This window comes from Ochotona princeps, chromosome 2 (assembly GCF_030435755.1).
Source record: "Ochotona princeps isolate mOchPri1 chromosome 2, mOchPri1.hap1, whole genome shotgun sequence".
NCBI lineage: Eukaryota > Metazoa > Chordata > Mammalia > Lagomorpha > Ochotonidae > Ochotona > Ochotona princeps.
The window spans coordinates 75,149,300-75,437,657 of NC_080833.1; the positions used below are offsets into that span (position 1 = coordinate 75,149,300).

Here is a 288,358-nt window from a genome sequence, read left to right on the forward strand (position 1 = left end):
GTGAAGAGTAGGTGGGGTAGACATTTAGTACAGTGTTAAGGCTCCCATTTGGGACAGCAATATTCATTAGAGTGTTTGGATTTGAGTCCTGACTCTGCTTCCATCTTCCTGCCAATGGGTACCCTGGAAGCCAACAAGTGACAACGGCACAAATTCTTGAGCTTTTACCACCGTGTAGGAGATGCAGATGGAGTTCCTGGGTCTTGGCTTGGCTTGACCCAGACCTGACTGTTTCTAGGTACTTGGGGAGTGAAGCAGTGGATAGAAGATCTTTCTCTTTTCTTTCAAATAAAAATGAAAAAATATAAGAAATTTTAGGGCCCTGCAGAGCAGTCTAGCAGCTAAATCCTTGCCTTACATGCACTGGGATCCCATATGGGTGCCAGTTCATGTCCTGGTTGCTCCATTTTACATCCAGCTCCCTGCTTGTGTCCTAGGAAAGGAGTAGAGGACAGCCTGAGAGTTTGGGACCCTGCACCCAAGTGGGAGACCTGGAAGAAGCTCCTGGCTCTGGGCTTCAGATGAGCTCAGCTCCAGCCATTGCGGCCACTTGGGCAGTGAAGCAACAGACAGAAAATCTTTCTCTCTGTGTCTCCTTCTCTCTCTGTATATCTGTCTTTCCAATATAAATAAATAAATAAATATTTTTTTTAAAAAAAAGAAGTTTTAGAAAGACAAGAAAGGATGCACATTGTGCCACAGTGGGTTAAGTTGCCACTTGGAACTCCAGCATCCATTGTCACAGGGCCAGCTTGAGTTCCAGCTACCTGCTTCTGATTCAGCTTCCTGCTAATGCATTCTGGAAGACAACCAGTGATGACTCAAGCACTTGGGTTTCTGCTAGCCATATGTGAGACCTAGAGAGAGTTCCTGGCCCCTGGCTTCTCCCCAGCCTAGCTGTGACCATTATTGGCATTTTGGGAGCAAGCCAGCAAATGGAAAATTTGTCTTTCTCTCAATCGTGTCTGTGTGTGTGTTTGCTATTCTGCTTTTCAAATGGACGAAAATAATATAGAGGGATATTTTCAAAATTAGACATTTATTGAGCTCATAGTTTTGGAGGTTGGAAGATCTAAGGGCATGGAACCAGCATCTGGTAAAGGCCTACATGGCAGAGGGCATCACACGGAAAAATAGCAAGTGTGTGTCAGTTCAGGTTGCCCTTCTTACAAAGCTACCAATCCCATTATGAGGACTGCACCTCTCCAACCTTGCATAAGCTTAATCATATCCAAACAGCCCCACCTTAAAACACTATCAACACAGAAATTTGGGGATTAAATTTCCAACACAGGAAATTAGGAGGATACACTCCTCCCACAACAGCAAGCTAGAATTGCAGATTTAGATAAATATCAGAGGGAAAATTCAAATTTTGAAATGAATATATGCCGTAGCTAAAGGATACTACCCTTATTTTACATGTCTCCAATTCATTTCAAGTAATTTCAAACCACATAGGGTAGACAAGGAGGTAATGGGGAAGGAAGGCAAAGAGGAAAAATTGATGGTATATTGAAAAACTGATTTTGCCACTTATATGATGTAACTACCATTTGTCTACATGCTGTCTATCAAAAAGATGACATTGGTAGCACAGCGAGTGCACAGGGAATGAATTTGTAGAAACTCTTGACTATCACACTTCAAACCCTTCCCAGAAATGTCCTGCCTTTTATTCATGAACACTTCCTTAGGCAAAGGATGTCTTGTATAAACTGCATACAAGTAACAAATAAAATCTGTTAACACTTTGTTAAGCTTTGTTTTTCATAAAAATCTTTACAGCTTCTGGCCTCATTTACCTTTCAAAAAAAGACAAATGAGTTGAATACATCATTAAATCTAAGGAATTTAAATAATTTCAGCATTTAAGTGATAGGAGAAGGTCCAAATTGAGATCAACTGTTAGCTTGGTACCCAAGGCAAGTAAAAGAGGTGCCAATGAAAAATAACTCACTCAATACTGCCATAAGCAAAACTGTTTGTTAATATCGTGACTCATTGGGATGAGAAAAATGCTTGTGAAGGTTAATGATTTTAGGAAGACATTTCAAAAGTGAAATAGAGAGATAATGTAAAATCGGCTAAATAATCAGTACACTGAAAGAAATTATTTGCTCCTATCCTGTTATCATACTCATATGATGTGAAATCATGAAGTTTCAAAGGACAAAGTCCAGTTAATCAATTGGCTATATTAAACAAATATAACTGAAGTTGGACATTGCAGAGTTACAATCAAATGATGTCTACATAGTGAGTTTTGATATGACAGAGCTGCAAGTTTAATATTTTTCTTTTAAAACTACTTCCTTAAAAAGAAATAAAGAAAATCATTTATTTATTTTATCTTTATAAATCTTTGGGTCTATTTTCCTTTGTCTTGACTCCGATATTGATTAATATATTATAAGCACTGAATTTCAAATCTGAACACAGGTTGAACAATATCAAAGATCATAGTAAAGTCGATTAATGTAACATTTTAATAATTGACTCAGTATAAAAAATTATTTTTGGAATGTGCAACAAGTCAGGATGATATGCATTTTTAGGTGAATAACTATGATTCTAAAAAGCATGGAAAATAGTACAAAACAGTTAATAATATAGATAAGATAAATTTATGAATAATGTACAGTAAGACAAACATAATTCAGAACAAAAAACAAAAAGATGTCATATTCTTTTGAGTAAAACGCATTAAAATATGTTAATGAGTACGATAGATAGTATAAAATCATTTTATCTTCACTCTTATATCTAATAAAATCCCAATTCATAAGGCTGATTGTTTTCATGCTTTGCTTTCCCACAGATCGTTCTGAGCTTCTCATTCTCAACACGTAAAAAATAGGAAGCATCTTTTTGTATAGCAAGTGAGTTCATGAGAAAACTCTTGAGTATCTTCTCTGCAGCCCCAATTTCAAGTCAATAGACTAAGTGTCCACATTGTTTGCAACTAAGTCCCAGCTGTCTAAACTGCCTCAGAAATGTTCAGCAGATTGCTTTATAGCAGGATAACACAGTTTGAGCTGTGGTTTCTTGAATACTTCTTGCTGAGAGCTTATCCAATTCAAATGATGAAGGCAGCTAAAGCCTGGCATTCGAATCATCCACATTTTCCTCTAATAAAGGAGAACTTTAGGAAGCTGTAGTTATGATAGACAACACAGGAAAGCAATTGGAATCTGGATCTTATATTTTACACCAAGCAAACTGCCTGCGTATGTGTATGTGGTGATAAGATATTTTAAAAGTAAAATTTCACTTGGCAAGAGACTCACAGTTAAACTGTAAAAGCAATACACACAGATCATGTGAATTACCAGCATATAAAAATAAATATGCAAATGACAGCAATACTCTTTTCCAAAATAGCATCTCTAATAGGAAGCCCTTTATAAGAATCTTATGAAGTGACATCTTTTAAAATCATTTTTATATTTTACAAGTACTTACAACTGGCAGTTTGTATTTTTAATTAGAGAATACGCATCTTTTTAGTCACACCTCAATAAGAAATACATATTCACATGAAGAATGAGTACATATATACACTTCTATTATAAATAAAAACATTTAATTTAAATAAGTTCATATGAAGCACTACTCAAAAGAAGTTTACATACTACTGGATGCTGTGGAGATAACAGACATCTGATTTTTTTTCTTCTAAGTTTAATATCTATATTGGAATCTTGAGAATAAATATGATTGGATCATAACTAAAGCATTTAGCTGATATAATCACTGTAAATTGTGGTTAACCCATGAATATATTCAAATCAGTGCAGGAATTGTAAAAACTAGTCTTTTTAATTTTTTATTCTGTTTGAAACACAAAAAGACAGGGAGATATCTTCCACCTGCTAGTTCACTCCCCAGATGCCTGCAACAGGGAAGACAAGAGCTGGGCCAGGTGGAAGACAGGAGCTAGACACAGGAGCTAGACACAGGCCTCGCACACCAGTGGGCAGGGCTGGAAAACTTGAGCCATTTCCTGCTGCCTGTAGGGTACTCATTACATCGTGGGAGCTGATGGACTTGAACCAGGCATTTTAATATGAGATGATATTCTTAGGATTAATATGAACACTGTGCCACATGCCCACCCCTAAACTTTGTTTTTAATTGCTCAATTTAGAGGATTTAAAATCCAACATATTGCCTCGCACATGCTGGGATCCCATGTGGGCGCTAGTTCTAATCCCGGCAGCCCTGCTTCCCATCCAGCTTCATGCTTGTAGCCAGGAAAAGCAGTCCAGGATGGTCCAAAGCCTTGAGACCCTGCATCTGCGTGGGAGACCTGGAAGAGGCTCCAGGCTCCTGGCTTCGGATCAGCGCAGCTCAGGCCTTTGTAGCTGCTTGGGGAGTGAATCAGTGGACAGAACATCTTCCTCTCTATCTCTCCTCCTCTGTGTATATCTGATTTTCCAATAAAAAATTAAAAATAAAAAACCTTTTAAAAAATCTAACATGGCATTCATCTTTCAGCTATTTACTGTTTCCCTAATGGTTTATTATGGTTACAAATTCTAGTTTGGTAATTTGGACAGGGCACACTATAAATGGTCTCTTTCCATGTCCACAGCTTTCGGTGATTCCAACACCTGAAGGCTCTAAAACCTATGAGGGGTTGAAATGGTGATGATGTTGGGATTTAAAGTCGAGGCTCAGCTGGAAGTATTGATCCCAGCACCTACATACAGATTTTCCATGAAATCATGGTTTCTCAAAGGAATGGCAGCTGGGATCTAGAAGGCTTAAGCTAAGAATCATCTTAAGAATTTATGGCCTTTTTCTTTTAAATACCAAACAAACTTCTACTCTGAGTACTTTTGCTTTAGGCCTTAAAAATATCTGATGGCTAACAACTTGAAGCTTGCATTTTGAAGCACAACAACATGACTGCCACACTAAGTGCAAAAACCTTTGACTGGCAACAGGTAAGGTGGGGCAGGGAGTTAAGCCACTTTATGGAATGCCCGTATTCCATACTGGAGTGTCTGGTTGGGTCCACCTACTCCATTTCTGATCCAACATCTTACTAATATTTAAATGCCTGTCACCCATTTGGGAGATCCATATGGAGCCCTGGATTTTGACTGTGGCCCATTGTTGGCATTTAGGGAGTGAATCGGCAGACAGGAAATCTCTCACTTTCTCTCTCTGAAACACTAGCAGCAAAATAGTTATATCTCAATAAAATCTTTCATACTTACATTCCTTTTGAAAAAAAAAATTGGTGGTGGGTGAAGGGTTGTAGCACAAGCTAATTCTCTGCCTGCAGCACCAGCATCCTGTATGGGTGTCAATTCTAATCCCAGGTGCTCCACATCTGATCCAGCTCCTTGCTGGTGACTTTGAAAAACAGTGGGGAAAGGCTCAAGGCCTTGGACCCCTGCACCCAAGTAGCAGACCTGGAATAAACTTACTCCCAGCTTCAGACTGGCCTAGCTCTGGCCATTGTGGCCATTTGGGGAGTGAACAAACTGATGGATGATTGTGTGTGTGTGTGTGTGTGTGTGTGTGTGTGTGTGTGTCCCTTTGTTTCTGTAACTCTTTCAAGTAAAATAAACCTTTTTAAAATTGCTTTTTGAGAGGCAGACAAGGAAGAAAGCTTTCATTGCTTATTCACTCAATCCATGAGTCCCAGGAGAAGGGCAAAGGTCCACCCTCTTGGGTCATCACCATTATTTCTCTATTTCTCAGGAACTTGGAGTCAGGAGTCACAGTATTGAATCCAGGTACTCCAAGACCTCACAGGAATCTCTACCAGTGTCTTAGGCCAAATATCTGCATGTCCATTTTCATTTTGACAAGAACATCCAGAATTTCTCATGTATCACAACTTTTTACTTGAAGATTCCAAAAGTTTGTTTCTTGGCCTGGTGTTACTATGGTTTGAGCATGGTCTGTCCCTCCAAAACACATGTCGAGATTTCATCTCAACATAAGAGTACTGAGAAGTGGCAGGGCCTTTGAGAGGATGCGGTCCTTTGAAAGGATGGGTAAAAATATGACCTCCCATATTTTTGTGCCTTTATTCTTCAATTTTTAACTTGTAATACAATAACCATGGGGAGTTAGTTTACATAAATAAAAGCTCTTTGTGGTATTTATTAATATTTTAAGACTATAAAGGATTTCTTAGCATCTTAGTGCAAGCAGCTCTAACAAGCAATGGAGTGAATGGCTGATAAACTACATAATTTCTCATGGTTTTGGAGGATAGAAGTCCCAAACAAAAGTTCGGGTACGGTTGGGTGTTGGGGAAAGCCCCCTTCCAGCTTGCAAACTGCCAAATTCTTACATCTTGACATGCTGGAAAGAGTAACAGAGCCCAAGAATCACTTTTGTAAGGACATTAATCCTATCTATGAGGGCTCTACCTAATGGCTTCCCCAAGCCCACCTCCTAATATCATCACATTAGAGGTGAGAACTTCATTTGTAGATTTGAGGAGGATTGAATTGTTTTAGTTCCTAACTCAGAAAGTTAGAAAAAAAAAAAGCTTAAGCTTTTCAGAAGTGGTTAAAGTATACTTTCTTTTTCATTGCTTCATATATGTAAAACTCAGAAATGTTTTTATTCATCCTGATTATGCTACAAATGAGGAGGATACTTTTTTTTGGTATCACTTTCAAGAGAACACTTAATATATTCGGAAGAGATTCAGATACTCTTATTTTGGGTAACAGCTGAGAATCAGCAGGACCAGAGAATGATCAAGCTATGACAGAGAAGGAGCAGGATTTGTTGGTTAACCTATTTTGAAGTGGAAACAGAGTTTGACTCAGCCTCAGGGTAAAAACATCACATCCTATAGGATTTCCTCTCTTACACCCAGGGTACAAGGTTAATGAACTCATGAAATTCATGAGGACTATGGGTTTGGCATGCAGCTGGTCATGGGTGGAGCTTCCGTTCCATAGGCAAAGACCAAGGAACATGAGTGGTATGACAGTGTTGCAGGAAAACATGTGGAGCAAAGCAAAAGCAGGCATTTGTAAATAACCTGTCAGGGAGCTCCAGAAACAGGACTGAGAATAACATAGATTCTCGACTTTCTAGGTTGTGAAACTGGGCATTCAAAGCTTGACCTGATTTTCTGCAGGACAGGACATCCAAGCTGACAATCTAAACTTCAGTAATATATACACATAGGCACAGTACATAAAGAACTAACAGGCCACTTAAGACACAGGGAGAGGTTGGCATTTGATCTAGTGATTAAGATACTGATATGTCACAGCAGAGTTTGATACCCAGCTGCACCTCCTGATTGCAGCCTCCTGCTCATGCAAACCCTGGAAGGCAACAAGGAGGATTCAAGTTGTCGGGTTCCATGTGGCAGATCTGAATTGCAATCCCAGCTTCTGGCTTTGGCCCCTTGGGTACTGGAAAAACTGGGTGAGTGAGCAAGTACATGAGTTCTTTCTCTCTGCGTCTCTCAAATAAATAGATTAAACAAAAGATACTTGGCTCCTTTCTAGTGCCTTAGAGTCTAGTAAGAGAGACTATATACAATTACTTCATAGCCATTTTCACTTTCCAGGCAGAAAAAAGCAGCAGCTCATTGGTCTAGGATCACTGAAGGAAAAACGAAGATCCAGAGATGGGTCACACATAAGGAACTAGAATATGGGTGAACAGTAACGCAGATGCATACATACCATGTTTAACTAAGGTGTGGGTGTTCATATTAGCAGCAATGGAAAAGCTACTAAAAACCTTTTACATTTTTAACAATTCACTATGATTTGTTACATATGTTTGGATTTGTTAAAAATGTTTGGAAATGTTTTCCTGCAACACCGCCCCCCCACCTGTGTTTCCTGATTTTACCCATGCTGATGTGGATCAGAAGCTCCACCCAAAGCAGTTAACATTTACCCACTGGTGTGCTTTCAGCTCAAGCGTGAAGTATGCAGCAAAGGACTGCCTGAGCTATGTTCAAAGCACCCTGAACTCACCTGCTTTGCCATTATACCTGCCTCACTAAACTTCAAGTTCTGTGAAGACAGAAACCAGGCATGCTTCGGGAGTCATTATGTTCCGAGTGATGGAAAGGCAGGAATTCTTCATTCCTTTCACACAGCACCTCTGTGCACACAGCAGGAAATGGCCAGCCTAGCCCTTAAACCACAACTTCTCTCCACACCAGGGCCACCAATTGATCAGCATTCTGATGTTCCATTTCCATGTTGTTAGAATCTGATTGGATAAACTTGGATATGGTCTATCTTTGATTTAGGGGTTTTCACTGAATGGTCTAGATTAAGCAATCACATGGCCCCAGAAACTTCTATTCTGTGAAAGAATGAAATTCTCAGGGAAGTGAATATGGACTGAAATGACATTCTAAAAAGTATCTGCTATAGATATTACAAGTTTTTTCCTGTGCTCATGACTTAACAACCTAGATCTCAAAATTATTTTCACAGAAAATACAAGCCAATAAAAATAAAATAAATACCAAAACAATGAAAACAAAAAATAACAATTTATTTTTATTGGAAAGACAGACTTATGAGAGACAAAGATCTTCCACCTTGCTGGTTCACTTCTCAAATGGCTATAGTGGTGAAGCTGTGCCAATCTGAAGCAAGGAACCAGGAGCTTCTTTCAGGTCCTTCAAGTGGGTTCAGAGTCCCAAGGCCTTGGGCCATCATCTCCTGCTTTCCCAGGCCACAAGCAGGGAGATGGATGGGAAGTGGAGTGGCTGGGACATGAACCAGCACCCTTATGGGATCCCAGAGCGTGCAAGGTGAGGATTTAGTCACTAGGCAATCACACTTGGCCAAATTCTGTGTTTTCTAGAGTTTGCTTAGGATTGTCTTACATTGATTACCCCTGTTTCTTCACTCTGATTTCTTGGAAGTGTGTGTGCCTGTGTATCATAAAGATTTTTTTCCTTTTAATGTGAACATCAAAACCAACAAAACAAAAACATAAAATACTCTCAGTTCTCCACAGTACTGGAAAGACAAACTGGAAGGCAATAAAAAGTGTGTCCTACAAAGAAAAGGTGTCCTATCCCTTCACTTGACATGCAGTCCTAGTGTCATTTCACGTGGGATCCAAGGGCAAGGGGGATCCAGATCATCATTGTTTGTCTCAACAGAACAGGAAGCAAACAGCTCCACACAACTAAGTCACCTCTACTATCTCTACTATGACTTTTTTTGAAACATTAGTTCCATCTTGAAAATGAAAATAAAAGACAATGATTTAAACTGTTAGTAACTGAAACTGTTTCTATATTTGGTCATTTTAAAAAGATTATTTATTTTTATTGGAAAGTCAGATTTACACAGAACAGGAAAGAGAGAGAGAGAGAGATCATCCATCCACTGCCTCACTCTCCAAGTGGCCGCAATGGCCTGAGCTGAGCCGATCCAAAGCCAGAAGTCAGGAGCTTCTTCCAGGTCTCCCACATGGGTGCAGGGTCCCAAGGCTTTGGGCAGTTCTTGACTGCTTTCCCAGGCCACAAGCAGAGAGCTGGATGGAAGTGGAGTGGCTGGGACATGAACCAGCACCCATATGGGATCCCGACAGATGCAAGCTGAGGATTTAGCTACTAAGCTACCGCGCTGGACCCTATATTGGGTCATTTTTCAAAAGACTTTTTAAACTATCCATGAAGAATTTTTTAAAATATCTATATGACTAATTATACAATTCAGATATTTTAGGCCCTCTTACTTCTTAACTGTAAGCTTACAGCTTTCTTCAAGATACTAATAAAAATCAGAATATAACTTAAGGTGAACCATAGTTACGATTTGCTAAGCACATTTGTGAACACATCTGAATCAACATAATTTGTATTAGCTTTTAGCTTGATTTGCTGTTTAAATTATCACACTTCCCAGATTGTCAAGTAGTTTTCATTTGTGCTGGTCTTTCTCAGAAATAACTGTTGTACGGGCCTGGCGCAATAGCCTAATGGCTAAATCTGCCAGGATCCCATATGGGTATGTTCATGTCCTGGCTGCTCCACTTCCCATCCAGCTCCCTGCTTGTGGTCTGGGAAAGCAGCAGAGGACGGCCCAAAGCTTTGGGACCCTGTACCCACGTGGGAAACCTGGAAGAGCCTCCAGGCTCCTGGTTTATTGGATTAGCTCACCTCCAGCCATTGCAGACACTCGAGGAGTGGGCCAGCACAGAAATCTTTCTCTGTTTCTCCTTCTCTCTATAAATATGTCTTTGCATCAGAATAAATAAATAGACAAATAAATAAATAAATAATAAAAATAACTCTTTAAAAAATAATTCCTGTAATGGAATTTTGTATAATTGTTACTTCCATTTATATGTGATATTTATCATTAAAATGATTACTCTTCTAGCACTGTGAGTATGCAAAATTTAGTCTTTCTATGACAAACATTTAAGGGAGTATAATGCTTTGAGATCAATTTAAATGAGCATTTTAAAGTTTTATATCAGCAGTGTACTTTTGACAATGAGTAGAAACTATGAGACTTATAGTCTCCACTCTGCTACTTAGTAATATTAACATACTTCAAAAGCTGTGAAAAGCAGAATTAAAAGGCATTTTTGTATAAAAAATCCATACATTTTCCATAATTGCAATTTTATGAGCTTTTTAAAGACTTCTCATATGATCTCAAAACATTTTTGCACCAAAATAATCTTTTAATTCCACTCTCCCACATAAAGTCTTGCTCTAACCATCATGAGCAATCTTTTGTCTACCAAGGGACATTTGGATATTTACAACATCATTCATGAGTAATACAAAATTATCATTTTAAAATTAGTGTGCCAGGCCCGGCGCGGTAGCCTAACGGCTAAAGTCCTCATCTTGAATGCGCCAGGATCCCATATGGTTGCCAGTTCTAGTCCCGGCGGCCTCGCTTCCCATCCAGCTCCCTGCTTGTGGCCTGGGAAAGCAGCCGAGGACGGCCCAAAGCCTTGGGACACTGCACTCATGCGGGAGACGCGGAAGAGCTCCTGGCTCCTGGCTCCTATTAGTTCATCTCTGGTTGTTGTGGCCACTTGGGGAGTGAATCATCGGATGGATGATCTTTCTGTCTCTCCTTCTCTCTGTATATCTGACTTTGCAATAAAAATAGACAATAAAATCTTTTTTGAAAAAAATTAGTGTGCCATAGAGTTATTGAACTTTGAGTCCTGCCTGTGGTTGCCTTGTCAGGGCCAGCTCAAATAATTTTGAGGGTCTTAAAAGCCTGCAGGCTACATGTTTACTATCACTGCTCTAAGTAAATTTTGGCTTATATTTTTCTACCTATAATAGGACATATATTCTAAATCTACTCTCATTGTAAAGTACCATAGTGCTGAAATGTGAACATTTTCTCTTATATACTTAAGAAGAATCTTCACTGACTGCATTTCTAAGCCCTTGCATAAATAATTTCTAATTCATCAATACTAATCCCTTACTATGCATACATCAGTCATTTCAAATCCATTCTGGAGTAAGAGGGAAAAAAGGCAGCAAAACATATCTCCACGCAAAAATGCCCAGAAATGTAAAGCTTGGTATATGTATTCTAACCAAAACAAAAAGTAACTACAGATTGCACACTTGCAACACTCCCCTGGGATTTTTTTTCCCCTATCATTCAAATTTGTTTTGAGTTTTTATTTCTTTAAATCTACTTGAAGGACAGAGTGAAGGACAGAGTGACGCAGGGGAAGAGTGAGACAAAGAAAAAGAGAATGAGAGATGTCCTCCATTTGCTGGTTCATTTTCTAAACATCAACGACAGCAACTACAGAGGTCAAAGCCAAGGGCCTGCAATCCATAGGCTCTCCCAGCAGGGCCGCAGGTCCTGGGCACTTGAGACATCACCTGCTATGTTCCTGGACCACAAGCAGAGCTGGGACTGGAAGCCAGGCCCTCTGCTCTGTGGGTGTTCCAAGCAGACACCCGACTGCTGCACCAATGCCAGCCCTTGGACCCATTTCTCAGACGTGCTTGACAGTGGAGTCTAACAGAGTCCACAGCCACTGCAGACATAGTTTCCTTCATCCTAGTTTTAACTGTTGGGCTGGAGACATTTAGCTACTGCCCTTCCTGCCACACACAATGTTGTGACTTCACGCATTTTAATTATCATTTTCAATAGAGATGATTCACTAAACATAAAATTAGTTGTGAGGTTTTTAGACTTTCTCTACAAAAAGTCTTTATCACACATCAGTTGAAGAAAATGTGGCCACACAACTCTCTCCTCAGTAAATGCATCCTGAATTAGTCTCTGGAACTTAAGGAAATAAATACGTTATCTCTACGTTATAGCATTAGTCCAACAGCCGCACTGAGTATAAGAGGACATAACATTATACTTTGTAAGAAGTAGGTGACCGTGTTAGCTACCTTTGTAAATGACCTGCTTTTTGGCTCCAGGCAAATTTGACCATAGGTGTTGGCCAAAATACCAATTCATGCTAAGGTAAAACAAAAAGTTGCTTTTTGGAGACTTTTTTTTTTTTTTTTACCATTTCGGAACGCCACAGTAACATTTTGAAACAACCTATATTAACACCACATACTACCTGTTACTAAGTACATGTTAGCTCTCATGTTTACTTCACCAAGCAAAGTCGGCTTTTTTCCATTCTCCAGGCTGATGCCGCCCCACACCCCTTCGGTTAACACAACTGAAAGCAGCTAATTACATTTGGAGTGCCGTAGAGTTCTCTGGCCAAACCATAGCAGTTCAGCGCTCGAGGAAAGGCATGAGAGGGGGGTCGGTGCGCTTCTCTCGGAAAGCTCAGGCACAGGAGGGTTCCGCCAGCCGCGCACCTTACGCCCCCAAAAGGCGGGCTGAGGCCGGGGGCTGCCAAGGGCAAGACCCTTCGCCTGGGCTGCCAGGAGTGATCTGTGAGGGTTCAGCCCCGGAGCTCTTGGAGCTGTGGAGCTTAGAAGGGCCTACCCAAGTAGGCAAGGAAAGAGACGGTGGCACTGGAAAACAAAAAGCAGCGCGCGGGTTCCCGAGCCCCAGCGCTCCTCGCCAGGCCGTTAAGCGCAACAGGAAAGTGGGCGTGTGTTTTCTTCCTCTTCCCGCCTCCCCAGAGACGCGGGCCCAGGCCCTTTCCCCTCATTTTCACCCCGGCCGGGTCCCCAGACCGCCCGCGCCGCCCAGGGGGCTCGCCAGCCGCTCCGCCTCCCGCGTCCTCGGGGTCCCCGCGGCCCCAACCCCGCCCGGCGAGAGGCGGCGGCCCAGGCCCGTCACGTGTGCCTGGCAGCCGCCAAGTGAGGCCGCTTTTGCGACGCGGTGACAGCCAAATGGTGCGACAGGAGGAGCGGCAGGGGCGGCCGCTGCGCCCAGCGCCGAGGGCTTTGAGGCGGCTCCTGGCGTCGCCCGGAGGGAGCGGCTGAGCCGACGGAGGTCCGGCGCGGGCGGCGGCCGGGAGGCGAGGGGAGCCGCCACCAGTGCCCTCGCTCCCCGCCGCCTTCGATGAACCGGGCCGAGTAAGCCGCGCCTCCAGCAGGGGCTGCGCCTCCATGAATCCCTAGCTTTTTTTTTTTTTTTTCTCCTTTCTCTTCCCCGATCCTCTACACCCCCCAGCCCGGGTCCCGTCCCGCCTTCTCCCTTCGCCAAGCGGCGGCCGCGTCCAGGTGCGGAGTCCCGAACCGAGCGCAATGGCGTCCAACCCCGAACGAGGAGAGATTCTGCTCACCGAGCTGCAGGTGAGGGCCGCGGCCCGCGCGGAAAGGCGCCGACCCAGGAGCCGGGGAGGAGGGAGTCTGGCGCCGGGGTCGGGGAAGCCGGGGAAGCCGCGCCGGCCGCTCTGTGCGGAAACTCGGGGGATGTCACCGGGGCAGCGCTGCCCTCGGCGTCCAAGCTCCCCGCGGCCGCCACCTCAGCGCCCCCTGCCTGGGGGTCAGCGCGGCCAGCGGACACCCCTGCGGCCGGGCGCCGCCCCGCGCCCCCCGCGCACCGCGCCTGCAGCCCCTTTGAATGACTCGTCCCTCCTCTTCCCTCCTGACTCCGCACAAAGAGCGCCCCCATTACTTCCAGCCCCCAGACAACTTTTTGAAAGGAAAAAAAAAAAAGCCAAGTCTCACCAAATACTTGCTTCACCGGTCCTCTTGAGAGGACTTTCTTTCCTGTCCTTTGACTGCTACCTTTTTAGTTTATTTAAAACCGAGTAATAGCAAAATGGTCCCTTTCTCGGCTGGCCCTGTTGCAGACCCGAAAGCCTGGATGCTGATGCTTTTCAGACTTTCATTTTCCCTGGCCTTCAAACGCCAGAGAAAGAGCTACACAAGTTGTTGACAAATGAGAAAGCAGTGGGCGAAGGGAAAACACTTGGGCACCCAAGACTGCAGAAGAGAACAAAATAGATTCCCTAACTAGTTACGTTCACATCGAGTAACAATGTTATTCTTTCCTATTTCAAGCTAAGTACTTGATGATGTAGGCACGGATTTTGTTTTTAGATCTCTAGGGTGTACAACGGCCGTGAGCTAGCTTGCCCTGTGGAGTTTATTTTTCATTAGCTTGCAGTGTTCCAGAGTTGTTTACATCTGCGTGAAAATTTCATGTAGGCCTTTGACTTAAGCTTATTTTGGTTTTATTAATGTGACCTTTTGGCTATTTGGAGATTAGAGAAAGGGAGTTACGTGAAGTGGGGGTGAATGAGTTCTTTTTGCGTTTCTTTTTGTGGCTTGGCAATTCTGTTGAAAAAAGACTAGATTCAGAAACTGGGAAGGGTTGATTCTGGTTGATGTGTCATGTATTGCAGTTGCATTTAAATTTCGTGTCTAAGTGTACTTGTTGATAGAGCCCTGTGCAATTTTGCGTTATGTGTTAGTCAGATGTAAAGCTCGAAGGCACTGGTATAGTACTTGATATTTCCTCCACAAAAATAGATCTCAACAAGGTATAAAATTTGGGATCTTTGGAAATGGAAAGGTGAATCTCCTGTTACTCAAAATGTTGCTATATGTAATTTAATTACTAGCAGTCTTTTACAAGTCTTCACGAGTCTTATAGCGTATCATATCTAAGTGAATGGAGTTTATTTACTTTTTACATGAGCTTTTAAAATGAAGATGGTTTGCGGCGTATTAGAAATACTTCACATTGTCTGATCTTGAAACATGAAAAGTATATTTTGGTTTTGATCAGATAAATGACATTAAAGTGACTGGAGTATTTTTCTTTTTAAATTAATGGAATATAATAAGATTCAACATCCCTGTTTGTGCTTTTTACAAAATGACTGTAAAAGACTCTTAAGCTGGGCTTTGGAACTGAAAACATTGCACTGTGTTTTAAAATACTATATTTATGAGTCTTTAATAAGATCAGTTTTGTAAATTGTCATAAATCAAGTCGAAGAAATAAAAATTTTTAAATGTGATGTACTTTAAAACTGGGACCATTTAAAAAATGGGTCTCTTGGAAAAAAGTAGTTCTTAATAACTGCTATCTTACAGGTTGAGAAGCATCTGCAGGCATTTTTATCAGCATATTTGACTCCCAGGTCTAATAAAACTACTGCATTGAAGGCATATTGTACTATAAAATATTTGAAAGTGTTATTTATATCAGCAGGATAAATGGACATATAAAATGTGTCACCAAGTATATCCATACATTCAAGCATTTTATTATTATTGTTAAGTTGTGAAACTAGTATATGGTAATTTGAATAAAAACTTTTTATCCCAACTATTGAGATCCATTTTTTAAAAAACTTGTGCATTGTTTTAACTTATTTAGATTGAAAAGGTGTTTAATATGAAGTTCTTTTCTTGTGTTACTATGAAGTTCTAATGCTTCTTTCTCTGCCATAAAGTTGTAGAGTTTAAATGGATAGCCAGTTTTCACATGCTTGATAGTTAAATTTGTTAGTTTGACATTTCTAGTTTCAGAAATTTTTGATTCGCTTTGAAAGTTACATACTACAACTAAATTGCAATGAAATTTTATTTCATTATATGATTTGTTACCATACAATCTAACTTTTGAGTATTGTTGCAAATTATATTGCCAGAGTTTGAAATAGTTCTTCACTTTATCTAGAATTGGTACAGGAATGTCGATTGGTTGCAGAAAAACAGAACTAAGAAAATCAGAAAATGTAGTACTTTTCCTTGTTAAGTTGTTGAATAATTCTGTTGACCAGTTTTTCCAACTTCTGTGAGGAATTTAGGAACAGTCTTGTTGGAAAAAAGATTAATAAAGATAACCTAAACTGATGGTGCAACTTATAGAAGGTTCACATTATAAAAGGAAGAATATTTGCTATAGTAAAACTAAAAATAGGGAAATAGGCTGCTTAGACATGTAAACTTAATTATTTCTAATTTTATCTCAGAACTATTTTGTTTTGCCCTATTCTCTGTATTTTATTATTTGAAATGTGTAAGGGAAGTTATTTTTACAAGGTCAGAGAAACAGTTTATTTGCCAGTAAATTTAATTAATGAAAGCTATAAAGGATTTCAAAATGAAAACATTGACTGCAGTGTTAGTTTTATGAAACGCAGAAGTGTATAGTAAGTGCCGTGCTAGTAAAGTCACCTCGTTGCTTAATGGAGATTTATCTTTAGCCAAACAGTTGAAAGTGTTGATCTGGGAGCTCTAAGTTCCTTCCCTTTCTTTTTCTTTCTTCTTTATTATTTTTATAAAGATTTATGTTATTTATATTTGAAAGGAAGAGTTACAGAGAGAGAAAGAAAGAGAGAGAGAGATTTTTCATGTGCTGGTTCACTCCCCAAATGGCAACAGAAGCCAGGGCTGGATGAGTCACGAGCCAGGAGCCTATTTGAGTCTCCAACATGGGTGCCCGGAATGTGCTTTATTAGTACAAATAAGGTGTATGTAAGTGTCCACAAAGATCAACACAAATATCTTTTTGTGAGCTTTCTTCATTAAACTGTTACTGTTTCTGTTTACTGTTATATGTTTGCCAAAAACCTCCAGAAAGAGTTAGCATGTCTCTATAGCCTACCCATAGGATAAACTTTGTTTTGAAGTGTTACATTTGAGAAGGCTGTTTGACCTAATGGTTGCTGCGTATGCCTGCATCTCTTATCAGAGTACCTGGGATCTAGTACCAGCTTTGATCCTGATTCCCCCTTCCTGTTAATACAAATGCCCTGGAAGCAGCAAGTGACAGTTCAGTTGAGTCCCTGCAACCCCTAGCATCTGTCTGGCCTACTCCCAGCTGTTGTAGGCACTTGGGAGTGAACCAGCTGATCGAGATGTCTGTCTTTACCTTTCAAGTATATAAGATGTTAAACTCATGTATAATTAGCTCTTTTGTTTGGCACTTACTCGGGGCTCAGTACCTCACAAGATAACTGCATTTATCACATAGGATGAGAAATATCTAGACGCATTTAAGAGACATGCATAACCTTGTTATGTTAAAATCAGCCTTTGTATCCATGGCTATACCCTCCATGAATTGAACTGATTTGGGCTCAAAGATAGTCAGGCAAGGTCATTCATGGTAGCCTAGTGGCTAAATCCTCAGCTTGCATGCTGCTTCATGCCATATGGAGTCCTGGTTGTTCCACTTCCCATCCAGCTCCTTGCGTGTGGCCTAGGAAAACAGTAAAGGATGGCCCAAAGCCTTGGGACCTTGCATCTGCATGGGAGACCTGGAAGAGGCTCCAGGCTCCAGGCTTCAGACTGGCTCAGCTCTGACCATTATGGCCACTTAGGAAGTGAACAGATCTTCCTGTCTCTCCTTCTCTGTGTAAATCTGACTTTCCAATAAAAATAAATAAATCATAATGGGAAAAAAAAGGTCTGCATTGAATCACATACAGACTTTTTTCTTATATCTCAACAATATAGCTTAACAACTAACAGTGTGCCATTTACATTGTGTCATAAGCAATTTAGAGATATTTATGGGTAAATTCTTTTAGGTTTTATGAAAATACATTGGTCTTTCCATTTTGGGAAAGGGGATTTTCCAGGAGATACCTTGTACAGTATCAAAATCTGAATATATTCTCAAGCCTGTGGAAAATGGTGTAGTGTTTATCAATCGTTCAAGATACCAAGGGAGTAAGTGTACTTAGTTTAGTTTATATTTCTAATCCTATCTCCCAGAAACATTCCTTGAAAAGTACAGAAAGGATTTCTGTACAAGTTACCCTACACCTGCATGCATAATCCTAGTATTAACCATTGGTTAGAAAACTAGGGGGTGGCACCTGATTTTGAAGAAATACTTGAAAGTAGAATGTCTTAAATTGGGAAGATTGTGATTTTCAGTTATTTTGGAGGAATGTAGTATGGAAAGGTAGCCAGAGTACACATTTTTTACTAATTATTAACTTAATGAACATTTATTGTAGAAAATACAGAAAAAGCATACAAAAATACTGATTGTTTTGTTGCCTGCAGATAATTGGCACTCTTTCCACTAAGAATTCCTAAGATGTTAGAGTCTACTTTTCTTCCTTTATTATTCATTTTGTTTATTAGAATTTTGGTGGGACATGAACTGGCGGTCATGTCCGCGATAAGCACCTGGGTATGCCATCTACACAGGCCTCAGCAACCATGGAGATCAGTTCTGCAACATGTACTTCACAATCAGACCATTGATGCTGTGATTTCACTGTGGTTGGAGTACTTAGTCCAGTGATCCAGTCAGGGGGTCTCCAAAGAAACCTCACCAGAGGCGACTCCAGACCTGACTCCTGTGTGCCAGCCAGTGCAGGTTCCGGCTCAGTCCATCACCCACATCAGCCTACACACACTGGTGATTGCAGTCACCTGGTCATTTCTGTCCCCCACCCCATCTCATAGCAAACCAGTGGTTGCTATGGCCCTATCCTTGCCCAACACACACTCAGCCCTCACACACACCAGTGGGAACTGCAGCCTATTTGGAGTGACCCCAAATAACCCCCACCAGGCTCATCCCCAGCTCTGGTTCTTGAGCATGCCAGTATGTGTAGCAGACTGGTACAGTCTGTCTCACATCCTGTTCGGTCTCATACACATCAGTGGATGTTGGAGCCTAGCTCAGCCCAATGAATCACACTAGCCAGCCCACACTCATGTCAACAGGTGCTGCTGCCTAATCAGCCAGCCTTGTCCCCCAGCCCTGGTTCTCATGCTCTCCAGTGAGAGTTGCAGCCCATCAGAGAGGTGACCACAGTTTCCTTCCTGGACCCATTTCCTGGATCTTACACCTTCCAAGTAGTTCTGCTGTCCAGCCTGACAGAACTTGCCTCTGGTTCCAGCACCTGCTAGCCAGTGCTGTGGCAAAGCCTGACTAACCTGCACTTACTCTGGCTCATGCATGCACTAGTGGATATGGTCACTTAAGCCAGCTTTGCTCTCCCCTAAACCCAGCTCACATGTAGGCCAATGGACCTTGTAGCCCTGGTCTGACCCCAGTCCCAGTCCTCACGCTCACCAGCAGGATCAGTGACCCAGCAGGTGTGTTCCCATGAGCACCTTACTGGGCTTGCCCCTCCACCCCCCCACACACACACACACACAATCCAGTCCTATGTGTGCTGGTGGAAGCTGTGGCCCAGTCCTGGCATGGCCTGTCTCACCTCAGCATTCAACTCTGGGTGCTGCATCATGGTTTGGCTCAGACTGCCTCCGGTTTTAGCTCATGCTGGCAGGTGCTAGAGTCTAGCCCAGCCTGGCAACCCTCAGTGTCAGCAGTGTGAACTGGCTGTTGTTGCAGCACAACCTGACTTGTCCTGCATACTGTCCTGGTTCTCACATTTGCCAGTGGGTGCTGATACTGGCCTAGCCTGCCCTCCCCCAGACCTGAGTTATACATATGCTGGTGGGTGCTATAACCTGACCTGATCTTGGCTTCTCCCAGCTTTGGCTGCTGTGCTCACCTGCAGAGACTGCATCCTGATAGAGGAATTCCCAAAGCTCCTCTATCAGGTCACCTCCTAGTGACAGATCTTGTACACACCAGTGGGTTCTTGGCCCAGCTTGACTTGTCCTACTTCCTGTCCTGGCAAGTACAGCAGCCTTGCTTGTCCAGCTCTGCCTAGTCTGCCCCCAGACCTAGCTCTCTCATGATTCAGTGGTTGCAGAGACTTAGCCCAACCCATCCTACACCCACCCTAGCTCTTGTGAACACCAGCAGGTACTGGAGCCTAGCCCAAATCTGGAATGCCCCAGACCCAGTCCTACCCTTGCCAAGGAATGGTATAGCCATGTCTAGCCCAGTTGACCACCAGTGTGAACTGCAGCCCAGCCGAATTATCCCCTTATCTCCCCTACCATGCCTGTTTCCAACCACAACTCTTATGTGTGCTAGTGGTTGTTCTGACCTAGCCCAGTGCAGCCCATCCCCCATCTTGCTCATTGCTATCATATGCTAAGGCCTGGCCTGTCCTGGCCTGCTCCCAGTTCCAACTTTTGCTGGTGGGTACTTCAGCGTATCCCAGCCTAGCAAGGCCTGCACTCCATCCTGGCTGCCGCGCTATGGTTTGGGCTGGCCCTTCCAATACCCTCCCCACCCCAACACACAACCCCAGAACCAACACACACACCTGCCAACAAATGAAGCGGCCCTGCCCATCCTGACCAACACCCAGCCCTGACTCATGGACTCTTCAGCGGGAATGATGGATGAGTTTTAATAATTGTTCTAAAACTTAAAAAAAAAACTATATCTATGTCTCTCTCTATATATAGATAGATACTTTTCTACTTTTATGTGGTTTGCTAGTATTTATAAATCTAGAGCCTCAAATATGGTTTTTGTCCTTTGAAGAAAAAATACAATTTTAATGAAGTCCAAGTTGCCTTAATAATTCTTTAAACACAAATCTTGGGTTTAAAAGATAATCATCTATGTTTTCTACCAAATATTTTGAAGTTTTAAAAATAAAAAGAAACAAAAGAAAAACAAATAGTTTGAAGTTTTAATTTTTATATTTGAATCAGTCCATTTGTAATTGTGGTTTTAAGATTTTTTTTTTTTTTGAAAGGCAGATTTTACAGACTGAGAAGACCATCTAGAGAGAGAAAGTCTTCTGTTCATTGATTCATAGTCCAAATGGTCTCTAGGGCCTGAGTGAGCTCAGCTGAAGCTGGGAGCCAGGAGCTTTTTCTGGGTCTCCATGTGGTCCCAACACTCGGGCCATTTTTTGTTGCTTTCTATAGGCCATAAGCAAAGAACTGCATTGGAAGTGAATCAGCCAAAATGTGAACCAGTGTCCAAAAGGGATGCCAGTGGCACACCTGAAGGGTTAGCCTGCTGTACCACCTACCCTTGTAGTTGCTGTTTTCACAGATCTTATTTTTCAGTGCAGTTTTAGGTTTACATCAAACTTGGGAGGAAGATATAGTTTTTACAAATCTCTTCCACAGTTTGCAGCCTCCTGATATATGTAACCATTCCCATTATCCACATGCCCTGCGGAGTAGCACATTGGTTACTGTTGTTGAACCTTTGCTGACTATCATTAGCATCCAAAGTTCATAGTTTACATTGAGTTCACTCAATGGTGTTATATAATGAGTATGTGCAAATGTATAAATGCTGTGATGTTTGCCTACCATCATAGTGCCACGCAGAATAGAATCCCTGCCCTTAGAGTGCCCTCTGTACTCCAACTGCTTATTCCTCCCTTCTTGCTGCTGGTAAGCAGTGAGTTTTTAGTTTCACTTTCGCCTTTTCCAGAATGTCACATAATTGGAATCCTACCTTACATAGGCTTTTCAGGTGGGCTTCTTCCACTTAATAGTTTGCATTCAGGTTTCCTGCATGTCTTTTCCTGCCTTGAGAGCTCATTTCTTCTTAGTATTGAATACTGTTCTTGTTGTCTGGACATGCCAGTTTATCCATTTACCTGCTGAAGGATATCTTAGTTGATTCCATGTTCAGGGAGTTAGGAATAAAATAAGGTTGCTAAAAACACTATGTGCAGGTTCTTGTACAGATTCAAGTTTTCAGCCCTTTGAGTAAGCACCAAGGAGTATGTTGGTTTAGACAGTAAGCACATGTTTGGCTTTGTGAGAAACTGCCTGAGCTGCCTTTCAGTGTTGGTGTCTAATTTTGTTTCCCCACTAGCAGTGAATAGCATTTCTGTTGCTCCACTTATTCAACAGCATTTAGAGTTTTCAGTGCTGTGGATTTTGGTTATTCTGATAGGTGTGTGGTGGTATTAAAAACTCATTTCAATAGAGTTGATTTTTGAAAATGGAGTAGAGATCTGAGTTATTTTATGATTCAGTTTGAAATATATATCACATATTTTTGTTATCAGAATTTAAAGTAAAGTGCTTTCTCAGATTTTAGGACACAAAAATCCCCAAATGAGGTTACATTATCTTTCTCAAGTTTGAGTTAAAGTTGCATCATGTTAAGTTATAATGAGCCTATACCAGAAATTTATTTTCAATTTGCTCATTATATGTTTTGCTCACTAATATTTTGATTTTTTTCTTCAATTGGTTTATGGTCATTTTGGTTTTGTTTTATTCCTTGAAATGTTGGGTCAGTAACAACGGTCTTTGACCTCTCTCTTGCTGACTCTCATCAGGTCTCCCATTTGCAGCTCAGACTTTTTACGTCCGCATTGGCATCCAGCTTGCTGCTGCTCCTGTTTTTTTGTTCTCAGCACATGAGTCATCTGGTCACTGCCTCTAATGAATGATACATGCTATTCACCAGTTTGAATTTCCTCAACTTTCCTTGTCTTTAAAATTTCTTGGAATTTTAGCCATTATTTTGTTTTCCTTACTGGATTTTAAGTAAAAGTTATTTCCCTTTTCTAAGCCTACACTTTGTTGGATTGCTGCTTCCTCTGAAATAACCATGTTTTATTCCTTTACACAGTAGCACTTTTCTTCTTTACTGGCTATTAGCTAAATATATATTTATTTTCTTGTAATTTTTGTTATATATACTTTTGAAAACTGTTAATTTTTATTTATAAATCTTTTGAGACACAGATCTTTAATCCACTAGCTCATTCCCCAAATGCCTGCAATAGTTATTGCTGAACATGTCTGAAATAAGGAGCTCAGGATTCAGCCCAGATTTTCTTTGTGAGTGGCAGAGACTCACAAGTATTTGAACTGTCATCTGCTGCCTCCCAGGGTGCTCTAAATTAGCAGGAAGGTGGCTTAGAAGCGGTGCACCTCAGACTCTAACAAGGCTCTCCAATCTAGAATGCAGGTGTCCTAAGCAGCAGCTTTGCTGTACCAGATGCCAGCCCCAATACTCTTAATACTATTTTTGCCCTAAAAATCTTTCTTTTCATCATCACATTTTTAAAACTAATTTTTCTATCAGTGATTCTGTCAGAATTATTCTCTTTAGGACATCAGTTACCTGCTGCTGCTAACAGTTCTTTGAAGTAGTTGATGCTGCCTCAGTTTCATAAAATTTCTTGTGATTTGACAGAGTCACAGAAAGTGAGAAAGGAAGAGAGAGCGAGGAAGGGGAAGTGTGTGATCTTCCGTTTGCTAGTTCACTGTCCAAATGATCACACTGATGGGGGCTTGGCCACGTCAAAGCTGGGAGACAGGCTTCATCTGAGTCTCCCACTTCAGTGGCAGTTACTCAAGTACTCAGGCCATCTGCTGCTGCTTTTCAAAGGCAGTTAGCAGGTAGTTGGGTCAGAAATGGAGCATCTGGGACATGTAACATGCCTGTATGGGCTGCCTGTGTCACTGTACCACTGTACCACCAAACTGGTCTCCAACTTCATAAAACTTTATGAAAGTAAGCTTTGACTTTCCAGAATAGTATTGGTTGTCTTTCTTTTATCAGTATAGTAGGCTACACTTCTTTCTTTTGATAAATCCTTTTCCAGATTAAATTTTGCACCTCTGTATAACCCATTTTCTCTTTTATCCTTCAGATTAACCACAAGAATCTGTATTTTTTCAACAGTTGCAGGGAACTAGAACACATTTAAATTAGTTTAAGCAAAGATTGGATCTATGGGAAAGCTACAGGGGTGTCTCACCTAACCCAAGAATAAGGCAAAGGGCTAGTCTAGATTCCATGTGTACTAAATGGAGACTAGAGGCCTCCTTGCCTGCAGGGTTGTCTTCTCTGATCTTCATTCCATATGTAAAATACCTTTTATTTTCTCTGTGTACTGGATCACCTAGCTCTTGCTTGTGGTCCCCAAATGCACTCACTCATGTCTGAATTTTTCATAATTCTGCAAGTCTAGTGCCTATAATTAAGAGTTAATTGACTCTGTGTTACTTTTAAATTCTTGCATGAGAAAATCTGATTGGCTGTTGTCTGTAAGTATAAGGAACATACAGCCCTGATGCATTCATCTATGGCCACCGTGGAGGGATTGGTTTCTCTAACACCAGTAGACTTCAAGCATCCTCTTCTGATACAGGGACGGGACCATTCTTTGAGAACAGGCTGGTAGAGTACATTGGGGAAGCACTGTGGCTTCAACCCTTTCAGTAACTTTCCACTCATTGTTAGAATAAGATGTACAAATATTAGACCTTTCATCACCTGGCCCTGTCTTTTCGGATTTTTCTTCCTTATGTGTATTTTACTCTGGCATATTAAACTATTTGCAGTACTTTGAACCTCACAGTTTTTTTTTTTTTACAGCCTTGTCTCTTTTTACATGAGCTGTTTCTGATGTTAAGAATACTAACATTGGGGCCAGCGTTGTAGTAAAACGGGTAAAGCTGGCTGCAATGCCTGCATTCCAAATAGGTGCTAGTTCTTGTACTGGCTGCTCTACTTCCAGTTCAACTCTTTGCTAATGATTTGAGAAAACAATAGAAGATGAACCAAGTGGGCTCCTACATCTAGGTGGGAGACCCAGGTGAAGCTGCTGGCTTTGGCCTGGCCTACCATGGGCCATTTTGGAGCCATTTGGAGAACGAAACAATGTATGGATGATTTTTCTTTCTCTCTGTCTTGCCCTCTTTGAAAAAACAAATAAATAAAAAAATACTAATTTTTCTGATGTGCCTGCACAGCCATTTCAGAAGGTGGGCAATCCTTAATATTCTAAGAAAATGGCACAGCATGGTAGCCTAGTTGCTAAAGTCCTGTCTTGCATGCACTAGGGTCCCCTACGGTTGCTGTTGCATATCCTGGTTGATCCACTTTCCTTCCAGCCCCCTTTTGTGGCCTGGGAAAGCAGTCAAGGATAGCCCAAGCCTTGGGACACTGCACCTACGTGGGAGACCCAAAAGAGGCTCCTGGCTTCTCATCGTCTCAGCTCCAGCTGTCGTGGCCACTTGAGGAGTGAACCAGCAGACGAAAGATCTTTAACTTTGTCACTCCTCTCTGTAAAATGTCTCTCCAGTAAAAAATAAATAAAATCTTTAAAAAAATTCTAAGAAAAGTATGTTCATTGCATATATGACTGTGTTCATATATAATCCAGAAAATTTACTTAAGGTACTGTTTTACATAAGTAAATTTAGTGAATGGATCAGGTAACATTTTGAGCCATTTGCTGAATATTTTTCACCTTACAATTGGATATATTGTTATTGGAAATAATACCCAGAATGGTAATGAATTATTAAGTTACCTGTATCTTTACCACTTTCATGACATGAATCAGATCTAACTCATTTTCATGCCCCTAGCACCTGGCATATGACTTATGCTTGATCAGTGCATGAACAGGTTTATTTTACTCTGCGAGCAATCTGTGACACCTGACTTGTGATTTTCCAAAAGCTGTTGTTACTCGCTTTTTCCCCATACTGTTAATCTACTGATCATTTTTTTCATTTTACTTCCTTAGCCTCTTCATTTGATTCTTCTTCTTAAGTATTTGAACTTTATTCATGACTTTACTACAGCCCAAGTGTGGGCTTTCATTATCATCTGACTGGCTACAGTATCTTGATATTCCACTCTACTTTTTCATTCTCATTCTGTTTTCATGTAGGTATCCACAGTGGCTGGATTCAGATGTTGTCTCTAACATTTAGTGACTGCTTAATGTCTGTGGAAGATATTTGTGTAGCAAGAATATAAGTGAGGAAAATTGCTAATCATCATAGACCTAAAAGTAGGCTGTTGACATAGGTAAGAATTAAGAGTGAGAAGTGTGTTACAGGTTACAACTGTGTTGGGTTGGAGTACCTAGCTAAGGACTTAGGTCTACAAGTGTTTGCTTTTTTCCCTCCACAGTGACACTACTTTTTTTTCTATTAGAACTGTACTTGATGACCAACTACTAGACCTGAAGAGCAAATTCATGCTGAAATATTACCTTCAAGCTCTAGGAAATTTGATATTGAACTAATAATTTTTTATACCCTGTGGCAATCCCAAGTCTCCCTCAAAATGTTATGTTACTGGGATGGGAACACTAAATGTCTCATGGCAACCACTGCTTCATGTTTCTGTTTTTATACTCTAATACATGTGTAACTTGCTTCAACAAAGACACCTACAGTTCACTTTGTCCTTCCCTCCATAGTTTGTGCCCCCAGTTTCATATCCTGGTGCTGACTCCTCTCTTGACCTTCGTACCTGTGCTTCAACTCTTTCTCCTTTATTTGCCCTGGAAACTCCAGATTCTACTCGCTAAGCAGGAACAGTTCAGTTTCTGTAATTTCGATAGCCAGATTCATTAAATATTCATCAAATAAAGGAACTGTTACATCTTGACATAAGGCAGCCAATATATAGGACAGTGTTTCACAATGTATATAGAATTCATCCTTGTATACAGCTGTTATCTTTAGTATGAAAATACTGTCGTTAACAACACTGGTCTGTGACCCTGTGATTTTGTGTAAGTATTAAGCATTCTGCTGCTCTGAGATTTTAACATTTCTGTCTTTATTCTGTTTGTGGATGTAAAAATATGCTTTTAGTAATTTTAAGATTATCTCATTTCTCTTTCAGCACTTAAAATATGTGGTTGACAGGCTGATGTGAAAATAAAAGACCTAAGGAATTAACTGATTGCACACTGTAGGTTAATTTTCTGCCCTATGGAAAGGACAGTGAGGATAATAACCGTGAAGTGTGGCTCTTTCTGTGATTACCATATTAATTCTGAAATTATGAGTAACTGCAGTGAAAGAAATTTGATACATGATGTATTTCTAGGATTGAGTTTTCTATTATAAACCTGTGGTGTGTTATTTGTGCAATATAAAGTATTGAATGGTACCAGAGTTGAGTGACTTTGTGAAGTTACAGAACAAAATTTAGATCCTTATTGTGTCCTTTCACAGAAGCTTTGGAAATTTTATAAATTTGAACTATAATCTACTAAACTAAAATGATCCTGCACATTCCAGTACTAGAGAAATAGATTTATGGGAAAATATTTCAAATTTTAATAAATAAATCAGCTTTGTGATTGTATTTCAGCTTCTATGTGCAAATTATATAGTAAATGTCCAGTTGTTTGATGCTTGTTGCTTAGTATTATTGAATTTCCATTTTGTTGCAATGGAAACCTTATCAGCATACTCCAACATTGGAAGAATGTTTATTTTAGTATACATTTTGTTCTGGATAAGTTTCATTGCAGTAAAGCTTCTTGGATACCCTGCACAATATTCTGAGTTTAGTTGTGATTTGTTCTTTTAAAGGTTGTCATTATGGTGAACCTTAAATATCATACCTAAAACAAAATTCTTACTGTACTAATTCTCTATAAAAAGTTCTTTTGTTTTCTTTCAGGTTGACAAGATGCCATATAATTTTTTATGACAATAATGACAATTTGTAGAAAAATCTGGTATTGGTTATAAGGTTGTGTTATATAAAACCAGAACAGTATTGTAAAAATATAAATATATCACTATTATTAATGTTCTGTATTTGTGGCATGTTTTAGAGGTACAGAGGACTCTCACGTGTAATTATTTTACTTGGTTCATAAAATGACTCTTCATATAAATAGGTGGAGTTTTCATACCCAGTTTACAAGTGTTCATATTTACTCTCCTATGAGTTCCAGTAGTCATTGTTGAATCTTTTGGTTCTCTTGTGTATAATTTCATGTCATCTGCAAACAGAGGTAACTTGACTCCCTTGTTTCCAATTTGTATTCCTTTAATTTCTTCTTCTTGCCTAATAACTCTAGCCAGGACTTCTAATACTAAGTTGAATAGCAGTAGTGAAAGTGTACATGTTTGTTTAGTTTGGGATCTTAGTTGGAACACATTCAGTCTTTCCTTGTTCAGTATAATGCTGACATTGGGTTTTTCCTATATTGTGTTGATTGTGTTGTAGAATGTTCCATCTATGCCTATCTTAGAGTTATTAGCATGAAGTGATGTTGTATATTATCAAATGCCTCTCTGCATCTGTTGAGATGATCATATGGTTTTATTCTTCATTTGTTGATGTTGTACTGATTTGCCTGTGTTAAACCGTCCCTGCATGCACTTAAATCTCACCTGATTTAGGTGAATGAGTTTTTGTTGTGTTGTTGGGTTTTGTTGGCTAGTATTTTGTTGAGGACTTTTGCATCTATGTTCATCAGGGTTATCAGTCTGTAGTTGTCTTTCTCTGTGTGTCTCTGTCTGGTTTTGATATTAAGGTGATGATGGCTTCATGGAACGAATTTGCAAGGATTGCTTCCCCTTCTATTGTTTTGAATAGATTGGAGAATTGGAGTAAGTTCTTCTTGAAATGTTTGGTAGAATTCAAAATTGTAGCCATCTGGTCCTGGGATTTTCTTTGTTGTGAGGATTTGATTTCTGATTCAATCTCCAGCCTGTTATAGGTCTAATTAGGTTTTTAATTACCTCATGATTCAGTTTTGTTAAATTGTATTGTGATGGAGATGAACAGGCAGTTTTCAAAAGAATAAATTCAGGTGGCTAATAGGCATGAAAAATGCTTAGGTTCCTTTCTGTTAGGGAAATATAAACAAAAACCACATTGAAGTTCAACCTAACTCCGATGAGAATGGGCTACATACAGAAATCCACTAACAGCTGCTGGAGAGGATGTAAGGAAAAAGGTACCATACTCCACTATTGGTAGAGTATAGACTAGTGCAACCTCTATGGGAATCAGTATGGAGAATGCTGACAACTGAAACTTGATCTACTGTATGACCCAGTTATTCCACTCCTGGGCAATGTCCAAATGAAGTGAAATGTGCATTTGAGAAAGCAACATGTATCCCTATATTTATAATAGCACAATCCACAGTGGCAAAGACATGGAAACAACCCACCAGATACTAAAAGAGACGTGGATAAAGGAACTGTGGTGAATCTACTCTGGAATATTGCTCAACCATTAAAAAGAATTAAATTCTACCATCTGCAGCAAAATGGATCAACTGGAAGCCATTATACTCATGATATAAGCCAATACCTAAAGGACAAATATCATTTATTTTCTCTAAGGTAGCATTCATGCAAAATACAAAGCAAATAGGTATATAGCTAAACAAGGATGCATATATATTCTTATAGATGAATTGTTTAGTAGAGTGTAGCATATGGGGAAGTGAAGATACATTTCAGTATGCATCTCTATGAAACAGTTAAATATACCTTGACAGTATAAAACAGTATTTTCTACCTTTCCCTATACCTGCAATGCCATGATGCACTTAATAGCAGAATGCTAAACTTGTAACTATTACTACTATTCCTAAAGGGCTATACTGCTATGATAATATTGGGGGAAATAGTGAAAGAGTAAAATGCTGAGGGAGAGGGCCCGGCGGCATGGCCCAGCAGCTAAAGTCCTCGCCTTGAACGCCCCGGGATCCCATATGGGCGCCAGGTTGTATCCCTGCAGCTCCACTTCCCATCTAGCTCCCTGCTTGTGACCTGGGAAAGCAGTCGAGGACGGCCTAAAGCTTTGAGACACTGCACCCGTGTGGGAGACCTGGAAGAGGTTCCAGGTTCCCGGTTTCGGATTGGCACAGCACCAGCCATTGTGGCTCACTTGGGGAGTGAAACATCAGACAGAAGATCTTCCTCTCTGTCTCTCCTCCTCTATGTATATCTGACTTTGTAATAAAAATAAATAAAAAAAATGCTGAAGGAGAAAGCAGAGCCAGGGTTGTGGGGGGTGGATACTTAAACCTACAATACATTATAGTGGAAAAAGAATAATAGCAATAAAAATTTAATTCAAAAATATTTTAAAGAGTATTCATGTATACTCAGCTGGTATGCTTTAACTTGAATCTTTATCCTCTAACTCTTATCCGTAATTGTAGTTCTATGCAGCTTTTAGAGTTGTATGTTTTATTAAGTCGGAATGTTTAAGATTTTCAAAGCTTTATAAAAGGTCATTATGAAAAATGGGATTTTTAGAAATCAAGATGGTGGAATAGGGTAAGGACACATTTAAACAGACAGAAATATTAGCCAGTGTGAAGCAGAGAGGGCACATTCCAGGAAATTGAACAGGACAGAACAACAACAGAGGGGTACCTGGAGACTGACAGACACAGGAAAGCAGCAAAAACAACGGTGTGGTGTTGCAGTGACTGATACCCCAGCAACATTCAGAACGGCTATCTAAACTCTACTGGCAGCAAAAATCCACCAGCAACAAGGTGAGAAGGGACGTTACTCAGGAGCTCCAGAGATGAACCCAGACAATGAACTGCTCGTCCTGCTGGTCTGTTTGATTTGACCAGGAGCAGAGACAGAACAGCAGGTCCCACATGGGCAGTGTAGGAATGGGGTGGATTTCATAGCCCAGTCCACCCTCCTGGAGCTGTATTGGGTGCCATTTTGTTTAAGGAGGCAAGAGCTATGGGGCAGGACTGCACATTCACGGAGCTAGAAGTGAACTCATTATGACTCAGTGAACTACGACAACGTGCCATCCTACAGGTTCCAGCCAAGAGATCCGGATAGCACTCAGACCTGACAGCCAGCAGATCAAGAACTCTACTAGTGGCACATCAAGTGCCACACGAGCGCATTGCACTGGTCCCACAGGAAAATAATACTGACTATGGCATTTTACGGGTCAAAATTGGTCTGTGTGGCCCTCAGACCTAATGGGCAACAAGTTCTGGCAGAGATCAGCACCACCAACAACCTAGCTAGATAGGACACCTGGTGTCTCCCTAATCCTGGGAACTGCTGCAACAGGAAGGGAGAGAAAGGTTGTACAAAAAACGGTGCAGCCTCAGCACGGTGTCACAGGAGATGGAGAGTGGTGGGCCCCGAGTTGGGGCTACTGAGATCATGGTGGAAATCTAACATAAGAACCCAGCCCTGGAACTCACTGGAGGAAGTAGCACAAGTGACTGCAAACAAAGAGCTGTGTACCAACAATATTAAGTACAATTGAACTGTAGGCCTGTGGGTGACACAGCTTAGAAAATGCACCAAGGAGAAAAATCTGCTAACCAGAAGTACAATGAGCAAGAGGAAGACTCCCCTGCAGAGGAACAAAAGCCTTTACCAACTTCAGAGTTCACTGAGGAAGACATCTAGAAAATGGGGGATACAGAATTCAAGACACTTAATATAAAACTTCTTATCAACAATGAGAAGCACATAAAGCAGGCGTTCAAGGACTTCAAGGACTATGTCACACGGGAAATGAATCAAATGAAAACTGATATATCAGAAATGAAGAATACAGTGGAACAAATTAAAAGTAGAGTGGAGAGTCTTCAAAATAGGATGAAGGAAGCAGAAGAAAGAATCTCAGAATTAGAAGATATTTCCTGTCACCAGGCGGAAGCAAACAAAAAGCTGGAAGCAGAGCTGGGTCAAGCTAAAAAAAAAGTATTCAAGAATTGAAAGACACTATTAAAAGGACAAATACAAGAGTTATGGTAGTCCCAGAAGGTGCAGAAGAGAAACTGGGTTTACAAATGTACTTAATGAAATAATAAGAGAAAATTTCCCCAGTCTAAAGAAAGAATTGGGAAACAAGATCCAGGAGGGGCACAGAACTCCCAACAGGCTTGACCAAAAGCTATCTCCACCAAGACACATGATAATCAAGGTCTTTTCAGTAAAACATAAGGAAAAGATCCTAAATGTCATGTGAAAAAAATCAACTGACGTATAAAGGAATGCCAGTTAAATTCACAGGAGACCTTTCACAGGAAACTCTATGGGCAAGAAAAGAATGGATTCTAAAAGCAAAAATTTGTCAGCAGCGTATAATGTACCCAGCAAAACTTTCCTTTGTTTTTGAAAATGAAATGAAATTCTTCCACAGTGAAGAAAAGTTAAAAGAATGTGCCTCTTCCAAACCTGCCCTACAAAGGATACTTAAAGATGTTCTCTGACAGAGAAAAGTAAAAGCACCCACCAAAACCAAAGGCAAATGTGAAGAGCATTTCTGTAAAATAACAACAGAGGACTAAATCAATGAACAACCCATTGCTAAACTGACAGGACCAAATTACCCCCTATTTGTGTTAACCTTGAATGTAAACAGATTAAACTCATCAATCAAATGTCATAGATTAGTAGACTGGAATAAAAACACAAATCCCATCTATTTGTTGCCTACAGGAGACTTATCTCACAAACAAAGATCAGCAGAAACTGTATCTCATGTATTTTGAGGTTTTTATTAGTTTCATCTCTTCAAAACACTTTCTTCTGATTAAATTCTTCAGTGACATATAGATCACACAGTAGCATCATTTTCTTCAAGAAGGTTCTTGATTTTCTTTTTCATTTCTTCAGGGACACATTAGTCATTCATTAGCATATTATTTAACTTCATGGTGTTTTTAATTTTTCTTCCTGTTGATTATGTTTTGTGGCTTTTCATTTAAGGGGATGTATAATAACTGTGTAATGGATACTATCGTATCCAGATGTGAAGATACAATGCAATATGCATCCCTACTTCCGGATGAAAGATGGACTCCCAGTCAAACTGTTAACAATATCTTGACACTAGGAAGCTGGAATCTTTGCCATTGTCCATGCCTGCAACAATGAACATGACTGTTTATGAAGTGCTATGCTATAGTAATAATATCGGGGAACTTAGTGGGGCGGAGGGAATATTATTTGGGGGAGGTAACAGAAATCCCATGGCCTATCGAGCTGTATTATAAAATGATAAGAATTATTTTTTAAAAATTTCTGAGAGTAACTGGCCATCCTTAATCTTAGCACTGAACCTATAGTCTTTCACTCTTAATATAAGATTTAGTATATTTTTGAAAGATTTATCTGTTTATTTGAAATTCAGTTAAAGAGAGGAGAAGAGACAGAAAGAGAATCTTTCATCTGCTGGTTCACCCTCCCAAATGCTGGGCCGCACAAGTCAGGAGCCAGGAAGTTCATCCTGGCCTCCTGCATGGAGACTGGTGTGAATCAGCACTTGGGCCATCTTCTGCTGCCTTTCGTGGGCTGCCAGCGTACCATGTCGTGGCTTTACTCACCGAATCACAGCACCAGCGCCAGTTGTATAGTTTGTTTGTTTTTTTTTTTTTCTTTCCTGGTATTGAGAACGTTTCCTTCTTTTCCTGGTTAATATTTTCGTGAAAAAAAAATATTTTGAATTTCTAATTTTGTTCCTGTAACTGTAGTCATGATCATATGGTCTTCCTTTTCTAAAGCATCTTCGCACAGATTTTAGTAAGTTTTCATTTCTGTTCTGTTCAGAATACCTGCTGATTTCTGTTTGACCTATAGTCTAATAAGGCAATATGTACATTTTGAATTTGTAGGTGTTTTCTGAGATATGTTTCTTGTTTTGGTTTCTACTTTAGTTTCATTTTGGTCAAAAGATGCCTCAGCTCTTTCTCATCTATAACATCACTGTCCTTGCTTGTTGGCCTTAAGAACTGTTGTTTCATCCATCCTGTCCATTCGAAGTTTTGGTTTTGTGTCTCATGGAAGGGCAAAACAAAAAAAAAAAGTGGGGGGGAAATGTTACAAACACACAAGATTATTAGTTTGATCTTTTTTTTGTTTTGTGAAATGCATGCCTTTTTAAAAACTAAATGTTTTAAGGATGGGAGCACTACTTTCTCTAGTATCCCATCCTAATACTGTTCCTTGTTCTGTAGGTCAGATTGTAGTACATGAACAGTCTGGAAATAAATACATGCCTTTGTACTCCTTAAAAAATGTAATACTCCTTTCCATATTTGTCCAAGGAGATACATGTTTAGCTAATAGTTTGATTTTAGCAGCAATACAGTATATATCTGCATACATGCAGTGTAAATTTTCATATTTGTGTGGTGATTAGATCAGTTATGCTTTTGTTCTAATAACAAGCAATAATGTGACCAACATTCTTTTGCATTTTGTAAGTATTCCTGTGTTTATATATAGCTGAAACTGGAATTGCTGCTTCTAAATAAATGTGAATAGTTTGAAGTTAACCATGTGAGACTATTTTGAGTTGTTCTCCGTTATTACAGTTACCCTTTCTCACCAATTACATATTTTTTCTATATTTTTGGTATGTAAATGTCATTGTTTTACTATACGTGGCACATCCCTGATTGTAATGAAGGTTTGATATTTTTTATATTGCTTCTTGTTCTTTTTCCATTCTGTTACTGTGAGTTACTTGGTCATAGTTTTTCTAACCAAAATACTGAGGGAAAGCAACTTTATCCCACAGCACTCTGGATAATGGCAACAGTAGTCCATTTGACTTTGTAAGTGAAATTAACCACCTCGTATGAATAAATTTATTAATGGAAAAAAGAAAACCATCTATAATATATATGCACATTAGAATTCTTGGGTACATAATTGCCAGTGTACCAAGCAATTAAATTTTTTTAATAAATGGAATTTTAATAAATTTTTAATTAAAAATTTATTTAGCTTACATAAAAGACAGTTGCATATATATAGAGAGAGAGATCTTGCATCCACTGGTTCAGTCCCCAGATGGTAGCAATTCCTTCTGTGTCTCCCACATAGTTGGCAGGGGCCCTAACACTTGGGCTATCTTCTTGCTGTTTTCCCAGGTACACTAACACTGTCAGGGAGCTGGAGAGAAGTGGGCAGCCCAGGTTCAGATTGGTGCTCATACAGGATGCTGGTGTCAAAGGCAGTGTTCAGCACACAGCACCAGCCCCTTAGTTTTTTCTTTTAATATGCTTTTCTTTTCCATATTTGCAAAAAACCTGGCGTATTTGGCAGTATTTAGTATACAAGGGAACATGACAGATTGCTGTTTGCATACATATAGTAGCATGATTACTAGGAATACTGATTGCTACCTGTGGTGGAAAATCACTAAAATTATTCATTGTTAAGGTTTTTCTTATAATGTAGTAACTAGTGATACTATAAATCTGCAGTGGTGGCTTACCTGTTATTCTTTCATGTTTTTGTGATTAAACCTGTTAAACCTGTGATTCTTGTATTATGTAGAAATAAGGAAACCAGTTATGGGTATTAACTGGTTCTCTATAGGATTTTGTTGTCCAACCCCACCCATAATGGAATGTCATTTTATAACCTTTATTTCTCATTGTTGTAAAGTGTAGGATGGGTCAAAATCTTAAGTAGTGGTTTGTATCCTTTTGAGGTTCTGCCATATCAGTGGAAAAGTTGCTTTTTTGTTTTGAAATAAATGATTCAATGTGCTCTAAAATTACACTTCAAATTAACCATTTCTAAATTAGAAATCAAATGTAGCTTTGTTTATTATATTACCAAATTAATGGAAAATAAATGTTTTTTTCAGAAATACTCTTTAGCCTTTTAGACATGCTAAATATATTTTTGACATTGTATTTGAAAAATATATTTAATCTGTATGCTGTGCTGTGCTGATTTGCAAAATAGATATAGAAAGTTTTACATTTTCCTTAAGCCTGTAGTACTCTTTTTTTTTTTTTTTTTTTCCTGCACCAAGTGCCCTTAGTCAGTCCCTCCTTCCTTTTTTTGTGATTATTGTTTCTTGGTGTGTCAACTTTAAACTGTCATTTCCTCACTGGTTCACAAGTATTTACTGAGTACCTGCTGTATTTTCTAGAGCCTGATTATGTAATAATGTACCAGATATTTCATAATTGTTAAATATACTTTTTATTCCTCATATCAAATATACTTTAATTCCTCATTTTGGAAGTAATAGGTGTCATATGTTAGGGTTTTTTGGTTTGCTTGTTTGTTTTTTTAAGATTCATTCATTTTTATTTGAAAGATAGAGTTATAGAGATAAGTAGAGACACAGAGAGAGAGATCTGTTGGTTCATTCCCCAAATGGCTGCAGTGGCCAGAGTTGAGTCCTTCCAAACCCAGGCGCCAGGAGAGTCTTCTGGGCCTTCTGTGTGTATACTAGGGCCCAAGGACTGCCTTCCTAGGCCATAAGCAGGGATCTGTATCGGAAGTGTAGAAGCTGGGACACAAACCAGCACCCATATGGGATGCTGGTGCTTGCAGGTGGAACATTAGCCAAATGAGTTCACACACCAGCCCCATATGTTAGAGTTTTAGAATGCTGATTGTAGATAATGCTGTGCTCTCAGCTCTATTAACTATATCCTTACTTGGTCTCATTTTATATTGTTGAATTCATTTATTTTTTCCTGATATTTTCCACGAGATTTTCCATGTAGATGATCATGTTATCTGCTCATAGAAATGATTTCATTTCTCTTTCTACTCTGTATCTTTTTTTATTGCCCTATTGCAATAAATAAATTGCAGTAAATAGAATATATAATGCCGTGTTGAATAATGGTGCTGAGAGCAAACATCCTTGTCCTAATTTTAGTTTTAAGAGATAGTGGTTAGTCCTTCATTATTATATATGTTAATGTTAAGGTTTTCTTACACATGCTTATAGTCAACTTAAAGAAGTTCTCCTCTAAGTTTGCTGAGTGTTTTTATTATGAATAGCTATTGAATGTTGTCCAAAACTTTTCTGCATTTCTTGGCTTGCCCATGTGATTTTTTTTTTATCTTCCACTCTGTTGATGGTGGTGGATTAGGCTGATATATTTCTGAATATTAAACCAGTCTTGCATACCTGTACTAAATCCTACTGTGTCACAATGCATAACTCTTTTCCTTTGCTTGCTTATACTTGTATTTTGTTGAATTTTTTTTACACTCAAATTGATGGGTGATATTGGTTTTTGTTTTCATATCTTTGTCAGTATAATATCAACTTCATGACAAGAATTGAGAAATAGTCTGTTATTCTCTGGAAGATGTTATGTAACAGTTACAGGATGGTTCAAGTTATGTAGTTCATATTGAATTAGTTTTGATGGTTGGTTCTTTTTGAGGTGTTGGTGTCTTTCATCTAACATGTTGATCCATATCTGCTGAGTTGTTCATAGTTTATTACTCTTATAAATATGGCAATATCTGTGAGGGGTTGAAGCAATTTGCAGAAAAATGAAATTGAAAGATAAGTTATTTAGGTGCAAAAAAAAATCTGAAATTCATGCACACTTTTTGATGAAATGCAGATTCTGTGAACTATTCAGACTCCTCAGAGATGCAGATTTCAGATTTTTTGCCCGAATTTTTATTTTCCCATATATTTTTGAGGTGCTTTTATGTAGCCATATATCTTTTAAAAGATAAAACTTGTTTAAAAAGATGATGCTTATTTTGAGAGGCAGAAACACTAAAAAAGAGAGAGAAGGGGAAATGACTAAAAGAACAAGCTCCCCTCTGCTCGTTCACGTCCCAGAAGCCCACAGCTGGGCTTGCGCCCTCACTGCTGCTGCACGGCTGCTAGAGTTGAGACCTAAAACCAGCTGTGGGCCAGGTGCTCCAATAAGGGATATGAGTGGCTTCTTCCTGACACTTGCTTTGTATCTTTTATGTCTTTGTTGGTTTTACAATAAACTTACTGATTTTTACTGATCTTTTCAAATAATTTGCTTTGATATTTTTTTCTAATTTTCTTTTTTTTAATTTCTTCTCTTATTTTCTTTATTTCCTTTCTCTCCCTACTTTGAGTTTATTTCAATCTTTTCACATTTGCCTGAGTGACAATTGAAGTTATTGATTTGCATTTTTTTCCTTTAAAATTTTTTTTTTATTTCATTGTATTTTTCATGATACAGTTGCTCAGGTTTTTTTTTTTTTTTTTTAAGTCAGGGCATTTTAGTGCCATTAGTTTATTTCTCAACACTGATTTAACCACATCTCACAAATTTTGATAAATTTTTGCTTTTTATTTACTTTGGTGTATTTGTTAAATTTCTGTGAAGTGGATATTGGTAGTTGAGTCAATCTGACTGTATTGGACTTCCATATCAGATATGGATATGCCATCCACTGATATGCCTTCCATATCAGATTCCAGTTAAGAATCCTCTCCTCCCAGCTTCCAATCCAACTTCCTGCTAATGTACCTGGAGGTAAAAGATGATGGCTCAAGGGCTTGAGCCTCTGTCATTCACACACAAGACTCAGCTAGGGGTGCTGGTTTTTGCCTGACTCATGCACAGTTGCTCTGGGCATTTTGGCAATGAACCAACTTAATTGGAAGTTCTCAGCCTGTCTGCCTTTCAAAGCAAATAAAAAATAAGTCAACATTTAAATATTGCCTGGAAAACGTCCTCTTTGGACCATGTGTTACTTAGAAGTATGTTTTAGCTTGATGATTTTCTTACCAATCTTTTGTTGTTGACTGATTTGATTGTAAATTTGTGTGTGTGGTTTTTATTATTTTTTTTAATGAACCAGGCTGTGGAATACCATGGTGTATACTTCATGAGTGCTTATAGACAGGCATTCTGTTCTGGTTAGTTGGAGTATTCTGTGTCACTTAAATCCTTTCTTTGTGATGTTGAGTTTTTCTTTAATCTTCCTCATTTTCTTTCTGATTGCTGTATTTGACTGAGAGAGAGGTGTTGAATCCTCAAGCAAAATTGTTTGTTTATTCCCCTGTTACATCTATGAGTTTTTGATTATTATATTTTGAAGTTCTGTTTTCTGTGGTTAGAATGGTTATGTCTTCTTGGTGGATGGGCCCTTTTATTATAGGTAAAGATCTTTTTCTCTGTTCGTTTTGTTTGCTTTGCAGTCTGCTTTTCTTGATAGCACTTCTGCTTTTCCTTTGATTGACATTTGTTGAGTATATCTTTTTCCATCTTTTTTTAAATTTAGACCTGTCTATGTCATGACATTCAAAATGAAGTTCTTTTTTTAACTGTTTGTTTTCATTTCCTTGAAAGGCACAGCCACACACACACACGCACACATCTTCCATTTACTGATTTATTCCTCAAATGCTTGTAATAGCCAGGACTGGACTAGGCTAAAGAAGGATCCTGCAGCTCCATCTTGGTGTTCCATGTGGGTAGCAGGAGCCCAGATACTTAAAGATATCTGGATCAGAAGCAGAGTAGCCAGCACTTGAACTGGCACTCTGTTATAAAATACCAGTATCCCACCTATCAAGATTGGAGAGGGACAGAGAAAGAGCGATCTTCCAACTGCTGGTTCACTGTGCAAGGGACCATAATAGCCAGGTTTGAGCCAGCCTAAAGCCTGGAGCCTGGAAATCCTTCCAGGTCTCCCAAGCAATGGCATGAATTCAAATGCTTAAAACCATCATTGACTGGTTCCCCAGGTGCATTAGCAGGAAGCTGGGAAGTAGCACACAAACCTGTCACTCTGATGAGATATGGGTACCACCAGCAGTGATTGAAACCGCTGTTCCATAACACCTGCCGCAAAGTGAAGTTGTTATAGACAATGACAAAGCCATATGGAAAAGTATATGGTCAGGTCATACAGTAAACTTCCCATCCCCATCTATGAGAAAATGCCTGAAACCAAGAATAATACCAAACTCTATGGCATGTTTTTCCTATACTTACCTACCTATGATAAACTTTCACCTTTTACCTTAAAGGAAGCACTTTGTAACTCTCTTCAGTATATCCAAATTGCCATCATCACTTCTCTTGCGCTTGGAGGCTATTATTAAGTAAAACAAGAGTTACCTGAACTGAGATAGTTGTAGTTGACCTGATAATCAAGATGGCTGCTGAGTTACTTAATGAGAGGGTGGCCTGTACTGCATGGCTATGCTGAGCCTTTGCCTAGGAATGCAGAATGATTCACATCCCATGTGGGATGAGGGGAGATTTCATTGTGCTCAGAATGGTGTGCAGTTTAAAACTTTGGAATTGTTATTTCATGAATGTTGCTACATGTCATATTTTTAAACCACAGGTGAGTGCTATTAGCTGAACCTATGGGAAGCTGAAACATGCGATAAGCAGAAAATCTGGTGTTGTTTTTAGTTTAGTTGTTTTTTTTTGTTTTTTTTTTTTTTTTTTACTATTTGAAAGGCAGAATTCCCGAGAGAGTTATGAAGAGATGAGAGAAAGAGGGAGGGATGGAAAGAAGGAGAGAGAGTTGTCTATCCACTGCCCTTTACTCACCATATAGCCTCAATGGCCATAACTGAGCTGATTAGAAGCCAGGAGCCACCTTCAGGTTTCTCACGTCGGTTCAGGGGCCCAAGGACTTGAATCAACCTCCACTGCTTTCCCAGGCCATAAGCAGAAAGCCAGATTGAAAGTGGAGTGTCTCTCTGCTGGCTCTACCTTCAGACCAGAGATGGTCTCACCAAGAAACTATTGAACTTACCAGGACAATAGGATGCTGGACTGTATGCTTGGTAAATACCTCCAATGAAAGAATCTCAACTGAATTTGAACTGTGGAAATGCAATAAGGTGGAGCAATCCACCGTGGGGGGAGGGTTTGGAGAGTGGTGGGGGGAATCCCAGTGCTTATAAAAAATGTGCCACATAATGCAATGTAATTAATAAAAAAATCAATAAAATATGAAAAAAAAAAGAAAGTGGAGTACCTGAGACATGAACCAGTGCCACGGGCCAGGCTTAGCCTATCGTGCCACTTTGTAGGCCCCCAAGAGAATTTTTACTTTTTACTTGTACTAATCTCTATTTTTAACTTTTGCACTTAGAAAATTTAAAGCAGAGGCTAGTATATAAGAGCTTAAGAGTGCTAGATTATTTTTTGGGAGAGGTTATTTGTAATTATTTATTTTATTTCTGTTTTTATTTGTTTTCTTGCCTTCTGTTGGGGAAAATCTTTTGTATTTTATTTTGATTTGTAAAAGTGTTTTTGAGTTTATCACTGATTTTTAAAATTTATTATCCTTACTTTGAGTATTAAAATATCTATGTGTAATTTTTCAGAATCTCCTGTATTTTACTTTGCTTGAAATGTACAAATGTTCTATTTTACTTTCCCATAATAGTCAGGGCTGAGCTAGGCTGAACCCAGGAACTGAAATTTAGATCAAGTCCCCCGTGTGGATGGCAGGAATTTTCCATTTGCTGATTTACTCCCCAAGTTTCTATTATTCAAGCTGGGGTTGGACCAGGCCATTGTCAGTCCAAGGCGTTACTGCTGCCTCACAAGATGGGCATTAGTAGGGACCTGTATTGCAAACAGAGCTGAGCCTTGAACCCAGGAAATATGTAGGGAATATGGATGTCCCAGGTAACATTTTAACTCAGATACTGTGCTATATGTCAATCCCAACTTTTTGAAAAAATTTATTTATTTTCATTTTAAAAGCAGGTTAACAGAGAGAAAGAGACACAGAAAGAGATTACATCTGTCCATTTGTTCATTCCCCAAATGGGAGTGGCCAGAGCTGGGCCAATCTGAAGCCAAGGAGCTAGAGCCTCCTCTGGTCTCCCGTGTGGACCCAAGAACGTGAGCTGTACTCTGCTGCTTTCATAGGACAAGGACAGGGAACTAGACTGGATTGGAGTAGCCAAAACTTGAACTGGCACACATATGAGTTGCTGGCAATGCAGTGAGAAGATTAGCCTGTTGAGCCACCATGTCCAACCCATTCCCAGCATTTTAACCTAAAGTATGGGTGAGCTTTGCACCCGTTTTTGATCTTGTTATTTTCCTTCATCATATTTGTCACAACTTTTAAATTCTCTATGTGGAATTAGCCATCAGCTGCTTAAGTTTAAGAGTTGTGTGTGTTTATGTGTTGGGGAGGGGTTAAGATTTATTTGAAAGGCAGAGTGGTAGAGGGGGAAACAGGGAGAGAGAGACAGACAGACAGACAGACAGACAGAGAGATGTGGGACAAATATCTTTTAGCCATTGGTTCACTTGGCAAATGACCGCAATAGTTTCCAGAAGTGGAGCAGCCAGTGTTGAACCAGTACTCTGATATGGGATGCCAGTATGCACTTGGCAGCCTAGCCTACTTTGCCACAATGCTGCCTCCTACACTTTTGAAATAGATTTTATTCTTTGGAACAAATTTAGATTTTTAGAAAGATACATAGTTAAGTACTCTGTTTTAGTTTATAAAGTTGTTCCCCACAGGAATAACTATAATTCTGATCCTGCTATGCATTCTACTGGAATTCAACAGTTATCTAAATGGATGATGTATTCTGCTTGTTGGGGTGGGAGTGTATATGTAAACAAAGGGACAAAACTAGAATTAATCCATTCACTATCAGGTATAGATCATGTTCTCTTTTTTTCACCATTAGTATTCAATAAATGTGTCTGTTTTTTTGAAATAATAACTAATTAATTTTCAGGAGAGTATAGTAGCTTCTACCTAGATTTTTCTTAAAGTTTGTATTTGATTTTCTTTTCTTGTTGTAATGATAATGTTATAATTATCCTCATTCCTCAAATTAAGTTGTTGAATTTGTTATACACTAGAAGTCCACAAAAAGTAATTGATAATAATTGTAATTAAAGACACTGCTTTAGAGCTGTCATCATCTTTTCCTCTGTTGCATGTATCTATGGCAGCATAACAAACCCAGCTCAAGATTCTTTAGTTACACTAGGTGTTTCTTGTGCTGCGCTCAGCTTTCTCGCTTGTGCAGCTGCATTCAGCTGGTGGTCAAACTGGACTGGAATGTTCTCTATGCCTCCTCACTCACATGCCTGGCACCTCAGACAGAATAGCTGAAAGACTGGAGTGCTTTTGTTCTCTTCCACATGGTTGCTTTGCACAGGGTTTATCTCATCCTTCAGAGACTCTCCGTAAGAATAGCCTGGACCTCTTTGCTTAGCATTCTGGTTTTCCAGAGCTAAAATGGAAGGTATGAGTTTCTTGAGTTCTGAACATGAAATTCCTGTACATCACTAGAAATGTTGGTTCCTCTACATGGCAACTGTTCTTCAGAGTTAGACAAAGGGCTACTCCATAGTCAATGTGAAAGGGTGTGCTAGGAGGGAGGCAGGATTCATTGGAAGCCGTTTAGTAATAATCTTCTGTAACCTCATAACAGGTTTCCCTGGGTCTCCCAAATCTACTGTTAGCATAGAAGGTAAGAAAATAGCATTTTGCTCTCTAGGACCTGTCTTGAGTTTCCATTTCACTCATAATAAAAATGAAAATCTTCATACTATCCTGCAAAATCAGTGTACAAATTATGACATAGTCAAGAAGTTTATCTAAAGCAAGAATTCCAAGGTTGGGTAGTCTAGGGCTTTTGCTCTGGTACACTAGGCCAGCAGGGACACAGGCTCTTTCTTTCTGCTCTGTCAGCTTGGTGTATTGGATTTTGCACTGTCTTCTTTATTTTATTTTATTTTTGTAAGATTTACTTATTTTTTTATTATAAAGTCAGATATACAGAGAGGAAGGCCTTTCGCCCAATGATTCATTCCCCAAGTGGCTACAACAGCCAGAACTGCACCGATCCAAAGCCAGGAGCCCAGAGCCTCTTCTGGATCTCCCATTAGGGTGTAGGATCCCAAGCCTTTGGGCCATCCTCAACTGCTTTCCCAGGCCACAAGCAGGAAGTCAGATAGGAAGCCAAGCTGCCAGGATTAGAACCAGGACCTATATGGGATCCTGGCATGTACAAGGCGAGGAGTTAAGCTGCTAGGCTACCGTGCTGAGCCCTTCACTGTCTTCTTATCCTAAGATGGCTGCTATACCTTCAGGACTTTGGTTTGCATCCCAACAGAAAGAATTCAAAACTTCCCCTAAATCCAAGGCTTTGTTGTTGTTGTTGTTGTTGTTGTTGTTGTTTTGATAAGAGTTGTCACATGGCCATTTCTTACTGTAAGAAAGCCTGGTGATGTGAAATTTTTACCTGTACAATTTGTTGCATCTAAGAAAATGGGAATTTTATTAGTAAAGATAATGGAAAGTATCCTTATTATACAGGTATCCATCAGTGTCTACTTCAGTGACAAGTATGTGCTGGAAACTGTACTACTGTTGTGAAACTGTGTATTTTAATTTTGGGAATAGCTATAGTGAGACTTTGAAATTATATAGTCAAGACAGTTGAAATAATTATATTTTGCATTTGAGGAAATTGAAACTTTAGCATAGTTGCAATATCAGAACTCACACATAGTCAGTCTGACTCAAATTTTTTGAGTATATTGTATTCTAACAGCCTTCTTTATATTGTATTGTATTCTTACAACCTTCTTTTTAGAAGAAAAAACCTGCAGTACTGCCTATATTTACATGAAGGCTTTGCTGCTGCTTCATATCATTTGGTTTTCATGCCTATCTTCATTGGTAAATCGAATACCTGGAAGAAAGAAGAACTGAATCATTGTTATCTGTATATTTCCATTGCTTTCTACTCAGTGAGAGTTTTAACCAAAGTGGTCTTTTTTAACGTAAACTATAGAAAAGCCAAATACTGTTTTGCACATGAATAAACAAGCATGGAGAGATGGACACTTAGTGAATGTTTTGGATAAATAGACTTTTTGAAACTGAAAGATAGGGAACTCAAACATTGTTTTGCAGATGATGGGCTAATGGAAAGGTACTTGAAGATGCCTTGGCAAATGGAATTAAAAGATGCATTTATTTAGGTGCATACAAATAGTTTGATGGTAAGCCTAGGATATGTGACCTTGAATGATATAGCATCTATTACTGAGGTCATAGGTAGAAGCCCCATGTGTATTAGGCATGTCATAGTACATGTTTCCCAAGAACTTTTTGGTGTATCCTCACTGCTTGGATTGTATAGCTAGTAACAGAGGACTGGTGTTAGAATAGATTTTCTTGTTTTCTAGTTGAGAGCACTTTCCACTAAGGAAAAATTGGATTGGGCTGGAATTAGAGGAGGAGGAAATACATTTTGCCGTTTTTTTGTGCCCTAAGGAAAAGAATTACCAATAATTAATGCAAATCAGTTAGTTCAAAGTGTAATTCAATTAGAGATGAAGGGTATCTTCCAGAGAGCCTAAGAAAGTGAGAGGGAGTAAATGGAGAGTAAAAGTGGTGTCAGAATACTAGCATGGCTGCACCCAGCCAGGTCATTGACTTTTCTCTATGAATAGGCCTGTTGCTTAGCTCCTTTGAATTTGTTTTCCTCAAAACTAAGGGTTAAATTAAATGATCTCTGGTTAAGCTAAATGATCTTTGAATTGCCATCTAGCTAAAGGAATATGTGAGTCATTGTACCCAGTAAGTTTTTATGGGTATTGTAACATTTCTTGGCATCTGTCGAGTCAAATGTTTTATGTTTCTGAAATGTTGAAGTAACAGCTTTTTCACTTCTTCTCTGGGATCTTGGCCAATGAGGAGTAAACATCCTTTCCTGGCTCCCTAAATGAAGTACTTGGTCAGTGACAATCTTTTTTTTCTTCATTTTATCCTTTGAATCTGATCTTGGCCTTGTTTTTGTTTTCTTTAGTGTTTTTGTTTTCTTTACTGATAAGTTGTCGTTAAAGTCATTATATTGGCCAAACTGAAATAATTTCTTTTGATTTCTCAAATAGTTTTGTTGCTGAAAATATGGAAAACTTTGAAGAGTAGATGAGAAAAATCCTCTTTTTTACCCAAAAATAATTAAGATTTAGTCTGTTTCTGTTTTTTCCATTCTAATTTTAAATATAATTTGCATTAAAACTTTGTGTACATAGCAATATATCAAGCTAGACATAATTAGTGTGGATTCATAAAGTTGATAAATAAGGAACACTTTCATTTATCTCCTAAACTACTTGAGGTTTTTTTGTTATGATACTCAGCATCCTGAACTTGAGTTCCTGTAGGCTGGCTTATAGGCCTGTCATGTCTGAGTTTCATAAAGGAGTCTGCCTCCCCAGCATGGTGCTTTACATTCATGCAGTCTTTCATATGAGATGCAGGTGGCCCAGGCTGGGTCGAAATGCTACACCAAACTCTAGCCTAAATTTTTAAAAAACATTTGTGGGTTTGTTTTTGTTGTTGTTGTTGTTCTTTTTGGTTTTGGTTTTGCTTTATTGGAAAGGTAGATTTACAAAGAGAAGGAGACACAGAGAGAAAAACATCTTCCATCCACTGGTTCATTCGCCATCCAAGTAGGTGCAAAGGCCAGAGCTGAGCCCATCTGAAGCCAGGAGGCAGGAGCTTCTTCCAGGTCTCCCATGTGGTTGCAGGGTCCGAAGGCTTTGGGCATCCTGTACTGCTTTCCTAAGCCACAAACAGGAAGCTAAACAGGAAGCAGGGCCGCCAGGACATTATCCAGCAACCATATCGGATCCTGGCGTGTACAAGGCCAGAACTTTAGCCATTAGGTCATTGCTCTGGGCCTGACAAGTGAATTTTTAAACTTTGGAAACTAACAAAACGATAAAATTTATATTCTATTGAAAAATTGGGCCTGGCGTGATGCATCAAAGACTAAATCCTCACCAGAATCCCATATGAGTGCACCAGTTTGTTTCCCAGCTGCTCTACTTTCTACCCAGCTCCCTGCATGTAGCTTTGTAGCCAAGGATGACCCAAAGCCTTGGGACCCTGTAGCTGCACAGGGGATCTGAAGAAAGCTGCTGGCTTCAGGACAGCTCAGCTATACCTGTTGCAGCCATTTGGGGGTTAAGCCAGTGGATACAATATTTTTTTCCTCTGTCTCTCATTTTTTCTATATCTGATCTGTCTTCCCAATTAAATAAATAAATCTTTTAAAAAGAAAATAAAGGAAAAATAAAAATAATGTAACTACTAGACTAAATATTTGCCCCCATATTCTAGGAATTGTTAACCTAGATTCATGGAACCTGTTTTTATAATATTTATGAAATATTATACATATATTATATATGTTATATATTACATATAATATAACAAAATATATCATAATGTATATGATATAGTATAAAATAATACATAATTATTGTACTGTATATGATATATGATAATGTATTATCATATATAATATATTATATAACAAACATATAATATATATACCATTTATTTGGGTGTGGTGAACTTAAAAAATCTTTTGGATAATTTTATCTGGATCTGGCATTATGGTGCCTCAGGATAAGCTACTTCCTGTGACACCAGCTTCTCATATGGATTCCAGTTGGAGTCCCAGCTGCTCTGCTTCTTGTCTGTCTCCTTGCCGGTGTGCCCAAGAAAGCAGCAGAAGATGGGCATGGAATAAAGAATTGCTTTCTGCACTCATGTGGAAGACCAGGATATGATTTCCTACTACACATCCACTAACTTGACCATGTGGGAGCGAGCTGATGGATGGAAAATCTTTCTCTGTCTCTCCCTTTCTCTTTCATTTTGTGTTTGAAATAAATAAAAACAAATTTTAGAAAAAATTTACATTTGTAAATAATAATTGAATTCCAGATGTCAGTCTCATTCATGGATTTTTGTTTCTAGGTTTTGTATATATTCCTGAGGACTATTAAGCTGATATTTTCCCCCTGCTTGATGACATCTTTACCTGATGGAGTGTTAAGGCTGTGATTGATGTTAAGTGATCAGGATTAATAAAACTTAGTGTAACAGAAGAGGTGTTTCACAGACACACACACACACATAAATTAGGTGTGTATTTCAAAAGATGCATGAAGACTGTGTGTTGAAACATGTTCTTTTCTATCACATTTACAAACTCAAGTTTCTCTTCCCAGAAGTAACCACTATCTCTGTTTTTTTGTGTCTCGAAATTCAAAGAATTTTAAACCATTGCTGTTATAGTAATAGAATTTAAAATAGTGATTAGATTGGATGTTTGGTTCAGCAGTTAAGACGTTGATTGAAATGCCTGTATTCCATGTTGGAGTGCCTGTGTTCAATCCCTAGCTCTGGTTGTGATTTCTATTTCCTGTACCCTGGGGTAATGAATGGTGGTTCAAGAGTAGTTGTGTCACTGCCACACACTGGGATAACCTATACTGGGTTTTGGCTCTTGGCTGTGACTTGTCCTGCCTTGTAGGCATTTGGACAGTGACTTAGTAAATGCAGAATCTCTTTCTGATACTGTGTCTCTTCTATATTCCACCTGTCTTTCAAATGAATAAAAATGCTTTTAAATAGTAAATTATAGATATACAAGTAGCTGAAAGAATTTCATTGTTTTATTTTTTAAATTGATTTGCTTGTTTGAAAATAAGTTAGTGAGAAAGAGAGGTCTTCCATCTGTTGGTTCACTCCCCAGATGGCTATAATATCCAGGGCAGTGCCAGGCTGGAGCCAGAAGACAAGAGCTTCTTCCAGGTCTTACACTTGGGTGGCAGGGGGTCAAATATTTCGACCATGTTGCTTTTCTTAGGCTATTAGAAGTTATCTGGATTGGTAGTGAAACAGCTGGGATACACAAACTGGTGGCCATATGGGATAACGGCCTTGAATGTGGCAGCTTTACTGGCTGTATACCACAAAGCCAGCTTCGTTTTTAATATTTTAAATAAAGGCTAACTGTGCTTAGATGATTTGATTTTTATTTATCTTGTTGGAAAGACAGATTTACAGGAAGAGGAAGACTCAGAGAGCAAAGATCTTCCATCTGCTGATTCACTTCCCAAATGGCCACTACAGCCAGGGCTGAGCCGAATCAAAGCCCAGATCTTCTTCTAGGTCTTCCTTGTGGGTACAAGATCCCAAGGTTTTGGGCCATTCTCCACTGCTTTCCCAAGCCGTAAGCAGGGAGCTGGATGGGAAGTAGAGCAACTGGGACATGTGCTGACCCCAAGTACGTTATATATTTCCTAGTTTGCATCAGTAATGCATTATTTAGAGGCACTTTCTAATAGTTTAAATTTTTTACTAAGTCAAGCAAATTGTCACTTGGGATAGTTTAGCCTGGAATATATAATTAGTTCCTGAATGTAATCTCCCCAAGGTGTAATACACAGAATTCATTAGCTAAAAAATGATAATAAGGTTATCAGTTTAATGTGCTTTTAATAAGTTTAGCTTAAGAAATTTCTTATAGGAGATCAAATTACTGTCATAGAATTTGATAATACTTTTTTATCAACTATGATAGTCCAAAAATGGACAAGGGGAGACTCCATGATGGACTATCCCAATCAGTGGATTCTTCAACAGCCTCATCGTACCTGGAGTGGCGAGATTGGCAGTGATTTATGACTGGTGAACTAACGGAAGCACTTCAGCAAGGATCTCGGAGTGTGCCCTACATCTGGGACCTGGGGTGGGTGGGAGACTGGGTGGGGCTTCTCCCTCAATATTCCCTTTACCTCAGATATATGAAGGAAACAATAGGGAAACAGTGGTCTTACCCACTTTCCCATAGCCCTTGTACCTTTTTACCCTAATTAACAATGTAAAGATTGCCAAAATATAATAAAAAAAGAAGAAAATTCTATATTCTCCCCCTTAATAATCAACAGACTATTTGGTGACTTCTACCATAACCACACAAAAATATAAACTGAAAGCTCTGCCCATGGAACAGACATTCGTCTTGTAAGTTATGATACCTATGTATCACACTGGAGTGTCTGTGTTTAACACCAGACCTTGGGAGCAGTAGTGCTGGTGCAAGTACTGAGCTTTTCCCACCTGTACTAGAGAACCAGACTGAGTTCTGGAATGCTGGCTTTGGCCCTCACCCAGGGCTGGGATGTTATGGTTATTTAGGGAGTCAATCAGAGGATGGGAGTGCTCTCAACTGCCTCTTAAATTAAATAAAAACAAAAACTGCTAAGTTGCATTACCTGACAAATTAATTTATAATAAAGCAAAGTGAATTGAACACCTTTACACACAAAAACTTCTCAGTATTGAGTATAAAAACAGACTTTGGTATTCTGTGAACAAAAGTTAGATCATAATCCTTACATAACCAATCCTGGGAAAGTTACTTACTCTTTATTTCGCTGCCAACATATAGCTGAGGTGGTTGATTGACCTGTTCCATCTTCCATCTTTTCTTGGTTAAGGTTCTGAGTCCACCATTTCGATTGAGGGGCTCCCCAAAGAAACTTTGAGGTGTTCCCAGACCAGATTCCTGATCAGGTGGTGGTTGCAACTGCTGGGTTGGTTCTCAGCCCCAACCTCCACCAGAGCCAATGAGGGCTGGATAGCTGAGCTGGTTAGATGGAACTAAGCCCTTCGACATTTATGAGAGCCAGATGGGATATGGGGCAGACTGGACTAGTCTGCTACACATACTGGCAAACCAGGGTAGGGGGTGGGCTTGGTGGGGGTTATTGTGGGTCGCTCTGACTGGGCTGCAGCTCCCACTGGTTTATGTGAGGGCTGAGTATGTGATGGGCAGAGCCAGGATGGACTTTAGAATTTCTTTATGCTACATATGTTGTTAGCCTTATTGCTGTATAGTGCTGAGCAATTAACTTTCTTAAACTCCAAAATTTGTTTATTTTTATTTTGATAGGGGGATTCCCGAAGTCTTCCATTTCCTGAGAATGTGAGTGCTGTTCAAAAATTAGACTTTTCAGATACAATGGTGCAACAGAAATTGGATGATGTTAAGGATCGAATCAAGAGAGAAATAAGGAAAGAACTGAAAATCAAAGAAGGAGCTGAAAATCTGAGGAAAGTCACAACAGATAAAAAAAGTTTGGCTTATGTAGACAACATTTTGAAGAAATCAAACAAAAAATTGGAAGAGTTACATCACAAGCTACAGGAATTAAATGCACATATTGTTGTGTCAGATCCAGAAGATGTTACAGGTATCGTATTTTATTTAATGTTTATTTGGTATATTAATGAAAGATGTATCATTTAAGATAGTAAGTTATAATGTACAATTTTTAGCTTTTGTGAAAGTATAGCCTCTTTCTTGCAGTTAACATCTCACTTATATTGTTTAAAAGGGCAGTTGAGTTGATTAGTATAAAAATTGAAACATTTATTTAGAGATGAATAACTGATGTATATTCTCTTATCCCCTAGCAGTAGAACATCACTTTGTCATTTTCAGGCATTAAAATGTTGTGTTGAGTCACCACATGCTTTTACCTGATTCATCCTTGTGATCAGCTGCATAGTGTGCCAGATGACTTTTTAAAGCTAAAAATGTGTTCTGTGAATAAGAGATATTTTTATTCTTTGCAAATGTAATTAATCAACCCCTGATCTTAGTTCTTTGTGCTCTAAGCAACTGAATTAACAAACTATAAGACATATAGTTTAAAAAAGAAAAACGAAAAGGTAAACATCACTTCTCTAGTTTTTACAAGTGTAAAAAGTAAAAGAGAAATATAACATATGCTAACCTAAAAGCATTAATTTGGAACAATAGAGGTTTTCAATATTCAGGTTGGAAAATATCAATAATACACACAATTAAAATGGAAACATTATCTCCTTCTGTATTTAACCTTCTTTCTGGAGCTAGCATCATTTTTTTGTTACATATCTTTCCAGAAAAAAATAACCATTTTGTGCCAATATAGTAACTTTTTGCATGCATACACACACACACACACACACACACACACACACGCAATGTAAGACACCTTTGGTCTGATAGTTTTGTTCTTGCAAAGATGATATCTTGTTTCAGCTAATTTCTGTAAATCTCAGTTTATTCAATTTCAAAAAAAAAAGTGGCATGTAGAAAATGATATACCCAGCATCATGAATTTTGAAGAAACCTGGAGCCAGCATTATGATACAGTGGGCTGTACTGCTTGCTGTGACAGTAACTTCATATCTGAGCTCAGGTTCAACTCCTGATTGCTCTACTTCCAATCTAGCTCCCTAATAATGTGCCAGGGAAAGCAACAGAAGATGGCCTGGATGTTTGGGCCTCTGCCACCAATTTGGGAGACCAGTATGGAGTTCTTGCCTCCTGGCCTTTGCAACAATTTGGGGAGTAAACCACAGTTCATGAAAGATGAGTGTTATCTTCTGCCTTTTCTTTGTCACTATTTTCTGCCTTACTCTTTCTCTGCTGTCAAATAAATATAACAAAGACTACTCTGGTTAAAAATAGCTAGTAAGAAATTATAGATATAAATAAACTTAGTTTTGATAGTCTCAAAAGCTGTAGAAAATACTTCTAGTTTTTACTTCAAAAGCTGTAGAAAATACTTCTAGTTTCTAGTTTTCTAGAAACCTTGTGTTTTTTGTATCAGTTTCGCATCTGTGACTTAGGGTTTTTATTTGGAAGCTTTGTATATGGAGATGTTAATCATGTTAGGTTAGTAGAATTTTTATATTAAGGAAATGGTAAGAAATTAGCCTCTGTGTTTTGAACTGAAATAAACCCAAAGATGAGGTTGTTTTCTCACAATCACTAGTATACTTAAAAAAAAAATTAACTCCTTGTTTAGTATTCTGCCAACATTCAATAATGACATTATAAATGGAAATATGTATTATGAAAATGCTGTTTTTAGTAATATTGTATAAACTTAGAAGTAGTTTGTTCTACTGGAACTCGGCCGAGCTCTACATTTTTTGTCCATTACATCTTTAGGAGAGATCTAAAATAAGAAACAGCAGTGGAACTTTAAACTCCCTTTATTTAGAAAAAGCATTTTCCTCCTCACAGAGTACTAATAACTACCTTGTGATTCATTGGAATATGGGAGAATTTTAGCGATACAAAGAGTAACCCATTGATTTCTCCAATTCCTTTTTGAAAATAACTTGGTATGATAAAAATCACATGCTTTAAATGTACAATTTAATGGTATTGAATGTATGTATACACTCAGATAGCCATTATTGTAATCTAGTCATTTTTATCACTTAAGTGGTTCCTTTTGATACTTTTCCAATTGATTTTGAATGTCCACCCCTGGCCTAGGAAACCACTGATATGCTTTCTATAACTTGGATTTTTCTCTTCTATAGTTTTGTTATTAGAAAGACTCCCTTTAAATATTATAAGCAAATTTCTGATGTCTCTCTGAAGCCAGTTTGGATATCACTTGAAATCATTCCCTGATTTTCTCTGTACATTTTCACTGTTCTGTTATGTTGTGTTGTAACTTATTTCTGTAGTAGTTTATACCACTTACTAAGCATTGTGCTCCATGAGAGCAGGAAAATGTTTGTATTCATCTATTTTCAGGGCTTGTTTCAGAACCTAGACTATAGTAGATGCTTAGTTGTGAATATTGTCTCACAAAAAGAAAAAAAGCTCAGCAAATCAGTCTCTTATTTCCTGCATTTCCTATACAACAGCAGTTTATCATGACACTTGAGCACTGATGGCTTAGGGAGCAGCATATTAAATAACAGTTTTAGGATAGGAGTGGCACTGCAGTTCAGCACGTTAAGCTGCTGCTTAGGATGCCCACGTGCCGTATGGATATGAAGGATGTCTATGTCTCTTCCTCTATCTCTGTTACTCTACCTTTCAAATGAAAAGACTTATTCGTTTGAAAATCAGTGTAACAAAAAGAAACAGACTTTCCATTTGCTTGTTCACTGTCAAAAGCCTGCAATAATTAGGACTAGACAAGGTCAGAAGCCAAGAGTCAAACTCCATCCAGCTTTTCCTCTTTGGGAGCAGGAACCCAAGTATTAGGGTGGTCATCTCCTGCCTCTTAGCTGCGTTAACAGGAAGATAAATCAGAGAAGATGAGACTTACTCAGGCAAATGTGAGCATCCTTGCTGGCACTTTAACCAGCAGACTGCAACGTGTATCCCTCTGAAGACTAGTTTCCATATTGACTCTTCACATAATTGAGAAGTGACTATTACATGAAACTTTTAATTTCTTCTGTGACTTCCTAATTCTTTAATATTTTTAAAACAAATCAGGCACCATTATATTTTTATTTTAATTTTTAGAAGTTCTCTTGCACATGGGCATTTTCATACCATCTTACAATAAACTTTAGTAGTAGTAGTAGTAGTAGTAGTAGCAGTAGTGTTTTGCTTGTTGCTGATTTGCCATCATTGAAAGCAGCAGTATGGATAGACACATAGAGATGTGAATTTTGGCATCAAAAATTAAAAAGCTTGGTGGGGGATAAACAGGATTCAGGTGTGCAGAGTTGAGGTGGGCATTTTGTATAGTGCATATAACACTGCAGGGACCCACTTATCCCATATCAGTAGCTGAGTTCAGGTTCCTTCTCCACTCCTAATTCCAGGTTCCTGCTAATTCACTTCCTGGGAGACAACAGATCATGGCTCAGGTAGTTTCAGTTTTCAGTACCTGGCTTTGGTCGTTCCCAACCATGCTGTTGGAGACATTTGGGGAGTGAACTAGCAAATAAGCGATGTTTGTTTCTGTATCTTTGCCTTTCAGATAATTCTTAAGGAAAATTAATCTATGTATTTAGAAAGCAGAATTACGGAGGTGGGAGGGACTCAAAGATCAATGCTGGATAAGTTTGTTCACTCCCTAAATGGTCGGCACAGTCAGGGCAGGACCAGCCAAGAGACAGCAGCTTCTTCTGGGTCTGCTAGGTGGGTACAGCACTTGGATCATCCTTGGCTGCCTTCTGAGGCACATTAATAGGGAGCTGGACAGAAAATGAAGCAGCTGAGACTTAAACCAGGGCCCCTCTTGGATGCCAGCATCACAGGTGCTAGTTTAATCTGGTAAACCACAACAACTGCCCCTCAAACTTTAAGAAATTTTGTTTGAGTTAAGGGGTTTTTTTTTTTTAATACAAATTTAAGTTCATACTAGTTTAAAATAATTTGTTGCAGTTGAATTTTATTTGTACTAAAATACAACTGTGAGATCTGTGACATAGTTTGTTAGTAATGTTTATCTTCTGATTGATTTTCTCACTTTGACGTAAATTTATGTTGCATCTTTGTAACTTAGAAAATAATTGTGTGGTTTATTCTTGTCTGATGGAAATTTATGGCAATAATATAAATGATTAAAGATAGTTCAATATGCTCTTTAGGCCCATTTGCCATGAAAGTTTATGTTTAGCTTAACGTGAATGATATCTTATGAGAGACATTACTGATCTCCTTAAAATGGAGTGATATTTTAAGCCTTACTTGGTACCCAGGACTCCAAAAGGAAGTATTTGAAAAAGGACCGGTTTCTTGCCTTAAATTCTGAAATGTATCATCCCTCTAGCAGAAAAGAACAAATTCCTTGTATCATAGTATATATAGCTAATAATTTGTAGGGTTTCAGTCTCTGCTTTTCTCTCTACTTCTAAAACTCCTGACTTTTTTTTAAAGATTTCTTTATTATTTTTATTAGAAAGTCAGATTTATAAAGAGAAAGATCTTCCATCTGCTGGTTCACTCCAGAAGTAGCTACAATGACACTGATCCCAGTACTTCTGATTTTCATCACATCAAATCCCATCAAACTTGGATTGCTTCTAACTTATTAATTCATTGAATTTTTTCAGTGTCAGTGTTCAGAAGAGAAGTAATAATTTAGTATAAAATTCACACTAGTCTTTGTTTTGTTTTATTCTTAGCTAGATTCTTCCAAATTTCTAAAATGTTATTATCTAGAGGCAGTTTTCTTTCTTGGTGAATATAATTTAAAAACCATTCCTAGACTTCTTAGAAAAGATACCAAAAGCAAAGGCAATCAAAGCCAAAATGAACAAATGGGACTACATCAAACTAATAAGTTTCTGTACAGCAAAGGAAACAATTAATAAAGTGAAGAAACAACCAACAGAATGGGAGAAAATTTTTGCTCATTACACCGGTGACAGGGGACTAATGTCCAGGATTTACAAAGAGCTTCAGAGACCTGGGGCAGTTTAAAAAAAAAAAAAAAAAACTAACAAAATGGGCAAAGGAAATGAAGAGACATTTTTCAAAAGAACAGATTTCAATGGCTAACAGACATATGAAAAGATGCTCAGGCTCCCTAGCCATCAGAGATACAAATGAAAACCACAGTGAGGTACCACCTAACTCCAGTGAGACTGGCCTACATTCAGAATTCAAGTAACAACACGTGCTGACATGGATGTGGGGAGAAAGGTACCCTCCTTCACTGCTGGTGGGAGTGTAGGCTAGTACAACTATTGTGGAAATCAGTATGGAGAGTGTTTGGAGAATTGCAAATGAATCTGCCGTATGACCCAGCTATCCCACTCCTAGGAATATACCCAATAGAAATGAAATCTGCATATGAGAAAGGGATCTGTAATCCTGTATTTACAGCAGCAAGATCTACAATAGCAAAGACATGGAAACAAACCAGATGTGCTTCCAAAGAAGAGTGGTTAAAGAAACTGTGGTACATCTGCTCCATGAAATATTACTCATCTATTAAGAAGAATAAAATTATGCCATTTACTACTAGGTGGTCCCAACTAGAGACCATTATCTCAGTGAAATGAATCAATCACGAAAGAACAAATACCATATGTTCTCGCTAATATAAGGAAACCATCGTGGAAAGGGTAACTTCAGTAACCCACTCCATACTGGTATTTTTTTTGGCTGCATCCTATGTGTTTTGATGTTTTTTATTTCAATTTCATTTATTCCAAATACTTTCTTTTCTCTTGTCGAATTCATCACTGGCTCATGGATTACATGGTGGCATCATTTTTCCCAAGAGACTTTTGTGTTTCCTTTTTGTCACCCATGTGTTGGTTACTCATTGATGTGTTTTTTTCATGGTGCTGTAATTTGTTGTTGTTGTTGTGGCTGTTGTTCTAATTCATACTGATGGTTGACCTTGTTTCGTGGCTTCTCATTTATGGAAATGTGTAGTGATAGAGTACTGGGGTCTACTATATCCAGATGTGGGGGTACAGTGCAACATGCATTCCTACTTCCGAACAAAAGATGGACTCCCAGTGAAACTGTTGGAAATGTGTAGACAATGGGATGCTGGGCTGTCTGACATTGTCTGTACCAGCAATGTCGGGCACACTTAAATAAGAGACTGATGGAATTAGACTCCTTAAAATAGATGGATGGATGGATGGATGGATGGATGGATGGATGGATGGATGGATAGATAGATAGATAGATAGATAGATAGATAGATAGATAGATGGATAGATAGCCTTTCCTCAAAAGACAAAAGTTTGGGCCCAGAGTGGTAGCCTAGTAACTAAAGTCCTTTGCCTTGCACATGCCAGAATCCCATATGGGCACCAGTTCTAATCCCGCCAGCCCTGCTTCCCATCTAGCTCCTGCTTGTGGCCTGGGAAAGCAGTTGAGGATGGCCCAAAGCCTTGGGATCCTGCACCCATGTGGGAGGCCCAGAAGTTTCTAACTTCTGGCTTCTGATTGGCACAGCTCTGGTTGTTGTGGCCACTTACAGAGTGAATAAATGGATGAAGATCTTCTTCTCTGTCTCTGCTCCTCTCTGTATGTCTGAGTTTCCAATAAAAATAAGTAAATCTTTAAAAAAAAAAGTTTTCTTTACTGTTCTCCTGTCCACTTAATTGTGACATAGGGAATTTTAAAACGTATTTATTTTTGATTGATATATAATTGTATATATTTATGAAATAAATATATTCTCATAACCGTTTTAAAGTATGCATTATGTGTTAGTTATATAATTATATATGCTACTTTAATGTCTTTATATGATGTGTTATATATTGTTATAGTTATATGATATGTATAATATATATTTGTATATGCTATAATAGCACTATCATATTATGTATAATATATGCATGAAGTATATATACATATATAGTTATATGTGTATATAATTATATGTAGTTATATATTTTATGTCTAATACATTTATAACTGTAGCTGCATAGTTACACATATCTGATATAGTTATGTATTATAGCTATTTTGATATATAATGCATTATATACTACATGGTTATTCTTACAACTATTTTAAGATACATAATGCATGAGTGCTACCTGTATTCGCCTTTAATCTTGGGAAACAAGCCACTTCTATCCTAAATAGAAAGATGAAAATATACATAGAAATGGTTTTTGCATTGAATTGTGTATTGTCATTGGCCATTAGCAAATCACTTTTTTGCACCCTGGATTAGTTTAGTCATCTAAATTTAAATGATTCATAGATCCCAAAAGCTTAAATTCTTTGTATTTCTTTAAAATTAACATACAGTAACATCAATTTTTTTATACTTTCATGAACTTTAAGCTAGATTTGTCTCATTGCCACTATAGTCAATAACAAGAATCATTCCATAAATTCAAACATCTCTTTCCTGTTTTGTGTAGTTAGAACCTCCTGCAATTCTGTATTCCCTGATAACCAATGATTTCTTGTCTATCACTATATTTTTCTTAGTAACAATATAAATGAGTCACAAAGTAAGCAACTTCTTGGGACTGACTTCTTCGGTAAGCATATATATCCAAAATGTTGTACATACAGGTAGTTCAGTCTTTTAAAATTACAAAATACATACACATTGTATTTTGTATCATAGCTTATATACTTACCAAGAGCATTGAGGTTGTTTTCCATTTTGAAAATTACAAATAAAGCAAATGTAAATATTTATGTACAGGCTTTTGTTTGATCAAAATTTAAGTGTGGTTTCATAAATACCTAAGAATCTAATTGCTCAGTCATGTGGTATCATGTTTAATAGTACAAAACTGCTGAAATACTTTCAAAAGTACCTCTACACTTTTACATTTTAACTAGCAGTGAGTGAATGGTCCAGTTGTTCCACATCCTTCCCAACAGCTATTATTGTTAATATAAGGGTACTTCAAAAATGATTTACAATTTATGTATGGATTTCAATTTTTTGGCACCAAAGTAAACCTTAGTTTAATTTTACTTTCCTGACAACATTTTGATGTACCCTGATAGTTTTTTTTATCATTTTAATAGGTATGTAGGAATTAATATTACACATTTATTCCCATCAGAGGAAGAAAAGAAGAATTTATTAGAGAACTGTAGAGTACTGAAGGTTCCCTGAGTGAACTTAGATACAAAATGAAGTCTTCACCAGGTGATAAAATATACAGTTTTCTGATATTAAAGTATGGTATTATGGACATAGATGATTATAAAACTTCTAGATATCTGGATTACTTGTTTCACCTTATGTAGAATGTTACAACCTACATCTTATGTCTTCTCATTTTTTTGTAACATATTAAAGATGCCAGAGTAGAAGTTGCACAAGTTTGTTTTTTTTGTTAAAGATTCATTTATTTTTATTGGAAAGTCAGAGAGGAAGAGAGACAGAGAGAAAGATCTTCCGACCTATGATTCACTCCCCAAGTGATTACAACGGCCGATGCTATGCTGATCCAGGAGCTAGGAACTTCTTCCAGGTCTCCCACACGGGTGCAGAGTCCCAAGGCTTTGAGCCGTCCTTGACTGCTTTCCCAGGCCACAAGCAGGGAGCTGGATGGAAAGTGGAACTGCCAGGATTAGAACCGGCGCCTATATGGGATCCCGAGGTGCATTCAAGGCAAGGACTTTAGCCGCTAGGCCACGGCGCCGGGCCCAAGTTATTGAAGTAAAATGAGCTTCAGTCAGTAGCATGATACTGCACATCCTGAGTACACAAATCACTGATTAAGCATACATCAATATTACTAATAATTATTTAAACCTGAGCACATTCTAGATGACTATAGGACATATACAAGTTTTTTCAGATAAGAATGTTGGACTTTGGAGGAAGTACAATCAATTAATGTAATTATAAAGCATGGCAAAATTCTGGAGCAGATTATTTTAACATACCAGTTTATAATACCAAATGAACTCCAAAGTGTTGACAATGAATAGTTATTTGAAGACTTACAGTTTGAAGTTTGTTAAGGAAATTAATAAATAATAACTGGAAAGAAAGCAAATGCGTTGCGTTTCTCAGAGATAGAAAATTTTAAGTAAATATAGAATTTGACAGGACAAAATAGTAGAAAATTAGTTAGTTGGAGTTAGCATAAAGTTTTTAATGTCTAGTTGTGAACTTGGGACTTTTTGGTAGACAGAGCCATTAAAAGTATTTCAGTGAGCCCTTTTGGCTCTCTGAGCGGCACCATGGCAGTCAGCAAGAACAAGCGCCTTATACAAGGCGGCAAAAAGGGAGCCAAGAAGAAAGTGGTGGACCCATTTTCTAAGAAAGACTGGTATGACGTGAAAGCACCAGCCATGTTCAACATCAGGAATATTGAGAAGACCCTAGTCACTAGGACCCAAGGAACCCAAATCACCTCTCACGGCTTCAAGGTCCACGTCTTCGAGGTGAGCCTTGCCAACTTGCAGAACATTGAAGTGGCTGTTCGCAAGTTCAAGCTCATCACTGAGGATGTTCAGGGCAAAAACTGCCTCACCATCTTGCACAGCATAGACCTCACCCGGGACAAGATGTGCTCCATGGTCAAAAAGTGGCAGACCATGATTGAGGCTCACGTTGATGTCAAGACTACCGTTGGCTACTTTGTGTCTGTTCTGCATTGTTTGTTTGTTTGTTTGTTTTTAAGATTAATTTATTTTTAGTACAAAGTCAGGTATACAGAGAGGAGGAGAGGCAGAGAGGAAGATCTTCCATCTGATGATTCACTCCCCAAGTGAGCCGCAACGGGCCGGTGCGCGCCAATCCGAAGCCGGAAACCAGGAACCTCTTCCAGGTCTCCCACGCGGGTGCAGGAACCCAAAGTTTTGGGCCATCCTCGACTGCTTTCCCAAGCCACAAGCAGGGAGCTGGATGGGAAGTGGAGCTGCCGGGATTAGAACTGGCGCCCATATGGGACCCTGGGGCTTTCAAGGTGAGGACTTTAGCCGCTAGGCCACGGCGCCGGACCCTCTGCATTGGTTTTACTAAGAAATGCAACAATCAGATCCGGAAGACGTTGAATGCTCAGCACCAGCAGGTCCGCCAGATCCAGAAGATGATGGAAATCATGACCTAGAAGGTGCAAACAAATGACCTGAAAGAAGTAGTCAATAAACTGATTCCAGACAGCGTTGGAAAAGACATAGAAAAGGCTTGCCAGTCTGTTTATCCTCTCCACAGTGTCTTCATTAGAAAAGTGAAAATGCTGAAAAAGCCCAAGTTTGAATTGGGATAACTCATGGAGCTTCATGGTGAAGGTAGCAGTTCTAGAAAAGCCACTGGGGATAAGACAGGCGCTAACGTGGAAAGAGCTGATGGCTATGAACCACCAATCCAAGAGTCTGTTTAAAAATAGACTTTTTAATCATGACAAATAATAAGTCCTATTTGTGATGAAAAATAATATTTCAGTGAGAGAGTTTTCTTGTCCACTATCCATCTTAAAGCACAACAGTGTACACTGGTAAAATGTTTATAAAGACATGATTTTGCAGGCTTATCTCTTAGGCTTTGTGTGTTGCAAGTAGACATGTATATAACCTATTTGAGCAGACACATGAACATTAAAGCAAGTTTATTGAACTTGTATAATGTTTTTAAAATGTATAGTGTTTAGTTAGGAGCATAGAAAATGGAGGTACAGAAAATAGAAATTTGTTATTAGTCATAGTCATGAAATTTAATTTCACTGTGTTTTCTTATAATTTAGAAGATAGTTCTGAAGCAGAAAATTTTCATTTGTAGACATTTATAAATTTATTCCTCAGAAAACATAGGGAATTCTAGTTACCTCTGTTTTGAAAAAAAGGATTCACCTCACTGTAAAAAAAAAAAAAAGCTCAGCAAGTAGATTGACCACTGTATGTTTATAAAGCTAAAACTTATGATGACCCACAAGGAGCAGAATCATAAATAGCAAAAATAGCAAGTGGGAAAGCAAGTTAAATGGGAAAATGGGTGAAGCCACTAGGTGACAGCGAAGCGTTTCTCTGATTTCTCAGTAGAAGAAAAAGTGGACAGTGTAAAACAAAGTATGTGGAAGGATAAACTTTTGCGTTGGCATACACTTTTGTGACCTTTGCAGATTCCTTATCAATTTTTCAAATTTGTAGAATATTGTAAATTTTTGTGAATCCCTATAAAGATTAAATGGGCAGAAATACCAACTGCTTGGCTGAGCCCTGGCTTGTAATTTAATTTCACCTTTGTTGTGTTTTAAGCATAGATCTAAGAGCTATCCAGGCTTTATCTTCACAATAACCCACAATTGTGGCTAAATAAATTACAGGTCAGACATGTTAAATAGGAATGTAATTAAAGCTACACCACTATGTTGCATCCCTAGGATTTTAACACAGGCGTTGTAGCCTCAGAATCCACTCTTAACCCATTGTATTATTTCTTATATTCCAATAATGTTGATTAAAATTGAGTACATACTTTGCCATAAGAACAGTTAGGTATTAATACTTCTATGGATTCACAGGCTCAAATTAGTATGTATTTCAGTATCTTAATACAAATTTCTGTAATGTGCAAGGATTTGCTATGTGGCCTCCAGAGACAGCTGACTTCATTACATTTTGAAAGCAAATCATTTCATTATTAGATAACCCTACATGTAAGCAATTCTCCTAATGTCGTGATGAAATTTTTACCCTGTTGCCAATTGGTATTAATTCCTGCCCATGCGTAAACAGTAGGTGGATAGCTCTCACATCAAATGTTTAAATGTTTAGACAGGAATCATTTCTCTTTCTCATCCCCAGGCTAAACACCATCAGCTCTTTTACAAACAATGCATTTTCATCAACTGAAAGCTTTCTGCTCCAAATACATTTGCATTTTTTTTTAGAGATGTGCTTATATAAACTATCCTTATATACCAAACAGTAATTTAGACTTCTTACAACAGTTTTACACATAAAAAGGAAAAGGAGAGAGAAGAAGGAAGGAAAGACTAAAAAGTTCCCAGATATGGATATTTAGCCATTGTTACAATATGTGGCTCACTTGTAGATGCAACAGAGATACACATATACTTCCTGCAGTGACTACTTCCGATTAATACTTATTAAATATTTACTGTTCACCTCACCCTTTTCTAATCTCGTTACACAGTTTTACCTAATCCTCACAATAATCCTGTGAGATATATATGCTGTTTTCATCATGACACAGGAGGAATATAAGTAATTTATGCTGTAGTTTCATGATTTGCCCTAAATTTCAGTACCAAGATTGACATTTGAACTTGGGTATTTTTAGCCACTACCCTAGATAAATTAAGTAGTTTTCTTGTGAACTAATTGCATTTTATATTTTTTTATAAACTTATGATACTTAGAAAGTGATCTTTTACAGTGGCTCATTTGTAATTTTGGAATTTCAGTTAATTAGAATTTTTTCTGAACTAAATCCAACTAATAACTGATTTTACTTGTTTCTTGATGGGTAAAATGTGGATACTATGTGTCTCAAAAAGTTATTTTCTTTTTAAGTTTTATTTATTTTTATTGGAAAGGCAGATATATGGAGAAGGAGATACAGAGAGAAAGCTCTTCCAAGCGCTGGTTCATTCCCCATGCTGCTGCAATGGCCAGAGCTGAGCCCAACCCAAAGCCAGGAGCCAGGAGCCTACCCCAGGTCTCCCATGGACGTGCAGGGTCTCAAGGCTTCGGGCCGTGCTCGACTGCTTTCCCAGGCCACAATCAGGGAGCTGGATGGGAAGTGGAGTAGCCAGGATTAGAACCAGCACCCATATGGGATCCCTGTGCATGCCAGGTGAGGACTTTAGCTACTAGGCTACCACACTGGGCCCCTCAAAAGGTTATTTTAAAGAGTAATAGCTGCATATGTGCAGAATCTAGTTGCTTACAGAATTGATAGAGCACTGCATAGTAATTTGCAGGCTAGAATTTAGAACTAAACCACCTAAACTCAGATCCAGGTTTTGTCATTTATTAGTTGTAATGCAAATAACTTAGGCAAATTTAATAAATCCTTTATGCCCTAATTTTCATATGAGTTTAAAATATTCATTATGGGGTCAGCATTGTGGTGCAGATAAAGCCACCACCTATGATACTGGCATCCCATACGGCTGTCAGTTCCAGTCCTGGCTGCGCCAGTTCCAATCCAGTCCCCTTGCCTGGGAAAGCCACAGAGGATGGATGGCCCAAGTGCTTAGGCCCTTGCACCTACATGGAAGTTCCAGAAGAAACTCCAGACTTCTGGCTTTGGCCTGTCCTGGCCCCGGGCTATTTAGTTCTATAGGCAAATAAACCAATGTTTATTGTCTCTCTTTGCCACTCCCCTCCCCCATGTGTATATGTGTGTGTCTCTTACTCAAATTAAATTAATCTTTTTTGAACTTGTGAATATTTTCAAAGGCATTTAAAACCAAATATTAAATATATTCATTTAAATTGATTTATCATTCTATCCTACATTGGAGAAAAGAGAAGGGTGTTCTGAAACATTGCTTTATCACTTTAAACAAGTGTAGTGTCCTAAGTTACCTTTTTTTTAAGTTAACTTATGTAACTTCAATAAAATGGACAAATTTTACATATATCATAAGACAGATTTAGGAGCACAGTGCTATTGCCCACCATACCCTCCCTCCTGCCCGTGTTTTGAAGTGAATACACACAGGCTGTACTCTGTGGATTAGCTACCACACATCAGGGAAGATTTATGATATCTATCTTTTGGGAGCCATTTTCTGCACTGAGCATAATGGTTTCCAGTTGTATGCGTATTATTGCAAAAGATGGGATTTCATTCTTTTGTATAACTCAGTACTATTCCACAGTGTATATATACCACATTTTCTTTTTTTTAAGATTTATTTATTTTTATTACAAAGAAATATAGAGAGGAGGAGAGATAGAGAGGAAGATCATCCATCTGATGATTCACTTCCCAAGTAAGCGCAACGGGCCAGTGCTATGCCAATCCAGAGCCAGGAGGCAGGAACTTCCTCCAGGTCGCCCACGCAAGTGCAGGAACCCAAGGCTTTGGGCCGTCCTCGACTAATTTCCCAGGCCACAAGCAGGGAGCTGGATGGGAAGTGGAGCTGCCGGGATTAGAACCAGCACCCATATGGGATCCCGGCACATTCAAGGCAAAGACTTGAACTGCTAAGGCCACGCCACCAGGCCCCACCACATTTTCTTTATTCAGTCATCCGTTGATGGACACCTGAGTTGATTTCTTATCTTAATAATTGTGAATTCAACTGTAGTAAACATGGGTGTCCAGATTACTCTGTTATGCTGATTTCATTCCATTTGGGTAATTCCCAGTAGTGCTAGTTTGGCTCTTCTGTAAGTAATAGAGCTACTGTGACCAATAAAATATTGAAGAATTTCAGTTATATGGTGTAAATGATTAAAAGTAGGTTACCCAGGGTAATAGATGGTTGTGTTTTGAAGTTCATGGGTTTTTTTTTCCAATTTTTAAACAGATGTTACATAATAGTCTCTATGAAAAGCAATGGACTTGAATATTAGATTTCTTTAACCTATAATCAATTTGATACCAGTTAATATTCTTGAAATTGTTGTGGTTGAATATCCTCACAGTAGAAAATAATGTGAAGGCTTATAGGATTTTCTTTAAGTGATTAGTAGTTAATACTAGTGCTACAGAACATTTCAGATGGCCTTGTTCCCTAACAAATCAGGTAATAATTTGGAATCTGAACTGTTGAACAGCCAAATTGGTTTAAGTTGCTTTAAAAAATGATGCTATTGGGCAAACATTGGATGATCATCTAATTTTGTTGCAGGCTTGATGAAATCACTTTTTTTTTTTCCCTCAAAGGCTTTTTTGTTTTTTTAAACATATAGCTTATTTGAAAGGTAGAGTTACAGTGGGGCTGGGGTGAGAGAGTGATGGGGAACAGGGAGAGAAAGAGTACTTCTTTTTGCTGGTTCACTCCCGGAGTGGCCACAATGTCTAGGGCTGGGTCAGGTCAGAGGCAGGAGCCAGAAGATTTTTCCAGGTGTGCTATGTGGGTACAGGGCTCAAACACCATCTTTTCTCCAAGGTACATTAGCAAGCAGCTGAATTGAAAGTGGGACAGCCAGGACTGGAACCTACACCACCTGGGATGGTGGTGCTGCAGGCAGCAGCTTAACTTTCTACAATACAAAGCCAACCCCTAGTGTAATCATTATTGTAGGTGGTAGAATCTATTTTCGCAAATAGTCTTGCAATTCAAGTATTTCTTTTGCTTCAGTTTATGCTATTCTTACGTTAGCTATTAAGCATAATGAGATTTCATTCAGAAGACTTCAAGCTCATCTCAAAGCCTGTTCTTTATTCTTTGAAAATACCTCTAGTGAAGTAGCAGTTGATCCTGTTAGATAATTTTAAACAACTGAAACATAATTTTTGTTTTTAGATTGTCCAAGGACGCCAGATACTCCAAATAGTGACCCTCGCTGTTCTACCAGCAATAATAGATTGATGGCCTTACAAAAACAATTGGATATAGAGCTTAAAGTAAAACAAGGTGCAGAAAACATGATACAGATGTATTCAAATGGATCTTCAAAAGTAAGTATAGTAGATGAAATAAATATTGAGTTTATCCTATTTATTTGCAGATCCCCGTTTCCTTATTTGTAAATTCATGTACTAACATTTCCTTGTAACCCCAGCATCCATGCTGTTAGCACTTTGGCAGCAGTGGAAGTAGACATGTGCAGAAGTGAAATATTTGAGTGGTCTCACACGCATTTTCAGTAAGGGGATGCTCTGCCTTAAGCTCTTATACTGTTAAACAACACTCTGACATCCATTTGCTGTAATGGTTTTTGTATTTATGTGTTTGTCATTACTGATTTTGCTGTTTAAATACTATGTTATAATTTCTGAGACCATTTCAACCTCAAAACTTGAAACTACAGACCAAAAAAAAAGAGAGTAGAAACAGAAGCCAATAATGTGGCATAATGGGTAAAGCCTCCCTCTGCAAAGCTAACATCCCATATGGATGCCAGTTCAAGTCTTGGCTATTCTGCTTCTGATCCAGGTTCTAGGACCTGGGAAAGCAGTGGAATATGGCCCAAGATATTGGGCCCCTGCGCCCGTATAGGAAACCTGGATAAAGCCTGGAGTCATCAGCCTGGCCTAGCCCTAAATGCTGCAGTCATATGGGAATGGACCCAGCAGATGGAAGATCTCTCTCCCTCTCCTCCACCTCCTCTCCCTCTTTCTCTCCTTCTCTCTCTTTCTCTCTCTGTCTCTGCCTCCTTCCCTCCCTCCCTCTCTTCTTTCTTTTTTTTCTCTTGTAACTTTGCCTTAAAATGTTTAAGGAAGGAAAACAAAAGGATTTTTAATATTAGTTACTCCTATCAAATCCTAGTTGATGAGAAATTTTGCTGTATGAGTAAAAGAATTTTCTGAGTTTTCCATTTTTCTGTAAATTAACATTTTTTGAAATAAAATATTTTAAACATGAGAACAGTATGAGGTTTCTATTACCGCAGATTTTTGAGGAAGAGCAAGTGAGAATTCAGAACAGTTTAACATCAGTGCTTGGTTGGCCTAGACCTTTGCTTTCTTGATGAACTAATATGAGCATGTATCTCCCTTAGTACCAACCCTTTAAAGTGAACTTTTTTAAGTACACCTATCCATGGGTAGCTCAGAACAACTACAGACCCAAAATGAACATGAGCATCCTGCTAAAGGAAATATATAATTTTCCAATAGTTTCTTATTTTTAGTGAGGGTATTCATTACCTTAACAAGGGACAGTTGAAGGCCTAGCATTGTAGCCTAGCAGCTAAAATCCTCACCTTGCATGCACTGCGATCCCATATAGGCACCAGTTCTAATCCTGGCGGTCCCGCTTCCCATCCAGCTCCCTACTTGTGGCCTGGGAAAGCAGTCAAGTATCCTGGCTCCTGACTTCAAATCAGCTCAGCTCTGGCCGTTGCCGCTGCCTGGGGTGTGAATCAATGGACGGAAGATCTTCGTCTCGGTCACTCCTCATCTCAGTATATTTGACTTTCCAATAAAAACAAAATAAATAAATCTTTAAAAAAAAAAAAGAAGAAGGGACTGTTGAAGGACCAAAGCCTGTTTTTACAGATACTGTTGTCTCTGAATGTCCCTGACAGTTATTTCTGTCTGAATTTGATCTTAATTTTTCATCTGTATACTTATCAGCTAAAAAGTGTGAGTTTTATGAAAATTATAAACCAGAACTATGTGAAATATTAATTTAATTTTTATTCAGTAAGAGTTTAATAGTTGAGCCCAAAGCAGTAGCCTAGCGGCCACTTGGGGAGTAAGCCATCAGACAGAATATCTTCTCTGTCTCTCCTCTCTGTATATCTGACTTTGCAATAAAAAAATAAATAATTAAATCTTTTTTTGAAAAAGAGTTTATTAGTTAAATTTAATTGCTTAAAGGAATGCGAAACATGTATTTGTAGTATAATACTTGTTAATTCTACCAGTCATTTTCAGTGAAACATATACTTCACAATGGAACAAATAAAGTATCTGAAAAGGTATATTTTACTTGAAAAAAAGTCCTCCAAGTGACCCCAATAGGCCTTTCTTCCTTCCTCATCAGTATAGCTTTAAGCAAATGAGACCTTGTGTGAGATACAGCATAGTTAAAAGACAGTTTTTTTTTAATACTTCAGACAGAATTTAGTTGGGAATTTCTCATAAGAGCTGTTGAAACACTTGTAGCAGGGAAAGTAAACATGTAGAATTGAACGTTCACAGCCATTTTCCTCAAAAAAGTAGAGGGGCTAGCGCGGTAGTGTAGCAAGCATGCTCTCTGCTTGTGGTACTACCGTCTTATTTGGTTGCTACCGTTTTATTTAGTTACTACCATCTTACTTGGTTACCAGTTCATGTCCCGTTACTCCACTTCCCATCCAGCTTCCTGTCTGGGAGAGCACAGAGGATGGCTTGAATTCTCAGGCCACTGTGCACACATGGGAAAGAAACCCAAAGAAGCTCCTGGCTCCTACCCTCAGATCAACTCAGCTCCCTCTCTCTTTTGTTTCTCCCTTACTCCCCGCTTCTCTTATAATTCTGCCTTTGAAGAAAATAAATTTTTAAAAGCAAAAAGAGAGGCCCCAGCACTGTGTCCTAGTGGCTAAACGTGCCGGGATCCCATATGGGCGCCGGTTCTAATCCCAGCAACCCTGCTTCCCATCCAGCTCCCTGCTTGTGGCCTGGGAAATTAGTTGAGGACGGCCCAAAGCTCTGGGACCCTGCACCCATGTGGGAGACCCGGAGGAGCTCCTGGATCCTGGATCCTGGCTTCTGGCTTCGGATCAGCACAGCACCAGCTGTTGTGGTCACTTGGGGAGTGAATCATCAGATGGAAGATATTTCTCTCTGTCTCTCCTCTCTGCATATGTCTGACTTTGCAATAAAAATAAATAAATAAACCTTTTTTAAAAAAAAAAGCGGAAAGAGAAAGTCTGGAGCAAGTTTAAGTAGATTTTTGTAAGAGTGCAGGTTAAATAATTTTATCCTTCCTGTAACAAGAGCAGAAGAAGAGACGTGCTATTGATATCTGGATATGAGAAGGAAGGTGAGAGTCAAAATGATCCTTGGACTGGTGACGTAGGCAGGCTGGTGAATGTTACTGCCCTTCACAGTGATGGGAAATTCCTAAGAGGAGTACATTTAGGGACAGGAATTAGTAATTCAGTTTGATGCAGAATACTGGTCTTCAGAAATCTGGTCATTGGATTCTATGTGAAAAAGTTATTATTTTTGTACATGTTGTAGCCAGGTTTATAAATTTTAAATTATGTATTTAAAACTCGCTTAAAACATTGCTTAAAACTCACTGGGTTTCCCTGATGGTTGCAATAGAATCCAAACTCCATACTCTGACTCACAATTGTACATGATTGACCCCTGACTGTGTTCTGATCTCATCTTCTGAAATGTTTTATTCCCCTTTACACCCTAGCTACACTGTTCTCTCTTGTATGACTAGGACATAGCAGACAGACTGTTACATCAGGACCTTTGCATTTACTCTTGTTGCCTAAATGTTTGTTGCTCAAGTATTTTTATGGCTTTCTCTCACTTTAAGTTCAAAGTTCCTCTCTACTGTACTATTTAAAGTAACAACCCCCTGCTCCCCTTAAGTCCATTTACTTTTGTTGCATCCTCTATGTGAAATGATAATTTACACAATCAATTTCTTTGTTTTCAATATTAGGTTGTAAATTTACTCAGGCAAGGATATTGTTTTATTGTTACTGTACCTTGAATACTTAGGATAGTAATTGCTTACCTTGAATTATTATACTACAAATGATACAAGAATGGCTATTTTGTACTGCCCATTCATTGTCACTTATTTTTCATTCGCCTATAATTTTCACATCTCATTTTTTACTTAATATCTCTTTGTACTAAAGTAGTAATTGTTTTTAGTTTTTAAGGCAGAATCCCAGGCCCCACCTTGTATCTGTTCAGGTCCCAGTGTTCTGCCTTTTTTATTTCCATTTTTATTTATTTGTTTGCTTAATTTAAAAATTTATATATTTTTATTGGGAAGTCAGATATACAGAAAGGAGGAAAGACAGATCTTCCATGTGCTGGTTCTCTCCCCAAAATGGCCTCCATGGCCAGAACTAAGCCAGTCTGAAGCCAGGAGCCAGGAGCCAGGAGCTTCTCTGGGTCTGCCACATGGGTGCAGGATCCCAAGGCTTTGGGCTGGCTTCAACTTTCCCAGGCCACAAGTAGGGAGGTGGAAGGGAAGTGAAGTAGCCAGTAAACAAACTGGCTCTCATATGGGATCTTGGCACATGCAAGCCAAGAAGGATTTCAGCCCCTAGGTTACTGCGCTGGGCATGATTGTCTGCTTTTGTAAGCATGGTCACTAAGGTGTCCACCATACCCACTTTGACCATTACTGGTCATGGTAAAGGAAAAGATTGTATATTTTGTGTAAAGCACTGATGAAATTACGAATGTAAATAATTTTTATAAAAACAATGAAATTCAAATAGTCTATAGCTTTTATTGACAGATGAATGGGTGAAGACTTTGTGGTTGATAGACACACACACATACAGAGAATAATATCAGCCTTAAGAAAAAGGTGATACTACCATTGGTGACAGCATGGTTGGATTTAGAGAACTTTATGCTAAATGAAATAAGCCAGGTAAACAACAACAAAAATGTACTCTGTGCTGTGATTTTTGTGTGGACTCTAAAAAAGAAATGATGAGTAAGTAGAGTAGAAAGCAGAACTATAATTATTGTGGTAAGGAGGGAGTACTACATCACAGGTACAAATTTGTAGTTAGGTGCAATGAACAAGTCTAGAAATGTGCAGCACAGGCACTGTAGTTAATGAAATACATACTGAAGGGTTTGCTAAAAGTAAATTTTAGGTGCTCTTTATCCAAAAATACATAAAACTGTTGACCATAGAAATGATGTATATATAAATTTGTTGTACTAATAAATTCATTATGTGTTTATATCAAAGCATTGTTTGAGCACTTTAGTTGTATGTCAGAAAATTTCTTTAAAAACAAAATAATAGAAAACAAAAAAATACAATAGTAAGATTCACTTTCATCTTGAATAAAGGAATTATTTCTCTTAATCTAATAATTTTTATGGGTCTTTTTTTCATAAATGTGTATCTATAGGACTATCTTAGAGTGTAACCTTTTCATTTACTGCTATGTCAAATGATCTCTTTGGAAGATATAAAAATGTTTCATTTGACTCTTCTGCTTACCTTTACAAACTTACTTTTAATAGGATCGAAAACTCCATGGTACAGCTCAGCAACTGCTCCAGGACAGCAAGACCAAAATTGAAGTCATACGAATGCAGATTCTTCAGGCAATACAGACCAATGAATTGGCTTTTGATAATGGTGATGGATTACAAATAAATTGTTGTTCTACTTTGGGCATGTAATGCTTACTCTTAAAGAGAAAGGGGGCAATGGTTCAGAGCAAAAGGGATTTATCCAGTCTAGATGTCTTTAGATGTTTGTCTCTAAGGTTTCACTTTAATAGACTATCAGATGCTTGTAATCATTTATTTTCTTTTAATCTCTTGGTTAAATGTAACACTATCTAGTTCTTAATTTTTTTTTTTTAATTCCGGAGGGAATCTGAACAGTTAGTGGCTAAAAGTAGGACTAGAAAATAGAACTATACGTATGTATTTTCAGGAGGATTGCTTCCATTATCCCTGCAGAAACTAAAATCCAAGGGTGCTCCAAGTCCTTGTATAAAATGGTGTACATCTTGTTTACATATAACCTAAGTACCTCTTCGTATCATCTCTAGAATTATAATCCTTAATACAATGTAAATGCTATAGAAAAAGTTGTTAAAATGTATTCTTTAGGAACTAATGGCAAGGAAAAATGTTTGTACATGTTCACTACAAATTATATTTTTCCTGAACAATTCACTTTCTGAATCCACAAATGTGAAACCTGCGGATACACTTAGCAGTTCAGTCTCGTGCTGTTACAACATATCACAGTCTTCACTTCTGACGTCTTTATTTACGCATCTGTAATTCAGATGTGTAATGACTAAAATGGAAGGTTCTAGTGTAGTATTACTTTAGAGTTTATTGATTTGTAGATTATTTTAATTACTGATGAATTCATTTCTTTTTTAATGATTTTTAATCACTGTGTATTAGGAAGTAAGATAAATGGTTTAATTCTTTTTTTCTTCCAGCAAAACCTGTGATAAGTCCTCTTGAACTTCGAATGGAAGAATTAAGGCATCATTTCAGGATAGAGTTTGCTGTGGCAGAAGGTGCAAAGAATGTAATGAAATTACTTGGCTCAGGAAAAGTAACGGACAGAAAAGCACTTTCAGAAGTAATTTTAAATAAAAATTTCTACAATAAATACATTACTCAAAGAATGTGATGATTTAAGTGACAGAAATTGTCTTTTCTCCCCTGCAAGGCTCAAGCAAGATTTAATGAGTCAAGTCAGAAGCTGGACCTTTTGAAGTATTCATTAGAACAAAGATTAAATGAACTTCCTAAGAATCATCCCAAAAGCAGTATTATTATTGAAGAGCTTTCACTTGTTGCATCACCAACACTCAGTCCACGTCAAAGTATGATATCCACACAAAACCAGTACAGTACCCTGTCCAAACCAGCTGCATTAACAGGTATGTACCTATCTTCTCTTTTCGTACACATTTATGACTACATCTGGTCCTTATTTAGTAATAGAAAAAAAGAGTGTGCAAAGATTTTTTAAATTATGGTAAAATACATATAACAACATTATTGTCTTTACCACTTTAAAAATAAATAATTCTGAAGTTATTCATATATTTACTGTGTTATTACAACAAATAGCTCTATTTAGTTCTGCAACATTTGCTTCACCCCAAAGGAGACTACTTCTCACCGAGCAGTTGCTCCCCTGCCCACTTTGCCCACCCCCTAGTGATCAATGATGATTATTCTGGTTGTTATTATTCCAATTTAGACATTTAATATTCCATATCAGTGAGTTATTATATATGGCCTTTTGTATCTGACTTTATTTACCTAATTACTGTTTACAAGGTTTTTCTGTGTTATAGCCTTTATTTGATATGTTATTACTTCTTGTGGCTGCATAAGCAGTTTTTGCAGTGTGTACCACATTTGGTTATCCATTAAACTTACTGGTTCTTTCTACCTTTGTCTAATGGAAATAGTACTGCTATAATTTGTATGCAGCTTTTTGTTTTATCTTTAAGGAGAGACATACCTACGAGTTATCTGCAAATTTATATTGTCACTGTATTTTTAGAGGAATCATCAAACCTTCATAGCAGCTGCATCATGTTAACAACATTCCTAACAGTACTAGAGGGTTGAGTTTTTCTGTAGCCACACCAACATCTGTTCTACTCCCTCACCTTTTTTTCAATTACAGTTTTCCTACTAGGTTCCCTGTTGACAGTGACACAGTGAAGCATCCACTTAAGGTTCTCAATATTTCTTTTTTCTGTTATGTGAATTTTTGTTTTCATATATTTTAGGACTGTTAGGTGTGTGTGTTGATAGTTGTTGCATCTTTGTGATGAATTGACTGTCATATCTATATATGATGTACTTCTTAGTGTCCAGTGCATTGTTTTTTGTTTAAGTCTGTTTTGTCTGATGTTAGTATAGCTACTCTCATCCTCTTTTGGCTATATTTAAAATAAATTCGTTTTCTGTAGTTCATTTTCAGTCTGTAAAGATCTTAGAACCTTCTATTAGTCTCTTTTAGGCAATGTATTATTATATCATCTTTTTTCATCCATTCTGCCAGTCTCTACCTTGAATAGCTTTATCCATTCATATTTAAGGTAATTAACTGGTAAACTAAAATTCTGTTACAAACTAGTGAAATTGGCTTACATTTCATGGGTTTAGAGCATGGTCTCCATCATACTGCCCATACTTAAACACAGACCACAAGCACTGCTGAAGAACTAGCTACAAATTCCAGAATTCCTACTGCTGCTGCAGTTTCAGTAATTTGCTGGAACAACTTGCACAGTTCAGAAAAGGTCTGTAGTTGTGACTGCAGTTTTATCATGAAGATGACAAAGTAGGACAAGCCAAAAGACAGAGAGGATGAGATCTGGAAGGGCCCTAGACATTAAGTTTTTTTTATCCTAGGGTTACTAAGTCACCCTCCTAACATGTCAGTGTCTATTGCCAACTAGTAAGTTCATTTGAGCTTTGAGTATCTATTATTTTTATTGGGCTTTGTTATGTACATGTGATTGGGTAATTAATTGACATTGTTAAATTCAGCTTTCAGACTCAGCAATTTTCTGAAGTTTAGGGGGTCAGTCTGATAGTATTTAGCACAAAGTTCCAACCCCCTAGTGAATTAATTAATCTTCTTGGTGTAGCAATCCCCCACACTGTAAAATTATTTAGGGTCCTGCTATGAATAAACATACTGGCATAAATAGGTGTGACCTGAGGAGTGCATCACTAAAAACAAAGATAACCTTGTCACTAAGGGATGTTCCAAAGGGTTAAATGTTCCTTCTTAGAAACTAGCTTCTTTTACAAACCAGCCAAACCAGCAACCAGGGCTTGCTTTTGCCATTTTATTTGTTTTCCACAATTGATTTTTCTTTTTCCATGAGTTCTTCTAATACTATATTCTACCATATCTGAATTTTTCAATCTACCTTTTTAAAATTTCCTCCCTGTTTCCCTTTTATTTATGAACATGATATTAATTAATAAACAGTTTTTAAAAGCAAATTTAGATAGCTGAAATTACAGAGTCCTCATAAACTCCTTATTAGCACAAATACACAGCCTCTCTGCATCCCCAGTATCAACAGCTTATACCTGAGTGATAACAGTTTTTATAATTACTGAGTCTATATTTACAAATCATTACCACCCAAAGTGCATCCCTCAATTGAAAGTTCACTATGGCAGTTGTATACTATATAGGTTTTGACATTATAAAATGCATCCACCGTGACTGTATCATACAGAACAGTTTTATTGTGCTAAAAATATTCTGTAATCTTCTTATTCACCATTCCCTTTCCTTAACCTCTCAACCCCTATTGTTTTGACTGTTTTTGTAATTTTGTCTTTTCTAGAATGTCATATAGTTGGAATCAAATATATAGTATGTAGCCTTTTCAAACAGGTTTCTTTCACTTAGTAATATGAATTTAAGTGTTTGCTGTGTCTTCTCATGGCTGGCTAGTTCATTTCCTTTTAGTATTGAATAATATTCCATTGTCTGGATATACTAGTTTATGTACACACTGACTGACTAAAGGATGTCTTGGTTACTTCTAAGATTTGGTAGTTTTGAATAAAGCTGCTTTAAAAATTCATTGTAGGGCCCGGCGGCGTGGCCTAGCGGCTAAAGTCCTCGCCTTGAAAGCCCCGGGATCCCATATGGGTGCCGGTTCTAATCCCGGCAGCTCCACTTCCCATCCAGCTCCCTGCTTGTGGCCTGGGAAAGCAGGAGAGGATGGCCCAAGCTCTTTGAACCCCTGTACTCATGTAGGAGTCTTGTGGCTCAGCCTGGCCTGGCCAAGTCCCAGTCATGGTAGCCAGTTGGGGAGTAAACAGATGAAGAATTCTTTCTTTCTGTGTCTCTCTCCAGCTTCTCTCCCTTACCTCTTTCCCCCCATCCCAGGGGCACTACTTTCCGCATTTTGAATTTCTTATCCTAGTACTGGATAATTTCAGTTGATACACCTTCACTGATACGTTTTTCCCTGTTGCTACTCAGATCTATTGTTGAACCCCCTCAATTATTTGTTTGTTTGTTTTTATGAAAGTCAGATATAGAGAGAGGAAGAGAGACAGAGAGGAAGATCTTCCATCTGCTGGTTCACTCCCCAGGTGGCTACAGTGGCCAAAGCTGAAGCAGTGCGAAGCCAGGATCCCAGAGCCTCTTCTGTATCTCCCACTCAGGTGTAGGATACCAAGGTCTTGGACCTCCACTGCTTTCCCAGGCCACAAGCAGCGAACTGGATGGGAAGTGGGGCCACTGGGAGTAGAATGGTGCCCAAATGGCATTCCTGTGCGTGCAAGACAAGGACCTCAGCCAGTAGGCGACCATGTTGGGCCCCAAGACAACATTCTTATTTCTTTTAGATCTCTGACAATGATATTTAGATATTTGAACTTATTTAAGAAAGTTGATGTAAAATCTTTTTCTAGGAAGCTGGCATGGTCTACCTATTAGTGCTGGCATCCCAGATGAGCACTGGCTTGTGTCCTAGCTGCTGCAGTTCTGATCAAGCTCTCTGCTTATGGCCTGGAAAGTAGTGGATGGCCCAACTCCTTGAGCTCCTGCCATGTAGGAGACTGTAACAAAGCTCCTGACTCCCAGCTTCAGATCAGCTCAGCTCAGCTCTTGCCCTTATGGTCATTTGGGGAATTAGCCAACAGTTGGAAGACCCCTCTCTCTCTAAAATCTGCCTTTGAAATAAAAATAAGTAAATCCAAAAAAAATAAAAAAGAAAGACTTTATCCAGTAGGACCGACACTGTGTTGGGTTCCTCAGAGACAGTTTTCCTTAATCTTGCTTTTTGGTGTGAACCTTTCAGCTTCTGGTTTCAGTGCTTGCTCCATCATTCAATTACTACTACCTTTTTTTTTTTTTTTAGGATTTCTGGCCCCATAAACCATATAATTCTGTTCCCTAGGATTTCTTACTGCTACTATATGTTGGATAACATTTATTAAGTCACTTTTTATAATTATTTTGTCAAGGCTATATTTTCAGTCATCTGTGTTCCCCAAAGGGAAAACAAAGTGCCAGCTCATTATAGTTGGGCTGTGTCTGTGTACATTTGTCAGACATTCAGCAGTCACCCAAACAGTTTACAGCTAGTGCATAGTTTGGGAATCGGCCAGAGGTGAGAGCATAGTGCCTTCTTAGGTCTCTTCTGAGAATGCCTCTTGCTTATACTAAAAGTTTCTCAGTAACTTGAAGAAGCATTAGAAGCCTCTTATTCTCTGGAACGTTTCACCTGCTGGCTTTTCCTTTAGGGTCTTTCGGCTTGTCTTTTGTTTGCCTCATCTAATATCCTTTCCCCAAGACTATGATATCCATTTAATTTGCTTTGCAGTGTTTTGACAGGGTGGCATTTTTACACAGCAGGTCGTGCTGCCACTTGGCAGCCCCAGTATGCCATAGCAGAATGCTGGATTGAGTCTTGGATTCTCTGCTTCTAGTCCAGCTTCCTGATAATATGCCAGCAAAGCAGCAGATAATGGCTAAAATGCTTGTGCTCCTGCCACTCATATGGAGACAAGAATGAAGTTTTCCTCGATTCTGGCTTTGGCCTGACCCAGCTCTGGCTGCTATGGCTGTTTGGGAAGTAAACCAACAGATGGGAGAGATACCTCTCTCTCTCTCTCTCTCTCTCTCTCTCTCTTTACCTTTTAAACATATCTTTAAACGTTTTAACAGAGACTCTCTGTTTAGCTGCTTCTCTGTACTCAGAAGCAAGTCTTTTGCTTTAGATCTTCAGGGAATCGTAATAAATATTAAAGTAGGTAATAATTCATTGAGAATGAGATCTCTTCTGCTCGCTCCAGCACCTATACCAAGAATGCCTATGAACTATCTTTTTTTTTTTTTTTAATTTTATTTTAAATTCATTAATTACATTGTATTATGTGACACAGTTTCATAGGTACTGGGATTCTCCCCACCCCTCCCCAAACCCTCCCACCATGGTGGATTCCTCCACCTTGTTGCATAACCACAGTTCAAGTTCAGTTGAGATTCCCCCATTGCAAGCATATACCAAACATAGAGTCCAGCATCTTATTGTCCAGTCAAGTTCAACGGCTTCTTAGGTATACACTCTCTGGTCTGAAGACAGAGCCAGCAGAGTATCATCCCAGTCAATTAAAAGCTCCAACATACCATCAGCAAAAATTTACATCACCATGGAATTAATTGACATAGTAATGAGTAACCAATATGTTAAAAGTAAATGCGAGTTCCCAGCCACCTTCTGTGACCACCTCATTGACATTTCAATTTTAGTTTATACACAACATATAACATTCAAAACATAACATGTTATACATAAGATCATATCATCTTAAATTAAGGCAAACATGTGGTATTTAACCTTTTGGGATTGGCTCATTTCCCTTAGCATGATGGTTTCCAGTTTGGCCCATTTGGCCACAAAGAACTGCATTTTGTTTTTTTTAATAGCTGAGTAGTATTCCATGGAGTAGATGAACCATAGCTTTCTTATCCAATCCTCTGTTGATGGGCATTTTGGCTGCTTCCATGTTTTTGCAATTACTGATTGTGCTGCTATGAACATAGGAGTGCATGTTGGTTTCTCATAAAACAAGTGTTCTGGATATATTCCTAGGAGTGCTATTGCTGGGTCATACGGTATGTTGTATTTGAGTTGTTTGAATGTTCTCCATACTGATTTCCATAGAGGCTGTACCAGCCTGCAGCCCCACCAGCAGTGGAGTAGGGTTCCCTTTTCCCCGCAACCTCGCCAACAAGTGTTGTTGGTGCTTTTATTCATGTGGGCCAGTCTTACTGGCGTTAGGTGGTACCTCACTGATGTTTTAATTTGAATTTCCCTTATTGCCAGGGAACTTGAGCATGTTTTCATATGTTTATTTGCCATCTGGGTTTGTTCCTTTGTGAAGTGTTTGCCCATTTCCCATGCCCATTTCTTGAGTGGCTTGTTTGTTTTGACATTTTGGTTGTTTTGTAGCTCTTTGTATATTCTGGAGATCAGCCCTCTATCACCTAAGTTGTGTGCGAAGATCTTCTCCCATTCTGTGGGTTGCCTTTTTACTTTGTTGATTGTTTCTCTAGCTGTACAGAAGCTTCTTAGTTTGATGAGGTCCCAATTGTTTATTTTGGTCTTGATTTCTACTGCATTTGGAGTCTTTTTTAGGAAGTGAGGGCCTACCCCTAAGTGTTGCAGTGTGTTTCCAACATTTTCTTCCAAAAGTTTGAAGGTTTCTGGATGTAGGTTTAAATCTTTTATCCATTTGGATTTGATCTTAGTGTATGGTGAGAGATGTGGGTCTATCTTTTTGTTTCTGCAGGCTATCAACCAGTTGTCCCAACAGCATTTATTGAACAGACCTTCCCATTTGCCTGGGTTGTCGTTTGTCTTTTTGTCAAAGATTATTTGGCTGTATTTCTGTGGGTTCCCATCTGGTGTTTCTATTCTGCTCCATTGATCTTCTTCTCTATTTTTTTGCCAGTACCAGGCTGTTTTGATAACCACTGCCCTATAGTATGTCCAGAGGTCCGGAACTGTGATTCCCCCTGCTAACTTCCTGTTCTTGAGAATGGTTCTAGCTATTCGTGGTTTTTTGTGTTTCCAGATGAACCTTTGAATCATTGTTTCCAGATCTGTGAAGAATGTTTTGGGCAATTTGATTGGGATTGCGTTGAATGTATATATTGCTTTTGGCAGTATAGACATTTTAATGATATTGATTTTACCTATCCAGGAGCATGGGATGTTACTCCATCTTTCTAGATCTTGTTCAATTTCTTTTTTAAGTAGTTTGTAGTTTTCTTCAAACAGGTCTCCTACATTTTTGGTTAGGTTAATTCCCAGATACTTCATGCTTTCCTTTGTTACTTTGAATGGTATCTTGCTGGTTAGATCTTTTTCCAACTTGGGGCTGTTAGCATACACTATGGCTGTTGATTTTTGTTCATTAATTTTGTACCCTGCCACTCTACCGAACTCTCGTATAAGTTCTAGTAGTCTCTGTGTTGAGCCTTTTGGCTCTTCCATATAAAGAATCATGTCATCTGCATATAGTGAAAGCTTGACTTCTTCATTTCCCATTTGGATTCCTTTGATTTCTTTTTCTTGTCTTATGGCCTCAGCGAGTACCTCTAGAACTGTGTTGAATAGCAGCGGAGAAGCCTATGAACTATCTTTAAGACAGCTACAAGCCTGGACAGCAGATGAGGCTAGGGTTGCCATGAGACAAGGGTAAATAGGAATTCTATCAAGCTGACACACTGAGTTTGATTTGCCTTTTAAATTTTTTATTAAGCATGTACTTACTTAGGATAACCCTTTGCTGTGTTTAAGGAGTTCTTCTATAGGTAGGTAGGTAGGTAAGTAGATAGATAGGCAGACAGACAGACATAGATACAGGTTTTATATATATATATGAATATGTGTATGTATATATATATATACACACATATATATATGTGTGTAGGCACACACAGAAAGAGATACGTGAAAGTTACAGAGAGAAAGGGAGAGACGGAGATCTTGCCTCCTTTGGTTCACTTCCCAAATGGTCACAATGGCTGAATCTAGGCCAATCCAAAGGCAGCAGTTTCATCTGGGTCTCCCTATGTGTGGCAGGAGCTCAGACATTTAATCGCTTTTCGGCAGCTTTTCCCAGAGCATTAGCAGGATTGAAAACTGTAGCAACAGAAACATTATCAAAAATATAATTAAAAAAAAAAGGAAAGAAAGTTAGCAACAGGGCCACAAATTGGTGCCCGTATGGATGCCTGTTTCACAGGAGGTGACTTTATATGCTCTGCTGCAATGCCAGCCCCGTAGTTTTAATCATGTTGATCCTTGCCATTTTTGCCATTTTTTTTCTATTTCAGTGGAGAGACTGCTGTAGGACAACTGATCAGATCTGTAGGAAAACAATTGATTAAAGAGAAGACTTTGGCAATTCTTTTTTTTTTTTAAAGATTTTATTCATTTTTATTGGAAAGCCAGATATACAGAGAGGAGGAGAGACAGAGAGGAAGATCTTCCATCCGATGTTTCACTCTCCAAGTGAGCCACAACGGCCAGTGCTGTGCCAATCCGAAGCCAGGAACCTGGAACCTCTTCCGGGTCTCCCACACGGGTGCAGGGTCCCAAGGTTTTGGGCCGTCCTCGACTGCTTTCCCAGGCCACAAGCAGGGAGCTGGATGGGAAGTGGAGCTGCCAGGATTAGAACCGGTGCCCATATGGGATCCCGGGGCTTTCAAGGCGAGGACTTTAGCCACTAGGCTAGGCCACGCCGCCGGGCCCGACTTTGGCAGTTCTTGCCAGGGTGGAGTTAGAGCTGGTTGCAATCCTGCTGGAAAGGGTCCAGGAGCAGTCAATATGGATATGAACAGGCAAGAAATTCCCTAGTCCTCAGATTTAGATAATAAATCAAAAAGAGGTGCTTCCCCCTCCAGGCACAGGAATAGGAACTAACAGACTGAGGAAAGGAACCTGCTAGACAAACAAATTGTATTTTAGGAGACTCCCACTTGTTGTTGAAATGTAAATTCCTCAAACCCTCCTCCCTGATGCCCATGTGACTACTTGTCTTTTAAAAGTCTGTTGCTGTTAATAAACTTAGGCTATTGACCATTGGTCAGTAGTCCATGTGTGTGAGATCAGCTGCGTGCACCATGTGACCAGGACTTAGTGTTGTTACACACATTTTCTAAAAACTCCATATGTTTGCTAATCAATATATATGTCAATAAGAACTTCACCTTTAATTTAAACTGTAATTTAGTATTTCGAATAAAGTATTCCTCAGATTTGTGTAGCATACTTCTACATTCTAGTTAAAAATTCTTTGTTTTGTTTAGTTTTAAAATTTTGAGACAGAAAGAGACAAAGACAGATATAGAAAGCTTTCATTTGCTAGTTTGCTGGACAGATACCAGCAACAGCTCTGTCTTGGCTGGCTGGAAGCCAGGAACCCATAACAGTGTTTGCTGCTTTCCATTTGCACACTAGCAAGAAGCTGGAATCAGGAATGGAGCTCAGTACTTCAGTATGGGACGGGGTATTGTGTGTGTGTGTTTTGCTTTGTTTTATGGTACAGTTCCATAGTCTAAGGGATTTCCCCTCCCCAGTTTCCCTCCTCCAGCTGATTTTGGAATGGGGTGTTTTAACACCTATACCAAATGCCTACCCCTCAATCAATTTTATGTTATGACGGTCTTTTAGTTTAAATTTACAGTTAAACTTTACTGTTATCACTAATTAAGTTCAACCTAAACCTGCAGTTTTCTAAACCATTTCTTACATCTGTGATTTCCTCACGTAGCAGAATGAATTTACATGAACACGACAGCATGTTTAAAGTTTCTGAGGAAAGTGTATCTTTATTACACCTACTATAGACTCCATACAAACAAATTGCTCATAATAATTGCAGTTTCTTTATTAGGTGGAGTACATACCTTTCAATGATGTCATCTACTTGTAAAGATGAATTTTTCTTGGTTGCTGTGATAAGTTTTAATACTGCGTGATACACCAGGGTGGCAGCATTAAGGCTGATTGTATAAGATTTGAGATGTTGTATGATGCCAAATAAGTACATTGCATCCAATTAAAAATTAATTTTGCCGATTTAAAAATAAAGTAAATAAACAATGGAATTAAGATATGCTTCATTTTCAGTTTTTTTTTTCAAATAACAATTTGTAAAGATATCAAGACATTTTGTGTTTGGAATTAATAAACTGTTAGATATGTCTTTTGAGCTAGAGACATACGCAAGCATTTTTAAAGTAAACTTATTTTTTCATTCCATTTTTCCAAAATTTTAAAGATATTTGGAAAGTTGAGTTAAACAAATAACACTGTGACAAAATGGGCAAAGGAAATGAACAAACATTTTTCAAAAGAACAAATTCAAATGGCTAATAGACATAGGAAAAGATGCTCAGGCTCCCTAGCCATCAGAGATACAAATGATAAGTACATTGAGAATCACCTAACTCCATTGATGTTGGCCTACGTTCAGAACTCAGCTAACAACACGTGCTGGCATAGATATGGGGAGAAAAGTGCCCTCCTTCAACGCTGATGGGAGTGTAGATTAGTGCAATCACCATGGAAGTCAGTATGGAGAGTGCTTTAGAGAGCTGAAATTAACGTACCATATGACGCAGCTATCCCATTTCTGGGAATATACCCAAAAGAAATGGGAACTGCATATGAGAAAGGGATCTGTAATTCTGTAGTTACAGCAGCACAGTCTATAATAGCGAAAATATGGAAACAACCCAGATGCCCACCCAAAGAGGAGTGGTTAAAGAAACTATAGTACATCTACTCTGTAGAATACTACCCAGCCATTAAAAAGAATTAAATTCTCAACTAAGTCCATTATGCTCAGTGAACCAAGTCAGTCCCAAAAGGACAAATATCATATGTTCTCTCTGATATAAGGCAACCTTCATGCAAATTATAAGCTCAGCAGTCCTTTCAATACTGTTTTTGCTGCAATTCAGCACTCTTAGGTATGGGATATCAGTGCCAAAAGATGGTGGCCCACCTGCTAAGCCACAATGCTGGCCCGTTTTTAAAACATTAATAGCACCGTTAACTGAGGAAACTTGGGAACCTCTTGTGTTCACCCTCCATATTGTCGTACCTATCTGTGTTTCCAGCCATATCTTGCACAACTGCTGTGAAATCTATCACAGATTTGATACAGTGCTTCCTCTACTCTGTTGAAACATCATTGCTTTATCATCTCATCTCTGTATTTTTTTCTTATTACAACTGGAATGTATACTTCTAAAGAACAAAGACCTTGTCATCTGCCTGAGGGCTTTTGGAAAAGTTCATTGAAATCCATATAATAAAAAGTATGCATGGATTTAGAGGAATTTTTTACATCAGAAATAGACATTCCAGTACTCTCATAACTAATTCTGCCCCTAGTATTAAACTCAAGAGTTTCTGGGTGATTCATAATTTTTAAATGATTTTAAATATTTGGAGGGTTAAATATGTTACACAGTTGTTAAGACTGCCACATCCCCTATCAGAGTACTTGGGTTCAAGTTGGCCTCTGCTTTTCATCCAGCTTCCTGGATGTACACCATGGGAAAGCATAAGAAAAAGTTTCTTTAAGGAACAAGTAAACAATAATTTTTGAGTTAATAGGAAAAGAAATAGTCACTTTAATAAGGGATTACCCAAGCTGTAGGCAATTGTATAGGTTGCCTTATACCTAGGTAAGAGTTACACTGCTGGGAGAAGAGCAGCCAAAAGCTGGCAGGCTTTCTGAGCCTGATTAATGCAGAATTTGTGTTAACTGTAGCAGTGTGCCAGTATATTCGCTGCTGCTTCCCCCACCCCACCCCACCCCCCCGCCAAGATAAATGGAGAAGGTAGGGAAGTCAGGGCTGGGACACACCACTGGGGCCACAGGTAGGGGTCTGCTGAATGCCTGTGGAAGAGGGTCTGGAAAATATTGGAGTTGAAGTGGCTGAAGGCATGTTTGACAGAGGCTTCTAGGGGCTTCCACATTCTTGGCCATTGTACTTGCAGGTAAGTGAGGGAGTTGGGCAACAAAGGTTTCAAAAGGAAGAAACTGGAGGTCATGTCTGGATCAGGCCAAGGCACTGGCCCATGTTGAAGAACTGGGCTGAGCTAATAGCATCAGTCACCACACACTGGTGCTCACAAAAGCTGGCAGGGGAGAGACGGGGAGATACTCCCTAACTAGGCTAACCAGCAATATCCACCTGTGAGTGTTGAAGCAGGGGGGTGGCCCACATCAGTCTGGGCCACAGTACCTACCTGAACACAAGAGAACCAGATCTGGGAGCAGATTCTGTAGGGGACCTGTAGGCTCGCCTCTGTGGGATTACAGCAACCACTGGTTTATATGGAGAGTTGGGGGCAGTGATAGGCTGAGCCAGGGTGGATCATAGAACTACCTGGTAAGAACCCACCTGACAATCATGGGAGCTGGAGCTTGGGGAAGACTGGGTGCAGCCAGGCTTCACCCACCAGGACATGCAAGGACTGAGGGCAGATCAAGCAAAACAAATGTGCTGCCTCACTGGCACGCATGAGATCCAGGACTGGGAGCACGCCTGGTAGGGGAACTTGGGGAACTTCCCTACTAGGACACAGCTCCCACTGGGGAACAGAGTAGCCAGGACTGAGGGTGGACCAGGTCAGGGGCGTCTACAGCACTCATTAGCATTTGTGTGGGCTTTGGTTGGGCCAGGCTTTAGCACCCACTGGCACACCCAAGAGCCAGAACTGGGTTTGGGTTACAGCTGGCTACACAAGGCTACAACACCCACCAATGAAAGTAGAGACTGTGGGTGGGCCATGGCAAACAGGGTTTAAGTACCAGCCAGCATGTGCAAGATTCAGGGTTAGGGATGAGCTTGGTAGGGAGACTATGGGGACTCCCCTGCTGGACTGCAGCACCCATCAGCATGGGTGTGGGCTGAATCTGGGGACAGGCTAGAATGGGCTAGGCTGTAGGCACCCACTGGCAATCTCAAGAGCCACAGTGGGTGTGGGATAGGCTTGGTAGTCTGGCACCTGCTGGGTCACATGAGAGCTGGATCTGTGGGTGGGACAGGCTGGGTTAAGCTGTGGCACCCATCTAGAGCTGGAATGGGTATGTACCAGTTAGACAGCTATATTAACCACCAGTGAATGTCAGGAATGAGCGCCACCTATGTCAGTCTGGATAGCAGTTCTTGCTGGCATATGCAAGAGCTGTTACTGGGCAGCGGGCTTATTGTTGGGTAACTTCCCTGCTAAGCCATGGCTCCCACTTGTGAGTGTGACAGCCAGAACTGGGAACTGGCTAGCCCAGGCTAAGCTGCAGCCCCCATTGGCGCATGGGTGAGCCAGGTCTAGGGTGAGCCAGGCAGGGTCAGTCCACAGCACACATGGTGCAGACTGGAGTGGACTGAACCACAATACCTGCCAGTTCACAGGAGGGCTGGGGGTGGACCAGGCTGGGCTAGGCTGCTGCACATAACAGAACTGGCACTAGAGGGGCTGTGATGAGCCAGGCTGTAGCACATGCTGGTGATTGCTAAGACTGGGCTGCAGCACTTGCTGGCATATGCAGGACCCAGGGCTGGGAATGGGCCTGGTAGGGGAACCTCAGAGACTCCTTTGCTGAACTGCTTCTACTAGTGAACATGAGAGCTAGGACTGACAGTGGGTCAGGTGAGCTACACTGTTACACCCACTGGCGTGCAGGAGAGCCAGGATGGGTGTGGGCAAGTCAAGTTAGGCCACAGTACCAGCCGGCAAGTGCCAGAACTGGGTGCCAAATCATGTCAGGCTGGACCAAAGCACCCTCTGGCAGGTGCAAGATCTGAGGCTGCGAACATGCCTTGCAGGGGTAGTAAGGGCCAGGTCTGAGTGAGTCATGCTGAGCAAAGCTGCAGCACCTGTGGATGTGCATGAGAGCCAGAAAGCATGTGGGTGGGCTGGCCTGATGACAGTTTCCCAGAGAAGATCACTGCACCTACAAGTATGCATGCAGGCCAGAGGTGTGGCAGGCTGCCTGGGCTGGGGCAGAACTGACCAGACCCTGCTAAGCCATGGCTTCCACTAGTGACTGACAGCCAGGCCTGGGAACTGGCTTGCCCAGGTTGAGCTGCAGCCTGCTTCCACTGGTGTGTGTTGGATGGTGCAGGTGATTGACTGAACCTGACCCTTGCACTGGCTGGCGCACTGATAGTCAAGCCTGAGGTTTCCACACATGAGGTTTCTTTGAAAACTGCCTGATGGACAACTGTACTCAGACTGGCCAAGGGAAAATCACGAGAGTTGTAGTCCGACTTTGGAGTGTATGGGCCTCCCCATTTGCTGATGCCTGTGTAGTGGACAGCATGTCCAGATGCACACAAGGGACATGGCAGGCAGTTTATCTAGGCCAGGAGAGGATATCAGCTGCCTCTTCAGAGGATGGAAAGTAAAACAGGACAGACAGTTCTGGCGACTTTTGCTGCATGTTCTCAAGTCTGTGAACACACTAAGGTGGTCTAATCAACTGATAGATCTTGGAAAGATTTTTCTCAACAAAACCAGTAACTCAAAACTATGAAAACCATTCAAGTAACACCTTCAGAACACTCTTCCCCACATTGGGGTTTCTAAAGCATCAAATGACTGTCTCACAGCCGTAAGTGCTGCCGCAGTTTGAAAACAGTGAGTGCCCCGCCTCCCCTGTGAACACAGGAGGGAAAAAAAGCACTTATCTTCCGCCATTCCTAATCCACCCCACCCTAATCAGAGGCTCACATGGGCGTACATCCCACTCAACTATGTAAAAAATATTAGAAATTAAATTTAAAAATAAATACAGACTAGACGTAATGAAAGATGTACATAGACAGGTAGTGAGAGTGGTATAATTGAATGTAATGCTGAAATTTGCATATTGGTTACTGTTTTGATGGAAGGTGAAATTAAATGCTTTTGCTCCATATTTTCAGGAATTTGGTAGTTTTTGCAATAGGAAATTTCCTCAGAATTGAAATGTTATTAAGTTGCACCCAAATAACATACTTAGTAAATAGATATAAAACAGTTTTCAGAAAATTGAGAGAAATTAGAACCATTTACTTGTTCTCATCACTACTGTGTATGAACATAAGCATTTGCCTGTTGGATAGTCTTCTTTTAAAAATTTCATCTTATAGGTTATAAGAATGTAGTTGGAAGTTATTTCTAATATGATTATATGCGATTTCAATTTTGTTACCTCATGAAAGAAAAAAAATTCTAGATTTTTAATAAAGGTCTTACCTCCCTCCAGATTTTTTTTAATTGAAAGCAGATGTTGAGCATTGTCATGTCCTGATATATTGATGTTACTAAGATACTTAATAGGCTACCATGATTAAAAGGCGGTAGCCAGATGTTTTCACTTTCCGCAGGATGACTTTCACACTGAGCTTTTACAGTTGAAACAAGCCGAGTTTGCCATTTTAACACAAAAGCAAATAAAGCCCAAGCATAACATGTTGTTTCTTTTGAACTTAAATGGAAATACATGTACTGTACTTAGTCTGTATTGCTTTGCAGTGAGAGTTCCACAACCTAAGGAAACATTGTGTTAATATTGAAGCTTTGTTACTTTTAACAGCTTTGTTGAGGCATAATTTACATAGCATAGGAATCATCCATTTCAAGTATAATCATCACAAGTATAATGATTTTTTTCAGTGAATGTACATGGTTGAGCCTAGCATCATATCCAGTGTTTTGAGCAGTTTCATTGAGGTTTAATGAAATGCACTAAGTACACATTTAAAGCATATCTTGCTTTCATAGTTTACAGTGTGAAATCTGATGCCATCCTTCCTAACTTTTGCTCCTCTAGGTGTGACTTTTTTTTTTCTTACTGCTTTTAGCATTTTCTATTTATCATTTATTTTGAGAAATGGGACTTTGATGTGGTTTGTTTCTGTTTGGTAATCACTCAACTTCTTGAATATTTCCTAGGTTTGTTTCTTTGGCCGGCGGGGGCTGGGGGATCAGATTCATACAGAGAAGGAAAGAAAGATCTTCCATCCACTGGTTCACTCCCCAAGTGTCCACAATGGACAAAGCTGAGCCTATCCGAAGCCAGGAGCCAGGAGCTTCTTACGGGTCTTCCACACCGATGCAGGATCCTAAAGCTTTGGGCTGTCCTCCACATTGCTTTCCCAGGCCAAAAGCAGGGAGCTAGATGGGAAGTTGAACAACCAGACACGAACCAGCACCCATATGGAATCCTGGTTCATGCAAGGCGAGGATTTTAGCCAATAAGCAACCGTGCCGTGCCCCATGAGTTTATTGTTTTTATCAAATTTTTAAGAATTTCAAGTTATTATTCAAATACATTTTTGTCCTCTACTTTCTCTGCTCTTCATCAGAAGCTTCAGTTACAGTACAACTCAATATTAAGCAATTCACATATCAACTTTTCTATTTTTATCTTATTTTTTCAATTACATTAACTTTTTCATTTTTTGCATCTAATCTGCTACCATTTCCATCAAATGCATTTTTTTATCTCAGTAATTGTTCCCGTTATCTCTAGAAATTTGGTTTGAATTTTTTAGCTCTTCAAAGTAACTTCTAAATAGATGGTATATAAGTATAATAATGATTTTAATGTACTTTTATGCTGACTCTAACATTTACTATTAGTTGAACTTCTAAGTTTGTGGTAATTTGTAATGCAGCAATTTAGCGTGTGTGTGTGTATTAATCTTGGATTGGATGTTTACCTTTGTGAACTGTACCTTGTTTTACCTTGTGCTAGATGTTTTTCTATTCTTGTAAATATTCTTGGCTTTGTTCTGAGATAGTTACTAATAGCATAATTTATTCTAGGAGTAATTCTCTATTTATAGGGCAAAGTTCTTCTGAGTTTTTCCACCAAGGCCCCATGAATTTTCAAGCCTGCTTGGTGGGAAGACACTATTCCTGCCTGTGTGCACTGAGTATTGTTCTCTGTAATCTTTTTTAGGTGACTCTTTCCCCTGCCTCAGGTATTTTCTTCACAAGCAGGTGCTGATTAGTACTTTGCTGAATATGTTGTGTGGAAACCCTGTGAACAGCTAACGGGTTCTCTCTGGAGAGCTCTCTCTCTAGTTTCTCTCCGCCCTGTGAACTACCTGCTGTGGTCCCGTTATGCTCTCACCTTTCTTTTCAACTTGATCTCACCTGAGCTCTTCCTTGCTGCTGCTTGTCCTTGTCCTAGGTGTTCTTAAAGACAGTAAATAGAAGCAGTATTTTTTTTTAAAGATCTTTATTATTATTGGAAAGCCGGATATACAGAGAGGAGGAGAGACAGAGAGGAAGGTCTTCCATCCGATGATCACTCCCCAAGTGAGCCGCAACGGGCGGTGCGCGCCAATCCGATGCCGGGACCAGGAACCTCTTCCAGGTCTCCCACGCGGGTGCAGGGTCCCAAAGCATTGGGCCGTCCTCGACTGCTTTCCTAGGCCACAAGCAGGGAGCTGGATGGGAAGTGGAGCTGCTGGGATTAGAACCAGCGCCCATATGGGATCCCGGGACTTTCAAGGCGAGGACTTTAGCCGCTAGGCCACGCCGCCGGGCCCAAATAGAAGCAGTATTAAGGTTCATCTCATTTGTTCCCATTTCACAAGGAACTATTGTGCTTCAGTGCTTCATACTCAGTATCTGTAAAAGTTTTTTCACATATCTTTCTGGCTTTTTTAGTTATTTAAATTTAAAGTTTTTGTTACTACTTTATGATAAGAAATGCCTACTGCTGGTTACTTTGAAATACAAATTTTAAATAAAATTGCGTTCTAGTTATTTAAATGTAATGGAATAGCTTTTATCAGGAAATATTTCTCCATAACACTACGTTATCTGCAAAGTCTAAAATTTTAATAGTGAAAAGTTTTAATTTTAGTGTACCAAGTATAGAACAAATGACGACAAACTCCACAGGTTCTTCATTTTCATTTTGGATGCCTGTAATTTTTGTTTAATAAAATTGCAGTTATTTTATACTTAGATACTTACATAGTTATTTGACTAAACAATCAAAATGGGAAAATGTAATTTCACATTTCGAGTAGAACAAACTCACTTGCTTATGCAAAACACCTTTAAAGTTCTTTTTATAATAATTTTGTAATTTAGAAAACACTTATTATTCACATAATCAACGTTCCTTGTTTCTTATTCCTATATGTTATTTAAAAGTATTTTACTTAGGGCCCAGTACAGTAGCCTACTAGCCTATGCCCTCGCCTTGCACATGCTGGGATTCCATGTCCTGGCTGCTCCGCTTCCCCTCCACCTCCCTGCTTGTGGCCTCAGAAAGCAGTCAAGGCCGGCCCAACACCTTGGGGACCCTGCACCTGCGTGGGAGACCCAGAAGAAAGTCCTGGTTCCTGGCTTGTGGGGAATGAACCAGCGAACAAGACTTTTCTGTCTCTCCTCTCTGTAAATCTGCCTTTTCAATAAAAATAAATAAATCCTTTTTAAAAAAGTATTTTACTTAGCTTTGTATTTCTACCTCACAGGCTCTCTTCATATAATTCTGTGATCTATGTAATTGTAGAAATGAATGCTTAGATAGTAAGTATATGTAACTTGTTTTTTTATGCTGTGTAACACTTTGGAAGGTATTGTGCTTTTTTTTTTAAAGATTTATTTATTTTATTACAAAGTCAGATATACAGAGGAGGAGAGACAGAGAGGAAGATCTTCCATCCGATGATTCACTTCCCAAGTGAGCCGCAACGGGCCGGTGCGCGCCGATCCGAAGCCGGGAACCTGGAACCTCTTCCGGGTCTCCCACACGGGTGCAGGGTCCCAAAGCTTTGGTCCGTCCTCGACTGCTTTCCCAGGCCACAAGCAGGGAGCTGGATGGGAAGTGGAGCTGCCTGGACTAGAACCGGCGTACATATGGGATCCCGGGGCGTTCAAGACAAGGACTTTAGCCGCTAGGCCATGCCGCCTGGCCCGGTATTGTGCTTTTCTATAATATTTTGCATGGTTCTCTTGAGAGTTTCCAGTAGTTTTCTCTCATTAAAACAGGAAAGATGATAGTTACTTCAGAGATTCTTTGGAAGAAGAAATTTTGTTTTTTAGTACATCAGCAGAGATAACAATACAAGAATTGATATTTAATGTTTATACTAACAGGTACCTTGGAAGTTCGTCTTATGGGCTGCCAGGATATCCTAGAGAACGTCCCTGGACGGTCAAAAGCAACATCGGTTGCACTACCTGGTTGGAGTCCAAGTGAAACCAGATCGTCTTTCATGAGCAGAACGAGTAAAAGTAAAAGCGGGAGCAGTCGAAATCTCCTGAGAACCGATGACTTATCCAGTTCAGTAACTAGACTTTTTAAAATGCTAGAAAAAAAATGCATAAAGGTGCTATACAAGGGACATGTTAATATAGAAGGAAAACAATGAGAAGTGTATAAATTGAACAAGATCCTTTATCATATGTTTAATGTAATTTAAAATTATTACTGAGGCATTGGTGCTTTAGTGGCACAATCCTTAGGTTCCATACAAACAGTCCTGGTTCACTTGCTGGCCAATACAGACCTCATAGATTTCTTTTATGCACAAGCCTTTAGCTTTGTGCTAAAAACAACCACGGTCTGTTTCAGAGTACCTGGTCTGGTCCATGGCTGTGGCCTCTCAGTAACCTTCCTGATAAGAGACAGCAGTGACTGCTCAAGCAGTCGAGTTCCTGGGCTGCCCTGACCATTTTAGGCATTTGGGGCAATACGTCAACAGATGGGAATTTACTTTCTATCTGTCCCTCTCTCCACCTTTCAGGTCATTATTTTGAAAATATTAAATATTAAATCATGTAGTAATAGGAAGCAATACAGCAAAGTTACTTTATTGAAAATATTAAGGCAACAAAATTTAATGTATTGAAAATAGATAATTGGTAAATAACATTACTTGGATGAATGAAATAAACGTTTGCACAGAAGTTCACGCATATGCACATATGCACTCTTTGTTCTAAACTGAAGCTCTGCAAAGACTTGTCTTTCTTCCAGGATCCCAACTTGATTTGGCTGTATTTTGGTTTTTTCATTAAGATTTATTTTATTTTAAACTGAAAGGCAGAGTTAGAGGATAGAAAGAGAGATTTCCCATCTGCTATTTTCAGCCCCAAATGGCTGTAAACGCTGTGCTGATCCAGAGCCAGGAGCCAGGGGCCTTCCGTGGGTCTCCCACGTGGGCTCCGATGGGTCTCCTCTATGACATCTTCTGCTGCTTCCCAAGCCATAAGCAGGGAGCTTGATTGAAAGTGGAACAGGCAGGACAAAAACTGCAGGCAGAGACTTAGCCTACTCTGCCATGGTGCTGGCCCCCACATCTTGGTTCTTTAATGCTGTGGCACCCTTCCAAACTCAAATTGAAATTTTGGTAACTATTAGGCTGGGGAAAGTAAAATGAAAGAGATTTAAAAGCACTTTGGGAGAATCTGAAGTATAATTATATGTGAATGTGTAATTGGTGTGCAAGGGTAGAAGCTCAAGATAAAGAAATATAATAGAATACAAAAGTGAGCTTTTCTATGCTTTCCTGAATACAGAGAGATTTTAAGGACATGGAAATTTTAAAAATGTAAGATAACAGGCTTTATAAATACCAAATGTAAGACAGAAAGAAACTGGATGATTAATATTAATATGCATACGTAGTGTGTGGCCATCTGTTACTGCTTTCAATCCTATTCTAACATAAACTAACCATAAAATAGTTGTATTTTTTAAATCAAACACAAAGGATGGTTTGTGGGCAGAGTAGAATAGTGGGTATGTATAAAAGCAATCATGTAACATGTAAACATCTCAGTATTTATACTGAAAATCTTATTTTCGGAGGGTCCTAATACCTTTGCTGCTGTTAAAGTTTTTAAGCAAATTAATACATTTTAATTACAGATGATGTGTGTGCTGTTTTGAAGCTAGATAATACTGTGGTTGGTCAAACTAGCTGGAAACCCATTTCCAATCAGTCATGGGACCAGAAGTTTACACTGGAGCTAGACAGGGTAAGAACAACTTTTTCTTTAGTTTTGGTTGTAATTTATTTTGAATTTATTTCTGATAACATTTTAAGGAGTTTTATTCCTAAGCATTTTTGATATTTTATCTGATGAGTTACGTATAACTGTGCCTTAAGATACAGGTGAATATCAGATTTCTGCATTTGTGCAGTATCTTGATAATGTAGTTTATAATAGAAGGTCAATGAAATGTGGTTTTTTTTCTATCTTAATAATGCACAGCCAACCCACTAATGTTATTATTCCAATTCACCGTTTGAAGGTTATCTTACCAAAACTCTATTTCAAGTGAATTATTTTATTCTGTCTCCCAGCCTTCTGTGTATCTATAAGTGAAAGCAAAAGACTGTAAAAATGTTTTGGTGAATACTGTTTTAGAGCCTATTTTCTAAAATGCGTTTTGAATTTATCTTTTTCTGTTTTCATAGCCAGCATCCTGGGTCAGACCATTGTTGTTTGTTTTGTTGATTGAGATACTCTCACCATATAATGTGTATACTTGAACAAAGTACTAAGCATTTCACCTATTCCAGTTTTTCTCTCTTTAATACTATCTAGTTCCTGTGATAAGTGAGGGGTTAAGTCCATGTAAAAAAATACAGCTGTGGAAGGAGTTGGTTAAAATAATATACTAACTAATCTCTGTGACTAAGTACCAAACTGATCTACGAAGAATACTACAGTGAACAATATAATTAATAAGATCTCTTGGATTCCTTCAAGGAACTTAGACTGCATTGGTTTTTCAGTAAATATTATCATTATATCAAATGTATGAGTCTGTCCACCTTACTTCCCAGACATACTTTTATTTTGATTCTTTCCATTCAAAAGATACTTGGCTCTTTAGCCAGCTAAAAAAGTCAATTATTGACAGTGGGGTTGGGAGACACTAGAAGAATTGATCTTGGGATTTGTATGAAGGGCAAATTTGAGGGCAGAGAGCCTAATGGCATGTAAATTGACATAAAGCTATTCCAATATTATGATCATAAAGTAATGAGAGATTGAAATACAATGTAAAAGGAAAGATATATAGGAAATGAAGGAAATGCAGTATGACTTAAACTAATTAGTTATGCATCCAAAGGAAAGAATTTGTGACAAAAAAGAATAATTCCACAGAACTTATATTTGTATTTGAAGTGTATGGCTTCTATTAAACTAACTTTACAGCAATCAAAGATAAGAAGCTAAAGGTCAAAGCTGCATTAGTGGATTTTAGAGATCTTCTGATTGTGTCACGTCATAGTGACATCATCCAAGTGAGTAATCATCCTGCAGCAGTTTACTGAGCATTTTATGTGTCCTGACATTTTATTGGGTTCTGGGTTTTATGGACATAATGCATGCCTAATGCTGAAATAGAACTCATAAATTTAGCAGTCACTGGTTTTATATTCTGTACCAAGCACCATTCTACATACTGGTTCATATTGTTCACAAATAGTTAATATCCCCATACTTAAAAACTCGTATTTTACAGAGAGAAGAAAAGTAGTAAACAGGTTTGTTTGACTGTTTCTTCAATCTGTATATCCAGGGAGGGAAACGGAATGGTATAATGAGAGGAGGTGGAAAGTTTCTTAAGATAGGACAATTAGGACAGGTCTCCTGAGGTGGCTACCATTGGCCTGAGCCATGATAAGCACAAAATTTAAACCTTGCGAAGATTTTTATGAGCGTCCCAACAGAAAAAAAACAAGCAAGAACTGTCTGTGGTTAGAAAGATCTTGATGTACTGGAAGAGGAAAAAGAGGAGACAGAAATGAGTTGTGTAAGTAAAGAGGCAAAGGCAAGTAGATGCCAAATTACAAGAGACTTTTGTAGGTTATGAATCAGAAGGCAGTTCAAGGACTTTTAATAGGAGAGCTGACATCTTCTGATTAACTTACAAATAGAAATGACTATCATGTACTATAGAAGTTAAAGAGAAAAGCTAATCATATCAGAGAAGTTTACGAAAAGCGAAAACAAAGATCTAACAACTGAGTTGTAAGCAATAGCCCAGAGATGGGAATAAAGAGACAAGCTCACCTATGAGTAGAAAATTTCTTTCAAATGTATTTACTATTTTAAGAAACAGAGAGCTCCTGTCCACTAATTCATTGCCCATAATGCCCATTAGGAACTCGGTCAAGGTCTTCTCACCTTGGTTGCAGGAGCTCAGTTACCTTAGTTACCACCTTAGTCACTGCTGCCTTCCAGATCCCAGTCAACATGAAGTGGGAATCAGGAATTGAACTGAAATACTCCGATGCGGAATGAAGGTCACCTTGAAGGCTAGACTAAGCACCCACTCAATAAGCAACACTGAGTTGGATCATATCCTACAAAAGTCAGTATGTAAGCTAATTAAGGAAGGACTACCAGAATGATGAAATGATGAATATTCTGTTACATATAAAACAGTTCAGGAACAGTGGGATTTTAAAGCTGCTGTAGAAGAGGCTCATTAAAGAACCTGGCTTTAAGGTTAGAAAAAGGAACATATGGGGGAAAAATAGGGGAGGAATAGCAGTGATGTTTCTGTTTGCATCTGTGTCCACCAATTGGTAGTAACTGTGGAGCTCACCCTTATTAGCTGTTTCATTTTGGGTCCTAGTTTTTTAAGATTATTCAGAGAGGCAGGATTTGTCAAACATTTTGAGAAGGGGCTAACTGTATGCTCTGTAACTGTGGAGGACAAAGCAAATATAAACTGATGCCAAGGACTTCATTTCAGTACAGTTAAGAATGGTACTATAAGTAAGTGGAGTAACCTGCCAAGGAAAGCACTGTGATATCTTTCAGTAAAGTGAAGTGAGCAATTCATGAGGGACTCTAGACAATACTTGTATCAGAAAAGTGTTAACACTCTGTCCCCCACACCCCACTGAGTTCTGAGAATAATTTGTATTGTTATAGGCTACAGATTAGCTACTTAACCCAATAGGCCATTAGAAATCAGTCAAGCCTCCTGAAGAGAGGTATAATTGATGTTGTTAGTGTGCATATGTATGGTCTTCATATATTGGCATTTTCCTTCTGGGCCTTGTGAAAATAAAGTACTCATGACCATAAAATGTCAGTGTATTCATTTTTATGTGGTTAGCTATCATACTAACCTGAAGCCAAATGGACTGGGTTCGTAGTCCATCTACTGCTTCCTGGGTTTTCTATGCTAGGGTAGGCTACATAACTTTACTACTGGGCATTTGTTTCACCACCCCTAATGTAGAGATAAGAATATAACACAGAATCTTTGGAAGAAAAACTGAGGTAGTATTTATAAATTACTCTGTATTGCTTGGCACATTTTGGGCCCAGTGCAGTAACCTAGCAACTAAAGTCCTTGCTTGCATGCGCCAGGATCCCATATGGGCACCAATTTGTGTCCCAGCTGCTCCACTTCCCATCCATCTCCCTGCTTGTGGCCTGGGAAAGCAGTCGAGGACGGCCCAAAGCCTCGAGACCCTGCGCCCGCATGGGAGACCTAGAAGAAGGTCCTGGCTTCTGGCTTCAGATTGGCTCAGCTCTGGCCATTGAGGCCACTTGGGGAATGAATCATTGGGTGAAAAATCTTTCTGTCTGTCTCTCCTCCTCTCTGTATATCTGACTTTCCAATAAAAAGAAGTGAATCTTAAAATTTGTATGCAATTATAACTGCAAGTAAAAAAAAAAAACAAACAACAGTTACCATAGTTTTCCAGCATCTTATATTTCCTGTTTTCAGTTTTTCAACTATAAAATGATAAGCCAATAAAAAATTCTCCTTTAAATAAGAAACTCTAGTGATAAACCTCTTTACAAGAGAATCTACCTAATAACGCTATCTTCCAACAATCTTTCTTAAGCTTTAATTGTATCATACTCAGATTTCCAATATTAGCTTAAATAAGCTATTAACTGAAAGAAAATGGCATTCAACCAATTAGTTACCATAACCTAAAATGTTCTTTCATTAAATTGAAATTTACAGCCATAATTCAAAATCCAATCCAGAGCTAAAAGCAAAACTTACATTATTGAATGGCTAAAATGTGCCAGCCAATAAAAAATTGTGTTTTTTTAAATAAGATTTATTTGTTTTTATTGGACAATCTTTACAACTCTGAAGACACTGCATGGATAAGTAAAGTTATCCATGGGCCAAGTAGACCTCCCAGATTCCTCATATGCATATCCCTTATCCCCAATTTGATGATGGACTTCCCCTTGACAGAAACCACATTTGCTGTTATTACAGCTCTTTCTGTTTACATAGTAACTTTTACTTCTCCTTGTACTTTTCACCCTTTCATTTTATCCCTTTATATTTATAGAGTATTTATTTATAGGAAATGTTTGTAGAACCATTTATAGAAAATGTTATTTTAAACTGACATTCATGTTTAACATTTTGTGTTTCATATATCAGGTTTCTTTTCACTGGCATTTTTGGGACTAGATTGATTGTAACTGAATTCCCTGAGCCTTTAATCAAGCTCTCCTGAGAAATTGGGGAAAAAAGAAAAAAGGATGGTACATAGTGCCCTTATATCCAACCCTTTACACATTTCTTTTGGATTAATCTTGCTAATGTAACACAGGGAAATCTTTATTAATATTAGAAACAGAAGCAGGCTGTCTTGGACTCAGGAGGATTGGAACAGCTTTAGAAAGAGTTGGTGATGTTAAGGTCAGAACGTTAGAGCATGTTGACTTATCCCTGGAGAGAAGTGAAGAGGACATCAGTGGAATGATGATAAGTCGTTAGTGGTCAATGAATTCTGAGGTATTCGAAAGGAGGATCTGGAATTTTAGGAGATAATGGACAGAAAGAAGAATCCAAAAGGTTGAGATAATAAATGGGAGTTACTGCTATGACCATATGAGGACAAGAAAGAAGCTAAGTAGGGTAAAAGATAAGGTTGGGCCAGCAGCAGGCTAATTGTCCACTTGAGGCACTGGCATCCAGTATGAGCACTGGTTCAAGTCTCTCCTGTTCCTTGTGATGTAGCTGCTTGCTAATGGCCTGGGATAGCAGCAGAGGATGGCCCAAGGTTCTGGAACCCTGCACCCACCCACATGGGAGACCTGGAAGAAGCTCTTGTCTTCCCACTGTAAACCAACCCAGCTCTGATCATTACAGCCATTTATGTAGAAGTCTCAATCTCTATATAAACTTGTTTGCCAAATACTGTACCCCCGTTTGACTTTGGTCAAACCACCTTAGATGTTAAGGGTTAAAATGAGACTGAGCATGACATACATTCCCTCCCTCTTACATTGTGAAGAGTGTTACAGGGAACAATGCAGAATAACTGAAAGTAAGGGGCCCTGTACCTAAATTCTGATTTTTAAACTCTAGGAAAGCCCACTGAAGCCTATCCAAAATCTTTCTTCATTTTGAACCATGAAACAAAGAAATAGGTCAATGTTTGCCCTAATGAAGTGGCTAGAATAAGTAGCATATGGGATGAATTAGACCTCCTTTATCCACAGTAACACATAATGTTACCATTTGAGTGTGTAAAAATGTGGAAGCTTAACTAGTGGCCCCTATATCTGTGTAATCCTCAAAAAGTCTTCCTTCTTGAGATGGAGAAAGAGAAGAAAGTAGACCTCTCTCTCTCTCTCTAGTCCAGGAGTAGGCATTGTTTAGCCAGCAGACCATGTAAGGGGCCATGAAATCCTTTGGTCTTTAATAAACAAAAGTTGGCTTGCCTCAGTCCTGGGACACACACCAGGATCTGGAACGTGCCCTGAGATGTGTAAGTCTACATGTACAGGGAGAGATGTCTGGCACAGCTGGTGGTCAGCTGTCGCCATTTTTCTGTTAGCCCCTGGGGTTCCATTCCTCCTCCCTGTTCCCTCTGCTTCCAGAGAAGGAAGACGGGCTGCTGCCCAAAGCGCCCTCTACAGGCGGAGAGAAGGAGGAGACGCCACTGGCTGTAGCAAGCTAATTTTTATTGTGTGGACCATCAGTGATGCTATAATTATCCAAACGACTTTTGGAGAAAAAAATTTCCCACTCTTACTCTAAATATAATATAGTTGGGCCCAGCGGCATGGCCTAGCGGCTAAAGTCCTCGCCTTGAACGCGCCGGGATCCCATATGGGCACTGGTTCTAATCCCAGCAGCTCCACTTCCCATCCAGCTCCCTGCTTGTGGCCTGGGAAAGCAGTTGAGGATGGCCCAAAGCTTTGGGACCCTGCACCCGCGTGGGAGACCTGGAAGAGGTTCCAGGTTCCCGGCTTCGGATCAGCGCACACCAGCCCATTGCGACTCACTTGGGGAGTGAATCATCGGATGGAAGATCTTCCTCTCTGTCTCTCCTCCTCTCTGTATATCCGGCTTTCCAATAATAATAAAAATCTTTAAAAAATAAATAAATATAATATAGTTATATTGCCAGTCCCAGGTGCAATTTTTCTTGCAGTCTACTTTCCAAAATGGCTGTTTCCAAAATACTTAAACTGCTAACTCAGTAAAACATTATGGCATTGATTAACCTGTTCCTTCTATATGCTATTTGGCTTATACTCAAATAGCTGTATTCTCTGTATACTTGATCTTTGGTGAAAGTTATTATGAGTCACAAGGAAGAAACAAGTGTGGATGGAAGCTCCTGGATCACTCACTGCCATAGATTAAGTTTTCTGATTCTTTTCCAGATTGACTAGAAACCCTTCTGGCAAATTGTGTCTTAACTTTTTTTTTGGTGTTGTATTTTTTTTGTAAATGTTCTGTGTACATATGCATCAGCTAGTTTAATAATTTAAAATCAAGATTTTTATATATGTGAAGAGCTTATATAATAAGATACATAAGTTCATAAATTGGAAGATTGTTATATGAAGGAAGTAATTTATTACATTGGAGAAACTGGATAAATATTTTTCTTTTTATGTTTGGTCTACAGAATCCTAAGAAACAAGAAATAATGGAAAAGTTTGGCAGTTTATAATTAAAATGTATGTAGGTTATAACATTTATGTGTAAGTCATATCTTGGACTATGACTTGAACTAGACTTCTAGATCATGTTCTTCAGATACTGTTAATAATAGGTTGTTAAAATCTTCCTTATATAGGTATTATTTTTAATGACCTCAATTTACCCTCATAGATATGACATGGAAAACTTGTTCTGGTTTTTTGAACATTTAAGGTTTTCTTAATTTTCTTTCATAAAGAATTATTTTGATGTTGTAGTAAATGACATCTTTTTTATAAAGTAAATTTACTCTTTCTTCCCTACCTACACGGACTACTGCACCCACTGGTCTTGTTACCACGTGCGATGATATTCTTTTGAAAAATTAAGTGACCTAATATTCTTAAAGAGCTTGCCACAATGTTTTGTGCAGTGTAACTGCAGAATAAATACTGTGGTTTAGTCTTCCCTCTGGTTCAGCACTGTATTGAGGATGGAAGATTTCGGAAGCGCAGCAAGTGACAGCAGGTCAAGGAAAGCAGAGAGATCAGAAAGATCAGCCGTGAGAGGGAAAGGAGGTTCTGTGTCCATTCATCCTTTTTGGCTGTTCCTAGTTATACTTTCTTTAGAATATACTTTAAGAATAGTTATTTGGAAAATGTCTCAATATAAGCTTTGTACCCTTGAGTTAAACTGTATAGACTTGTTGAGCATAATATACAATTGAGAAATGTTACAAAAGTGTTTAAAACAGCATGACCTTTATGTATTATTTTTGTTTATTGTATTTGTATTTCATATTTTTTCTGATTTATTCAAGTGTGTGTCCAATGATGTCTTTTGTTTTTGTTTTTGTTTTTTAATTATCCTAGTCACGTGAACTGGAAATTTCAGTTTATTGGCGTGATTGGCGATCTCTGTGTGCTGTAAAGTTTCTGAGGTTAGAAGATTTTTTAGACAACCAGCGGCATGGCATGTGTCTCTATTTGGAACCCCAGGGTACTTTATTTGCAGAGGTAATAAATGTATTTTATTAAATGTACATAACTACAATTGAAATCATGTATGTCGGCAGCATGTTGTAGAAGTAGAAAGACAGACTGGAAGACAGATGACCTGAATTCTTGATTCAGCTCTGCCACTGAGTAGGTTTGTGACCTTGAGAAATGATTAATCCTCTCTAGGTCCATTATTTCATCTAGAAAATTAGGTGGCCAGACTGAATTTTATCTGAGAATCCTTTAAGTTTTCAAATCTCGTGAGTTTAGTGGATTTCATGAACCATAAATCCAATGCTGTTTTCATGTCAGCTTGAATTTTCTTCACTGCAGGTTACCTTTTTTAATCCAGTTATTGAAAGAAGGCCAAAACTCCAAAGGCAAAAGAAAATTTTTTCAAAACAACAAGGTAATTAAGGAAATACCAAATACAGAATGGTTTTAAAACGTATTTTCTTAAATATGGACAGTCAAATTACTAATTAATTATTATCCATCTGTGTTGTTTTTCTTTTAGTTCATTTGTTTCTAACTTTTAAAACAGGAATACTTATTTTTATTTGAAAGTCAGATTTACAGAGAGAAAGAAAGAGAGAGAAAGAGAGAGAGCTGTTTTATCCATTAGCCAACTCCCTAAATTGCCACAGTATCTGGAGCCGGGCTGATCCAAAGGCAGAATCTGGGAGCTTCCTCTGGGTTCCCACATGGGTTCAGGGACCCAGGGCCTTGGGCCATCCTCTGCTGCCCCTTAGGTCATAAACAGAGAATTGGATTGGAAGTGGAACAGCCAGAACCAGATCTGGCACCTATGTGGAATGCCAGCATTGCAGTGGTAGGATTAGTTTGCTATGCCACCATGTTTGCCTCTATTATGTGTATTAAGGAAATTTCAAAAATGTCTATTAAGTTGAGAGTCTAATGCAGTGTATCTTCACCCAGTTTCAACAATAATCAACTCATGGCAAATTTTATTTTATCCGTAGTTCATCCACTCAACTATTTTATCATAGTCTTTGAAGTGAGCCCATGTACACTGTTTCATTCATAAATATTATATTTATGTGCCTAAAAGATAAATATTCTTTTTAAAACCTTAACTATATATCACTAGACTTTGGAAAATCTAACAGTAATCTAAATTAGCTTATTTTTTAAGCTATTTTGTGCTAGCCTTTAATAGCAAATACTTAATAACTAGTCTTAAAAGTTACAAATATTGTTTGTTTTTCATAAATTATTAACTGAGGAATATGAATTTTTAAGTTGTGGATTTTGTTAATATATGAAGAAATTACTTTGTTTTCTTTATTCACAATATCCATAGGTAAAACCTTTCTCAGAGCTCCTCAAATGAATATTAATATTGCCACTTGGGGAAGACTGGTGAGAAGAGCTATTCCGACAGTGAATCATTCTGGTACCTTCAGCCCCCAAGCTCCTGTGCCTACTGCAGTACCAGTGGTTGATGTACGCATGCCTGAAATAGCACCTCCAGCAAGGTATGAGGCTAAGATTTTTAATTGTCTCTTATATAAAATAGTAATTGTCACACTATTACATATTGATTACAACTAATGTGTGAAAAATATCATACCCAAGTCATAGATTGAATTGAGTGCTCTATTTAATTTTTGCAAGTTTAAATTTTTTGCTTTATGTTAAAAAAAAACTTGCTTTTGATTACTGCTTTGGTGATTTGCATTGTCTTCAAGTGATTCTACAGTAACCAAATTGGACTTTGATCTTGAGCCTGAACCTCCTCCAGCCCCACCTCGTGCTTCTTCTCTTGGAGAAATTGATGAGTCTTCTGACTTGAGAGTTTTAGATACAACAGGACAGGTAAGACATTTTAAACCTTTATCCCTCTTGTGAACAAATAAATTATCAGTAAAATCATTGTAGCAACTAAAGGCCATTTAAGCCAAAAACTGCCTCTATAAACTATATACTTATGTTTCTTATGAAATAGATTAATTAAGTATAACTTAGTTGGCAGGAGATAACCACTCTTCATGTTAGCATGTCATTGTCAATAACCTGTGAATGCTCAGAGCAGAGATGGGATAGCCCAGTAAAGCCATAAGCTGCATGTTTTCTGTTAAAAACATATTGTCTGAAGCACTCTACATCTTCCAACTTGGTTATTATTATGCATTAAAGATAATATACTCTGATAATTTTTCACTGTTTTATAAGTGTAACAGATTTGATAGCCAAAAGAATGAATAACCAATATCTGAATTTTGCTTTTCTCTCAAATATTGATATTGACATTTGCAATTTTTTAATTTAACTTTATCACTGCCAGATAGTTTTCTGAATGTTTCTATGGTTTAATAGGAATGTAATATTTTACAGGATTTGGAAGCTGCTTTTGATATCGAAAATAATAGAAATAATATACTTTCAAAATCTCAGTCTGAATATGAGACTGATATTTCTCAGTCTGGCCTAGAATATGGTGGCCTCCGAGAATTTGAAAATAGAAGGTAAGGAAATAACATGTCATTTTACTACTATGTGTTTGATACCATACTTCATTTAGTTTTTAAATGAAATCACTATTTTCAGATCTCAGCAAAAGTTTCAGTTTAATCTGCAAGATTTCAGATGTTGTGCTGTTTTGGGAAGAGGACACTTTGGAAAGGTAATCTTTTGGAATTTTTTGAAATGCCTACAGAATTGATCATTCACGTGGTAAACAATTATTTTATCTCATTTCAGGTGCTTTTGGCTGAATATAAACACACAAATGAGATGTTTGCTATAAAAGCCTTAAAGAAAGGAGACATCGTAGCACGAGATGAAGTAGACAGGTTAGTTTTTTTTAAAATGAAATTATTTATTTTTATGAAATTGTCAGTTATCAATTGATGTGTCAGGAGTCTTCAGAAAGTTCATGAGAAATGCGTATTGTAAAGAACGTGCATAGATTTTAAAACATTTTTACACCAAAACAAATACATCTCCTAATTAATTTTTCCAAAAGTTTTTTTGTTGTATACTCTGTTACAAAACTTGCAAATTTCTTTTTTATTTTATTTATTTTTTTTTAAACTTGCAAATTTCATGATAATATCTGAAGAAACAAAATAAAGGTATCTAGACTTAGTGTAAGGGGAACACTGATTAAATAGTGTTTTGCTTTCTAGCCACTTCCTTGCTCCCATCTTATATAATAACTGATTAGTGGATACAAAAGAAAATTGATGAGATATTAAATTTATTAAATTTTTTTACATGCAGAAGTTAAAGTGTATCTGGAATTGCTGAACATTTACAGGTAGTGTGCAGTTAACTGAATGATGAATGTATTCTGCGATTTTAAACTATGCCTTTATTTGTTTTTCCTCTCTTTCTTGAAATCATTATTTGACCATTAGCACCTTATCTTTCAGGACACAATAAGTGCAAATTGTTGTAGGTATATCTTTTTACAAAGTTAGTAAGGTACAAGGAGAGCAAACTCTGCGGCTTCATTTAAGACAATTTCCACATTGTGTTAACCGGATTCAGTTTCTAACTTCTGCCTTCTGTAATACAGACCTGGAGAGGCAGTGATGAAAACTCAGATCCTGGAAGAACTGAATTGAGTTCCTGACCTCTGGCGTCTGTCTTACTCAGACCGTGCCTGAGTGCTGTCTCTCCCTCTCCCTTATCCTCTGTCTCTTTCTCTCTGTCTCTCAATTTTTAAAAATTAAAAAATTTGTGCATAAATATTAGGTTGTAGAATATACTTTGAAATTAATTCAGTGTGATTAAATATGGAAATTGCCGTACAATATGGCATATCTATCACAAAAGGAGGTTTTCATTTGATATTTAATAGTATTTGTCTTATACCACTGGGAAGCATCTATTTGTATTAATGAAGGCAAACACTGTATGATGAAAAGAGCCCTGGATGATAAATGAGATAACTGACTCTTCTAGTTCTGATAATTTCTGCTTATTAATTTGACCTCAGAGCATTCACTAAATAACTTTGTCCTCAGTCAACCCATATATTTAGAAATATGAAAGTGGGCATTCAGCGCAGCAGTTAAGATGTCACATGGAGCACCTACATAGGATATCAGAGTGCCTCATTTCAAGTCATGGCTCCACTTTCATTTCCAGTTTCTTGTTAATGCACACCCCAGACAGCCCCAGATAGTGGCTCAAGTGCTTAGGTCCTGCTGCTCTCACTGGAGACCGACACTGATTCTCCAGCTTCACCACTGGCCTCGGCTACTTTGAGCATTTGGGAAGACAGATCTCCCTCTTTGTCTCTGCCTTTGAAATACAAATAAAATTAGTACCTAAAATTTGAAAATATTTATTGTTGGTAATATGTTACAGAATGTAATTCTGAGTAGATAAGATTGTCACTTTTTAAAAAGTTGTTTATTTGGGAGGCAGAGAGAGAGAAAGCACTGTTATCTTCTGATCCACTTAAAAAATGTGTGCAACAGCCTCAACCAGGATGGACCATTCCAAAGCTGGGAGCCAGGAATTCAATCCAGGTCTCCCAGTTGGGTGACAGGAATCCAATTAGTTGAACCATCTCCCCTTCCTTACTGAGTCTGTTAACAGAAAGCTGGAAGCGGCCAGAACTGACACTGATGTGGGAATTAACCTGTGTTAACGAGCATAGTTAAAGCTTAGGTTAAACATTCACGCTTCAAATTTATATGTCTAATGTGTTTTCTCCTATATGGATAACTCCAGAAATTAGAGTGGTTTTTGTTGTTGTTGTTTAATTTTGATTAGAAAGGTAGATTTACAGAGACAAGGAGAGACAGAGAGGAAGATCTTCCATCCATTCCGCAGATGAACACAATGGCCAGAGCTACGCGGATCTGATACCAGGAGCCAGAAGCTTCCTCCAGGTCTCCCATACAGGTGCAGGATCCTAAGGCTTTGGGCCATCCTCTACTGCTCTCCAGAGCCTTAAGAAGGGAGTTGGGGGCCCGGCGGCGTGGCCTAGCCTAGCCTAGTGGCTAAAGTCCTCGCCTTGAAAGCCCCGGGATCCCATATGGGCACCGGTTCTAATCCCGGCAGCTCCACTTCCCATCCAGCTCCCTGCTTGTGGCCTGGGAAAGCAATCGAGGACGGCCCAATGCATTGGGACATTGCACCCGTGTGGGAGACCCAGAAGAGGTTCCAGGTTCCCGGCTTGGGATCGGCGCGCATCGGCCCGTTGTGGCTCACTCGGGGAGTGAATCATCGGACGGAAGATCTTCCTCTCTGTCTCTCCTCCTCTGTGTATATCTGGCTGTAATAAAATGAATAAATTTAAAAATATATATATATAGGGCCCGGCGGCGTGGCCTAGCGGCTAGAGTCCTCGCCTTGGAGGCCCCGGGATCCCATATGGGCGCCGGTTCTGGTCCCGGCAGCTCCACTTCCCATCCGGCTCCCTGCTTGTGGCCTGGGAAGGCAGTTGGGGACAGCCCAATGCATTGGGACACTGCACCCGCGTGGGAGGCCCGGAGGAGGTTCCAGGTTCCTGGCTTGGGATCGGCGCGCATCGGCCCGTTGTGGCTCACTCGGGGAGTGAATCATCGGACGGAAGATCTTCCTCTCTGTCTCTCCTCCTCTGTGTATATCTGGCTGTAATAAAATGAATAAATTTAAAAATATATATATATAGGGCCCGGCGGCGTGGCCTAGCGGCTAGAGTCCTCGCCTTGGAGGCCCCGGGATCCCATATGGGCGCCGGTTCTGGTCCCGGCAGCTCCACTTCCCATCCAGCTCCCTGCTTGTGGCCTGGGAAGGCAGTTGGGGACAGCCCAATGCATTGGGACACTGCACCCGCGTGGGAGGCCCGGAGGAGGTTCCAGGTTCCCGGCTTCGGATCGGCACGCATCGGCCCGTTGCGGCTCACTTGGGGAGTGAATCATCGGACGGAAGATCTTCCTCTCTGTCTCTCCTCTGTATATATCTGGCTGTAATAAAATGAATAAATCTTTAAAAAAAAAAATATATATATATATATATATATAATAATAGAAGGGAGTTGGATAGAAAGTGGGGCAGCCAAGACAAACCAGTGCCCATAAGAGATCCTAGTACATTCAAAGCAGTTTATTAGCCAATCGAGCCATAACTCCAGGCCCAACACTTAGAATTCTTAAAAAGATGAAAGCTTATTCTACTTTTAATGAAATGACCTTCAGTTCTCTTCCTTTTGGATTTTCCCGTTTTTGACCTTTTTCTTTTCACTATTTTTCATAATTCTTGATACCTAAAATTTTAGAAAGCATGTTACAATATAATTATAAAGTATTCTGAGCACCATTTTGCATGGTTATAACCATATTTTGATATTTATATATTTTAAAGATTTACAGAGAGAGAAGGAGAAAGATTTACAGAGAGAGAAGGAGATAGAGGGAGTGGCTTCTGTCTGCTGGTTCACTCCCCACATGACCACAACAGCCAGAGTTGAGGTGATCTACAGCTACGAGCCAGGAGCCTCCTCCAGGTCTCCCATGCAGGTATAGGGTCCCAAGGCATTTGAAAAGGGATTGTGGTCTCACGAGTGTTGCTTAATCTACCATGCCACAACATCTGCCGATGTAAACTACTTTGAGCCAAGTTTTTGGGAGAGATCATGTTCTAATTAAAATCCAGATGGAATAACACTCTTAGCATTAAATAAGAAAATTCAGGTCAGAAGATGAAGCTTTAGCCAGAATCCAGGCCATTACCTCTACTGAAATGAACTCAGCCTTAGTGAGTGATCCTTTTTTAAAATCCATCTGTAAGGGCCCAGTGCAAGAGTCTAGTGGCTAAAGTCCTCGCCTTGAATGCACAGGGATTCCATGTGGGTGCCATTTCATGTCCCAGCTGCTTTACTTCCCTTCCAGCTCCCTGCTGGTAGCCTGGGAAAGCAGTTTAGGATGTCCCAAAGCCTTGGGGCCCTGCACTTGCTTGGAAGACCCGGAACAGGCTCCTGGCTCCTGGCTTCAGATCAGCTCAGCTCTGGCCATTGTGGCCACTTAGGGAGTGAATCAGTGGATGGCAGATCTTTCTCTGTATCTCCTTCTCTCTATAAAATCTGATTTTCCAATAAAAAAATAGGATCTTTTTTTAAAAAATTAATTTTTAGGGGTCAGCATAGTAGTATAGTTTGTGTCCTGGCTGCTCCACTCTCCATCCAGCTCCCTGCAGCTGAGGATGGCCCAAAGCCTTGGGACCCTGCTTCTGCGTGGGAGACCTGGAAGAAATTCCTGGCTCCTGGCTTCAGATCGGCACAGCACCGGCCATTGCGGTCACTTGGGGATTGAATCTCATTGGATGGAAGATCTTCCTCTCTGTCTCTCCTCCTCTCTGTATATCTGGCTTTGTAATAAAAATAAATAAATCTTTTTTTAAAAAATGTGCTGCAACTTGCTAAATGATTTATTCCTAAAGAATTTTTTAATGTATTCCATAGTGAAGCCTATTTTAAAAGAACTATACCCACTAGGTAAATATATGCTGCCCTAATACCATAATGTGAACTTTACATTATGTTTATCATTTTTATCTTTTATTAATATTTTTCAATTAAACTTGTGTATGTATATCTAGCAGATCAATTTTCATAGTGTTTGTAAAGATACATGTGCAGAGCAAGTGAGAAAGCTTAAGACACATTTTAAATTGGAAATAGTTTAATATTTTGTTTTAAGGTTTAGTAATCTGTAAAGAATTATTTTCAACAAGTTTTTTTTTTAATCTGTCATTTTAAAATATTTTCTCTTACAGCCTGATGTGTGAAAAAAGAATTTTTGAAACTGTGAATAGCGTAAGGCATCCCTTTTTGGTGAACCTTTTTGCATGTTTCCAAACCAAAGAGCATGTTTGCTTTGTAATGGAATATGCTGCCGGTGGGGACCTAATGATGCACATTCATACTGATGTCTTTTCTGAACCAAGAGCTGTGTGAGTATGCTTCAGACATTTGTCCGAGTTTTCCCGTGAGTGATTTGTTTTAGGACGAAAAAGAGTTCTCTGTAAATTTTAGCTTTTTTTCCCCTCTCTAAGAGAAGTTACCTCTCTACAAGACTTATTAGAATTCTTTCTTTGGTTTTTGCCAAGTATGTTGTATATTTTTTACTCCATTGTCTATGGTGGAAATTTCATGAGTTACTGTAACTTAATTCATACTTAAGGTTCATTTTGTTTAGATGCATTCCTAAGAAAAATTTTTTGGCAATAAAATTTTCTCTTTGGGCTGTGATATCCATGTCTTCAACAAATTATATGCAGATGCATTGTGAAGTTAAAAGATGCAGAATAATTTATAATACAAAAGTATTTAAATAAATAAAATTTTCAAAAGATAGTTTCAAAGAATATACATCAGATATTTGTTTATGCTTATAAAATCTGATATAGGTTGAGTATTCCCTATTTGATGCATAGGGATCAGAAATATTTCAGATTTGGGAGGGTTTTTGGATTTTGTATGTTTACATAAAAGCTTTACTGATTAAGCATTTCTAACCTGAAATCTGAAATTCCATGAAACTTTTTGAGCATGTTAGTCCTCACTTTCCATTTTAGATTTTTGGATTTCACAATGTAAGTTTTTAGATTAGGGATTCTCAATGTATGTACAAATTGCCTCAAATGAAAGGAATAAAAACAGACTTCTCGCTGTAAGTACTTTTTGTACTTTCTGAGTTGAGTAGTTTTTCTATGAAAGTTGAGCCTATTCAAAAATATAAAAATAAATATAAATCAATTTGAATTGTATTTGCATGTTCGGTATACATACACATAAACACATACTTGAAATTTAAACTGTAGTTCTGCCTTAAGGAATATATAAATGTATTTCCCTGTTAATTATTATCCCAATTTCATACTTGAAAGGATGGAGCTATGATTTAAAATTCGGAAAGTGCTGTTAATAGCTACACCCTACAGCCTGGCACAATGGCTCAATTGGCTAATTCTCCCCCTTCAAACCCTGGAATACCATATGGGCACTGCTTCATATCCCGACTGCCCCACTTACCTTGCATCTCCCTGCTTGTGGCCTGAGAAGGCCGTAGAGGATGACTGAAAGCCTTGGGGCCCTGCACCCACATAGGAGACCCAGAAGAAGCTCCTGGCTGCTGGCTGCTGGCCTCAGAACAACTCAGCTTTAGCCTTAGCGGCCATTTGAGGAGTGAACCAGTGGGTAGAAGATCTTTCTGTCTCTGCTTCTGTCTGTAAATCTGTCTTTCCAATAATAAATAATTAAATAGCTACATCTTATTTGCTGCTGTAGGGAGGCATTCTTGATCCTCTGCAAATCCAAATCAGGAGCAAATTTAGTTAACTGCAGTGCGAAAATATACCTTACCTTAAAAAACTAACCCACTAATTGGATGGTTTAAGAGGCAAGTGAATGGTCTAGAGATAAAGTCACCAGTTGAGATGTCCATGTCTTAGAGTGCCTAGGTTATTACTGACTTCAACTTCCAGCTATAGTTTTCTGTGCACCCTCGGAAGCAACAGAGTGAACCGAGTGATTGGGGTTCTGCTGCCCACACTGGAGGATTGATTTCTTATCTTTAACTTTAGCAGGTACTTCAAAATGAGAGTTCTGTCTCTCTGCTTCTCAAATACTTTTGTTTAAAAAAAAAGAAAAATATTTGATTGTCTTACCTCTATGGAAAAACATTTCAGTATCCATTCTACATACCAAATCCCTCATCCAGACTGCCTTTTCTGCCTAATCTGCTGTTTCTTCCCCATTTATACCCATTCAATACTAAAGCCATTTTATTAGTTGGGAAGTATGTTATGCCATTTCTACTCTTAACTCCTTTTCCCTTTTAGGGAAATGTCCTGTGTCTCCTTACACACAGAACTTCAACCTGTAACACTGTCCTTCTGTCCTGTGGCACATTGTTAATACTCCTACAGAATCAAATCAGATACCCTGAGTTCCTATGACTCCACCAGGCAAGGAAATGGCCTCTGTCATCGAGACCTTATTTTCTTATTTTTAAATTTCACTCCTAAATCTAACACCATGTGTGGTACACAATGAGGACTTAATAAATACTTGTGAAGTTAATTAACGACAGAGTTGTGCCTTAATGCATAAAAATATAACCTGGGATTCAAAGGCAATGAATCTTCTTTTGATTTAATTCCTGAAACAGATTTTATGCGGCATGTGTAGTTCTTGGGTTGCAGTATTTACATGAGCACAAAATTGTGTATAGGTAAGTAAATTTTTATTTCTAATGACTTACTTTGATGTGAATTAGAATTATAGAATATTAAGAGAAATATTTTATACTTCTGCAGCTTCTATTTTTTCTCCTTCATGTACTAAGTTATCTTAAAAAGACAAACATCATTTTTTAGGACGTAGTCCACACAGTATGTATTAATCACATACTAAGTGCAGGACAGCATACTGTTCTTCCTTCACTAAGAGTCTTGGCTGTCAGCTGGAAAACACAGTGCTTGTTGACATTGCCAGTTTATATACTGAAACAAGTTCCTTACCAAATCTTTGGCCAGTGAAAAGTAGAAGCTAGTCTAGTGTTTTCAAGGAGTTTCCACATAATACAATTTTACTCAGTGGGTAAAGTGTTTTTAACTAGTTTACTGTGTAATCAGTGAATATGGGTTGATACCTTTCCCTTTATTTTGAATTATTCTGTCAGCAAGTTAATCCTGCTTCCTGATATTTATAATGTTATTTTGACCATTCTTTCTTAGGAAAATATATAAACAAACTTCAGACTTTAACTAAACCAGATTATCACAAATAGCAAATTAATAAATATCTGAGCCAAAGGTACTTAAACTCCTTCCATACTTTAAGATATATGAAGAGATAATTTGCTTTTAAAAATGTATTCTTCCTGTATTGTAGAGCAGGGAAATAATGTAGAAGCTGTACTGTGTAAGGCAATAAACCTGCCAGAAGTCGGAACTATGATTGTTTATAAAACAGTCTTTGAATTTCAAGTTAAAACCTGAAAAAACATGTGTATTAAAATAGGGCTCCTATTGAAATGGCATTTTGTTGGTTTTTATTGTTGTTGTTGGTGGTGGTTTTTTGTTGTTTTGTAATTTTTCTAGAATATGCTATGTATTCATTTCATTGATCATTTATTTTATTTTATTTTTTTATCCTGAACAGAGATTTAAAATTGGATAACTTATTGCTAGATACAGAGGGCTTTGTGAAAATTGCTGATTTTGGTCTTTGCAAAGAAGGTAAATTGAGACTGTTTTCTGATAGAGTACTGACTGTCCTTTAAAGTTTGTCTTTGAAAAATAAAATGTATTTTTAACATTAATTTATTCTTTTTGAGACATTTTGGATTGCTCGTAAAACCAAAATATCATGTTGAAAATTTATTCTGTAGATAGGAATAAGGTTCGAATTTCAGGAATCATAGTGTAAGACTAAGATTCTGTTAAAGTAATTCTGTTACTACTTAACGAAAATACTGATTATCCACTAAATTGTTTATTCTGCTGGAATTATACAGAGTAAATTACATAGTCCTAATAGTTTCTCTCTAGCTTCTTAAAACTTAACATTTTAACTGGAAACCATGGCTGTAGATATCTCAAGAACACTGGCCTGGAACTTAGGACACTGAGTTAGGGCACCCGCCTCCAATAGGAGAGTACCTGGATTTAAAGCCTCCAGATACTGGCCCCAGTTTACAGGCACAGCACCTGGAGGAGAAGGAATAACAATCCATGCCTCCCACACAGGATATCTGAATTGGTTTTCCAGCTTCAGGTTTGGTCTCAGCCAATTCCTTGCTGTGGCAGGCATTTGGGGAATGAATCAGTGGTGGGAGTTCTCTCTCTTAAATAAATCAATGAAATTTAAAAGTAAGTAAATAAACTTGTAAAATTTGAAGCAGAGGGAGCTTAGGAAAGCTTATCCACCAGATAATCTTAGATTTGAATCCTGGTTTTTTGGTTTGTTTTTGTTTGTTTAAAAATTTATTTTTATTGGAAAGTCAGATATACAGAGAGGAAAGACAGGAAGATCTTCCATCCATTGATTCACTTCCCAAGCAGCCGCAACAGCCAGAGCTGCACCATCTGAAGCCAGGAGCCCCTTCTGGGTCTCCCACGCGGGTTGCAGGGTCACAAAGCTTTGGGCCATCCTGGAGTGTTTTCCCAGACCACAAGCAGGGAGCAGGATGGGAAACAGGTCCTCCAGGATACGAACCAGCACCCATATGATATACCAGAAGAGCAAGGCGAGGACTTTAACTGCTAGGTTACCACACTGGGCCCTGAATCCTGGTTTTGCTATTTATTCACCATGTGTCTCTAGAAAATTTACTTTTAAATACTTAGAGTATATTCCCTCAACTGTAAAATGGATATAATCCTTCCTCTTTAGCATAGTAGCCAACATAATGTAAATAGAGAGCCTTATCTTTACATTCAAGCGTAATATTATAATTAATATTTCTCTACCTTCCTCTGTATCGGTAACTTATTTTTGTTGTTCTTATTGACAAGTGTTAACTATTCAGTAAATGTTTGATTAATAAATACCTGGATAAATGAGTGAATGAACTTTGTAATGATAGGCGCATGACATATACTACTGGTCTCCTAATTACTAAATGCAGTAAAAGCTTTCTCTAATTGGGTGTCTCTGTTGGACACTATTAATTTAAATGCTTTTGTTTCTTACAAGCTATCCTTAACCCATTGTTACTCACAGTGTTTTGTTTTTTAAAAATTCACACTATTTTTTTTTTTTAATTTTAAATGTTATTATTCCATGATACAGTTCTATGGGCTCCAGGGTTTCCCTTTCCCCTTCCTTAAATCCCCCCACACACACTGATTTCCCCCATGTGATTTCATCCATGGTAGTATAGTCCTTCACAATCAGTCATAAGTCCATTATTCTGCTATTTAAGTGTATCCTGACACTGCTGGTACAGACAATTGCAGAGTCCAGCATCCTATTGTCAAGATACAGCAATTTCATTGGGAGTCCATGTTTGATTTGTAAGACAACAATATGAAGTTAAATAACATGCTATTGAATAACCACTGTGTCAATAAGGAAATGAAAAAGAAAATAAATGATGCTATTCCTGAAGCAAATAATGCTATTACTACGGTATTTTAGGATATTTTTGTACAATTTTTATTGGAAAGGCAGATATTCAGAGAGACGAAAAGACAGAGAGAAAGATCTTCTGTCCACTGGTTCACTTCCCAAATGGCCACACCAGCTAGAGCCAATCCAAAGCCATGAGTCAGGAACCTCTTTCTGGTATCTCTCATGGGTGCAGAGTGCCAAGGCTTTAGGCTATGTTCCACTACTTTCCCAGATCACAGGCAGGGAGCTGGATGGGAAGTGGAGCAGCCAGGACACAAACCAATCAAATGTTTTGTTTCATTTTAAGATTTATTTATTTGAAAGGCAAAGTTCACAGAGGGAGGAAGCAAGAGAGAAATTCCATTTGCTGGTTCTGATCTCGAAGGGCCACAGCAGCAGGAGGTGAAGCCAGGAGCTTCCAAGTGACTAGCTGAGTATCAAGGACTTGGGCTTTTGTTAACTGCTATTCCCTGGCCAGTCATAGGAAGCTGGATCAGAAATGGAGCAGCAGGAACTCAGACCCAGTTTCCACGAGGAATACCAGTATCATAGGTGTTGGCTCTACCTCCTACAACACAATGCCAGCCCCTTTCCAGCTAGTTTTGACCATGAGAGTCTCATGTGTTATTACACTGTATTCTGTATAAGAATTCTTAACATTTCATTAAAAGTCTCTAATTCATCTGAATTTTATCGTATTGCAGAAATATGCAACTTAAATTTTGCTTTCTAAAAGCATATTCTAATTTTTCTGTTAAGTTTTTTTGTTAAAAAATACTTAAATTTTATGTTTTCCAGGAATGGGATATGGTGATAGAACAAGCACATTTTGTGGCACTCCTGAGTTTCTTGCCCCAGAAGTATTGACAGAAACATCCTATACGAGGGCTGTAGATTGGTGGGGCCTTGGTGTACTTATATATGAAATGCTTGTTGGTGAGGTAAGCAAAATGAAATAGATAAAATAAAAGATAGGAAAGATGACTGAAAGAAGAAAGAACAGTATCTATACCTAGTAAATCTCTTAAATAAATAGAACTTAAGTTTTTAAATTTTTGTCATATGCTAATAATTGTTTCTATAATGCCTTCACTTTTTTTAATGTATTTATGTGATTTATGGAATTCATTACCAATGCTTGAGTTCTTATAGTTTATTTAATGTGGTTATATTACCGATTTTTAAAAAACAAATATTTCTTTATATAAAGTGAACAAATTTCACATATTTTACAGTACAAATTTAGGAGCCTAATGATATGTCCCATCTTACTATCCCTCCTGCCCTCATTCCCTATGCACACTCCTGCTATTTTTTTCTCTTTATCTTTTTTATTTTTACAATAACATGCTTTCATTTCACAATCACAAATGTTTTTAATAATGAATTCATGTTATTTTTGAAGATGTTTGTACAGTTGAGAGGGATGCATGCCCATGTGGACCACCAAGCAGGTTGGGAGGGTTGAGGAATGAGGGAAAGTGAATGAGACAACTGCCTCCAGTCTCCTTTTTTCTCCTGGTGTCTGGGGAAAGTGAGTGCCAAGGGGAGGGGTCACTCCCAGTAATCCAACTGCATCAGTACCCAGGAATGGGGGAACCCAATGTCATCTCAAGGTCCCTGTGTTCCAAGGACATTCCTTGAATGGTTTTGATAGTTCTGAAATGCTATTAGTTTCATTGCTACATGGTTGAGGAAATCCCTCCGTGGTCAGCTGGCTGACAGAGTTCACCTTAGACTCTTGATTGGCCCAGATTCTTGTCCAGTAGAGCTGTCCAATCTGCTCTGCACTCCATGGTACTACATCCTCCGCAGGCCCCAGTGGACTGGTTATCATGTCCCCCATAAGCATCTGGGCATGCTATCCAGTACATAGGTCTCAGCAACTGTGCAGACCCAGTTCTGACACATGCACTCCACAGTCAGACTACAAATCTTGTGATTTTCACTGTGGTTGGAGTTCTGAGTCCAGTGATCCAGTTGTGGGGATTCCCAAAGAAACCTTACCAGAAATGATGCCAACATGACTCCTGTGCATGCCAGCCAGTGTGAGGTTTGGCTCAGTGCATTATCCACATAAGCCTACACACACACTGGTTATTGCAGTCACCTGGCCAGTTCTGTCCCTGGTCCATGTCATACACAAGCCAGTGGGGGCTGTCGCCCTGCCCAACTCTGTCCACCAAACATTCTGCCCTCACATACCCCAGCAGCAACTGCAGCCTAGTCAGAGCAAACCCCAGTAAGTATACTAGGCCCAGCCCCCTGGTTCCTGTGCATACCAGTCTGTTCAGCAGACTGGTCCAGTCTGTCCCATATCCAATTTAGTTCTCGTGCATTTCAGTAGGGGTTGGATCCTAGCTCAGCCCAACTGACCCCACTAGCCAGCCCACACTAATGTCAGCAGGTGCCATCAACCTTTCTAGCCACGCTTGCCCCCACCCCTGGTTCTCAAGCTCACCAGTGAGAGTTGTAGTCCATCAGAGAGTGCCCAGTTTCCCTTCTGGACCCACTCCCAGTCCTAGATCTTGTGCTTTCCAGATGATCCTATGATCTAATCTGACAGGATTTGCCCCCAGTCTCAGCACTTTCCAGCTGATGCAATAGCAAAAACCCAGCCAACCCATGCCCTGCACTTACTCTGATTCGTGGATGCTCCAATGGATATGGCCACTTAGCCCAGCCTGGCTCTTCCCCTAACCCAGCTCACATACAGGCCAATGAGTGTTGTGGCCCTACCCAGCCTGGGGTGCCCCCATCTCAGCACTCATGCTCACTAGGTAGAGCAGTGGTCCAGCAGTGGAACCCCTGCAGCTCCTTTACTATGCTCAACCCCCAACCAGGTCTTAATTGTGCTGGTTTTTGCTGTGGCCCAAACTGACATGGCTCACCTCACCTCAACATCCACAAAGGGATGCAGCAGTCTGGCTTGGCCTGGCCTTTCCCCTAGTTCCAGCTTATGCTGGTGGGTGCTATAGCCTAGCCCACCCTAGTTAGCCCTAATTTGAACTGGCTGGCATTGCAGCCCAACCCAGCCTGTCATGCGCCTGTTACTAGTTCTCATAACTGCCAGTGGGTGCTTTGAACTGGCCCAGCCTGGCCTGGGCTGCTCCCAGCCTTGGTTCTTGCCCTCACCTACAGGGACTGCATCCTAACAGAGCAGTTCCCCAAGTTCCTCTATCAGGTCACCTCCCAGTTTGAGATCTTGTGCGTAACAGTGACTCAGTCCTTAGCTCAGCCGTGCCTGGCCCACTTCCTGTTCTGCCTTGCCCAACACACCCATACTAATCCCAGTTCTTACTGTTGGGTGCTACAGCCTAGCCATGACTAGTCCACCCACAGACCCAGCTTTCCTGTGGTTAGCAGGTACAGAGGCATAGCCTAGCTGTTCTGCAGGTACCCTCGCTCTTTGAGCACCAGAATGTGCTATAGCCTAGCCCAGTCTGGCATACCCCAGACACAGGCCACACCAATGCCGAAGGATGCTGCAGCTATGTCCAGCCCAGTATACCACCCCCATTTCAGCTCTTAAACTTACTAGTAGAAACCACAGCCCAGCAGGGGCATATTCTTGGCTCCCCAACCAAGCTCATTCCCAGCCTCAGATCTTGGACATGCCAATAGTTGCTCCAGAGCAGCCCAGCATAACCCATCACCCAGCATGGCTTTTTCTATCAGATTCTGCAGCCTGGACTGATCTGGCCTGCCCCTAGTCCCAGTTCTCGCTGATGGGTGCTGCAGCCCAGCCCTGCCCAGCATGCCCCCATCCCTGGATTTTATGCAGAATAGTTGGTTTGATAGCCTAGCATAGCTTGGCATGGCCCACACCCTATCCTGGTTCCTGCACATGCCAGTGTGCTAAGGTTTGACCTGGCCCTGCCCAGTGTGCATCCTAAGTCCCAACCCACAAACCTGCCAACAAGTGAAGCAACCCTGCCCAGCCTGACTGATACTCAGCCCGGACTCATGTGCTCACCAGCTTCAGTGACAGCCCACCAGGGGACTGCCCCAAAGTCTCCTCCCAGGCCTACTCCCAGACTCAAATCTATGTGTGCCAGCAGGTGCTAGAATCTTACTCAGCAGTTTGTTCCCCAAATGTCAGTCTCTGTGTGTGCCAGTAGATGTTGCAGCCTGGCCCATCCCACACCGAATTCTTGGGTGCACCTGCAGGTGCTACAGCCTGGATTAGCCTGGCCTGTTCCCAACCCCAGTACACATGAGAGTTGGTGAATCCCATGATCATGCCTAGCTCAGCCTATCACCATCCCAGCCCTCAAGCAAACCAGCTAGTGTGGTGTTCCCATAGGGATGAGCCCACAATCCCCCACAGAATCTGCTCCCAGACCCAGATCTTTTTGTGAACTGGTTAGTGTCATGGCCCAGCCTAACATCATCCATCCCCTGCCCAGTCACTCACTGTCAGGCATTGTGGTTGAGCCATGGCTTTTGTGTGCACTAGTAGGTTGTGGTTGGTACCAACAATCCCAGCTCAGGTCTCCCACATGGGTGGGTGTATTGGTTTGGCCCCATAAGGTCCTCCGGTTTCCCTCCTCTAAACCACCTGATCTCAGTCCCCTCATTTACCTACCCCCCCTCATTTTCCTGCAAGTGTAGTCACCAGTTTGGTGGAATTCCCTCAGAAGTCACTCCTCACCTGTCACATTTACCCTCAGCAGTACTCCCTCCCACACATGTCCAGACCTGCTTCCCTGAGCATTCCACACCCACCCATGTCTGGTCCTCTGGCCATGTGCTGTGACAACCTGTGGCCCTACCTGCCTACCCAGGGCCCACGCACACTCACACATGGGTCCCCAGACCCTGTCTGTTGGCGTGCCAGTGTCTTCTGCCCACATGGGATAGATGACTATTCTGGTACACTGGTATAGTTAACAAATTTGGTGTTAACCAGGCTCAGGATGCCCTCCAGCTACTACCTGTTTTTCTACTTACAGTTAACACCTGCCTGGGTACAATGCAAATAGGCCGTTGCCTACAGCTGGGGCACAATCACAGATTTAACAGTAAATTCTGAAAATATTTTAGCATATACCAAGGTGAAACAAGAAAACCTACTATTCTTTAAGACCATAGACGAATGCTACAAATAATCAGACCTCAAAATTTTAATCTGGCTCATATGAATTAGATTTTTTTTTTTTACTCTGTGTATTAATTGCTGCAGATCAGGGAAAAGGATATTTTTCTTTTGGAGACTGGCTTATTTCATAAGCATTGTGGTTTCTAGTTGCATTTATTTATTTTTCTTGGGTAGTATTTTATTTCATACTGTATATTATGCTATGCTTTCTTTATCCAGTCATCCATTGAGGACACCTGAATTGATTCCGTATCTTATCTATTGTGAATTTTACTGCAATAAATGTACAATAAAAAGCTCTCTCAGCTACTGATTTCATTTCGTTTGAGTAAATTCCCAGAAGTGGGATAACTGGGTCATACAGTAGCTCTATTTTCAAATCTCTACTGAATCTCCAAACTATCCTTCATAATGGTTGTACTGGTTCACATTCCTACCAGTAGTGGGTTAGCATGCCTTTTTCCCTACATTCTTGCCAACATTTATTGTGGTTTTTTGGTTTGGTTTTGTTTGTTTTTTATGGTAGTCTTTCTACCAGTTTTGTGTGTGTGTGTGTGTGTGTGTGTGTGTGTTGTCTAGCCATTTGTATTTCATGCTTTGAAAATTACCTGTTTATGTCCTTTGCCCATTTATTAAATGGATTATAGGCTTTTTTGTTGTGTATCTTGATCTGTGTATAGATTCTAGATGTTAATCCTCTATCCATTACATAGTTTACAAATATTTTCTCTCATTCTTTTGTTACCTTCACTTTGTTGACAGTTTTGCTTTGCAGTGCAGCAGCATCTTAGCATTTTAAGTAATTTCATTTGTCTATTTTTTGCTTAAATTACATGTGCTTCTGGGGTCTTTTCCAAGAAGTCCTAGCCTACACTCATGTCTGCAGAGTTATCTCTAGTAATTTGATCGTATCAGGTCATAGATTTAGATCCTTGATCAATCTAGTGTTAATTTGTTTAATAAGGTGTAAACTGGGGGGTCTTGTTTAATGCTTCTGTACATGTAGGTCCAGTTTTCCAAGCAGCATTTGTTGAAGAAACTTTCCTTTCTCCATGGATTAATTTCAGTTTGCTTTGTCAAACTTTAGTTGGTGGTAGATGTATGGGTTTCTCTCTGAGTTTCCTATTCTGTACCATTGATCTGCATGTCTGTTTTTATGCCACTACCAGTCTGTTTTGATTACAGCTGCAGTGTAATATCTTTTAAAGTCTGGTATTATGATCCAGCTCTGCTTTTGTTGTTTAGTATTGTTTTACTATTCAGTCTCTTGTGTTTCCATATGAATTTTAGCCTCATTGTTTCTAGATCAAAGAAGAAAGCTGTAAGTGTTTTGATTGGGAACATCTTGAATCCATACGTTGTTAGTATGGACATTTTGATGATATTCTACCAATTTATAAGCGTGAAGTATTTTCTATGTTTTTGTGTCTTCTATTTCATTCTTTAATGTTTTATAATATTCATCATAGAGATTCCTCACCTCCTTGGTTAAATTTATTCCAATGTATGTAATTTACTGGCAGCTCTTTTGAATGGAACTGATTTGCAAGTTGTTTCTTATCTTGGATTGGCTTGTGTATACAAAAGCTATTGATTTTTCTGTGGTTTTATATCCTGCAACATTATCAAATTCTCTTACAAGTTCCAGTAATGTCTTAGTAGTCTTTTACTTCCGCTATATGGACAATCATGTCATCTGCAGACAGGCTTAGCTTGACTTTCTCTTTTCCAACTTGTATCCCTTTAATTTTATTCATTTACTTATTTATTTATTTATTTATTTATTTATTTATTTACTGCCTAGTGGCTTTCGTTGAAACTTCCAGGACTGTATTGAATAACAGTGATGAGAGTGGGCATTGTTGTCTCGTTCTGTAACTTATTGGAAATGCTTCCAACTTCCTTCATTCAGTATGATGCTAGCTGTGGGTTTTTCTTATATTGCCTTGATTATGTTGAGGACTGTTTCTTCTATACCCAATTTGCATACTTTTTTAATCATGAAAGGATGTTGCATTTATTCAAATGCTTTCCTTGCATCTGTTAAGATACTCATATGTTTTTATTCTTTGTTAATGTGATATATTGCATTCATTGATTTACTTATGTTGAACCATTCCTGCCTAACAGAAGTAAATCTCATGTATTCTTGGCAACTGATTTTTCTTCCATCTTATTGCATTCAATTAGTTAATATTTTGTTGAGCTGTTTTGTTCCAATATCTGGCTTCAGATCAGCTCAGCTCTGATCATTGGTGGCCATTTTGAGAGTAACCCAGTAGAGGGAAGATCTCTTTCATCTGTTGTTCTTCCTTTCTGTAACTCTTCCTTTATAATAAATTGATAAATAAAAATTAAAAACTAATGGATGGTTCATTGTTGTAGCAGGCTAATCTTTGATCTGTAGCATCAGCATCATAAATGGACGAGGTTCTACTCCCAGCTTTTCCACTTCCAGTCCAGCTCCCTGCAAGTGGCCTGGGAAAGAAACAAAGGATGGTCTAAGGCCTTGGACCCATGCACCCAATGTGAAGGATTTGGCTCCCAGCTTCAGATCAGCCTAACTCTGGATGTTGCAACCAGTTGGGGAGTGAACCAGCAGATGCATGCTCTCTGTCTCTTCTTTTCTCTCTCTCTCTCTCTCTCTCTCTCTCTAACTCTTGACTGTCAAGTAAATCTTTTTTTTTTTTTTTAAAGATTTATTTTTATTACAAAGTCAGATATACAGAAAGAGGAGGAGAGACAGAGAGGAAGATCTTCCGTCCGATGATTCACTCCCCAAGTGAGCCGCAACGGGCCGGTGCGCGCCTATCCGATGCCGGGAACCAGGAACCTCTTCCAGGTCTCCCACGCGGGCGCAGGGTCCCAATGCACTGGGCCGTCCTCTACTGCTTTCCCAGGCCACAAGCAGGGAGCTGGATGGGAAGTGGAGCTGCCGGGACTAGAACCGGCGCCCATATGGGATCCCGGGGCGTTGAAGGCGAGGACTTTAGCCGCTAGGCCACGCTGCCGGGCCCTGTCAAGTAAATCTTTAACAAAAGTGCTGAGATTACAGAAATGCCCTAAGGCATTTGGAGCACTAAATATGTCTGCCAGTATATGCTTTTTTAATCCCCTTTAATTTTCTTCACACCTGCTTCTCAGTGCAGTCTTTTTTTCTGATAATCGTTAGTATTGTTTTTATCACCACTAATTTGCTATTTACTTTTAAAATTTTGAACTAAATTAAATATTGGAATTTGAATTTTGAATTTGAAATATTGAGTTTGCTAGCTGATGTATATCCAGTTTCTCTACTTCCCTCTATTTTAACACTTATTACCATATTTACGTTGATTACCTTATTTTATCATTCCATATTGAGCTTATTAAGAATCTTAACTATTATCTAAATAGTTCCCACTGTCAAATAGTTATTCTAAATCTTGACTGGATGAATAGAGCAATAAATTAATGAAATTAGGGCCCAGTGCAATAGCCCATTGGCTAAACCCTTGCCTTGCATGCCAGGATCCAATACAGACACCGGGTCATGTCCCAGCTGCTCCACTTCCCATCCGGCTCTCTAATTGTGGCCTGGGAAAGCAGAAGACGACCCAAAGCCTTGGTACCCTGCACCCATGTGGGAGATCCAGAAGCTGCTCCCAACTCCTGTCTTTGGATCGGCTCATATCAGGCTGTTGTAGCTACATGAGGAGTGAGCCAGTAGACAGAAGAATCCTTCTGTCTGTCTCTCATTCTCTCTATAAATATGACTTTACATTGAAAAATAATAAATTTTTTTAAAATTGAATGAAAATTATGTATAAATAATATTTTCATAATGATAAAACAATGTAAGAATTCCACTAAGAATATATGTCATCTCTACATAATAGATAAGTATCCATTGTGACTTTTTGAAAGATTTACTTTATTTATCGGAGAGACAGAGCTACAGGGGTCATGAGGGAGACACTAAGGTATTTCATCTGCTGATCGCAACCCACATGACTTCAGTGTCCGGGAATTAACCAAGCCAAAGCCCGGAGCCAGGACCAGCTTCTGTGTCTCATGGGGAAAGAGACCCAAGCACTTGAATCATCCTCTGCTACTAATTAATGTGCCTCACGCAAGTTATCAGTGAACTGGATTGAAAGAACAGCGGGGACTCAAATTGGCACCCTAAGAGATGCCTTCTTACATGCAGTGGTTAAACTTGTTACACTACCATGCTTGTCCTATATTGTAACTTCTTCCAGTGATTCTTTTAATTGCTCTTTTGGTAGATTAACTTTTGATTTTCATTTTTTTCTTTTGTACTGCCTGGAAGTTAGCTGGAATTTTATAAATTTTTACTGTACTGAAATTATTTTATTTTATTATTAATAATTTTGATCAGTCCATTTTTATTTGATTTGATAGAGATCTTCGATCTGCGGATTCACTCCTTAGACGCCTGCAATAGCTAAGGTTGGCTAGACTGAAGCCAGCAGGCTGAAATTCGGGGGCCCTGCGTGGTCACCCACCTACTGTACCACATACTCGCCTCTGAAACTCATTGTAACTTATTCAAAAATATCTCTTCCAGTCTCCCTTTCCTGGTGATGATGAAGAAGAGGTTTTCGACAGTATTGTAAATGATGAAGTAAGATATCCAAGATTTTTATCAACCGAAGCTATTTCCATAATGAGAAGGGTAAGAACTCTTTCTAAAAATCTACTTAGTCCTTTTTTAAATGGAAAGAAATTTCTCAATAGAATTTTTTGTTTGTTTTTTGTTTTGTTTTGCTTTTCTTCCAATAGAACTTTGGAAGTTGTTTTTCAATTCATAGATGTTATATGGTTAAAACTCAATTTTAAATAATTAAATCTTTGGAAGTTAAGAAAATCCTTATATTGGGCTCGACAATGTGGCCTAGTGGCTAAGGTCCTCGCCTTGATCCCATATGGCCGCTGGTTCTAATCCCGGCAGCTCCACTTCCTCTCTATCTCTCCTCCTCTCAGTATATCTGACTTTGTAATAAAAATAAAATAAATCTAAAAAAAAAAACAAAGACCTCTTTCTTTAAAAAAAAAAATCCTTATAATTAAAGCTTATTTTATTAGTTTTACTTTAAATTTTTTTTGTTATATTGTGTTAGCTGTTGAGAAGAAATCCTGAGCGGCGCCTTGGAGCTGGAGAGAAAGATGCAGAGGATGTGAAGAAGCACCCATTCTTCAGGGTAAGTATGAAATTTGAAAACTTTTTATGAAAGTAGAACAATTAAGAACAGGAAACTAAACAGGTCATTTTATATTTTATAATCCAGCTAATTGATTGGAATGCTCTAATGGACAAAAAAGTAAAGCCACCGTTTGTACCTACCATCAGAGGTCGAGAAGATGTTAGTAATTTTGATGATGAATTTACCTCAGAAGCACCTATTCTGACCCCACCTCGAGAACCAAGGATACTTTCAGAAGAGGAGCAAGAAATGTTCAGAGATTTTGACTACATTGCTGATTGGTGTTAAGTACTAGACACTGTGAAACCAAGCAGACTGACTCACAAGAAGACCTCTTGAAAGAACACCCCTTCCTTCATTTGCTCTCTGTGCCACCAGCAGCTTCTGAGTTGCTTTTCAAACACATGAAGATTTGTCTGAAAGTACTGTTTCAATATCTTCTTGAAAAAGTGGCTTCTCAAAAGTTTTTTCTGAGCACTGGAAGCAGATTTGTGGAGTTTAAGCTGAAAGAACATTGGCCATGAAAGTCTGTCTCAAATAGGTGCTTTTGGAACAATGATCTATTTAAGCGAAAAAGAAAGAAAGAAACCACTCTTTCATAGTCCCTAGCTTTGCCACATGCCTGCCTTATGTGGAAGGAAGATTAATCACTTAACTGTGTTTCACAAACAGAAAACAGAAATGGCTAGGAATGCTATTATTGTTCATACAAAGTATGATTATGTTTGAATGAGGCAAATGCTCTTATTTTTTAGAAATTACTGTTATCAAAAATCTGTAGTGACAGTTTACATATTTTGAGGCTTGATTTTTTGGAAAAACAAAATGAATTGATGTTTTATAAATTTTCTATATTTATTAGGAGAAAATTTTTTTATCACTTCATCATTATCAACCATGTAATAGAGCCTCATAGCTTTCCAACAGAGCTACTTGCCAAACAGTTCGTTCTTACTTAACAGTGCTGAAAGAAATGGAGGCGATCAGCAGTTCGTTGAATTGTTAAGAATGAGGACTTCTAATCAGCCTGAACCAAGATATGCTGTCTCACCTGTATGCATTCCCAAAATCTAGACCATCCAGTATATTCAGTCATGTCTTCTTCCAAAATCGGTGAACTGACTACCCCATTTTTGATACTTGTTCTACAGTTATCAATATAATTTGTTGTGTTCTGATGTCTGCTGTAGAAGGGAACTATATCTTTGTTAAACCATAGGATTATCATTGTATACATGCTGTGAACATGTATATGTGCAAGTTGTAATGTATTCTGTGTTGTAGGCTTATTATTTAATTTCACCACTTCATCACTTTTGTACAGTGGCCAAGCAGACACCTCAAACTCCAGCATTTACATTAAGTGCATTTGTACATTTTTAGGCCACTGGATCCAGATTTTATATTGGCAGTTACTGAGGGCAAAAGCAATATATTGTAACAGAATGTATAAATATTTTTGATAAAACAGTCTATATTTTATAAAAAATATTATAACACTAAAACTGTACCTCAAAAGTCTCAAAAATAATTTGATCAGATATTTTTTACAACTCTTCAGAGGATCCGTCTGTGGCTTTATACACTCTATAGGGATGTCTTTTTGTAAATCATGACTTCCCACTTGCTTGGATTCTTTTGTTTGTTGTTGTTTTGTTTCGGTTTGGTTTTGGATTGATTTTTCACACCTATTTCATGACTTCATGTTTTATTAGTTCAATAACAGCCTCTGTGATCCTATGCTTAGCATGTTAGGGTCATTACACCTCAGGAATACCTAACTGACAACTACCCATATTGAATTAACCATCTAATCACAGTGAGCTCATCTGTTAAAATGTTTTCAAGCTTAAATCTTATGAGAAACATGAAAGCACACTGATATATGGGGAGTGTAGCTAAAAGCATTGATAAGTATTTCAGCTTTGCTAGAATGCACTGTTTCGTTTTTACTTGTACTCTGAGAATAATCAGAATTGTCCAGAGATAATTCTTATTACCTTCCAAATTAATAAATATCTTAAATATATTGTAGGAAGAAGAACCATGTATTGTCTAAAAGTATTTAAAAATTCCAGTTAACTTCCACGGCAAAGGACAGTAGAGGAACTTAGCTTAATTGGCTTCAACTTGAACAGAGGTAACATGAAAATATTCATAAAACACTAAAAACTTTTGAGGTACAGTCTGCTTACCTTTGCTGGTTGTGAAACATGTATAGAAAGCAATGTCTAAAATAGGCTTTTAGCATTAAAAACTGACAATAACATTTTGTAACTACACGTGTACAGAAATTTTTTTTTTAAATCTAAGTCAATCACTAAAAATAATTAGAGGGCAGGGTATATCCACACAATTAAGCTGACAAAAGCACTAATTTTTTTCTGTAGTTTTAAAAATATATATATTTTAGTCAGATTTAAAATTTTAAGCTCTATAGAGTGTAAATATTTTGCTATTACTGTGTGTGTATGTGACTGCTCAAGCACTTTGTAAGGAAATTATGATATTTTAGGATGGTACACTATGCATTCAAATGAAATGTGCCTTTAACTGTGTCATTCTCAGAAAAAAAAGTGTTTTGCAGTCATGAATTACCCACAAGTGCACAAATTAAATAGATTGAATTTGTAACTTTGGTTTTAAGTATTTTTCTTTTAGAAACTTCTGGTAATAAAATATGTGTTGGTTTACTGTGTTAAAAATTGCAAAGATTAGCCTGAGTTAACTTTCTCATAAGTATGAAAACTTAAAACAAATTCTCCATTTGACTAGGAAAAATGGAGAAAACTTGTATTCTAATTTTGTAAAGCTAATAGCATCTTTCATTTCATGGCTACAATGGAAGGCCCACATGGCTAGACAACGAGTATAAGTAGATGGGAAAAAGAAAGCAACAAGTGACCAGAAATAAAGAAAATACAGCTTGTAATAATATTGAAGTTCAGTTACCAATACTATATGTAGTTTTATGTTGAGGTTAACTTTTTAAGATTTATTGATTATTCTTTTTATTTGAAAGACAGATTTACAGAAAGGAGAAGCAAAAAGAGAGATCTTCCATTTGCTATTTCATTCCATAAATTACCAAAACAGCCAGAGCTGGGCCAGGCTGAAGCCAAGAGCCTGGAGCCTCCTCTGGGTCTCCCACATGGGTATAAGGTCCCAGGGATATAGACCACCTTCTACTTCCTTCCCAGACACACCTACAGGGATCTGGATTAGAAGTAGATGCCGCAAGGATCCGAACTGGCGCCCGTATGTGATGTTGGTGCAGCAGGTAGAGGTTTAGTCTACTATGCCACAGCACCAGCCTTGCGGTTAACTTATTTTAATTTTAATTGTGAACCTCAGTTTCTAGAAAATAGGCCAGTGAAAAAACAGAATGCCAGATAATTCTGTAGTCATTTTTTTATTTAAAAAAATGTGTGAATAGAAAATATTAAAAATATAGGGCCAGGCACCGTGGCCTAGCAGCTAAAGTCCTCGCCTTCAACGCCCCGGGATCCCATATGGGCGCCGGTTCTAGTCCCGGCAGCTCCACTTCCCATCCAGCTCCCTGCTTGTGGCCTGGGAAAGCAGTCGAGGATGGCCCAATGCATTGGGACACTGCACCCGCGTGGGAGACCTGGAAGAGGTTCCAGGTTCCTGGCTTCGGATAGGCGCGCACCGGCCCGTTGCAGCTCACTTGGGGAGTGAATCATCGGATAGAAGATCTTCTCTTGTCACTCCTCCTCTGTGTATATCTGGCTGTAATAAAATGAATAAATCTTTAAAAAAAATATTAAAAATATAAAATGATCCACATTCTCCCTTTGAAACAAATTGAGGGCATAATATAAATTGCTGTTCTTTTTTGACTTAGTAAAAGATGGTTATAAATTCAGTTTTAATAGATTTTTTTGCAGGTACTGCCCATATTCCTAAAGCAGCTGAGAGAATGAGTATGGAAACCCTAAGGAAAAAATTTTAATCCATGGATCGTATAAATTTTAAAATTGCTATTTATCTACCAATCATCATGTAAGAGCTGGTGTTGCTCAGTGTATTAACATAGATAGAAACTTTAAAATTATGTCTGAGTTAATATACAAACATACGTAAGATTGAGAGTTATTGAAAATCCAAATGTCAAACTTTTGCTTAATTTCTGCTTCCGATATGATCTAGGAGACGCTGTAGGACTCTGCTAAACTATGTAATTTGAGGCCTTGCTGATCTCATCAAACATTAGAGTGGTTTCTTTTTTTTTTTTTTTTTTTTTTTTTATGGGTTCAATCTCTTTCAAATAAAGAACCCATGATAATAAGTAGAAAGATCAATGTATGGAAAGCATGATGTATTGATTAGATGTTTACAAGACAAATTAGTTGTTCTGTAGTGAAGTCAAACACAGAATTAAATACATTAAAAAGGCCTTATTTTTGCTTTGGGGGCTTTAGGGGAGGGAAGAACATCCATTTTTTAGCTTCTCCAGCTTCGAGAGACCAAGCGTTTCCTGGACATTGTCCCACAAGCCCCATCTTTCTGATTGTACCTCCTCAGCCACATTATCCTAGATGCTTCATTTTGAGTACCTCATCTAGTTGTTGTTGTTGTTTTTAAAGATTTATTTATTTTATTACAAAGTCAGATCTACACAGAGGAGGAGAGACAGAGAGGAAGATCTTCCGTCCGATGATTCACTCCCCAAGTGAGCCGCAACGGGCCGGTGCGCGCTGATCCAAAGCCGGGAACCTGGAACCTCTTCCGGGTCTCCCACGTGGGTGCAGTGTCCCAATGCATTGGGCTGTCCTAGACTGCTTTCCCAGGCCACAAGCAGGGAGCTGGATGGGAAGAGTGGTTTCTTAATCTTGCATCCCACAAGCAAATACTGCTGTGTCAGGAATCTGGGCGAATTCATGTCTTCATTTATGAATTCCCAAGCATTAGGAGTGATGAGAGATTTGTAGCTGGAAGCTGAGTCTAGAAGGTAGGACAGAACATCAGAAGAGGGCGGCTGCTTGTCCCGCAGGGGCTGGTTTTAATAGTGCAAACAGTAGCACCACTGGAAGGATAATAAACCTGTGATAGCACTAGGATGTGGGTTCTGTGCTCAAGTCCTCTGGACAAGCTCAGGTTCTGTTCTGTCACTCTCTTCCTACCAGACAAAGCACTCTTCTGGAACAAAGCTGTTCCAAGATGGGAGCATTGGACTTTCAGAGAATAATGTCAGAGATCCTGAAACATGAGAGACATCAGCTGTCTTAAATGAGAGCCAGAAAGCATGAATTTAGATAACTTCCATTTGAGTGCTTGTATTAGATGCTCATATGTAAATGGCAGAATAGTTATGTAGAAATTATTTATATTTCTTTTTTTAAAAAGATTTACTTTTTTTACTTGAAAAGATGATTTACAGAAAGAAGGAAAAACAGGGTATCCATCCACTGTTTCACTCCCCAATAGCCAGAACTGAGTCTCTCATGTAGGTACTGAGATCCAGGGAGCCATCTGTTGCTCCTTTCCCAGTCCATTAACAGGAAGCCAGATCAGAAGTGGAGCAGCCAGGGCTAGAACCGGTGCCTTGTGGGATGACAGCACCACAGTTGGAGGATTAGCCTGTGGAACCACTGCCAACCACTAAAATGTTTGTATTTCTAATTACCAGAATAAGCACAGTAAAATAAAATTGACGAAATTAACAAATATTTATAACATTCAAAACTGAAAGCTGAATTGTTCAACTTTGAAATTCAGTTAAAGTGTCTAGCACTGAATTAATAAAAAACCAGCGATAGAACTGGAGAGTTAGAAAATTTATTTGGATAATCAGCCCCACATAAGGAAATGAGGAAGTGAAAAATACAAGCGAGTCTCCAGAAAGTTCATGGAAATTAGATATCATTTTTTAAAAAAAAGACTATAGATTTCATGACTTTTTGCACCGAAGCGAATATCTTTTGATCCTATTTTCAGTGAACCTTTGAAGCTCCTTCCTATAAAGGGAGACTGAGAAATGCAGGAAATATTGGAAGCTAAAGAGGAAAAAATGAATGGGAAGCAATATATAAACAGTTTTTAGTTTCCCAAAGGTGGTGAAAAAAAATCTAAAAAAATAGTTTGTTTTCCAAGCAGTATAACTATGTCATATTTATATATAAAATCATTGTAGTGAAATTATAGACCACCAAAGACAAAAAAGAAACTCTAAACCACCCACAAAAAGTTGTAGAGAAAACACTAGCCAGTTCTCAATATCAACAACACAAGCAAAGGAATATTATCTTGAATATGGAAGACAAATGTCAACCTAAAATTATATAAAAATGAAATTAGGGCAGCTCAGTGACTCAACTGGCCAATCCTTCACTACCTGCAGCATTGACTGTGATCCCATATGAGCAGTGGTTTGTGTCTGCACTGTTCCAGTTCGCATAGAGCTACCTGCTTGTGGCTTAGGCAAGCAGCCAAGGATGGAGCAAGTCCTTGGGCCATTACACCCATGTGAGAGACCAAGAGAAAACTCTTGGCACCTGGTTTTGGATTGGTTCAGCTCTGGCCATTGCAGCCATTTGGGAAGTAAACAAGCAGATTTGTCTTACAGATAAAATTAGATAAGTAAATATTTTTTAAGATTTATTTTATTTTTATTGGAAAGTCAGATATACAGAGAGGAGGAGAGACAGAGAGGAAGGTCTTTTGTCCGATGATTCACTCCCCAAGTGAGCCGCAACGGCCGGCCCTGTGCCGATCCGGAGCCAGGAACCAGGAACCTCTTCCAGGTCTCCCACACAGGTGCAGAGTCCCAAGGCTTTGAGCCGTCCTCGACTGCTTTCCCAGGCCACAAGCAGGGAATTGGATGGGAAGCGGGGCTGCTGGGATTAGAACCAGCGTCCATATGGGATCCCGGCACGTTCAAGGCAAGGACTTTAGCCGCTAGGCCACCGCGCCAGGCCCCGTAAGTAAACATTTTTAAAGAAGAAATGTGTGGAAGTCAGTGCGGTGGCTCAACATTCTAATCCTCCACCTGCAAGTGCCAGCATGTCATTTGGGTGCTAGTTTGTGTCCCAGCTTCTCCACTTCCTATTCAGCTCCCTGTTTATGGCCCAGGAAGGCAGCAGAGGATGGCCCAAGGTCTTGGGCTCCTGCATCCACGTGGGAAATCTGGAAGAAGCTCCTGGTTTCTGATTAACTCAGCTCTGCTGTTATGATCATTTGGGGAATGAAGCAGAAGAGGAAGAATTCTCTGTCCTCTCTGCAGATCTTAATTTCAAATAAAAAATGAATAAATCCTTAAAAATGAAATAATTTTTAGGAATCAAGGTAAGTAAATTTTTAAAGCAAGATTTCTTTTTCCAGACTATTATTCACATGGGCACGCTAAAAAATATGCTTCAAGAAGGAAAATTATCCCGGAAAGATTATGGGAAAAAAGATCCATGAACAAAAAGATAAACATCTGAGTAAAAAACTAAAAAAACCAACTAGATGACAGGAGTTGTTTAATGTAGCTCTTTTGTTTTTGAGACATCAAGATGTTGATTATACTGTTGTTGAATGTGTATAGTAAAATGTTAGATTAAATAAAGTTTATACTGCCCATCCAAATCAAAATATGAAGTGTAGAAATAAATCCCGGTAGGCATCAATAGAACAAACTCGTAAAGGTGGGATTTGTGTTAAATTTTAAAAACAAAAGTTGGCTTTATAATATTTACAAAGACATGCACCTTAAAAAAGGTGGAGAAATCAGGTAAAAGTATGAAAAAAAGGTGTATGATTTCAAAGTCTGTTCAAGCTGAGTGTGGTTGTCTGCAAGCTGACAGACACGGTAGATTACTCCCTCAACCCCACACACAAACAAGGGCTTCCATGTAACTAAATATTCAGTTCCTCAAAAAAAAACATAGCTGATCACATTTGGACCTACCATAATACTTTCTAAGTACATGAAGGAAAGATTGTTGGAACTACAAAAAACAGAATTTCAATTCCAGTATTTATAAATAGCACAGCAGGCTTTAAAGTCAGCAGATATACAAAACATTTTCATTAAACATTGCATTTGATCTAGTATGTGTATATAGAGTTCTGCCTGTAGCACTCAATAAATTCCACTTTCTTTTCAAGTAACGGGCCATTTACAGAAATTGAGCCATATGGGCTTGGCGCAGTGGCTCAATAGCTAAATCCTTAGCTTGCAAGCACCAGGGATCACATATGGATGCCAGTACAAATCCTGGCTGCTCCACTTTCCATCCAGCTCCCTGCTTGTGGCCTAGAAAAACAGCGGAGGACGATCCAAAGCCTTGAGACCCTGCACCTGCGTGGGAGACCCAGAAGAGGCTCCTGGCTTCAGATTGGCTCAGTTTTAGCCATTGGGAAGAATCCCTATTCCTACAAAACTTGTATCATGGAAGATAATAATTAAACATATATTAGAAAAAGGAAGGCTAAAATTTTTTTAATTGTTTAGCCAAATAAGTTGAAACAGAATAATTTGAAAATAAGCTAGAAACGCTACTAGCTCTAAAAAGATGAAAATGAGAGGAGGCATAGGTACTATTAAAAATACAAAGATCTTCAAGGTACTATCAACAGTAGTAAGCAAAAGTAACACTATTGAGATATCCTTTTAAAAATAAAGAATACTAGCAGGAATAAATTGTTAAGACTGTTAAAGAAGTGAATATTAAGGGTCTTTCGCACAAAGATAACATGGTTCAAGTTATTTTAAAAGTAAATTCTTGGGCTCGGCAGCGTGGCCTAGTGGCTAAGGTCCTCGCCTTGATCCCATATGGTCGCTGGTTCTAATCCCAGCGGCTCCTAAAGTTTTTTTTTAAAGGTTTATTTATTTTATTACAAAGTCAGATATACAGAGAGGAGGAGAGACAGAGAGGAAGATCTTCCGTCCGATGATTCACTCCCCAAGTGAGCCGCAACGGCCGGTGCACGCCAATCCGAAGCCAGAAACCAGGAACCTCTTCCAGGTCTCCCACGCGGGTGCAGGGTCCCAATGCATTGGGCCGTCCTCAACTGCTTTCCCAGGCCACAAGCAGGGAGCTGGATGGGAAGTGGAGCTGCCGGGACTAGAACCGGTGCCCATATGGGATCCCGAGGCGTTCAAGGCGAGGACTTTAGCCGCTATGCCACGGTGCCGGGCCCTAAATTCCTAAAGTTTACAAGAAAAGTTATTTCGGCTTCATAGACATTTCTTAAAATAATGGAGAAAAGTTATATTTCTCAACTTGTTTTCAGAATCAGTCACATCTGTGTAAGGACAATAGGGATAGTACATTGATCGCACCTCTATCCACACTGGTACAGGTATACTAAAACCAAATCAGTTTAGTTGATAAATGAAGAAGATTCTATTCCAGAAAATTAGGCTTATCCTAGGAATACATGGATGGCATAGTATAAGGAAGTCTGTAACTGTCATTTGCCTTTTTAAGTGCTCATAAGAGAAAATGTAATTAAGAAAAAGCGGATCTCATTTTTAACAAAAAAAAAAAAAAAAGATGATGCAGGTGTTACTTGTAACAGTATTCAGATGCCAGAAGCCATTTGGGGACATTCAAAGCCCGTATCAGAGCACCCGGGTTTCTATGCTGGCGCGGCTCTGCATTCCAGCCTTTGCTAATGCACACGCCAGGAGACAGCAGGTGATGGCTCAAGTGTTTGCATCCCTGCCACTCAATGTGGGAGATTCACATCGAGTTCCAGATTCTGGCATTTGTAAAGGAAACCACCAAATGAAGAATCCAACTCTTAACTGTTCTTCAAATAGTTCCTGTAACACAAAAAAATGTTACGAATATGTGTATGTTAAAACACACACATACATACCTAAAACTAATGAAATCATACCATGTAAGACAACAATAAAAGCATTCCTTTTAAAATTGGGAGTGGAGGCTGGTGTGGCATAGGGTATTAAGCTGCCACTGGCAATGCCACATCCCATATGAAACCAGTTAAGAGTCCTCGCTGCTCCATTTCCAGTCCAGCTCCATGCTAATGTGCTGGAAAAGCAGAGAAAGATGGTCCAAAGTACTTAGGCCTTTGCAACCATGTGGGACACCTGGAAAAGCCTTCTGCCTACTGTTTTGACTTGGCCCAGCCTTAGGGTTTGTGGCCATTTAGGGAGTGAACTAAAAGATGGAAGATCTCCCTTTGTCTCTCCCTCTGCAATTCTGCTCACACACATGCCAATGGATGTTACAGCCTTGCACAACCTGGTCAGTCCACACACAACCCTGGGTCTTGGCACGGCCCAGTGGGAGATGCAGCCTAGCAGAGGAGCCCCCAAGTTCCCCTGCTAGGCCTGTTCCAAGGCCTGGATCTTGCACATGGTGGCAGGTTCTTCAGCCCAGCCATACATGGCCCACCTGTAGTCTCAGCTCTCACCAGCAGATGTTGCAATGTAGCCCAGCCCAGCCTGGATCTCACACATGCCGGTGGATGCTGTAGCCCCCTTGGAATGGTCTGGCCTCAGTCCCGGTCTTTGTATGTGCCACTGGGTTTTGCAGCCCAGCCCCAGTTCCTGCAAGTGTCAAGTGAGTACCAACATCCACCATGGCTCAGCCACCACTACCTCTAGCTATCCACGCTAACCAGCAGGTGTTGCAGTCCCACAGAGGTGAGCTCACAATCCCCTACAGAATTTGTACCAAGATCCAATTCTCTTCCATTCTCCAGTAGGTGCTGTGGCCTTGCCTGATGTGGTCCATCCCCTGCCTTGACAATAAGGTGAGTACTACAGCCTAGCCCAGCCAGGCATGCTGCGCAGCCCCTACCTGCACTGGCAGGTGAAAGGCGATGCTACTCAGCCCAAACCAGGTTTTCCATGTGGGCAAATGCCTTTGCCTGACCCAGACATGCCCTCTGGATTTCCCCCTGAAACTACCACATCTCAGCTCCTCACTTACCTGCAAATGCAGTGGCCTGATCCATAGAAATCCGCAAAAGTCACTCCTCCCCAGCCAGTTGTGTCAGTCGCTCCCATCCAACATGTCCCCAGACCTCCTTCCCTGGGCAGTCTGCAGGCACTCCCCGCCGCCACCCCTCACCTCCCTGAGCTGGAGTCCAGGGCAGCATGTCCCAGTTCAGTGTTCCTAGCCTTCCCCACATACCTTTATTAAAAGTTAATAAAATAAAGAACAATGCTGGCAACTGGTATAGTTAACACAGATTTGGCATTAACCAGGCCCAGAGTGCCTGCCAGCAATTAGCTACTTTTCTTCCTGCGGTGTAACACTTGCCTCGGTCCGAAAGCAACCTAGGCAGTTGCCTACAGCTGAGCATCTTGTAAACTTTGAACACATAATTTGGTACGCAGAAATTCCACCTGAGTTCTACTTTGTCCTAATAAAGCATACGTGTCCCCAACTGTTATGAGGTCACAGCACTGTTTATGCTAGCAAAATGGAGACCAACCCAAATGCCACTCAGTGGAAGAGAATGGTTTAATTTATACAAATACAGCAATAAAAAGCAACTGCAGCAATAGGGAAAAATTCAGAAGAACAATGTGTGAGAGAGGCTAACCAAGGGAAAAACACACAGCACTTTTTAAAGTGAAAACAGTAAGCTGAGCCAAATGTAAATGTTGTAAAATTTTTTAAAGTAAGGGTATGCTAAAAACAGATAATGTTTAGGATCCCATGTGATGATTCAACTGGTTTATCCTCTGCCTCCAAGCATCAGCATCCCATATGGGCACCAGTTCATGTCCCAGCTGCTCCCCTTCCTTCCAGCCCCCTACTTATGACCTGGGAAAGTAGCAGAGGATGGCCCAAAGCCTTGGAACCCTGCACCCACACGGGAGACCCAGAAGCTTCTAGATCTTGGCTTCAGATTGGCTCAGCTCTGGCTGGCATTTGCAGAGTGAACCAGTGGATGGAAGATCTTTCTATCTCTCCTCCTCTCTGTAAATTTGCCTTTCCAATAAAAAAAAAAAAAGAATGTAAGAAAAGAAAGAAGAATGTAAGAGTATGACGTAGAACATAATTATTGGTTGCATTTGTAAAATTTTTGTTTTTATTGGAAAGGCAGATTTACCTAAAGGAGACAGAAAGATCTGCCATCCACGGGTTCACTCCCCAATCGCCAGAGCTGAGCCAATCAGGAGCCAGGAGCTTCTTCCAGGTCTCCTATGTGGATACAGGGTCCCAAGGCTAGAATACAAATTGGCACTCATGGATGGGATCCTTGTGGATGCAAGGGGTGGATTTATCCAATTGAGCCATCATGCCAGGCCCAGTTGGTTGCATTTTCAGCCTTCAGTTTGATGATTTCACATTTTAATGTATTAATAACAAACAATGTAGTCTCCACTCCCTGAAGTCCTCACCTTTCTCCTTTTCCAGCTTAAATTCCTGAACTCTTTGTTAGAATTGCTGTCTTGCATACTCCTCCAAATCTCTGCTTCACTCATTTTTTAATATACTTTTTTTTTTAAGGGCAGATTTTTACAGAGAGGAAAGACAGAAATAAAAAGATCTTCCATCTGCTGGTCCACTCCCCAAATGACCACAACAGCCAGAGCTGAGCCAATCCAGAACCAACAGCCAGGAGCTTCTTTCAGGTCTTCCATGTGGGTTCAGGAACCTAAGGTCTTGGGCCACCCTCTTCTGCCTTTTCAAGCCATAAAGAAGGAGCTGGATGGGAAGTGGAAAAGCTGGGACACAAACTGCCACCTGTATGGGATCAGTGCTTGCAGATGGAGGATTAGCCTGATGTGGCATGTTACCAGCATTTCTTCTTTAAAAATATTTAATTTTATCTGAAAGATTAGTTCACTCTCTCAAATATCTGCAACAGCCCCAACTGAACCAGGCCGAAGTCTACCTCGGTCTGCCCTGTGAGTGACAGGGACCGAAGAATTAGAGCTATTCTCTGCTGCCTCCCAGGGTGTGTCTCAAAAGGAAAGTGAATTGGAAGCAAGGCCAGAACTTGAACTCGACACTCTGATAGGGAATGCCAGCTTCCTTAGTGGTAACTGCTAAGCCAAACACCCACCCCTTTTCCCATCTCTCTGTTCAACTCTGTAAAACCTTAACCTCAACCTTTGTTAAATTGATGGCTGCAACCAAGGAACCATGCAAAGTCTTACAGGTGAGTCCTTAATCAGTTTCCCTACTACAGTGGTTACGAGACTTGAGCACGCTTCAGATTCCCTTAAGGGACTTGTTATCATACATAAGGCTCAATCCCAACTTTTGAGTCAGTGGATGGGACTGAAAGATCTACATGTCTTCTAAATTTCTTCCTTGTGTTAATAACGTTTCTGATATGGCCATGACACAAGTATCAATAACTCAAAAAGGATTAAGGTGTCTGAAAATTAATTTGATATAAATATCTCAAATTCACAGTATTTTTATATACAACAGTATATATGTGTGTGTGTGTGTATATATATGTGGAAATTTTTATATAATGTAAGGAAATTATCTGCCTTATAGCAGATAACTGCTGGGAGAGTAATAAAACTAATCATGCAGATTTTGCACACTAATTATTGAAATCAGTATTTTCACCACATGGAAACAAAAAGTCTATTTTCTCTCTATGAACTAGACAACACTTACCCCATTACTTATCCTTATATGTGAACTATTTTTAAGTAATAGCATCTTGTTTTTGCTATAGTCACAAGAGAGTTTAAAAACCATAAAAGGAGTAATTAGACTAATGTCCTAATGTTTTTATGTAATTGTAAACCCTCAGCTAACTTTGCTTTTGTGAAGTAATCAGTGCCAAATTCAGCTTCTGGAGTAGTTCAGCATGTGTGAATTTGCATATAACTAAAGTTCAGTTTAATCTTATGTAATAAAACTCATTTAAAATTAAGTAAAACAAAACTTGCATATAATTTTCCTTGAAAATTCCTTAACTTATGCATAAAATAAGACAACTTTGCTGTCTAACCAGGAAGTTTAAATTTGGAAAGCTCACATTCTCACAGCATATGCCCAGCTAGAGGTGTACATTATGTTTCACATATTTCTTCAATGAATGTATATCTTCAAACACTGCAGTCACTTAGGTCAGTGAGATGTAAATACTACCAAAAGCATCCAGCATGGAGACCCACTGAGTAAGAATGAACTCAGTGCCTTTGTCTCATTCTGAGAGCGAAGGTTCATTAATGGTGGAGTAGAGGCAAGACTGTTTACACTGCTTAAATGACCTTGTAAGGTGAGTGCTGAGTAGTTGTACCTTAAATGCATGCTGGGTATCGTCCAAGTAATACACTTGTGTGGAGTAGCCTGTAAAATAACCTGCCCACCTTCAAATAATCATCATTGGACACAAGTAAGCAAGAGAGCTAGAAAGCCAGATGCCAAGGTCATCACCTTAAGGCTTCTTATGCAATGTATGTATTCCCCCTCGTTCAGGTTTTTTTTTTTTTTTAGACCTTGCCTGTTCATCCTTTGTCCTAAGATATATTTTGCCCACTTCTCATTCTATGTTAATTATCAAACGTCTCCCTTTTTAGAAGTACAATAGTGATGCTGTGCGATTTGTGATCTTTAGTCTTCAAGAGAGCCTCTGTGGAGTTGGTAGAGTGAAGCAAGCCGTCCTGGCTCACTCGGCTACCAAGCAGCAAGGCCAGACGAGGTTCCCTGCCCTTTGTTTTCTCCATTACGCCACTGTATTACAGGAGTCCATCACTGTATTGAAATGCCTGGGGCGGGCTAACTTCATAAAGAAAAAGGTTCATTTTTCTGGAGAGTCACATGGGTTTGTCCTCTGGTGATGGCTTGCAGAGTTGCAAGGAACGGCAGGGAAAGAGGGAGTGGGCGTGTACCTGTACCGTCTGTCTCCAGACCTGATCCAGTCGCATCCAAAAGGCGTCAGCTCCAAACACCATTATTGGATTAACAATGTAAAGATTGCCAAAATATAATTAAAAAACAAACAAACAAACTTGTGCTGGGCCACCTCTCGGGGCGCTCTGGGGGCGCTGCTCTTGCGAGCTCTGGACGCCGCCCGCGGGCTGGGCTCAGTGTAAGGAGGAGCTCAGTGTAGGACGGGCTCTGAGTGGGACGGGCTGCCCTGTAGGACGGGCTCCCGTGTGGGACGGGCTCCCGAGTGGGACGGGCTCTGAGTGGGACGGGCTGCCGTGTGGGACGGGCTCCCGAGTGGGACGGGCTGGCTGAAGGGCGGCCTTCGGTCCCTCGCCCACCAACCGGAGCGCCAGGACTGAGAGCGTTGCGAACACTCGTGGGAAGCTTGGAACCTTGGACAGGACCAAGTCGGCCCTAGTGGCTCGCCCTGCTTGGTGGACTTTCACCCCGTCAGCCTTGTTAAGAGCGAAAAAAAACTGTGTGTGGAGACGTAGGGACGCTGAATTCTTTCAGTTGTACCCAAAGTCACTCAGATTCGTTATGGAGTTGGTTAAGCGGCTGCCCAGGAAGTGTTCTGTGGACAGTAAATGGCCAGAGAATGTTTCCTCAGGTTCCCATTTCCCGCCGAAGCAGGCTTTTGCTGACAGGCACTTGGTAGCGACGATTGGAAAGCGCAGTTTCTGCTTCCTGAGAAGTCAGTGCGCTTGCTGTGTTTGTAACCTGTGCAGACAAATCTGAGGGTAAGTGGAGGAAGCGGCGGGGAGCCTGGTTTTGGTGTTTGGAGCTTCTCCACGGGGGCGTGGGTTGCGTCCTGCCTGGGGAGGCTTTGTGCACTGAAGGAGCGCTGGCAGAATTCTCTCGCCATTCATTTGGTCGCGTCCTGCACGGTGCACACAGGTCACGTGCTGTGCCACCTCACCTTGTAGTTGACGTCAGCCAATGAATGTTCCAGGTGGAACCCCGTTACTCTGTTTTCCAATTGCAGTCTCTTGGCTTGTTGGGCCACGAGGTAGCCTGAAATGTGGAAAGTCGGCAAGATTCCATGTAGCCTATGCAGTGCATCTTGGGAGTTGTAGTCGTTCCTTAGCAATGAGCTTGTCAAAACGTGCTTATGTTTTCATTAGGTCACATACATGTGGACACCCTTTGAAGCATTACAACATGAGACAGTCACTTATACAGAGCAGACACCTAATTCAAAAATTTTTCAAAATCTTAACTTTTGTTTTTAACCTACTGGGTACCTCAGAATGTGGACTTGAGCTAACTCATTGTAATATATCAAGTAGTGGAGCTCATTAATTTCTGTGATACATGTGAGTGAAATAAGTTGAGGGGGTCATTTGGCAGAGCCTTAAGCGTCTGCTTGGGGTGTCTGGATGCCACGTTGGAGTGCCTGGCTCTTCCCCCTGCTTCAGATCCAGCTTCCTGCTAATGTCCACCCTGGGAGGCTGCAAGATCAGTATCTCTGGAAAAAACAATCTTTGGATGCTGGCATTGTGGCATAGCATCTTAAAGGTGTGGATCCTTTCCAGGCTGCGGTTTGTGTCCTGGCAGCTCCACTTGGGCCTGGCTCAGTGCTGCCCATTGTGACCATTTGGGTAGTTAGCCATTAGACTGAAGAGTGAGCTCTCCTGTCTGTCAGACTTTCAAAAGCCAAAGTGATAGAGGAAAAAAAAATTTTTTTTTCAAATATATTTTGAACCTAGAGAAAACATTTTCTTGTAAGAGTCAGAAAAAGCTTCACACAACTTTTGAGCTCAGTGTTAGAGAACATCCCAGCCACATGTGTTCAACCCCAGACTCCTTTATTGTCACATTTGCTGTCCATTTGGAGAACAGAACGTGACAAGAGGACTTCAAAATGCAGATCCTGGAAGCAGGGAAGCTTTTGTGGTCGGAACTCCAGGGTACCCAGGGCAAGTCTAGCAAGGAGGGAGTGAGCTCCAGGTGGACACAGCTCTGTATTCCATGGGCTCCGCAGCCTATTAGTGCCATTGTGGGGCTCAGAGAGCACGGGGCCCAATCCTCAATCCAGCTGAAGGGCTGTGCTCCACCACATTTGAGGTTCATCACAGTTGCTACCCAAATAAGTCCACAATCCCCTTGTGTTGAATATGAAATGCCTTTACATATACAAAATTTAAAAGGCAGAGAAAAACATGGTAAAAAATAAGTGTCCTTTCCATCCTGACCTCCTGCCATTGCGATTTCCCTCTTGGTGTCAGCACCACTACATTTCCAACGTCTGTTGCCAGGACATCACAAATGAGTGGTCCAAACAACTGTACACTTGATGTAGTGCTCTATAATTGCTGTCTCAAAATTATTAACTTTTATTTGCATTGTGCCCTCCTATTCCAGAGATTTTTAAGCATAAGCAAGTACATTTAAATGTCTCTCTCTATATATATATATAAAAAAAAACTAGGGCTGGGGGCCTGCCTGGCATGGCTTGATCACAGTGCCTGCCAGTGTCAGAACAGGGGACAGCTGATGTTAGGTTGGACCATGACACTAATCAGCATGGGAGAGAACCAGATCCAGGGGTAGATTCTGTGGGGCATATGTGGGCCCAACCCTGGGGAACTGTAATTCCCGCTGGGGGTAGTGACTAGGTATGACCATGGAACCCTCCAACACTCATGTGTACTGGGGTCAAGAACAGATTGGGCAGGTACAGGCTGTAGAGCCCAAAGGCACACCCAAGAATAGGGTGTGGGATGGGCTGGGCCAGAACATCCACCAACTCATACAAAGGCCAAGATGGAGGGGCCAAGCTGTGCTGGGTAAGGTCCTAACACCCACTGTCATGCATAAGATCTGGGTCTGAGAGCGGGTCCGGTGGGGGACTTGGGAAATTCTCCTGATGGGCTGTAGCTCCTACTGGAGAGCGTGTTGTTCAAGCCTGGTTATTGGTCAGGCCAGGCAAGGTAGTGTCACCTGTTGGCAAGCATCTGGGTTTCTTCTGGAGGGGGCGGATCAGGCAGTTCCACGCCAACCTTAGACCACAGGCATGTGCAAGAGCCATGCTGGAGTGTGGGTCATGCTGGGCAAGGCTATCGTATCCACTGGTTTGCATGAGCCAGGGATGGGAGCAGGCTGGGCAGAGCCAAGTTGCAGCACCCACCGACAAGAGTTGGGACTGCGGATAGGCCAGGACAGGTCAGCCTGCAGCAACCAATGGCAAAGGCCATGATGGGGGTTGGGCCATGCCAAGCTGGGTCAGAGCTAACACTAGTTCATTTAATATCTGTGGTTGGGAACAGGCCTGGTTGGGGAATTAAAGGGAATGCCCCATCTGGGTTGTGGTTTCCAGTGGTGAGTATGAGAACGGAAATGGGGCAGCGATCTGGGCTGGACATGACAGCAGTGTCCCTCAGCATAGGTGTATACTGGGTCTGGAGTGTGCAGATTGGGCAAGACTCCAGCACCCCCTGGGGCTTGTGAGGACCAGATTGGGTGTAGGATGGGCTAGGGTAGGTCTCTGCTCCCACTGATCATGTGAGAGTTGTGTCTGGGCATGGACCAGGTGTAGCTGGGCCGTAACACTCAACAGTAACCAGAATGGGTGTTGTCCTCTGGTTGGGTAAGGACAAGAGGTAGACTAAGTCAGTCTGGTCCAAGGACCAGTGTGCGCGATACCTGCCACGGGTTACAGAACTGATAGAGGAGCTCAGGGAACTCCTCGATCAGGATGCAGTCCCTGCATGAGTGTGCAAGGACCAAGGCTGGGAGAAGCCCAGGCCAGGCCAGGTTACAATACCTGCCAATATATGTTTGGGTCAGGTCTGAGGGGAGGCCAGGCTGGGCCAGTTCATAGCATCCACTGACAGTTGTGAGAACTAGGAAGGGGTGCAAGACAGGCCGGGTTGTGCTACAATACCAATCATTTCATATTAGGGCTGGGACTAGGGCCTGGTGGACTGGGCTAGGCTGTAGCACCCACCAATATGAGCTGAAACTGGGGGTAGACTGGGCCAGGCCAGGCTACAGCACCCCGTGGCACATGTTGAGGTGAGGCCATGCCAGACCGGGCCACAGTACCCACCAGCACACCTGAAACCCAGGGGACAGGGTGTGAGTCCAGTCAGGGGATCTGGGGGACTCCTCTCCTGAGCTACTGCCCCCATAGGCAAGTGTGAGAGCTGGGATGGGGGCAGACCAGGCTGGCAGGGCTCCAACTGTTGGCCTACATGTGAGCTGGGTTAGGGGGAGAATCAGGCTAGGCTATCCGACTGAATCTACTGCATAAGCAGAGTGGGGGCAGATTAGTCGGGCTTTGCCACAGAATCAGCTGGCAGATGCTGGCATGGGGCGGCAAATGTTGTCAAGCTAGACTACAGAAGCACCTGGAGAGTAAGATCCAGGACTGGGAGTGGGTCCAGTAGGGAAATTCCGGGCACTTCTGATGGGTTGCAATTCTCACTGGTGAACATGAGAACCAGGGCTGGCAGTGGGCCTCACTAGGCAGGAGGTGTCACCCACCAGCACAGACAGGAGCTGGATAGTGGAGCTGGTTGTGTTGAGCTAGGCTTCAACTCCCATTGATGTGTACAAGAGCAGAATGGGATCTTGGACAAGCTGGACCAGTCTACCGAATATACTGGCAAGCACAGGAACGAGGTCTGGGGATGGGTCTAGTGGGGGTTATTGGGGGTTCCAACTAGGCTGCAGTTCCTGCTGGTATATGTGAGGGCTGAGTGTGACGTGGGCAGGGTTGGGCTGGGCCGTAGCATCCATTCGTCTATCTAAGAGTCAAGACTGAAGAAAGAACGGACTCTGCTATGTCAGCTACCAGTGTCTGCATAGGCTGATGTGGGTGACAGAATGAGCTGGACCCTGTACTGCCAAGCACACACAAGAGTCATGTCTGGGATCACCTCAGAGGAGGTTTCTTTGAAGACCCCCCAAATGAACCGTTGGACTCACAATTCCAACCATGGGGAGAATTGCAGTTTATGTGATTTGGCTGTGGAATGCATGTGTCAGAACTGGGCCTTCTGAGTGGCACAGACAGAGCAGTGGACAGCATACCCAGATGCACATGGAGGATATGGCAGTCCATTGGAATCTGCAGAGGACATCTGGTACCATAACAGAGGAAGGGGGCAGAACAAATCGATCAAGCATTGGCAGCCAAGCATTGGCAGCAAATATCTGGGCAAAATGAGTCTCTAAGTTGGACTATCTCAGCCCATGGACCTTGGAGGGATTTCATTGTCCTTGTAGTGGCAAGATCGACACCATTTCAGAACTATCAAAAGCACTTGGGCAGGACCCTTGGAGTCTGCCTCACACTGGGGACCCTGTGATGACATCAGGTGGCCATTGCTCATATCTGGATACTGAGGCAGTTGGGAGACTGGGCGTTACTTCTCTCCTTATCTCTCCACTTCCCCCAAATACAAGAAAAGAAAATGTGGAAACTATGGTCTCACCCACTTTCCCCTAATCCTCAACCCTTCCCACTCTCAGCAACTATGTAAACATCACCAAAAATAAAATGTTAAAAAAAAAATTTTAACTGTAGTATTCCTACTGATTAATGACTGTTCTTATATTGCCTTTTCTTTTATAAGCTTCCCCTGCCTACTCCTCAGTTCTAAAATCTTCACTTTCTCTTTAAGTATCACTAAGGACGCATACATTTTTTTAGCTCATTGTGTAGTAGCCATAACCTTAGTTCTGTCTGTCTGTTTGTTTCAGATGGAAAGTGAAGCAGCTAGAATACAAACCAATGCCTATATGGGATGCTGGCACTTGAAGCTGAAGGATTAGCCTATTGTGTCATGGTACTGACCCCTGAATAATATTTCTTTAAAAAACATTTGTTTGGGGCCTGGCATGGTAGCCTAGTAGCTAAAGGCCTCACCTTGCACATGCTAGGATCCCATATGGGCACTGGTTCTAAGCCTGGCAGCCCTGCTTCCCATCCAGCTCCCTGCTTGTTGCCTGGGAAAGCAGTCAAGGATGGCCCAAAGCATCGGGACCCTGCACCTGCATGGGAGACCGGGAAAAGGCTCTTGGCTCCTGGCTTCGGACCAACTCAGCTTCAGCTGTTGCGGCCGCTTGGGGAGTAAATCATCTGACGGAAGATCTTTGTTGCTCCTCCTCTTGTATATCTGACATTCCAATGAAAATAAATCTTTAAAAAAAAACAAAAAAACACATATATTTGAACTGTTGTTGCTGACTTACATGGGTAGGGTGATCAGGTTTTCCCTCGATGCAGCCTCATTTCATAACTGCAAGCCCCTTCTGCCACCAAACCCTTCGTTTTCAAGTCTCTCATTTAGTGATTCAATTTTATAGAAGGAAATATTTTTGTACTTTTTATAGTAAAACTCATTCAGTTTACAGAAGCATTATTTTCAACACACGCATTGAACATTAAAACTTTAAAGCCTGCCTTCTACTCATTAACTACTGAACCCCTCCCCACCCTGATCTCCGGCATTTCCTTGCCCCTCACAGTCAGTGCTTAGGTGACACAAATGGCACAAGCAGGCAGTGACGTCCTGGTGCCCGGGTGTGCGAGCATCAGGTCCATCAGCGGTCCTAAAAAGACCAAGAGTCAGGCAATTGTTATAGTTCCTAATTGCTATTCTTGGCAGATTATGCAAACTTGTCACATTTGCATATTTATTTATGCTAGTTTCTAAATCCACGTTTTGAATTCCCAATGGAATCCAAGGTACTGTTACTAACATTTACAACATCATGCTAAATTGTAGCATTTACCTCTTCATGCTTTGGCAGTTTTTTTTTTTTTTTTTTTTTTTTTTTTAAGATTTATTTGTTCATTTGAAGTCAGAGTGACAGAGACAGAGAGATAGGTCTTTCATCCACTGGTTCACTTCCCGGGTGACAGCAATGACCAGGGTTGAGCCAAGCCAGGAACCAGGAGCTTTCCTATGTCTCTTGCACAGGCAGCAGAGGCCAAAACCACTTGGGCCATCCTCCACTGCTGAAATCAGGCTAGGCAGGCAGCTAGACCAGAGTGGAGCAGCCGGGTCTCTGAGCAGATGCTATGCCACAATACTCGCCTCAACATCTCAGAGCATTTATACTTGAAGCACTTTTGCAGCTTTAATGTATTTTTTGTGAAATATAATTATAAGGTAATACAATAAAATAAATGAAAACTGCAAGCACACCAAAACCAAGCAACCTGAAAATACCTTCTTATCTTGTCTGCCTAACACAGAATATGAAAGATGCAGGAAGTATTTCCAGGCGTAATTATCCACAAGAAAATGATGTAGAAATAGTCACTACATTTACCTTCCACAGTTTATAGTTAGGTAAAACATTTTATCTCAGTAATTATTTTCTCTATTATCTGCTTATAAGCCACTAAGTAGGCTTCCAGACATATCCAGTAAGCTAAACATTCGAAAAGAGTGGTGTGTGGCATTTTGTTTCTCCCATCCTGTATCCTGGACTCATTAAAGCCAGGACTCTTGTGTACCCCTTAAGTACATAGAAACATAGTTTCTAACAGTCCCTGAACGCCTCCTGCTTAGCAGCTGCTCCTGAACACACCAAAGCTACTCCTTTGAGTTATTTGGGTCATAGCCTAACAAGATGGGCAGAAAATAAAGCTGAATCTGTGGACACTGGCATACTATAAGTTATGCAAGATTCAGAGTCTGCTTTGTAGGTTCAGCTATATTTATCCTTTTATGGAATGACTGGGTGCCAAGCCAGAATGTAGGTTCTATTGTGTAACCAATACCTATAGCAGTAACGCGATGAATAAAGGAGAGGACTAACCTCACCGTTATTCCAGGACTTTAGAGCCTTTAGCTTATTATTGAGCTTATTATGCTAGGTGGCCCTAGTCTGCATATTCCAAGATGGCTCACAACATACTCTCATTCTACTCAGTAGAAAGGAGATAAAAGGGGGAGAGGAGGAGGAGACAGTCTTTTATCGTACAAGAGTGATTCAGAATTTACTCACCCCATTGGCCTAATTAGCTGTGATGATGACGTCCTCTATCTGCTGCATGCATGCAGGTTCCAGGACTGTCGGGAGGACAAGCAGATGCCGGAGATCAGGGAGCTCTTTGCCATGAGCTCTGTCCCTCTTCTGGTTCATTCTCTCTCTCTTTCTCTCTATCTCTCTCTTTCTCCAAATTTGTTTGAAAGCTCCTTCCTCCTCAAATGCCAAAGGCCAGGGCTGGACTGCGCTGAAGTCCTGCCTAGAACTCCATGCAGGTCTCCCAGATAGTGGCAGCAGCCCAAGCACTTGGGCCCATCCTCTGCTCTCTCAGATGCCGTAACAGGGAGATGGATTAGAAGCAGAGCTGGCACACTGCAGGGCTTGCTTCTATTCCCTTTTTCTTTTCTTGGTAACCCACTTGTCCCTGGTTCCAGACTCAAACCCTGTATCCCTCCATCCCTGGCTCCCTGCCAGCACACACAGTCTGTTTACCATGCAGCAGCTCAGGCAACCTTCTTAAAAAGGCAAAACCTCCACTGATGTCTTGCCCTTTTCACTGTAGCATCTCATGCTTTATCCTGGCTCACAAGGCATGATATGACTCTCCCCTACTTCTCAATCTCATCCCATTCAAATCTGGGCCTCTTACTACCCTCTGTGAATACTCAGGAAGGCACTTTCCTACCTTAGGGAAAGCGCATGCCAAAACCTTAAATGGGCAAAAATATCAAATAGTACAATTTGGTTAAGGTGAGGTGTGAGATGCTTCCCTGGTATAGCAACATATATACCATTGAGGCCGTGAGAAAAGCTATTCCTGCTGGTGTGCTGAAGGCTGAAACTAGCCAGGAAAGCTTTGGTATGGTAACAAGAAGATGTTTCAGGAAGTGTGGCAAGAAAATTCCAAGACTAGGGAGTTTAGCATGTGGGAAGCTTAGATTTGAAAGCAGCAGCAGAGGGTTGCCAACACAGCAGTTAGGGGATCCCTAAGTCTGGGACCTCCACACTTGTTCATGATGCCCTTCTTCCCTCATCCCAGAGAGGGGATTCACCCCAGTGACCTTGGCTGCTGGGCAGTTTTGGGGGAGAGCTAGGACTCAACCACCACTGTATGGGAGAGCCGAGTCTCAACAGCAAGAATTGTGCTATTCATCTCACTACACCTGCTGAGAGATTGGATGGGTGGAGGAATAGAAAGGGTTTCACAAGGAGAACTAGTCACATTCTTTGTGAAACAACACATAATATACTTGCTTGCCCAATAAATACTTAGTTTGAAAATAAGGGAACAGTTACAACACTCAAAGTGGGGCTGCACTTCCAGAGTGTGCATTCCTTGGGTCCCCATTCTGACCTTGCCCTACTGGAAACAGCGAAAGGATCCAAATCCATCCTCTCTTTTTCAAAGCTGTATACACAGTACAAGAGCTTAACGACACTAAAAAGATTGACTCTTCATGGAAAAGAACCTTTCATCAAAACGGTGTCCTGCAGTTGCCACAGAAGCCATTTGTCCACCTCTCCAAGCATGATGTTGATTATGTCCTTAACAATCCTAGTGAAACTTGGTATTCCTGTTGGGTCTGCCATACAGCCCGAGAAGAAAAGTGCATGGTCTTACCCAAGATCACCGGCATGGGTAACTGGCTCTGCTGGCATTGTGTGCAAGATTCCCCCGAGCTGCAAGAACTTGAGGCCGACTCTCGGGTTATTAGGACATCAGAGGTCCTGCGGGCATCTACCCATAAAGCTCCATCATCAGCCAATCCTGGTGCCTGGGACACTGAAGGTTTGGAACTTCAGATCTGAAATTACTCATTGGAATCACTTGGTTGAAAACAGGATTGAATAACAGATCAAACTGTGGGTCCTGGGGAGGATACTCCCTGTGCCTCACTGCTTTACTCTATAAAATAAAGAACAATAGTTCCTACTCAAGAGGCCTCTCAAGAGCTCCATCTGAGTAACTCTCCTGACCTGCCTCAGTCCCCTGCTCCTCGGGAGACAGAAATGTCTTTATAAAGGGTTTAGGTTTGAGTGTGAGATAATTCACAGACTGAGAAAGAGACACCAGACTGAGGTTCTGGAACTGATACCCAAAGCGCCACTGCATGACCAAATTGAGAGGCCGGTGCTCAAGCCGTACCCTGTCTTTGCCTGGAGAACGTCCAGCCTGCCTTGACTTTTGCTACCCAGTGTATCCCAGGAAAACTGGAACAGGTGCCCTCTCCTGTGGAACTCTTTGGAATTCAAGTGTCACGGTGCTGCATCAGATTGGCAAGTATTAGCCTGAAAGTCTCGCTGGTTTTGCATCCTAGCCTTTGCAGTTCAGGAAAGCATTGCACTAGGAAGTTTGGCTGTCAATGATTAATTGTGATTATCTGGGTTCAATTGCTAGTTCCAGTTCAACAATCACTCATTTTTCTCTAATGTGCTGGTTCCCCATTCACCCACCCAGCCTACCTATCAACTGGGCTGTTCGGTGTTTCATTGTATTTGGCTTTGCAATGTTGTCTGCAATGTGTTCTCAGTGCTTACATGTAGCAATAATTACAGTGTATGCCACATGTTGATTTCGAGTCCATAAATCATTAACAGTTGCCTTTCTTGTTTACCTACTCCCGGTCCTCTCCTCCTAGCATCACTTTTTTTCTCTCCAAAATTTTAAATTTTCTCTTCAATTTCAAGCCAATGTAATTCCTTTATGAAAAAAAAATTAAAAAGTCACCCTTGTTTAGGACCAGTATTTGAAACAATTCAGTGTAGACTTGCACCTTTTTCCTTCTCCTGACACAGCCCCTCGACCTGGCTGCTTCCTGGCTGGCATCTTGTCAGCAGTGCTTCTGGCCTTTATCACAGATGGTTTCAGGATCAGTTGTCAGAACTAACCACGAAGTAGCTCCTCTCCCCGACACAGACGCCAGCAAAGGGCAGGGTGCCCGGCGTAGATAGTGTCACTGATGTTGCCAGTCACACCTGTGTAGTGAAGTCTTCGTAAAACCCCCAAAAGACAGGCTCCTGGAGGGTGGAGGGAAGACGTGAGGGCTGAGCGTGGCCCTTCATCTTTTTAACATTCTGCGTAACAGACCAGCAAATGTGTTTCGCTGAGTTCTGTGAGCTGCTGTAGCTAATAACGGAACCCTCAGAGCAGGCACTGATAGCCACTTAAAGATGACAACTTACTCCCTGTGCTGGCGTCTGAAGCAGGGGCAGTGCTGTGGGACTGTCCCACTCTTCCATCCAGGTGCAGTGACAGAATTCAGTTGCATTACTGCACACTAAGTTGGTGTCTGCTGGGGAACTGCCTGGTAAGGGGGGAACAGGTCCACATGCATGGAGCTGAGTGTCCTGTTGAGCAGTGTGCGACCGCAGCCAAGTTGTTTCCTTCACAGAGGCACCTTTTCCCGCCACCTCTTTCACCAAGCCCAAGCTTGAGCCTCCTGAAATGGCAGTTTAAATTCTCCCTGGGCCGGAGGATGCCAGAATGGATTATGAATGCAAGTTTATGGAAGATTCTGAGGCCTCTGTGGCCCAGAGATCACACTCAAGGTGCTCCTGCAGCAAGGCCTTTCCCTCAGCAATCCTGAGATCCTGCTGGATTGAATGTGTAAATGTCTGGGAGTGGGGGGTACTCAGAGGTGTGCAGGAGCCCAGGGAATCTTTCCAGAGCTCCACAATTGGCAGATGAGGTTCACATTCTAACAGCAGGAAAAGTCAGGGCCACTGACAGTTGGAAATATTGGCATGGGGCACTGAGGCCTCCTGGCTGGATTAGGACCAGATGGTTATAGGCTGACCTCCTCAGTTGTTCATCTTGATAATTAAAGTAAATCTTGCACCTGTGATACAAACTGCCGTGGGCAGAGCGCATGCGCTGCTCTGCACACAAAGCTTACTACCAAGGGGCAGCCAGCTTAGATGCATTTAGTTTGGAGGAAGGCCTGAAGACAACTTTTAGCTATTAACTCCTTGTCATCTGAAATGCTTAAATTTTTTTTTTAATTTCTTTTTATTTGAAAGGCAAATTTTTACTGAGAGCGTGACAGGAGTTCTTCCATCCACTGGTTCACTCCCCAGTTGGGTGCAACGGCTGGAGGTGAGCCGGTCCGAAGCCAGGAGCTTCGTCAGCTCTCCCATGTGGGTTCAGGCTCCCAAGGCATTTTGCCAGCCTCTGCTGCTTTCCCAGGCCACAAGCAGGCTGCTGGATGGGAAGTGGAGCAGCTTGTACTAGAACCAGAACCGTATGGGAAGCTGGCACTGCAGACAGGATTACCAAACTATACTACTATGCTGACCCCTAAAAATTAATTTTTTAAAAAAAGATCCTGTTTTTTTTATTGGAAAATCAGATATAGAGAGGAGCAGCAACAGAAAGGAAGATTTCCATCCGTTGATTCACTCCCAAGTGGCCGCAATGGCTGGAGCTGAGCTAATCTGAAGCCAGGAGACTGGAGCATCTTTTGGGTCTCCCATGCAGGTGCAGGGTCCCAAGGCCTTGTGTTGTCCTTGACTGCTTTTCCAAGCCACAAGCAGGGAGCTGGATGGGAAGTGGGGCTGCCGGGATTAAAACCGGTGGCCATATTGGATCCTGGGCATGCAAGGCGAGGATTTTAGCTGCCAGGCTACTGTGCCAGGACCAAAAGTTAATTCTAAATCTGTTCTCAATAGTTTTTAAACTTTTGTATTCAAGAATTCTCTTTCATAACTGTATAGAGGGGTGCAACTAAAGTCAGTTTGGTAAAATAAGCTTCAAAGATATGATTCAGTGCAAAGAGCATTCAATTTAGTACCTTAAGACCTCATTCTTGGGGTAGGTGCTATGTTGCCACTTGGGGCACCCACACCTCAACAGGGTACCTGGTTTGAATCCCAGCTCCACAGAGTACTTGGATCCCAGCCAATGACATGGGACTGCAGAGTTTTCAACACTTGTGGTTTCAGTCTTGCCCACAGTTCAAGTAAAATGAATACAATTTTTAAAAAAGAAACCTCTTATCTTTGTTGCTAATTAGGCAGGTATTTTCTCTGGTGTACAAAATGGGGAAGACTGTGCCAGAACACTAGATTTCATGAAACTTACAACCAAATCCTGAATTTAAAAAGTGTTAGCAGGGCTGGTGCAGTGGCTCAACAGATCAATCATCCACCCTCAAGTGCCACCATTCCATGTGGGTGTTGGTTTGTATCCCAGCTGTTTCTCTTCCAATACTGCTCTCTGCATATGCCCTGGGAAAGCAGCAGCGGATGGTCCACAGCCTTGGGACGCTGTACCCCAGTGTGACACCAAGCAGCAGCTCCTGGATTCTGATCAGCTCAGCTCTGGCTGTTGGCGGCCATTCAGGGAATGATGCAGTGGGTGGATGACCTTTCCCCCAGTCTCACCTTCTGTCTTCCTGCCTTTTTTTTTTAAATTTTATTATATTTTTGACAATCTTTACATAGTTAATTATGGTAAAAAGGTTCAGGGTCCATAGTTTCCTTCTTGTATTTGAGATAAAGGAGGATATTGAGCATCCTGCCTTTTCAATAAAAAAAAAAAATAAATCTTAATTAGCAGGGATAGTCAATAAAATCAACTTCCAATAAACCTTTCTTTTAAATACCTGGGTGGAAGGGGCTATATTAACGAAAAGTTAAACTTTTAAACCGCTAGTGGAGCTGCTGCCTCTTGGGATGTCAGCATCTCACTTCGGAGTACCAATGAGAGTACTCTAACTTCCAATCCAATCCTCCCCACCCCACACCCTGATTCATCCTGGGAAGCAGTAGACACTCAGCTGCTTTGGTCTCAGTCGCCCCCGTGGGAGACCTGGCTGGAGTTTTGGGCTCATGCTTTGGCCCGGCCAGTCCTGACAGTGGGAAAGCAGGTGTCTGGGGAGCGAACCAATGGATGGAAGATATTGCCTTTCCTAGCAGGTAAAAGAAGAAATAGAAAGAGAGAAGAAAAACACCTCTTAATGTTAAGAGTGCCTCCACAGTTTATTCTGATGACATTGTCTTGCGAGGCAGGCAAGCAGAAGCTGGCTTCAAGTTCTAGGTAAGGTCATGGCAGTGAAGGAGTGTCCACTTGTGTACAGGGTTTTCCACATCTCAGCTACAGAAAAGTCGTGCTCATTTAGAACATAAGCATCTTCAAAGCATGCTGGATTCATTTTACTATTAGTAAGGGCTGGCTACATTTTGAATTTCTGAGTACTGGTCATTTCGCCATACAACATAAGGCTAAATAGTTGAGAAGGAACATGCCACATCTTGAACAGATTTTGGTAGAAAGTCATGTACCCAGAAAACTCAGTGCAGTAGGTCCTACTCAGGCAGCGGCTGCTTTAACAGGACACAGCCCAACAGGCAATGGTTGGGGAGATGTACTTCCTTAAGTGACAACTGTTTCAGCAGTAAGTTAAATGACTCCTCCAAAGGTCATCAATGACATGCCCTATTCGAAGCACAATGCCCCTTTCAGAGGCCCCAGACTATGAGGAAGGAGCAGGAGAAAATGCCACTTGGCTTTGAATAGTCACTTTTTATTTAATATCTGGAATTAACATAATTTAACTGTATAGACTGCTTTGGAGAATTTAGGAAAACTTGCATTTTCATTTCTTTAGCTTCAAGAAGTAACTGTAAGGAGAAACACTCCATTTTCAAAAACAGGCAAACACACCCTATATCCCCAAATTAATTAGCTTTGCTGATCTGGCAAACAGAAACAAGCACCAAGACGTTTCTATTTGAGCGGTAGGGACTATATTTAGCAGCATTTTTTTCTTGCTGCTTCACAAATATGTTTGACAACAATAACAAAAAATGTATACTATAAAAGTCATACTACTACACCTGAATCAACTATATGTTTAAAATGCACAAACAGCTGAAAACCAAAGTTATTGTTACTTCTGGATGACCTACAGGTGTCTCATTATGTATCTTTGAAATGTGCTATACCGTGTATGCGCTGCTAAGGCAGTTAGGAAAATAACACTCTAAGACCCAGTTGCATCTGATTGACACATGGCATCGTGGTCAAGGCATCCCTTGGGATGTCTGTATCCCATATCAGTGTCTGGGCCGGAGTCCCAGCTGTTTCTCATCCTGCCCTCCTGCCGACGTGCACCGTGGAAGGCAGCAGCAGCTGGCTCAAGTACTTAGGTCCCTTGCTTCTGTGTGGAAGACCCAGACTGAGTTCTGGGCTCCTGGCTTTGCCCTCCCCCAGCTGCAGATGCTGTAGGCATTGCAGGGTGAACCACTGGATCTCTTTCTCTCTCTGTCTGCATCTCAAATAAAATGCAAAAAAAAAAAAAAAGACCCAGTTGCAGTTTCAGTTTCCTCAGCGAGGAGTAAGTTCCAGGATTCCTGAATGGCCCAGCTCCAGCAGCTGCTGCTATTTGGGGAGTGTATCAGCAGATGTAAGATCCGTCTTTCCTCTCTGTAACTCTGCCTTTGAAATAAAAATAAAAATAGATCCTGAAAAAAAAAAAAAGCTACTGGAAATTTACCAGGTACGCAAACTTGCATGCAGGTATTACAGGCAGCAGCTTAATGCACTGTGCCACAATGCCTGCCCCCAGCTTCCTGCCTTTTCTTCAAGGGAGAACTGTCACGTGCCTTCAGGGTTCCATCTCCATGCCCCTTTCAGAGCACAACAGTGCAGAGAGGTCTTTGGAAGGGGAATGTCTTTCTATGGACCAGAATCTGAACCTGCCCACAACCAGCACAACCCATATATCTATATGGATATATAACAACCACGGCAACATGGTGTCCATTTTTCAGGACAGTGATGCCGACATTGCGGGTGTCTAGCGTGGATGCCAGTCCTCTGTATAAACTACTTAGAGACCAACAGTAAAATTCTGGTGGTTTTCTCTTATGTGGTAGTTAATAGATCCTAAATTGATGTTGCTCAGAGACTTCACAGTAAAATATTTAACAACCATGTAATGCTACACATGTCCAAGTTTCTGGACCCTCAAGGGCCACTAATATCCATTTTTGATACTCTCCAGCCTTTGAAGAATAAAACACAATGATGGATAGGCATTCTAGAAAATCAGTAACATCCCAGAGTGAAAGCCTGTCATGTTGCTCTTACTCATTACCAACACTGCTCAGTGAGCTCACTGACAACAGTACACATTCAACACGTGTGCAGCTCTCAAGCCAGGGCCTTTCCAGACCAGCTCATTCCCCTTTTTCTTTTTTTGAAACTTACCCATTTTTATTGGAAAGGCATATCTTTATGAAGAGAAGGAGACAGAATGGATGTAACAGTAGAGCTGAGAACCAATCCGGAGCCAGGAGCCAGGAGCTTCTTCTAGGTCTCCCATGTGGGTGCAGGGTCCCAAGGCTTTGGGCCGTCCTCGACTGCTTTCCCAGGCCACAAGCAGGGAGCTGGATGGGAAGCGGGGCATTAAGGGAACATGAACTAGCACCCATATGGGATCCTGGCACTTGAAGGGGGAGGATTAGCCAATCGAGCCATTGCCCTGGACCCACATTTCTTGTATTGTAATAAATGTCATACTTGTGCATCCTTTCAAACTGCCAACTAAACAACTGACTATATGGTGGATAGCTGCCAACTAAATAACTAAATATGCAGTGGATAGTAACAACGTTTCTCAAAAGCTTTTGCTACATTCATTTTATTTAAGACAAAACAAAACAAAAAAACCCACAAAACCCTAAATATCTTAAAAAATAACAATAAGGAGCTCAAACAGCTTTATCAGCTGCCAACACTATGCATTATTTGATATATTCTACATTACAAATCACAGTAACAAAAACCTTTGGCTTTGAAAAATTGTTTTTATTCATCATGTAATTTCAAATATCTTCCAAAATACAGTATCCTAGATTGCTACAAAAGAAAGCAAATTCAATAAGAAATTTAAATCATTAAATATGTTTCACTAGTATATACATATAGAATGCCAAGCAATAACATGTAGCCCTGGAATGCGTACCACGTCCTTTTCCTCCTTAAAGGATCAACCCAGTCTTCTGGGTGACGTACAATAGGTAAAGTTCTGTGTACATACGAGTTTGATGTTGGCTGCCTCAACTTAAAGCTGTGGCAGTTTGTCCACTGGGGTGTCAAATTTGAAATCTGTAGGAAATAAATCTGGGGCTCGAGGATAAATTAATCTGTAGGACTGTCTGATTGTAACATCAGCAACGCCAGCGATATCTCCAATTTCTAAAAGACAAAAATTAAATTATAAGTATATTTCCATTTTCTTTCTTTTTCTACTATCAAAGTGAAAAACAAAACCAAAATACTGATTTTTAAAAGGCTGATTAAATATTTTTATTCTTAGAGAGCAGGAGCAAAAGTGAACAGCAGTGATGGGCTGCTTCTGACCCCTGAAAAGACTGTCACGGGGTAGGCACTGTGGAGCACTGGGTTAAGCCTCTACCTGTGGTGCTGGAATCCCACATGGGTACTGCTTCAATTCCAAGTTGCTCTACTTCTGACACAACTCTCTGCTTAACTGTCCAGGAAACCAGCAAAGATGGCCTAAGTGTTTAGGTCCTTGCACCCATGTGGGAGACCTGGAAGAAGCCCTAGGCTCCTGGCTTCAGACCAGCTCAGATGCGCTCATTTGGGGAGTGAAACTGTGATGATCTATCTATCTGTTTGTACTCAGTCTTTGTAAATCTGACTTTCAAATACAAATAAACTAGGGTCCAGATCAGTAACCTAGGTAGGGAGCAAGGCAGCTGAAGTCCTCGCCTTGCACACACCAGGATCCCATATGAGCTCCAGTTTGTGTCCTGGTGGCCCTGCTTCCCATCCAATTCCCTGCTTGTGTCCTGGAAAAGCAGTGGAGCATGGCCCAAAGCCTTGGGACCCTGAACTAGCATGGGAAACCAGGAGGAGGCTCCTGGCTCCTGGCTTCAGATCAGCCTAGCTACGCCCATTGCGACTTCTTGGGGAGTGAATCAGACGGAAGATCTTCCTCCTCTCTGACTTTCAAAACAAATCTTTAAAAATAAATAAAACAAAATAAACCTTAAAAAAAAAAGGTTCTCATTAGCTTTAAATTAGCATACCAGTGAGTGGTAATTATTATACTGGGCACTATATATATCTAACTTTCCAATAAAAATAAAAATACATCTTGAAAAAAAGGAAACCAAAATTGGTTTTTAAAATTTTTATTAGATTTACAGAGAGGAGAAACGGAGAAAAAGATCTTCCAAATGCTGTTTCACTCCCCAAATAGCCGCAACCACTGGAGCCAAATAGATCTGAAGGCAGGAACCAGGAGCTTCCATGTGGGTGCAGGGCCCCAAGCACCTGGGGCACCCCCTACTGCTTTCCCATACCACAAGCAGGGAGCTGGATGGGACGTGGAACAGCTGGGATATGAACCAATGCCCATATGGGAGGCTGGTGCTTGAAAGTGGAGGATTAGCTGCTTGAGCCAAGGAGCCGGGCCCAAAGAAGTTATTATTTATTCTTCATTTAAAACTGACTTCTCTTTTTTTAATTATAGAAGTTTATTAATAACTCAATGTTTTTGTTTGAAAGATTCCCTTAAATATTAAATTTGAAAGTGGCTTCAGAAGGCTGAACTACTTCTATCTACTTATTTTAGAATTTCCATTAAGAAAACTGTGAACTGTATGGAAAGAAAAACAGACAAGGCTTTACATAATGTTACATTTTGGATCTGTAGGGTACCACACCAACTAGTGAGCAATAAAGCAGGCATTCTTGATGGTCATGATTTAAAAAGTTAAGTTTTGGGGGTGAGGGGAGAGGAAGATTCAAAATGATCAGAAATGCTTAGGTTAAAAAATTAAGAGTATGTTTTTATTCAGGGCTATGACATCTTTATATATGAGCCACTTAAAAAAACGAAATATTTTCCTAAGTCAGAGTTTTAGGGTGGGTTCTTGGCACAGTGGCTAAGCTGCAGCTTGGGACGCGCGTACCCCAAATTTCTGAACCTGGATTAGATCTGCTGCTGTTCAGAATCTAGCTTCTTCTTCCTGGAACCTGCAGGAGGCAGCAGGTGACAGCCCAAGTACTTATTCCCCGCTACCCACACCTGAGAGCAGGGTGGAATTTGCAGCCAAGTCCAGATGCAAGTGTTGTGGACATTTGGGCCTGAACCAGTGGATGGAAGAGCCATCTCTATCTCTGCCTCTCTGCCTTTCAAATTGCCCCCCAAAATGAAGAGTTCTGGACACTGACCTGCTTTACACAGAAAACAGAAAATCAATCCAGGTTCATGGCTTCATTACCACTCTTCTGGATAAACATCTTACCTTTTTGGGTCCTCTTCTCAGCTGACGCCTGTGAGGCCATGTAAATGGCTGCCGCTGCCACAGATATTGGGCTCCTCCCGGGAACCAAGTCCAGCTCCACAGCTTTACGAGCTATATGCGTAGCTGCCATCTGCACTTGTTTAGGAAGGCAGAGGTTGGAACAGAATCTGGACATGAAGTCCCCAGTTGTTATCAAATCCACACTGGTTTCTAAAGCCTTCAAAATGAGTTTAAAACATCGGCCAATCTCTTTCTTAGAAATTCGTGATACGGCACATATTTCTGGAAGAAAAAAATATAAGGAAGTTAAATCAAGAGAACTGTTATTTCTAATTATGAAAATAAAATATTCTAGCTATATAAAGTCAAGCATGCCTTAATAAAACCCTAGGCCATGTTATAATAATTTCCATGGAGCTAATTAATAACCCTACTGTTAATTTACATGACCATCACACTTAAAAGGTAAATTTAGGTTTTAAAACTTTTCACATTTTTCCTTCTTTGCATTTCTAAATGATCAGTGTCAAGGGGATGAAAGCAGACACTCCAGCCCAGAGAATGCCTCCACAGCTGCAGTGGCCCGTGCAGGGGCTCCTGTCATCACACACTAGAGCAAAATGACATTACAGTGTTCAACCCAACGTTTTCACGATCAATCCAGCAAAAGTCTGTTTTAGTTATAAAAAGATGATGACAACTGGCGCTACCTCTTCCTGCTGGACTAAGAAAACATGTAAAAAGATAAATATTCTCCGGATGAAAGGGTATTCAGCATAACTGAACTTTGGCAGCGAAAGTTCAGTCCCAGCACAACACTGTACACTGGCAGCATGAATAACTGCAACAGGAGTGGAAATAACCAATCCTCTCAAAGTTTCAAGTGTGAAAATGATAAATACTCTAAATACTTCGAGCAGAGAAGCTTCACTGATGCAAAGTTTTGACTTCCTCACTCATAAACCCTGTGCTGTGAGTGGAGCTCCTTTCTTAAATCTGATATACAGACTTACAACCACCAAAGGTCTACTTGGGTTTAAAAGCCCACAAAACATGGTTAGTCAAAATATGTAGTAGGGGGCCCGGCGCCATGGCCTAGTGGCTAAAGTCCTCACCGTGAACACCCCGGGATCCCATATGGACGCTGGTTCTAATCCCAGCAGCTCCACTTTTCATCCAGCTCGCTGCTTGTGGCCTGGGAAAGCAGTCGAGGACGGCCCAATGCTTTAGGACCCTGCACCCGCGTGGGAGACCCGGAAGAGGCTCCTGGTTCCCGGCTTTGGATGGGCGCAGCACCGCCGTCACTTGGGGAATGAATTACCGTACGGAAGATCTTCCTCTCTGTCTCTCCTCCTCTCTGTATATCTGACTTTGTAATAATAAATAAATAAAAATAAATCTTTAAAAAATATATATATAGTAGGGGTGAGTGTCATGGCACAGAAGCAGTGTGAAGCCACCATTTGAGAAACAACACTGCCTATCAGAGTGCATGGACTGGGATACTTTCAACTCAGCTTGCTAACTAGTATGTCTGAGAGGCAGAACACAAAAGATCTCACTTTTTTTTTTAAAACATTTTACGAGCACGGCTGGTCACCCACACAGGCATTGGTTTGCATTGTTGCTACGCCTCTTCCAATCCAGCACCCGTCTTATGGCCTAAGAAAGCAGCACAGGATGGCTCAAGTCCTTAGGTCCCTGCACCTGTGTGGGGAGATCCAGAAGCTCCTGGCTTTGAAACATCTCAGTCCAAGTTGTGGCCACTTGGGGAGTGACTCAGTGGACAAAGGATCTTCCTCTCTGTCTCTCCTCTTTAACTCTTTCAAGTTAAAATAAATCATAGATACACACACACACACACACACACAGTTACTAGCAAAGAATACTGTGAGCTAAGATGGATTAATTGAAACAGCTCTATGAGTACATGAATAGCCAGAACAGAACACATTCCATAACATCACTGCTCAGTAAGGTCAACACATGAATTCTTCAAAGACCAAAGCAGGCACAGACAAATGATATTCAGGCAGATTACTATTTTAAACAATTAAGATACAACCTGGTTTCTAAGTCAAAGTTGCTGGACACTGGTCTGGCACTTTATGGAACTCCAGCCTTACCTTTAAATGTCCGAGGAACCCCTTCTTGTCTACAGGCAATGTAGAGACAAGCAGAGGCTATGGCATCATTAGCTCTTCCCTTCAGGCTCTTCTGTTCATACACTTGCTTGAATAAATTATTTGTTCGATCCTTCAAAGTAGAAAAACTAAGTTAAATTAACCCTAGGTCATTTAGTAAGTTGTAATATCAAAATCTCACATGTTCATTAAATTATGCTAAGTAAATACCAGAACAGCATAAAGGAGGTGACAAGAACTTACAACTATATTTCGAGGGAGGTTGATTCGGTCTGCCATGGTCGTGATTTCCTTGAATGCATTCATCATTGCTCGATCAGAACTGCTCATTGCTCTCCGATTCTGGTACTTAGAATTGCCAAACTCATCAAAACTAGCAGCTCCAGTACCCTATAAAATAAAGCTTTATAATTTTACCAAAGCTTTATATGTACAATTTCTAGGAAAACATATCTGACTTCACATGCCCAAGAAATGCACTGCTCAGTATGTTTCTAAGCTCTTTAAAAGTACAGAAAAGTAAAGATTAAAGTTCAATTCTATTTATAAATGAATACTAAGTATTACAGAACAATTTTACTGCATAGTAAAAGATAGCTTCTCATTAACAAGTAAAGACTATTCCAGTCACATAAGATATACATTAAAAAATCTAAACATAAAGCATCATATGAACAGGCCTAACGAGAAAAAAAAAACATATGACTGTCTCCAAGTACTAAAAACAGTTAAGTGAACAAAGCTCAAAATTCATTTTTGATAAAAACTAATTTAATACACAGAGATGAGTACTTTTATTTGAAAATCATGTCCTTGGCTCACAGCAGCCATAAGATTAATGGGGAAAAAAAAAAATCACCATTACCATCAAAATGAAATGACAGATAAAAGTACTTCTATAACTGCTTTGATTACACTACAAGAGAAAAACTAGCTAAATATTATAAAACAAGAGAAATATATAAAGTACAAAATAGGAAAAAAGGTGGCAAACTACTTACAGATTTGTAAAGCTCTAATATTAAAAAAAAAAAAAGAAAATCTCCAAAAACTGTTGCCATAAGAGACTTTAAGGTGACAAAGATCAAGAAACAGAAATCAATTAAGCCCTCACATATAATCAGAAAACAAAAGAAAATATTACAATTATTACAGCAGTAGCAATAACAAAAATAAACAGGAATAATAATGTAGAAAATTTCAAAATATCGCTGATGGACTAATAAGACCTAAGGAAACGAAAGTTACAACATGTTTCTGAAGAAGATAACTTAACAGTAAGTAATATTTCCCTAAGTCAACCTGCAAATAAATCTAACCAAACCCCAGTCAATATATGTAATGACAAAAGACTTATTATTGTTTTTTAAAGATTCATTTATTTTTATTGGAAAGGCAAATATACAGAAGAGGAGAGACAGAAAGATCCTCCATCTGCTGGTCCACTCCGCAAGTGGTCACAATGGCCAGAGCTGAGCTGCTCTGAAGCCAGGAGCCAGGAGCTTCCTTAGGGTCTCCCACACAGGAGTCCCAAGGCCATTGTGACCACCATATGGGATCCTGGGCAAGGCAAGGACGTCAGCAACTAGGCTACTGTTCCAGGCCTGCTTATTCTTTTTTTAAACAGGAAAGCCTAACTTTTAAACAGGAAAGACAAGTTAGGAAAATGCTAAAAAATAATTAAAGAGGGAAGGTTAATGTTACAGTGTGGGAAATGGTATTTTACTAACTTGGGCAGGAAAGGAAAGAAGATCCGTAAGTATTCTCAAAGCATACAGAAACTTAGTGTATGATTAAATGCAGCAGCTTTAAAGTTTTTCTTTTTTGCCATTTAAGTATAAATAGCAGTTACCTGTTTTTGTCAGGGAAAGGGGACTGCAATGAGAACTGAGTTTGGGCAGTGTCAAAAAACCTTATTCCTTTTAAACTTTTGCTTTTGTGTAATATTTTCTATTTAAAAAATTAAGCATTAAAAAGTCACAGTGTCAGAAATCTAGCATGTTGGCTCAAATGGCTAATCTTCCACCTCCAAGAGCTGGCATCCCAATATGGACACTGGTCCATGTCCCAGCTGATCCACTTCCCTTCTGGCTCCCTACTTATGGCTTGTTAAGTAGCAGAGGATGGCCCACAGCCTGGGGATTCTGCACCCATGTAGGAGACCCGGAGGGGAATCCTGGCTCCTGATAAGCTCAACTCTGGTCACTGCAGCCATTTAGAGTGAACCAGCAGATGGAAGATCTTTCTCTCTGCCTCTCCTCTTGTAAATCTGTCTGTTCAATAAAAGTAAATCTTTAAGAAAAACAAAAGTGTCAGTTGGAATTTTCCATTTTAAAATATATACATAAAAGTACATATTTCTTACCCAGCCTATAAGGCTAAAGCAAACAAAGACACAATAAGTTAAGACATTTCTGAATGTACTACTGAAAACTTTTAGGTCGAGTTATACCACGTTTTTTTTATGTGATTTGTAAGTTATCAGTGCATAAAGGATGAGCTTTTTTTTCCCCATGATACCTTCATCTTCTTAAACACCGACTACACAGTAGGAGGAATTGTTTTGAAATAAAATATACACTCATCCTTGATTAGTCCTCTGGAATACTGCCACTATGATTTCCAATTCAGGTAACACAGCAACAAAGAGCCAGGCTGCCAGGAAAACAATGTTACTGCCTTACATAATAATATCAGCTTCCATTTACTGAGCATTTTACACAATCATGCTGTGATACAACCCACCAGAACCCATCAACACCTCTATAATGTACGCTCACATTTTACAGATGAAGAATGTGAAGTTTAGGGAAGGCAAGTTCACCATTAGAATATATACTGAGCTTCCATTTGTCTTAGGTGGTAGGGAGGTTAAAGAGAATATTTTGATAATATTCTCCAAATATTTTGATATTAACTCAAATAATATAATATTTGATGTTAACTCATAAAGACATACTGTTAAAATGTTTTTTGTTAAAAAAAAAAAGAGGAAGGAGGAGCTGAGAGATATGGTTTCTCCTATAATTAGATACGCACAAACCAGTCATCATTTACAATATTAATGACCTTATTCACAGCTCAGGATTTCCCACTAGGACAGTAACACTGGTCACCCTAGACGTGATATTTCCTGCCAAAAAGACTTATTATTACCTTGCCAATCATGGTAGACAAATCTCCATCACTCAGAAGAGGATTTTGAGAATCTCCAACTCGAGAAGGATCTTTCGTTGCTTTGTCATTGCTGAAAGTTCTCCATTCAGATCCCACATCAATAACCCGGTCACCTAAGAATACAAGCAGACATCTAAATGCTTCGTCAAAATTAATTGATGACATTGGCCCACGTCAGCCCTTTTACTCCAAAGAAATCTCAAAATCAACAACACACCTCCTTTTCAAAGTGGTGTCAACCCACTGTCCTGACGCCTCCCTTTAACTACCATGCGTGTCCATGAGTAATCCCTTTGAAATAGTCTGTTAAACTCTAACTCTCAAAAGAAAACAGAACTGGTCAAATAAATAAGAATGCTATTTGAATGTTACAAACTCATGATTCACAGTATTTTGCAAAAAACTTTGCAGTAGACATGAAAATATAACACATAACCTAAGAAATCCCCAAGTTTTTATCAGAAGTACTTTGCAGAAAGCAAGGGTAAATTTATGTTTCAAAGTACAAGCTGCATCTGTTGGTTCACTCCCCAGATGACCACAATATCCAGGGCCAGGCTGGACTGAAGTCAATGCTTTCTTGCAGGTCTCCCACATGACTGGCACTGGTCCAAATGCCTGGGCATCTTCCGCTTCTTCTCCCTGGCCACCAGCAGGGAGCTGAATATGAAGTAGAGCTGCTGGGATTCCAGTGTTGTACGAGGTGGCTTTACCTGCTACACCAAATGCCAGCCCTGACCATGCCAACTCTTACCGCACATCAAACAAAAGCTCACAGAGTTAATGTTCATATTCTAACCCTAGTAGTATATTTAAAAAAACAAATGCACAGAATGATTCATTCTGAAAGACTGGAAAAGTTCTTTTTGTCTCTGACTACTATACTGATTACTTAGGAGAAACCAGACAATGACCTGGACTAGCGCATTCGTGTCACAATGGAACTGACTTCAGAGATAGGGTCCCCTTCTGCTATCGCTGCATGCAGTGAGAATAACCAGGGAAAGCAGAAGCCAAGAGATCAACTGTAAGGCAGTTCAACCACTTCAGAACAATGTGTTGGCGCAAACAAGGAAGAGGCTAAAAGGGGTGGGATGTCAGCATTTCTTTTTTTTTTTAAAGCATCAATAAAACTCTGGGAAACAATTCTCTAATTAAATGTTACAACTCACACTTCGTCACTGTTCCTGAAGTGTCAGCATGCCTACGAATCAACAATTTTCAGAGGTCACAACCGACTGATTTTCATAAGCTCCTTTTACTATGTTTATATTACAAACACAAGAACAGATTAAAGCAAAATTTAGCCCTATTATTAGTATCCAGCAATTAAAGCGATACTATGGTATTCACTACATATGTGTTTTCAATGACAAAAAAGTGACGAACTTTCCTATTTAACAATGTAAGAATACAAATAAGCACAAAACAAAATTAGGATGACGTTCAAATCTGGAATTCCTTAGTATAAGTTTCTTGAAAAAAAAAAAATTAGGGGTAAGCGTTTGGCCTTGCAGTTACAACTCTGCATCAGTGTGTCTGGGTTTCAACTTCGATTCAGTAGCTCCAGGTTCCAGCTGCCTGTTAGCGGCTTCCTGGGAGACAAGAGGTAACAGCTCAGGTACCTGGTCTGTGGCATCATGCCAGAGACACGGATCAAGTTCCCAGCTCTTTGCCTCAGCCCAGATCAGTCCAAGTTATTGCAAGCATTTGGGAAGTACACCAGTGGCTCTCCCTCTGCCAACCCTCTTCAAAAAGTAGGCATTTCACCTGGCAGGAAGATTCCTAGTAAGACACTTGCATCCCACATTGGTGTACTTGGGTTTTAGTCCTAATTCTGCTTGTGAATCCAGCTGCCTGCTGTGCCTTGGTAGGTAGTAGGTGACAGTAAGTAACTGGGTTCCTGCCATCCATGTGGAAGACTTGAGCCGCAGGACTGAGATCCCGGCTCCCAACTTCAGCCTGGCACAGCCTGGCCACCAGAGTGAACCAGCAAAAGGAAGCTCTCTGTAGTCTCTCTCTCTCTGCCTCTGAGTTTCTAAACTCACTTCAGAAAATGAATGAACACATGTATACATACATATTCACCTAGATCTGTATAAGGGAGATTATCATACCAAGAAGTGAAGATACACTGCAGTATGCATCCCTACTCCTAAATAAAAGGACTCCCAAATGAAACGGCTAAATATATCTTTTTTTTTAAAGATTTATTTATTTCCATTACAAAATCAGATATACAGAAAAGAGGAGGGACAAACAGGAAGATCTTCCGTCCAATGATTCACTCCCCAAGTGAGCCCAACGGCCAGTGCTGCGCCCATCAGAAGTCGGGAACCAGGAACCTTTTCCGGGTTTCCCACGCGGGTGCAGGGTCCCAAGGCCTTGGGCCATCCTTGACTGCTTTCCCAGGCCACAAGCAGGGAGCTGGATGGGAAGTGGAGCTGCTGGGACCAGAACCAGAGCCCATATGGATTCCCAGGGCACCCATATGGGATCCCGGGGCGCCCAAGGTGAGGACTTCACCCGCTAGGCCACGGCGCCGGGCCCGGTTAAATATATCTTAAAAATAGGATGCTAGACTCTCTTACCATGGTCTATATCTACAATGTCAGGATACACTCAAAGAGAATGACAGCCTTGGACTGTTGCTGATAAACTATCCTATCCTAATAATACAGAGGAAAACAGCTGGCCCGGGGGGATTGAAGGGGAAGTCCCTGAGCCCATGGAACTGTATTATGAATTTTTTTTTAAGTTATCACAACTTAAACTTTCAAAAGAAACATTTATTCATTAATTATTTGAAGGGCAGAGTGTCAGAAAGACGGAGGGGGACAGCTACAGACAGAGTGATCTACCATTCAATGATTCTCTGCCCAAATGCTGCAACGCTTGGGGCCTTCAGCAAACATTAGCAGTGAGCTGCATCTGACATGGAACAGCTGGAACTACTGCTAGCAGCTCACAGGGGATGCGGCATTTCATGGAACTGAGTAACTAACTGTTCTAAAACACTGCCCCCCCCAAATTACAGAAAACACACACACACTTGACAGGCAGAGAAATGGATAGAATAAAAGATGGTGCAAGCTCCCATCAGTTGGTTTATATCCCAACTGCCTGTGATGGCCAGTGTTGCAGCCAAGAACTTATCCCAAGACCTCCACTTGCATGGCAAGAACTCAATTACCTGGGTCTGCTTTATCAGGAGGTTGGAGTCAGGAGTCAGAGCTAGACTTCAACCTAGGTGGGATGAGAGCATCTTAACCACTAGCTCAAACACCTACCCCAATTTATAATATGCTTAATTAACACAAATGACTACATTAAGAGAATGAATAGGGCCCAGTGGCTAAAGTCCTCGCCTTGAACGTGCTGGGATCCCATATGGGCGCCGGTTCTAATCACAGCAGCTCCGCTTCCCACCCAGCTCCCTGCTTGTGGTCTGGGAAAGCAGTCGAGGACGGCCCAATGCATTGGGACCCTGCACCCGCGTGGGAGACCTGGAAGAGCTCCTGGATCCTGGCTTTAGATCGGCCCAACACCGGCCATTGTGGTAACTTGGGGAGTGAATCATCGGACGGAAGATCTTCCTCTCTGTCTCTCCTCCTCTATATATATATATCTGACTTTGCAATGAAAATAAATAAAACTTTTTTAAAAAAAGAGAATGAATCAAAAGGAGGTTGGTATGCCTGTATTTTAAATCTAGAAATTGAAGATATCACATTAGTTACCAAGATGCTTCATTTCACAACATCTTCCTTTTGTTCCCAAAGAGCCACAAGTTTTATTGTTTGCTCTATAGCAAAGATGAATATGTAAAGAAAAAAGGCAGCCTCATCCTCATAATTGTGTAAATAGAAAAAGCCAGCACTGAATAGTGATGTAATTTCTTCACATATGTGGACACGGATCTAAATGACTCATTCAAGAATTTGCAGTCTGCACTGCACTAAGAAACATTCATTCCCCCTTTTTATATTTAACTGCTCAAAATGATATAATTTTTTTTTCAAAATAACTCAGCATATTACAAGCTACAATGAGCCTAGCAGATTAAGTGCACAAGTAACAAGAAAAAAAGCAAGATCATTCAGGGAAAAAAAAATCAGAACATGTAAGAAAAAAATTAAATGAAGCAGGGAAGCAGGATTATAAAAAAAAATGGTACCGGAAAAAAATCCTGTAATGTACAATCTTTTCAAAAGATACGTACTGCAAAGTAGCCAGAATGTTTGGGTATAACGAGCTGCCAGGTAATCTCTAGATCACACACACCCTATTTATGTATATATGTATGAATATATGCATGCATATATATTTTAGTTCCCTTTCCCTCCCCCTCTTTTTAAAAATATTTATTATTTTTATTGGAAAGTCAGATTTATAAAAAGAAGGAGTGATAGGAAGATTTTCCATCTGCTAGTTCACTCCCCAAGTGGCTTGGCCAGAGCTGAGCTAATTCAAAGCCAGGAGCCTCGAGCATCTTCTGGGTCTCCCATGCCGATGCAGGGTCCCAAGGATGGGCTGTACTCTACCACTTTCCCAGGCCACAAGCAGGCAGCTGGGTGGCAAGTGGAGCTGCCGGGACAAGAACTGGCACTCAACTGGGATCCCAGCAGATGCAAAGTAGGATTTAGGCCCTTTCCTTCCTTTTTTTCTCTCCCTTTCTTTTTAAAAGAACAAGTAAGCCAAACTGACAACATGGGATGGACAGCTAAATCATCCACCGTACTGGAAACTGATGAACCCCTTGCATCTTATGACACTCACAAGAAAAAGTACAAAAAGGAATGAAAAACGATACAAGTTGCAGCTACAAAGATGAAGGATCCTAAACAATTTCTGGGACATGGACTAACTGGATGAAATGAGTAATCTAGAATAACAGTTAATGTGGCAATACTGACAGATAAGCTAAGAAACTGTATGAGACTTCTTTTTTTTTTTTTTTTTAAGATTTATTTTATTTTTATCACAAAGTCAGATATACTGAGAGGAGGAGAGACAGAGAGGAAGTGGAGCTGCCGGGATTAGAACCAGCGGCCATATGGGATCAAGGCAAGGACCCTAGCCACCAGGCCACGCCGCTGAGCCCCTGTATGAGACTTCTAAACACATTCTGTGACTTTATGAAAAATAGAATCCAAATACTTACAAAATACTGGAAATCAAGAATAGAATATGAACTTTACCAAAATTTGGTATTACTAAGCATGCTTGGCATGTGGAGGGTTAGTAGTCCTTTGCCAGCTATGCCACATATTCCTTCCAACATCTGCATCTAGAACAATCCACTTCCTGGTACCCTGCTGCTCTCCACACTTAAGAAAATGCAGTCCAGGAACCTCCAACTCAGGCAGTTTCTAGATTTCCTTTTTTTTGTACACAGGGTTTTACATCTGCCATCAGGTAGAGAACCTCTTGTCCTCCTCCCCTTGTATAGAACAACTGTCACTGTGAAGCAGGCTTCCCCACTATAGGCAAGATGAATACAGGGCATTAGTCCTGAATTTGCTACACCAGGAAATAATGGCCCATTTACAGGAAACACAGGCAAAGAAATTTCTAAGGACAGAAAGTAATACCATGCTTGTTGCAGAGTGCAAATGACAGCAAGAGGCATAGCAGGCTTCTGAAGAAAGTGAAATGTTCTGCATACTCTCATGTTTGTGACAATGGCTTATGCACTGGGAAAACTCAAGCTGTTTATTTCATTTGTGCATTTTATTGTATGCAATTATACTTCATAAATTAAAAACACATAAGGGCCAGTGTGGTTGGTTCATTAGGCTAATTCTCTGTGCTGTGGTACTGGCATAGCATATGGGTGCCAGTGCTTGTCCTGGCTATTCCACCTCCCATCCACTTTCTGCTAATGGCCCAGGAAGGCAACAGAGAATAACCCAAGTCCCTGGGACCCTACCACCACATGGGAGAACGAGGGGAAGATTCTGGCTCTCAGCTAAAATTATCTCTGCTCTGGCCATTGGTGCCAGAGGATGGAAGATCTTTATCTCTCCCCCTCTCTCGCCTGTCAAACATCTTTTTAAAAAAATTAATACATACTCTTTGGATGTACCGCGATGGACCTTGGGAGGATTTTTCCCAACCTTGGAGCAACAAAACCAACAGTGTCTCAGACCTATGAAATACCTTCAGATATACCTTCAGCAATACCTTCAGAACATTCTTCTCTATATCGGGGTTTCTAAGAAGTTTCATGAAGTGGACACACCCCATCTCTGGGTACTGATGTAGTGTGGCATATGGGAGTGTACCCCCCAACCCCTAGGTACAGGAGAAAAAGGAAGAAAATTCACTGGACGCATTTGTCCCCATTCACCCCATGCCTTCACCCTTCCCACCCTAATCAGTGGTCCTCATGGGCATGCATCCTTGTCAACTATGTAAACAACATCAGAAGTAAATCCTGGGGCAGGCACTGAGGCATCACAGGCTAAGCTTCTGCCTGTGGCACCACCATTCCACATAGGCACTAGTCTGTGTCCCAGCTGCTCCACTTCTGATCCTGCTTCCTGCTTATGGCCTGGGAGAGCAGCAGAGGATGGCTCAGGTCCCCGGATCCTGGTGCTAGTCTGGCCTGGCTCAACCCCAGTCCATGTGGCCATTCTGGGAGTGAAACAGTGGGATATTTATTTAATTCAAATCAATCAATCTTTTTTTAAAAGGGTCTTTCAATAGCTGTCCACTGCTCATATAGCACTTCATCTTTCCATTCTCAATGACAGAGATGTGTGGCAAAAAGACAAAAGGTTTAATATTAAATTCTACAGACCTGGAATTAAGAGGCTCTGTCACTTATGAGACAGAAACTTTTGCTCCACTACTTATATATTCTTAGCCTCAGCTTCCCTGTCTACAAAATGAAACAAGAAAAACTACCCCAAAGGACAGTGTGCTAATCAGGTAAGATTAGTAACTGTCCAGTGCTTAAGACAAAGTTATACCCAAATTAAAAATGTTATATTAGGGCCCGGCGGCGTGGCCTAGCGGCTAAAGTCCTCGCCTTGAAAGCCCCGGGATCCCATATGGGTGCCGGTTCTAATCCCGGCAGCTCCACTTCCCATCCAGCTCCCTGCTTGTGGCCTGGGAAAGCAGTTGAGGACGGCCCAATGCCTTGGGACACTGCACCCGCGTGGGAGACCCGGAAGAGGTTCCAGGTTCCCGGCTTCGGATCGGCGCGCACTGGCCCGTTGCGGCTCACTTGGGGAGTGAATCATCGGACGGAAGATCTTCCTCTCTGTCTCTCCTCCTCTGTGTATATCTGGCTGTAATAAAATGAATAAATCTTAAAAAAAAAAAAATGTTATATTAAGCAAGAAAGTTTTAACTGAAGGATTACAAAGGATGGCAGAACAAAAATTGTAAATGAATACAAATGGGCCTTACTCTAAAAACATGACCTGGCCATTTAAATGAAAACTGGCTATTTCCCTTTCGGAAGCTAATGTATTGGTTATTCAACCCAGTAATCTTGGAATTACTGCAAGTGAACATTAGGTATGCCACAGTCACAGCAATCACTCAAACATATGGCAGCTGACAAACCATGAAAAAGGACATCTCGGGCAGGGAATCAATATTTTTTTTAATAAGTTTAAGAAAAAGAAGAGCATCTGTATTCCTAAAACACCACCTCCCCCCTCCCTCTCTGTATTACACATATAAATATATATTTACATAAAAGTATTTATCCAAAAGGTAAAGTGACAGAGGGTCTGGGCAGTGGAGGATGGCCCAAGTGCTTGGGTTCCTGCAGTCACGTGGGCAACCTGAAGAATTATGTCTCCTCTCTCTGTTAATTCTGCCATTCAAATAAAAATCAACTTGTTAAAGAAAAAAAAAGCTATATTATACATGCAGAATTTGGCAGTCTAAGGCAGGAGACATGGGAAATGTAAAGATGAGATGACAAATCTGAAGTACAGATAATTCCAAACATTAATTTATGGAGCAACAGATTTGTGTTCCTCATTATGTTATCAACATATACCTTGCGTTACGATTTTTGAGAAAGGTGTCCAATCTTACAGCAGATTCTCCAGATGACCTATTACACATTCATGCTTTCGTGTATGAGAGCCAAACAGGTCAAACTGACTCATTTCTCTTTAAAACCTACCTGTTTCCCCTTGTTTTTCTAATACTGCCTTTAAGAATAAAACATTTGGGGCCTGGTGCCATGGCCTAGTGGCTAAAAGTCCTCGCCATGAACATGCCGGGATCCCATATGGGCTCTGGTTCTGGTCCCAGCAGCTCCACTTCCCATCCAGCTCCCTGCTTGTGGCCTGGGAAAGCAGTCAAGGATGGCCCAATGCTTTGGGACCCTGTACCCATGTGGAAGACCTGGAGGAAGCTCCTAGCTCCTGGCTCCGGAATGGCACAGCACCGGCCATTGGGCTCACTTGGGGAGTGAATCATCGGATGGAAGATCTTTCTCTCTGTCTCTCCTCCTCTCTACATATCTGACTTTGCAGTTAAAAATAAATAAATCTTAAAAAAACAATAAAACATTTGGGAATAAGGGGAAAAACAAAAAGCAAAACATTTAATACCCCCAAAGGAAATTAAATCGGCATAGAAGAGAGATATTATTTATACGTTCACACTGCAGCACTACTCATAAGTCAAGACATGGAATTACAATGAATGAATGAATGGACAAAGAAAATATGGGGGCCGACATGATGGTTCAATCAGCTAATCCTCCACCTGTGAGGGCTGAGATCCCATTGAGTGCTAGTTCATGTCCTAGCTGTTCTGCTTCTGATACAGCTCCTTCCTTGTGACCTCGGAAGATAGTGGAGGATGGACCAAAGCCTTGGGACCCTGTACCTAAGTAGGAAACCTGGAAGAAGTTCGTGGCTCCAGCCACGTGGTCATCTGGGGAATGAACCAGCAAATAGAAGAACTTTATGTCTCTCCTCCTCCCTGTAAATATGCCTTTCCAATAAAAACAAGACGTGGGCTGTAATAAATTAGCTTTGCCTGCTGCCTAGAGCACAGGAAAGCTGGCTCTGAGGGGCATGCCTGGTTGGGCAGGGCCATGGTACCTGCCCACGAGTGTCGGGGCAGAGGATGTGCCACATCAGAACCCAAGAACCAGATCTGGGGACAGATTCTGTAGCGGATTTGTGGACCCAGCTCTGTGAGATTGTAGCACTCAGTGTATCTGCATGAGAACTGGGAGAGGTAACATATGAACTCAGGCTGGACAGTGACACTTACAAACACTGGCAGGAGCCTGGGCCTAGGAGGAGTCCAGGGCTGGGCCAGGCTGCAGCATACGCACGCACATGCAAAGATGGGGACTGAGGGCAGACCATGCCAACCAGGGCTGCAGTACCCCCTGCATGTGTGAGATCCAGCGCTGGGAGCAGACCTGGTAGGGGAACTTGGAGAACTTCCATGCTAAGCCATAGCACCCACAGGCACACATGACAGCCAGAGTCAGGTGTGGGCTGGGCTGGGATAGACTACATTTTGCTAGCAAGAGCTGACAGGGTGGGCTGTGACAGGCTAGGTCAAAGCACTTAGTGGCACATGATGAAGATCTGAGGCCAGGAACGGTCTGGTAAGGGAACTGGGAACTCGCCTGCTAGGCTGCAGCTTGTGTAGATCAAACAAGCTGGGCAAGTCTGCAACACCCACTGGCATGCACGTAGTTTGGGTCTGGCGCAAGGGAGATAGGGTTAGGCCCTAGCACCTGCTGGCACTCACAAGAGTCAGAATAGGTAGGTACAGGATGGCCTGGCATAGATGAGGTATTCATCAGTTCGCATGAAAGCTGGGTCTGGGGTGAGCCAGATTGGGCTAAGCTATAGCACCTGCTGGGCTAGGCCTCAGCAGCCAGGACTGGAAGCAGGCCACGTCAGGCTGGGCCACAGCACTTGCCAGCATACATGAGATCTGAGGCTGGGAGCAGATTAGTAGGGGAACTTGAGCAACTCCCCTGCTAGTCTGCTGTTCCCACTGGTGAGCATGAGATCTGGAGATGGGGGAAGGTCAGGCCAGGTTATAGTTCCGGTTAGCACACATATTGGGGGGGGGGGTCCTGGGGTGGGTCAGAGTGGGTCAGTCTGCAGCACACTGACAAGAGCCATGAGCCAAGATGGGGTGCAGACCAGGCTAGGCTGCATCACAATACCCACATGAGGGCCAGGACTGGGTGTGAGCCAGGATGTAGTACCTGCCGGTGAATGCCAAGACAGGTGGCCATGCCACGGCAGACTGAGTCATAGCACCCACTGGCACTCATCAAGACCCAAGGCTGGGATTGGGCCTGGTAGAGGAACTTTAGGGACTCCCTGCTAGATTGCTACTTCTATTGGTGAGTGTGATAGCTGGGACTAGAGGCAGGTCGGTCAAGGAGGGCTGCAGCACCTGTCAGCTGGCATGTGGGCTGGGTCTGGGGATGTGCCAGGCTGGATAAGGCTGCTGTATCTGCAAGCGTACACAAAAACCAGAATAGGTGCAGGTTGGCCAGGATAGGCCACAGCACCAGTTGCTAAATATCAGGACTGGGTACAAGTCATGTTAGGCTGGGCCACAGTATCCCTGGCAAGCATAAGATCTGGGGCTGGGAGTAGGCCTTGTAGGGGAACTATGAACACTCCCTACTGGGCTGCAGCTCTGGAGGTGAGCACAAGAACCAGGCTGGGGACAGGCCAGGCTGAGCTAAGCCTTAGCACCTTACCATGAGTGACATGAGATTCAGATGGGATATGGGCAGGGCAGCCTGGGCTAGGTTGCAGCACATAACTGATACACAAAAACTGGGGCGGAGTGGGGGCCTGACGGGGATTATTCAGGGTCGCCCTGACTAGACTGCAGCAGCCACTAACATGCGTGAGGACTGGGTCTGTGGCAGACTGGCTGTGCTAGGCCACATATCCACTGGTTTGCATGAGGTATCAGGCTGGGGTGGAGCTCATCAGGCAGCTGCATCCTCTGGTATGTGCACTGGCTGGCACACATAAAGGTCAAGTCTGAAGTCAGCCCTGGGTGAGTTTTCTTGGGGGAACTACACAACTAGATGACTGGAATAAAACCCCAGTCACAGGGAAAATCACAGGATGTATGGTCTGACCTTAGGGTGCATATATCATGGTTGAGCCTCCGCAGTTACTGATGCCTGGGCAGTGTGCAGCATGTCTACATGCACAGAGCCAACAGAGAACATCAACTTTCTTGCCAAAAGATGGAAAAGCATAGACTAGTGTGATGGCTCAACTGGCTAATCCTCTGTCTGCAAGTACTGGCATCCCATATAGGTGCCAGTTCATGTCCCCATTGCTCCACTAAGCATCCAGCTCCCTGCTTATGACCTGGGAAAGCAATAAAGGATGGCCCAAAGCCTTGGGACCCTGCACTGCTAGGAGAACCAAAAGCTCCTGGCTCCTGGCTCCTGGCTTTGGATCAGCTCTCACCATTTAAGTCATTTGGGGAGTGAACCTGAGGATGAAAGATCTTTCCCTTTATATCTCCTTTTCTCCTTCTCTATGTATATATCTGCCTTTCCAACAAAAATAAATAAATCTTTAAAAAAAATCTATCAAAATCACTAAGTAACGCCCTTAGAATACTCTTCCCACATTAGGGATGTAATGTGTCACCAAATATTGTCCTCTCTCTCTAGGTGCTGATTTAGTCTGATAGTAGGAAGCTCCCTGTCATCTTTCCCCCACAGCAGACAGAAAAAAAGAAAAAAAAAAACAGAACTGAATCATTTGTCCCACCCAACTTCCTCCATACCTTCACCTTCCCACCCTAACTGGAGGCCCACAAGAGCATGCACCTTCAGCAACGCAAACAATATTAAAAACAAAATAAAAAATTAAGAATCAAAATAGTCACAAAAAAGTCAGGGCATGGCAATTTTATGTTGTAACAGCTACTAACAGTAGTTTACTAACCTAACACTTTGCTAACTATAAATCAATGATTATGTAAACATGATTATACTACCACCTAGTGCCCAACTTTTAAAGTGACATCAAGATTGGGAATGAAAAAACTTCAATGATAAGTTATTTAGGGGGCTAGCATTGTGGCATAGCAAGTAAAACTGTCACCTGCAACAGTGTCACCCCATACAGGTACTGGCTCAAGTCCTAGCTATTATACTTCCAATCCATCCACCTGCTAATGATCTAGGACCAAGTCACCTACATGGGAGACCAAGATGAAGCTCCTGACTTTGGTTTAGCCCAGACCTAGCTGTTGCACTCATTTGTTGAATGAACCAGCAGATAAAGAACTGCCTCAGACCTGGCACAGCAGCCTTGTAGCTAGTGTCCTCGCCTTGCACATGCTGGGATCCCACATGGGTGCCAGTTCTAATCCTGGCACCAGTTCTAATCCAGCTCTTTGCTTGCGGCCTGGGAAAGCAGTGGAGGACAGCCCAAAGCCTTGGGATCCTGCACCCGCATTGGAGACCTAGAGGAGGCTCCGGGCTCCTGGCTTTGGATCAGTGCAGCTCCAGCCATTGCGGCTGCTTGGGGAGTAAATCAACTGAGTTTCCACGAAAAACAAATCTTAAAAACAAAACAAAACAAACAAAAAAAACCTCTCTCACTTCCCCCTCTCTAACTCTGAATAAAAAAATGAGTCTTTCACAAATTGGTCCAACTTAAGAGTGTTACCAGCATTTAAGGATCACCAATAAAATGAGATACTTACTATTAATCATAACACTACATGTTTAAATAAAATTCTGTAATTCAACAACAGAAAAAGTCAAGAGCTGGCTAGCATTCTGGGCCTGGCTCATGCTAACTCTATGCTAACTGTGCCAGTGTGCCAGCATACTTGCCTAGTCTTTAAAGCTAAGTCTGCAGGGGGGAAGGTGGGGTAGCTGAGCAGACCACTGTCACCTGCTTGTAAGGGTTCTTGGACCAGGGTGGGGACCACTGAGGGATTTTGATGTGGGCAGAGTTGTACCCATGGGTCTGCCCAAATCACACTGAGCTATTAGTGCATGCAAGTCTGAGCTAGTGGCAGGATGGGCAGAACTTTGAGAACCACTGGCATGGGCGTCTCCAATGCAAGCTGTTGTTCACGGCCAGGTCTCCCAAGGGTTAACTCCACAGCTTAGCTTGTTTCTCAAGGAGTAACAGGATGGGCAATCTTGGCCCGACACATTTAGCCCCTGGCTTGACCGCAAGTTCCCTCTTCCCTGCTTCCCCTTTTTTAAGATGCCCTTGGGGGAGCTTAGGAGTTGTTTGAGCATCGGGATAATACTGGGAGGAACTAGGCAGACTATAAAAGAGGCAGGCTAACCTCAAATAAATGGCATTCTCTTTACAAGAATGACCCACTGTGTGTTGTCTTTTTTGTAACCCTAGCCCCTCCAGTAGGCACTAGGCTCAGGGTACGCAGGTATGCGGGCGTTGCCAACACTGTTGCGCTCACCTGGTGTGTCAGCTGGGGCTGGAGGTGAGTTGGGAAGAGGGCTTACAGAGTTGATAAACCAGGACTCCCTGAGCCAGCCTTCAGCATCTGCTGTTGGGGGGAGGTCCACCAATGGCTCTGGCGTCAGCAGGCATCTCCTGACAGCCTCAGCCAAGTACGGATCATCAATCTCAGGGAGTAGAACCTGTGGGTGTGCGATCCGGCCTCAGCACACACACTGCATAATTAGACCACCTATGCTGCTGACCCTTGAGCAAAGAAGCCAACAACTCAAAGTAATAATGAAGATGCTGTGGACAAAGCCACTGGCACTGAACGCAAGTTCTTCAGTTCATGAGAGGGACTTCTCTAAAGAGATAGGAAATCCCTATGGCCCTGATTGGCAGAAAGTAACCACAGAAGACATGTGATCAGTCTACACCCTTTAGCAACAGTAAGAGTTATAGCTCTGAGAGGGGAATGAAATGGGACAGGTAGGTAGCCAGCTTAGGCTTATGAGCCGGAAGCTGCAATCCCCCTGCTCTTTGTAAATTCCACTTGCTTACCTATCAATCAAATCACCAGGATACACTTTCCCTCACCAGGGACTTGGAGCAACATCATGAAATCATTCCCTTTCCCTTTCCCAAGATCATATGAACACAGTCAACAGGTAATAGAGCTTCTTTTTCCCACTGACACAGACTGGAAGGCAGAAACATTCCCCACTGTCCCACCGTTCCCCTCCCAACCTACTCCATCCACAAGTACGTTCCATGTATGTCTGTGATTCCCTCGCCTTTTAAATAAACTTGAAATTCTGTAATGCAAATAAAAGACAGCCAATTAGACAATATTTACATGTTCAACAACATTAAAATAGCCACGAAGTCCAGAATTAGGCTTATCTGCAAAGAGGTCTACATCTGACACTGCAGTATCTGGGTCCAATTCCCACCTCCAGCTACCTGAGGCAGTAATGACAGCACCATACCTGGGTTCCTGCCCTGACCTGACCTGGGTGTCTGCACTGAGTAGCCAGCCCCCAGTTTCAGTCCCTGGGCTACCGCCAGCATGTGGAGAGTGACTCAGGGGATGGGAGCTTGCTTTCTCCACTTCCCAAATATATTAAAAATAGCCAGAAAAATATACAATAAAGGACATACAACATATTATGTAATTATATATATCAAGGAAAAAACATTACAAAGCAGTAATTATGTGGCAAATTTGTTTTCTAGAATGGCAGCAGTATCTCCTATTCACATGTACTTTTGTCACTCTCACTTGCAGGTAAACCCATCTTTCCACTCTGTAATTTAGGTGTCTCCTACAACCACAATGACAAACAGAATAAAGACATGATCCTGTACCACTTCTGCACATCTTAACTGCTCTGGTGTAGCTCCCACTTTTTTTCTCATTAACATCTGCTCTAGAGATATGTCTTAAAAACCAACTACCACATATAAAATACAAAGCCCTTAGGAAGAGAGGCCACAGAGCTCAGAGGCAACAGAACTCAAGTGACACGACTCTTGCACTAGCAGATCCTCCAAGGTCTAGCCATGCCAACTCTCCAGGTGAGTCCTTTCCAAATCACTGCTAAAATAACGTGACTGTAATATGTCAACACATTTTGGGGCAATTTCTAGATTTAAGTGAGATCCTGAAGTAGGTAATCTGCTTCAATCTCTTTCTCCCCCATGAACTATATCCCTACCACTTTGCTATTCAAATAAATGCTACATAAACCTTTTTAAAAAATGGTGCCATTCAGATGCTGGCACTGGGGGCTAATTCTGTCAAGTTAAACTGCAGAACCACCTAGAGAGTGCATAATCCGGGAGTGGTAGTGGACCCAGTAGGGAAATAGTGGGCTCCTCCCTCTTGGGTTACCAGTCCCACTGGAAAGCATGAAAACCAGGACAGAGGCAGGGGTGGCTAGACAGAAAGGCACCCAACAACATCTGTGTGGGCTGGATAGTGGGGTTGGTTGGGTTGAACTAGGCTTCAATGCCCACTGACACATTTGAGAGCTGAATGGGATGTGGGACAAACTGGACCAGTCTGCTGTACATACTGGCAAGCATGGGAACCAGGGCAGGGGGCAGGCCTGGTGAGGGTTATTGTGGGTCTCTCAGTCTAGGCTGCAGCTTCCACTGGACTATGTGAGGGCCAAGTCTGTGGTGAGCAGGATCAGGCTGGACTCCAACACCCATTGGTTTGTGTAGAAGACAGGGCTGGAAACAGAACTGACCTAGAAATTGCAACCACTAGCATATGTATAAGCAGACTGGGGCGACGGACTATGCCAGACCCTGTACTGGCATGCACACATAAATCAGCTCAGATGAAGTTTCTTTGGGGATCCCTCCAGCTGAACTGATCTTGGAACCCCAACCATGAAGAGCAGTGCAGTTTCCATGGTCTGACCATGGAGTGCATGTGTCAAAGCTGAGCCTCCTGAGAGGCTCAGACAGAGCAGTGGACAGCATATCCAGGTGCACATGGAGGATATGGCAGTCAACTGGAACCTGCAGAGGATACCTGGTACCACAACAGAGGACAGAACAAATCAATCATCTACCCCAGTCATGTGTAGGCAGTGAATACCTGGGCAAATGGAGACTCTAAGGTGGACTAGGTCAGCCAGTGGATTCTGGAGACATTTCAGTGTGCTTGGAATGGCAAGACTGGCAGCAATTCAGAACTGCCAAACTATCAAAACCTCTTAGTAGTGCTCTCGGAGCATTCCCCACGTCGAGGACCCTGGGATGAGTGGGAGGCTGGTTGGGGCTTCTCCCTTTATCTCTCCCCTTCCCCCAGATACAGACCAAGAAAAAACAAGAGAGAGAATAATGGAAACAATGGTCTTGCCCACTTTCCTGTAGCCCTTGACTCTTTGTGCCCTAATCAACTGTCGAACAATTATCAAAATAAAACAACAATTTTTTAAAAAAATGGTGCCATCATTGTACTGCAGTAGGCTGGACTGCCACTTGTGATGTTGGCACCCACACACAAGTCCTAGCTATGCCACTTCTAAATCTTTTCATTGAAATACCTGGGAAGGCACTGGATGATGGGCCAATACCCGTGCTGATGTCACACATTACTAGGGACACAGACGGCATTTACAGCTCCTGGTTCAGTTATGGCTGTTATGATGATGTGGGGAGGGAATGAGAACACAGAATTTTTCTCTCTCCCTCAGTCTCTCACTTTTTCTGACACTTTGCCTTTCAAATAAATAATTTTTAAAAAGTAAGAACTGGGCTTGGAGCAATAGCCTAGTGGTTAAAGTTTCCTTCACCTTGCGTGTGTCAGAATCCTACATGGGCACTAGCTTGTGTCCCGGCTAAATCGCTTCCCATCCAGTTCCCTGCTTGTGACCTGGAAAAGCAGTCAAGGACAGGCTAAAGCCTTGGAACCCTGCACTGGCATGGGAAACCCGGAAGAAGTTCCTGGCTCCTGGCTTCGGAAGGGTTTAGCTCCGGCCACTAAAAACCTTTCTCTTTCTTTCTCTACATATATCTACCTTTCCAAAAACAAACAAACAAACAACAAAACACATAAAATAAATCTTTTTTTAAAAGTGGAAACCACGTGGTTTTGAGACTGGATGGAGCATCTCAAGCAGACTGAGTGAAGATAAGAAGGAAAAGGAGAAATGGGTTCTCCTAGAGGCTGAGTTAGCTGAGAATACATTACTCTACAAAGGAAAAGTGGTGGGGAAGACAAGAGAACCACCGAAGCCCTGCATTTCACACTAAAGAGAATTAGTGAAGATAGGCTGATGTAATTTTTATCCATATGTTAAACATTAAATACATATCTGAACAAATTCCAAAGTAATTTTTGTTCTGGAAGCTATTAATTAAAATAAAGGCTATTCAAAATGCTTTTTAAATGAGTAGGGTATAACCTAAAATCTTTTATAAAATATAAAATTTTATGGCAAGCGAAATAAAACTATGTCTAATAAGATCATCTATTAGGAAATATATTACGTTGTATGAATTCAAAGTCTTATGAGGATCAATTCTAAATAGGATAAAGACAAAAATGGTATATACCCTTTAGTGGTTTGCAGAGCACTGCTCCAACTTGATTTCATCACTTTCTATGGCGTAAGAGGTGAAGGCTGAATTAAACTGTCAACAAAGATGCATGCCTTCAAAACTATGAGATGATACAAATTCACGTACATATTTGGTACAACCTACACTTATTAGCGATATATGGTTAACATGTCTATGTGAGTAAAGACATACATACACACACACTTCTATATGTACATATATGAAGTGTCATGCTCAATCTGTAGTTGACTTAATTTGCTTGATGATATTGTCAATAAAATAGAACTCTGTTATCAGATTCTTCTCCCACTGACCTTGTTTGGTCATGGAATATTCTTCATTCACAGGACATTATACCACAAGTTTAATTATAAATATCTAAGTGAGTAAACTGTATATGCTTTTGTAAAGATTTATTTTAATCATTCTAAAGGCAGAGTGACAGAGGAGGCAGGCATGCACACACACACACACACACACACACACACAGAAACATATCTTCCATCTGCTGGTTCACACCTAAAATGGTCACAACCACCACAGCTGAGCCAGGAAGAAACCAGGAACCTGGAACTCCATTTGTCTGTTCCAGATGGGTAGCAATTAGCCAAGAACTTGGGTCATCATCAGCTGTCTTCCCAGAGACATTCATAGCTGGATTGGAAGTGGAGTAGCCAGGACTCTAACTTGCTCTCCTGTATGGGATGCAGATATTCTAAGACATGGCTTAATGTGCCCCATAATGCCAGCCCCCTACTGTATAATATTAATGAGCCATTAGTTATATTCATATCAGAAAAAAGAGAAATTGCTATACATTATAGAGATTATATTTAAAATTATTGAGACCTTACATTTAATCTAGTAACTTAGGTGAGATAAAATACAGTAGTCCTGATGCTGGTATTCAAGAACTGGTAAGTTAATAAAGCAAGATGGCAAGACAACGAATTCCTTTAGGTTTGAAGCAGCAGAAAAATTAGATTAAAAAATAAGGCAGTCCAAGTGCAAGAGAGCACATAAGCCTCATGAGCAACATCTGTCTCTAACTGCGCTGTCTGGTCCAATAGCCTTGCCGGGGTAAGCAGAAGGAAGGCTAAGAAGGAGACAGAACCACACTGGAAAACTTTTGTTTTAAATGGGTAGTCATTCTGGAAAAAAAAAAAAAAAAGACAAATTGAGGAGAGAAAGTATGGTTATCAGATTTTTATATGTAAAATACACAAAATCTGTTTTATTTATATCAATAAAAATTTAAAATTGAAGAAATGTGCCCTCACATGGCACAGTAAGCTAAGCTTCCACCTTGTAGTGCCAGCATCCCATGTGGTTGCCAGTTTGTATCCCGGCTGCTCCACTTGCAATCCCACTCCCTGATTAAGCCTGGGAAAGCAGCACAGGCTGCCCAAATCCTTAGGAACCTCCTCTCACGCTGGAGACCCAGAGGAAACTCTTAGTTGCTGGCTTCAGATGGGCTCAGCTCTAGCTGTTGAGGTCATTCATGGGGTGAACCAGCAGACACACCTGCTTTGTAACTCTCTCCTTTCAAATTTTTAAATAAAATTTTTAAGAAATGGGGCCCGGCGGCGTGGCCTAGCGGCTAAAGTCCTCGCCTTGAAAGCCCCGGGATCCCATATGGGCGCCGGTTCTAATCCCGGCAGCTCCACTTCCCATCCAGCTCCCTGCTTGTGGCCTGGGAAAGCAGTTGAGGACGGCCCAATGCATTGGGACCCTGCACCCGCATGGGAGACCCGGAAGAGGTTCCTGGTTCCCGGCATCGGATCGGCGCGCACCGGCCCGTTGCGGCTCACTTGGGGAGTGAATCATCGGACGGAAGATCTTCCTCTCTGTCTCTCCTCCTCTCTGTATATCTGGCTGTAATAAAATGAATAAAATCTTTAAAAAAAAAAAAAAAAAATTTTTAAGAAATGACAGACAACCAACAGTTAAGATTTTAACTCACTCATAAAAATATTGCAAAACAAATTAAAGATGAAATTATATTCAATCTCATGTCTCTCCCTATTTATCAGTTTGATCTTAATACTTTGGAAAAATTAAAGTGCTCTCATTTAAATCAAGAGTTAACATTTTGTGTAAAATTTCATACAGTAATATTTTAGCCTCTGTACATACTCATAAAAGGATAAAAAGAAAATCCAGACATAGTAAAAAGTAAAACAGCAGCATAATTTAGGGAATTCATACTGGGTAACATGTTATTTAACTGGAATTCAAACCTGTTGTTTCCTATCATCAAAACCAACTATGACTATAAACCTACCACTGATACAAGATTTTACGTATTTCACTTTTACATGTCTTTAAGTACTGCTAAGTACTGATACTATTCCATAAGCATGTGATCTCAATTGAGCATATTTACTGTTTGGATGACATAATAGGATTTTATTACATTCTTTTCCTAATATTTGTCTTTGGCAAAGTTTGATCTGAACAGCAGATAGACAAACAGAGCTCCTATCTATCAGTTCACTCCCCAGGAGCCCTCAACAGCTAGGGCAGAAGCCTGGAGATGAACTCAGTTCAGATCTCCACGTGGGTAGCAGAAAGCTAATTACATGAGCCATATTCCAGCTTCTCAGGGTCTGTATTCACAAAAAACCACCGCGGCTTGAAATGCTAGAATCTTACATACGCACCAGTTCAAGCCCCCGCTGCCCTACGTCAGACTCAGTTCCCTGCTCATGTGACTGAGAAAGCAAGTGCTTAGGCCTGCCATACACATGGGAGACCTGGATGGAGTTTTGTTTCCTGGCTTAAGCCTAACCATTGTAGCCTTCAGAAAAGAACCAGTGGATTTCTCTCTGTATCTCTGTGATTCGAACAAATAAATAAATCTCCAAAAGCACAACACAACGAAACAAAAAAGGGGAACTACAGCCAGGTATTGAACCTAGGCACTCAATGTGGGATGTGGGTATGTAAAACTTTACAGTAAAGGCCTTATCTTTGATATTAGCATTTTAACATATTGTTACATTGCTGATTAATAATTTTTGACTGAAGGTTGATAGAAGCTTAATTGCACAGTAAACTGGATTTTGAAATAAGAAAATGTTCATAGCATTTACAAGCAAGCCTGAAAAACACTGCTAGAGAGTTTGATCTTGGCAAATACAGCTACCACAGATCTGTGTAACAACGAACATCTTGCTTTAACTAAAATAAAAAAAAAAATCTTTATTTGAAAGCCAGAATAAGGGTGGAAGAAAGGACAGAAAAAGAGCTGTCATGGGCCGGTTCAATCCCCAGATGGCCACGATGGCTAGGGCTATACATGGCCTAAACCAGGGCTTTACTCTGAGTATCTTATGTGAGTAGCAGGGACCACACACTTGGGCCATTTCCACTGCTCTTCCCTGGTCTCTAGCAGGAAGCTACATCAGAAGTGTGGCAGCTGGGATTTGAATATGTGTCCTTGGGATGCCAGTGTTGCAATCAGAGGTTTTATAGGCTATGGCATCACACTTGTCCCTTTAACTTTCAACAGCATTGTAAATACACAAGTATGTACTTACATGAAGCATATAAAATCAGAGATCTGGCACAGATCTAGATACTACCTCAGGGGTTGGTGTCGTGGCTAAATAAGCTAACCTTCCACCTTCAAGTGCCAGCATCTCATATGAGTGCCTGTTAGTGTGCTGGCTGCTCCACTTCCCCCCCAACTCCCTACTTAAGGCCTGGGAAAGCACTGGAGATGGTCCAAGTGCTTGGGACCCAGTGCTCACATGGAAGACCCTGAAGAAGCTCCTGGCTTCAGATCTGCTCAGCTCTGGCCACTGTGGCCATTTGGGGAGTGAACCAGTGGCTGGAAGCTCTCTCTGATTTCCATCTTTCTGTAAATCTGCCTTTCAAGTAAAATAAAATAAATGTTATTAAAAAAAATGCTCCCTGAGGCTGCATTCTGGTCTAGATAAGAATGCAATCTCCCTAGATACAAATATGGACTGAGGCTGGGAGCACCAAGCTGGGCTAGATGCCAGCACCATCTGGTGCTCTGGAGAACCTGGTAGATGTAGGACTGACTAGGCTGGGTCTCTGCCCCTACTAAGCCATGTGTGAGCAGTGTCTGGCTATGGACAAGCCTTGGCTGGGGTCAAACAGCCAACATCAAGAACTGGAATGGACTGAAGGCCAGTAATGAGGGCTAGCCCATGAACAACCAGTATGTGCAAGACCTGGCACAGGCAGGGAGAGGTTCTGAAGGAGGAGCTTGGGAAACTCCTCTGTCGAAACACAGCCCCTACAGGTGAGCGCAAGAACCACGATATGGAGCAACTCAGACCAGGTGAGAGGAAGATACCCACCGGCATACATAAAGCATAGGTGTGGGGCAGACCAGGCTGAACCCGTTCACATCAACTGCTAGCGAATCCGAGCACCAGCATAGAGTGTGGGTCAGGCCAGTTTCGGTCGCAACACATACCAGTGCACATTAAGGAATGCCAAGGTGAGGTGATCCATACCAGATTGGTTGCAGTGCCCAAATAGTACACGTAAGAACCGGGGGGTAGGAGGCAAAGCCGGCAGGGCAATGTGGGCTCCCCTGCTGGACAACCACTCCCACTGGAGAGCATGAGTTGGGATGGGGGCAGACCAGACCAGGCAGGGCTACAACACCTGTGGGCCTCAGGTGAACTAGACTGGGGAAGGGCCAGATTGGGCTGACCGTCCCAACTGGTGCAAGCAAAAATTAGAGTGGGTGAGGGTTGGTTGGGCTTTGCCACATCATCAGATGGCAAAGGCTGGCACCAGGGGCTAATTCTGCTAAGTTAAATGCCAGAACCACCCGGAGAGTGCATAATTCAGAAGTTGGAGTGGCCTAGTAGGGAGACAGTGGGCATCTCCCTAGTGGGTAAAGACTCCCACTGGACAGCAAGAAAACCAGGAGAGGGGCAGGGGTGGCTAGACAGAAAGGCACCTGCCAGTATGTGTGCGGGCTAGATAGTTGGGTTGAACTAGGCTTCAATGCCCATTGACAAGTACCAGAGCTAAATGGGATGTGGGACAGACTGAACAAGCCTGCGGTAAATACTGGCAAGCATGGGAACCAGGGTAGGGGCCAGAACTGGTGAGGATTTTGGGGAGTCGCCCCAACCAGGCTGCAGCTCCTACTGGTTTGCGTGAGGACCGAGTATGAAGTGGGTAGCATCGAGCTGGACTTCAACACCCATTGGTTCAAGTGGAAGACAAGGCTGGAAACAGAACGGACCCAGCAATTGCAACGACCAGCATGTGCATAAGTTGACTGGTGCGACGGACTGTGCCAAAACCTGTACTGGCAAACTCACACAAGAATCAGATGAAGCTTCTTTGGAGATCCCTCCAACTGAACTACTGATCTCAGAACCCCAACCATAAAGAGACTATGTCAACCAGTGGATTCTGAATAGGTTTCATCGCGATTGGCAGCAACTCAGACCTGCTGAACTATCAAAAAACTGCTTGAGCAGGACCCTCGGAGCATGCCTCACGTTAGGAACATGGGATGGCTGGGAGGCTGGGTGGGGCTTTTCCCTTGGTTTCTCCCCTGACCCCAGATACAGGGGGAAAAATGGTATTAGTGTGGAAACAATGGTATTTCTGTAGCCCTTGACCCTTTGTACTCTAATCAACTAAATAAGATTTAAATAAATAAGTTGAAAAAATTGCTCTGAGACCCTCACACATGGGTTAAAGAGTCAGATCTGTGTCCTATTCTAGCTTCCTGTTAATCACATCCTGGAGGCTGAGAGTGACAGCTCAAGTAGCTGGGTCCCTCCAACCATGTGTCCAACCCACACTGGGTTTCTGCTCAGGCTTCGGCTTAGCCCAGCCCTGCCTAATAGCAACTAGAAGCATGTGGACAGAGACCTAACAAACGGAAAGTCTGCTTCTGCTACTCATTTGCATTAAAACAAAAAAGATATATGAAGTACATAAAACCAATTTGACATTACTTTTGATTAAAATTACGTTAGCTTTTGTCAAACTGATTTTGGTGCAGCATGATTTGCATACAAGAGCTGTTTTGTATTATAATTCTGTTAAAATTATTACAAAATAATGGTAAGTATGCAGCAAAAGTTAATTTCCAAAACTCTTCAATATTCAATAGCAGTAACAAAAGGTATTACTCACTGGAAAGATTTCATTCACACTCCTAAGTTCAAGAAATCTCAACAAAATTTTTCCAATGCTAATTTTACCAAATCACTACTAGGTGACAGAACAGGGCAGATTATTGAGCTTCTACTGCTAAACAGTCACAGAATGACGGTATAAGTACGCAGGAATGCATGAGGCTCACTGTTGACCTTACTGGCTCAGTAACACGTAAGAGATGAAATTTTTCTACAATGTACCTGTTGAACAGCAGTAAAGTGAATAACCCTGATAGGATTTAAGCATCTTAGATTTTCACAATTTTTGTAAAATTTGTACAACTAAATCTTCTGTTCTGCTTCAAACATATTTTTACAAGATACATTTTTATTGAAAGGCAGATCCACAGAGGAGACAGAGAAAGGTCCTCAGTCCGCCAGTCCACTTCCCAAGTGGCTGCAACAGCCAGAGCTGAGCTGATACAAACCAGGAGCCTTCTCTGGGTTTCCCATACGGGTGCAGGGTCCCAAGGCCTTGTGCCATCCTCCACTACCCTGCCAGGCCACAAGCAGGGAGCTGGATGGAAGTGGAGCAATCAGGACACGTACTGGAACCCACCTAGCATCCCCGGTGGACGCAAGGCAAGGATTTCACTACTAGGCTATTATACTGAGGGCTCAAACATACTTTTTTCCATTAAAGATTTTTTTAATTGGAAAGTCAGATATACAGAGAGAAGGAGAGAGAGAGAGAGAGAGAGAGAGATCGAGAGAGAGAGAGAGAGAGAGAGAGAGATCCTCCATCTGCTGATTCACTTCCCAGGTAGTCACAATGGCTGGAACTAAGCCGATCTGAAGCCAGGAGCTTTTTCCAGGTCTCCCATGCAGGTGCAGGGTCCCAAGGCTTTGGGCCATCCCTTTACTGTTTTCAAAGACCAAAAGCAGAGATCTGGATAGGATGTGGAGCAGATGGGACACAAACCAGCAACCATACGGATTCCAGCAAATGTAAGGTGATCATTTAGCCACTAGGCTACTGTACTGGACCAGTACAAACATTTTTACCATCATCACCTATAACAAATCTGACAGATTCCATTATTGTACTGATTATTTTCACAGCTCCTGTGGAAATATTTTGTGCTAGTACTATGCACAAAACTCACAGAAGCTAATTCTGTCACTTCAAACCACGCACTGAATCCCTGGTTAAGCTACAGAGAAGGATCAGTAACATCTGCCCAGTCACCAAGAACAAAGGAAAAATACTTGAATTTGGCTTGGTTGTTAGTTGACTACTGACATTGCTACAAATGTCCTCCACTCTTTTTTTTCTATGTTTGACATACAATACACCCCTCAAAGACTTTTACTTCAGTTGCAATCTCATTTTTGTGAAATTTCCTATGATTAAATGTTTAACCTTTTTTTGTTTTTTTTTTTAATTTAATTGAAAGTCAGATATATAGAGAGGAGGAAAGACAGAAAGATCTTCCGTCTGCTGATTCACTCCCCAAGTGATTGCAATGGCCGGAGCTGAGCCAGAGCTTCTTCCGCATCTCCCACATGGGTACAGGGTCCCAAGGCTTTGGGCTGTGGGGAGCGGGGTGCCAGAGCTGCTCCCAGGAATAGGAAAGGCCTTCACAGGATGGCGGCTGGTCCAGCGCCAAGAGGCAGGGTTGGTCTCACCAGCAGGTAAACAGCAAGTCACAGGGATAGGCTGATGCCCTTGCTGCGATTATGTCACTGCTACTGGCCTATCAGGTAGTGCCAAGTGGAACCACGGGGAGAAGTGATTGGTGAAGAGCAGTATAAAAGCAGCCACCAAAAGCAGTAAGACGGACAAGGAGGAAGACGAGAACTACGGACAGAATGAGAAGAATGGGGCAGCAGAGAGGGCTAGAAAAGCTAAGGCGTGCCAGACGAGGAGAAGGACGGGGAGAAGAATGGTGGACGGAACAAGAATAGGGCAATCAGAGAGGGGTAGAAAAGCTGAGGGAAAAGCTAAGGTGTCCCGGACGAGGAGAAGAACGACGGACGGAATGAGAAGAACGGAATGAGAAGAACGCGGCAGCAGAGAGGGGTGGAAAAGCTAAGGAAAAAGCGGAAAAAGCTAAGGCGAGGGGGGGGGCGGGGGGGAGGAGGAGAAGAACAATGGACTAGGAGAAAAGGAGGAGAAGGAGGACGTGGAGTGTTGTGGGCTGAGGAGCTGATTTACATTCCTTTAGCTGAGCACCCGGCCTTTGCAGACTCATTGGCGTCCTATTGTCCTGTTAATGGGCTTGGGGGAAAGAGGATATAATATGGTAATAAACAGGCTTAGCGGAGACGGCTCCCAGCACTTCTAACACCATCATGGTCTCCGTGTGTCGGTGCTTTTCGCTCGGACATTCGCGGCTCAGCTAGCCGTGACAGTGGAGAAGAATGGAGCAGCAGAGAGGAATACAAAAGCAGGGAGAAAAGATAAGACCAACAGGGGAAAAGGCAGCAGAGAGAAGGGTATAAAAGCAGCCGCTTTTGGCAATAAGGGGTCTGGTTGCGGTTCCAGCTTTTCCCAGACCCTCAAGAGTGTGCCTCGTAGGTAGTGTCGCTGCTGGTCAGCAACACTGGGCCATCCTCAACTGCTTTCTCAGGCCACAAGCAGGGAGCTGGAATGGCATGCAGGGTCACCGGGATTAGAACTGGTGCCCATATAGGATCCTGGTGTGTGCAAGGTGAGGACCACAATAATCCACACTCCACTGTATCTTAAAAGAATAGAATTGAAAGTTCACTTTCTGCAGTACACCAAACAGCTGAATCAAATAACATGAGAATCACCTATGTTTTCTAAACTGCTGTTAAAGTGTGACAGACACCAAAGATACATGAACAAGTGTGTGTGGCTGGGTTGCAATAAAAAACTTACAAATACTACAATTTGAATTTTTTTTTTTTTTTTTTTAAAGATTTATTCATTTTATTACAGCCAGATATATACAGAGGAGAGACAGAGAGGAAGATCTTCCGTCCGATGATTCACTCCCCAAGTGAGCCGCAACGGGCCGATGCGCGCCGATCCGAAGCCAGGAACCTGGAACCTCTTCCGGGTCTCCCACGCGGGTGCAGTGTCCCAATGCATTGGGCCGTCCTCGACTGCTTTCCCAGGCCACAAGCAGGGAGCTGGATGGGAAGTGGAGCTGCCGGGATTAGAACCGGCGCCCATATGGGATCCCGGGGCTTTCAAGGCGAGGACTTTAGCCGCTAGGCCACGCCGCCGGGCCCTACAATTTGAATTTGATCCCGTTTGCACATGCCCTAAAGTACTATTCTTCTGATTTTTTTCCAACCATTTCAAAATGTAGGGCCCAGTCTGATGGCTTGCTCAACTGACTAAATCATCATCTTGAAAGTGTTCACATCTCATATGGACACCTACTAGTGTCCCAGCTGCTCCACTTCCCATCCATCTTCCTGCTTGTGGCCTGGGAAAGCAGTCGAGAATGGCCTAAGACCTTGGAATCCTGGACCCACGTGGGAGACCTGGAAGAAGCTCCCAGCTCCTGGTTGCAGACTGGCTCAGCTTCAGCTGTTGTGGTCACTTGGGGCATGAATCAATGGATGGAAGATCTTTCTGTCTTTCCTGCTCTCTGTATATCTCCTCCTCTCTGCATATCTGACTTTCCAACAAAAATAAATCTTAACAAAAAAAAATTGCTTTACTTAGAAGATTTTAATGGCAAGTAGAACTTAATTCCTATAGTAACTCTAAATGTTTCCATTCCTAAGAAATTCAAACGCTAAGGATCATCCCCTTCTCAAGTGCTGGCTGCAATGTCACTATAGAAATAATTTGAGGGATAGGCACTGTACAGTGGCAGGTGAAGTGCCCCCGTCAAGCCAACATCCAAATGGGTGCCAGTTTGTGTCGTGGCTGCTCCACATCTGATCCAACTTCCAGCTGACGCACCTGGAACAGCAGTCGATCTAAGAAACCCAGACAAAGCTCCCGGATCCTGGCCCTGGACCCACCCAGCCCCAGTCACTGTGGCCGTTTGAGGAATGAACTAGCATTCAGTGAATTCTCTCTCTAAATTCCAAATAGATAAATAAATCTTTAAAAAAATTCATGAAAATAAATTTCATTTTAAAATCTCTCATTTCTGGAATAGTGAGCATGTAGTAAGTAAAACCAAAATTTGAAGTATTATTTTTGGACAACAATTTAATGTCAGAGATTCTTAAGCAGATAATCCTATTTCAAAATAGGATATATGAGAAAATTTTAAAAAGCTTGTGGAAGGACAAGCACTAGGCCAGCAGTCAAGAGGACCTGGGATGATGTCCCAGCTCATCCTCCAATTCCAGTTTCCTGCTAATTGTCCCCTGGAAGGCATCAGGTGACGACTCAAGGAATTAGATTCCTGCTACCCTCACCAGATACCTAGACTGAGCTCCCAGGTTCTGGTTGGCCCAATTCTAGCCACTGCTGACATCTGGAAAGTAAGTCAGTAGATGGCAGCTCTTTCTGTTTTGCAAACAAATGAAGTTTTAAAAAGTGCATGAAATACGGAATTAGGGCCTATTTTATTTATTCACTATTTAATATGTACAGTATTCCTTTCTCTCCACCCTCTAGCAAATAAACTAAGGACCCAGCAAGTTAACTGTCCTTTTGCATCTTTCTAATTAGCTTCCATCCTTACTATAAAATATGTATCAGAAATACAACAAAACCTGGTATCTCCAGACGACTTTGCTCTTATTTCTGGTTTTGTTTCTTCTTCTAATATAAATTACTTGTAGGTGAAGAAAAGTCAGAAGCTGTACGTTGCAAAATAATTTAGAACACATACCACAGCGCCCAGAGCAATGGCTCAATGATCAAATCCTCACCTTGCATGTGTCAGCATCCCACATGGGCACCCGTTTGTGACCCAGCTGCTCCACTTCCCATCCAGCTCCCTGCTTGTGGTCTGGGAAAGCAGCAGAGAATGGCCCAAAACCTTGGAACCCTGAGCCCATATGGGAGACCTAGAAGCTCCTGGATCCTGGCTCCAGATTAGCTCAGCTCAGCTCCGGCTGTTGCAGCTACTTGGGGAGTGAACCAGCAGATGGAAAATCTTTCTCTCCCTTTCTCTCTTTAAATCTGTCATTCCAATAAAAATAAAATATTTAAAAAAATAAAGAAACTAGGCCTGGCGCCATGGCCTAGCGGCTAAAGTCCTCACCTTGAACGCCCCGGGATCCCATACGGGCACCGGTTCGAATCCCAGCAGCTCCACTTCCCATCCAGCTCCCTGCTTGTGGCCTGGGAAAGCAGTCGAGGACAGACCAAAGCTTTGGAACCCTGCACCCGCGTGGGAGACCTGGAAGAAGTTCCTGGATCCTGGCTCCGGATCGGCATGGCATAGGCCGTTGTGGTCACTTGGGGAGTGAATCATCGGACGGAAGATCTTCCTCTCTGTCTCTCCTCCTCTCTGTATATCTGAAGATCTTCCTCTCTGTCTCTCCTCCTCTCTGCTCTGTATATCTGAAGATCTTCCTCTCTGTCTCTCCTCCTCTCTGTATATCTGACTTTGTAATAAAAATTAAAAAAATAAATCTTTAAAAAAAAAAAAAGAAAGAAAATATACCACAATAGCTGCTACTGCTTTGGCATAGTGGTTAAACCTCTGCCTGTACTGCTGGCATTCCCTATGGTCAGTTTCAAGTCCCTGCTGTTCCACCTCCAATCCACCCCCCTGCTATTCTGTCTGGGAAAGCAGTAGAAGATGGGCTCCTGAATCCACATGGAAGACCTGGAAGACTCCAGGTTCCCGGCTTCTGACTGGCTGAGCTCTGACTATTGTGGTCATTTGGGGAGTGAACCAGCAGATGAAGATTTCTGTCTCTCCTTCTCTCTAAATCTACCTTTCAAATAAAAACAAACAAATGTTTAGCAAAACACGATAGTGATTCATATTGTACACATAATAATTACTCACCTACAACCAGGCCACATTCAGGACAGATCATATCACCAGCTCTGTAGTCCTCCACTAAAATCGCATCTGGATGGTTTGGACATGTGACTCTTGGAAGAGCATCCAAACTAAATTAAAAACAAACAAATACACATATATATATATCTCTTCCCAACGTGTATCAAAACAGTAAAAGGAGAGGTTTAAACACTTTAACTTTATTCTGAATGTTGTTTACACAGTCGAGAAGGATGTATGCCAATGTGGGCCACTGATTCAGTTGGGGAGGGCTGAGGTATGGAAGAAGGTGGGGCAAATGTTTTCAACCTTTTCTTTCTTTTATCTGTGGTGGGAGTGTGGTGAGAGGTAGTGGTGGAGGAAGGGAGAGAGAAGGGGGCTGGTCCTTGCTGCCAAACTGCATCAGTAACCATGAATGGAGAAGACCATCTGATGTTATCTTAGAGATCTTGGATTTGGGGAAGAATGTTCCAACGTTGTCACTCGATTGGTCCTGACAGTTCTGAGATAGCAGCTGACTTCACTGTTCCAGGGTTGAGAAAAATCTTTCCAAGGTCAACTGGCTGACCAAGTTCATCCTGGTGCATTCACACACCCAGACACCTGCTGCCAAAGCCAGGCCAGGAGTTTTGTCCAATCTGTTCTACTTTCTACCTCCCAGCAAAGCACTCAAGTCCTGCTTGCGCTGGCCTAGATGATGTAGCTGTCATGTCCCAGTGTTCTTCCTGGCATGCTGTTCGCTGCTCCAGTCCCAACATGCGTTCCAAGGTTAGACCATGTATTTTCTGATTTTTCCTGTGGCTGGAGTTTGAGTCCAGCAGCCTAGCTGGAGAGTTTTCCAGGAAACCTTGCCAAGGGTGACTTCAAACCGGACTCTTCTGTGTGCCAGCTAGTACAGGGTCCAGTTTAGTTCAACACCAGCATCAACCTACACATACTGGTGAATGCAGGTCCCTGGTCAATTCCACCACATCTCCTACACAAACTGACGGGTGCTGTGGCCGAACCCAATCCAGCCTGTCACAAACCCAGCCCTTATGCACACTAGCAGGAACTTCCACCTAGTCAGGGCAACCTAGTAACTCCAACCAAGTCTATCCCCAGCCCTAGATTCCTGTGCGTGCCAGTGTGTGCGGGAGACTAGTCCAGCCCCTCTCTTACTCCATCCAGCTGTCACACACATCCACGAATGTTGCAGTGTAGTTCAGTCCAACCACCCCCCTGGCCTGGTTCACACGTATGCTGATGGGTACTGCTGCCTTGGTCCAGCCTGGTCCACCCCAAGCACTAGCTCTCACGCTCACCACCGGGAGCTGCAGCCTAGCAGCAGTGCCCACCACTTCCTACTAAGCCTATTTCCAGCCCCAGATCTTGTACTTGACATGGAATACAGTGGTCCAGCCTGACATGACTTGCATCTAGCCCTGGCACTTGCAAGTGGGTGCTGCCGCAAAGCCCAGCCAGCCGGCATTCATCCTGCTCTTATGTACTTAATACTTCTCTAAGACTGTATATTAACCAGATTTTTCAAAGCAAACATCTCAGTTAAATTCCATTAAGTACTAAACAGTAGACTCCATTGGAATTATTACTAGGTTTACTTATTAAAAATGAATTCTGGACCTAGCACAATACCTTATTGGCTAAATCCTCACCTTACATGTGCCAGGATCCCATATGGGCGCTGGTTCGTGGCCCAGCTGCTCCGCTTCCCACCCATCTCTCTGCTTGTGCACTGGCAAACCAATAGAGAATGACCCAAAGCTTTGGAACCCTGTATCTGAGGGGGAGACCTGGAGGAAGATCCCGGGTTTGGATCAGCTCAGCTCCAGCCATTGTGGCCACTTGCAGAGTGAACCAGCGGACGGAAGATCTCCGTCTCTCCTTCTTCATGTAAAGCTCTCCTTCTCTTTGTAAATCTAAATTTCCAATAAAAATAATAAATACTTAAAAATACATTTTTAAACTGTATTTGAAAGGCAGAATGAGAGTACTTCCATGCCTGATTCACTCCCCAAGAGCCGACGGCCAGACTGAAGCTGAGAGCTTCTGGTCTCTGCCGTGGGTGGCAGAAATCAGTGGAGTATTCCCTGAGGCCTCTCAGGATTTGCATTAGCAGGAAGCTAAAGTCAGGAGCCAGAGCCAGGTACTAAACCCAGTTACTCCAACATAGGATGCCCACAGCATTTTTTTTTTTCAAATTTATTTTTATTGGAAAGGCAGATTTACAGAGAGGAGAGATCTTCTGTCTGCTGGGTCACTCCCCAAGTAGCTGCAACAGTTGGAACTAAGCCAATCCAAAGCCAGGAGCAAGAAGCCTCCTTTGGGTCTCTCATGTGGGTGCAGTGTCCCAAGGCTTTTGGCTGTCCTATACTGCTTTCCCAGGCCACAAGCAGGGAGCTGGATGGGAAATGGAGCAGCTGGGACATGAAATGGCACCCATATGAGATCCTGGCACATGCGAGGCAAAGATTTCTGCCACTGAGCTACTGCACTGGGCCCAGAAAATATTTAAAAAAAAAAAAAAACTTTTGGGTAATTGTTTTTTTTCTTTATGTTTTATTACATTTCATTTTATGACATCGTTTCATAGGGTCTGAGGTACCCCTCCCCGTACCTCCCCCCATGGTGGATTCCTACACCTTATTGCAGTATTACAGTTCAAATCCAGTCAAGATTCTTTCATTACAAGCATGCACCATGCAGAGTCCAGCATCTTATTGTCCAGATAAACTCAACAGTTTCTTGGGGAGACCATCTCTGGTCTAAAAGCAGAGCTGGCAGAATTTTGTCCCGATCAATTAAAAGCCATAACATAGCATCGATAACAGTTTACAACATTACGGAGCTAACTGACATGGTATCTAGTGACTGATATGTTAGAATGTGCAAGTCCTTACCCACATCCTGTGACTACTTCACTGACGTTTCCATTTTAGTTTATACACAACCGGCTGCTATCAACCTTAAAATGGCTATAGGATACTATTCAGCTGTCTCGTGTCTATTTTCATTTTTGTATTTGGCAGTTTATTGTATTGAAGCATAATTTTTACTGAACTTGGCAGATTTTAGGATAGTCTAAACTGGCTTGTAACTTTAACAAGGCATATATCAACAGTTGAGGCACAGAACAGTTTTAGGAAGGGTGTTCAGAGCAATCTTCAATTCCCCAGTGAGGAGTAACTTACTCAGAAAAAAATTTTTTAAACAGTTACTGCTTTGCAAACATGCAAGAGTTTAAAACTTGAAATAAGTTTCCCCCACCCCTTAACATATAGACTAGCAAGTTTTAAAAAAATCTTAATTAGCAATTACTAGATATCATCACAGCTTGTGTCAATTACACAGACATCTGGTTTGTGTCCTTTGCGACTTTTCCTGTAAGAGAGTAAGTTTCGGGACCGGCAACAAGGCCTAGCGGCAAAATGTCCTCACCTTGAACGCCCCGGGATCCCATACGGGCACCGGTTCTAATCCCAGCAGCTCCACTTCCCATCCAGCTCCCTGCTTGTGGCCTGGGAAAGCAGTCGAGGACGGACCAAAGCTTTGGGACCCTGCACCTCTGTGGGAGACCTGGAAGAGGTTCCTGGTTCCTGGATTCGGATCGGCGCAGCACCGGTCGTTGCGGCTCACTTGGGGAGTGAATCATCGGACAGAAAATCTTCCTCTCTGTTTCTCCTCCTCTCTGTATATCTGACTTTGTAACAAAATAAATAAATCTTTAAAAAAAAATACATATGGAAGACTAGATTCAGTGTTCTTGTAGTATATAAGTAGGATACTTGTGGTTGTGGATAAACATTCTTCTTGGGCTTTCAAATGTAAATCAGAATAACTTTGAAGGTGATCTCTACTAGAAAATTGGGGCAAAAAAGTCCACATCCCCCAAATTTAAATAGCAAAGATAACCAAAACAGGTCTTCTATCAAAAAACAGGATATGGAGACTTAAAATTCAGCTCATGTCATAAATTCCTTAAGTAAAATATTTTCACAGCAGAATACTTATGTTATCTATGTAAATTTAAAGGGGCAAGACAAATGCACAGTGTTAGTCAGGACAAGGATCTTTCTGGGAAGGCGACGGGAAACAGAGCAGACTCTGTTACTGTCCTGGCTAGTGCTCTGGGAATATCTCATTTCTTGACCTACGCGGAGCCACATCTACGTCCTCACTGTGTCATTCAGCTGTGTACTGGAAATTTGTGTGCTAAATTTGTGAAAAGGAAAATGGAAACAGTTTATAGTAGGCTACATTGAAAGAAAAAGAGATCAAAACTACACGTTTCTTAAAAACAAAATCACTAAGAAAGCACACTTCACTAGTAACAATGGACACTTTGGGGAGAATCAGATGGAAAAGTGAGACTGCTTTCCACCTTTGTCTTTTGTACTTCGCTTTTGTACCATTTGTGTCACCTGGCCAATGCAAAATGAAATCATACTACAGCAACCAACTTTCAATTACCTTCAAACATACAAAAATAAAAACATAAATAGAGTTGGGAATGAAAGAGAAACAATAAGCAAAAAATGCAGAAGAGCATCTCCAAAGACATTAAAACAATATTTAGATGACCTAAGGCACCATATAATTTCAAATTTCATGTTACAGCTATCATCAATTGCCTAGTGCCGCACAGTGAGTATCATCAACCTTTTCCACCATCCCACAAAACAGGCACTATTGTCCATTTTAAACAGGCCGACTTGCAGCAGGGAGACATGGCCCACACTACACTCAGCTCTGGGTGTCTGAGTGCTCAGCTTCTCCTCAGGACAGGAGGAAGTCACCAGCCCCACCCTTCTGACGCCCTCCAGCTCTGGACCATTTGATAGACGTTGCTGTTCATTGTGAGTGAGGGTTTTTGTTTTGTTTTTTTTTTTTTGTCTTTTGAGCAACTCCCCGAGATGGAGCATAGACACCATTTCCACATTACCTAAGGACTTCCTTGGAACCCCCTCCTGCCACTGTGGCATATACTCTTTCGCCCCTTTTCCTAAATAAACCCTGCCTTGCAAATCAAAAACAAAACAAAACAAAAAGATGATTTGCCTGAAGTCACAAAGTGGTAGAACTTAGATTCTCAACTGAGAACACCGGGCACTTTGATTGCCTGTACATCAGCCCAGTGTGATGATGGAGGGGCTAAAAAGGAAGAAATACTAAGTTGCTCCATTCCACTAGTAGAACATGCGAGATGGATTAGCCGCGATGACATTAGTTCAGCAGTTGGTACGTGCAGAAAAATTTACTTCAAGGTTAGTGTACTCTTTGGGTAAACATTCTGTTTAATGACTTCATTTTGTGTACCACCTATTATTATTACTACTATTATTTTACAAATTAAAACGCCCTGCTGCAGTATATGTAAAAGTAATGACTAAACCTGTCTACTTCTCAAACGTATGGTCCTGAGAACTGAAGCCTCATTTAGGGAAGCTGAAGTTTTCCACTTATCTGCAAGGAAACCTTACCTGCCAGAACCACACCCACACATTATGATGGAGCATTCACAGAATTATAATCAGTAAACAAGGGTGTCACTGCCTCGGAGTTATTTCCAAACAAACATCAGCAGAAACTATCCTCCTCGCTCCACCTTTTGCCACTAGAAAATGCATCTATGTTGGCAGTTACCATAAAGGGCCTGGGCTTTGCAGTTTATTTTGTAAGCAATGGTTCTCCCTGATGAAACTCATCAACTCCACACACGACAATGGGTTCAGAAAAACGGCAGGAGCTGCCTCCTGGAAGCCGCAGCATTTCCAACTGATAGTTTCAATCCACTGAGTTAGGCAGAGGCCAGTCATGCGGCATAACAGGAAACAGGAATCGCCGACTTACACTCTTTCACTAACCTTGGAAAAAGGCAACACTGTCATGATTCAGCTTACACTCAAACGAAAATACCAGTATCTAGCAGAGTCATGAGAGACATAATTAGGGTCTGCAAGCATTCTTCAGGTCATAGGATTAAAGGCTGCCTCGGAGGGCACTGCGTGCATTTCCTGTGGACAGGAGCACGATTTCAAAATATATTAAGAAGCATCTCCTCTATGTTATCTTGCAGGCCAGATGTTCTTCGGGAATACGCAGGCCGCAACGTGTCGGCAGCAGAGTCCCCGGCGGCGGGCTCCTCCAGCGCCCGGCTCAGTCCGCGCAGGGCCGCGGGAATGGCCGTCGGCGTATCCACGCGGACGCTCCCCACGTCCGAGCTGTCACATCAACACGAGCTTGCGAGAGAGGAACTGTGGACTCTGTGGCCGGATGGGCCGTGGATTGGAAAAAAAAAAAAACGAGCGCAGAAAAAAAACTAACAAGGGGGAAAAAAAAAAGATGACGGCTGAAATATTCGCACAAGACGCGAGAGAAAGGCAGTGGGGCTCCCGGGGCGGCGCAGCCGGATGCCCGGGCGCCAACGCCGACGGCTCGGTCCCCTGGCGACCCCCGTGACAGTCCCGCCCAGCCGCCACGCCGCCGTCCGGGCCGCCCAGCCGGTCCCCGCCGCCTCTCCCCAGCTCCACTCGGCGCCAACGCCCCCCGGAAGCCGCCTCGGGCTCGGCAGAACCTACTCACCGGCTGGTGGACGCCATCTTCCCGGCCGCCGCGGAGCCACAACCACCGCCGCAAACAGGAAGAGCCACTGGCGGCGAGACGCCGCGAGCCGGCCTTTTATAGGCCAGTGAGCCACGCAGGCGTAATAGGGCGCGGCTACGGGTCGGGAGACGGGCCAAGAACAATGCGTGCCCGTGTGTCGTCGACTCGCTGTTTTCTGAAGTACTTTCGCCTTCTCTTGTTATTTACTAGGGAGGCTCGGGTGAGTCCACGCAACTACTCCGGAAAAGTCTCAAGGAAGCCCTGCGAACAGGCACATTTCTATTTGAGTTAGAGCGCGAGTAAAACGCTGGCTCCGGGGTGGGGGCAGAAGCCGCAGCTCGAGGGCTGACGGCGTCCTTCCTCCCCCGTCAGCCCGGATCCTTCATCCGCGTTGGAACAGTTCTCACTTGGCCTGCGGGGGTGGGAGGGAGGTGAGGGGCGAGGGCTTTGGCCTCCTGTCGCTAAGGAATTTAGAATGGAGAGAGTCCACTCAGGTCATCCAACGCAGACGTCAGTCATTCAGGCTGTGTCGTCTGTCACCGTGCCGTGTCTTCTCCCCCACGCACTATAGCCCGTGCGTGCAAAGACGAGCTTGCAAACTCTTAAAAGCCCTTCGAGAATTGGCAGGAGGTGAAACAGAGATAAGGGACAGCACTGGGTGCTCCGAAGGCACCAAGATATGGGCCCTGTCCTGATGGCTTGTTTTCTTCTTCGTGGCCTTTGTAAAAATTGACTGCAACCTGAGAGAATGCTTGACACAAGTCCCCAGATGTAGGTACTCCTTAGCCAGATGAAGGCCAAACAATAGCGGTAACATGACCACTTGGCTGGAGCACAAACCACCCTTGATAACGTGGGGATTGAAAGCGGAAAGGGCGGTTCCTGGTCTCTCTGCTGACTGTTGTGACTACCTTGTTTCGAGGGAGATAAACCTTACACCGCAGCGACCATACTTTGTTTTGTTTTTGAGAAACTGGAAGGTATAAGAGGACCTCAAAAGGTTCGCGGTAGTGGAATTTAGAAATTTGAAATCCATGCGTACAAAGGATTTTAAAAATGCATATGAAGAAAAACTATACATCACTTTTTTTTCCCACCAAAATAAATCTGTCTTGTTCCATTTCCCACAAGTATTGTGGAGTACCTGGAGCTAGCTTTTTTGAAAAGAATAGGAGGTGTAAAAAGAGAGGACTTAAAGATGGAAGTGTGAATGGAAAGAGAGCATTTTTTTCCCAGTCTTCCATTTTGAGATGTAGAAAGTTAGACGCCGGTGGGGGTGTTCTCCTCTCTTAAGATCTGGGAAAGTTTCAAGGCTGCCTTCCCATTTCAGCCAGGATACAGCCGAAGGGATACCTCATCCTGATTCTGTGGGGGATTTTCACAGAGTAGCTTCACTTGGGGGGAGAAGCACCAAGCACAGGGGCAATGGAGCCTTTCCTGGGGATGAAGAATAAGGAGCTGGCTCCTGGCCCACTGGAGGCATAAATTCAGGAGCATGTGCTGGGGAAAGAAATCTCATAACCTGAGAAGAGGCAGGCAAAGCAGCTGGTTACATGATTCAGCCCCACCTGCACCGTCTCCATCTAACATAGTGTTGGATGAATGTCTCTCTTACTAAAATAGCAGGTAGCTGAAGTAAGCCAGTCTTTCTCTTTTGTTAGCACAGCATTAGCAAGCTATAAAGCACATTCGTTAACAGTATTGTGTTTTATCATCATTTCTGATCTTGAGATTAAACTGCAACCGGTTTCATTACCTCGGACTAACTGACGTAGGCTGGCATGTCCTCAAACTTCTAGTTTGTATCACACTTAAAAAAAAAAAATCAATGAAAGTTACATGTTGATATATGTTAATTGTTCAAAATAGTTTTATTAAATCAATGCAAAGTATCATCTTTTTCAACTTAAGGATATATCTGAAAAGTTGATATTGTTGTGAAATCACAACAATTTGTTAAGGTAAAAAGTGCTTTACTGCCTAGTATATAGTAAAAAGAAGATTATAACTCACCTAGATTAACCTGTTTTTAAAAGCTTTGTGGTGGCCAAAGCCTGTGGTGCTGGCATCGCATGAGGGAGGGCTGATTCAGGTTCCACTTGCTCTGCTTTTGATCCAGCTCCCTGCTAATACAGGAAGGAAAGCCATAGAAAATGGCCCAAGGGCTTGGGCCCCTGAAACCCACATAGGAGACAGGATGGAATTCCCAGTTTCTGCCTTTAACTTGGCCCAACCGCAGCCACTGTGGCCATTTGGAGACTAAACCAAGTGAATGGAAGACCTCTTTGTCTCTCTGCTTCTCTCTCTCTCCCGCTCTGCCTCTCAAGTAAAATCAAATAAACCTTCAAGAAACTTCACAGAATTACACAGTGTAAATTCACCTGTTTACAATCAATGATTTGTAGTAATTTTCCCAGTTGTATAACTGTTCACGCAATCCAATTTTAGCATGCCTTTGCTCTCCCAATAAGCTCGCCTGTGCCCATGTACAGTTAGTGTGGTTCCACTCCATTGCCACTGCATGTCTCTATGAATTTACCCATTTTGGACTTTACACAGATGAAGTCACGTGAAGGTCACCTTTTGGTTCAGGATTCTTTTCACCTGATGTAATGTTTTGATGGCTCATTGACTTTATTACCTTCACATGTAAGTGGGTGGAGACGGTTGATAAAATGGCAGTTTCCTAAAGTAGCAAGTTTCAACAAACATTTGGTTGGAAATTATAAGAAGAGCAGAATATGATGAAAATACATGATCAGATTTGAGTGGAATTCCTTGAAGATGGGATGAGGGCCCGGCGCGATAGCGTAGTGGTTGAAGTCCTTGCCTTGTACACGCCCGGGTCCCATATGGGTGCCAGTTCCAATCCCGGCGGCCCCACTTCACATCCAGCTCCCTGCTTGTGGCCTGGGAAAGCAGTCGAGGACAGACCAAAGCTTTGGGACCCGTTACCCACGTGGGAGACCCGGAAGAGCTCCTGGCTCCGGATCAGCGAGTACCAGCCGTTGTGGTCACTTGGGGAGTGAATCATCGGACGGAAGATCTTCCTTTCTGTCTCTCCTCCTCTCTGCATATCTGCCTTTCCAATAAGAATAAATAAATCTTTAAAAAAAAAGAAAGAAAATGGGATGAGCTGTATAGAATATTACTTGCCTCGATTATCTTGCCTGATTGCTGTGAGAGCGCATGTGGTACTTCGCGAAATGAGAAGGACTTTTAAAATATTTCAAAATTTGTATCATTATGAAAATGTTGAAAACCCCTAATGATATGGATTAAGATTAATTCCCATAATCCCATTAAACATTACCAAGATTTTGCCAGGTCAGTTTCATGTGACCTTTGTTTTTTATTCCTCTGCTGAATTATTTTTGTTAAAGATTTATTTGTTTTTATTGGAAAGGCAGGTTTGCAGAGAGAAGGAGAGACAATGTGAAAGATTTTCTGTCAGCTGGTTCACTCCCCAAGTGGTTGCCATGGCCAGATATAGAGAAATATTCCATTCACTGGTTCATTGCCCAGACAGTTGTAAATGCCAGAGCTGGACCTATCCAAAGATAGGTTTTGGGAGTTTCCTCCTAGTTCCCCACATGAATGTGGGGCTCAAGTTTACTAGCAGGAAGCTGGATAAGAAGTAAAACAGATGGGACTCAAACCGGCATGCATATAGGGTACTGGTGCGCAAGTGGAGCCTGCTGTACCGCAGCATCCCCACCAACACATACACTTCTTTTTTTTTTTTTTTTTTTTTTTTTTTTTTTTTTAAAGATTTATTTTATTTTTATGACAAAGTCAGATATACTGAGAGGAGGAGAGATAGAGAGGAAGTGGAGCTGCCGGGATTAGAACCAGCGGCCATATGGGATCAAGGCGAGGACCTTAGCCACTAGGCCACGCTGCCAAGCCCATTTTTTTTTTTTTTTTTTTTTTTTTTTTTTTTTTTTTTTTTTTTTTTTTTTAAAATCCGACCTAATCACCTTTTTGTTTTTGTGTTCTTTATTTTTTTTTTTTTTTTTTTTTAAGATTTATTTTATTTTTATTACAAAGTCAGATATACTGAGAGGAGGAGAGACAGAGAGGAAGTGGAGCTGCCGGGATTAGAACCAGCAGCCATATGGGATCAAGGCGAGGGCCTTAGCCACTAGGCCACGCCGCCAAGCCCCAACACATACACTTCTAAGAAACATAAAGTTTTAACATTTTTAAAGCTTATAACAGTTTAAAGCTTTATCTTATTATTTATTTTAAGAGGCAAAGAGATCAATAGAGATATCTCAAAGCAAACAAAAAAGAGATCTCATCTATTGGTTCATTTGCCCAAATACCTGCAACGGGCCAGCTGAGCCAAGCACAGTTAGGAGCAGGGGAGCTGAGCCTGAGTCTCCCACACACGGAGGAGATCCAGCTGCTTGTGCCCTGACCTTCTGTGCCTCAGGGTGCAACAGCAGGAAGCTGCAATTGTTAGTGGAGCTGGTGCTCATACCCAGGCCCTCTTACATGAGATAAGGGCTTCTCAAATGACAGCCTAGCCACTAAGCCAAACACCCACCACTAACCTTCTACAACAATGGAAACTTTTTTTTTTCAAGATTTATTCATTTTTTTATTGGAAAAGCAACAAGAAAGATCTTCCATCTGCTGGTTCACTCCCCAAGTGGACGCAACAACCAGAGCCGAGCTGATCCAAAGCTAGGAGCCAAGAGCTTCTTCCAGGTCTCCCATGCAGGTACAGCGTCCTGAGGCTTTGGGCCATCCTTGATTGCTTTTCCAGGCCACAAGCAGAGAGCTGGATGGGAAGTGGAGCAGCTGGGACATCAACCAGTGCCCCTATGGGATCCTGGCAGTTGCAAGGCAAGGATTTAGCCACTAAGCCACCACACTAGACCCAGTCACCATTGGAATCTTAAAAGCATTAGATTTTCAGCATTGTCCTGGGCCTGTTGGTTGGTTGTATGGATTTACCAGGCAGAAGATGAAGGCCCTGCAGTAGCTGAGGCAGTGTAAGTACTGGAGCAACAAGCAGCTCTATAAGATACACTTCACTTTTGTAATGTAGAGTTACCTGTTCTCCTACTTGCTTCTCCCAATATTATGATGTTACCTATTAGTAAAGCTTTGAGGGAAAGGGGCTGCCAGAGCATCATATAGACTGGAGGTCCAAGTAGGTGGATTAGCTTTGAAAGTTGCCTTTATCAGGTCTACATCTATGTTTTCTTTATATCATTAGTTTTAAGAACAAATTTCTGACATAGGGTTTGCAATGCAGGTTTCCAGGGATTCATTGTTGAAATTAAGAGTCACATTCTTTTGGCCCAGCATAGTAGCCTAGTGGCTAAATCCTCCCTTTGCATGTTCCAGAATCCCATATGGGTGCAGGCTTGTCGCTGTCCCGCAGTGATGGACTTGGTGCACGGAGCTGATAATAACACACGTGGACCCTGACTGATGGTCAAAGCCATAGTTTATTAGTAGCATTAGACTTTATACACTGAGGGTCATACAGGATTAGGGTAGAGATACTTAGTTCATCAACAAAACCATCAACTGTTTGGAAGTCCTTTTCTCTTGTATATTACTTTCCACTCAACTGTTCTTATACAAATGATATCTCATCAGGTATACAAAAGGTAGCCATTTGGTTATTCTCCTCCAAATATCCAACCAACTGTAATCCTGTGCTCACTGACCTTCTACGGTCACAGTGTCCTCCTACACAGGCTCATGTCCTGGCTGCTCCACTTCCCATCCAGCTCCCTGCTTGTGGCCTGGGAAAGCAGTTGAGGATGGTCCAAAGCCTTGGGACTCTGTACCTGCATGGGAGACCTGGAAGAAGCTCCTGGCTCCTGGCTTCAGACAGGCTCAGCTGTGGATGTTGCAGCCACTTGGGGAGTGAACCAGTGGATAGATCTTTCTGTCTGACTCTCCTTCTCTCTGTAAATTTATCTTTCCAATAAAATAATAGTAATAATGATAATAGAATCATATTCCTAATTCTTAAAAAAAAGATTCGTTTGAAAGATATACAGAAAGAGCGATCTTCCACTTGCTGTTTTATTTCCCCAGTGGTTATAACAGACAACTCAGGACCAGTCCATAGCCAGAAGGCCTCTCACAAAGTGTAGCAGCAGGCCAAAGACTTGGCCCATCCTCTGCTGCTTCTCCCAGGCCATTAGCAGGGAGTGGGATCAGACGTGGAGCAGCCAGGACGTGAGCCTCTACCCATATGGCATGCAGGCATCACAGGTAGCAGCTTTACCTGCATTGCCACCATACTTGCCCCACAATCTTTTATTTTTTATTTTTTATTTTTATAAGAACGACACACTTGGGTGCAATGAATTAAGCCATTGCTTGGGACTCCTACATTTCATTTCAGGATGCCACTTTGAGTCCTGGCTACTCTCCTTCAACCCAGCCCCCAAATAATGCACTTCAGAAGGGGAGAAGATGACTCAAGTTCGTAACTGCCACCCACATGGGAGATCCAGGTGGAGCTCCTGGCTCCTAAACTGATTGTTAATGACCATTTGGAAAGGGAACCAGTGCATGAAAGATCTCTCTTTTTGTGTTTCAAATAAGCAAATAAATAAATCTCTGAAAAAAAATACATTGCTCACACTTTTACATGTTATGGCTGTGACTGGGAAATATGGATTATAAATGCAGAAATATTCATTATCTTTTTGAGCCCTTAATAAGGGCTATAAAATTTATTTAAATATAGATAGAAATAGTAATAACATTATATTATATATAATTATATGTATATGTGTAAATATATGCTTATATGTTTATTTGATTTATATTATATATTTATAATTAATACATAATGTTAATAAAGCATATTTATTGTATTTTTATATTTTATATATTTTTACTTATATCATTAATATTATGTATCTTTTTTATATATAACATCATTTATATTATGCTTTCTATGTGCCAGATACTAGTTTACAGTTTGCATATATGTTTGAAGATTTTTTTTTTTTTGGAAAGGCAGATATACAGAGAGGAGGAGAGACAAAGAAAAAGATCTTCCATCTGCTGGTTCACTCCCCAAGTGGCTGAGCCAATCTGAAGCCAGGAGCTAGGAGCTTCTTCCAGGTCTCCCATGTGGGTACAGGGTCCCAATGCTTTGGGCCGCCCTCAACTACTTTCCCAGGCCACAAGCAGGGAGCTGGATGGGAAGTGGGGCTGCTCGGATTAGAACTGGTACCCATATGAGATCCTCGTGCGTTCAAGGCAAGGACTTTGGCCGCTAGGCTATCATGCTGGGCCCACAGTTTGCATATATGTTTTCATTTCATCTTTCCAAGAATGTCATAAGTTGTGCAACATTATCAAGGTTTAATTTTTTTTAAATACATCTACTTTGTTTTCTTTGTAAAAAAAATTATTTGAAATGCAAGCAAGAGAGCGAGACAGGGAGAGCAAGCACACGCAAAAGACAGAATGACAGCTGAGAAGGGAGAGAGTAACAGCAACAAAGAGAGAATTTCAAAAGCCAGGTATGTGCAAGGCTGAAGCCAAGAGCCAGGGCTCTGTCCAGGCTCTGTCATGGGATGCTGGAGCATAAGTGTCAGCTTAACTCCGTGTGTCACAATACTGGCCTTGATTGGGCACTGTTACTGTTTATGTCTCGTAAATGAAAAAGAAAATTCCCATTTTTGGTAGGACACATTGGTTTCCAAGAAGCATTCCAGGGTTTTTCTAGATCTTCTTTTCATGAATGTCTGTTCAAGTAGGGGACCTTTCTGTTGCAGAGTTCGCTTTGAGTTTGGTTGGGTCATTTTGTGGCGTCTTTTTCTGTTGGTGAGAGTAGCATTTAGGTTCCCTTTGTGCACAGGAACAGTACCGTCCAATAGAAAGACATAGGGGAGGGACACAGGGGACTTGGGTGGCTGACGCTGATGAGAAAGTGGCCAGGAGTGGGATACAAAAATTTCTTAACTAACATTTCTCAAGCAACCATCTGGTCAGGAATATGACCATAGACCCAGTCCTCAAATTATCTGGAAAGAGAAAATATAAAAAGGGTAACTGCCCTCTGGCTGGGTTACCTAGGTCCTTCAAGGCTGAGCAAAATATCCTGTTTTGTACTGCTTTGCACAGTTAGCACACTTAGTATGTGCAGACAGAGAACTGTGAGATGGAGATCTGGGAAGCCTGCACGCCCACCTCCTGCTCTCGCCCCCACTCACTCCCAGAAGGCTCCAGAAGGCTTAAGTCACTCACACAGCGAGTAAATAACTGCACTAGGGCTTGGATCCTGGCACCCTGGCCCAGAATCCATGCACCATGCAACTCAGCACACACAAATGTGGATTTACAGACTTTAAGATCAGCGAGTTTCTTGAACACAAAGTGCACCTGCAGAGATCGTGTGAACTTGACTTTTTGGGGCAGCTGTGCTTGAAAATATTCTGGCCCGTGGCCTGCACAGGACATGGGAGTTTATCAGATCATGTGCTAGCTAAACTGAAATGAGCCTGGCTCACATCCCACTGCTAAATGTACTTATACATATGATCCTGATTTTAACTGCTCCATGTGTTTGCTATTGGCTTACTTGAAACTTTGATTTATTTATGGCTTGTCCCCCGCCCCCACCACCTGAAAATAAATCCCGTTTCTAGTTGGGAAAAACCAGCAACTTCTCCCAGCACTGGGAAGTTTCATATGGGTTTAAAATATTAATAATGGTAAAGAGAAAAAAGTTATTTTATTATAGAATTAGGAAGATTGCTAGAAACTAATTCAATTTTTAAATTAATGCTCATTTAAAATTTTAAATTACTCTAATTAAAAAAACAACCTTAATGTATTCACATTAACAGATTTTGGTTTTCTAAATTAATACTTATCCCCCAAACATGTTACTTTACATTAAGTATGTGATTCCAAAAGGCTTACTGCAATATTTAGTATTGTTTTACTGTATGCGCTGAGTTCATATTTTAACCAAAATGACATTTTTTCTCCTTATAAGTAAAAATCAGAAAATTGAATGATAGACTATAATTTTCTAAAAATGCCTTCAAGTACATTCATATTTTATCCCAGATAAACTTTGCCTGCCGTCAAGCACTCTGATGAGCAACTGGGGGAAGAAGGGAAGGCGGGGCACATCCACAGTCATGTGACCTGGCTGTTCCATACTTAGAAATTGAATTGTGCCTATAGATTTTCAATGTTTCCCTGAAGATCACAAAGTAAAAGCCTAGTGAATTAATTAATCCCATTAGATTTGAATCTTAAAGTTTGTATTTAAAGTAGGAGCATGTGCTGAGAATATGAAACTGCTTTCCTCATTACTGTCTTGCATGGCTCATATATTGAGACTGTTTTTTTAACAAAGCAATCTGGAAGTATTCAGAAAATGATTCTGCAGTGAAAGCTTCTTGAAATACTAACCCTACTTCTGGGAACTGGAGTAAGGAAATAATCTAAAATACAGAATACCATGTTCATGGAAATGTCCACTACAATGTCAATTATTGTAACAGAAAGTTAGAAGCAAGATATATACTAAAAATGAGACTTATAAATGTTGACCATAATACCATAAAGCAGAAGCGAACTTGACATTTGAAATAACCATATGGCATATACTAGTCCCTAAAATATTAGTATAGTTTAGGAATGAAGACAAATTCATTTATCTAGTACCTGTTCTAACCAATGCTTTATGAAAGCTGATTCTATTATGCCAGACACTTGAAAGTAAATTGAAATGAATTCACTAAGGACAAAAAAAATCTTTTTTTTTTTTTTTTTAAAGATTTATTCATTTTATTACAGCCAGATATACAGAGAGGAGGAGAGACAGACAGGAAGATCTTCCATCCGATGACTCACTCCCCAAGTGAGCCGCAACGGGCCAGTGCGCGCCGATCCGAAGCCGGGAACCTGGAACCTCTTCCGGGTCTCCCACGCGGGTGCAGTGTCCCAATGCATTGGGTCGTCCTCAACTGCTTTCCCAGGCCACAAGCAGGGAGCTGGATGGGAAGTGGAGCTGCTGGGATTAGAACCGGAGCCCATATGGGATCCCGGGGCTTTCAAGGCGAGGACTTTAGCTGCTAGGCCACGGTGCTGGGCCCAAGGACAAAAAAATCTTAATTTTCTTCTTTCAATCTTTGTGACTATTTCCTTCGCTAACAGTAGACAGTCAGTAAGCTGGGGTGTGAAATTCATTATTGCATTGAATCAAAGAATGCATCAAACACCATTTGGGGCCCAGTGTGGTAGCCTAGTGATTAACCTTGCCTTGCGTGCACAAGCATCCCATATGGGCACCAATTTGTGTCCTGGTGACCCCGCTTTGTATCTAGCTCCCTGCTTGTGGCCTAGGAAAGTAGTTGAGGACGGCTCAAAGCCTTAGGACCTGGAGGAAGCTCCTGGCTTCTGGCTTCTGATCAGCTCAGCTCCAGCCATTGTAGCCACTTGGGGAGTGAGTCAGTGGACAGAGGATCTTTCTCTCTGTCTTTTTTTTTTTTTTTTTTAAGATTTATTTATTTTATTACAAAGTCAGATATACAGAGAGGAGGAGAGACAGAGAGGAAGATCTTCCGTCCGATGATTCACTCCCCAAGTGAGCCGCAATGGCCGATGCTATGCCGATCCGAAGCCAGGAACCTGGAACCTCCTCTGGGTCTCCCACGTGGGTGCAGGGTCCCAAAGCACCCAGTGAACATAGGTACACTTTATTGAGGGTGGACTGCTTGCCTCATCTTGGACTTGCTCTCCAGGAGCTGTGTCAGTTGGATCAGGTCCATGATGGAATTCTCTGTGTAGTTTTCCAGAATATAAGTCAAATACAAACTGCTTGAGTTTTCCAGGAATTAATACATCCTTGAAGTCTCCAAGCAGGGAGCTGGATGGGAAGTGGAGCTGCTGGGATTAGAACCGGCGCTCATTTGGGATCCCGGGGGGGGGGTTCAAGGCGAGGACTTTAGCCGCTAGGCCACGCCGCCGGGCCCTCTCTCTGTCTTTCCTCCTCTCTGTATATCTGACTTTAAATGAAAAAATGAATCAATCTTTTAAAAAGATAAAATAAAAACACTATTTGAACTGATTTTCAAAGTAGTAGGGAAAACTAGGGGTATTTATCCAGGGACTAGTGGTTTCTTCTTTCTACTGAATTTTCCATTGCATGTATTCATTATCTTTGAACCTCTCCTGCCTAGGATTTTGTTCTAATTAACAAGAAGAAAGGATACAGACCCATATTGTCTACCCATTGGCTTTTATTGTTTTTAGGAAAAAAAATTGATCATATGCATAATGTGTCATGTTCAAACATCACAAGAGTTTAAACTAGTACTATTATCTAAGCATTTTAGATAATTAAACAGCTACTCACTACCAAAGTAAGGCTTTTGAGTAATTCAAATGACAATGAGATAGCAATTTCCAAATATAATTTAATAGAAGTAGTTTTAATTCATTTTCAATTAACATAGGAGGCTTTTATTGGTGGTTTTTTTTTCAAGTTTAAAATAACCTTAAAGTTAATCTGAATGTAATTCTTCCACTAAAACCACAAAACCTACAATGAATTATTTCACTGCTTCAAATGACTTTAGTCTGTGGCATTTGCATCATGATGCTATACAGGGTGGGGCTTGTGATGTTGCAAAGGATTAAGCCACCATTTGGGAAATCTGTGCCTCCTATCAGAGTGCTGTATGCTCTGCACTTCTGATTCAGCTTCCTGCCAATACTCCTGGGAGACAGCAGATGATGGGCTAAGTGCTTGGGTTCCTGCCACTCATGTGGAAGACCTGAATGGAATTACCATATCCTGGCTGCTGATTGGCCATGAGGTAGAAAATAGGCCTCAAGAAGGTCATGTAGAAAATGAACCTACCCTGTGATGGAGGAGCCTGGGCAACTCCTCTGGCAGGACACAGTCCCTGCAGGTAAGCGCAAGAAGCATGATAGGAAACAGCCCAGAATAGGCCATGGAAAGTTTCCCACTGGCATACATTCGGCATGGGTCAGGAGCAGACCAGGCTGAATCAGTTCATGTCAACCACTGGCAAATCCGATCGCCAGAACAGAGTGTGGGATGAGCCGGGTTTGGTTGCGACACAACCAGAACACATTATGGAATGCCAGGGCGTGGCTGCCTGTACTGGATGTGAATGCAGCACCCATCCAGCACACGTGAGATCCAGGAAGGAAGGGGCAGAGCTGGCGGGGGGATTAAGGGGCTGGTCCCCTCACCAGTCAGCTACTCCCACTGGAGAGTTTTGGCTGGGATAGAGACAGACCCGACCAAGCAAGGCTATAACACCTGTGCGCTGCATGTGGACTAGATCAGGGCTACAGCATCAGCTGGCAGAAGCTGGCACTGGGGACTAATTCTGTCGAGTCAAATCTCAGGACCACCTAAAGAGTGCATAAACCGGGACAGAGAGACCTGGGAGGGAAAAGTGGGTTCCCCCTTCTTGGGTCACTATTCCCGTGGGAGGACATGAAAACTAGGACGGGGGCTGGGATGGCTAGATAGAGAGGCACTCAACAACATCTGTGAGGGCTGGATGGTTGAGTTGGTTAGATAGAACTAAGCTTTAATACCCATTGACAAGTACCAGAGCCAAATGGGATGGGGGACAGACGGGTCTTCTGCTACACATACTGGCAAACCAGGGTAGGGGACGGGCTTAGAGGGGGTTATTGTGGGTCGCCCCTACTAGGCTGCAGCTCCCACTGGTTGATGTAAGGGCCGAACCAGACTGGACTGCAACACCCATTGGTTCCAGTGCAACTCGGGACTGAAAACAGAACCAACCCAGCAATTGCAACCACCAGCTGATCGGGGTGATGGACTGTGCCGGGCCCTGTGCTTGCTAGAACATGCAAGAAACTAGTCTGGGAATACCTCAAAGTATCTTTGGAGATCTCCCCAATCGAACTGCTGGACTCAGAACTCTAACCAAGAAAAAAGACAGAACAGGACAATCATTCATCTCAGCTATATGTTGGCAGCAAATTATGGGGCAAACGGAGACTTTATGATGGACCATATCAATTGGTGGACGACCTCATCGAGCGAAACTGGCAGCGATTCATAACTGCAGAACTATTAACACCACTCGATCACATATCTCAGAGCATGCCCCACATCCGGGACTTAGGGTGGGCGGGAAACCGGGTGGCGCTTCTCCCTCAATATTCCCCTTTACCTCAGATACGTGATGGAAACAATATGGACATAATAGCATTACCCACTTTCCTATCCCCCTAAACCTTTTTTTTTTCCTTCTTTTTCCTTTAACTGTAATTAACTATGTAAAGATTGTCAACAACAATACAATAAAAAGAAAAAAAATTAAAAAAAAAAAAAAAAAAGAAAATGAACCTACCCTGAGTCAAAAGAGACCGGCCTCCACAGCTCTCATGTAGATTAGAATATTGAGAGATAAGGAACTGTAGCACCTCATTAAGTTCCAGAAATGTTCTGTACCTCCCACTTGCTTGGACAACTTCCTCTTACCCTGCACTGCCCATCCACACAAAGGCCCACACATTCACCCTATAAAAGCTTACAACTAAAGAGAATCTGGGCTCAGCCGTTTTGGAGGCTGATGGTCTGGGGAGGAGCAAGAACGTTCTACCAGAAGTTTCAGCTCACTAGTGATCAACTTCTGTAATAACCAAGCATTGGATGCTCCAGGTCTTTGGGGAGTAAACCAGCAAATGAAATTTTCTTTGTCTCTTGCTCTAGCTTTCACTTTCAGTCTTGGCTCTCCTTACTTTTTGTTTCTTCCTCTTTTCCTGTTACTCTTTCAAATAAGTAAGTAGGGCTTCTCAAAAATGCAAAGTAAATGCTGATCAAAAGTTCTTGCCACATTAATATCCTCGCCTTGCACACACCGGGATCCCATATGGGCACTGGTTCTAATCCCGGTGGCCCCGCTTCCCATCCAGCTCTCTGCTTGTAGCCTGGGAAAGCAGTTGAGGATGGCCCAAAGCTTTTGGACTCTGCAGCTGCGTGGGAGACCGCGAGGAAGCTCCTGGGTTTGGATCAGTGCAGCAGCGGTTATTGCAGCCACTTGGGGAGTGAACCACAGAGGGAAGATCTTCTTCTCTGCCTCTCCTCTTCTCTGCATATCTGGTTTTCCAACAAAAATAAATAAATCTTCAAAAAAAAAAAATCCCATGCCACTTTTTGCTTTTTTTTCCCAACGCATTTAGATCATATCAACTAATTAAAAAAAAGATTTATTTTTATTCAAAAGGCAGATTTTACAGAGAGGAGGGAAGGAGAGTTGGTTCACTCCTCAAATGCCTACAATGACTGTGCTGCTTGAATCCGAAGCCAGGAGCCAAGAGCTTCTGTAGGATCTCCAACATGGGTGCAGGGACCTCAGGACTTGGGCTATTCTCTGCTGCTTTTCTGGATAATAAGCAGGAAGCTGGTTGAGAAGCGCAGCAGCTGGTGCATGAACCAGTCCCCGTATACCTGTGCTTGAAGGTGGAGGATTAACATGTTGAACCATGGCACTGACCCCCCATATTAATTAATTTTACAGTATTATCATTAGTTTTCTTTATTTTGTTGGAAAGGCAAGGTTTCAGAGAGACAGAAAAAATAAAAGAATGAATCTTTCTTCCATTCGATGGTATACTCCCCAAATAGCCACAATAGTTGGAGCTGGTCCAAGCTGAAACCAGGAGCTAGGAGCTTCATCTGATTTCCCAAATGGGTGGAGGGACTTGGGCCATCTTCTGGTGCTTTCGCAGTGCATTAGCTGGGAGCTGGATCAGAGGGCAAGCAGCTGAGACTTCAGTTGGCTGTGGTTGCAGGTGGTGGCTTTACGTGCTAGGCCAAAAGCTGGCCCTGAGGTACCTTTTCACTGTGCTATATTTATAAATTCTATCACCTTCGAAGAGATGCAAGAGCTCATCTGATGAGACTGTACCTTCTGGGTGGCCTTTGTTCAAATCTTGGCTGCCACCGCACCCAATCCTTGTCCACTGCTTCTTCCACCATGGAAGCAATTCTTGCTGGTGTCAAATCACCACCTCTAGCACTTCCATGCAATCCTCCATGACCTCTTCCTGTAAAAGACATAATCTCTCCTACTTCCTTCTCCCAACAGGAAGCAAGGGCTTTGGGTAGTGCCTCTTTCCCACCCTCTTCCAGCTGGGTTCCCTGACCTTCATCCTCAGAACCTCCTGCTTCCTGTAACATAAATGCATTTCATCCTTACACTTGGGCCTCGTACCGCAAGATATCTCGTGACACATATGCAGATATTCCCAAATCCAAAAACATCTGAGATAGTCTAATTCTTTTTAAAGATTTATTTATTTTTATTGGAAAGTCAAATCGTCCATACTTTCATTTACTCTCCAAGGGGCCCACAATAGGTGGAGCTGCGCTGATCAGAAGCCAGGAACCCGGGACCTCTTCCAGGTCTCCCACGTGGGATCAGGGTCCCAGGTCTTTGGGCCATCCTCGACTGCTTTCCCAGGCCACAAACAACCAGTTGGATGAGAAGCGGGGCTACCAGGATACAAACCGGCGCCCATGTGTGCTGGGCTGAGATAATCTAAAACGTAGCAGATAATGGATATTCCGCCTATAAAAGAAGGCTTCAAAACATTTATGGAAAAATGGAATCCAAAAATAAGTTTATTTTTGTACAAAAGGAGAAAAATACACACATTGTTTTGTCATAATACACATTTTCCATTTCCTTTTTGAAGATCATCTGTATGCTTTTTAAAAATTGATTATGCATGGGCCCAGCGGCGTGGCCTAGCGGCTAAGGTCCTTGCCTTGAACCCCCCGGGATCCCATATGGGCGCCGGTTCTAATCCCAGCAGCTCCACTTCCCATCCAGCTCTCTGCTTGTGGCCTGGGAAAGCAGTCGAGGACGGCCCAAAGCTTTGGGACCCTGCACCTGCGTGGGAGACCCAGAAGAGGTTCCTGGTTCCCGGCTTTGGATCGGCACAGCACCAGTCCTTGCGGCTCACTTGGGAGTGAATCATCGGATGGAAGATCTTCCTGTCTGTCTCTCCTCCTTTCTGTATATCTGGCTTTCCAATAAAAATAAATAAATCTTTTTAAAAAATTGATTATGCAATAAAGAGGGAGAAAGGTTATATGACTTTAAAATAAAGCAGCCGGCATTGTAGACAGACAATCCCATTGCCTAAACAAAAGGTTGTTGCGGAACCTTTTGCCACAGAACCTTTTGTTGCACAAACAGTTCTGGGACATCAGCGCTGCATCCACACAGGTAAACCCTTTCAGTTCTAGCTTCCAGCCCTTCCCACCTGAGTGCCGTAGCCAGTAGGTGGCAATATTTACAGCTCAAAGAGGCCTACAAGCAACAATCCTATAGCAAATATGGGATCAGCCAATGTTGACATGCTGTTGCTTCTTAAGCATATTGTTTGTTTGGGCAAGTTTAAAATACTTAAAATTCTGAGCACAAGCCAGACGGTGTTATCATTTTTTTTAAATTTATTTTTATCAGGCAGATTTACAGAGAAGAAAATACAGAGAAGACTTCCATCTGCTGGTTTGCTCCCCAGATGGTCACAGTGGCTGGAGCTGTGCTGGTCCGAAGCTAGCAGCAGGAGCTGCTTCAGATTCTCCCACATGGTTGCAGGGTCCCAAGGCCTTGGGCCATACTCGACTTCTTTCCCAGGCCATTAGCAGGGAACTAGATCGGGAATGGAACCGGTGTCTGTATGGAATGCCGGGGCTTGGCGTTGAAGGATTAGCTTGTTGAGCAATGGCATTGGTTCAACTATTATCACTCTTACATGACCTGATATCTACTTTGCACAACCGAATTCTTGTGAAATCCATCTGCATCCCACCCATCCACGTTACTTACATGTTTTTGTTGTGTGCACATTGTATCTCTTCCAACAATCTATTCTTTTTTCTGTTTTTTTTTCAAGTAACAAAGTGAATGTCATTCTTTAACTAGGTACCCTAATTTATTTAACATACTACCACTAATGGGGGAGTTGGCTATTTTCAGAGTTTTAGTATTGCCACAATACTGTCATGAAAAATCTTGTTTGCATTTGTGAGTGAGAATGTGTATGTTTGAAGGGTAAATATCCCCAGGGATTTGCAGTGTCAGAGGGCATGTTCCCATTATGTTTTGTTCAATACTGTGGCCTTGCCCCCAGGGAGTGTGGTGCTGGTTTATTCTCTAACTATGCTCCCGAGAGTGTCCATTTCCTGAAGTTTGAGCTGCAACAGCTGAGATGTCCTCTCCATATCATTTTAGATCCAGAATCAGACCTGATTAGAATTTCTACTTACCAGGCAAAAGGCAGATGGATGGACCACTGCTGACTTTTATTTATTTATTTTTACTATTTTGAAGAATGTATACGATTAACAATGAAAAAACACTGATAATGTGCATGTCAGTCCCTTTCCTGTCATTTCACATGCACTTTCCTATTTGATTTTTTCTCATTTGCACAAAGCAACTACTACACCTTTAGCTTACTTGTTTGCACCCTCTGAGTCCCACGAGGATAAGAGATTTGATTACGGAATTACTGTACTCTCAGCACCTAGAACAATGACTGATACAGAGCTGGCTTCCAATCATTATTTGCTGAAGAAGTTAATTATAAAAAAAAATCAATACATGAGCAAAAACGAGCAAAATTCCCTCTTCATTCATCTCTTCAGCAACACTGGATACAATTTAATTCCCTTTCCTACAGCTTCCCACTGTTACCAGTAAGAGAGCATCTTCTACGTTTGTTTCTATGTGTTCATATGTGAAAACTTTGAGAAAATTATATATATGGGGCCTGCTAAGGTAGCGTAGCAGCTAAAGTCCTCACCTTGCACACACCAGGATCCTATATGGGTGCCGGTTCTAATCCCGGCAGCCACACTTCCCATCCAGCTTGTTGCTTGTGGCCTGAGAAACAGTCGAGGACGACCCAAAGCCTTGGAACCCTGCTGCTGTGTGGGAGACCCAGAAGAGGGTCCAGGCTCCTGGCTTCAGATCGGCTTAGCTCTAGCCATTGCAGCCACTTGGGGAGTGAATGATAGGATGGAAGAGCTTCTTCTCTATCTTTGTTCCTCTCTGTATATCTGACTTTCAAGTAAAAATAAATCTTAAATAAAGAAAATTATATGTATATATGATAGAAATATACTGTGTGTTATATTTGTTTTTACATAATGATCCTTTGCATAAGGCACTGTCCTCCAAATTTTTCTTCCTGTTGGGATTACATTTTTAGGTCATTTTTTAGCTGAAGAGAAAAGTTGCGCTTCATTTTTTTATTTCTTAAGATTTATTTGTTTGAGTTACACAGAAAGAGGGGGCAAGCATGAGCTTCTATTTGCTGATTCATTCCCAGGTGACTTCAATGGCCTGAGCTTTGCCAGGCTGAAGCCAGGAACCAAGAGCATCTTCCAGATGTTCTACCTGTGTAGCAGGTGCCCAAACACCTAGACCGTCTTCAGTTGCTTTCCCAGACCTTTAGCCAGGAGCTAGACTGGAAATGGAGCACCTGGAATATAAACCAGCATCCATATGGGATGTCAGCATTTCAGGTGGCAGGCTTACGTGCATGCCACAATGCTAGTGCACTTCATCCTTTATAATTTCTGTTTAGCATGATAAATTCTACATGAAACCTTATCTATCCTCATGTTGTTGGATATTGCAGCCGTTTGAAGTAGCAAGGTGGGAGTAGGGGAGGTGCTTAGTGCAATGATTAGTTAAATCTCTGTTATGCCTGCATTTGACATCCAATGTGCCTGGATCAAGTGCTGGCTCTGGTGCTGATTCTAGCTTCCTGCTCATGCGCAGTCTTGGAAACAGCAGGTAACTTTTAACCTACACGGTGGACCCACATTGAGTTCCAGCCTCTTGACTTTGGTGTGGCCCCACCCTGGTCACTGTAGCCATCCGGGGAGTACTCCCTGTGTCTCTCTGCCTTTCAAATAAGGAAACTAACCCCTTTCAAACAGTACGGAGATTTCTTTAAAAACTAAAAACAAAACTGCCATGTGATGAAACAATTCCACTACTGGGTATGTATACTAAGACAGCAAACAATTGTAGTACAGAGATACAAGCTCCTTCATGTTTTTGGCAGTAGTGTTCATAGTAGCTGAGAGATGGAACTAACCAAGGTGCCTTTCCTGAAATGAATGGAAAATATACTAAGTAGAAAATTATTCAGAAAAGAAAATGGATTCCTATCGTTTGTAGCAAGATGAAATTAGAAGACATCTTGTTAAGTAAAATAAGTCAGTCACAGAAAGACAAATATCACATATTAGCCTGCATGTGTGTAAGCTGCGAAATTTCAAAAAATATTTATTTATTTTTCAGTTGAAAGAGTTACAAAGGGGGGTGGGGAGAGACACAGAGGGGGATAGCTCCCACTTGCTGGTTCATTCCCCAAAAGGCCACAATGGCCAGTGCTGGGACAGTCTGAAGCTGGGAATCAGAAGCTTCCCCTAGGTATCTCACATGGGTTTGGGGTCCAAGGGTGTGGGCCATCCTCCCCTCCTTTCCTAGTCCATTACCAGGGAATTGAATCAGAAGTGGAGCAGCTAGGACTACAACTGGAAACTAAGGGAAACCCGAGCTGCAGGCAAAGTATTAGTGTGCTAGGCCATCATGCCAGCCCCGTGAGAGATAAAATTTAATGAAAGGAGTGAGAGATGAGGAGTCTGGATAAAAAAATAGGGGAAGTTGAGTGTGTTTGATTCATCAATGTGACAAATATATCATATGAACAATAAATGTATCATATCAGAATGATGTTGATAACAGGAGAAACTTGGTTTGATTTATTGATTGTGAAAAACACACTAATATAAGATGTTAATAAGGGAAGTTCACTGGGGCGCATGGGAACTCTGTACTACTTCACAATTTTTGTTTTGTAAATTTAGAACTATTCTGAAATTAAAAGTTAAGCAGTAAATGAATTTAAAAATCAATGTAAAATAGCAAATTCCGAGCCTTTGCATACATGTGTGCGTGTGTGTGTGTGTGAGTATATACTACATGGCTTACCTAGGCCTTGTAGACCGCCCTCTGTGGAACCTAATCCTCTTGCACTCCAGGAGCTGGGTGCAACTTGGAGTCCTGAGCACTGAGACTGGGCTTCCAGGGCTGAAAGTCCCACATTATCACTTAGCTGAAGCCCTAAGCCAAAGAGCCTTGAATCTTGCTGATGTGACTCTGACACTTGCTGATCGCATCAGCACTTCAGGCACCTTTAATGTCACTTCATTGACGTTGGCACTTCAGGAAATCATTAGTAAATGAAAAATTCAGAGCCGAAAGAGCATTGTGGTTGAAAACAGGACAACAGTAGACCGGTGTTCTGGGACACAAGGTAAATCAGTAGAGATTCATGAATCCGAGAACATTCTTGAGTGTCCACCAAGCGGCAGATTCTGATCCATGTGCTGGAGACACAGCAGTGGACAGGACAGTAAAAGGACCCCTCATGGAGCTTAGGTTGGAGGATGGACAGTGAATTAATGAGAAAGTCATAAGTTAGGTGCTGGTGATTGCAAGGGCCTAAAATAAGGCAACTAAGGGCACAGGATTTGCAACTTTACATTAGAGGTCAGAAAGATTCTCCAGTGGGGAGGGAGAATTAACTAACAATTTGGAGTAATCAAGGGAAGAGAGCTGAGGGAAAAACATTCCAGCTGGAGTGAACTGCAAGTGCAAGGATCCAAACTGGAGCTTTCCTGGAATTCAAGGATCGGCAAGGAGGCCAGGTTGCCTGGCATGGTTGAGGGAAGGGAAGAGCCAGAGGAGATGAGGTTAGAGAAAAACATTAGAATACGTAGAGACTCCAAGGTCATGATGAGGAATTTGGCTCTCACTTGAAGTGAGATAAACGTCCTGAAAAGTTTTGAGTACAGTGATGCCATGGTCACTCTGAAATGATCACTTCAAGTGCACAGCATGGACATGAGCATTCCAGAGAGAATAATACTAGGAAATGGAACAGTTTTCATGAGTTCTGTACTCTTGCACTCATGTATTAATGGAAGAATTATTAATGTCATACTAATTCATCTCAGGAATTAAACAGGCTATAGAATTATGAGGACTGGATGACAGCACTGAGGTGTCAAGTAAAGTAGGATTTTACACATTTCATGGGTAATCAGTAAGTTTTGAAAATGTCAAACAGGATGGCCACTGTATGGACACAAGGATGAAATTGTCATTTCATTGTCTTAACTGTGAGAATTCTGCCACAACAAAAGGCTTTACATGCTGTAAGAAAGAACATTCTCTATCTTAAAATCAAGGGAAATAGCAGCTGTATAATATGGGGAAGTTAATATTGATTAGCAAATCCAGTTCGTTCTAAAATTTATTCTGTTATGTCCCAAGATAGTCATTTTCAGCAGGGGAACTTCCTCTTAATTGGCATTACTGAGTAATTAAATGTATTCTCAGAACAGCAATCAAATGAAATTCCCATGTCTGAGTAATAAGGTTGAAGATCTGGTTCTGTTTTGTTTTACCCTTGGCTTTACCCAGCCAAGAGCAAATACTCCTATTTTATCTAGCAATAATTTTTAATGTGAAATATTTGGCATTTGTGTGGTGATATAATTGCTATCATAGGATTATAGGAAAAATTCACAAATTTGACCAAAGGTTATGATAATTTGCCTTTCTCTTTTACTAATTTAAGTCTTTTTTTTCCCTGCAAAGTCTCTCTTTTTTTGCCTTCTGGTTTTTTAAAAATCAGGGTAATTTATCTTCTATAAGAGAAATTTGATCTTTATGCATGTAGTATATAGGTAATGGGAAAGGTTTGTGTATAAATAATGGAAAACTCTACTGTAATGGCTTTGGCAAATAGTGGCTTATCTATCTCATATATTATGAAGCCTAATGGAAGGACAGTGACTACAAATGACTTTCAGAGTTCCAGTCTGACAGAACCCATCTCTTTAGAAAACACTGCTGGGTCTGCTTGCCCAACATACAGCAAAACTATCATCAACTCTGGGGTATTGATGGAAATATATAAATGCATTGTGCAAAACTAGGAATTGGGCAGCTTTTGCTCAATTTCCAAATTTCCTGAGGAACTGTGATGCACTCGTGTGAGGGTCCCTGGTCAGCCCTCAGTGTTTGTGGATTTCCTTGGATTGGTTAGTGACATGAGGCCTGCTGTGATGACAAGGTGTGCTCCAGTCTGTCCAGTGTCCACCAGAAGATTGGCTGTAACTTTGTTTTGTCAGGGCCTGGATTCCTACAAAATTCAGCATTAGGATTTTAACTACAGAGGTGATAATCAAATGGTGAAATCTGTGACCCAGGATCTTTGAGGGCTGGCCGGACTCCTGCACTGCTCCCTTAATTTACTGTCACACATTTTTAGGAAGGAATTTACTTTCTAGCATCAAAGTGAAGTCAGAGGAGCTGAAAGGTAAGGGAGACTGGGACTTGATGAAAGTCTACTTTAAAGGCATTAGTGGTAAGCATTTGGTTCCAGGCTCTGTTTTTTCGCTCTGCTGACCTTACTATGTTGGCCTTTGCCCTCATGCTGGTTGTGTAATCAAGAGTGTAGGATTTAGGCAAAAAACAGGCAGGGGTGGACTGGAAGATAGGCAGGTAACCTGAACTCTCTTGAGCTGTTTGTCAGAGAATGTTCCAAGAGATTGCTTTGTAACACAGACACCTAGAGGGGGCCAGACACCACAAACAGGGAGCAGTTAAAGCTGCAAGCAGCAAAGCTGAGTCAGAGCTTCGTAACAACCCTTTCTATGATAGCAATGGCAAACTGCTTCTGACACAGGCAGTCTCTTTGGTGAAAGATGCCTTCCATTGTCTCATTTATGCTTGGGGTGGGACACAAGTCCCTGGCTGTGTGACAACAGATTGTCTCTTGCTTGGGAAAGGCCAGGCTGTCTCAGGCTTTGGTTTGACAACATGGGGCCCATCTACACTGTGCGGGGCAATCTGCTTTACCCAAAGCTCACTGATTTAAATGTTAATTTCTTTTAAAAACTCTCCCACAGAAATATCCTGAATAATGTTTGATCACAGTGTGTAGTGTCATAAGAATGAGGAAATGAGGGTGTGAGAGGGCCAGAGTGGTTCCCAATGAGAAATACTGAAAGAAGGTTAAATCAAATGAGACTGCAAGTCTCCTTTAAATTTAGGAACATGGAAGTCATGAGAGAAACTAGAATAACATGGAATGGAGAGTCCACATTTAAGAAGATTGAAAGTGGTGTGTTTGTACAAATGGAGTCCTCAAGTAAGGCAAATTCTTTTTTTTTTTTTTAATATGTTTTATTGTATTGTTGTTGACAATCTTTACATAGTTAATTACGGTTAAAAAAAAAGGTTCAGGGGGATAGGGAAGTGGGTAATACTATTATGTCCATATTGTTTCCATCATGTATCTGAGGTAAAGGGGGATATTGAGGGAGAAGCCCCACCCGGTTTCCCACCCACCCCAAGTCCCGGATGTGGGGCATGCTCTGAGATATTTGCTCAAGTGTTTTAATAGTTCTCCAGTTAAGAATCGCTGCCAGTTTCGCTCCACTGATTGATATGGTCCATCATAAAGTCTCCGTTTGCCCCATATTTCGCTGCCAACCTATAGCTGAGATGAATGATTGACCTGTTCTGTCTTCTGTCTTTTCTTGGTTAGAGTTCTGAGTCCAGCAGTTCGGTTGGGGAGATCTCCAAAGAAACTTTGAGGTATTCCCAGACCTGATTCTTGTATGTTCTAGCAAGCACAGGGCCCGGCACAGTCAATCACCCCGATCAGCTGGTGGTTTCAATTGCTGGGTTGGTTCTGTTTTCAGTTCCGAGTTGCACCGGAACCAATGGGTGTTGCAGTCCAGTCTGGTTCTGCCCAGCACATACTCGGCCCAAGTAAGGCGAATTCTTTCAAGAAGTAGGTTACTACTAAGACCCTGCATGGTAGCCTAGTGGCTAAAGTCTTTGCCTTGCATGTGCCTGGATCCCATACGAGCACCAGTTCATGTCCCGGCTTCTCCACTTCCCATCCAGCTCCCTGCCTGTGGCCTAGGAAAGCAGTACAGGAAGGCCCAAAATCTTGGAACCCTGCACCCACTTGGGAGACATGGAAAAAGTTCCTGGATCCTGGCTTCAGATTAGCTCAACTCTGGTCATCGTGGACACTTGAGGAGTGAACCAGCAGACAGCAGCTCTTTCTTTCTGTCTCTCCTTCTCTTTGTAAATCTGCTTTCCAATTAAAAAAAAAAAATTAGTAACCTACTTGCAGTAAAATCCTTTAAAAATCATAGCTAAGTCATCCATTCTTTTTCTTGTTGCTATCTATGATCATGTACCTTGTGATGTTATCTAATCTCTTGTGTTCAAATACCATCAATGTGCCAGACACTCTAAATTCCTTACTTGATTATCTAGCTGCTTCCCTGTCATATTCACGGGAATCTGAGTACAAAACAGAGTTCTTTTGCAAAACAGAGTTCTTGGTCTTCCCCTGGCCCTGTCCCTTCCCATAGCCTTCTCCACCTTTGAAATGTCATCAAATACTTCCATTTCAGGCTGAAGACTAGACTTATTCTTGATTCCTTACTTTCATGCCCCTTATAAGCCATTAGCAAATTCTGTTGGTTCTGTCTTCAAAATTTACCCAGTATTTGATCATTTCTTACTCTTCCAATTTCCACTGCAGGGATTTTCTGCCTGAATCGCTGTCATATACCACTGTCTTATTTGTCCTCCCAGTTTAGTCCAGTCACATTGCAGCCAGGGTGATTTTTTTTCCCTTTACGAATTTATTCATTTCAAAGACAGAGTTGCACAGAGAGATCTTGCATTTTCGTTTGCTGCTTTACTTCCCAAATGGCTGCAATGGTCAGGGTTGGGCCAGACTAAAGCCAGGAGCTAGGAGCTCCTTCTAGCTTTCCCACATGGTGCAGGGGCCCAAGCACTGGGTACTTTTCTGCTGCTTTCCCAGTAACATCAGTAAAGAGTTGTATCAGAAGTGGGGTTGCTGGAACTTAAATCAGCTCCTATATGAGATGTAGCACTAGAGGTGGTAGCCCATCCTGCTGTACCACACCACCAGCTCCAGAGTGCTTCTTATAAGAGATGGAAGATGCTCAAGAACCCTTAAGAAGAGCGTGTAAGAACTGTGCTCTAAACAGAGGGAAAGAGAACAAGGAAAAATTACCCAACCTTTCATGAAGGCAAAGAAACTGGAAATTTAAAACTACATGAGTGCAACATGAGGTCTTGCTTAGAAAACTCAGGACTAAATGCGTTGAGCAGCAGTGACAATAACAGTGATCTTTAGGAGAACTTGTAACAGGCTAAATGCCAAATGTGAGCCAGAGATATCAGCCAGAGGCTGTTCAAATTCTTGAAGTCTCTTTTGTGCAGTCCTTTGGCTGCACCACTGCAGCAATTTTACTGTTTGGAATGAGTTAAGCATGTCTAAGCCTCAGGTTCGACTTTGGCTTCTAAAGTTTCAGAGGTGTAATGCTGAACTCCAAAAACTTCTTTGGTCCAATATTGCACTATTTATCTGCAGAACTCGTATGTATTATCTACTTCTTTTCTCAATTGAAAGGATCCCAGTTCTCGGTCTTTTGGATCCCAAACCAAAACCCTCATAGGATGATAGGGACTGTAGTGGTATGAAACACCTGGCTCTTAGGGTCATGAGCCTCCTTCGATATAACTGAAGCTAATAATCTAACCAATAGCTCACCCTCATCTGAAACCACTCCGAACTTGTTTGTGTTGGACAAGTCAAGGGATAGGCTTTACAACTGGAGGGAATGAGATAGGGCTGGGTGCTGGTAGAAAGAAATTCTAGGCTTCTTGGTGGAATCCCTGAAACATGCTAGTCTGGAAGATTCTGTTTTCTGGAGAAGCAGATGTGTCATTTGCTATGACTTAATCATGTTGGTGCTAATGGGCTTTGAGGTGTGAGGAAAATGGAGGGTGTATATATATCTTAATTTTTATTTTTGATGATTTTTACATAGATAATTAGGGTGATTAGGGTCAAGGCCTACAGGAAGGTGGGTGAGATCACAATTTCCATGTTTTCTTTTTTCCTTTCCTGTATCTGGGGGAAGGGAACAGGCAAGGAGAGAAGCCACACCCAGCCTCCTAAATGCCTCTGCATCCCAGGATGGAGGGCAGCCACCCAATACCACCCCAGGGTCCCTGATGTGGGCAAGCTCTGAGGGTCCTACTCAGGAGGTTTCGATAGTTCAACAGTTTCGAACTACTGCTGATCTTGCCATTCCAAGCACGATGAAATCGCTCCAGAATCCACTGATTGATACAGTCCACCTTAGAGTCTCCGTTTGCCCAGCAGACTCACTGCCAACACTTGACTTGGGCAGTGGACCAATTTGTTCTGTCCTCCAAACTCCGTTATGGTACCAGGTGTCCTCCACAGACTCCAATGTACCACCATATCCTCCATCTGCACCTGGTTATGCTGTCCACTGCTCCATCTAAGCCACTGAGGAGTCCCAGCTCTGATGGATGCACTCCACGATCAGACCATGTAATTCTCTCCATGGTTGGGGTTCTGAGTCCAGCAATTCAGTTGGGGGGATACCCAAAGAGACTTCATCTGAGGTGATCCCAGACCGGGTTCTTGTGTGTGATTGCCAATACAGGGTACACGTCTGTCACCCCAATCAGCTTATGCTCATGCTGGTGGTTGCAATTGCTGCGTCAGTTCTGTCTCCGACCCTGCCTTTTACACAAACCAATGGATATTGCAGCCCAGCCTGATCCTGCGCATCATGCACTTGGCCTTCATGGACACTAGTGGGAGAGGGTGAATATTTTTTATTACGGAGAATGGAAACATTTGGGGAATTGCTGCTGTGGTTAAAGATAGGGGAACAGAGAAGATTAGCTCATATCAATGCTGTAAATTCATAGTTGCTATAGAACTTGCCCAGTGGCTTCAGAATTGCTTATCAGCCCAGGGGAAGGTATGGAGCAGTGATCCCAGGATTGAGCTCTTTCTTTGAAGGGTAAACAGAACAGAAAGATGGGTAAATAAGTCAAGGCAGCCAAAGTATCTTGGTTGAAATGAGACAGTGAAAACCATGCTGGACAAGGAAGAGTGTAGACATCGGCCCAGCCCGGCCTGCCCTCCCAGGCAGTCCCCAGTTCTGGCCCTAATGTGAACTGGCTGGTGTTGTGGCCCAACCTGGCTTGTCCTGCACTCTGTCCTGGTTCTCTCATCAGCCAGGGAGTGCTATGAACTGGTCCATCCTGGTCCACCCCTAGACCTGGCCCTCACATATGCCAGTGGGTACTGTAACCTGGCCTGGTCTGGCCTACTCCCACTCTTGGTTCTTGCACTTACCTGCAAGGACTACATCCTGACAGAGGAGTTCCCCAAGTTCTCTATCAGGTCACATCCCAGTGACAGAGTTTGTGCACACTGGTAAATCCTTAGCCCACCTCCTGTCCTGGCAGGAACAGTGGCCTTGCCCAAACAGCCGACACCCATTCCATATCTTAGTGTTGTGTGCTGCAGCCCAGCCATGTCTGTGGCTCACCCCAGACCTAGCTCTTGCATGGGTCAGGGGCCCAGTCTATTCTACACCTACCCTCGCACTCATGAACATGCACAGGTGCTGTTGCTTATCCCAATTTGGTACATCCCAGACCCAGGCCACACCAATGCTGAGGGAAGCTGCAGCAATGTCCAGCTAAATTTGCCACCTTTATTCTGGCTCTTGTGCTCACCAGTGGGAACCACAGCCCAGCTTGGGCATCCCCTTAGCTTCCCGACTAAGCTTGCTCCCAGCCACAGATACTGTGCATGCCAGTGGTTGTGTGAACCCAGTGAGGCATGACCCATCACCCAGCTTGGCCTCCGCCATCAGATGCTGCAGCCTGGACTGGTCTGGCCTGCCCCCAGTCCCAACTCACTGGTGGGCGCAGCAGCCTAGTCCTGCCCAGCCTTTCCCCCCACCCCTTGCGTGGCTTTTATGCAAACTGGTAGGTGTGAGAACTTGGTCTGCCTGATCTGCCCCTACAGAGCCAACCCACACACATGTGCACCAGTGGAAGCAGCCTTGCCTGACCTGACCAAAACCCAGCCCTGATTCATGTGTGCACCAGTGGGAGCGATGGCCCATTTTGTGCCCCAAGTTCCCCCACCAGGCCCACATCTCACAGTGCCTGCAGGCACTAGGCCCTTACTTGGCAGTCTGCTCCCCAGTGTTGGCCTTTGTGTGTGCTGGTGGGTGCTGTGGCCTGGCCAGCCCCACACCAAATTCTTGGGTGTGCCTGTGGGTGCTACTGCCTGGACTAGCCCAGCCTGTTCCCAACCCCAGTACCTTGAGTGTTGGTGAGTTCAATGGTCATGCCTAGCATAGACTGTTACCACCCCAGTCCTTGAGCAGATCAACTGGTGTGGCAGTCCTACAGGGGTGAGCCTACAATCCTCCACAGAATCTGTTCCCAGACCCAGCCAACACTCACTGGCAGGTACTGTGGTCAAGCCCTGCCAGACAGGCCCCTCAGCTATGGCTTTTATGTGCACCAGTAGTCAGTGGTTGATACCTACAAGCCCAGCTCAGGTCTCTCACAGGGGCAGGTGTATTGGTTTTGCCTGAAAAGTTCCTCCAGTTTCCCTCCTCTAAACCACCCAGTCTCAGCCTTCTCACTTACCTACAAGTGCAGTAGTCATGTTGGTGGAGGTCCCCCAGAAGTCACACCTCACCTGTCTCATTCTCCCTCAGCAGACCTCTCTTGTACACATCTCCAGTCCTGCTCCCCTGAGCAATCCACAGTTTCCAATGCCCAGTCCTCTGACAGTGTGCTGTGCCAGCCTAGGGCCCTGTCTGCCTACCCAGGGCCTATGTACACTCACACACGGTTCCCCAGGCCCTGTTGGCGTGCCAGCATCTGTCCCCACGTATCTTTAAAAAAAATAGAATAGGCAACTATACTGGCACACTGATATAATTAACACAAATATGGCATTAACCAGGCCCAGGATGCCTGCCAGCTACTGGCTACTTTTCTCTTGGCAGTGTAACACTTGCCTAGATACAATGCAACTTAAGGCGTTGAGTGCAACCTGAGGGTCCCAATTGATTCTGATGTGAGAGAGGCATGGGCCATTTGTTCAGATTTGGGGCATCTGAAATTATACTTCATTCTTTAAAAAGAAGTGGTAGTTGGAGAAAAGCTGAGAGGTGAAGAGAGAGGGATAAATGGTTAAGAGACCAAATGTACACATTTGTATGAGCTGGAAAGAGAGTTGGTTATAGTATGAGATGGCAAAAATTACTATCTCAAAGGTAAAACAACCTTGAATGACGAAAGCTTCAGTGTATACTCAAGGGAGTGGGTGGTTGGAATGGCGGGGATGTAAACTTTACTAGGAAAGGAGGCCAAGGTACAGAAAACCTAGGCCATACATGTGGACAGCTAATGACGGCAATATTTGGGACAGAGGGCAAAACTGCGAACAAGCTAAAGATCCCACTATAGGTTTGCAGTCAAAGCAATGTTGTGTAACTGCGAGGAGTCTTTTTTTCCCAAGATTTATTTATTTATTTATTTTTATTGGAAAGTTAGATATACAGAGAGGAGCAGAGAAGTTACTGCAATGGCCGGAGTTGAGCTGATCTGAAGCCAGGAGCCTCGAGCCTCTTCTGGGTCTACCATGCAGGTGCAGGGTCCCAAGGCTTTGGGCCATCCTTGACTGCTTTTCTATGCCACAAGCAGGGAGCAGGATAGGAAGCAGGGATGCAGGGATTAGAACCAACATCCATACTGGATCCTGACACACACAAGGCGGGGATTTTAGCCACTAGGCTACTGCACTGGGCCCTGCTAGAAGTCTTTACACAGCAGTGGAATAACTCGCTAACATCAGCCCAGTGTTTTTCATTTCCCAGGCCTTATATTCATTGGTACACTTAGTATTTACCTTAACATGAAATAGGAGCTACTTTCATTTCCCTTGTACAATGAGAATATTAAGCAGACAGGTTAATCATCTCACAGTTCTTACCCATTATACTATGTTAAGTCTCATGAGGTGCTCTAGTGGAAGATGTTTTAATGCATTTCCATTGGGAATATTGTTAAGAGTGAAGATTCTGGTGGCACTATGGTGGCATAGCCGGTAAAGCCAATATATGTGATGCTGGCATCCTGTATGGGTGCTGGTTTGTGTCCTGGCTCTCTACTTCCAATCCAACTCCTTTCCAATGTCCTAGACAAAGCAGCAGCAGATGGTCCAAGTGTTTGGGCCCTGCCACCCATATGAGATCTGGATGAAGCTTGAAGCTTCTGTCTCCTGCCTTCGGCCTGGCCTGGCTAAGCCCAGTTCTGGCCATTGGAGCCATCTGGGGAGTGAATCAGCAGATGAAACATCTACACTTGATCTTAGCCAAAAGGCAGATGAAACATTTATTTCTGTCTGTCCTTCTCTGTAACCATGTCTTTCAAATAAATAAATAATTTTTTTAAGTGAGCATTCCTACTGTGGAAAAATAATGCAAATATTATTAATTTATTTGTCTCCTGTATTGAAATAGTTTGTTCTCCACCATCCAGCAGATGGTAGTACAGAGTAACAATTCCGTGCTAAGTCATCTGATAACCATGACCATTTTGCATCTATTAAGATTTCTGTTTATTCCACGCCTTGATGATTTCTTCAGCAGCATCCAGTGTGCTATCTTTCTGTAAATTAATGAGTCATTATCATTATATAATATAAATTCAAGATGAACCAAAAATTTACATAAAAATTAACAATGAAAATTATAACACATGAAGATTTAAGTGGTTTCAGGTGAAGAAAATTATTCAGGGGCCAGAACTGGCACTGAGAGCTAAGCCTCCCCACATGTGAAGGCAGTATCTCACGCTAGCTCAAACCCCAGCTACTAGCCTCCAGTCTAGTCCCCTGTTAAGGTGCCTGTAAGCGGGACAATGGCCAAAGTACTTGGGCTCCTGACATCCATGTGGTAGACCTGAGTGGAGTTTCTGGCTCATCTTTTATCCTGATCCAGTCCTGTAATGGCCACAGGAGAGTGAGCCTGCAGACTGAAGCACTCTATCTCTCTCCTCTGCCTCCTTCTGTTTTCTGTTACTTTGCCTTTTAATAAGTGCATCTTTGAAAAAAAAAAACAAGAAAGAAAAGGTGCCTGGCATCTCGATGTGCCGCTCGCCAGTATGTCATGGTGATGACATCTGCTTCGGGCCCTCATCGGAGCGGAGCAGATGGGGTGCCATGCTTTTCAATCTCCAGAATTGTGAGCTAAGAAATCTCTTTTCTTAAAAAATGCTCCACAGTAGTAAAAACAAAAAGACACTTACATTCTCAGAACTTTAAAAAAAAAAATCTCTTCTTTGGTCTCTTGTTTTATGTTTTGGATCTGAAATGCCGCAATGTTCAATTGCCATAGTGCAACATTTTTTCAGTGATTATTCTGATTCTTGTTTTTCTTCACAGTGTTCTTTGATTGTTAGTGATCTGACTGAATTCTCTTTGTAAGTTCTCATTGCCATTGCATGTATGGTCCCTATTACTGCAGGTGACGGATATGTCACCTGCTGATTTTGTGTATGATTTGAAGATGTACTTGTGGATATGTATAAAGCAGAAGCAGGGGTGGCATCGGAAGAGAGCAGAAATTTACCCTGGCTCATGGTAAAGTTTAATACAATTAATGTAGGATTCATCAATTCTTTCAAAGAGGAGCTCTTTTAGATTTTATTTCTTTTCAACTAAGTTGGCTATCTGCATGTTTCTATATTTCTTTCATGTTGCCTTAATACAGCTTTCAGCCACAACAATGCGAATGTTGAATTATTAGCTCAGGCAGAATATCTTTCCACGTGCCTCACACAGTTTCTAGATAATGTGTTTGTATGTTTCTTCCTTGATGCACCGACAGTGCATCCACTGTTCCTGTTGTCCTTGACACTGAGTTTGCCGCCTGCTGGCTATTTCTAGAATCTGAAAATGCAGAAGCAGGATTCTTTCTACGGCTTTCCCTTCTTCTATCACATTAACTATATTTGCTAACGTTTCCTAATACACTTGGATATTTGTGAATTAGCTTACCACTCTCTGTTATTTTAGAATGTTTTTCAATGAGATCCTAGATAAGGGCTATGTTTACATTTTAAAATAGTAGTCTTACACTAGTTTTTTTTCTTGCTAGATCATATAACACTATTTGTAGACCCAGTGAGAATTTATGATAGTTTAGCCACTGATTCTATGTTTCAAGCCATTGGGTGTTTATACTTTTAGGTTATTAACATTCCTATTTTATTTTGAGCAGCTCTTTCATAATTTGTCTACAGCTTATCTTGAAAAGTTGAAAGCAGTATTTATATTGTTCTACCTAGGTTGATTTAAGAGTGAGCTGGCATAGAAGGTACGCTGACTCCAGCAAAACCGTTCCAGCAGCATTAACAGCACTGTGAAACAGTGCGCTAAGCCGCCACCTACAACACTGGCTTCCCTCCTGACTGCTCCATATCTGAGCGATCTCACAGCTAACTTTTTCCCAACTCTATTCACTTCCTTTCTTTTGTATTCCAATGGCTTGTATATATTGTCACTTGACACTGTCTCATGGATCTGAGACTTTTTGATGAATTTTCTTCCCCTTTTTTTTTCAGATTGGATTTTTTTTTTCTGATATGTTCAATCCTTTGCTTTGTTGAAAGCAGATATATTTTTAACTCCTTAAATTTCCATTTGGTTCTTTTTTATAGTCGTAATCCGCCTGTTTACTACTTATGATCATATTTTACTTTAACTTTTTGAACATATTTATAATCTATGCATTAAGTTCCTTATTTATTAATTCCTACTTTGAGTTCTATTTTTATTGATTATTGCATTTAGTTTTTCTTATGGGTCATATTTCCTTTATTTTTTTTTTTTTGGTCTCACAATTTCGTGCCGTATGCTGGACATTGTGATGGCACATGGTGAGGAATCCAGCTTATGTTGTAGCTCCTCAAAGAGTTTGGCCCTGGTATTCACTTAATTTCATGGCCATCAAACCAAAATTTAAAAACTACTGCACATGAGCATATAAGTTTTAGCAACAGAAAAAATGCTGCCTCGTAAGTTAGAAATCAGGATATTATAAATGCCCTCTTGAGTAAAGTACATAGAACTTACTTTAATGAAGCAAAATCGCACAAACTTCTCAAATTGCACTTTAGCCTCTGAATTACAAAACGCTGAAACAGGGATGGCCGATAGTTTCTGAGACATAAACAGGAAGACATGACATGAAACTACTTAATGGGCTGGGGACAATAAAAAATACTAATTTACACTAGTTAGAAACAGATAGTTTTAACATATTTGCAATTTCCAAAAAAAAGTTTAAAAAATCTTCATCAGCCATGAATAAAACATTACATAATAAAATATAGTTATTTTCCCATTGATGCTAGCAAGTTATTATAAATTCACAATAAAATATAATCCAATAGTCCAAGGTCAATAAGCATTACCTTATTTTTAGTCATCCATTTCACAAATTTGTAGTCATAAGGCTCGTTGCTCTTCATATCAGAAACGTCTGCATCTAAAATAACAAAAAGTAGGTGACCTATGAATTTATTACAGACAATATGCACTTTTATTTAATCTAATTCTATTAAAATTCAAAGTTCTCTTCTGGCTTAGGCCAGGCTGGTTCAGAATTTTCGCAGAAGGTACTAGTGTCTAAGGGGCTGGTGTCGTGGTGCACTGGATACAGCTGCTGCCTGTAGTGCCGGCAGCTATGAGCACCAGTTTGAGGACTGGCTGTTCCACTCTTTCCCAGCTCCTTGTTAATGGACCTGGGAAAGCAGCAAAAGATGGGTCAAATGCTTAGGTCCTGAGCCCACAAGGCAGACCGGGATGAAGTTACTGACTCTTGGCTCAAAACTGGCTCCGCTCTGGTAGGTGCAGCCACTTAAGGAGCTGAACCAGTGCATGGAAGATTTCTCTGATTCTCTCTCTTTCTTTCTCTATAATGCTGCCTTTTGAATAACAAAGAATATGCTACAGCCTCATATTGCATAATGGGGGTATGAATTGAGCAATTCACAAATGAGCTTTATTGATGCTGTATGGCAATACTTGTACATGTATATCTGGTGATCACACGTACACTTGTAGCTCCTACAGGAAGAGAGTAGGAAAGAGGAATGCTGCCTTTCTATCTAGAGGACTGTAAAATCACTATTAAGGACATAGTTAATCCTATGGAGTATTCACCAATAACAATTAGAGATTCTAAGAGATTATATGCTCCACAAAGTTTAGATACCTGCTTTGCAACTTTGCATACTGTATATGAACTAGGTCTGAGTCTAGAACATAATTAAAAGGCATATTTACTGAAACAAATTAATATTATTCATGGTTAATAAATAGGGAGAATCTGTTTAGGTCTTCCTAACGCTGCCCTTATTTTTTATCACTTGATTCCATGTGTAATGTTGCTTTTAAAATTTAAACTTGTGGAAATAGTTTCAAATAGATATTTGTGTTACTTTTATTAACTCTTATTTTTATTGGAAAAGCAGATTTACAGAGAGGAGGAGAGACAGAAAGATCTTCCGTCTGCTGGTTTACTCCCCAAGCGGCCGCAACAGACAGAGCTGTGCTGATCCGAAGCCAGGAGCTTCTTCCGGTGTCCCATGAGAGTGCAAGGTCTGAAGGCTTTGGCCCATCTTCTACTTCTTTCTACTTGCTTTTTTACAAGCAGGGAGCTGGATGGGAAGTAAGCAGCTGGGACCTGAACCGACACCCATATTGGGTCCTGGCACGTGCAAGGCAAAGATTTAGCCACTAGACCATCACACTGAGCCCATATTCCAATTCTTACCTTTTGCCTCAATTGTGTTGTACTGTATGGGAAATACAGCTAGCTGTATTTTTTTGGGCAGTCAGCTTCAGTAATCTAATTTCACAGTATTTCAACTATGTTGACTTGTACTCTTTTTAAAAAAAAATTATTATTTCTGCTGGAAAAGCAGATTAGATTTTTTTTTTTAAAGATTTTATTCATTTTTATTACAGCCAGATATACACAGAGGAGGAGAGACAGAGAGGAAGATCTTCCGTCCGATGTTTCACTCCCCAAGTGAGCCCCAACAGGCCGATGCGCGCCGATCCGAAGCCAGGAACCTGGAACCTCTTCCGGGTCTCCCACGCGGGTGCAGGGTCCCAATGCATTGGGCCGTCCTCAACTGCTTTCCCAGGCCACAAGCAGGGAGCTGGATGGGAAGTAGAGCTGCCGGGATTAGAACCGGCGCCCATATGGGATCCCGGGGCTTTCAAGGCGAGGACTTTAGCCGCTAGGCCACGCCGCCGGGCCCAGCAGATTAGATTTTAACAGAGAGAAGGAGAGACAAAGATCTTCCATCCACTGGTTCACTCTCCAAAGGCTGTCAATGACTGCAGCTGAGCCAATCAGACGCCAGGAGCCAGGAGCTTTCTCTGGGTATCCCACATGGGTGCAGGGTCCCAAGGATTTGGGCCACCCTGTACTGCTTTCCCAGGCTACAAGCAGGGAGCTGGATGGGAAGTGGAGCAGCCAGGCACAAATAGGCACCCATATGGACAAGGATTTTTTCTATTCTGCCATCCTGCAGGGGTCAACTTGTACTCATATTTTTTTGAATTCCCCACAGCAACTAATATTGCCAATTTCTGTCATTAATAAAATCTCAAAATTTATTGCTTTAAAAAAATTTTAGGCTTTGCCTTACCTTTAAACATTTTTTTTAATTTAAAAATTTTAAGATTCTATAATTTCTAGTGGACATTTCCTTTTTTTTAAAAGATGTATTTATTTAGGGTTCAGCGCAGTAGCTCAGCAGCTAAAGTCCTCACCTTGCATGCACTGGGATCCCATATGAGCGTTGGTTCTAATCCTGGCAGCCCTGCTTCCCATCCAGCTCCCTGCTTGTGGCCTGAGAAAATAGTTAAGGACGGTCCAAAACTCTGGGACCCTGCACCCATGTGGGAGACCCAAAAGGGGCTCCAGGCTCCTGGCTTTGGATTGGTGCAGTTCTGGCCATTGTGGCCGCTTGGGAGTGAATCAGCAGACGGGATATCTTCCTCTCTGTTTCTCTTCCTCTCTTCTATATCTGACTTTGCAATAAAAAATATTTTTATTTATTTATTTTTTTGAAAGTCAGATATACACAGAGGAAAAGAGAGACAGGAAGATCTGGCAACCACTGGTTCACTCTCCAAGTGGCTGCAACGGCTGGTGCCGAACCAATCTGAAGCCAGGAGCCAGGAGCTTCCTCTGGGTCTCCCAGGCGGATGCAGGATCCCAAGGCTTGGGCCTTCCTCGACTGCTTTCCTAGGCCACAAGCAGGTAGCTGGATGGGAAGTGGGGCTGTTGGGACATGGACTGGCATCCATATGGGATCCTGTTGCATGCAAGCTGAGGACTTAAGCTGGTAGGTTACTGCTCCAGGCCATACTAGTGGATCTTTGAAAATTAACGATATCAAAATGTTGACATTGAAGGACATTTATTTTTTCAAAAGTCTTAATATGTTTTTAATTAATGATTCTAACTGCTAATTCACATAATTTAAGAATACAAAATTTCCACATAACAACACTAATGAAATGCTACTCCATATTCAGCACTGAAGATTTGTATCACATGTTACACAATGAGTTTATTCTGGTATCACAAGTCTAAAGGTGATTACAAGCCTGCCCTTTTCAGATGACGCAATTAAATTAGTACTTCAGGTTTTATATGTGTTTCATCAGATTTGTTCAACAACAAAAAATAACGTCTAAAAGATATTACAGTCAAAGAGTAAATCATGTAAAAATTTCATGTGACAATTTCATGTAGCATATTCAGGGTGCAAAGACTGTCCAGGGAAAGGAGTGATACCCATTGAACTAAGCAAAGTTGTGCTTGGGAAGATAAGAATTTAAATCAGATTCATTTGTATATTTAAGTAATCTATAAAAATCTAAGTTCACATGGAAAATCTCCTTATAGGCAAAAACATAAGTGATGACAACTATACAATATTTTTTCTTATCATTTCATTAAATGAACTGCACATAGGGATCCACATGGGAAAAATACTTTCCAAATCTCAGGATACAGCTTGTGGGGTATTTAAGGATGAAGCTTGGGATCCTTCCAGATACAGCTGTCTAGCAAAATGAGTGTAAGAATTTCTGCTTGTCATAGCTTCCTTTCTCACGATAAATGAGGAAATAAATGCAAAGAAGCTTCCTGCAGTTTAAGCTGAACCTCATGTAGTGAGTTGTAATAAAGTTACGTTGATTCAGCACCTGTTGGAACGTATGTTAGAGTTTCTCATACCAGAAGCAGAACTTACACACAGTTGTTAGTCAACAGTTTCCCTGTTCCTCAATGCAATCCATCCAGATGCTTGCCTTACACCACTACCTTCGAATAGGCCAGCTGGCTGTAACCTGTTTGACTTGCTCCTCTGACCCAGCATGGTTGGCACAGATATACCATAGTGGTCATCTCTCCATTAGTGTTGTTAGTGGGATTCTACAAAATTTATATCCACACACTCTATTTACATCTATGTCAGTTAGGCCATTTCAGTTAGAACTCTGCAAGCAACTTGCTTGGGAAACCCTCTGGACCACAACACAGGCTTCAACACACAGGCCCTTTGCCTTCTCCCTCTTGCTCCCCACTGCTGGTCAAGCATCCACACTCCAGGCAGCTCCCTGCTTCCTGTAAGCTTTGCTGGCAAGCTGCTTTCTCTCCCTCCTGGGTCAGTAACGCACAGACTACCTCAGTAGGAATAAGTTGAAAACAAGGCAGACAAGAGCCCGGAAGGCATTGATAGCATAAGCAAAATATCTGTGAGACAAGACACTTGGTCACAGGTCGGACACTTAGACATCAAGCTGTCTTCCAGGATAAGTGCCCAGCTATCATTCACAGGCACTTCCCTGGAGCCCCTTCACAACAGGGACAGAGTTTACAAGTAGCCTGCTATGCAGAGGGAGCTCAGGCATAGTTATAGGAAAATCCTAACACCTCCCTTCCCTCCCATCTGTGATGATGGTGATGAAACATTAAAAGTAGAAAATTCAAAAAAGTAGAAAAAAATTTTAAAAAGTAGAAAAGTAAAAAAATTTTTATTTTTCATGATACAGTTCCTTTAGCTCAGGGATTTCCCCTTCTACCAAATATTTTATTCTTCATGGCTTTATAAAATTTGGCATCAGTGAAAAACCTCACTGGCTAAATTTTTGGCAGAATAAATTATAATTATGACCTATATTCTACCATTGCTATATTTTTCTTTTTTTTTTTTAAGAAAAAAGTTATAATATAAACTGTTATCATGCTCCTAAAGTTAGATATGCAGACCATGTCAGAATTGTGGCAGCTTTGGGAAATATAAAGATGATGCCTTTCTGAATACAAAACTATTTGGAATCTTGGTGTGGGACTTCAGGCAAGTTATTTAAAACTTTTTAAGTGTTCTGGTGTGCAAAGTAAGAACTGACAACTTCTTCAAAAGGCACATAGAGCCCCTCAATAAACATCACTTCCATTTACTTCATTTCAGAATATTCCAAAAGGGTAAATATTTCCTAATGACTCCAAAGTTTCTAATAATCATATTTATAAGAGAATATTGTGCTGCTTTGGTGAGCAAAAAAGAAATTGAAATTTTACTCTAATCAGGGGGCCTGCACTACAGTACTGCGGGTTAAACTACCACCTGCCATAGCAGCATACTTTATCACAGTTCTCTATGAGTCCTGTCTGTTCTGCTTCTGATCCAGCTCCCAGCTAATGTGCCTGGAAAGACAACAGAATATGGCCCAAGTAGTTTGGCACCTGCCACTCACATGGGTGCCCAAATGCATTCCTTGATCCTGGCTTCTGCCTGGCCCACCAATGATCATTGTCGTCATCTGGGGAGTAAACCAGCAGATGGGAGATTTTTGTCTTTCTTTTTCTCTGTAACCACACTTTAAATAGTGAAACTATTATTTGGTCCCCTATGTTAAAGCAAACTGGTTTCAAACTGTTTCACCCAAATGAAGAATATATATATATATAAATTTCTTGCACATTTGTTTTAAATTATACTTCAGAAGGCAAATTCTATTGTCAATACACTACCTGGATGAACAGTGACTCCACCACCACTGAATAACATACTTAAGGCCAAAAAATCTTAAAAGCAAAGATAATTGTAGAAAACGGTAGAATTGTTAAATCCATTCCTTTCCATAGGTTAAAAGCAGTTATGGGTTTGATACCCATCTTGTCTCTGTAATTCTGCTACAATTTTACACGTAAGTTTCCATACATTTGAAATAATAAATGCGTTTACAAACCTAGTGAAGACACATCAGCTATAATGAAGTATCCCCCATCAGGAACTATGGGTTTTAGGCCAACACTTTCAAGTAAATGAACTATACGATCTCTTTTTGCTTCTAATTCTTTTGGCAAAGAATTAAAGTAGCATTCTGGATCATCCATGCGCTTGATGTCAATCCAAAAAGCACGAGCCAGAGCTTCCTGTATGTTAAGACAGAAAAATGTGGAAAGAAAACATGATGTTGGTTATTGCTTAACTTATTGGTATAATAAATAAAAATTATCCAAGTAACATTATTGTGAAAAGGTCACTCAGGAAATTACAGTTGAATTCCAGTGAATCTATATTAAATTCTACAAGTTAATGGAGAAATTAATTGCACAAGGCATAACTGAATCTAATGTGAAGGGTGGACATGAGTCATGAAAATCCAAATTGAAAAAGAGACATTATAGAAAGGTGGCTTAGTTGGAAACTAAAAGATGTTAGGTTGTTTTCTACTGAGGTGTGCTGTAGAATGATGTCCTCAACTAAGCTGGAAAAGGACGGAGAAACAGTGCCTTGGTGCCCTCCCACTTCCTGGTAGGACATGGTGAGAATGAAAACTGACACCCTAACTAGAGGAGGGAACGGACCTCCTCTCCACAGAATGCAAATCTTGGCTGTAATCTTTTATTTCCCATGCCAGTTATCTAAATGCAACAGGGATTATACTGGGGCACACAAAGGATCTTCTCTACCTTTCTCCAGGAAAACCAAAAAGCAGGAGAGAAACTAGGCCAGCACTGTTAAAACATGTATATATAGTTTCCAAATTAGAGGAACTGTATAATGGAGACTAACATACCAGGAAAGGAAAGTATGTTGCAATATATCTCTCTACTCCTGATTACAAGGAGGACTCTCAGTGAAACTGTTATATGCATCCTGACAATAGGACGCTGGACTTTCTACCATTGTTTATGTCTATACCCATGATGTCATGATACACTTAAATAGCAGAATGAGGAACTTATGACTATTGTTGAAGGACTATACTATTGAAATATTACAGAGGAAATCAGTAGGAGTCAGGGGGAATGCAGGAGTGGAAAGGAAATTCCTGTGCCTATGGAATTGTATCACACACACAAAAAAATGATATATGTTGAAGTCCTAAAACCCAAGGTGGTAAGGCCTTTAGGAGTAATACAGTTGGGAGTTCAGAGCTCCCAGGAATGGAATTAGTACCTAAAGCTAGCTCCCTACTTCGACCATGGGAAGTCACAGTGAAAAGTGGGCCCTCATTAGACACAAACTGGGGGTGCCTTGATCCTGGAAGCCCTGCCCTCTATGACTGTGGGAAATGTGTTTCTCTTGTTTATAGGTTGCCCAATCTGTGGTAATTTGTTCCAGCAGTCAACTGTGACATTAAAGATTAGACAGCTGTCTGAGAAGGCCACAAGCCAGGAGCAGGTAAACAAGGCAGACTCAGGGCATAGGCAAACCACAATGATTGTACAAGCAGGAGAGCTTTGTAGGCTAATGTAATCAGCAGTGACTTAGAAATAATGATGTTCAGAGCAAACCATCAGGAACTTGGAATAGCTAAAAGACAGGACAGATAGAAGTAATCACATTTAAAGCAGCCAATTAGAAGCAAGAGTTGTCAAGAACTGAAGGATAAAAGCATTCACTCAGTAAATGCATGTTGTTCGCGATAACCCAGGCATTCTGACAAGTGCTGGTAACAGTTAGCAAGACTGTAGCTTCCCATCAGTATAGACCGGCAAGAAGAGACAGGAAACCAAAAAATAAAAACAGCAGGATATAACTTGTTCTGTTGGAAGGCCTGAGAGATCAGTGTAGTTGAAGGGCTGCAAGAGGGGCAGCATGGCAACTAAAAGATGGAGAAAGGCAAGGCCACAGAGAATCCTTAAAGGCAAAAGAATTCAGAACCAGCACAGAGTTAAAAGGATGACATAAGAGGAGACTGCATCAGCCTGGAAATCTGTGGTTCTTCTTGAGGCAGGAGCAAGTCTCCAAACATTGAGAGCCAAACAGGGTCCCAAACTGACACACAGTGGAAGATGTTTTCAGGGAAAGACATTACAGATTCTCAGCTGTACTGTTTTCTCAGAAACTTGTTCACTCATTGTCTTAAGAAAATACATCTGATCTAACTAACATCTTCTTGGGCTCCTCTTTTTCTTGTATCCTGCATGCAATCCATCAACAAATCACTTTGCACCATTTCTATCATCCATATATTGGTTCAATCTATTGGCATTTTTCTGCTGATCACTGCAACATGGCAGCAAGAGTCCCTTCGCTAACACAAGCCAGACCATGCCACTCCTGTGTTGAAAAACTCATTGATAACTTCTCTCATTTAATAAAGCTAGGAGCCAGGAGGTTCCTCTGGGTCTCCCACGCAGGTAGTTGGGACATGAACCAGTGCCCATATGGGATCCTGGTGCATGCAAGGCATGGACTTCAGTCACTAGTCTACCGTGCCAGGCCCATACTTTTCTCATTTTTGAAAAAAGGCTTCTTTTTATATATTTGAAAGGCAGAGTTAGAGAGGGAAAAGGAGATTAAGATCTTTGATCTGCTGGTTCACTCTCCAAATGGTCACAATGGCCAGACCTGGGTCTAGCAGAAGCCAGGAGCCAGGAGCTTCTTCCAGAGTCTCCCAAGTGGGTGCAGGGTATTAAGCACTTGGGCCATTTTCTGCTGCCTTCCCAGGTGCATTAACCGGGAGCTGCATCAGAATTGGAGCAGCTGGCAATCAAACTGGTGCCCATCTAGGATGCCAGTCCTGCAGGCCACAGCCTTATCGCTCTGCCACAGTGCTGGTCCCCGTCTCATTCTTTACAGCGATATACTTGGTCCAGCACCATCTGACTCCAAGATGCCCCTCCAATCTCAACTCCTCCATGCCTTCTCCCTCCATCACTCTAGCCTCTGTGATGTTCACTGATACAAACATGACAGCCAGGCCACAGGGCCTTTGTATTCTTGTTCTCAGTCCAGAGGGCTCTTCAGGTAATCACGTGGCTACCTTTTTAAAATTTTGTTATTGAAAGGCAGATACACAGAGAGGAGAGGAAACAGAGAGGAAGATCTTCTATTCCCCAAGCGGCCACAACAGGTGGAGCTGGACCAATCTGAAGTCAGGAGCCAGGAGCTTCTTCCGGGTTTCCCACACGGGTGCAACGTCCCAAGATTTTGGGCAGAACTCAATTGCTTTCCCAGGCAGAAAGCAGGGAGCTGGATGGGAAGTGGGATTAGAACTGGCGTTCATATGGGACCCCAGCACATGCAAGGTGAGGACTTAGTCCCCAGGCTACTGCGCCGGGCCCTACTTTTTTTTTTTTTTCTAATTGGAAAATCAAATATACAGAGAGGAGGAGAGACAGAGAAGGTCTATCCAATGATTCACTGCTCAAGTGGCTGCAATGACTGAAGCTGAGCCAATCTGAAGCCAGAAGCCAGAGCTTCTTCTGGGTCTTCCATGTAAGTGCAGGGTCCCAAGGCTTTGGGCCGTCCTCAACTGCTTTCCCAGGCCATAAGCAGGGAGCTGGATAGGAGCTGGGGCTGCTGGGCGCCCCTATGGGGTCCTGGCATATGCAAGGCGAGGACTTCAGCCTCTAGGCTACTGCGCCAGGCCCAACATATATTTTGATAATATTATCAGTATCTGCCCACTAAATTGCCATGTGCAACTACAGTGATGTGTATATGTAACTTCTTGCATCTGCAGATTAAAGCTCTAGAGTACATTTCAGAAGATGGCTTGTTGCTTCCTAGTACAAGTACATCTGTGACTGTGCTTGGTGCTATCTTCCAAAGAGTTTAAAACACTTTGCACTCTTCTCCAGCTGTAAGCAACTGCCCAAGTTGCCTTGTACCTAGGTAAGTGTTACATTGCTGGGAGAAAAAAGGCCAATGCTGGTGGACACTCTGGACCTGGTTAATGCCAATTTTGTGTTAACTACACCAGTATGCCAGCATAGTTGCCTATTCTATTTTTAAAAATTATATGTATGTAATATGTAATATGTGTATGTATTTAATATATATGTGGAAGGTGGGGAATGCCAGGCAGAACATGCCACTCTTGTCCCCAGGTGTGGCTACCTGGGGAACAAAGTCTGAGGACTTACCAGAGTGAGAATAGCTGAGGCATGTCCATAAGGGAGAGAATGACTTCTTTTCTTAAAGCTAGGTGAGGGAACTGAGATGGAGTGGTTTAGAGAGGGAAACATGAAGGCATGTCTGGGTCAGGCCAAGGCATCCACTCGTGTGGATACCTCCAACTGGTACACACAAAAGCTTGGGGGAGGGGCCATGCCTGACTGGGTTAGGCTTTAGCTGTCAGAGCAGAGGTGGGCCATGTTAGGTTGGGCTGCAGTACCCTCCAGAACATGGAAAAAAAAAAAAAACAAACAGAATTAGGGGTAGATTCTGTAGGGGACTTGTGGGCTCATCTTTGTGGAACTGTAATACCTGCCAGTTTGAATGAAGATCTGGAAGTGGTGATGGGCTGATCCAGACTGAACCATGGAGCTCTCCTGACACTCATGGGAGTCGGGGTTGGGAGGAGGCTGGGCTGGGCTATGCTGTAGCACCAGTTGGCACATGCAAAGACTGGGACTGAGGGCAGACTATGCCACACGGAGCTGTGGCACCTGCTGGCACATGTGATACCCAATTGGCAAATTTCCTGGTAGGCCACAGCTCCTACTGCTGAATGGGAGAGCCAGAGCTTGGGGCAGACCAGGCCAGGCTGGGTTGCAGTAGCTGTCGGCATATGTTTGAGCCAGGTCTAGGGGTAGGCTTGGCTGGGCTACTCTATAGGACACACTAGTATGAATGAGAGATAGGATGAGGTGCAGCCAGGCTGGGTTGAACCACAACACCCACCAGCATGCACAAGATCTGGTGCTGGGAGTGGGCCAATATAGCTGGGACTTTGTGGGGGTGCACCTGCCAAGGCTTGGGATAGGCCAGGCTGGTCAAGGCAGCAGCACCTGTCAGCATACACGCAGGATGGGTCTGAGTACAGGTTGGGCTGAGCTCATCTGCAGCACCCGTAGGTGTACATAACAGCCATATGGGATGTAGGACAGACCAGGCTAGGCTGCAGTACATGCCAGCACACGCAGAAACTAGGGCTGGGGTGGGCCTGGTGGGGTTAACTGGGGGTTGCTCCAGCTAGCCTGTGACACCTATTGGTGTGCAACTGGGCTTGTGGTGGGCTGGGTTGGACTAGGCTGTGGCACTATCAGTTCACATGAGAGATGCAGCTGGGGGTGAAGCTGACCAGCCAGCTCTATCCACTGGTATGTGTATTGGCTGGTGCAGGTGATAGACCAAACCTGAGCTTGCACTGGTTGGCTCACACAAAAGTCTGAGGTCACCCCAGGTTAGGTTTCTTGGGGGACTCCTGAACTGGACTGCTGGATTAAACCCTGGCATAATATTGTGATATGATCTTAGACTGCATGTATCATGATTGGGAGTCTGATGCCTGTGCAGTGGACAGTATGCCTAGATGCATACAGAGGACATGACAACCAGCTCATTTAGGCCAGCAGAAGAAGCAGAAGAGCAGAAGCAGAAGACTGCTTTATCAGAAGATGAATAGCAAAACAGGCTGGACCACTTTCCTGGCCAAGCTTTGTAACATGGTCCTGGGCCTGGGGATGCACGATGGTGGATCTGGTCAGCCAATGGACCTTGGGAAGAGATTTTCAATCCTGGTTCAGTGAAGCTGATGACATTTCAGAACTAGCAAAACCACACAAGTAACACCTTTAGAAGGCTGTTCCCCACATCGGGGTCTCTTAGACACTATCAAAGGACCATCCCCTATGCCCAGGTGCCGATGTAGTTTGACAACAAAGAGTGGCCCTTTTCAGCCACAGGAGAAAACAAATAAACAAAACAAAAAACCCTAAAATATTTATCCCATCCACCGTCTTCGATACTTTGACCCTCCTCACCCTAATTGGAGACTCACATGGGCATGCATCCCTTTCAACTATGTAAACAATATTAATAATAAAAAAGCATCCTGTATTCTTGACAGGATGTTTGTGTGTTCAAAGCTGAAACCTGATATATTTAAAAAACCAACCAACCATTATTCTTGAAAGTAGTCGATATGTGTCTGTTCCTAAAATTTTCAATTTGAAAGACATTTCCTAAAGGATCTGAAAGGAATAACTAAGTCAATTCAACTATGCCTTATGAAAATAACACTGTTATCAAAAAGCATGCTTCAACTCCAAGTTACCATAGTGCCTACCTGTAAGGGAGTTGCACAAGTATAAACACTGTTTTGTTGAACTGTCTGTAAATGTTTGATCAAGTGATGAGGACCAATGGACCAACCAAGCTGAGGAAGGAAAAGATAGAAGCAGATGTCAAAAATAACCTGTTTATACTGCCTCTAAAAAAGTAACTAAACATAATGTAATTTTAATATATGCAAGTCTTAAATTTTCAAAAAAAACTATAGTGCAACCTTAGTACTTAAAATCATTTCAACATTCGTCATTGTCAAAGTTTCCAATAAGAGTCACAAAGATCTGCTTTCAGAAGGTAAATAGAACTTGTTCTCTTTTTTTTCTTTTTTTCTCTTCTCTTTACTTCTCATATTCTAGAGGACTCAAAACCAGTAACAAAGCTTGTTTGAATTACTCTGAATAGAGGTTAAAAGTACTTCAAAAAGTTCATAGAAAAATGGGATGAGGTATGTTCACTTTGCTGTGATAAAATTTAAAAATCTGTGCACATTTTTTCTAATATTCCTTGTATAGATTTTAGATTCTGTAGGCTTCTTTTTTGGTGTTCTGTACTGGAGGAGAAGCAACTTTTAGCTGCTTGACTTTGACTGTCATTGTACTCCGTAACATGGTAATTAAGTAAATGGATTCTGAAGCCAGACTGCCTGTCCTGGCTTTAACGCATTAGCAGTATAACCTCAGGAGTTAACTTCTTCGTGATTCAGTTTTATCAATTCTAAAACAGGGACATTAGCTATAAAGTGATTAGGAGAATCAAAGAGATTGTTACATTAAAATCTATAGTCTAACATGGCTGAAACATTAGCTACTGTTTTTCTCTTGGTCATTAGTTGAATTACCTTTTTATTTTTAAAGAAATGATGGTCTCAGAAAGGATGAAGAGTAACATGAAAGCTCCGTAAGTGGATAAGGAAAAAGTTCTCAAGTGTAAGACTAGGTGTAAACTGAAGAGAGACACGCAAGTAGAAAACAGAGACAAGCCTAGTTTTCAGCAATTAACTTATTCCTTATCTCACCTTCCATCCCGTGACACTGAAAGTTTTCCCGGCACTTCCTATAGTAATCGTTCTCTCCCACATGCCTGGAAAAGTGGCTGAATGAGGAAAACACACATTTAAATAAACAGCTTTTCAGTCACATTCAGCAAATTACAAAACATAAAAAAATACATGAATTCAATAACAATAAATGTATTATAATACAGGTAGTATAATTATATCCAAAGGTGTTTTTTTTTTTTTTTTTTTAGATAACGTAACTAAATGTTGGTATCCCATGTGGGTGCTGGTTCATGTCCTAGCTGCTCTATTTCCCTCTGGCTCCCTGCTGGAGGCCTGGGAAGGCAGCAGAGGACAGCCCAAAGCCTTGGGGTCTTCCACCTACATGGGAGACCCAGAAGAAGCTCTTGGCTCCTGGCTTCAGATCAGTTCAGCTCTGCCCATTGTGGCCACTTAGGGAGTGAACCAGTGGATGGAAGATCTTTCTCTGTCCCTCCTTTTCTCTGTAAATCTGACTTATCAATAAAAACAAATAAATCTTTAAAAAAAAAGAATGTAACTTTGGCCTAAAACATGTCTGAAACACTAAAAATGCACTCAAATAATACATTAATAGGCTTAATAAGTTTCAATAGTAAGACTATTTCCAGAGGCAGCAGTGGTGGTAACAGAAGGCAGTGTTCCAGGCCAGATCAAGGGGCAGCAGCCCCTTCCCTGAATGCAGTGTCCAGCGTTGGTAGCGGCTGCATGATGTGGTGCCATGGTTTTGGTTGCAAAACTAACCATTACTTAATCCTGTTCATTTTCTGATACTATACCTCTAGGTTTTCTAGAGCAACAGTTCTTAAGCTGTAGTTTCACACCAGTCCTATCAGTATTTGTACGGGAAATGGTAAACAAGGCAAATAGTTAGGGCCATTCTAGATCAACAGAATCAGAAATTCTGGGGTGCAGGACCCAGGAATCTCTTTTTACATATGTGAGCATTTACATTTGGCAATTACAGTGTGTAGGCATCACTACAGTGCTGGATTGCCATTTCAGCTCTACAGAAGCCCTGTACCTCCTGGGGACCGACATGGCCAACAGTACCAGCACTTCAGAACTGTGCTCTGAGGCTATTTCTCAACAAAATCACTAGAAAGGATACTTGCTCTAAGCGTGAGCTGGGAATGCATGTGTGCAACAGCTGAGCCTTTTGCTCTTCCTTGAATAAGATGCTGCTAGCTACTACTGATTTGCAGTTGCAAATATTTTTTTAGCGAGCAGGTGAATTTGCACAAAATTCACAAATAATGTGAATCAATTGTATAAAGGTTTTCCAGTTGATTGGTATGCTTAATAAAGTCATTCATTGCTTAAATATTTATTAGCAACCACCAGGTACCAGGCAGGGACTAAATTAACTCGATAGGAAATAAAGATGAGCTAGATGCAGTTCCAATATCCCAAGAGTATACTATCTAGTGAGGGCATAGGGGCACAAAACAGCTGTGCCACAATGATATATGTGTTGAAATAGTGTGATGCATGAAGCGTCACACAAAGACATAACTGGCTGTTGAGGGCTCCTGAGGCCAACAATGCTTAAGCTGAACTTGTGAGACCAAATGGACCTTAGCCATGGTAAACGAGGAGAGGAAAGGTTATTGTGGGCTAAATGGGAACATGACTAACACTGGCCTGGAGGTATAAAGTCAAAGAGCTTGGGGCCCGGTGGCGTGGCCTAGCGGCTAAAGTCCTCGCCTCAAACGCCCCAGGATCCCATAAGGGCGCCGGTTCTAATCCCGGCAGCTCCACTTCCCATCCAGCTCCCTGCTTGTGGCCTGGGAAAAGCAGTCAAGGACTGTAGGAGGACATTGTGACCGTAGGTCAGCGACCTACCAGCACAGGATTACAGTTGATGGGACAATATTTGTACGATAAACAACTGAATGGATGTCTTGTGTGTGACTGATTGGATATCCTTTGCATGAGAATAACCATATGGCTACCTTTTGTATACCTGATGAGATATCATTTGTATAAGAACAGTTGACTGGGAAGTAATATACAAGGCAAAAGGACTTCCAAACTAAGGCATAGAAACAGTTGATGGTTCTGTTGATGAACTAAGTATCTCTACCCTAATCCTGTATGACCCTCAGCATATAAAGTCTGTTGCCCCTAATAAATTTTGGCTATTGATCATCAGTCAGTAGTCCAAGCATGTTATTATCGGCTCCGTGCACCAAGTCCATCGCTGCAGGACAGCGACAGAGGACGGCCCAATGCATTGGGACACTGCACCCGCGTGGGAGACCTGGAAGAGGTTCCTGGTTCCTGGCATTGGATCGACGTGCACCGGCCCGTTGTGGCTCACTTGGGGAGTGAATCATCAGATGGAAGATCTTCCTCTCTGTCTCTCCTCCTCTCTTTGTATATCTGACTTTGTAATAAAAATAAATCTTTAAAAAAAAAAGTCAAAGAGCTTGAAGATTTTGCTAATTGGAGTTAAATAGTCAATTACTCTCCTGAGAACATTAACTGAAACACTATTTTTTTGGTTCTCTCAAGCAATTTAGCTGTAAAATTCTTCTCAGGCTATCAACAGGTTTTTCCAGTTGTCTTTCAGAGGTAAAATTGGAGCTTTTGCATTGTTCTATGCATGTTGGTGCCCACAAAGGAACAATCAATGCTCATTCTTGGAGTCAATATATCCATTTTTCTGAAATAAAATCTGCTCACAAGTGATGCCTCCTGATATGTAAGTTGGTTAAGGCATTTCCAAAATGGTGCATAATTAATCAAAAATACATGCCAATATTTGTAATGGTACAAAAATGTATAAATCAGAAAAGTTATAATTGTATGATTTGTAGGCTATAATAAAGACCAAAAAGATTAAAAAACAAGAAAATATTTAGATGAAGGACTATTCTAACGGTTGATAAAAGCAATTATATCACTCCAAGTATGGAGTGATATAATGTGTTCTAAAAGACCACTTAAATATGTTCCACTTCCATGTGATCACAGAAAAGGTAAGCTATGTATTAAGCAGAGTATGACTTCATGTGTAATAATAAGATATGTGTACACAGATATATATCCCAAGTCAGGAAGGCTGTTAGTAAGAGCAACATTTTGAAATAGATTCTTTGAAAAGAATGAATAGAATCCTAGCATGTTTTCCCCCAAAATTACTATATATGAGGGATATTAAAACTACTCACTTAAACTTTAAACACAGACTCCTTTTACAAAGAATTAAATCTGATAGCATTTAAAAGAGCCAAGTAATTTTTTATAACTATTTTCAGTCATGTAAAATTGTCTTTTTTTTTCAGAGTAATCTGATCAGATAAATAGCCTACATGGGTTTTCATACTGCTCTGACAACTATTATTGCATTAGTATACAAATAAGGAGAAAAGGGAGTTTTCTTTGTTAATGGAAATGCCATTCCACTGCTTTGAATCAAGAATCTGGTCTAGTTGCCAGCCTTGTGGTGCGATGAGCTCAGCAGTTGCCTGTAATGCTAGCAACCGACAGTGGCGTTCTCGCTGAGTCACAGCATCTCAGCTTCTGTGCAGCTTCCTCCTACTACATGTGGGAAGGCTGCGGAGGATGAGCCCCGTGTTCGGATCACTGTCACCCAGATAAGAGTTTTGGGTTACTGGCTTCAGAATGGGCCAGTCCTGGCGGTTGTAGCCCTTTGGAGAGTGAACCAGCTGATGGAAGATCTGCATTTCTTCCACTTCCCCGTTTCCACAGCTCCTCCCCATCACTCTCCCCTTGAAATAAATGGATAAAATAATAATAAAAATATGATCCAGTAAGAGCAAATTCCATTATTTCTTAAGAAAACCTTTAAGTAATGTTAAAATATCGAAATGTTTATATTCTCTCAATTTTTGTGATTTGGGAAGCCACTTTAACTAATGAATAGATAAGCAGAAGAGCTAACCACAACACAATGTAGTAAATTTAAAGGTCTAAAAGAAAAAAAAAAGTTTCCAGGTCTGATGATTTTAGATTATGCTTGTTGTACTTTAGGTTCAGATTGTAGTTTCATCTGAAAAACCGGTCTTTGAACTTGTAATTATCACCCATAATCTTTACTTCAGTCAAAGCAGCTCGAGTCTTTAGTTATAGGCAACTTGAGCTTTAATGGAACAAGAAAAAGATCAGAGACATGATAAAGAGTGCTACATCAAGGTTAAATGTGACAATATGAAAATGACTCTGATTACATGACATCCATTCAGAAAGTCTTGTCAATTTAAGTAATTACTTGTTGTGCTTTAAAAATGGATGGAACAGCTAGTTGGCATCTTTCATCTTGCAAAGACCACTATACTGGAGAGAATATCCAAGTTTAATGTGAATGAATTATACTTATTAAACAATGAAATAGAGAATTCATTTTTTCTTGTTTTCAACATTATGGATGTTATAGTAACTGCAAATAATTGTGTTTAAAATATATTGCACATACTCTTAGCAGTGACATGCTCAAGGACTCCCAATTCATATGTCTAAGTAATAAGTTTAAGATCATTTAAAGAATCTTTTCAAATAAATATTGCTTACCTGAATGAATTACAAAAACAAAACAAAACAAAACAAAACAAAAAACCCCCCAACATGTCTATCTTGGTCTGATTTTCACCTGATATTTGAAATTGTTCAATTGACTTGAGACAGAGAGCATCATATAGACTGAGTTGCAACTAAGATCCATAACATTTGACTTGTTAAATCTCTTACTGCTTTCTCTGTTCACTGTATTATCTTCTCCTTGAGAAAATTCTTCTTTTCCTTGGATCCGGCTATCAAAATTCTGATGACAACCAAGAATCAATGTTGTCACCTGATCCTACCAGCCCATCATTCCTCTTGTCTCTCTGTCTCAGACACTTCAACATGAGCTGTCCAAACCACTGACCTCAAGCCCAGAGTTCGTTCTCTTTATCTCCACATGCAGAGTGCTTTACAATCACCTTTCCTCAGCCACATCAGCTACTATAGTTCACCCTTATAAATCAAACCACCTCTGAAGGGGGTGTGGGACAGATGGGACCAGTTTGCTGTGCATATTGGCAGGACAGGAACCAAGAGAGGGGGTAGGCCTGGTGGGATTATTGCAGGTCGCTCCGTCTATGCTGCAGCTCCTACTGGTGTACATGAAGGCCGAGTGTGTAGTGGGTAGGACTGGGTTGGGCTGCAACACCCACTGGTTTGTGTAGAAGAAAGGGCTGGAGATAGAACTGACCAAGCAGTTGTAGCTACCAGCATGTACATAAACTGGCTGGGGTGCTGGATGGTGTTAGACCCTGTATTGGCAAACATACACCAGAATCAGGTCTGGGATCACCTCAGATGAAGTTTGTCTGGGGAACCTCAACTGAACTGCTGGACTCAGAACTCCAACCATTGAGAGAATTGCAGGTTCCATGGTCTGACGGTGGAGTGCATGTGTCAGAGCTGGGACTCCTCAGTGGCTTAGATGGAGCAGTGGACAGGGAGGATATGGCAGTACATTGGAGTCTGTGGAGGACACCTGGTACCATAACAGAGTTTGGAGGACAGAACAAATTGATCCTCTGCCCCAGCCAAGTGTTGGCAGTGAATAACTGGGCAATTGGTGATATCTGCAGTAATTCAGAAATGATGAACTATCAAAACCGTTTCAGCATGACCCTTGGAGCATGTCCCACATGGAGAACCGTGGGTTGGCGTCGGGTGGCTGTCTCCCATCCCAGGCTGTGGAGACATTTAGGAAGCTGGGTGTGTCTTCTTCCCTCATCTTTCTCCTTATCCCAGTTATAGGAAGAAAAAAAAAAAAAAACCAGTGTGTGGAAACAATGGTCTCACCCACCTTCTTGTAGTCCTTTGACCCTTTTCACCCTAATAACCTATGTAAAATCATCCAAAAAATAATAAATCAAAACACCTACATCTTGATCTTTAATGCTTTTCTGTGTTAGGACATAATAGTCACCTGCTAGCAATAGAGTTTCCATTTCTCGGGTTAACTCCATCCTTTGCTGTTCCTTTTTGCTCCCCTCAAGCAGCTGTTTTCTCCCCAATCTCTATAGCAATTTGTAATGCACTATGGGAACCACTGATACCAGTGACAGGTTTTTATGTACTAATGCACTACTTTTCTAGTATATTTTTAACATTTGTCTATTAGCTACTTCTGCTACCAGTGTCCTTTATCATTCTGTTATCCTTTTTCATACTCCCAGTTCATTTATTCAACTGTTACTTTGATTATCTCTCATTTGTAAGACTCCATTCTGCAAAATGAGGATCAAAAGAGAATAAAATAATTCATACTTACAGTTTAGAAGTAAAACAGATATTAACAACAAAGGAAAAATAAAATAAGATTTTAAATTGTGGTAGGAATATGAACTGATATATAGGGCTGGCACAGTAATTTTTCAGGCTAATCCTCTACCAGTGGTGCTGGCACCCTATATGAATGCTGGTTTGAGTTCTGGCTGTTCCACTTCTGATACAGCTCCCTACTAATGTGCCTAGAAAAGCAGTGAGGGATGGTCTAAGTGCTCGGGCCTTTGCACACACATGGGAGACCCAGCAGATGCTCCTGGCCCCCAGCTTCAGACAGGTCCCACTCTGGACATTGTGGCTGTGGGAAATCTCTCTCTATATATATACTTGGATTTTCAAAGAAAAAGCAAATCTTAAACAAATAGACGAACAAAAACCCTATATAGTGACCAAGACCCAAGACAGATGAAGAACAGACAGTCCTGCACATCCTAAGGATCAAGTATGCTTAGGTATCACATAATGGCAAGACTCACACCAAGAAGCCAAACATATAAGCAAAAGTCCTACTCCTCTGGCTTCATCGTATTGCAGCATGAACCAAAATCTCTTAAGCTTGTCATGTTTGTGCTTCAAATGGTTCATTAATTCACTCACATATCCCTCATCCAAATACTACTTAGATACCCAATGCAAAGACTATTTTTAAGCTGGCCTGGGATCCTTTCCAATCAGTTGTTCCACATGTCCCCCAGCACATTTAAATTTGTGACTCCATATAATAATCAGTACCTATTTTTAAATGCTTATTTCCAGGGTACACAAGCCATTCATAAACCTCATCACTGATGCAGAGTGTGTCATGTTTGATGCAAAGGTCAGCAATCGTTTGCAGTTCCTCTTTGGTATACACCTATGCACAATTAAGCAAACACACAACACATTATTATCCACATATAAGAAAATAATGGGTGCACAGACAGGATAAAGAAATGAGGGCTGCTTACCTTGCCAAGGGGATTATGAGGAGTATTTAGGATAATGGCTTTAGTTTTGGAATTAAATTTACTTGCCAGTTCTTGAGGATCGAATGTCCAGTCAGAACTAGACCACTTTTTCCCATCAGGAGGTTTCTAAGCATGAAGAATGAAGATGCGATTTAGTGCAATTAATGTTTTCTGTTTAACAAATAAATATCCTGATAAGAAAAAAACAATTGGAGAAAGACATGCCAAAGGGAACTGTTACTAACAAAGAACACAAACAGAAACAATTAGGCTTTAGTTCTGCCTTGAGAACCCAAGGGGCCTGCAGTCTTACACATACACCTGTTAACTGGATAAATGAGCCCTGCCAACATTAACAGCTGTTAAAGTGCCTGTATTCCTTCTCAGGAAACATCTATAACTATGGTTAATATGGCAGATACTGAAAGGCTAATGCATGATCTTGTGATTTACCTGAGCATGTTAGCTATTTTCAAAAGACTTTTAAAAACTTAGACAAACAGAGATATATAGTAAACTCCCCAAAACAATCAAAGCTGAAACTTTACTAGCAACAAAGTAATTTGTATTTCAAGACTTCTTAAATCAAAAGAATTGTACTGGCAAACTTACAGATCTTAGGGGAATGAAAACAGGTGTTGCCCCAGCCATCCTCACCATGGGATCATAGCAGTCATAAAAAGGCACCATTATTATAACCTGAAATAAACACAAGTAAGAATATGACACCTGGGTCATCAGTACACTTCACCAAGATTGTGTGAGGCACTGTAGTGTGTGTTGAAATGCAGCAGTGAAAAGGCAGGCCCTGTCTTCCTGGGCTAACAACCAAATGTTTGGGAATATTTCTTATGTATTACATAAAAGGCAGAGTCACAGGGGAGGGAGAGGAAGAGAGACAGAAAGGAAAAGAGAGAGAGAACATGCTCTTCCAGTCACTGGCTCGCTCCCCAAATGACCCACACAGCTGGGGTCGTCATGTAGAAGCCAGGAACCAGGAACTCCATCCTAGTCTTGTACATGTGGTAGGGTCCAAGCACACAGGCCAATGTCCACTGTTTTCCCACCTGCATTAGCGGGGAGCTGGATCAGAAGCAGAACAATTGAGGCTTGAACTGGAGTTCTGATACAGAATACCAGTGACCCCAGATGGTGGCTTAACCTCTTCAGCCACAACGCCACCAAATTTTAAACCATGAAGAACTTCACTAAACCTAGAGCATAACCTATACAACAGACAATGACCAAAGCAGGATTTTATAGAGAGAGTGCTTTTCAAATAAATAACAAATCTTAGAGAGCAAGAGAGAAAGCAAGTCCTGGCAAGGACTGCTATCTTGAAAGTAAAGATGTTTCTTTGTGAAATTGTTCCACAGGCCTGGCATTGTGCTATCTCCATGTTGTCATCTCATCGTGGTTACACCATGGAGCCAGCTCCTGCATGCTGATTCCTGGCTACACCGTAGGGAGCAGGCTGCTGGATTAACCCGGTCACTACCTCAGCTCTCTGCTAGGCTGATCCAGTACATCTGACTTCCAATCTATCAAACAAGTTTGAACTCATATTTTATAAACATCACATTTTTCTCTTTTTAAAAAACTAGCACTACTTCATGAAAATTTCACATTACAAGTTTTTTGTTTATTCCTTTAATGGCTACATGAGTCTACTGAATTCTAGAATAATTTTCATATCTTTTGCTAGTTTAAATAACACTACCATGTTCATTTGTGATTTAGTGTTTTCTCTATTTTAAATTACCTTAATAAGTTCAGAGAATTACTATGTTTAGAATAAAGGGTATAAACATTTTTATGATTGTATACATAAAGATATTACATGTGTCAAATGCGTACCTCCAAATTGTTTTGGAAAAATTTTAGTAATAATTTCTAATTTTATAAGTTACGTTGTTTCATTTAACTATTTGTTGGTTAAATGTAATCCCACACAGTTATTTTCCATGTGTAGCCTTTACTGTTTTTATTTCTGTCGATGTAAAGTATCTGTTCAAGGTCTTTCTCACTGGAGCCAGGCAGAGTGAAAGTCCCTTTGTCTACACCAGTCATCCAGCTCACACAGAGTGCTTACTAAATGCAAAGTGTTATATTCAGGGCTAGAATATGTGAAGGAGTAAGAAACTCCCAGGATTGGCTCCTTCCCTCCAGCAGCCCAGGGTCCTGGGGGGCCTATCCTTAGAACCCTCATGGGAAACAGTGCCCGACCCAAAGGTGAGGGTTCAGTGAAGGAAGAGAAGTGGCAAGGGGCAGTAAGAAGGATAGAATATACCTGATACCTGATATTCCTTGCCTTCACTTATTTTATGATAGGATAACTCTTATTCTTGAAGAATGCTTACTGAACACTCTGTTTTGGGTGCTAGGAATACAGAGATAAACAAATTCTTAAAAAAAAAAGGAGAAAGAAACCAAAAACAACCAGGATCTGACTGGGAAACACTCACAGTGAATGAGAAAACAAGGAAGCCAGGTAACTGTAGGTAGTAACAATAAACAGCTCAGTATGATAGAAAGGGACGTTCACAGGTTAGATAAAGTGGTCAAGGAAGAAAGAACAAGCAAGGCAAGAGCTGAGCTGTGGGATCCTCTGATAAGAATGCAGAAGCAGGCACAATAAAGGCTTAACCACATGGAAGCAGGAGCTAAAACTTCCTGCTATGACATGGGATTAAGGGAGGTTATAGACATAAGGTGCGACTGTTTCCTTTAATAGCATATAGAGGAAATCAGAGATACAAAATAATGTAACACAAAGTAGACAATGGTGTCTTTTTTTTAGATTTATTTATTTTTATTGGGAAGGTAGATTTACAGAGAGAATAATCTTCCTCCTGTAGGTTTCTCCCCACGTGGCTGCGATGCATGGAGCTGAGCTCATCTGAAGCCAGGAGCTTCTTCTGGGTCTCCCACATAGCTACAGGGTCCCAAGGCTTTGGGCTATCCTCTACTGCATTCTCAGCCCGCAAGCAGGGAGCTGGATGGGTAGAGGAGTAGCTGGGACATGAACCAGGGTCCATATGGGATCCCAGTGTATGCAAGGTAAGGATTTAGCCACTGAGCCATTGTGTCAGGCCCGATAATGGTGTCTTTAATGAACATGATGTGATCAAATGCTATGAGTGGGACAGTCATTTGTTTTTGTTTTTAAAGATTATTTGCTTTAATTGAAAAGGCAGACCTACAGAAAGAGAGATGGAGAGAAAGATCCTCTACCCGCTGGTGTACTCCCCAAATGGCTGCAATGGCTGGAGCTGAGCTGATACTAAGCCAGGAGTCAGGAGTCTTTTCTGGGTCTCCTAAGTGGATACAAGGTCCCAAGGACTTGGGCTATCCTCGAGTGCTTTCTCAGGCTATAAGTAGGGAGCTGAGTTGGAAGTGGAGTAACCAGGACACAAACTGGTCCTATATGAGATCCTTGAGATTGAAGGAGGAGGATTATTCAATTGAGCCAAAGCACATGACCTGACATATGGTCATTTCTAGACCTAGCCTGAATAATGCATTCTGGAGTTTTCCACACCCGCATTTGCAGGACTGATCACTTCTTCCTCTTGCCAACACCATCAGTAATACATTCTCTTACTGATCAACACACAATATTCCTCTTGAATCATTTGCAAGTCTATCTCCTCTACTAGAAAGGAACCTTATACATAGAAACGATCTTTGAAAATTCGTCTTTCTCACAGTGTTAGCATATGAGAGCTTCTCAGTACTTTCTGGAAAAAAAAATGAAAGAGATCAGGAAATAATAAATCAGGAAAATTAGGGAAGTTGTAGTGGAGATGGATGAGGCAGGTTCCCAACTTGGTTTCATATCACAGTACTAAATCGCAGAAATATTGAACCTTCCTGTCATACTTGTACATGTTGGTGCTGTAGTACTAACACAGAACTTGGCACAGAAATCTACTGACCAAATATTTGATTATGTTCAGATCAGAAGTTATTTTACCAATGAAGACATTTTTTTTACCCATCAAGTGGGCGCATCTCTATATCAGCTAAGAGGATAGTCAAGCTCGTGGTGGCAGGAGACTGAGTAAACTATGGAGGGAACAGAGACTTTCTAGGGTGCTGGAAATTCACTCTATCTTTGGGTTTAATTTACATGAAAATGGAATCATCAAGCTATACATTTGAGATTTTTGAATTGGATTGTGCATTGCATTGAAACTAATAAAAAATGTAAGTAAAGATTCAAAGGTGGCATAAAGGAAGATGATTAATATGGGTACTGAATTAATGTTCATAACTCACCTCATCTCCTTGTTCAATTAATCCCTGAATGGCATTAAAAAGAGATCCGTATGCTCCCACTGTCACAAGGATCTCTTTATTTGGATTGATTTCATTTGGATAAAACTTTCCATAGAGGTGGGACAGAGCTTTCACCAGTGATGGATGCCCCTGTTGGATAAAAAAGAAGAAAAACAGAATTAATTATACAACCTACTTCTTTGAGGTTACATAGTCCTAAAATTTAGACATTTCAAAATGTAGGCTTGAACATTTATTGTTGTCCTAAGATTTGTACTTTTTAGAAGCAATACATTTAATTTTTTCCTACCTTCAGAAGCTTCTTATATGAAGGCTCATAAAAACTTGCTAATGATTGAAATTCTCCACTAAGCAATTTTGGGAACATATAATTTCAAAGTAATTGCTTTGAGTAAAAATAAAATTTTTGACAATAATGTGACCACACTAAATAGAGATACATCCCCACCACCTCAATTAAAACAAGAAAAATTTCATCACTATGTATTCCCTCGTCGTCGCTAGAGACGAGATGACAACTCACAGACTATGGGAAGGGCAAAAGCAAATTCAAAGACCTGCATATTAACACTGATGTGACAGTAAATGCTAACAGGATGGGAGTGTCATCCATGTTGACAGCCCAAGTGAGTGGCATTCACAGAGGATAATCACTGTCCTAGGAGGAGGATTAAAAATGAACAGATGGGAGTTCTGATGGGTTCAATCTCTTAAATAATTTATTTCATGGAAGCTGTTGAATGGACTGTCATATAATGCTCTTATTATTTCCTTACTTCTGCTTTAGGGTCTGTATGATCTGTAACAATATTCTCTTTTTCCTTCCTCATACAGTATTATGTGTATTCTTTTATTGACTGATCTAGCTTATTAACATTTTTACACACTGATCTTGTAAAAGAGCAGCTTTTGGTTTCATTAACATTCCTTCATTGTTCCTTTCTTTTAGCCTTTGTTTATGGACTTAACAGGCCTAAAAGGAGGTAGGTGTCTGAGAAGGGCCCTGTAGGTGGCATCAGGTAGTAAGGGTTTATGGGAACAGGCATTCCTGCCAGCGTCAAAGAGGCACCCAGGTCAGTCCCACACTGCTCATCCCTGTAAGCAAGGCCCTCTCTGGGCGTTTGTAGTGGGACTGCCATAAAAGACAACTAACGGTTTCTTCTGGGGTGTGTAGCTGGTGTAGTAGTTGGCACAGCTTAAGGGCACTGCATTCCATATGAAAGTGTATGGATTCACACACACATAATACAAAAAATACAAAAAACACACGCTCATGCTCCACTGTGTCCTGATATACTTACAAAGCCCCGGGTATACTGATTCAGGTTGTCGACTGTTGCGATCTTTGATAATTCTTCCTTTACATATGCAGGTGGGGATATATCTGGAAGGCCTTGGCCAAGATTTACAACAGATGGGTCTGCTGCCAACTTGGTAAATTCAATCCTAAAAAATAAATAAATAAGCACACACACAAAACAAAACCCAAATTGACAATAAGTACTGTTACCAAAATGTGCTGTTTTACATCTCCTGGTCTTTTATATAACTGAAAAAATAAGACCTAGTTTACTTTGACATCCATAAATGAGTTTGCCTAACAAAATGATGACTCAATCTGCAAATTTAATGTACCTTATAACCTCCATTTCCATGATACCCATATTGATCATATTTTTATTCAGTGAGTCTAGCTGCTACCAGGATCTCCCATAAATTGCTTGATGACATTGATATGATTAACAAAGAAAGCTCATGGACTAAAAAGAAAATTTGTTTTTCTTTTTCTAGTAGATTTAGTGATTAGGCACAGGGCATGGCACACTGCTTACCTGATCCCTAACTTCCTTCCATCTCCACTAGAATGAAAAGCCAAATGAGTGGTTTTACTTGTAGGCTGTGAAGATGGCTAAACATTTCCAATTGAGACCATAAAATTATGCAGGACACCTCACCAAATTGTTAGTATTTATCCTAAGACACTCACCACACATTGCTATCAATTCCTTCAATCCGCTTTGCATTTTTAAATTTCAAAGACATTTTCTGAAAGATACAAATATTCAAAGGTTTTTTTAAAAAAAATATCTTCCATCAAAATTCAAAAACGCTAATAAATCACAGGCAAGTCTTCCTTTTCTCCCCTTGTCATCATGTAAACAGATAGAACAAAAGATAAATTCTAGAGTACAACACAAAATTCTGAAGAGGAATCCATCTCTCACCTGCTGTTCCAAGGAGTGTTATGAGCCTTGGATATTCATCTTCTTTTTCTGAAAGACTTATTTTTATTGCAAAATCAGATTTACAGAGAGAAGGAAAGAGAGAGAAAGATCTTTCATCACTGGTTCACTCTTCAAGTGGCTGCAATGGCTGGAGCCGATCTGATCCAAGCCAGGAGCCAGGAGCTTCCTCCAGGTCTCCTCTGTGGGGCACAGAGTCCCAAGGATTAGGGTCATCCTCTAGTGCTTTCCCAAGCCACAAGCAGCGAGCTAGGATGGAAAGTGGACCATGGGACATGAATGGCATCCATATGGGATCCCGGTGCATGCAAGGGGAGGATTTAGCTATTGAGGCATTGCACTGGGCCCTGGATGTTCATCTTCCCTATAACCACTGCCCTTGCCTAAAAAGTTAAATCAACCTGGAATCATGTTGTGGAACAGCAATGCCAGCATCCCATAGGAACAATGTTTCCAGTACTGGTGGCTCCTCTTCCATCCAGCTCCCTGGTAATGTACCTGGGAAAGCATCAGAAGATGGTCTAAGTACTTGGGCACCTGTCACTCACAGGAAAGACTCAAGGAGTTCCAGGTTCCTCACCTTTCATCCCCAGCAGTTGCAGCCATTTGGAGAGTGAAACAGTGAATGGAAAATCTGTTCTTGTCTCTTCTGTTTTGTGTGTAACTCTGCTTTCAAACTAATATTCTTTTTCTTTTATCTTAAATACAATGAAGAAAAAAGCCTAATAAAACTTAGAAGAGTATCTTAAAGCTATTCTCCATCAATCATATTACGTAGGACATACCAAGAGCTTCACAAAAAGCTCCTGTAAGGAGCTTCAGAAAGCACTTAACAAACTGTCTTAAAACCATTCAGTGGTGGGTGGTCCAAGTAATAATGACTAACACTATTGAGTTCTGAGGATGTTCCAGGCATTGTTTTAAGCACTTTCTATAATCTAGGCATTCAATATTCACATCAGCCCTTGGTAGTTATTTTACTATGAGTCATAATTTACACAGGAGGAAAGTGAGGTCCACAGAGCACTAAGGGTACAGCCATTTGTACAGCTGCATAAGTTGATAAAACCTGGTAACATTTCCACCGCAACAGCTTTAATTGAAGCTCTGAATCCTGACTCCAGAACTCATACTTAGGAACTATCATATCACCCATTCCATAATGACACCTTCTATAATTACTATTGCTAAGATGCCTCTTAAAAACCTATTGTTATGGGCTGGTGGTGTGGTGTAGCGTGCTAAACTCCTGTCTGACACTGGCAGCTCAAAGGGATGCTGGTTTGTATCCTGGATACTCCACTTCTGATCCAGCTTCTGCTAATGTGTAGAAGATGGAAAGCAGCAGATGGACCAAGGGCTCTGGCCCCTGCACTCATGTGGGAGACTCAGATGGAGTTCCAGGCTTCACCCTGGCCCAGCGTCAGCCATTCTGGCCCTTTGGGGGAGTGATCCAGGAGATGGAAACTCTCTTTTGCTATTTCTGTAACTTTCTCTCAAATAAGCAAACCTTAAAGAATAAGTCTGATACACAGGAGTAAGGTTGAGGTCGCCTCTGGCAAGATTTATTTGGGGATCCCCTGCAAATGAATCACCAGACTTAGAACTCCAACCACAGTGAAAATCACAGGATTTGTGGTCTGATTGTGGAGTGTATGTGTCAGAACTGGGTCTCCACATTTCGTTGGCCTGTGTGGTGGACGGCATGCACTTCGGGGACATAACAACTAGATCACTGAGGCCTGCGGAGTATGTGGTACCATGAAGTGCAGAGCAGACTGGGCGGCTCTCCTGACAAGTATCTGGGCCATCAAGACTAAGGTGAACTCTGTCAGCCAATGGACCTTGGAAGCATTTGTTCAACCTTGGAGCAATGAAATTAACAGCATCTCAGAATTATCAAAATCATGGAACATGCTCATTGGGCACCCGTGGATGACATCGGGTGGCCTTCCCCCTGGGTACTGAAGAAGAAAAGAGATTGGAAACAGTTGTCTAATCCACTTTCCCCTATTCTCCAACCCTCCCCACCCTGATTGGTGGTCCACATGGGCATGCACCCCTTTCAACCATATAAACATCATCAAAAATAAAATGAATTTGGGCCTGGAGCAGTAACCTAGTGGCTAGGGTTGTCGCCTTGCACATGTCAGGGTCCTATATGGCACTGGTTCTAATCCTGGTGGCCCCACTTCCCATCCAGCTCTCTGCTTGTGGCCTGGGAAAGCAGTTGAGGACCGTCCAAAGCCTTGGAACCCTGCACCCGCAGGGGAGACCTGGAAGTAGCTCCTGGCTCCTGGCTTAAGACAGGCTCAGCTCTGGCCTCTGCGGCCACTTAGTGAGTGAATCATCAGACGAAAGATCTTCTTCAGGCCCGGCGGCGTGGCCTAGTGGCTAAAGTCCTTGCCTTGAATGCCCCAGGATCCCATTTAGGCGCCGGTTCTAATCCCGGCAGCTCCACTTCCCATCCAGCTCCCTGCTTGTGGCTTGGGAAAGCAGTCGAGGACGGCCCAATGCATTGGGACACCGCACCTGCGTGGGAGACCTGGAAGAGGTTCCTGGTTCCCAGCTTGGGATCGGCTTAGCACCGGCCGTTGCAGCTCACTTGGGGAGTGAATCATCGGACTGAAGATCTTCCTCTCTGTCTCTCCTCCTCTCTGTATATCTGACTTTGTAATAAAATAAATAAATCTAAAAAAAAAAAAAAGAAACATCTTCCTCTGTTTCTCCTCCTCTCTGTATATCTGACTTTCCAGTAAAAATAAATCTTAAAAAATGAATTTATTATTTGAAAAAGAATAAGTCTATTACTAATTTAGACCAGGTAGACTTAAACCAAGCATGCTGGAAGTATTACAAGTTTTAATTATAGAGTATCACATAGGTTTTTTTAGTTCCCAAGTATAAAGTGTATGCCCTCTCAGAAGCAATGAATTAGTTTCAAGTTCACCGTTAATAAACCAGTAGAAATAAGCAAAATGACTGATAGCGATTTTGCAAAGAACTTTCTAATAGAATATTAAAGTAATTTTAATTCAATGCAGGAGAAAGATACAATAATGGCTGTTAAATAGACCATTGTTCTCTTTCCAGCCCCAACAATGGAACAAAGAAAACAGTCTCCTTTGTGAGTCTCATGCTTTTATTCTCTGAAACCCCAGGAAGGTGCAGCACATACAACTGCACCAGCTGCCTCTGGCAGAACAGGATGCCGTTCTAGAGACCACAGCTGTAACCCAAATATCCAGTCTGATTTTCTCCCTTGCCTCCAAACCTTACCCCATCCTATTCTGTTCTAATTTTACAAATAGTTTATGCTCTTTTTCATCTTCCATATGTAACTTTTCCTCCACCCAATGGGTCATTCTGTACAGGTGTGTCCTCACCTCTTTTTCATCACTACTCATGTCCTCTCTGGTCCATCAAATATTAAGCAATAAGATTTTATTAGAATACAATTGAGCCTTGGAGGCTCACAAACATTGTAACACTGAAATTTATTTTTTAAAGATTTATTTTATTTTTATTTGAAATGCAGAGTTACAGAGAGAGGGTAAGACAGAGAAAGACAGAGTCAGAGCCGGGCCAATCCAAAATCAGGAACCAGGAGCTTCCTCCAGGTCTTCCTTATGGTTGCAGGGACCCAATGACTTGGGTTATCATCTACTTCTTTCTCAGGCCATAGCTGAGAGCTGGACAGGAAGTGGAGCAGCTGGGACACGAACCAGCCACCATTTGGGATGCCAGTGTTGCAGGCAGAGGTTTAGCCTACTGTGTCACGGCACTGACCTTGTGATTTATTTTGTCTGCCAAGCACCCATTTCCTCCTTGGGGGTGGTGCTGCTGTGGGTAAGGCTCACCATCCTATCCCTATCCTTGACTAACTCCTATTCCACCCACCAATCTCAGATCTCCAGAGAGCCCTCTCTGATCCCCCAAGTCGAGGTCAAGGGTTCCTGTTAGGTGCTCCTGTTAGCTGCAGCACCTTCCAGGTCTGGAGGGTATCATGAGATAGGTGGCTGTTAGAGACTGAACTGTGTCCCCTTGGTTTCATAGACTGAAAAAACTTCGTTCCGAAGACTGCAGAATGTGGAAATAGTGCTACTGCAGGTATAATCATCAGGGTGAGGCCACTAGGGTGGGCTTCAGAGCACTGTGATGGTAACTTTAGAAGTCTGGACACAGACACTAAAGTGATGGCGCTGCCAGCCAGGTGCCATTGGGATTCGAGGATATCGCCACCAGAGAAGGGACAGAACAGGTGCTTCTCAGAACCTTCAGATGGAGCCAAGGCAGCTGGCACTTTACCACACACTTCTGGTTTTTAGACTGTGAGGGCAAAGATTTCTGTTTAAGGCACCCACTTGCAGATACCGCTAAGAAAACCCAAGGAAGTTAATATGTACACTGGTAAAAGTTTACAAGATCCCTTACAAGATTCAAAGACACCAAGACTCAGCAGTAAAAATAAGTGCTTTCTGAGTGCAATCAAATAAATGCAATTAGAATAAACTTGGACTCCAATGAGGAATTAGGCATAAGGCCCAAACCTAGAAAGAAATCTATAAAGTCTACAGAATTTCTAAATAGAATTTTAGAATTCAATAATTTCTAAACTAGATAATACCAAGAAGTGATTTTTGTTATCTAGTGTATTAAAGACCTGGTTAATTATACTGAACTACTATATTATTATTATCTTTTTGTTTTTTAAATTGATTACATTGCATTATGTGACACAGTTTCATAGATACTGTGATTCCCCCCACCCCTCCCCAAACCCTCCCCCCATGGTGGGTTCCTCCACCTTGTTGCATTACCACAGTTCAAGATCAGTTGAGATTCTTTCATTGCGAGCACATACCAAGCATAGAGACCAGCATCTTATTGTCCAGACAAATTCAACAGCTTGTTGGAGAGACCATCTCTGGTCTGAAGGTAGAGCCAGCAGAGTATCATCCCTATCAGTTAAAATCCCTGACATGACATCAGCAACAATTTATAATGCTATGGAATTACTTGACATAGTATCGAGTAACCAACATGTTGAAAAAAAAAGCCAAGTTCTTTACCACATCCTGTGACACCTTCGTTGACATTTCAATTTTAGTTTATACACGACCGTGTTCTATGCACCTTAAAGTGGCTATAGATTACTATTCAGCTGTCTCGTGTCTATTTACATTATAGTATTTAGCATTATATAGCGATAAAGCATAATTTTACTGAACTTGGCTTTTTTTTTCGGGTAGTCTAGACTGGCTTATAACTCTAACAAGACATATGTCAAAACTCTAGAATAGATAGAGAACAACAAGGAAAGCTTGGAATCAGACAGGAAACGGTCAGCGTGGATACACTTACATGTTACTAGGTAGGACACAAAGATTGGTTACTCCTCTCTAGGGTATTGAAGATTTCTCTGCACACCCCTCCTAAAACTGAACTACTATATTATTATCAACACAGACTTGTTAGTGAAACATATAAGTATCTGGCCTTTGCTAAATTTTAGGCTGAACATGCAGTTCTGTATTTTCACCATAAGGTGGCAAGCTTGGTAAAGATGAGGAAGCTAAGTCTAACTATTGCTTATAGTACAAAGGTCTTCAAAGTTTGTGCAGATGATAAAAATTGCCCATGATTTTAAGACTCCAGTATACCAAAGTTTCAATTGCATATATTTCTAGGATTCTTCTCCTAAGGTCTGATGCAGGCAGGTGGGATGGAACAGGTCAAGAAAGAAGATGTATGAAAGATGCTGTGGCACAGTGGGTTAAAATGTTTCCTGCGATACCTGCATCCCATGCAGGGGTACCAGATTTGAGTTTTGGCTATTCTGTTTCCAATCTAGCTGCCTGCGAGGCAGCAGAAGATGGCTCACGTGGTTCAGTCTTGCCACGTCCATGATGGCTTTGATGGGGTTCCAGGTTCCTTGCTTTGGTATGGCCCAATCCTGTTGTGGCATTTGGGGAGTGGCCCCTCTCTTGCCCCCTCCCCACACTCCTGTTGCTCCTTAAAATGAAAACAATAAGTAAAATAAAAAAACTTATTGTGCCCAAATAGTGGTATAAGCAGTCACCTTGAAAAATGCCGCAGTATTTACTTAAAAGTTAAACATAAACCTACTACACAATCCATCAATCCACTACCTCGTATTTATCCAAGAGAAAGAAAGCTTATGTTCACAAAATGGCTTGCACTCAAATGTCCACAATGGATCCTGCAGACCCAGCAAAGCTCCACCCACGGGTGAACAGGACACCCAATGGCACTGCAGCCGCATGGTCAACTACTGCTGCTAATGAATAGTGAGTACTGATGCATCCCAACCTGGACTGAATTCAGTATCACACACAACAGATGATACATTCCACAATCCCACGAAGTAACACATGTCCCATTCATATACACTACTAAAAGACTCCTGATAGCATGAATAGTTGCTATTGGTTTTTGGCCTGGTCTGTAGAGGAGTTTAGTCCAAAACAATGACTTTCTGTAACTTATCCAACAGTAGGACAACAGTCTGAAAGTAGACATATTACTCTTTTAGCCACTAGATGGCAGAGGAAATCACAGAAAGTTCCCTGGTGATAAAAGAATTAAAACTGAGGCTTGAAAAGGCAAAGTAGGGAAAGATGACTCAAAGATATGCAAGGAAAACACCCAACTATAATGAAATCAAAGATGCACATACTTAAGTGGAACTAAAACTTGTTCTTCTATGCTTCAAAAAAGTAAAAAATATTTTCATTTTATCTGCAAGGCAGAGAGACAACGACTGACAGAGGAAAGATCTTCCATGGGCTGGTTCACTGCTAAATAGCTCCAACAGAGGGAATCGGGTGAGGCCAGAGCCAGGGAGCTCAGACCCTCATCTAGATCTCACAGATGGCAGGGACCCAAGCATTTGAGCCATCACCTGATGTCTTCAAGGAGTACATTGGCAGGGAGCTGGAGCCAGACTGGAACCCAGAAACTTCCACATGGGAGGCAGTCATTTCAAGTGGCTGCTTAATTGCTGTGCCAACATCTACATCTAATTAGACCTTTCAAAAACATACACTAAATTGCTTTATTTTTTATAGAAAATGACATTTGCCGGATATATCGTCACTATTTAATATTTGCAGACTAAACAACAGAAAGGAATAAAATTTGGAAAAATTTACCTTGATGGAAAACTGTATCTTGATGGCCACAGCATCCCCTTGTAGGGCCAATTCTGCCCAGGTTGGAACTTGAGCTACTTCGCGTGGCCGTCAGCTTTGGACAACTGAGGCACACAAGTATTTGCTATTTTGAATGACTTCTCTCCATCCTCTGGAAAAACTAGTTTTGCCCTCATCTGCAATTCAATTAGTTTACTGTGCCACTTTGTGTTTGTCTTTCCCTCTTGACTGGTCACAGCTCATGCCAGGTGCCTTCATTCATTTGAATAATACAAAGTCCTTTCACACAAATTCAATTTCAACTTTGTATTGAACCATGAACTAAACTTTAAAAAAAAATACATTTTTTCTACATTACTTTTATAGAAATAAGTTTACTGGGTGCAAGATTAACCTAAAACCCAAGGCCAGGTGTCAAAGTCTAGGTAGTGTAACATTTACCACTTCCAGACAGAGCTAACTTGGTTAGGGCAAAGCAACATGAGGCCTGTCGCTCTCCCGCAGTGATGGACTTGGACCTGGACTCTGGCTGATGGGTGGGGCACTGAGACAGTGGCAGTTTTAAGTTTGTAGCTTCTCTGCAGACACAAATCGAATAGGATATTTCTGTTTTGTAACCCTCTGAATGTTTGGGACCTGGGGCTGGCTCCTCCAGGAGTCTTCTGGCCACAGGCATCTGCCATCACGGTCGAATTTGGATTTACATTCTTTTTTCCAGTGTCGGCCTCTTTGGCACTTAGGACATATTCCAGGGGAGTGACTGTTAAAAGTATCAGCATGGTATTTTTGAGTTGAAAGAAGCATTCGGCAATTTTTTCTAAGGTGTCCTGGCTTGCCACAGTTAAAACATTCAGTATTCATTTGTTTTTAAATAGCAAAAGTTTCAAGTGCTGCTAGGCACGGTGTTTATTTTATTTATTTATTTTTATTGCCTTTAATTTTATAACAATGTTTCATGGGCTCTGAAGTTCCCCTATCCCCTCCCCGTGCCCTCCCCCCATGGTGGATTGCTCCACCTTATTGCAGTATTACAGTTCAAATCCAGTCTTGTTTCTTTCAATGCAAGCATGTGCCATGCATAGAGCTCAGCATCTTATTGTCCAGCTCAATTCAACAGTTTCTTGGGGAGACCAACTCTGGTCTGAAGGCATAGCTGGCAGAATATCATTCTGACCAATTAAATGCCATAACATAACATCAACAACAATTTCCAACAATATGGGGTTAATTAACATTGTATTGAGTGACCAATATGTTAGACAATGCGAGTTCTTAACCACATCCTGTGACTACTTCATTAACATTTTGATTATAGTTTGTATACATCAGGCTTCAATCTACCTTAAATTGGCTATAGGATACAATTCAGCTATCTCATGTCTATTTTCATTTTAGTATTTAGCAGTTTATTGTGTTGAAGCATAATTTTTACTGAACTTGGCAGATTTTAGGGTAGTCTAAACTGGCTTATACCTTTAGCAAGGCATGTGACACCTGTTGAGGCACAGAACACTGTTGGGAGGGGTGTGCAGAGAAATCCTCCATACCCTAGTTAGGAGTAGTTTGTTTTCGTGTCCTACTTAGTAAGGTATGTGTGAGTCCCCACTGATCGTTTCCTGTCTAGTTCTAAGCTTTCCTAGCTGTTCTCTGTCTATTCTAATTTTTTTGTTGTTGTTTGTTTTGTTTTGGGGGGAGCTCCAAGGAGACCCTGATGGTCATTGCAAGAGAGGGTGGGGATCCAGTACTGGAACTAAGCAAGGACCAGAGAAAGCTCCTCTCCCTGGTCTAGTCTCCAGGGTTGGAATACAAGTCTCCTCTTGTCCACCTGCTCCACTCTGGAATCCCCCCCACTCTGACAGGTACAGTGTTTAAATGTCCCTATGTTGCGACAGGCTTTCAGGTAACCCAGAAGATCCTTTCTTTTATAGGACGAATAACAGCCTGGCAGTCCTCATTCGCATTATCAAAAGCCAGTTGCTTTAATAACAATTTCCTAGTACCTTCTCCCCTAACTTATTTTTCTATGGAGTCTGTCAAATGTTTTACAAAATCAGCATAAGATTCTTTGGCTCCTTGAATGACTTTTGTATAATTGCCTGCAAATTCAGACCCAGTTTCAATTTTCTCCCATGCCCACAATGCTACGTCTCGTATACGAATGAGCACAGCTTGAGGTAGCTGTATCCGTTGCTCTGTAGTAACCCACTGTCCATCTCCGACTAACATAAGTCAATTGCCCCACTCCAGGAAGTTGCAGACCTGATGCTCCTAAGGATCGCAATTTTTCCTTAGCCATATCGCTTCTCCACATTTTCCATTGTAAATATTGAGAAGGAGAAAGCCCTATTTTTGCTATTACTTCAAAATCATAAGGAATCCAGTTTGCTCCCTGGCTCCAGCCATTTAAATATTCCCACACATACGACACATATGAAGAAGTAGGTCCGTAGGACACGCAAGCCTTTTTAAAAGCTGTGATGGCATTAACATCTAGGCTTTCATAGGCAGGTTGATAATTTTCTTAACTAAGTATGATTGGAAAAAGCAATCGGAATTCATGAGGTCTCCGGGGAACATCAGACACTTGGAAACATCTTTGATCGGATTTAAGAGTGAGATGGCCTGGGCTGATATTTAACTGTTCCTTTATCCCAGCCTCATTTACCTCACTAGAGAAATCCTGTGGTTTAACATCGAAAATTTTCTTCTTTTTCTTAGTTCTAATTTCATTTTCAGTCACATTATGGTAACATCTTCCATTAGGAGAATCTCTCCTGAGTTTTCTTTTCCTAATTTCCACATTTGTAGTATTAGGCCTTTCTCTTTTAGCTGCATTACAGTGGCATTTCCTCGTAGGAGGGTCTCTCACACATTCTTTTTTATCTTCATCTGTAGTATAAGCCATTTCTTTCCTAGCCACATTACGGTGGCGTCTCCCATTAGGGAAATCTCTCACGGACTCCTCTTTGCCATCCTCCTCATCTGTACTAAGAGGCGTTTCTTTTTCAGCCATATTACGGCGGCCTTTCCTGTAGGTGGGCCTCTTAAGGATTCCCTTTCTCTTTCTTCCTTCTCTGTACTATGAAACACTTCTTCTTTAGCTACATTTTGGGGGTGTCTCCTCTTAGAAGAGTTTCTTGCAGATTCCCCTTCTAAAGTTATAATAACAGCTCTAATTAAAGCGCATATAATCCAAAAACTAACTTGAATATCTTCTATCCTTCTGGCCTTTTCACCATTTTTCTGAGTAAAAATTTTTTTTTTAAAGATTTATTCATTTTATTACAAAGTTAGATATACAGAGAGGAGGAGAGACAGAGAGAAAGATCTTCCGTCCGATGATTCACTCCCCAAGTGAGCCGCAACGGGCCGGTGCTAAGCCGATCCCAAGCCGGGAACCAGGAACCTCTTCCGGGTCTCCCACACGGGTGCAGGGTCCCAAAGCCTTGGGCCGTCCTCGACTGCTTTCCCAGGCCACAAGCAGGGAGCTGGATGGGAAGTGGAGCTGCCGGGATTAGAACCGGTGCCCACATGGGATCCTGGTGCGTTCAAGGCGAGGACTTTAGCCGCTAGGCCACGCCGCCGGGCCCGTGAGTAAAATTCTTAAATCCAGTTTCTAGTGTCACTTCATCTGGAGACCAAGGAGTATATTCACCAACAAGCTCTAAATAAGAACGCAATTGCTGCCTAGTTACCTTTACTCCACTTTTCACTAAAAAATTCTGCATAAGAGAGATGAAAGACTGTGCCCTACGCTGGTTTTGGCCCACTGTCCCACTCACCACTTTCTGTGGGGGTCTCCGCTGCACTTTCTCTTCTTTCAAGCCCCTGTTCAGGCGCCACTTGTCCCTGTCCCACAGTGATGGACTTGGTGCACGGACCCAATAATAACACGTGTGTACTCTGACTGATGGTCAAAAGCCGAAGCTTACTAGTGGCATCAGACTTTATACACTGAGGGTCATGTGGGTTAAGGGAAGAAGCATTGAGCTTATCAACAAAATCCATCAACTGTTTCTATATATTTTTTTGGAACTCCTTTTGTTTTGTATATTCTACCAAGTGTTCTCATTCACATGCTGTCCACTCAACAAATGATATCCAATCAGTTATACAAAAGGTAGCCATTCAGTTGTTCTCACGCAAATATTATCCAGTCAATTGTAATCCTGTGCTCACTGACCTTCTAGGGTCACAATGTCCTCCTACACAGGCCAAGCCAGTCAGGGCAACAGGACATGTGGCCTGATGCTGGGCCAACAGGAAGTTTCTGCTGGGCACCAATGTCAGGAAGAAAGGTCAGTCTCACTGTTCCCTCTCAGCCCTGTCAGGCTCTCTGCCTGCTAAGACATGACTGTATTGTGGTCAGAGTTTCCAAGGTTATTCAGCACAAACAGCTCTCAAGCTTGATAGTTGTTAGTTAGAAAACAAACATGACTGGGACTCTTAAGAGAGTTTGTCAAAATTCCAGGATATAAAATTAACACACACAAAAAACAACAGCTTCTGTATACACAGTTTCCTGGTTATTTGGTCCAGTAACACTGTGCAGATAAATATCTGGGATGGCTTTCATTAAATTCCAAACCCAAAATACCCCTAACCCAACAGTGTCCCAGAATACAAGGAAGGGAAGAAAAAAGAGGTGGCTCATGCCCATATCTGCACAGTTCCAGTCTGAAGGCAGACTGGAATCTTGGCCCTTTGTTGAGAGCCCCACCTGGTCTGTCGGGTGTATTTTATTCATCAAATATTGCTACCTTGCTTACTGTTACTGTCTCACATGTGAAATTATCTTCTTATTAAAATCAAATAATTATTTCTAACCCAGCTGTCTTGGTTAATGGTGGCCATTTAACTTCTACAATGCGTTATTTAAGAGGCAGCAGGTGATGCTCAGTACTTGGGTCCCTACCACTCATATGGGAGACACAGATGTGGTTCTGCTAGACCTAGCCCTGGCTGCTACAGGCATTTGGCAATTGAAACAGTGGCTGGATGATCTCTCTGTGTCTCTCAAAGTGAATGAATGAATAATTAAACATGGATAGACTTCATCATTTAAAACAATCTTAGGTTCACAGCAGAGAATCAGAAATTAGAGTATACACATACTTCTTTGATATTTTCACAAATATCCCACCTTTAGTGTGTCACCTCCCCTCCCCTTTATAAAGATTTGAGATTTGCTTTTCTTTTTTTTGAAAGACAGAGTATTCAAGACGTTCCAACTGGCTGCAGTGGTTGGGGCTGGTCCAGGCTGTAACTAGGAGCCAGGAACTCCGCTCTGATCTCACACGTGGCAGCAGGGCCCAAGCGCTTGGGGCATCATCTACTGATTCTTCAACAGAAGGAGCAAGAAGCTGTATATGAAGCAAAGCAGCCAGAATTCAGACCAGTGCTTGCATATGGAATGCTGGCTTTGCAGGCAGTGGCTTAATTCATTGGGCCATGATTTGGCCCAACCCTTTGTTAGCATAATTTTCATTTAGAGTTCATTTGATCGGAATACAACCTGTAGCTAATTTGGCTTTCTACTTGTCTTCCAAGAGTAATCTGTTGCCTATTTAGTCTCAAAATATCCTTCCCCAAAAGTGACTTGTTAGGGAAATTGCTTGTGTGATAGTAGGTCTTCCTCTTCTCCTTAGCTCTCCATCCACTCATCTGCCTGTCATCTGTCTATTAATTCATTCTCTGTTTTCCTGGCACCAAAGGATAAACAAGATTCTCATTCAGGGTTACTCTAATTTCTTTCTCTTTCTGTATGCTGATAATTCTTTTAAAATTTGTCAGTTTTCAATCATCTTTGATTTACAAAAAAAAAAAAAAAAGAAAAGCAGGTTCATGCGATTTACCTTAACAGAAAACACTGATACATACATATACATAGACACATATACATCACTGAGAATCAGTAATTGTCAAGATTTTACCTCTGTTGCTTATCTCGCTTTTTACTTTTTAAGTGCTGGATAATTAATTTTAAATGTTTAACAGAACAGACGTTCTAGGAATAATTACAAAAAATGCTCCAAAACATGTGCAGCATTCTTATTTGTCACCAACCAGCAGCGACACTACCTACGAGGCACACTCTTGAGGGTCTGGGAAACCAGGAACTGCAACCGGACCCCTTACCGCAAAAAAGTGGCTGCTTTTCTTCCCTCTCTCCTTTTCTCCTCTCTCTCTGCTGCTTTTCTCCGCAGGTCTTAGCTTTTCTCTGCTGCTTTTCTAGCCCTCTCTCTGCTGCTTCTCTTCCCGTACGTCTTAGCTTTGTACCCCTCTCTGCTGCTTTTCTCCCTGTAGACCTTATTGTTTTTGTACCTCACTCTGCTACCCCGTTCTTCTCCCTGTCCGTCTTACTGCTTTTAGTGGCTGCTTTTATACCACTCTCCACCAATCACTTCTTCCCGTGGGTCCACTTGGCGCTACCTGATAGGCCAGTAGCAATGACATAATTGCAGCAAGGGCATCAGCCTATCCCCGAGACTTCCTGTTTACCTGCTGGCAAGACCAACCCCGCCTCCTGGCCCTGGGCCAGCCGCCATCCTGTGACGGCCTTTCCTGTTCCTGGGAGCGGCTCTGGCACCCCGCTCCCCACACTTATTTATGGATTTTTCTTAGCATTTCAAAGTATATGAGCCTTATTAACATTTGGATTCTTGTTGTTGTTGTTGTCTTTGAGTCAAGACTTTCCTTCTCAGTATTGCCTTCTGATTACTGGAATGCTATTCATCCTAACTCACACATGCTCTCCAGAATGTGGATATTGCTGTGTAAAGCTGAGAGGTAACCTGGCCAAATCTAAACTTGTCCACTTACTTCATGGCTTGCCAAACTAAGCAGAAACTGTGTCCAGGGTTCACAGTGCTAATGCTAAAGTAAATTCTAGACTGTCACTCATTACATTGCTAAAATATACATTAATGTATCTCAAGAATATAATATTCTTTTTTTAACAGGTTCATTTATTTTTATTGGAAAGGAAGGTGAGATTTAAGGAGAGGAGAACAGAAAGATCTTCCTTCTGCTGGTTCATTCCCCAAATGGCCATGACAGATGGTGCTGAGCCAATCTAAAGCCAGGAACCAGCAGCCAGGAGGCAGGAGCCTCTTCTGGGTCTTCTATGTGGGTGCAGGGTCCCAAGGCTTTGGACCATCTGCTACTGTTTTCCCAGGACATTAGCAGGCAGCTGAATTGGAAGTGGAGCAGTTGGGACAAAAAGGCACCCATATGGGATACAGGCACTTGCAAGGTGGGGATTTAGTGGTCCAAGAATAGTCTTCTTCTATAACTTCAATGCCATTATCATGCTTAATCAGTAATAATTCATGGTCTCATCTACCCAGTCCACATTAATATTTCTTTAGTTGTCTTAAAATTGCCATTTATAGTCTCATGGGAAAGGTGCTGGCTAAGATATCTGTATTCCATATCAGAGCAACTGAGTTTAATTCCTGGCTCCTGACACAAGCATCTTGCTAATGTAGACTTGCTAATGACTCAAGTGACTGAGTCCCTGACATCCACATGGGGGACCTGGATTGAGCTTCCGCGTCTCTGAGACTCAACCGTCAACTGGGGAGTCAGTCAGCAGAAGGGAGTTCTGTCTTCCTCTCAAACATACCAATCATCTGATTTTACGTATTTCAAAATATGCTTTTACTTTTGTTAATGACAAGATGTCTTCAGCTACCATTATAATCACTCTAATAAAATGATTATAAAAAGCATCTACAAAATTGTTTATTGACATAGCAGAGGATGTACAGTAACTTATCTATAAGTGATAAGCAGTACCTACAGCAGCAGTAGAGAATCCAAGGATTTCTGAAGAATATATTTTCTTCAGGAATTTTGTTCTAGTGCCAAGAGAACAGAGCCTCCTGTGGGCCAAAAACATGCTACAGGAGAGAAGGGAAAATGGGGTAAATGTGATTATCCCATCACCAACATACATTTATAGTAAGCTGTTAGGCCACAAGCTCATACAGAACATAAATACATTTATTGAAAACTGAGTTTCATTCTCTCTAGTTTCCTTACATGATATAATCTCTCATCACTGCAAACTTTGTAATAAAGTTATTTCTCCTCACACAAATTTAGAGTTCACTTTAGACTACAGATCTTTATAAATTCCTAAATTAACAAGAGAAAACCTTACTTTAGTCAGGTGCACTAAATTTCAGTAAATATACCTCTATTTCCAGCAACTATAGAACTCAGACTATTTCAATCCAGAATCATCTGGATAATACATTGTACCAGTATATTAAAGTTGTTACAACAGGTCATTTAGATAGCAATTTGAAAAGATGGATAACAGTAGGTCCATGTCAAAAAGTCTTCACACTTCAGCAAGTCTGCAGAAAAATGTAATTTAAAGAGTCTATTCTGATGCAAAGTATATTTCTTCCTGAAATCCATGTAGCTTTTCTGAAAACATGTGTTTGATAAGAATATTCTGAAGATCCCTTAAATGAGTGAATCTTAGAAAGCACTTCCTGTTACACTTTTGCAGACAGCTGGCAAGCCCTCTCAATAGATTCCACAGGCGTGCATCCTGAGTTGCTTTTCCTCCTGCAAGGAAATTATCAGTTATGGACAGATGTAGGGAAACCGGGGCAATGCACTCCACTGGTACCCTGGCACTTAGAGGCACAAGGAAATCTAGCTTTCTAAGAACTGTAACAGGGATGTGTTCAGAGAAACTCGTTGTCTAGAGTGGATAAGGCTACTGTTTCTGTGGGTGGCATCTTCTTAATCTTTAACAGTTATTCAAACCTGAGAAAGGGACAAATTCTGCATGAAACTGCAGGAACTATGGATGTAACTATGAATGTGTAGATAACAAAACATTAAGGCTGCAGAAAGCTTTGGCTATGAAAACCAATAGAGTGTGTATTTTTAAAAAAGTAAAATATAGAATACTGCTGTTAACCTTGGTTTTTGTGATTACTTTCTACCTATTCAACTTCATACAAGCCTAATATTAATTTTCTACAAAGCTGGAGCAGGCATGGTGGTTCAATAGGATAATCCTCCATCTGCAAGAGCCAGCAGGCTGTCGTTTCAATGGTTCTAGCTTTGGGTGTTCCACTTCCAATCCAGCTCCCTGTCTATGGCCTAGAGAAGCAGTGCAGGATGTCCCAAGTTCTGGCAACCTGCACCCATGCGGGAGACTGGAGGCGGCTCTGGGCTCCTGGCTTTGGCTCTGGCCACTGAGGCCATTTAGGTAGTGAACCAATAGATGGAAGATCTCTCTCCTTCTCTCTCTCATTCTCTCTGTACATCTACTGTTCAAGTAAAAATAATCAATTAAAAGTTTTATGAAGTATTTTTGTTTAATTCATTAGTTATTCATTCACTGAGGCCAAGGGGCCTCCTTTGGCAACTTAAAATGCAAGCTCAAGGAAGAGAATTGCTTGTGTTAAGTTTAGCAGTGAGGGCATTCTCTGCAATGATGTAGGCATTCACTGAATGATTAAATAAATGCATAAAGTCACAATATAAATTAATGACTTAAGTAGGCTGCTTATGAGAAGAATGTGTTCATAAAATACTTATTCCTTTTGTAAAAAATAGTAACCCTTTAATTCCTGAAGTCCAAGAACAGGTTTTTACATCAGGTCATGCTTTTTCTTGTGACACTAACTGTTCTGTCCTAGAACAAAATGTGACAGTGGGGCTCACTTTTAGGAAAGGAATTAGCAAAAACAGTAACTATACTGAAACAGCATGTATGTCACAAAGTTCTTTAATGCAGGACAGTATTTTTCTCAGCAGCAAATGTCCATTTATGCATGTAAAACAGATTTCTTAAATATTTTTGCGGGAATATAGATATAAGCAAATATTTTTATACAAAAAATGTTTTCTTAAAATTAAATCAGGAAACCTTTAAAAGTCATGGAAAACTGGGGACATGGGTGTGGAAATGGGCATAAAAGAGAGAAAAGGATTACGAACAAGGATGCCTGGATTCAAGCCCTCATTGATACTAAGATGAAGTTTCTAACCATAGGTAAGTTGCTGGCTTTTGCTGGAATGCCATTTTCTTATTTTTCAGAATAACTGTATGAATGAATGAGCCCTCAGCGTGAAAGCAATTACACAAGGAACTGTTAGGTCACTGGCTGTTAAGTCACCACGGAACATCTCCCCCAGGCTGGGTGAGCCATGCCCCCAGTCACCAGGTCAGAGTCTGGAACTGCACCAAATCTACCTGCTTTCATCTGGAAGTCCTGCTCCTCCGTCTACAGCACCTCAGCCCCATCACACAATGCACTCTCTTGGAACATGACCCAGCTCTTCCTTCTTCCAGTTCCAAACCTCCCACTGTGTCTTGGGGGACAGCTGCAGCAACAGCAGCAAATGTCAGCTAGTTTTATGTTCTCAGTGTTTTGTCTACCTTCTTGGTTTACGTTGAACCTTTCTGCTCTCCAAAGATAACATGTCCACCTTCCTTAGCGTGGCATTCGTGTGTGATTAGAACATCTAAATTCCTTGCAGTTTCAAATGTACAATTTATTATTGTCAGTTACAGTTGCCAAGTGGTATCAATCACCTCTTGCTATTTGCCATTACTAGGCTATTTACTCTTCTGAACTGCCTCTCCGGATATTCCCTCCTGACCTGCTGGTAACTCTCTGCTCACTCTCTCCCAAGCATACCTTGCACCTCACCATTTTCTCAATCCGGTCTACACCCAAGTAACTACTTGTAGCATTCTGCTCTTCAACTGCACAACACCTGTTTTTCACTCAATTACTTAGGTTGCTTAATTATCGCAACTATCAGTATTCACCACTAAAATAAACATCTCCAGGAGGCTGCTTCATATTTTCCCAGCCGACCTTCAACTTCCTCTGTCTCCCAGGTAAGATGGCAGTTCTCTTCTGGACAATGCCCCGCCTCCTTGCCTCTTTTCACCTGTCTGTAACACCCTTGTGCTGGCTGAACTCAGACATGATGTCTGTATGGTTCATGCAGCTGGGCTGCTTGAGATGACATTAGGTCTCTAGACAGCATCGCCCACAGGTAAAATGACAACAAATGTTCCCAGCACTTCTAATTGAGTTTTGAAAACACCAATACTTCTTTGCCATACTCTGAAATGATTATTTTGTTTCCCCCACTAGATTCTTTCATCTCAAAACCCTGTACCCGCCTTCTTAGTTGACTATAAATGGTCTTGCGATGAAGATCCTTCGATATCATCATGGATAGACAACAATATGAGTTTTGTACAAATGTACACTGCATTCTATCCTTCAATTTTTTGAAGATTTACTTATTTGTTTGAAAGGAAATTACACACACACACACACAGAGTTACTGACATCCTGCATCCTTTAGTTGACTTCCCAGATGGCCACAATGGCTGAGTCACGGCCAGGAGCCAGGAGCTTCTGATGGGTCTTGTCTGTGACTGGCATTCAAATGGGACACTGGTGTTAAAGCGTGGTTTAACCACTTTCAACACAGGGTTCAAACACTTTCAACAATGTCGGCCCCTGTACTTTGAATTCTGACCTTTTCCTGGCTAGTGATATGCAGTAAGGGCATGCTCTTAGGATGCTGGGATAGTAGTGTCCACAGCTCTCATTCAGCCACACGATTCATGATGTCCAACACCTGATATCCCACGGTGGGCTGTGTGCTAAGCCATGATGATCTGTAGCTCATGTGAATTAGACAGGCTGCTGATTGAAAAAATATTCTCAGCTTAATGGGGATATCAGAGATGCAGCTGCACGGTCAGCTAAGAAACATCTGTGCTTTGACAGGATCGTCTCCCACCTCTGCAGAGATCTTGCTTATGAATTATATTCTTGTATATTCCACTCGCCTTGCTCATGCTTCTTCCGGCTAACTAACAGCAAAACCTCAAATCACCAAAAATGAAACTCCAGACTCTCCCTTCTCCTCTCTGTTGCTCATTTGATCAGCTCTCACCTTCTTTTCAACCTCTGCACTTCTAACTCCATAGCGGCAGCTCCAGCTAGTCAGTTCTTTGCTTCACAATGTTCAAGCCAGTGGACATTGTTCAATTCTCACACTTGTGCTTTCGACATCTCTTAATTTTCCTCTTACCTCTCCCTTAGTCTGTGGATTAATTCCTTAAAACCCACACCTAGGCTCTCTTTCCTTCTCACCTATTATTTTATTAGACAACCTTGTTGTGGAAGGATGTGTGGAACACAGGTACTGAAAAGATGATTCCCAAGAAATCTAAGCAGGCTGACAGATACAGAATCTTTGCAGCAAGTTTCTCTTCTTTGATTACACAAATTTTGAACAGCACTTTTCTACTGCAATGTACATTGCATCTACATATTTACTAATAAGCTAAGCAAATTTATCCAGTTGGATGTCATAGATAAGCTTGGAAAAATCAAAAGAAAGCCAGGCAAGCTGTGATTCAAACACTAGGCAAGAATGATCCGTAGTAAACTGAAGCGTCCAGGAATAGACTGCTTAATCAGAAGGCATGTTTGACAGGTGTGGAGTTGACCTGAAACTGAGAGGCAAAATGAATCAAGAGGATTTAAAAAATGTAAGCAGTTAAAAAAAAGGTTAAAGTTTTGAGTTGAAACCGTTTGTGTTTGGATTGAAGAGGTAGAAGAATTCAGGTATTTTGCTAAATGGAGAACATGGGGCTAACTACAATTTTAAAGGAAGCTATAGAGGTGAAAGTAGCAGGGACTGGTCCCAGTGTACAGCGGGGCCTGTTACAGTAAAAAAAAAAAAAAATACTATGTTCACTTCCTGCTGTTACTTTGTTTCCAGAATGTGAAGACTCAGTGCTACAATGGAGGGCATCTTGGGGTGAACAAGGTCTGGGCTGGGGAGGGTTAGGCCTCAAATCCACGTCGTTAGGACAAATATTAGCCAGCTCGTGGACAACACCGTAAAGCTGCCAGAAGGCTGTCCTGGGAAAATTACAGGTTTTCTCAAAGAGGAGGTGAAGTGCCAGTGAACCCCACACAGCTTGATTTGCAAAATCCAGAAGCAACAGACTGGACTCCTTTTCGCACCAAAAACCTGTATAATCCAGAGATTCCCTTACACAGCCAGTCACTGTCTGTTATTTTCTTTAGACTGAGTTAGAGAAGGTCAGGCTATGCCAACTGGAGCAGATGTTACCCACCCAGGTGGCTTTCTAAATGTGAGAATTGCAAGGGGCAAAGAACAGGCCCGGGGTTCAGGGTCTAGGAGGTCGTTTCTCTCCATGTCCTTCCCTCTGCGGAGGAAACTGCTGATTGCAGCTGGACCCTCGGTGCGCCCGCGGAGGGGTCGGGGTCCAGCCGCTGGCTCGTGTCGGGGCTCAGGGTTCCCCGGAACCGGAACGAGTCTGAGTCCGCACAGAAATCCAGTCTCGGCTCTTCCTCCCGGTCCCACCGGGTGCCTGGAGCCGGCCAGCTCCCCAGAGAAGCCCTCCGCACGCCAGGGCCGCGCCGCGCGTCCCACTCACCTCCCTCGCTCCGATTCCGGGCCTGGTTGCGCGCGAGGTGGACGTGGGGGCGGAGACTGGACGTTGATTGACGTTCGGGGGGTGGCCCTCAGGGTGTAGCTTGATCTGAAATAAGGCACTGCGGCTGACTCGAAGCCAGCCCTGTCGGGTGCCTCGAAGCCAGCCCTGTCGGGTGCAGGGTGCCTGGCTTGGAGACTGAAGAGGCGGGATGCGGCAGATGATTGGGTCTCGGATCTGGATCCAGAGCACGGATTGGCTGTGAGATCTCCGGGCTCCTGCACTGGGCCAGGCTGGCAGGGGGCGGGATCAGATTAGGATGGGTGGCTTTGGGACCTGAACGTGGTTGAGGCTTGGCTATGAATTTCACATTGCAGGCTGGGATTTACTGTTTGGAGTGGGACAAGCTTAGGACAAAGACTGATGTTGAAGGATGGAGCAAAGCTGTTGGGCCACCAAACTTGAACAAGAGGATTAGAATTAGAACAATTTTACAGGATGCAGAGAAAAACCGGGCATATTTTTTTTTTTAACTCTGAGGGGAGGGAGGATGTGTAGAGGAACCCAGTATTTGGAGTGAGAGGATAAAAGCAGAAGTGTTCTTGAGTTATTTCCTGTTCTGAGTTTGAAAAATCTATCAAAACTCTTGCCTGTGGCATCCAGACCTGCGCCAAAGCCTACAGGGACGATTAGGGTGGATTAGTCTTGCATGTCTGTAACCTAGGATATGTGTTTATCAGGACACCACATGCAGTGAGTTCCCTTTACCAGCCGTGTGCTAGAACTGGGCCTCTGCCTGCTCAAATAGGTAGTGTTGCTTAAGGTATTTGTCAGAATAGCATGTGCAGGCAGTAATACCAGTGGCATGCTAGAACTCGGCGTCTGCTTGGTCAAATATATAGATCTCATCGTCTACTTCCTGTAACCTGGAGTCCTGCCTAACAATGATCCTTCCCGACGAGAGTCCTAGCAAAGGTGTTTATTTTTTATTTATTTGTTAAAGATTTATTTATTTTTATTACAAAGTCGGATATACAGAGAGGAGGAGAGACAGAGAGGAAGATCTTCTGTCCGATGTTTCACTCCCCAAGTGAGCCGCAACGGCCGGTGCTGCGCCGATCCGAAGCCGGGAACCTGGAACCTCTTCCGGGTCTCCCACGTGCGTGCAGGGTCCTAAAGCATTGGGCCGTCCTCGACTGCTTTCCCAGGCCACAAGCAGAGAGCTGGATGGGAAGTGGAGCTGCCAGGAGTAGAACCGGCGGCCATATGGGATCCTGGGGCATTCAAGGCGAGGACTTTAGCCACTAGGCCACAGCGCCGGGCCCATAGCAAAGGTGTTTAGAGCTAGAGTTTGGAGAAACGATGCCAGTCCCATCTATTGCTTAGGTTTGCAACTAGACAGGTGAAGGGATAAAGAAACATGGTGGGGCAATAAAAAGTCTCTCCTGTATGCTTTCTCTGAGGCATAGGCAACTTAGGAAGGACCTAAGAGAAGGAACCCAAAGAAGGAGCCATAAGAAGGAACAGGGTGTGAGACAACAGCTGGAGGGCCTGTTTCTATGAGTTCAGAACACATGTGGTACTATAATGAGGAATTCAGATGGAAAACCCGCCTGTTTGCAATAGGATTCTCTAAGGTCTGACCTGGAACTAAGGAGTAGGTGGCCAATTGACAAGCAAGAGGAGACCCAGTCAGGTTCTGGGGGGCAGACTGGGGGATCCACTGAAGCATGAGCCTTGAGCTCACAGCCTTGTCAGTCTCACCAACAAGCTGATCTTCGAGGAAAGAACAGAATGTAGTTCCCCCAACCCCTCTGACACTTTAATGGACTTTTGGAGTTTGGTGTTCAGTCAAGGAGTCTTCTGTAAGACTTCATAGTGTTAGCCCTGGCCTGAATATCAAAATTACTGCAAGTCCTCCCCTAGTGTCATATGACTGGCCCACCCTGGGAAGGAAGCTGACTTCCCCAGATCAACATTCCCAGATGTGAGAGAAAAGGTAGTCTGGGCTCCAGGGTGTTGCTGCTGCTGGTCAGTAAGCCTGACTCCTGAGTCTTCATTCTGGCAGCCACGTTTAACAGACAGGAAGCTGATGTTTCACGGAGAAATCAATGATTTCATTATGCTTGTACTGTTAAAGGGAGTTCAACACAGACATGAAAGAGACCTCGGTTGTCACACACAAAGGTACAATTTCCATACAGACACTTTCAGCGAGCACAGTGAAATTTAAGTTGGAAACCTTGTGAATCAGCATCAGGAAAGGAGTTTTCAAGAAAGAGCCATGAAAATGGTGGAATTGTCTTAAAAGCACGATGTTGAGATGAAAAGGCAAAAACAAGCGAACAAAAAACTCTAAGAAAAACTAGAACAGTAACTGTCTAGCTTGCTCAAAATAAAAACCCATCAGAAAAGTGTGATTGGTGGCCTTCTCTAAGATTTCAGGCTGTATCTCCTGGCTTTCTCAGGATGAAACTGGAGTCTCAAAGCTGTTGAGGATACCCTACCCACCTGTTACCCTAGCTACCTGTTAGCCCATTTGACATCTTACAATACCCAGCCTTCACCATCAATCTGATGTTTGTTCTTGCTTCAATTTTAATAGCATTTACTTTGCAAAGTGATACTTCTTAGTATTCCTTGCACCTGAAAGTAAATTCCATTCACATATGTTGTAACAAGTTAGAATGAGTTTATTTTGGTATTAGTAATTTTTGAAATCCATGTGTAGAGGGCTGGCATTGTGGTATGAGGGTTTAAGCTGGTGGCAGCATCCTATTATGGACACCAATTTCGTTTCTAGCTTCTCCATTGGGATCCAGCTCCCTGCTAATGCACCCAGGAAAGCAGAGGAGAATGGCCCAATTACTTTGGCCCCTGCACCCACATGGAAGACCTGAAAGAGACTCTTGACTTTAGCTTCTCTGCAGCCATTGTGGCCATTTGGGGAGTGAACCAGAAAATAGAACATCTTCCTCTCTTTGCCTCTCTCCTCTCACTGTTTTTTTTTTTTTTTATCATCATCATCAGCAGCAGCATCATCATTTTATGACACAGTTGCATTGACCCTGGGATTTCCTTTATGTCCTCCCCAATTCCCTCCCCCCTTCACTGAATTCCCCTATATCATTACTAAAGCACAGTTCTTCAAACACAGTCATATGCCCATCATTGTGGGCATGGACAATGTCAGAGTCTAGCATCCTATTGTCAAGATATAGTAAACAGTTTCATTGAGAGTCCGTTTTTAGTCTGGAAGTAGAGATACATACTGCATTGTATCCTCACATCTGGATATGATAGGCTCTATTGCACAGTTATTGTACATTCCAATGCATGAAGTTGAATAATATGCTACTAAGTGACTGTGTCATTGAAAAAATGTAAAAGAAAATCAAGAGCCTTTTTTGAGGAAAATGATGTTACTGTATGATCTATGAGTCATTGAAAAAATTAAATCAGAAGAAAGTGTTTTGAAGAGATGAAACTAACAAAAAAATCAAAATCCATGAGATATAGTTTCTGCTGATCTTTGTTGCTGAAATATATCTCCTGTAGGCAACAAATAGATGGGTTTTGTTTTTAGTCCAATCTACTAATCTATGATGTTTGAGTGATGAGTTTAATCACTTACATTCAGGGTTAATATGAATGGGTGGTAATTTGGTCCTGTCATTTTAGCAATGGGTTGTTTATTGATTTAGTCTTGTGTTGTTATTTTACTGGGAGGTTCTTCGCATTTGCCTTTGGTTTTGGTGCGCACTATTCCTCTTCTCTGTCAAGAGAACATTTTTAAGCATCTTTTGCATGGCAGGTTTTAAAGAGGCATATTCTTTTAACTTTTCTTTACTGTGGAAGAATTTTATTTCATTTTCAAAGACAAAGGAAAGTTTTGCTGGGTACATTATCCTGGGCCAACAATATTTTGCTTTAAGAATCTGGACGATGTTTCTCCATTCGCTTCTGCTCTACAGAGTTTCCTGTGAGAGGTTTCCTGTCAGTTTAATTGGCATTTCTTTATATGTCAATTGATTTTTTTCACGTGCACATTTTAGGATCTTTTCCTTATGTTCAGTTGAAGAGAACTGGGTTATTATGTGTTGTGGTGAAGATTGCTTTTGGTCAAGACTGTTTGGATTCTGTGCCCCTCCAGGATGTTGTTTCCCAAGTCTTCTCTAGATTAGGGAAATTTTCCCTTATTATTTTATTAAATATATTTATAAACCCAGTTTTCTCTTTTCCTGAGACTCCCATAACTCATATATTTCTTTCTTTCTTTTTTAATATCAAATCATTTTTATTTTACCTTACAAATTTTGACATTTTAAAAATAATTGCTCAGGTTCAAGCTTTATAACTCATATATTTCACCTTTTAATCATGTTTTTCAATTTTTGAATACTCTTTTTAGCCTGATCCAGCTCTGCTTCCAGCTTTTTGTTTGTTTTCCCCTGGTAACAGAAAATATCTTCAAATTTTGAGATTCTTTCTTCTGCCTCCTTCATTCTATTTTGGAGACTCTCCACTGTACTTTTGATTTGCTCCACTGTATTCTTCATTTCTGATATATCAGCTTTCATTAAATTCATTTCCAGTGTGGCATATTCCTTAAATTCCTCGAGTGCCTGCTTTATGTGCTTCTCATTGTTGATAAGAAGTTTGATAACAAGTGGTTTGAATTCTGTATCCATCTGCTTCTCAATGTCTTCCTCAGTTAACTCTGAGATTGGCAAAGGGTTTTGCTCCTTTGCAGGGGAGTCTTCAGTACTATTCATTGTGCCTTTATCTTTTTTTCCCCTCTTGGTCATTGTACTTCTGGTTATCATATTCTTCTCCTTGGGGTTGTTTTCTAAGCTATGCCACCCATAGGTCTACAGCTCCATTTCACTTATTCCAGTTGGTACACAGCTCTGTGTTTGCATTCCCTTGTGCCACTCCCTCCAGCGAGTTCCAGGTCTGGGTTCTTGTGTTAAATTTCCACCATGGTCTCCATAGACAGCTCCTGGCTCACCACTCTCCACCCCCTTGATACTGTGCTGAGGCTGCACCGTTGTCTGTGCAACCTTCTCCCACTTCTGATTGGAGTAGGGCCCAGGTTAGGGAGACACCAGGGAACCTATATAGATCTAGGTTGTTGGTGGTGCTGATATTGCCTGAACCTGTTGGCTGTTAAGTCTGAGGGCCGTATGGACCTATTTTGACCTGTACGATGCCATGGTAGGTATTATTTTCCTATGGGATGAGTGCAAAGCACTGAGCTCAAAGAGTTCGCTCCTAGCTCAGCACACACTCAGCTCACTGTTGTCCCCTGCAGTCTTAAATTCTTTGCCACACTGTAAGAAATGGTGCCTGATGTACCACTACTAGAGTTCTTGATCTGCTGGCTGTCAGGTCTAAGGGCTACCTGGACTATATTGCATGGGACCTGTTTGATGCCATGTTGCTGCAGTTCACTAAGCCAGAAATGAGTTCACTCCCAGCTCAGTGCATGCACAGTACTGACCATAGCCTTTATCTCCTTAAACAAAATGGCACCCAATATGACTCTAGAGGGTGGATTGGGTTGTGAAATTCACCCTGTTCCCGCACTGCTCTTCTGGGATCTGCTGCTTTGTCTCTGCTCCTGGTCAAATCAAACGGACCAGCAGGACGGACAGTTCTTTGTCTGGGTTTGCCCCCTGAGCTTCATTAGATGTCCCTTTCCATTAGATGTCTCCAATTCCTAAGAATGTCCACTCAGAAAGGAAGCTGATGATGGCTTACATGCTTGGTCCCTGCCACCACCGAGAACACCATTGAATTCAAAGGTCTTAGCTTAGGCCTGTCATAATTCTGGCTGGTATGTCTCTCTCTCTGTCTGTGCACACACACGCACACACGTATATGCATATATAAAATCTGCCATATATATGTGGCTTTTGAATAAAAAATATTTATTTATTTTTATTGGAAAGGCAGATTTACAGACAGAAGGTGAGACAGAGAGAAATATTCTCCATCAACCAAAGCTGATCAGCTCCCCAAGTGGCCACAACAGCCAGAGCTGAGCCAACCCAAAGGCAGGAGCCAGGAGTGTCTCCCCCCTTTCTCTGCTTCCCTGGCTTCCCCAAGGCACAAGCAGGGAGCTGGATAGGAAGTGGAGCAGTCAGGACATGAACTGGTGCCCATATGGGATCCTAGTGCATGCAAGGCGAGGATTTTGTAACTAGTTTGTCAAGCTGGACCCTGCATGTTTTTAAAATTAAGAGTTTAATATGAACAAACTCATAGGTAATCTAAGTGACAAAATACTATGTAGAAAGATAAAACTTCTGGCCACTAGGTGGTGCTCCTAGCCTTGTTTTCATTGTTTCGCCTTTGAAGATTTACTTGAAAGGCAGAGTAACAGAGAAACAGGGAGAGACAGAACAGAAAGATTTCCTATCCAGTGATTCGATTCTGTTCCTCATGCTTGTAACAATTAGGGCTAGCCACAGCAAAAACAGGAACCAGGAAACTCATTTCTGTCTCCCACATGAGTGATGGGGGCAGGGACTCCAGTATCAGAACCTTCATCTACATTCCTAGGTATGTTAGCAGGGAGATGACAGGAGGCAGACCAGTCAGATTAGAGCCAGACATTGAGATGTAGGTGTCCCAGACATCCGCTTAACGTGCTGCATCACAACATCTGACCCTTCTTGATTTCT

General features: G+C 41.4%; 3 protein-coding genes and 1 pseudogene across 9 annotated transcripts; 2 read left to right on the top strand and 2 right to left on the bottom strand.

The window, feature by feature from the left end:
• The first annotated feature begins 13,567 nt into the window (after positions 1-13,567).
• Positions 13,568-125,262, top strand: PKN2 (protein kinase N2). Of its 3 annotated transcripts, none has more exons than XM_004582070.3 (22): positions 13,568-13,699; positions 50,481-50,781; positions 66,200-66,354; positions 71,575-71,692; positions 72,519-72,664; positions 72,755-72,968; positions 91,737-91,922; positions 93,514-93,623; positions 101,412-101,555; positions 101,871-101,946; positions 102,862-103,036; positions 103,250-103,376; positions 103,896-104,026; positions 104,109-104,184; positions 104,262-104,353; positions 109,275-109,451; positions 111,671-111,733; positions 112,666-112,742; positions 115,417-115,559; positions 124,290-124,397; positions 124,843-124,923; positions 125,011-125,262. In XM_004582070.3, the coding sequence occupies exons 1-22, from the start codon at positions 13,652-13,654 to the stop codon at positions 125,212-125,214; spliced, it is 2,952 nt and encodes a 983-aa protein (XP_004582127.1). In that variant the 5' UTR covers positions 13,568-13,651; the 3' UTR covers positions 125,215-125,262. The 3 variants fall into 3 exon arrangements, with proteins under 3 accessions (XP_004582127.1, XP_036350358.1, XP_058514902.1); XM_058658919.1 differs by lacking the exon at positions 13,568-13,699 and adding an exon at positions 47,504-47,662; XM_036494465.2 differs by lacking the exon at positions 101,412-101,555.
• LOC101528302 (small ribosomal subunit protein eS1-like) lies at positions 59,973-61,189 on the top strand (annotated as a pseudogene).
• A 31,245-nt stretch (positions 125,263-156,507) lies between the features above and the next one.
• On the bottom strand, positions 156,508-200,741 carry GTF2B (general transcription factor IIB). Its single transcript, XM_004582069.3, has 7 exons — positions 200,483-200,741; positions 193,904-194,010; positions 164,300-164,433; positions 161,387-161,533; positions 161,126-161,255; positions 159,000-159,281; positions 156,508-156,918 (listed from the first exon to the last, which is right to left on the bottom strand). Exons 1-7 carry the CDS (start codon positions 200,497-200,499, stop codon positions 156,785-156,787), a joined length of 951 nt encoding a protein of 316 aa, XP_004582126.1. The 5' UTR covers positions 200,500-200,741; the 3' UTR covers positions 156,508-156,784.
• A 30,300-nt stretch (positions 200,742-231,041) lies between these two features.
• On the bottom strand, positions 231,042-281,751 carry KYAT3 (kynurenine aminotransferase 3). Of its 5 annotated transcripts, XM_058658968.1 has the most exons (15): positions 281,673-281,751; positions 275,993-276,096; positions 271,975-272,099; positions 260,762-260,820; positions 260,076-260,220; positions 258,754-258,903; positions 255,085-255,171; positions 254,473-254,598; positions 254,258-254,378; positions 247,199-247,275; positions 246,182-246,271; positions 239,900-240,086; positions 234,031-234,104; positions 233,690-233,776; positions 231,042-231,222 (listed from the first exon to the last, which is right to left on the bottom strand). In XM_058658968.1, exons 2-15 carry the CDS (start codon positions 276,093-276,095, stop codon positions 231,160-231,162), a joined length of 1,494 nt encoding a protein of 497 aa, XP_058514951.1. In that variant the 5' UTR covers position 276,096; positions 281,673-281,751; the 3' UTR covers positions 231,042-231,159. The 5 variants fall into 5 exon arrangements, with proteins under 5 accessions (XP_058514951.1, XP_058514953.1, XP_058514964.1 ...); XM_058658970.1 differs by lacking the exon at positions 271,975-272,099 and having other exon boundaries at positions 275,997-276,096; XM_058658981.1 differs by lacking the exon at positions 281,673-281,751 and having other exon boundaries at positions 275,997-276,083.
• Between the last annotated feature and the right edge of the window lie 6,607 nt (positions 281,752-288,358).

What these genes read in the sequence shown, in the direction of transcription:
- PKN2 (XM_004582070.3), top strand. Translation starts at nt 13,652, where the DNA reads ATGGCGTCCAACCCCGAACGAGGAGAGATTCTGCTCACCGAGCTGCAG. An exon ending in AGATCCAGAAGATGTTACAG is followed by an intron (nt 50,782 to 66,199) that starts GTATCGTATTTT and finishes TTTTGTTTTTAG; the next exon opens with ATTGTCCAAGGACGCCAGAT. An exon ending in GAGAACCGATGACTTATCCA is followed by an intron (nt 91,923 to 93,513) that starts GTTCAGTAACTA and finishes TTTTAATTACAG; the next exon opens with ATGATGTGTGTGCTGTTTTG.
- GTF2B (XM_004582069.3), bottom strand. An exon ending in TGTCTACCATGATTGGCAAG is followed by an intron (nt 161,534 to 164,299) that starts GTAATAATAAGT and finishes TTTATTTTATAG; the next exon opens with GGTACTGGAGCTGCTAGTTT. An exon ending in GGTTCCTCGGACATTTAAAG is followed by an intron (nt 159,282 to 161,125) that starts GTAAGGCTGGAG and finishes TTTTTCTTCCAG; the next exon opens with AAATATGTGCCGTATCACGA.
- KYAT3 (XM_058658968.1), bottom strand. Translation starts at nt 276,095, where the DNA reads ATGTTTTTGGCCCACAGGAGGCTCTGTTCTCTTGGCACTAGAACAAAA. An exon ending in TCAGTGTCACGGGATGGAAG is followed by an intron (nt 246,272 to 247,198) that starts GTGAGATAAGGA and finishes TTCCTTCCTCAG; the next exon opens with CTTGGTTGGTCCATTGGTCC. An exon ending in AATGGATGACTAAAAATAAG is followed by an intron (nt 233,777 to 234,030) that starts GTAATGCTTATT and finishes TTTATGTCTCAG; the next exon opens with AAACTATCGGCCATCCCTGT.